Here is a 288358-nt window from a genome sequence, read left to right on the forward strand (position 1 = left end):
ATTCTCCCCTGCTGGTCAGCTGCACTGCCCCCCTGCTGAACTGTTTAGGATATATTTACTTTGCATGCAGCCAGTGACGTCACTGGCACATGCGCTCTGAAGGAACGGCCGATCATGCCGTTCCTTCAGAGCCCTGTGCCGTGACGTCATCACGGCTCCAGCCAATCAGATGGCTGGATGCCGCAAACCCGGAAGAAGGGCGACCGAACATGTCACCAGTGAGAGAAGTGAGCGGGACGCACTGCAGGGCTTCATTCTAAGGTAAGTATTTCATAATGAGCTAGTATGTGTTTGAGCCGGTTCACATAGGAGCGACCCGACTTCCCGGGGCGACCTGTGAAGTCGCGGTGCACAGCTCGCACCACGACCTCGGAGCGGCATGCACGGACTTCATATCAATGCTCCAGGTCGCCCCAAAGTAGTACAGGACCCTTTTTGACTTGTGTCGCTCCTATTAGAACGGGTCCTGTGCTACTCTATGGCAGGCGACCCACGGCGACTTGTCAGGCGACCAGGTCGCCTGACAAGTTGCCCCAGTGTGAACGGGGTCTTAGTCTTTCAGGTGTTTATTTATTTTTTTAATTCTGAGGTTTACAACCTCTTTAAGATGGCATTGGGTGTTCTCTCAGATTAGCAAACCTGGTCGCGGTGCTGACTGAACGTCACTTCCATTACCTAATCTGAGGGGTTGCCTATTCTGCCGGAATACTGGCTATCTCTGTGTACTCAAAAACACCTTCCCCAGTTATGGAGCACACAGGGAGATGTTATATAGTCCTAACAGTCCCTTTCCTAGGGTGACAACACTGCTCAGTACGGTTGTCACCCTAGAACAGGAAGTGTGCTAATGGCAGGTGAAAAAAGAGAAAGTGTGACTAAAGAAAAGTGGTGCAGCCACTTCCTCTTCAGAGCGGATAGCTGCAATATTCTTCTTGTGTTTCCATATACTTCTAGCTTGTGTTATGGTTAGGTGTGGGCTATATCCTGGTTATCTCCAGGCAGCAGTACATCCACATGTATGGCATGCCATGATAGTGCTGTGTGGTATCCTCTCACAGAGGACTGAGAGCAGGCCCTGGATATCGGGGTCCCCTCAGAGGAGACACGGGGTGAGCTCAGGAAGTGTGAGGAGATGAGTTCGTGCCCAGCCCTCTGCCGCTCGTCTACACGTCTGACTGGTTAGGCCGCTGTAACAATGTGACATTTAAGGCTGCTGGTGGCCCCGCCCGGGGAGCAGGGAAGAAGGAGAAGTGCAGGCTGCCTCCCTCTGCTGATAGGTGGATCTGGAGGGTGTCCCTCTTCCCAGACTTTTGTGGAGTGTGGAAAGTGCCTGGAATTCAGACGCTATGCTTCTCTATTAGAAATAATTCCTACCATTGGGAACCATAGAGATCGGCGGATGGTGCCCAGCCTGGGCTGACGACTGGCCCGGCCTGCCCGGCTCGGAAGTTTGGAGGATGAGAGCGGCGCTGTAATTGGTAAGGAAGTTTCACTTTGACAAGTTGTGAGAGAACATGGAGATCGGTGTGTGTGGATGGGGGGACACTGGCAGGCGTGTGTAGACGTGTCTGAGAGGAGAGGAGAAGAGGAGAACTCCTCTACAAGTGTCTGTGATCTCATCCGACAAACCTTCCGACACTACAACACCAGCCGACCATGTCCTGCCTTGTTTACAGCTGGACGATACACAGGAGAGATCTGAGGATAATGAGATCATATGGATAGACTGCAAGCTCTTTTGCCACACTGGGCACAGGGGAGTCCTGGTGATCATTGAGATCACCCCCATAAGATCCATCTTGAAAGACTGCAAGCTCTTCTGTCACACTGGGCACAGGAGAGCTCTGAGGATAGTGAGACCATCTCCATAACATCTATATGGATAGACTGCAAGCTCTTTTGCCACACTGGGCACAGAGGGGGTCCTGGTGATCATTGAGATCACCCCCATAAGATCCATCTTGAAAGACTGCAAGCTCTTCTGTCACACTGGGCACAGGAGGGATCTGAGGATAGTGAGATCAAGCCCCATAAGATCCATCTTGATAGACTGTAAGCTCTTCTGTCACATTGGGCACAGGAGGGATCTGAGGATAGTGAGATCAACCCCCATAAGATCCATCTTGATAGACTGTAAGCTCTTCTGCCACACTGGGCACAGGAGGGATCTGGAGATTATTGAGATCACCCCCATAAGATCCATGCTGATAGACTGCAAGCTCTTCTGCCACACTGGGCACAGAGGGGGTCCTGGTGATCATTGAGATCACCCCCATAAGATCCATCTTGAAAGACTGCAAGCTCTTCTGTCACACTGGCCACAGGAGAGCTCTGAGGATAGTGAGACCATCTCCATAACATCTATATGGATAGACTGCAAGCTCTTTTGCCACACTGGGCACAGGGGGGTCCTGGTGATCATTGAGATCACCCCCGTAAGATCCATCTTGAAAGACTGCAAGCTCTTCTGTCACACTGGGCACAGGAGGGATCTGAGGATAGTGAGATCAACCCCCATAAGATCCATCTTGATAGACTGTAAGCTCTTCTGCCACACTGGGCACAGGAGGGATCTGGAGATTATTGAGATCATCCCCATAAGATCCATGCTGATAGACTGCAAGCTCTTCTGCCACACTGGGCACAGAGGGGGTCCTGGTGATCATTGAGATCACCCCCATAAGATCCATCTTGAAAGACTGCAAGCTCTTCTGTCACACTGGCCACAGGAGAGCTCTGAGGATAGTGAGACCATCTCCATAACATCTATATGGATAGACTGCAAGCTCTTTTGCCACACTGGGCACAGGGGGGTCCTGGTGATCATTGAGATCACCCCCATAAGATCCATCTTGAAAGACTGCAAGCTCTTCTGTCACACTGGGCACAGGAGGGATCTGAGGATAGTGAGATCAACCCCCATAAGATCCATCTTGATAGACTGTAAGCTCTTCTGCCGCACCAGGCACAGGAGGGATCTGGAGATTATTGAGATCACCCCCATAAGATCCATGCTGATAGACTGCAAGCTCTTCTGCCTCACTGGGCACAGGAGGGATCTGGGGATCATTGGGATCATACCCCATAAGATCCATACTAATAGACTGCAAGCTCTTTTGCCACACTGGCCACAGGAGGGATCTGAGGATAGTGAGATCAACCCCCATAAAATCCATACTAATAGACTGCAAGCTCTTCAGCCACAATGGGCACAGGAGGGATCTGGGAATTATTTGGATCATACCCTATAAGATCCATACTGATATACTGCAAGCTCTATTGCCACACTGGGCACAGGAGGGATCTGGGGATCACTGGCACCCTCCCCATAAAATCCATGCTGATAGACTGCAAGCTCTTCTGCCACACTGGGCACAGGGGGGATCTGAGGATACTGAGATCAACCCCCGTAAGATCCATCTTGATAGACTGCAAGCTCTTCTGCCACACTGGGCACAGGAGGGATCTGGGCATCATTGAGATCATCCCCCATAAGATCCATACTGATAGACTGCAAGCTCTTCTGCCACACTGGGCATAGGGGGGATCTGGGGATCAATGAGATCACCCCCATAAGAATCATACTGATATACTGTAAGCTCTCCTACCAAATAGGGCAGCGGAGGGATCTGGAGATCGGTGAGATCATCACCATAAGATCCATGCTGATAGCTCTTCTATGACACTGGGCATGGGAGGGATCTGAGGTTCAGTGAGATCATCCCCCAAGTCTCTTGTGACAAAAGATCCATACTTTCCTGGTACTGATAGATTGCAAGCTCTTCTGCCAAGGCACAAAAGGAATCTGGTATTCCGTGAGATTTACCCATTTTCTTTGACCAAAGATCCATACTCCTTGTACTGATAGATATACCTAATTTGACACTGGAGAAAGCTATGGTTTATTGGGACCATCCCTTTACATACTTTAACCAAAGAGCCATACTTTTCCTGGTACTAAAAGACTACAAGCTCTTCTATCACAATGGGCAGAGGAGAGATTTGGGGTTTGGTGAGATCACTCCAACCCTCCAGGATTGTAAACTCTCTTAGTCCCTATATGACATATTTCCGTATATATTTATAGTCTGTAATCTAAAACTGGGCATAGATGGACCACAATTTGGCTGGTTTATTAAGGACCGGGTAAATTTCGATCCATGTGTGGTCACTCTCACTCTACATAAGTCGATCGGTAGAATAACTTCTGTCGGATGAGAATGAGAAAATATTTGCCGCTTAGTGGCTGCAGCCAGTCGTCTGAAGCTGTTTCTTATTAGTGAGAGTCAGAATACACCATCCACCTTCATTGTATAAATGGAGATTTTTTTTTTTCAGCCCTTTGGATTAAAAAAAAAAAAAAAAATCCATCTATGACTAGCTATACACTCTGAGCTCTTTCATCTTCTGTATATGTTTCCGGTATAAAGTGATAAACTGCAAGCTCTTGCAATTCCTGTATACCTATTGTATGAATACAAGCTCTTCCACCACATGTATCTCAAACATCTAGTATTACATAGTTACATAGTAGTTGAGGTTGAATTAAGACAATAGTCCATCCAGTTCAACCTGTGTAGGTGTGTGTGGCCATAATCATCTCTCATACCCCTGAATGTTCTGATCCTTGAGATGTACGTCCAAGAGTTTTTTGAAATTAGCCATACTTCTCGCAGAAACTACCTCTTGTGGTAGAGAATTCCAAAATCTTGTTGCCCTAACAGTATAGAACCTCCTGCGTTGCCTGAGGTTAAAACTCTTCTCCTCTAATCGCATTGTATGCCCTCGAGTCCTCATGCAATCCTTGCGACTGAATAGCTTTTTTTCTATGCTGAGATCACCATTGAGGTATTCGTAATTTGCTATCATGTCCCCTCTCAGGCGTCTCTTCTCCAGGGAGAATAAATTAAGCGATTGTAGACGCTCTTCATAATTAAGGTCCTCCAATCCCCTAATTAGTTTAGTTGCCCTTCTCTGGACTCTCTCCAGCTCCAACACATCCCTCCTGAGGACTGGCGACCAGAACTGGACAGAATACTCCAGATGCGGTCAGACCAGAGTTTTATAAAGTGGAAGGATTATAGTCTTATCTCTGGAATACATCCTTTTTTTTATGCATGCTAATATTCTGCTGGCTTTGGCAGATGCCGCTTGACATTGCATGCTATTGCCTTGTCTATCCTCTACCAAGACTCCCAGATCTTTCTCCATTCTTGATTCCCCCAAAGGTACCCCCCCTAAAGTGTATTGTGCTTTTATGTTTTTAGTACCCAAGTGCAAAACCGTACACTTCTCCACATTAAACCTCATTTGCCATGTCGTTGCCCACTCCGTTATTTTGTTCAGGTCATTCTGTAGGATATCTGCTTCATGCTGTGCAGTTATTGCCCTGCCCAATTTTGTGTCATCTGCAAAAACTGATATAGAACTAATGATCCCGTCCTCAATGCTGTTTATGAATAAATTGAACAAGGTTGGTCCCATGACTAAGCCTTGGTGGACCCCACTTACCACCCCAGACCAGTCTGAATATGCGCTATTTATTACCACCCTTTGGACACGCCCCTTTAACTAGTTCCTTATCCAAGAGCAAACCTTGTGGTCGATGCCTGCAGACCTTATTTTATAAATTAAGCGCTTGTGGGGAACTGTATCAAACGCCTTGGTGAAATCCAGGTACACCACATACACTGGTCTCCCCCTATCTAGCTCACAGCTCACCTCCTCATAGAATGTTAACAGATTGGTTTAACAAGAACGCCTATTCTTAGACCCGTGCTGATTACTGCAGATGATGTTGTTGTCTTTAGCAAACTCTACAATATAGTCCCTTCTCATCCCCTCCCGAAGTTTACATACTATCGATGTCAGGCTGACCGGCCTATAATTTCCTGGGACATGCCTCTGCCCTTTTTTGAATATCGGTATCACGTTAGCTTTCCTCCAATCCCCTGGTACATCTCCTGTCATAATACTGTCAGCAAAGATGAGGAACAGTGGTCTAGATATAGTTTTACTAAGTTCTTTGAGTACTCTCGGATGTATGCCATCCGGGCCTGGTGATTTATTTGTGTTAATTTTATCCAGCCTTTCCCTGATTTCACCCTCTGTTAGCCATAGCGGCAAGTCCTGTGTATTACTACTAACCATGCAGTCGTGGTCAGTGTACCCCTCCTTTTCCTGTGTAAAGACTGACGAGAAAAAAGCGTTCAGCACGGTTGCCTTTTCAGTGTCCTCTGTAACCATCCTCCCATCATCGTTAATTATGTGTGCAATATGCTCTGCCCTAGTTTTTTTGCTGTTGATATACAGTGCCCTGCGAAAGTATTCGGCCCCCTTGAATTTTGTGACCTTTTGCCACATTTCAGGCTTCAAACATAAAGATATAAAACTGTAATTTTTTGTGAAGAATCAACAACGAGTGGGACACAATCATGAAGTGGAACGAAATTTATTGGATATTTCAAACTTTGTTAACAAATAAAAAACTGAAAAATTGGGTGTGCAAAATTATTCAGCCCCTTTACTTTCAGTGCAGCAAACTCTCTCTAGAAGTTCAGTGAGGATCTCTGAATGATCCAGTGTTGACCTAAATGACTAATGATGATAAATAGAATCCACCTGTGTGTAATCAAGTCTCCGTATAAATGCACCTGCACTGTGATAGTCTCAGAGGTCCGTTTTAAAGCACAGAGAACATCATGAAGAACAAGGAACACACCAGGCAGGTCCAAGATACTGTTGTGGAGAAGTTTAAAGCCGGATTTTGATACAAAAAGATTTACCAAGCTTTAAACATCCCAAGGAGCACTGTGCAAGCGATAATATTGAAATGGAAGGAGTATCAGACCACTGCAAATCTACGAAGACCTGGCCGTCCCTCTAAACTTTCAGCTCATACAAGGAGAAGACTGATCAGAGATGCAGCCAAGAGGCCCATGATCACTCTGGATGAACTGCAGAGATCTACAGCTGAGGTGGGAGACTCTGTCCATAGGACAATAATCAGCCGTATACTGCACAAATCTGGCCTTTATGGAAGAGTGGCAAGAAGAAAGCCGTTTCTTAAAGATATCCATAAAAAGTGTTGTTTAAAGTTTGCCACAAGCCACCTGGGAGACACACCAAACATGTGGAAGAAGTTGCTCTGGTCAGATGAAACCAAAATCGAACTTTTTGGCAACAATGCAAAATGTTATGTTTGGCGTAAAAGCAACACAGCTCATCACCCTGAACACACCATCCCCACTGTCAAACATGGTGTTGGCAGCATCATGGTTTGGGCCTGCTTTTCTTCAGCAGGGACAGGGAAGATGGTTAAAATTGATGGGAAGATGGATGGAGCCAAATACAGGACCATTCTGGAAGAAAACCTGATGGAGTCCTCAAAAGACCTGAGACTGGGACGGAGATTTGTCTTCCAACAAGACAATGATCCAAAACATAAAGCAAAATCTACAATGGAATGGTTCACAAATAAACATATCCAGGTGTTAGAATGGCCAAGTCAAAGTCCAGACCTGAATCCAATCGAGAATCTGTGGAAAGAACTGAAAACTGCTGTTCACAAACGCTCTCCATCCAACCTCACTGAGCTCAAGCTGTTTTGCAAGGAGGATTGGGCAAAAATTTCGATGTGCAGTCTCTCGATGTGCAAAACTTGTAGAGACATACCCCAAGCGACTTACAGCTGTAATCGCAGCAAAAGGTGGCGCTACAAAGTATTAACGTAAGGGGGCTGAATAATTTTGCACGCCCAATTTTTCAGTTTTTTATTTGTTAAAAAAGTTTGAAATACCCAATAAATTTCGTTCCACTTCATGATTGTGTCCCACTTGTTGTTGAATCTTCACAAAACCTTACAGTTTTTATATCTTTTTGTTCGAAGCCTGAAATGTGGCAAAAGGTCGAAAAGTTCAAGGGGGACTTTCGCAAGGCACTGTATTTAAAGAATTTCTTTGGGTTCTTTTTACTATCCTCCGCTATTTGTCTCTCAAAGTTGATTTTAGCCATTTTGATTTTCTATATACTTTTCTTATTTGCCTACTTATATTGCTGGAAAGCCAATACTGTGCCCTCTGATTTATATCTCTTGAAGGCCATTTTTCTTCCCTTAATACGTTTTTTTAACATTACCGTTTAGCCAGCCAGGATTGGCTTTGTCTCTTCTAAATTTATTTCCCATAGGAATGTACTGCGAGATGCACTTGTTTAATATGTTCCTAAAGCATTCCCATTTTTCCTCCGTGGTCAGTGTTCCTAGGGTTTGGTCCCAGTTTACTCTTTCCATCATTGAGCACAATTTGGGAATGTTTGCCCTTCTGAAGTTTAGGGTTCTTATGTTCCCCTCTTGCCTTGTTATATTGTTATTTACGCTAAATGTGATCATCCGGTGATCGCTAAAGCCCAGGTTGTCCTGGACTCCTACCTCCGAGATTAGATCCGGGTCATTAGTGATTAATAGATCCAGCACTGCATTTTCTCTAGTAGGAGAATCCACCAACTGAGACATGTAGTTGTCCTGTAAGGTTTCCATGAAGAGACGGGCCTTCTGTGAGTGTGTAGTCCCCTCTTCCCAGTCAATGTCGGGATAATTGAAGTCCCCTAATATGATGACTGATCCCAGCTTTGCCACTTTACCCAACAGTGATATAAATTCCAGCTCAACCTCCTCCCTTTGGTTGGGTGGCCTATAACAAACCCCCACAATTACTTTTCCCTTTACTTCTTCCCTATGGAGTTCTACCTTCACGGATTCTAACTCCGTACTCATCCCTTCCATAATATCACTCCTCTCTATCACCATTACATTATTCTGGACATAGAGACATACCCCTCCCCCTCTTTTTCCTACCCTGTCCTTCTGGTACCCAGAATACCCTTGGATATTGGCCAGCCAGTCATGTGAGGGGTCGAACCAAGTTTCTGTTATTCCCACAAGGTCTATGTCCTCCTCATGTACCAACATTTCCAACTCACCCATTTTATCATCTAGGCTCCTGGCATTTGCATATACCCCTTTTAGTTTTGTGGAAGTGGAAGCATTATATTCTTATTTTCTTAATGACTACATGTTTATGTATTGCTAATAGAGTGTAAGTTCCTCTCCTATCCCACTATAAAGCTAGCCATATACAACTCTCATGCAGTCTATTTGGTTAGGCTGAACAAGAGAAAATCTATCAATTCCCCCAACCCAGCAGCCTAAATACAGTGGAGCTGCCAAACAGAGTGTTGTTTGCCCATTCATTTTTAACCCTTAATCAGTTGATTTTTAGGGTATATGTACATGGGTGGTCCGGTACACCTCCTGGGTTGGGGGCAGGGCACTATGCTAGCAATGGGGGGTGTGCTGCCAGCGACTGGATGATTGGCTGTGTGGGAGGGGGGTTTTACCTGGTGGGGGGCTCTTGCCAGGGCCCCCGTCGTGCCTGTCCTGAGGCCTAGGGATCCCTCCTTGTGCCGCACAGGGCCGCCAAATTTCTTGTAGCCTTTGTGCTGCAATGCACGGCAGCCATGTTTGTGTAGTCTGGCGGCAATTTTGGGGTGGTTTGCCATAGAAAGCAGTGGCAGCCATGACAGTGGGGCCCTATGGGTGGCAATTTCGATGGTGGGAGCCCCTCCTCACCCCCTGGTGCTGACTCCTGGATCCTTTCCTTTCCTGATCGCCGTACATGCAGTGCAGATTCTCCTGGTGGCTGCGGTGCTGGGTTTCTGCGGGGTGGTGAATCTGGTGGGGTCCTCTCCCTCTCTGCTGAGGATTGATTGGGGCTCTGGAACTGGCAACCAGGTGTGCTGCCAGAGCAGTGGGGGTGTCCCTTAGTACTGTTTTACACTTTTTTGTGGGGTCCCCCTGGTGACTCATGGAGTCTTTAAGAGCACATCGCCCCACCTGATCCCCTCTCTGAGGCCGCAGGATGTGGGTCACCCTGCATGGGTCTGCGACCACGTGCCCTGAATCCTCAGATAGTGAGGAGGATTCCTCCACTTCTGCAACCGTGCACAAAAAGTCGCTGAGAGACGCACTGATTGTATCTGTGTGTGAGACCTTAAAGATGGAGGACACAGCTGCAGCTGTGACGGAGGCACAGGTCCCCTTTGGAACTCACAAGCCATCCAGAGTGGCAAAGATGTGACCTTTCCCCTCCTATTTTGACAGAATTGTCACTACAGAGCAGGGACAACCAGAGCGTCCCCTTGGGGTTGCTATGTGCTTTTTTAGGCGATACCCCTATAAGGAGTCCCTTCTTAAGCAGTAGACTGTTCCACCGGTGGTGGACCCTCCGGTCTCCAGATTAAACAAGGCAACCATGATTCTGGTTAAGGAGTCCCCGGCCTTTAAGGACTCGGCTGACAGGAAGGCAGGGGCTGTGGCCCGCAATATGTACACCTTGGCTGGTTCGGCACTGAGGCAGATATTCACTATTGCCCTGGTGTCTCAGACTCTGACCTAGTGGGCTAAGCTTTTATGCCATGACCTGGAGGAGAACAGCTTGACAGGAATTCTGCTCAGGGGGTCTGAACCCTGGAATAGTCCAGACTACCGATCAATATCCTGGAGCTCCGAGCGATCAGTCTGCGCCTGGAACATTAGACGGATCATCTCTAAGGATGTCCAGTGCACATTCAATCAGACAATGCCACAGCCGTGGCTTATGTCAATCACCTAGGGGCACAAGAAGTGTCCTGGCGGCTCTGGAGGTAGCCAGCATTCTCAGATGGGTAGAACGTTTGTTCCAGCCCTTTCAGCTGTACACATTCCCATAGTGGAAAACTGGCAGGCGGATTACCTCAGTCGGCAGGCGTTGGACCAGGGGGAATGGTCTCTTCATCCGGAGGTGTTTCATCAGTTGTGTCTACGGTGGGGAACCCCGAAGTGGATCAGTTGGCGTCTCGGCTCAACAGAAAGGTGCAGAGGTTTGTGGCACGGTCACGGGATCCTCTGGCGGATGCCACAGACACACTGGTGGCCCTGTGGGGTCAGTATCATCTTTTTTTTACGCCTTCCCTCCTCTCAAGCTTCTGCCAAGACTTCTACGCAAGGTCGCGGCAGAAAGGATTCCGGTCATCTTAGTGGCCCGGACTGGCCTCGCTGGGCTTGGTACGTTGATCTGGTGCGGCTGATCGCCGACGTTCCTTGGAAGCTTTCTCTCAGGGAGGATCTGCTGTCCCAAAAGCCAATCTTCCACCCTGCTTTACAGTCACTGGCTTTGACCACTTGGCTGTTGAAAGCCAGGCACAGAAGGATAGGGGTTGGTCTAAATCTGCGATTCCAATGCTGTTAAAAGCTAGGAAATCTACTTCTAGGAAGATCTACCATCGTACGTGGAAGACGTACATCGCGTGGTGTGAGTCCCTTGGGGTTCATCCTCACTCCTTCTTGGGGGCTCTGATTTTGACCTTCCTTCACGGGGGGTTGAACAGAAATTGGCCTTGAGTACCATCAGAGGCCATGTGTCGGCTTTGGCGGTCTTCTTTCAATGACCCTTTGCCACACTTTCCCTGGAGGTGCGGTCTCAGTTGCCGCCTGGGGACCTCAGTTTGGTGCTTTCAGTCCTCCAGACGTTTACCTTTGAGATTCTTCAGGAGATTCCCTTGTTTACGCTGTCTCAGCAGGTGGGAATGAAGACATTGCGTTGACTATCGCCGTTATCCTGTCGTTCACCTTACTTGGTGGTTCACAGAGAAAAGGTGGTTCTTTGCCCATGTCCGTCATTCCTTACAAAGGTTGTCTCTGATTTCCATTTGAATGAAGACATTGTGTTGCCTTCCCTGTGTCCCAGGCCAAAACCTCTTAAGGAAATTGCCTCGCATGCCTTGGATGTGGTTCGGGCAATTGGCGTGTACCTGGCAACTATGGAGTCTTTTAGGAAGTCAGACTCACTATTTGTGACTAACAAAGAAACCGCGCTTGCAAAAAACAATATACAATAACAATCATATAATATAATATCTCAAGTGCATAAATTAGTGTTAAAAAATATATAATAAATATATGAAAAACATTTCTTTTTAACTATTGCAAAAATCCACTAGTGCTTGAAAAAATACATAAATTGTGCAATTCTCTGGAAAGTGCAAATAGTGCTAACAAAAGTCCATACAACGTGCAATGTGGTTAATACATTTATAAAAAGTGCTTGAAGTGCTGCAAAAAGTGCTGGGGTGCTTCAAAAAACAAACAGCCAGTGCAGGGTGTTTCACTCCCCTCCTGTGTCCCCACTCGCCAGAAGTTATGGACCCTCAGCTATTTCAGTATGAGGGTCAAATGGGCTTCAAGCGAATACAAAAAATGCAAGAGATCCCCTTTATGCTGGTACTCTGTCACTGTGACCCTTTTATGATGAATCTTTGGACAGCTGAAGTCAATCAACAGTAGAGGGTGAAGCAGTACAATCTTAAATGCAAACTCCATCCAAAACTGGGTTTGTTTTTAAGAGACTGTCCGAAAAAAACCCCACTTCTCTCTGATGTCTCCTCTCGGCAGCCAACAAGTCTTTATAGAGGCATAGTTTCCACACCTTACATTGATAAAGACCAACAAGCCGGCTGTAATCAAGGCATCACACCAAATGGCTCATTGTGCCAAACAATGTTACATGCTACAGAACTTCTGACTGTCACAAACTTCTCTATGATCATCAATATGTGTCAACTGGAGCCCGGGAGGCTGGCAAATGTCAGGTTGACTTAATTTCTAAACCCAAATGCTGGATTATTTTTCCACCTCCATCCCCTGCTAGCAGAGCCCCAAGCAGCAGCAGACCCCCGGCTGTCGAGTGTGCAGGGTGTGTTGGGTGAAGTTGTTATTGCTTTATCCTTTTAAATACACATGAGATCCTGGGCAGCCTCACTATTTGTGCTTACGGATGGGTCTCGGACAGGGTTGTCTGCTTCCTCTGCGACCATTCCCAGATGGATCAGACAGACTGTGATTCAGGCCTATTCCATCAGGTGTCAGGTTCCTCCTTTCCCTATCAAGGGGCACTCTACTTGGGCGCTCAGTGCCTCCTGGGCCTTCTGTGCTCAGGCGTCAGTGACGCAGGTTTTCAGGGGGGCCACCTGGTCATCGGTGCACACTTTCACAAAGTGGATGTGTTGGCATCTGCGGATGCCTCTTTTGGCCGCAAGGTTTTGCAGGCTGCTGTTTAGAGGATTTGGTCCTCTTTGAGGGTGTATTGTTTTTTCAGGTGAGCTCCAGTTTTTTGGTTGAGCCCCTGTTGCCTGGTTGGCTACTGTTTTTAGCCTTAGGAATTTTTTTGCTCTTCCCATCCCTCATGTTTAACACTGCTTTGGGAAGTCCCAATGGTTAAGAAGATCAGGGGCTGTGCCCGTCAATGAACGAAAGAGAAAATGGGATTTTTGAAAATTTTTAAAATCCATTTCTCTGATGTTCATTGACGGACACAGCACCCACCCCTCTGTGAAGTTGTATTTTCTCTTACACTGCTTGTAAGAAAATTGAGTTCCTATAGCATAGAGAGGTAGTATACCCCCTGGGACTGCCCATAGGTGTAGCCAGACTTTATTTCTGCCTAGTGTCATACTCCTGTAGGGGGCAGTATAACCCAATTGTTACGAATATCAGGCGCTGTGTCTGTCAATGAACATCAGAGAAAAAGATTTTATGGTAAGTCAAAAATCCAATTTTTCCACATTTTGTTATGTTACAGCCTTATTCCAAAATGGATTACATTCCTTATTTTCCTCAAAATTCTACAAGCAATACCCCATAATGACAACTTTGAAGTTTGTTTGAAATTCTTGCAATTTTTTGAAAAATAAAAACGAAAAAGTCACATGTACACATGTACATAAGTATTTACAGCCTTTGCCATGACACATAATTGAGCTTAGGTGCATCCTGTTTCCAATGATCACCCTTAGATGTTTCTACAACCTAATTGGAGTCCACCTGTGATAAATTCAGCTGATTGGACATGATTTGGAAAGGCACATACCTTTCTATATATGGTCCCACAGTAACAGTCCATGTCAGAGCACAAACCAAGCCATGAAGTCCAATGAATTGCCTATAGACCTCCATGACAGGGTTGTATCAAAGCACAGATCTGGGGAAGGGTACAGAAAAATTTCTGCAACATTGAAGGTCCCAAATGGGCACAGAGGCTTCCATCATCCTTAAATAGAAGAATTTTGAACCACCAGGACTCTTCCTAGAGCGGGTCACCCGGTCAAACTGAGCGACCAGGAGAGAAGGGCCTTATTCAGGGAGATGACCAAGAACCCAATGGTCACTCTAACAGAGCTCCTGCAGTTTGCCAAAAGGCATTTGAAGGACTCTGAGACCATTAGAAACTAAATTCTCTGGTCTCATAAAACAAAGATTGAACTTTTTGGCCTAAATGGCAACCTGGTCAATACCATCCCTACAGTGAAGAATGGTGGTGGCAGCATCCTACTTTTTGGGATATTTTACAGTGTCAGGAACTGCGAGACTAGTCAGGATCGAGGGAAAGATGAATGCAGCAATGTACAGAAACATCCTTGATGAAACCCGGCTCCAAAGTGCTCTGGACCTCAGATTGGGATGAAGGTTCATCTTCCAACAGGACAGCGACCCTAAGTACACAGCCAAGATAACAAAGGAGTGGCTATGGCACAACTCTGTGAATGTCCTTGAGTGGCCCAGCCAGAGCCCAGATTTGAACCCAATTGGACATCTTCCGGAGAGAGCTGAAAATGGCTGTGCACCAACGGTCCCCATCGAACCTGATGGAGCTTGAGAGGCCCTGTAAAGAAGAATAGAAGAAACTGCCCAAATATAGGTGTGCCAAGCTTGTAGCATCATACTCAAAAATACTTAAGGCTGTAATTGGTGCCAAAGGTGCTTTAACAAAATGTTAGGCAAAGGCTGTGAATACTTTTGTATGTGCATACGGTAACATTTGCAAAGATTTCAAACAAAATTCTTTCACGTTGTCATTATGGGATATTGTTTGTAGAATTTTGAGGAAAATAATGATTTTAATCAATTTTGGAATAAGGCTGTAACATAACAAAATGTGAAAAAAGTGAAGCGCTGTGAATTCTTTCCGGATGCAGTGTAGAAGAAAACGTTCTTGCAGCATTTAGACTTGTAGAAAAATTTACTTCTGCTCGATTCCGTTTAATATGTATATGAATTGTAGTCACGTACATACGTACATACATTAATTGCTGACCTCAGAAGTAGATTTGTATTATTTTTAATTTTACAGATCAGAACACAGCGCAGGTTTATTATGCATGGGCAGATAAAAAACAATAGCAGTGTGTTCAGATCCATAAAAAAAAAAAAAACAGTACTAATAAACACTGCTTTTTGTGCATACTTGTGCACGAGTCCTTCAGTTGACTTTTGTCGCACTTGCATGGCCACCCATCTTTTGAATTTCAGCAGATTCAGCCAGAATCAACCAAAATTCCCACCCTCTATGGCCAGACTTCAACCCCCAATAGATTATAATCATTTACTCCTCCTGTATTACTCCCATATATCCTCATACACTATAAATTCCTTTACTTAGCCCGGCTCCCGCAATTGCAATAGGTTGTGAGCTTTAGGGCTTAGTCACACTTGTATTACTGCAACACGTTATATGCTTATTGAGAAGCTATTCCTTTTCAGTGACACCTCAATGCACTGAAACAATGCACGTGTTGGGCTGCCAACACACCAAAAGATCAGACATGCACCACTTTTTGCAACACAACGTACCACAGCACATACTAATACACTACCATGCATTAAAATGTGCTGATGTCCTGTGTTGCAAAAAATGGTGCCTATCTGATTGTTTTATTGCATTGGCAGCCAAACACGTTAACATGCACAGAGACACATAAGGCCTCTTTCACACGGCTACGTTCCATCGACGGAGCCGTGCTGCTTAGCGGGGGATCGATCCGCTCTGTGTGCGGAGACAGAGGTGTCAGATCCCCGCTCTCCTCTATGGGGGAATCGGATGAGAATGGACCGCCTGTCCGTTCTCATCAGATCCGCCAGACAGATGGAAAATAGGGTTTCCATCCATCTGGATTTGACGGACAGGATTGGATCGGATGTCAGCGGACATGTCTCCCCGCTGACATCCGATGCCCCATAGAGATGCATGGGGCATCCGAATGGTCCGCAAATGTGAAAGGGGCCTTAATGTGCATTAGCACAAAGCACTACAATGCCAAAGTGTAAATGGGTCCTCAGGTATAGCTGCCAATGCATTCTGTATTGCTCCTGATTACCATAAGTTTACTCCTCTACCTTGTGTATTGAGTCAGGACACTGGTAGATGTAAGCTCCTCTACCCTTTGTTCCTGTGTTGATAGATTGTATAGTGGGGATGAATGTTGGGTTCACCACTACTATGGGTTCAAGGTGAATCCTGTACTGTAGGTTTAAGGTTAAGGTTTTACAGAATTTATATGTAGCTTTGCACAGGAAATTTTTAGTTAAGAAGTTCAATGCTTTGCCTTTAGGTCCCGTTCATATCACTATGCATTGGACTATGCAGAGCATTTTAAGTGCTGCAGCACTTAAAAATAAACAAAATGCTATTTAAATAAAGTTACAAAAATAAAAAGGTAAACAGTGCAATGCCTTGCTTGCATTACTCAACCATGGCCAGAAAGATTAGAAGGGCCAGTAAGGGGACTTTTTGAAAAGGCCGGCTTCCTCACTATAAATTTATTTTTGGGGTATTGTGGCGGACTATTATTTTATGTTGGTAGGGCCTTATTTTTAAGTTTGGGGTGCTCAAAGTGTAATCACTTGGTGCTAACCAACTGTTGAAGATTCTTGCTGTTCCCAGCACATTGCTGCATGTTCTTCATTTGAGTGCAAGAATAGTGTGCACCTAAAACACCTAACATTATAACTTTTACATTCACTGCACCCCCTATCCCCATAGCTAGAGAAAAAGTTAGGCATACACAGGTTAGGCCTATTATCCCTCATTAAACGGTCCTGCTGCTGGCCAACTTCTCACTTCTGTATCTTCTGCAGTATTTTATTTCTTGTTGTAAATCTTCAGCCTGTGCTCTTTGTCTCTAGTAAATTTGGACCAAGTCTTGCTTCATCTGCGGTCTCTCAATCTTGGAAATAGAACATCTGCCTGCACTTTTTTCTCTAGTATATTTTGGCCAATTCACCCTCAATAAAATGTCTTGCTGCTGACTTGTTTTACACTGCTGTATCAGTTACAGTATTTTATTCCTTAATGAGAGTTTTATAGAATTGGCCAGTGGCATTAGCAAAACCAGAGACAGACATAACAAACTAGTGACCAACTTTTTTTGCTATTACAGCTTGATGAAAATGCATGTGTACCTACTAAAACTACCTGAAAAAAGAAAAAACCTTTTTTCAAACTGAATCAGATTGGATTGCTGCTGTATATAAACCAAGCTAACTGTAAAAGAAAAAAATCACTACCACGGCTAAATATGCATTTCCAGTATACGCTGTCACTTGACTGTCTGTGAAAATTGTAATATTCCATAAAACCACATACAGCTTTAGGGCACCCACAAGCATGTTATTTAATGTGTTTGTGTGTTTTTTAATGTTGCTCTTAAAGCCGCATGAAAAGACCCTTTCCCCGCTGTGCTTTATTTTATTTTTTTGGTCTATGTCCCACATGGCAGTGCTCAGTTTACCATTCCTTTTTCACAGTAGTTTTCCTATAGCCCTAAAAATGGCCAGAATTTATTAACAGGATTCCTCCTTATAGACTATAATGGGATTTACAGCTAAGTTTGGGTTTGCCAAATCTGCCGAACCCATGGTGAATGGAACTTGGGCAGATTCGTTCATCCCTAATTGTAGGTGGTTTCATTTTCTTTAACATTCCTGTAAAAGCTAAAGCAGTGGTCTCCAAACTGTGGCCGGGGGGCCAGATGTGGCCCTTTGCTTACTTTTATCCAGCCCTTGGGGCACTATTTCTCCCACTGACACCAACAATTTGGCATATGCCCTTCTAATGACTCCAACAATAGGGCACAATTCTTCCCACTGACACCAACGATGGGGCACTATTTCTTCCACTGACATCAACAGTTGGGCAAATGTCCTCCTGCTGACAACAATGAAGGGAAGCAATTCCTCTTAATGACACCAACAATGGGCCACCAGGTTTTAGGCATTAGAAACACTAGACCTGGACGCCAGCCTGCAATGCTGCTGTTGGTGGTATATGTTATGCCTTTGAGCGGAAGGTCATAGCAATAAAAAGGATTTACAAATTCACCTGGAAGAGAGTAAGTGGTACACTGCAGAGTGTAGATGAAAGGTTTTCCTGTGCTTTGTGCTCTTTGACCTACAATCTGTCCGATGGTGCACAGTTCAGTGAAAAGTACTGGTCGGGATCCTAGTGGGGATCCTAGTCCCAACCCACCTGCCCGAACCCGCCAGGAAGCCGACCCTGCACACCGTTAATCACAGGCAGTGAGACATTTCCTGGTCTGGGCAGCTGGGATCCGTGGTGGATTGCTTTTCAGAAGTTGGTATGGCACAACGATCATGTTTGCTTGTAAATATATGTTTTCTTTTTTTATTTTTTGTTTCAATCGCAAAGGGAATTTTCTTATTAAAATACCACGCGCAACTAGTATTAATGCCATTCTTTTGACCTCAGTGGATGAGTTTGACAGGCTGTGCGCTATTTAAACTTGACAAGAAAAGGTAGGTTTGTCATGGCCACAGCATGTGTACCAAACCCACACCCAGCTGCCATGGTAGACTTTAGGTAGGCAGTCAAAACGCTGATCAACTGCCTGTTTTTACTGCCCCTCTGCCACCTGTGTGAAAGGGGCCTAAGAGGGTATTCATCCCATTTTTTGGAAATTTTCTCCAATTTCTGTTGTTGCTTTTCCACAATTATTCTTATTCAAATTATTATTACTACATGTATTTCTATAAAATTGTCAATTTGCAGAGGACTTTTCATACTATAGATTCACGCCAGTCCCCGCCCTCAAGGAGCTTACCATCTGTCTCATACAGACTAGGTCATATTTGGACTGGAGCCAATTAACCAACCAGCATGTATTTGGAATGTGGGAGGAAACACATACAAACACAGATGGAACATGCAGATTCAATACAGATAGAGTTGTGACCAACATACAAACCAGGGCAATGCAGGGCTGCAAAGCAAAAGTTCTAACCACTAAGCTGCTGTGTTTAGTGGGACTCTGAAAAAGAAAACAATAGACTAATAGGGGTTTTAACTCTTTTGGCTATACATGCACTTTAGGGTAAACCATGGTGGCCAAGAATGGTTTTTATGTTCTTGTGTCTCTACAGCAGTCTCATTGAGTGAAAGAGATATCGCAAACCTTTTAAAAAAATGAAAACTTATATGAAGTTGCACTTGGGCAAACATCTATGTTGTATCTGTTTTACCCATAAGGCCTCGTTTACAGGGGTGTAATACAGCATTCACTCAGATGGCCATGTCTGCCCACACGGGGATGCACGGATGTCCCCTGCAACCCTGTGCAGGCAGTCCCATTCATGTCAATTGGGACACAGTGGGTGACAGCTTCTCCTTAATTGACAGCCGTGTGCTTGTTGGTGTATGGCCCTGGATGCACACACTGTGCGTTTGGTGTCATGCACCCACACTGGCACAGCTGTTAACTTGACAGCAGCACCTGTGCGCCCTGTGTCCTAATTGTCATAAATAGGACTGCCTGCACGGGGATGCAGGTAACATCTATGCATCCCCATGTGGGCAAACACGACACTCGCACGGGTGCATACTGTAGTATGCCGTTGTGAACGAGGTCTAATGGTCATAACTTGGCCAAAGCTGGCCATACAGAGTTAGATTTTGGTTTGAACATTTGTATGGGAATTGTGAAAAGTCCCTTGTCAGAACACTCTATATAAATGAGAATTGCTGCTTTGCAGCACAATAAATGTTTAAAAAAAAGAAACAATATACAGTGTTTATATCCATTTCAAAGATAGGGAAGGAAGAAGAGGCAGGGCAAAAGGAGATTCATTTTAGGGTGTAGGTCTGCTTCAAGATAGCTATAGTGTTAAAAACTCAGTAAGCGCCTATTAATATACAGACACAGAAAATGTTTGCAAGTGTGCCTTTTACCCTCTGTTTTTACATTAAAGCAAACCTGTAGTGATATCTAGTAGAAATGGCAAGTTGAACTCTGAAACACTCTGTTATGGAAATACTGAATTCAGATATGAAGCTAATTTTCTGGCTTGCTGCTGCCATCTTCCTGAGCCTTATGCCTCGTACACACGCAAAGATTATCGGCCGACCGATCGGCCGTCTTTTGTCCAGTGTTGTTGTGTTGGTTGAAATGTGCTCTAGACTGCACACAAATTTTCTCGGCCAACAAAAACCAACTTCAGAAGTGATGTCATGTGCTGGTTTACTTTCCGTGTGTTTTTTCTTCTCTGAGCATGCCCAGTCTTGCTCATCAGATTTTTGTCTGCCGAAATCTGTACTGACTGACGGAAAATCGTCCGTTCTGTTGACGGCCAACAAAAATTTTATAGCCTGCACACCAGATTTTGTTCGGCCGAAAGAGTCGGTTGTCGAAAGCATCATACTAACAAGCCGAAAATCGGCCGATCGGACGTTGGCCGAAAATTCACGGCCAACTATCGATGCGTGTGTACGAGGCATTACTATTGGCTGGTAAAGGACATTGATGGTCACGGAATACACTTTCATTTTATAACATCAGCATTGTAATAGCAATGCAGACAATAGTTATGACAATCCAGTAAAGGCTTATGTGAAAAATATACTTTCATTAAAATTATTATTATACAGGATTTATATAGCGCCAACAGTTTCATGTTGTGGTTCTGCCTGTCTGTTGACCATCTCTTAAAACAACTCTCTGGATTCCCTGCATGCTTTACAGCTTCTCCTCTGCTGTTTAGGCCTCATGGACACAGGACTGCCAGTGCATCCAAGATCAGCAATGTTTTGGCAGAAAAAACACTTAGGCTCTGTTCACATCTAGGTGTCCCGGATCGTGGGCGGAATCACCACGATTCTGTCTGCAATCTCGAATCACAGCAAATCGTGGGACAGGCTTGTATTCCGCGCCACTTCGCACCACGATCGGGGTGCCATTAGAAGTAGTGGGGATCGCAGGCGTGTCCCGCAATTTGGGATCGTGGTCAGAATCGGAGTGATTTTGCCTGCGATCCAGGACGCCTAGATGTGAGCCTTAATGCTTGCAAATGTGTTTAGGATCGTCACGTGCTTGGGCATTAATGAATTTTATTGGCCAAAAAAATAATGAATTCTGGCCATTGAAATAAATGAACACTCAAGCGCTAAATGCCCCTACCGTTAACGGGCATTTACATGTGACAAAGTTTTTTCGGCCAAAATGGTGCTGCTCTTGGATATAAATTTAAACTCCTCTAAACGCCTATGTTTGCATAGACAGACACATAGGCTAAATTTCAGGGGCATTTATGGCACTTTTCCACTGCAAGTACCGGCTCGTACCGGCTCGGCTCTACTCGGCCCTGCTTGGCCCGGTTTGCTTTTCCACTGCTAGTACCGCATGGTATAGTGTCGGAACGGTTCGGTACGGTACGGTATAGGTTTGCTTTTCCACTAAAGTAGTACTAAAGTTAAGTGGGTGGGATAACAACGGGGTGGGTGGGATTCTCTGACCAATCAGTGGCTAGTAGTGACTGCATGCAAAGGATTGTGGGATATGGTACCAGTTTGGTACCTGTTGGAACCACAATCGAGTAGGTACTGTTTTTTCAGAGCCGTACCGTTCGGTTCCATGCAGTGGAAAAGCAAACCTATACCGTACCGTACCGAACCGTTCCGACCCTATACCATGCGGTACCAGCAGTGGAAAAGCACAAAAGCGTGCCGAACCGGTACGGTTCCATGCAGTGGAAAAGCGCCATTAGAGGTAGCAAAAAAAACGCCTGACACCCCTAGCAGCAACATTTAAAACGTCAAGTGTGCATGAGGCCTTACGTTCAATTAATAAGAACTACATATCCCGTGTTACCTTGTCTGCATGCTATAATTCCTGTAGTGACTGCACCTCCTAAATCTCCTCCTCTCAGCGCCTCCATATTTCAGAAGGCAGGCTCTGTGAATTCTGTGACACATCAGTGCCTACTCACAGGGCCTAGTGAATACGTGTCACAGAATTTAAGGCAGTAAAGGTGTGGGGAACTTCAAAAATAATGTTCAAGATCGTTCAGAATAAGAAGTAGACCAGAAATAATTAAAACACAATATGAATATTGTGAATATAATAGATTATAATATAATAGATTTTCCATTTTGACCATAAATACGCTTTAAAAATAGGCCAGGCGAAAGTACAGTACCTAATTAAATTAAAGCGGAATTTCGGCCACAAAAAAAATATTTCAATGAAAATACCCCCGGGACAGTCAGGGCTAGTACATTCCACAATGGATAGCCTCTGATCTGTCCCGAGTTGCACTTACCTGCAAGAAGAAATACTCACTTTTAAAATTGATTCTCCAGCGCTGCCATCTCAGGTGTGGGCAGCTTGAAGCCAGCGCGATCCTCTTCTGCGTCCTCTTCCATCCTCTTTGGTCCCACGATGCACTGCGCCGGTCCCGCCGTCACTTCCGGGGCCGCAGCGTCATCCCTGCACAGCTTCTGGGCATGCTCAGAAGCTGTTTAGCAAGGTATGATGCGCCTGCACCAGAACTGATGTCAGGGCCGGTGCAGGCGCATTGATTCCTGGGAGCGATGACGTTCAGCTCCCAGGAATCATTGCAAAGCGGAAATCGTAATTATCCATTTCTGTTTCAGGTGACCTATAGCAAGCGGATGGCCCAAAATCGATTTTGGGGCCGGAACTCCGCTTTAAGCATTTGCATAATAAAAAGTTCTCAGGGGCACTAAAAAAGTGTATATCCACTCTATTTTTTAGTTCTGAATAGAGCGGGCAAAGGCTAGAATGTTTGCCTGGTTTGGATTGCTGTCTGTTCGGAAGGCTTTCTCTTACATCCTGTTCTGGTGACCACTCTCACTGAGATAGGAAGTAAATGACGGGGCAGGCGGCATTACAAAGAGGATGGAGGTTCAAATTTTTCCTCACTGCATTAAAAATGTTTTTCCTGTTGTTTATGTTCCTATTGGAGAGATCTGTTTAGGTGACTGCCATCACTTGGACAGGAAATCTTCAGTGATAATGCTGAAAAGGAATCTGCCAGGAAAGAAGTGTCAGTATTGAGGCGTCTTCCAAGTGTGCAGAGTCATCTCAGACAGGTTGCTGGCTGCAAATATTAGATGTGTTCCTTGACCCGTCAGGTTTAAACAAAGTAAGTGAAATGAAGTAATAGGGAAATCTAAAACTTTCATTAGTAAGCACGTACAATTACTATAATTAAATACAAAGTATTTCTATTCCTGCGTAGGCCCGATTGGGACGGGTTTTATGTAAGCACCACCAGCGTTTCATCTCTTCCAGGAGCTCTCTGTACTCTGTGTGAGCAGTCACATCAGATAAAGTTTAGCGTGTCTCCCTATTAATGAACCATGCTCAAAGCTGACTTGTGAAGTTCACATAGGAAGGTTCATAGGACAGGGTCAGACACATTATTTAAGCTGCTTTTCTGTTTTTTTAATTTTTTTTGTGAGCTCATTTACTAATGTTCTACTATTAGCATGTGCTGTATAGAGATCAGTATATTATGCTTCATATGTTTGGAGGAATTGAATCAACTACTTGTGAAGAATTCAAATAAAAGTATAACTAAAGGAAAAACTTTTTTTTAATTTTGGATAGAGTGTCCAAAACTAGTTTTGGATAGATAGACAACTGTCCTTGTTTGTATTGGGGTCATAGGCAGAATATTTGGAAGGTGGAAGATGGGACAAAACTAGACACCAACAAAGGGTAAAAATAACAGGATTGGAGAAAGGTTATGGATGACAACAACTAAGACCCCATTCAGACTAGCGCGACTTGTCAGGCGACTTGTCAGCCTGACAAGTCGCGGGCAGTCGCTCGCCATTGAGTAGTACAGGACCCGTTCTAATAGGAGCGACACAAGTCGCTCCGACTTAGAAAAAGGGTCCTGTACTACTTTGGGGCGACCTGGGAGCGACTTGCATAGACTTCCATTATGTGAAGTCCCTGCAAGTCGTGCCGAAGTCGCGGTGCACGTGACTTCACAGGTCGCCCCCCCCGAAGTCGTATCGCCTCAGTGTGAACCGGCTCTAAGTCGGATCCTTATCCGGATCCTGCACCGCGACTTCACAGGTCGCCCCTCGAAGTCGGATCGCCTCAGTGTGAACCGGCAAGAGCCGGTTCACACTACTCCGACTTGGGACACGACTCGTGTGCCCTCAAGTCGCCCCAAGTCTCTTGTCATCACAAATTCAATGTAAATGAATGAGAGCCGTCTTAATATGCACTACTGAAGTCGCTCCGACTTTAGAAAAGGTTCCTGTACTACTTCAAGGCGACCTCTATCCGACTTGTGCACATAGACTTCAATGGGAGTTGCCTCTAAGAGCCCATTCACACTGCCGCGACTTGTCAGGCGCCTTGTCAGCCTGACAAGTCGCGGTCGGTCGCGGTCCATTGAGTAGTACAGTAGGGCTGCCACGACGCGTCGACGTAGTCGACTACGACGACTACAAAAAATCGTCGACATGCGTGAAAGGCGTCGACGCGTCTACATGTGACGTCACACGCACCCTGGCCAGCCGCAGCGCCGCTTGAAGCATTGCCGGCCAGGTGAAATCCCCTTCCCCGGGCTCCTAGTAGTAAGTGGCCCCTTTCAGCTGAGTCCTGTGTTTCCCGGGGACGGATTAGTAGGTGCACAGGATGTGTGGACGGCGCTCCGAGTGTCCTGCTTGAGTCTGAGGGGACCGAGCTCAGCCCATGCGGCTCCCATTCCTGCCCCCGGCTGCAGCGGAGCAGCGATGTATCAGGCGGGAGTACAGCAAGCAGCGCCAGCCTCCCCAATCCCTTCATCTGGATGAGAACAAGAGTCTACGTACTCCTTATCCGGACCTTCTTGGACCAGGACTTCAGCCTGCAGAAGTTCAATGAGGGGGCCCAACAAGGCTTTCTTTATGTTACCAGCAGTCAGTCCCCACAGCTCCTGGGACATGTCTGGTGGGTGGGCACAGTCCTACATACGAGACATCTAGGGTCTTTCCTACTGACTGGCTGTAGGGAGGGGGGCTTACTAAGTCTGTACTAGGTGGGAGGGTGCTTACTGTGGGGTCTGTACTGGGAGGGTGCTTACTATGGGGTCTGTACTGGGAGGGGGCTTACTGTGGGGTCTGTACTGGGAGGGGGCTTACTGTGGGGTCTGTACTGGGAGGGGGCTTACTATGGGGTCTATACTGGGAGGGGGCTTACTGTGGGGTCTGTACTGGGAGGGTGCTTACTATGGGGTCTGTACTGGGAGGGGGCTTACTGTGGGGTCTGTACTGGGAGGGGGCTTACTGTGGGGTCTGCACTGGGAGGGGGCTTACTATGGGGTCTGTACTGGGAGGGAGCTTACTGTGGGGTCTGTACTGGGAGGGGGCTTACTATGGGGTCTGTACTGGGAGGGAGCTTACTGTGGGGTCTGTACTGGGAGGGGGCTTACTGTGGGGTCTGTACTGGGAGGGGGCTTACTGTGGGGTCTGTACTGGGAGGGGGCTTACTGAGGGGTCTGTACTGGGAGGGGGCTTACTGAGGGGTCTGTATTAATTACAGGATTAATTAGCTAATCAAAAAAACACTCAATTAAGCAAAAAAAATAGAATTAAAAATAATCGTTAGATTAGTCGACTAATCGTAAAAATAATCGATAGATTAGTCGACAGACAAATTAATCGTTAGTTGCAGCCCTACAGTACAGGACCCGTTCTAATAGGAGCGACACAAGTCGCTCCGACTTAGAAAAAGGGTCCTGTACTACTTTGGGGCGACCTCGGCGCGACTTGCATAGACTTCCATTATGTGAAGTCCCTGCAAGTCGCGCCGAAGTCGCGGTGCACAGCGGTGCATGCGACTTCACAGGTCGCCCCCCCGAAGTCTTATGGCCTCAGTGTGAACCGGCTCTAAGTCGGATCCTTATCTTATTTCAAGCGACTTGTTATCAGTCTTTCCAGGAAGAAGAAAATGATTAGCCAGGCATTCCCCACAGACAAAGTCGCCTGTCATTTAAGTCTCTTCAAAGTAGTGCACAAGTCTCTTCCAAGTCTCTTACAAGTCGCTTACAAGTCTCTAAACAAGTCTCTTCAAAGTCACGCTAAAAAGTCGCTCCTTCATGGGGCGACTTTCTGGTCGCGGTAGTGTGAACCGGCTCTAAGAGAGCCTTTGTTACTAATAAACATTGATGAATATGATTCTAATTGTAAAACAATATAAAAAAAATCTAAATTTAAAATGTTGGTTTACAAAACTAGAATTCTGGTGAAAAAAATTGGGAGAGCTTGAAGCAGAATCTGGGCCTAATGTTCACATGACTAGTCTGTTAAAGCGGAAGTAAACCACCAAAAAAAGAAACAAATTGGGAGAGCTTGAAGCAGAATCTGGGTTTAATGTTCACATGACTAGTCTGTTAAAGCACAAGTAAACCTCCTGTAGTACTACTCCCTTGGGAGCTGCTGGTTATGGGTTCCCATGGGTTACCACTAGCAACAGCACGACAGTTCAACATTTTCCAAGTGATTTTGGCTCAGTCAGGAAACAATCTAGGAGCTTTGGTTTTTGTGTTTTTATTGAGAACTCAGATGGGAGAAGGGAATGAGGGGGATACTCCAACTTATATACCTATGCACAATAAGCTGGGATGACTGAATAATACTGAGTGCGGCTAGGCCGCTGCTGCACCTTGTCAGTAGCAGTGAAGTAGTAAGAAATGAACTATCTGGGGTAAACTGTACTGTACTGAAGAACAATTTTCAGGGCCCTTCCTGGCACCCCCTTTGTTCCTATTCTTCAGGGTCTACTACACGGCACCCCCTTTACTGTTAGACTTCCTGTGTGAGCTAGCTCTTTGATCCCCCTGACTTCTCTGGAGTGTTCCCCCTTACTGGGCAGACCTTTAGGCAAACCTCCTGGTACTCATGGACACTGATTTTCCCAAGAGACTCTGCCAGCAGCTCCACTGTCAGCACTCTGGATCCTCTGCAGCTCAGCTCCACACCTGGTTCACTAGGCCGACTGCCTAAGACCACCTTCCCCACACACTGCAGGAGGAGAGACAGCCGTCCACCTCCTCCTGGGACTCTGCTTCCCGCCAAAGACGCCCTTTCACATGTCCCTTCTGTATTTATGGTCAATCCCAGGATGCATTGCAGGAATGATCGCTCGCTTCTGTAATGGTGGAGGTGAACAGTAACCACTTGGAGTATTTTAGCAACGTCCTAACAACAAGTCAGGATGGGGGGAAACACCACCCCTGGGAGTTTTTAGTCCAGGCTTCGCAATGTAGGTAGATGGCCTACACCAGGGATATGAAAACTGTGGCCCTCCAGATGTTGCAGAACTACAGGTCCCATGAGGCAAAGCAAGACTCCAACAGCCACAAGCATGACACCCAGAGGCAGAGGCATGATGGGACTTGTAGTTTTACAACAGCTGGAGGGCCACAGTTTGCATACCTCTGGCCTACACCTATGGCAAGGGGATTATCCAAGTCTAGTCAAAGCCACACAGTTTGTTTTACCTGCATAGGAAGCTTTTTGGTAAAGGTGGACTAAGATAAAATAGACTACTCAACTTCTTACACAAATAGAAGGCCTGTCTGATCTGGGGGTGCAGTAAAAAAAAAGTCAGGGGGGCATACTGTCAGCACAAATTGTTTTTCTCCTCTCTAGCTAGCCCTCCCTTTATTTCTTTCTCTCCGTCTCTCATTGCTGACAATGGCTGTGTGTGGGTCACTGGCTGTCTGTCACACACTGTGAGTGAGATGCAGGGAACCAGTATTCCCTGTTCACTCTGCATACTTCTGTACTACGAGTCACGGCCTGGAAGTATCGTCTGACATTACCTCTGGGTAGTGCAGAGGTGGTGTGGGAGAGAACAGGAAATGCTAGTTCCCTGCGCCTCTATGTGGCTGCAATGAAAAAGTATCAGTACTCTCAAGATACAGCTGTTTAAATAAAGCGCTAAAGTGCATTCATTCTAACACATATCTAAATGAGTTTAAAAAGTGCATTTACCACAATTACTATCCAGACGTGTATTACAAAATCAGTGCTCTAAAGATGTCCATTCAAAAAGCAGATTTCAAAACAAGTCCTTTTTCATATGATATATTGATTTTACTCTATAAAGTGCTCAGTGCAATTTGTGCAACATTTAAATACTGTAGCTCTCTTAAACAGTTCTTCAAAATGTAAAGTCGGTTTTATAACTTGTACCTATAATAAGGCTTACCTGCAGGTACTGTGCATATCTCCTAAACTTTCACTGTTTAGGAGATATTTACACTGCATGCAGACGGTGACATCACGGGCGTATGCGCTCTGAAGGTCCGGTATACCGTGCTGGACCTTCAGAGTCTGTGTTTTAAACAGCGTCTTCCTGCATGCATTCGCGGGAGTGATGTCATCGCATCCCCGGCCACTCATGTAGCCGGAGGCTGCAAACCCGGAAAGAAGACCGAGTGAAGATGGAAGCCCTGTCAGCAGTAAAGCGTGTCACTGGAGGGCTTCATTTTAAGGTAAGTCTCTCATAATGTGCTAGTATGCGATGCATACTAGCAAATTATGACAGTGCCTTGCAGGGGAAGTTTTTTCTTTTAACTGCAGTTTTCTACCACTTTAATTTTATAATTTCTTCTGTGCTTCAGTCCAATCTGTGAATCACCGCCACACTGGAAAACTCACTAAGGCTCTTTTCAGATGGTCTGCTGTCCGGTACGGTCCATTCTCTGCTCAGTGGGGATCGATGCGCCGATCCCCGCTGAGCAGGCAGGTGACAGCTCCCTCTCCGCTCTGTGTGTGGAGAGGGAGGTGTCAGAGCCCCGCTGCTCTCTGTGGGGGAATCGGATGAGAACGGACCGCCTGTCCGCTTATCATAGGCTTACCTATAGGTACAACTTGCAGAGAAGGGTTTACTTCCTCTTTAATCAACAACTAATCGATAATGAAAATAGTTGTCAACTATTTTCATAATTGATTAGTTGGTCAGCCGATTAGTTGGCGTGCATACAGAATGCATTATTTGTTTACATATGAAATACAGCTCAGGACACTGTCCATACATGTCAGAAGACACAGTGCAGCACACATACAGCTCGGTACATGTCCATACTTGTCACTAAGTGCCTGAGAACTTGTGAATGTGTGAGGAGCAATGCCCCATGGGACATGTAGTCCTGGGCAGAAACTTTTGCCAGTATTGTGCATTATATTTAAAAAGATCATATCTGTGAAAAAAAAAAAAAGTCTAAACTTTTAGTAATACTTTAACCCCTTCCTGACCGCCCGCCGCCTTTTTACTGCGGCAGTGCGGCCCCCCTGCGCAAGCCGACGTAGACCTACGTCAGTTACACGCCAGCAGCTAGCGGGCGAGCACGTGCCACCAGCGCCGCGCTACCGCCCCCACTCGGCAGCGGGGAAGCCGATGCACGGGGCAGGCGGCTCCAATTGACACCCGCGATTGCTCCCCGCTGAGAGAGAAGGACGGTCAGCTGTTGTAAACACAGCTGACCGTTCTTCTCCCTGGAATGATCATAAAACTCCTGTGATCCTTTTATATAGGAACACAGGTCTCTATGGTCATTTCACAAGCCACGCCCCCCATAGTTAGAATCACTCCCCTAGGCTCACATTTAACCCCTTGATCACCCACAGTGTTAACCCCTTCCCTGCCAGTGTCATTATTACAGTAACAGTGCATATTTTTAGCACTGATTACTGCAGTAATGTCACTGGCTCCCCCAAAAGTGTCAAAAATGTCAGTTAGGGGTCCGATCTGTCTCAGTCCTGCTAAAAATCGCAGATCGCCGCCATTACTAGTAAAAAAAAAACAAAACAATAAAAATTACATAAATCTTTCCCTTAGTTAGTAGACACGATAACTTTTGCCCAAACCAATCAAAATACGCTTATTGTGATTTTTTTTTTACCAAAAATATGTAGCAGAAAACAAATTGGCCTAAAATGTTAAAAAAATTTTGATTTTTAATTTTTTTTTTGAGAATTGTTATATAACAGAAAGTGAGAATTTTTTTTTTTTTTTTCAGAATTGTCGCAATTTTTTTGTTTATAGCGCAAAAAATAAAAATCGCACAGGTGATCAAATACCACCAAAAGAAAGCTCTATTGGTGGGAAAAAAAGGACATCAATTTTATTTGGGTACAGCATAGCAGGACCGCACAATTGTCCATTAAAGTAACGCAGTGCCGAATCGCAAAATATGGCCTGATGAATAATTAAGGGGGAGAATCTTCCGGTCCAGAAGTGGTTAATATAAAAGATTTATATCTCTCTTCCACCCTTTCATATAGCTTCATTTCTGACTCCTAGTTAAAATGCCCATATATCCTACTTCTAGGTATATTTATTTTTAAATATAAGATATATATTACTTTCATTGTTTCACAGTATAAATTAACCCCTTATAGTAGCAGTTATCTGCTTTTTTTGTACTGTAAAGTGCTAATGTTTAGTTTTTTTAACCCCGTTATGACAGGTGATACAAAAAAAAAAAAAAAGCAAGCTGCTGCTACTAAACGTCTTAGGCCTGGTTCACACCTATGCATTTTTTTTTTTCAGAAACACACTAAGTGCCGGTTCACATATGTGCGGCTGCGGCGATCGCATATAATATCGGAGCGCACTGCTCCTTCATTATATGCGATCGGGTGTGCGGTGCGAATTCAGCCATACACTCTGTATGGCTAAATTCGCACTGCACTCGCAGGAAAGACGCACAGGACCCTTTTTTTGAGCCGCATCAGGATCGGATCGCACAGTGGTTCACACTTGTGCGATCCGATTCTGTGCGAACTGTAAGATCGCACTGCGATATGCGATCAAACTGGGGGTGTCGTTAAGACACCCCCAGCGTATCGCATATGGCAGTGTGAACTGCCAAGGGTGCGTTTGCGATGCTGGAACAGGCTGCGAATTCGCAGCCTTCCCGCATCGCATAAGTGTGAACCGAGCCTAAAGTTCATTTAACATGGTTTCTTATGGGACACATTCACATCTGTGCTTTTTTCAGCCGCTTTGATTTTGAAAAGGTCAAGGACTTTTTTCAACGCATAACAGGGCTTTTTATTTTTTATTTTTTGCTTTTTTGGTTCAATAGACTTTAATGGAGAAGCTGCAGAAAAGCATGTAGTGCGTTTTTGCAGCGATTTGCATTTTTTAATCTGCCCAAAAACAAATTGGCCAAAAATAAGCATAACAAATGCAAAACGCAAATCACAGCAAAATCACAGGTGCAAAAACACAAAACAAAAAGCACTGCAGAAACGGATCAAAAGCAAACTGCATAGGAGTGAATCGAGCCTTATGCTGGCCATACACATCGATTTTCGGACAAGAATAATCATACAAAAAATCTTTGTACATTCCCTGAATGTAAGAATGTTGTTTGAAAATCTCACTAGCTTTTAACATTGTTTTAAAATGGATGTATATTCTGAACGAAAACCAAATACACTGAAAATTCCTTTGACCAAGAAGTTTTCTATTCTGCTCCTTCAAATTTTCCCGTCACTGTGGTCGAAAACAAACGCCAATTTGACCCCACTAAAAAAATCAAATAAACGTTCTAAAAGTGAAAATTTTTTTGAAGGAAGACATTGTTTTTGTATGGCCAGCATAAGTGACAGCAGGCACAGGTAGTTTGTATCAAGTCACCGGCCTATGGCAAGGGAGTCTGTCATACATAATATATTACAGTTCTGTCTGAAAATCGTCAAAACAGTCTTTCCTTTTTTTTTAAACAGTCTTTTCTTTTTTTTTTTTTCTTTAAAAAAAAAATTTGATCTCTGAGTCTGATAATATTTACCAGATTCAACCTCTAAGCGCCCATTCACACAGGGGCGACACGACTTGCTGGGGCGACCTGTGAAGTCAATGCAAGTCGCCTCCAGGTCGCCCCAAAGTAGTACAGGACCCTTTTTCTAAGTTGGAGCAACTTGTGTCGCTCCTATTAGAACGGGTCCTGTGCTAATCAATGGCAGGCGACCCACCGCGACTTGTCAGGCGACCAAGTCGCCTGACAAGTCGCGCTAGTGTGAATGGGGTCTAATAGTATATGCAGAATATCTCTTCTGTCTGTTATTTTCAGCGTGGATTCAAGATTTTGCTCCCTAACCATATAGTTGGTTATTTATATTTACCACTGCATATATATATATATTAGTGATCCAGCCAGCCAGTACCCGGAATGATGTCATGCATCACTTCCGGGTTTTTGCATGGAGACCCGATCAGAGCCGAATGCGGCTTTAATCGGGTCTACGGCGGCCGTGTAGGCTGGTTGCGACCCAGGCGAGCCGCGGAAGGCGGCGGGAGGGGGGGGCGTCCCCTTCCGCTCCTTGTAATGACAGCCGAACAGCTTCTCAGCCGCATCGGTTGTCATTACAAGACAGCCGACCATCGGCTATGGACGGAGGTACCGGGGTGATGCCTCTAGCTGCAAGCACTTTCCGAAATATTGGTAATATCGGTGGCTGATTCCGATATAACGGCAAAGTGTACATCGGCCCTCGAAACATCGGCTTTGCTGATAATCGGTCGATCCCTAATATATATATATTTAGGAATAAATTGCCTTTTTTTAACTTTACATTTTACCTAAATTATATACCACACTTTTTTTAAGGTAATTATCCGATTAATTCGAAAAAATAATCTGCTAACTATCCCGATTATGAAAATATTCGTTAGTTGCAGCTCTAGTTTACAATTATGTTCGACGCCAGTACTGATTACTTTATGGATTAATTACTCAACATAAACAGTAGTATTGATTCATACTAACAGCGCAGCACCAACACCGCATTATATGTATGTAACTTCTCATTCCAACGTCAGAGAATTGTGAAAAAAAGTAATGGAAAGAATGGAAAGTTTGCCTCAAAATAACTTATCTAAATTGGGGGAGGGTTGAAAAACATGTAAATACTTTATCTGGGGAGTGACCCATTTAAACAGGAAATCTGCTTTTATCATGTCTGGTTTCAATTTGGATTCTAACGTAGCTGGAAAACTCTTTGTTGGCATGTACTGCTGCCACTGGGGAATTCAATGAAGCATTTAAAACACTTTCATGAAAGTAATTTCCCTTAGAACTACTTGTGCCTAATTCAGACAAGCATATGTGCCTGTTTCAGAAACATTCTCAGCAGATGCGTCAAATTCAGGTAATTCTAACTACCACAACTTTAGGAACTTGATGCTATGGCAGCGACAGATTCTTAAAGAATTATTACCAGTTGCCAGATTAGGAAACTGATATTAATTAGGACCAAATTTGAGCTAGTGTACGGAGGTATGCCAGTACTCAGACTGGGGCATGCCCATGCACAGAAGCTGTTATCAATGTACTCTATCTACAGCCCCATTGAGCTGTCTGCTGGGAGATTTTCCAGCCCGTAAGATGAATGTAAACAAAGGAGGTTGGCAATTCCCATATTTGGGAAATTACTTGAACCACTGGTTGGGCAAAGCCTGATGGAGAGCTGACAGACTAGTTCCCCACCAGGTCCACCTTACTTTTGATTGACAGTGGATGGCGGTGGGCAGATTTGAAAGCCACTACAGTAATCCCCCGCTCCATCGCGGTTCAGTTTTTGCGGTCCCGGTAATTCGCAGTTTTTTTTGTAATGTTATTTTACTATATAATTCATTAAAAATGAAATATTTTTGTGTTTTCCATAGCTCTTGCTATGTCTCTTAGTATCTTTTATGTGTTTAAATGAGTTTCTATTGTTTTAAAAGTGTGTTTAAAGACCTTAAAATGCTTTTACACATACAGTGACAGTAAAAAAAACATGCCTACAATGCATTTTAATAGGGTTTTTCTATTTCGCGGAATTTCACTTTTCACGGCTGGGTCCGGAACGTAACCCCCACAATGGAGGGGGGTTTACTGTATTGGACTTCCAGTCCAGCGTGCACTGTTGATTGGGAATTAAGCCTCGTACACACGCAACGATTGTTGGCCGACCAATCGGCCGTCTTTTGTCCAGTGTTGTTGTGTTGGTTGAAATGTGCTCTAGACTACACACGAATTTTCTCGGCCAACAAAAAACAACTTCAGAAGTGATGTCATGTGCTGGTTAACTTTCCGTGTGTTTTTTCTTCTCTGAGCATGCCCAGTCTTGCTCATCTGATTTTTGTCTGCCGAAATCTGTACTGACTGACGGAAAATCGGCCGTTCTGTTGACGCCCAACAAAAATTTTATAGCATGCACACCAGATTTTGTTCGGCTGAAAAGTCGCAGTCGGTTGTCGGAAGCATCATACTAACAAGCCGATAATCGGCCGATCGGACGTTGGCCGAAAATTCACGGCCAACAATCGTTGCGTGTGTACGAGGCTTTAGTCTCTCAGTTTTGCATCATGCTCTGCCCACCACACAAATTACTCAGCGGCCATGTGCCTATCAGTGTGATGGGTGCAATAGCTGGGGTGGGAACCCACTGTCCAATATAGACACTACAACTTCAGTGCTGAGCTCCGACAGATTCATGTACCTGTCTCTCACAGGTACATGAATCTGATGCAAGCACTGTCAATTTAGTTGCAAGAGTTCCAACCAATTTCTAAAGGGTTTCTACAACACCCTTTATGGGCTCTCCCCATAGTGTCTGTTCAAGTATGCATCTTTCACCGACCATAAATGTCTTAAAATTCTCTTAAAGAGTTGCCATTCAATCCGTGGAAGACCTTTTCTGCGTCAATAAGCAGTAATGCCATTGGGGCATCTTTTGACCTGGTGGTTTGGTATTATCTTTAGACTTTAGACAATTGGTATGAAGCCCTATCATACATGCAATTAGATACATGTAAATGATTTGAGGCAATATAGCAGCCTGTTTATCTGAACTTTTTAGAAGATTTAAAAATCGAATTTTAAGAGGGGAGTGGCGCAACCACTCGTGTATTGGGATGGATCTTTTTCCTCCTTGATAATTAATGAAATTTGTTTGCTTAGGAAACCAGCAGAAAATATAAATGCTTTAAAAAATGAAATGTATAAAAATATATAGAAAGAAATAAAGTATTCTACCATTTTTAGCTTGAAACAACTCATACCATCCAAAAGTAAGAATCATTCATAGTCTTCTGTTTCATAGTAGATTTAAAGAGGAGTGTAGCGGCTGAAAACAGCCACTCACCTGTCCCACGGTCCAGTGGTGCACTCAGCCCAGACATCTTCATCCTCAGTACTCCCTCGGTGGCGCCGGCATCTTCACTATGGGCACCCGGCTGTGACAGCTTGCGGCTTCACAGCTGGGTGCCCACTGCGCATGTGCGAGTCACTCTGCGCATCCTGAATGGGGTGGATGCAGCCTTATGGGACCTGTCAGTGTCGCAGAAGACTGCAGGGGGGAGGAAGAAGAACTTCCGTTGCCGAGCACCGCTGCGCTCAGAACAGAGGTAGGAGCAGGTACCTGTCAAAATTGGATACCTGCTCCCCCCCCCCCATCCCCCCCACACTCCTCAAAAGTGCCAATTGTGCAAGAGGAGCGGGGGACGAGTCCTTAAAGCAGAAATTCCCCTTTTGGGCTGAGTTCCGCTTTAACTACTATACCAGCTATCTTACAGTTTTGTCATTTTCACATGCGTATTTATGTATTGTATAAGTAACCCTTAAGCTCCAGACCTTTCAACCAAGGTATCACTTTAGAAAACAACGACTTTTCGTTTAATTGTTGACTCTTTGTGACAACTTACATAATGCAAGGATTGGCCTCACCCTTTGGAAGTGATTAATTTTTAAACGTTACACAAGAAAGCCCATGTGCCTCTACATTTTATTGGAGTCTATACAAGTTGAAACCTGCTACAACTGTTTCTTTAAAAAAAAAACAATCCACAAGGAAAACAACCTCCTCCTCCAACTTTGATCTCTGCTATGTTCTTCCTGGATTTGTTGTCCCTGTTACCTAATACAAAAGGAAGAAACGGAAGGTGTATTTTAATGGCTTAGAAGCAATGAAATACAAGGTCTGCCTTAGGATATTACGATGAAAATCAACCAATGTATGACTGTTCAGACATATCTATTGTTCAGAACGGCAGTTTCTCTTCCAATGAATTTTTTTCTGTTGTATAACTGCTCAATAATGACCCTTAGGCTCCATTCACACCTGAGCGTATAGTTTTGGGGCGTTTTTTTTTTTTTTCTTTGGGCGTTATTTTTTGGCGTTTTTCAGGGGTTTTTAGGTGTTTTTTTTTCAGGTGTTTGGAAGCAGTCATTGACATCTAACAAAAACACTTGTCATCTGCCAAAAAAGAAGCTCATGTATTCTTGAGCTTCTGGCGTTTTGCTTCACGCGATAAAATGCTCAGAAGTGAACAGGGGCCATTGAAATGAACAGGATTTTGCTGTTGAGCGTTTTGGAACTTCAGAGCTGAGAAATGCTCCGGTGTGATCATGGCGTTAAAAATATGTAAAAAAATATGTAACTCCTTAAAACTATAGAACTTAAAGTGGAACTAAACCCTCCAAACCGTTACAGCCAAGGAAGCAGAGTTGGTGGTGCTGCACATGTGATCAGTAATAACATCAGCCATTTGATGGCTTTACAAGAAAGCACAAGCAACTGTAACAGTTATCATTCACTGCATGCCTTAAATGTTACTGTCTTGGGATTGAGTTAAACTGATGGGTTTATTTCCGCTTTAAAGTGGTTGTAAACCTCAGACATGAAATATGCATATAAGCATATAACTCTATAGTGTTTACATGTCTCAATTAGTAGCACTAAAGCCCCGTACACACGTACCGATTGTCGGCCGCAAATATTTCGCCGCCGACCGATCGGCCGATTGTAGGCTTGTTAGTATGATGCTTCCGACAGCCGACAGCGCATTTTCGGCCGAATAGAATCTGTCGTGCAGGCATTAAAATTTTTGTTGGCCGTCACCAGAACGGCCGATTGTTCGCCAGTCAGTACAGAAATCGGCCGACAATCAGCAGATTTGCAAGACTGGGCATGCTCAGAGAAGAAAAAAAACACGGAAAGTTAACCATCACATGACATCACTTCTGCAGTCGGCTGTTGTTGGCTGACAAAATTCGTGTGCAGTCTTTTGCATTTTTCAACTGACACGACAGCCCTGGACAAAAGACGGCCGATCGCTCGGCCGACGATCGCTACGTGTGTACGGGGCTTAAGTGTAATTTTTGTCCTGCTTAGTTCCTCTGTTGTCTGCATGAATCACTTCTGACAAGTTTTCCTGACACCAAGAGAAAAAGCTCCAGCTGAGCTCAGCGTTGTTATTGTGTAATGCCTCGTACACACGCAGCGATTATCAGCCGACTGATCGGCCGTCTTTTGTCCAGTGTTGTTGTGTTGGTTGAAATGTGCTCTAGACTGCACAAAAATTTTCTCGGCCAACAAAAACCAACTTCAGAAGTGATGTCATGTGCTGGTTTACTTTCCGTGTGTTTTTTCTTCTCTGAGCATGCCCAGTCTTGCTCATTAGATTTTTGTCTGCCGAAATCTGTACTGACTGACGGAAAATCGGCCGTTCTGTTGACGGCCAACAAAAATGTTATAGCCTGCACACTAGATTTTGTTCGGCCGAAAAGTCGGAGTCGGTTGTCGAAAGCATCATACTAACAAGCTGAAAATCGGCCGATCGGACGTTGGCCGAAAATTCACGGCCAACTATCGATGCGTGTGTACGAGGCATTACTGTGTGCTGTGTGGAGGGGGGGTGTGCCCATTCCCTCCAATCAGTTGTCAGAGCTCTTCTCACTGAGCTCTGCAGAGTGTAATTTTAGCTCTCTGACCCCTTTTTTCTCACAGCTCAGACAAGCTTTATAAATTTTGGATTTTGAATGGGCGTAGAGAAGAGATGGCTGCAGAAAAAACAGGTAAAACTTACATAGGAGGATTTGTTTCATCTTTGTGTATCACCCGAGGACCGTCAATTCAATTTTACAACCACTTGGAGTGGTGAGGGGTTAAAACCACTGTCAGGTATATATATATATATATATATATATATATAATGTAATAATTATTTGCTTTTAACTGCCTCGTAATAAAATGAAAAAGGTTTTGTATATAAGTAGATAGCCAGAGGTTACCCAGACTTCAAAACATATTAATATGGGACACAAGAAAAAAAAGCTTTGATTTTCGCCCACAAATTGGTATTCAAAAATACAAAACCATGTCACATACCTAAAGCAGTTCTTACTTTAACTGCTTCAATACAGGGCACTTTCACCCCCTTCCTGCCTAGGCCAATTTTTAGCTTTCAGGGCTGTCTCACTTTTAATGACAATTGCATGGTCATGCAATGCTGTACCCAAATTACATTTTTATAATTTTTTTCTCACAAATAGAGCTTTCTTTTGGTGGTATTTAATCACCGCTGTTTTTTTTTTTTTTTTTCTAAAAAAAAGAAAAAATACGGAAGATTTAAAAAAAAAAAAGTTTTTCTTAGTTTCTGTCAGTAAATTTTGTAAATAAGTAATTTTTCTCCTTCACTGATGTGCTCCGATGAGGTGGCACTGATGGGCACTAATGAGATGGCACTTATGGGCACTGATGAGGCGGCACTGATTAGGTGGCACTGATGAGGAGGCACTATTATGCCGCACTGATAGGTGGCACTGATAGGCGACACTGATGGGCACTGATAGGCTGCACTGATGGAGACTGACAGGCAGCACTAATTGGCACTGATAGGCAGCACAGATTAGCAGGCACTGACAGGCACTGACTAGCATCACTAATATGCACTGATTGGGGTCCCTGATGGGCACTGATTGGGGTCATTGATGGGCACTGATTGGGGTCATTGATGGGCACTGATGGGGTTCCTGATGGGCACTGATTGGGGTCATTGATGGGCACTGATTGGGGTCACTGATGGGCACTGATTGGGGTCACTGATGGGCATTGATTTGTGTCATTAATGGGCACTGCTCTGGCTTTACTGTTTGCTGTGGGGGCACTCGACAGGAGGGGGGGGGGGGCAGGAGCACCGAAGAGTGACCCGAGAAGAGGAGGATCCAGGCAAAACCACTGCACAGAGCAGGTAAGTATAACATGTTTTTTTATTTAATAAAAAAACAAAAACGAGACTTTACAATCACTTTAAGCTAACAAACTCTGAGCGTTTAATACTACGGTACTTTAATTTGTTCGGTACTGTGTCTAAAGGCGTCTGTATTACATTTAAACAGGTATATCCAGTTACCATGTGATGAACAACCCTCATAAAATAAACAAAAAACTTCCTTTACCTGTCCTGATTGAACCAAATCTTTCTTTATTTGTGTCTCACATATTCCCCTTTCCAGACACTGCAGCTTGCAGTGGGAGGGCTTCAGAAACAGGGGCGGAGCTGTCAGTCCAGAAAGCAGCAGGCAAGTCTTTGTGAGGTTAGGTGCTGAATGACATGCTACATTCATCTTATTGTAGCGTGAGCAGGCACAGTCTGCATGATTTTAGAAAATCTGCTCTGAATTGTTTCTTCGGGAGTCACTGCCTCCTCCGGGTTCTTGCAGCTGTATCCCTAATGATGTGCCACAGACTCCTTCCCCCTCCAGCCACTGAGGGGAAACTGATGCCTCCTGAGATATCTGACATAGATATCCTAGGTCCTAGGAGGTATCTTGGGTAGGCCTGATGGCATTATTGAATAGGCAAGAATTAATTCAGGGGCTAAGGTGAAAGGTTGGCTATACTTCTCCTTTAAATTGCACTGTATGTAACTTTATAATGATATAGTGTTACCAGATCTCTGTTTTTCCAACTGCTTTCTAACATTACTTGTGCAGAGTACTAGAAGTGACTTATGGTTTCGCTTTTTTGGAGTCAAGATGCACATGTGTATTTGTGCAATATACACTTCTGATTGACCTGTCCATGTACAAATGAAGATTAAATGCTGCTGTTGTAAACCAGAGTATTTATTAACCCAGTGTTTGCTTATCTAATTATTTCAGACAGGTGGAATCATGTTCACTGGCTCTCATTAGAAGGGCAGGTTGGTGATGGGCAAATAGCAGGCCTATGGGACACCTATGCACATCACAGGAGCACTAGTAGAAGAGTGGGTTGGAACCAGGCCCGGACTGGCCATATGGCAGACCGGGCATATGCCCGGTGGGCCGACCTCCAGGTGCATGTCATTTTGTGTCCCAGTTCCAGACAGTGTCCCTCCCTCCGAGTCCTGTCCCAAGCTGGCCTCTATGCATTACCGCATATTCTTCTGGCCGGCCGCCGGCTGGGTATGTCACTGCACTGTGTAGTGTCCCCACTCCTTGTCCTAGGCACTTAGTGGCAGGCTGGCATCCGCCGGGCTGCGCTCACTGCGGCCGGCTCCGCAGGCGCAGCCATCGCCATTCAGCGTAGTTAAGCTCAGGACTGGAGGGGGAGGACTGGCTGTGAAGGGGGTGGAGCTAGAGGGGACCCCTTCTGCTTGATTCAGGAAGTGGGAACAGTGTGCAGCTGCACCGAAGACACCGGCACCCAAGGCCTGCAACTGCAAGGTAAGGAAGAAAGGGTACAACACAACTTCACAAGACACTCTGCTGTGCCTCATCCCATCTCTCCCAGCGCCATCCCTCTGCTCTGCCTCATCCTATCCATCCCACCGCCATCCCTCTGCTCTGCCTCATCCCATCTCTCCCACCGCCATCACTCTGCTCTGCCTCATCCTATCCATCCCACCGCCATCCCTCTGCTCTGCCTCATCCCATCCATCCCATTTCCATCCCTCTGCTCTGCCTCATCCTATCCATCCCACCGCCATTCCCTCTGCTCTGCCTCATCCTATCCATCCCACCGCCATCCCTCTGCTCTGCCTCATCCTATCCATCCCACCGCCATCCCTCTGCTCTGCCTCATCCCATCCATCCCACCGTCATTCCTCTGCTCTGCCGCATCCCATCTCTCTGCTCTGCCTCATCCCATCTCTCCCAGCGCCATCCCTCTGCTCTGCCTCATCCCATCCCTCCCACTGCCATCCCTCTGCTCTGCCTCATCCCATCTCTCCCACTGCCATCCCTCTGCTCTGCCTCATCCCATCTCTCCCACCGCCATCCCTCTGCCTGATCCCATCCCTCCCACCGCCATCCCTCTGCCTCATCCCATCTCTCCCACCACCATCCCTCTGCCTGATCCCATCCCTCCCACCGCCATCCCTCTGCCTGATCCCATCCCTCCCACGGCCATCCCTCTGCCTGATCCCATCCCTCCCACCGCCATCCCTCTGTCTGATCTCCACCCCTCCCATGAGGCAGTGGTGATGGGGGGGATAGGGATACCATCAGTAGCGGTGGTGGTGGGGAGGTGGGGATAGGGATGACATCAGTGGCAATGGTGGTGAGGATAAGGAGGACATCAGTGGCAGTGAACATTGTCTTTCCTATCCCCACCACCACTGCCACTGATGTTATCCCTATCCTTACCACTACTCCCACTGATGTCAACCCTATCCTCATCATTCCCACTGATGTCATCCCTATCCTCAACACTGATGTTATCTCTATCCCAACCACCACTGATGTCAACGCTATCCCCACCACCACCGCCACTGATGTCATCCCTATCCCCACCACTGCCACTGATGTCATCCCAATCCCCACTGCCACTGATGTCATTCCTATTCCCACTGCCACTGATGTAACCCCTATCCCCACCACCACTGCCACTGATGTCACCCCTATCCCCACCACCACTGATGTCGCCCCTATCCCCACCACCACTGCCACTGATGTCACCCCTATCCCCACCACCACTGCTACTGATGTTATCCCTATCCCACCACCACCATACGAAACTACATACAAATTTTGGGGGCGCCTGTGAACAAAAACCTTGATTTTACTACACGTGTAATATATGACCCTGCACACTGGAATGAGAGCAATAATTATAGGATCATTATTCATGGTTAACTCTGAACTGATGACCTCTATGACCTTTAATAGCTTTGCCTATAGAAAATATAGGGTACTGAAATGTGTTGCTATTTTCGGGCATGCATAGTCTTAAGGTTTGACATGTTGGGTATTTATTTACTTGACACAAACTCATCTTTTATATTTTACCCAAAAATTGGGTAATATACAGTGGGTACGGAAAGTATTCAGACCCACTTAAATTTTTCACTCTTTGTTATATTGCAGCCATTTGCTAAAATCATTTAGGTTCATTCTTCTTCCTCATGAATGTACACATAGCACCCCATACTGACAGAAAAACACAGAATTGTTGACATTGTTGCAGATTTATTAAAAAAGAAAAACTGAAATATCACATGGTCCTAAGTATTCAGACCCTTTGCTCAGTATTTAGTAGAAGCCCCCTTTTGATCTAATACAGCCAGGAGTCTTTTTGGGAAAGATGCAACAAGTCTTTCACACCTGGATTTGGGGATCCTCTGCCATTCTTCCTTGCAGATCCTCTCCAGTTCTGTCAGGTTGGATGGTAAACGTTGGTGGACAGCCATTTTTAGGTCTCTCCAGAGATGCTCAAGGTTTAAGTCAGGGCTCTGGCTGGGCCATTCAAGAACAGTCACGGAGTTGTTGTGAAGCCACTCCTTCGTTATTTTAGCTGTGTGCTTAGGGTCATTGTCTTGTTGGAAGGTCTGAGGTCCAGAGCACTCTGGAGAAGGTTTTTGTCCAGGATATCCCTGTACTTGGCCGCATTCATCTTTCCCTCAATTGCAACCAGTCGTCCTGTCCCTGCAGCTGAAAAACACCCCCACAGCATGATGCTGCCACCACCATGCTTCACTGTTGGGACTGTATTGGACAGGTGATGAGCAGTGCCTGGTTTTCTCCACACATACTGCTTAGAATTAAGGCCAAAAAGTTCTATTTGGTCTCATCAGACCAGAGAATCTTATTTCTCACCATCTTGGAGTCCTTCAGGTGTTTTTTTAGCAAACTCCATGCAGGCTTTCATGTGTCTTACACTGAGGAGAGGCTTCCGTCGGGCCACTCTGCCATAAAGCCCCGACTGGTGGAGGGCTGCAGTGATGGTTGACTTTCTACAACTTTCTCCCATCTCCTGACTGCATCTCTGGAGCTCAGCCACAGTGATCTTTGGGTTCTTCTTTACCTCTCTCACCAAGGCTCTTCTCCCCCGATAGCTCAGTTTGGCCAGACGGCCAGCTCTAGGAAGGGTTCTGGTCGTCCCAAACGTCTTCCATTTGAGGATTATGGAGGCCACTGTGCTCTTAGGAACCTTAAGTGCAGCAGAAATCTTTTTGTAACCTTGGCCAGATCTGTGCCTTGCCACAATTCTGTCTCTGAGCTCTTCAGGCAGTTCCTTTGACCTCATGATTCTCATTTGCTCTGACATGCATTGTGATCTGGAAGGTCTTATATAGACAGGTGTGTGGCTTTCCTAATCAAGTCCAATCAGTATAATCAAACACAGCTGGACTCAAATGAAGGTGTAGAACCATCTTAAGGATGATCAGAAGAAATGGAAAGCACCTGAGTTAAATATATGAGTGTCACAGCAAAGGGTCTGAATACTTAGGACCATGTGATATTTCAGTTTTTCTTTTTTAATAAATCTGCAACAATGTCAACAATTCTGTGTTTTTCTGTCAGTATGGGGTGCTATGTGTACATTCATGAGGAAGAAGAATGAACCTAAATGATTTTAGCAAATGGCTGCAATATAACAAAGAGTGAAAAATTTAAGGGGGTCTGAATACTTTCCGTACCCACTGTATTTTTAATGTGCCCTAAAATGACCTGTTATCTCTTAGCCTGGGTTCACACTAAATGCGGACTGCATCTAAATAGCAACCCGTCCATGCGAACAGATTGTGGAGTGTATGTTAGGTTAACGACACCCCGCAATCAGTTTTCAAAACGCAGCGCAATTTGTAGAATCAGATTGCATGGGTGTGCAGGCTAAATATAACTAAAAAACATAGAGAAACCGGTAGTTGTTCATCATTGGTGATTTTGTTAAAAAAAAAAATGGGCTGCTCAGCCTAAAATGCCTGGGCCTATTTTTTGTCCCAGTCCGGGCCTGGTTGGAACAGATGCTTTTTGGTAATCTTTAACAGTGGGATTGTGAGCCCAGATGTAAAGGCCCGTACACACGTACCGATCGTCGGCATACAAACGTCGGTGGACGAAGGATCTGCCGATTGTACGCGTGTTAGTATGGTGCCTCCGACAGATGTCTGCGCACAATCCGCGGACAAAAGTCTTTCTTGCAAACATGAAAATTTTTGTATGCCGACACCAGAACGGACGATTGTTCGCCTGTCAGTACACAATTCGGCCGACAGACCGCAGATTTGCAAGACTGGGCATGCTCAGAAAATAGAAAACACAGGGAAAGTTAACCATTACATGACATCACTTCTGCAGTCGGCGGACAAAATTCTTGTGCTGTCCTTGTGCTGTCTTTGCACTTTTCAGCAGACACCGACATCCCGGGGAGAAAAGAGGAACATTTGTATGCCGACCATCGGTACGTGTGTACGGGGCTTAAGGAATGCTGAGAATTGCAGGGAACAGTGAAGAGCACACATTACAAATACAAAGATATTGTTGATGATTTGGAAGAACTGCTTTAAATAAAAGCCCAGTTGCATCTGCTCAGATTTCATGAAAGAAACATCAGCCAATCTGATTCTTGTGAAAGAACAGCGAATGTGATTTTCAGCAAAACAGTCAATGTAAAGACGATTAACTACAGAGGTCGGAATGGTAAACGTTTCAAAAGTTCTTCTGTGGACTGGCAGGGCAGGAGGAAGAGCATGACAGGAATGCTCAATTCTACACAGACCTTCTGGAGATGAGCCAACCTTGATTTTACCCACAGGTCAAACCGTCACAATACAGACAAAGGTTTTCCTGACACCTGCTTTGCCTTTCTCCAGAAAAGAGTGGAGGATGGGTTAGTCCAATTTTCATGTGTTTAGGCTAATCAACATTGGGTGAGGTAGTCAGGATAGAAGTTGAAAGAGATTACTAATACAGATCCTTGGATTCAGGATCGATTTGTAAGTGAGATTACTACTCCAAACTTGCAGCAGAATGCAAGGTGAAGTGGATTTGTAGGTTGTTTCAGAAGACCTAAAGGATATATTAACCTTAGGGAATATGTAACCTGTTCCTGCCCTTGCAGCCTCTCCCTGACCCCCCTTCTAATTGTGACAGCGGGATCTTCTCCCTACACCGCTGTCCCATGTTCTACTTATCACAGGTCCAATGCTTTACAGGCTCCTGCAAAAAAAAAAAAAAAAGTGTATTTATAATTTTTTTTCTTTTTTTTTTAGAAAGGTGAACTTACCCTTTAACTACTTGCCGACCCACCACAGTACATTTACTGTAGCAGGTCAGGTCATACATTCACAATCAAGTACCTGTATGTTGCAGCTTTCTTCTGGGTCCACTTGTGCTCATGCACACGAACCAGAAAGACTGTGCTGTCATTCGCTGCAGCAAAAGCCAATCAGCGGGTCCAATGATTTATGGACGGAACTCGCTGATGGGCTGAGCGAATGACAGAAGAGAGCCAGAAAACACAGGGCTCTGTACAGACGGTAGCAATCTGCCATTTTTTCTCCCTGTAGTGCAGGAAGAAAATACCGGCATATTGATTAGTAAAAGCAGCACATAGTACACACACTAAACATTGTTAGGCACCCATTTAACCCCTTGGTCGTCCTAGATGTTAACCCCTTCCCAGCCAATGTCTTTAGTACAGTGACAGTGTATATTATTAGCAATAATCACTGTTTTGGTAGCACTGGTGATGTCTGTGGCAGTTAGTCAGTTCTCCCCCCCAACGGCAGTTAGTTTCAGTTCGCGTACCGCACTATCGCACTCCAACTATGGGTTGCTGATCATTGCCATAACTAGTATAAAAAAACATAAATAAATAAATATTCCAGTATCTATACCATAGTTTGTAGACGCTATAACTTTTATGCAAAGCAATCAATATAGACTTATTTTTTATTTATTTTTTTACCAAAGACATGTAGCAGAATACATTTTGGCCTAAATGTATGAACACGTGATTTTTAAAAAAAATTTATTGGATATGTTTTATTGCAAAGAGTAGAAAATATTGTTTTGGTTTGTTTTCTTTTAAATTTTGGGTCTTTTTTTTTTTTTTAATAGCACAAAAAATAAAAAACCCAGTGGTGATCAAATACCACCAAAAGAAAGCTTTATTTGTGCAGAAAAAAACTACAGTAAAACCTTGGATTGCGAGCATAATTCGTTCCGGAAACATGCTTGTAATCCAAAGCACTCTTATATCAAAGCGAATTTCCCCATAAGAAATAATGGAAACTCGGATGATTCGTTCCACAACCATTTATTCATAAGCCCTTCAGTTTATAGTCCATATAAAAAGATTATAGCATTGCGATAGGTTGTGTAACCATAAAATGTCCATCCACAAATAGCTGCTTCCATAAGGGGATTAGAAGCAAAATCCAGCAGGAGCTACAGAGTATCAAAGAGAAGAGAGGCATCTCTAAGTGTAGCAATATGGTTCCATTTAATGAAGGTACAACATTTAGCAACTCACATGGTTGATGAATAAAACAGGCACATCTAAGTATGCAGGCATCCGGGGTAAAGCTGTCCACATAGACTATCTTCTGCACCGCCGGCTGCCAGTCTGTAATCCTGACCGGGAAGACCACCCTGCAGTAAAGCGATCTGAAAGCGAGGGGCAGCATGGAAAGGATGACGTAGATTAGCGGTGCGGAGGATGGTCTATGTGGACAGCTTTACCCTGGATGCCCGCATACTTAGATGTGCCTGTTCCAATCATCAACCATGTGAGTTGCTAAATGTTGTACCTTCATTAAATTTAACCATATTGCTACACTTAGAGGCGCCTCTCTTCTCTTTTATACTCAGCTGTGACTTGAGGCTACTTGTATATCAAGACATCGCTTGTATATCAAGTCAAAATTTATTTGAAAATTTTGCTTGTCTTGCAAAGCGCTCTTAAACCAAGTTACTCTCAAACCAAGGTTTTACTGTATATAAATTTTGTTTGGGTACAACGTTGTATGACCTCGCAATTACCAGTTAAAGTAGCCATGGGCGTAGATTCATTTGGTATATGTTACTATCTCCTCATGTGGCATCTGGGATCAATTTCCTAGATCTTGATCCTAGACACCACATAGAAGAAAGTAGCACATACCAAATGAATCTATGTCCATTATTAGTTATAATTTATGATCATGTTTTATGGACTTGTATGCAATTCTGTTCTTAGCTGTATAATAATGATAGTATTGATTTAATGTGTATATGTTTGGTCTCTCTGGGTGTCACATTAAAGTCCCATTTTTTTTCTCACCCTGTGTTTTTTTTTTTTTTTGGGATGAAGGTTTTTTGTATATCTCCAAAGAAGTGGTCAAGGTACAGTAGCATAAATGGAAACTGAGGGGGTAACTTGAGCACTTGGCATATTGTTGCATTATCATGACATTGTTTTTAAAGCCCAATTGCAGGAAACATTAAAATTATCGCCTGCACTGCAAGGGTTAATTGCTTGTTTAACCACTTCCATATCGGGCCTATTTTGGCACACCTCTCCTTCATGTAAAAATCATTTTTTTGCTAGGAAATTACTCAGAACCCCCAAACATTATATATGTTTTTTTTAGCAAAGACCCTAGGGAATAAAATGGTGGTCGTTGCAACTTTTTTTGTCACACCGTATTTGTGCAGCAATTTTTCAAATGTGTTTTTTTTGGGGAAAAAAATAATTTTATGAATAAATAAAAAAAAAAACACCAAAGTTAGCCCAATTATTTTGTATAATGTGAAAGATGATGTTACGCCAAGTAAATTAATACCTAACATGTCATGCTTTAAAATTGCGCATAGTTGTGGAATGACGCCAAACTTCGGTACTTAGAAATCTCCATAGGGGACGCTTTAAAATTTTTTACAGGTTACCAGTTTAGAGTTACAGAGAAGGTCTTGGGCTAGAATTGTTGCCATCCCTCTAATGTTTACGATGATACCTCACATATGTGGTTTGAACGCCGTTTACATATGTGTATTAGAATGTATACATTCGCTTATGCGTGTGAGCATCCTGGGACGGGGGCGATTTAAAAAAATGTTTTTTTATTGTTTATTTTATTTTTTATTTTCATATTTTTACACTTTCCTTTTTTTTTAATCACTTTTATTCCTATTACAAGGAATGTAAACATTCCTTGTAATAAGAATAGGGCATGACAGGTCCTCTTTATGGAGAGATCTGGGGTCTATAAGTCCACACATCTCTCCTCAAGGCAGGAAAGACTGAGATTAAAAAAAAAAAAAACATCTCAGCCTTCCCAGCTGATCTCGGCAGTATTTACAACTACCAGGCCAGGAGTGACGTCATAACGTCGCGCCCGGGCCTCCTAGAGTCATAGAGACTGCTGGGGACCATTTGATCCTCGGTTTTCTCTATGGTGTACTTCTGCGGATTCCTTCTCTGGCTCGCAGATCACACAGGCGAGTTGGTAGAAGCACCAGAGGACGGCGGGAGGAGGGGCGTCCCCTCCTACTGCCTGTAAGAACGATCAAGTGGCTAAACTGCTGCTATGGGATTGTTCTTAAGGGATTGCAAAAGATGATATCTGAATGATGGCTGGTAGCTGCAGGTATCATTCAGATAATCCCACTCAAAGTCCAGGACATCATATGACGTCCTTGGGCTGGAAATGGTTAAGTCTAGGGGACACAGGAAAGAAGACTTTCTTACCTGATACTGTGATCCTCCACTCCTTAGTGCTGCTACTGTTCCCTATAGTGTTTTCCCCCCTATGCTCCAGCGGTCTAAGGTCCTGACATCATCAAGGCCAGTGCAGGGTTTATAGACATGCATTGGACATGATAATGCCAAGGGACAGTCCACTAACAAAGCATGGGGTAGAACCATCAGCCTGGGGAGCAGAGGATCAGAAACATAAAAGTGCTTCCTCTCTCCCCTAGACGAAATGAGCAGTTAACCCACTGCAAAGAATAATTTTATCGTTTCTGGGAGTTGAGTTTTAACTGTTCAGCTTCTTGCAGATGCTTTTAGTATACACTGCACTGTCCATGTACAGTAGGATCTGCACTTTAAAAAAAATGCTAGCAAACCCAGAAAAGGAGTTTTTGGCAGAGGAGATGTACAAAGTGTTTTCTTAAAAAAAAAAAAAAAAAAAAAAAAACCTACCTCCTATCATTTTTTTAAGTTCTGCTTTAAATTTGGGTTGGGCAAATTGACTGGAATTGAGGTTGAAGCTGCAGCCAGGAAAGCAGCATCTGGGTCCCAAGTGACCTGATGGAGCGAGAAGGAGCAAATAAGACTTATTCCATCCTTCAAACTGGAATTCATTATTATGAAGGGTGTGCACAGCTTTGGCACAAGAAATTATTTTCTGATGAAAAGTTAAATCCTTTGGAGGGAGACTCAAAGAAAGACTGCAATGACAATACAGCAGTATATATAGCTATTATCTGCCTAGACAGGCAGATTTTAGAGCAGTAGGGATAGAATATGGGCAAGCAGTAGGTAAGCAGGATATAGGTATAGACCCCAAGTAAATTGACAGAGGTCAGGAGACAAGACAGTTTAGCAACAGCTCAGCAATTACCAGGTATGTCTACCTGCATGAAGTCCAGCTGTGCTGTTGATCAGATCCATGATGGGTGTATGCAGCTGTGCCTGTCCCTGTATGTAAGATCATGAGAATGAGATGAGTGACTGTTACCTAAACAGGTTTCAGAGTCTGAAACTTTAGGTTCCTGATAAGGCAAGTCTAGCTGTTGAGAGGGTCAAGGTTAATATTAAGCCTCGTACACATAAGAATATCGGATGAATGGTTGTCCGTTTTTTTGCATGTTAGTACCATATTGAAAATGGTTATGAAAATTCTCATAACCGACAACGACACAGGACAACAATTGCCACAACATTTTATCAGCACATAATAAAAAAATGGTGTACTAACATATAAGTGGACAACCATGTATTTAAGTCATAATTGCAGAGGGACGGTGCTCCGAATCATCCCAACATGTTTCGCCTGAGATGGCTTCTTCATGGGGACTTCGAAGTAAGCACCAATCATCTAAAGACTAAAAAACAAATATTAAAGACAATCACATGCCCCAAAGGGATCCAATATGCTGACAATGCTATAACTAAACAATAGAGTGTTGGCATCCAGTGTATTCTCCCCCATATCGAACTCACCCCAATTCTGTTAAAAGCAAGGCACCTGGGCAGCGTCCACAAAAAAACCCTCCAAGATAGACCAAATGCCCCAACCCCACCTACACGGGAGAGCAGACAGGTAGACTTTGTAATAACAGGAGGCAAAAAAAGGCACACTGGGCTGCAAGTAAAAAGTGAATTTATGAAGAATCAGAAAAAGTAGTCAATATATTAACCACTTGCCGACCGCTCACATTGAGGGTACTGCGGCAAAGTGGCTCGATTCCGTCCAGCGACGTAGATCTACGTCGCTGGACTCCTTCCCCTCTGGGCGGCGCACGAGCGCCGCCGGAGGCTCGCTCCCGCTGTATTCAGACACAGCGGGAGTCGAGCCAGGGGAGGAGAGGCGGTGATCACCGCCTCCCTTCCCCGATCATCAGGGATTGAGTGAGGAAATCCACCCGCTTGTGTAAACAAAGAGGGCGGATCTCCTATGTGACAGGCAGGGGCAGATTACAGGATTCAGCATAGCTGAACCTGTGATCTGTGACTGTGTCACACAATCCCCTCCCCCCACACACGTCAGTAAGCACCAGGCATACATTTAACCCCTTGATCACCAATAAAGTTAACCCCTTCCCTGCCAGTGTCATTATTACAGTAACAGTGCATATTTATAGCACTGATTACTGTAGTAATGTCACTGGTCCCCCCAAAAATGTCAGTCAAGGGTCTGATCTGTCCACTGCAATGTCGCAGTCCTGCAAAATAAAATCGCAGATCGCCGCCATTACTAGTTTAAAAAAAAACAATAAAAATGACATAAATCTTTCCCGCAGTTAGTAGCTGCGATAACTTTTGCGCAAACCAATCAAAATACGCTTATTGCGATTTTTGTTTCCCAAACATGTAGCAAAAAATAAATTGGCCTAAAATGTTAAAAAATTTTGATTTTTACATTTTTTTGGGGGGGATTTCATATAAAAAAATGTAAAAAATATTGTTATTTTTTCAAAATTGTTGCTCTTTTTTTGTTTATAGCGCAAAAAGTAAAAATCGCACAGGTGATCAAATACCACCAAAAGAAAGCTCTATTTGTGGGGAAAAAAATGATATAAATTTAATTTGGGTACAGCATTAAAATAACGCAGTGCCGAATCGCAAAATATGGCCTGGTCAGGAATGGGGTAAAATCTTCCGGTCTTAAAGCGGTTAAAAATACGCTCATTGAGAATTTTTTGTCAAAGACATGTAGCTAAATACATTTTGGCCTAAATATATAACAAAAATTGAATATATTGGATATTTTTTAACTGTCAAAGTAGAAAAATATTGTTATTTTTTTCAAAATTGTCGCTCTTTTTTTATTAATATCGCAAAAAATGAAAAGCGTAGAGGTGATCAAATACCACCAAAAGAAAGCTCTGTTTGTGGGAAAAAAAGGGCGTACATTTCGTTTGGGTACGGCGTTGCATGACCGCGCAATTGTCAGTTAAAGTCGCACAGTGCCAAGTTGCAAAAAGTGGCCTGGACGTAAAGCAGGAAAATCCTCCGGTGGTAAAGTGGTTAATAAATCAAAAAGCAGGAAGCTATTGAGTTATAGTACACTTACACTTCTTAATAAAGATTGAAGCGCATGAAGGAGCCTGGTTTATAGCAATGAGCCTTATGCATAGCAAGACAATCTAGAATTTAGAGTAAAGAAAAAAAGGTAATTATCCATATAAATGGAAAAAATAATCTAGTATCTAAATTGAAAAGAAGAAAAGATTGTATTGTATTGTACTGTATTCTTTAGTTTCTGAGCATGTGTGGTCGTGGTCTTCCTATTTTTCTAGGACAAACACTGTACACTAACACAAACACTGTTTACTAACAATCAGATTATTGTACGATCGCTTCGAAAGCGATGTTTTTCGTCTAATTTTCTGATCATGTGTACTAGGATTTATAATAGGATCAGATTGAGGGTTAGATTAAAGTTGATGTAAACCCTCGCATATACCCAGTGAAGTGAACAGCCTTCGATGATATACATAGATGAGACAAATCTCCCTACATAAGTTTTACATGTACGTATATCTGCTGTCTCCAGCTTTCTATATTCTTTAGAAAGTACACATAGTGTTATAAATTTTGTTTCCTTCTTTAAGCAGTGGGAGGGAAGTCTAGGCATACACTGTGTGTGATTGGAGGAATTCCACCCCTCCACATAGGCAAAGGAATGAAGAAACTTGCAGAGCTGTGCTGTAAATAGACATGCTCTCTGCTAATCTGTCTCTAAGTCCCATCCCCGACACACATTTTCAGCTGATTTTATCTTCTGCGTCGGAGAGCTTGTCAGAAGGTATTATACTGATAACAGAGGAACAGTAGAGCTGAAAGACACGAGACTTGGGGCTTTGGAGAGAGATAGGTAAACACTACAGATATATGTGCCAAGGTCAGATTTCATGAATGGGGTTTACATCCACTTTACGTTTACATTTTAGGGAATAATTACACTATACTCTATGTGAAATTTGTTATGTCCAGTGACTGGTTTAAAGTAGTTTTAAAGACTCAAGCCTATTACCTTCATACATTATGTGCATAAAGGTTAAAAAAACTTTTTTGTGCAGCGGCCTCCCCTCCCAGCCCCCCCCCCATATGCATCTGAGCTCCCTCTCAATCCAGTGATGTACATGAGAGCTTAGCTTTTCCTGGGTTCCTCATTCCTTATTGGCTAAGACAGCAGTAGGCACCATTGGCTCCTGCTACAGTCAATCACAGCCAGAGACCAGGGGGCAGGGCCGGATCTGTGTGTCTTATGAATGTATAGAGTTTGAGAGCACACATGCACCAGTGCCTACAGAGGAAGCGGCTTGCTAAAGGGGGCATTGGCTGAGGAGAGGAAGCCAGGAGTGCCAGCGGGGGACCCAAAAAGAGGAGGATCGGGGCTGCTCTGTGCAAAATCATTGCACAGAGCATAAGTAGGTCATAGTAATTTTCTTTTTTTTAATGAATCTTTGATGTCACTTTAAAGCGGAGTTCCACCCAAATTTTTTTTTTTTTTTTTTACATAAAAATACCCCTAGAACAGTCAGGGCTAGTGCATTTAAGCAACGGTAGCCTCTGAAATGTCCCCTGTTTAGTGTTCCTGTGAGAAGAATTACTTACCTTCTAAATTTCTTGTCCAGCGCTGCCATCTGCGGTGTGGGCAGCTGAAGCCGCAATGTCCATCTTCGTGTCCCTCTTCCTGGATTTTGGAGTCCCAGAATGCCATGCCTCGTCACTTCTGGTGCAGGCTCGCCATCCCACAGCCGGATTACTTGTCATTGCGCATGCCCAGAAGCTGTTCTCGTGCCTGCACCGGAAGTGACCAGGGACACCGGTGCATGCGCATTGTCTCCTGGGGGTGATGACACTCATCTCCCAGGAGTCAATGCAAAGCAGGAAATGACGTCAGGGGCCTCGGCCGCATAAAGAGGAAGGGGCAGGAAGGTAAGTTAATTTTCATTAAAAATAAGGTAAGTGAAACAAAAAAAAATAATAATTATCCAATTCGTTTTTAGAATGTTTTAATATTATTTATGGTGTAAAGTTCAAAATTAGGGTGGAACTCCGCTTTAACCACTTGACCTCCAGAAGATTTACCCCCCTTTCTGATCATTTTTTTGCGATACGGCAATGCGTTAATTTGCGCGGTTGTGCGAAGCTGTACTCAAATAAATTTGATGTCCTTTTTTTCCCACAAATAGAGCTTTTTTAATGTTTGTTTTTGATCACCTCTGCTGTTTTTTTTTTTTGTGATATAAACAAAAAACAACTAACAATTTTGAAAAAAAAACTATATATTTTACTTTCTGCGTTAAAACACATTCAATAAAAAAAACGTAAAAATCAAACTTCTTCATCAATTTAGGCCAATATGTATTCTGCCACAAATATTTGGTAAAAAAAAATCCCAATAAGCGTATATTGATTGGCTTGTGCAAACAGTTAGGTCCATATATATTTGGGCACAGGCACAATTTTCATATTTTGTGCCCTGTATGCCACCAGAATAAAATTAAAACAAAACAATACAAATAAATTTGAAGTGCAGACTTGCAGCTTTAATTCAAGGGGTTGAACATAAATATTAAGTACAAATTTTAGGAATTGCAACCATTTTTTTTTACACAGTCCCACCCATTTTCAGGGGCTTAATTGTAATTGAACAAATTAATATAATGATAAATAAAATGTTCATTTTTAATATTTTGTTGAGAATCCTTTACTGGCAAAGATTGTCTGAAGTCTGTAACCCATGGACATTACCAAAGACTGCCTGAAGTCTGTAACCCATGGACATTATTAAAGTCGAGGTTTCCTGCTTTCTGATGCTTTGCCTGGCTCAAACTGCAGCTGTCTTCAGTTTTTCTTTGTTTGTGTGTCTTTCTGCCTTTAGTTTTTGCCTTCAGCAAATAAAATGCATGCTCAGTTGAGTTGAGATCAGGTCATTGACTCATTGCAGAATATTCTACTTCTTTTCCTTCAAAAGCTCCTGGGTTGCTTTTGCAGTGTGTTTTGGATCATAGTTCATCTGCACTGTGAAACGCCATCCAATCAAGTTTGCTGCATTTGGCTGAATCAGGGCTGACAGTATATCTCTAAAAACTGCAGAATTCATCTGGCTGCTTCTGTCCTCTGTCACATCATCAATAAACACCAATGACTCAGTTCCACTGGAAGCCATGCATGCCCATGCCATCACACTGCCTCCACCATGTTTTACAGATGACGTTGCGTGCTTTGGATCATGAGTTGTTTCAAGCCCTCTCCACACTTTTTTCTTCCTGTCATTCTGGTATAGATTAATCTTAGTTTTATCCATCTAAAGAATGCTTTTCCAGAACTGATCTGGCTTTTTTAGATGTTTTTTTGGCAAAGTCTCATCTGGCTTTTCTATTCTTAAGGCTTAAGAATGGTTTGCACCTTGTGGTGAACCTTCTCTATTTGCTCTCATGAGGTTTTCTCTTGTAGACTTTGACAATGATACGCCCACCTCCTGGAGAGTGTCCTGCACTTGTCTGGATGTTGTGACTCGGTTTTTCTTTACCATAGAGAGGATCCTGCGATCATCCAACCACTGTTGTCTTCCGTGGATGTTCAGGCCTTTTTATGTTGCTGAGCTCACCAGTGCGTTCTTTTACGAGTTTTACGAGTGCATAGCAGCGAATACAGTATGTATTTCTTTTTGATGAAAAGTATAACTGTTTCTCTGTCAGGCTGGCCAATTTGACGTATTCAGTATTGTTCCTTCTCTGCTTTCCGTATTGCACATTTGCATTCTACAAAAACATGCACTTGCCCGTGCCAATGTTCCTAACCATGGAATATGGCATGTAGCATGAAACCAACTCAAGGGGCTCCATTGTTTGATGGTTATTTCCTGTAGCTATTTAATTACAATGAAATAGTTCAGCAGAGGATTTCCATGCCATTTTGTGCTTGGTAAATAAAAATGTAGTCCTTCCAAGCCCTGATAGAAACCTATAAAAGCTATAACTATATTGTTTTGGTGGAATCTAATCTAACAGTGTTTTAAAAAATGAAAATGGCATACGCGTTTTAGAGAGAAAAGTATAAGAAGTGTCATTTTTTTGCACAAAAAGTTATATATGTTGTGTTGATTTCATGTGGCTTTAATAGCTTTATTTTTTGTAAAGCAAAAATGGTATCTAAACAGAACGGATTTGATTTTAATCAAGTAAATTTAAATCATGATTTTCACTAGTAAAAAGGCTTGATTTAACCACTTACAGGACCGCACACCGTGTATTTACTTCGGTACTTTGACGTTAAATACACATAGCTGCCATAACCCCGGTATTTTTTTAAATGGCGGTTGGTCCGCAGAATCACCTTTATGGGTGGCGGGAGAGGTGCGATGCTTGCTGGAGGTGCAATGCAGCCCCTGGTACCATGCTCCATATTTGGTGGAGGTGTACCGCCCTGCAACCCTTCTGGGAAATGGTTCACAAAATTGTGACAGCGGTCGCTTCCAGAAAATTAACTTACTCTCCAGAGCAGTTCCTGCTAAACTTCTCATCGGACAGTCGTCCCTCTTTTAAAACACTTCTGGCACGTCACATGCTGAACGCTGCCAAACTCTGTGTGCCCTGCCATTGGCGATCGACCTCCATCCCATCGGCCCTTGAATGATTCCGCAGGTTGAAACGCGTTGTGGAAATAGAGGAACTGATAAGTATCTCTCGTGATAACATTGACAAGTTTTCTGATGAATGGCTTGATTGGCTTCGATTCAAAGAGACTGACGCATACAAAATGGTCATTGGAGCCTCTTAGCTGGTACATACGCCAGTGGGTTCCTCTCTGGACTTGTTGGGGGGTCGCTTTTCTATGCTCACGGTAATTGCGCCACCACATGGCTGTTTTCCTTACTAACCCACCGCACGCATGATACCCCACCCCTCCTTCCCCTACCCCCCCCCCATTTCTTCCCCTTTCTCTTTTTTTTTTTTTTTCTTTTCGTCCTTTCTTTCAGCCCCACGCATCTCTTTCTCTTTGCTGCTCTTTTCCTGCTTTCCTTCTGTTCTTGTCTATGGACTCTTACCCCCCTCAGGCTATACTTATGGAAATAAAGCTTCTTGCAGAGATACCTCGGCCCCATTGGTCGAAATAGATTCACCCTCTCCATTCAATCTGGCTATCCTCCACCCTCTTTTGTACCGCTGGGGTACATGCGTTTGTTTTCTGTATCCACCGCCCAGGTTGTCGTTCCCTATTTCATTTTGCACTACTCTTTTGAGACCACTGCTATTGTTTCTTCCCTTGAAAGTATCTCCCATTATACTCATAGTAGTATAGTCATGACTGTTGACATACGTGCAACCTTTTCCTGTTCATATGTAGTCTATGTATCATTCCACTGTTGAATGTGCTTACACTCATTTTTCGTCCTTGTTAAACCATCTTTTATCTTCAATAAAAACGTTTATGGAAAAAAAAATATTGCAACAATCTTCATTTTATTCTCTAGGGTCTCTGCTAAAAAAATATATAATGTTTGGGGGGTTCTAAGTAATTTTCTTGCAGAAAAAATTGATTTTAACAACTTGATGACCGCCCACCCCAGATTTACTGCGGCAGGCGGCTGCTCCTGTACAAAAAAAACGTAGTACTACGCCGCTCGCTCAGGAGACTCTAGGGGGCATAAGATGGGGAGCCAGTGTGTGTGACAGGCGGCTCCGATGGCCGGTGGCCACTCGCGATCTCCCCCTGCTGACAGAGAAGGACGGACGGCTGATGTAAACACAGTCGTAGTATTAATCCCCTTCCCTGCCAATGACATTATTACAGTAACAGTGCATATTTTTAGCACTAATTACTGTAGTAATGTCACTGGTACCCCCAAAAGTGTCAAAAATGTCAGCTAGGGGTCCGATCTGTCCGACGCAATGTCACAGTCCCACAGAAAATCGCAGATCGCCGCCATTACTAGTAAAAAAAAAAAAAAAAAAAAAACAATAAAAATGACATAAATCTTTCCCGTAGTTAGTAGACGCAATAACATTTGCGCAAACCAATCAAAATACGCTTATTGCGATTTTTTTTTACCACAAATATGTAGCAGAAAACAAATTGGCCTAAAATGTGAAAAACTTTTGATTTTTTAATTTTTTTTGGGAATGTTATATAGCAGAATGTGAAAAATATTGTTCTTTTTTTTAAAAATTTTTGTTAATAGCGCAAAAAATAAAAATTGCACAGGTGATCAAATACCACCAAAAGAAATCTCTATTTGTGGGAAAAAAGGACGTCAATTTTATTTGGTTACAGCGTCGCCCGACCGAATTGTCCGTTAAAGTAACGCAGTGCCGAATCGCAAAATATGGCCTGGTCATTAAGCAGCAAAATCCTTCGGGGCTAAAATGGTTAACTTGTAAACAACAAGTGTCAGAAATAGGTCCAGTCCTTAAGTGGTTAAATCAATTTGATTTAAATCCTTATTTTTAAAGAGCAACTGTCATCTCTCTCCCGCAGCAGCTCCTCCTCTGACCCACTGTTGACTCACCGACAGTTCCATTTACTTTAATAGGACGGCTGGTGATGCATCAGTGACACAACAAGGTAAGGGAATGGGCGGCAGCAGGTGAGTGGATGCTCGCTAACAGGCGCTGCCATGATGGATCTGAAATGATAGGTGCTCTTTAAATGTAAGGACACATTCTTGCTGGTAGTTAGTGTGAAATTGTGTGAATGCATCAATGCAGTGCATGTTATCTCAGCTTGCAGAGCTTGGATTCATTGAATGAGTTTACCAAAAAATGTAAATATTGCAGAATATACAGCCTCATGCTCCATAACTAAGCTTCATTAAGTGCTGAATAAACTAAATTGTTAATGTATCTTAAATAGAAAACTATCTTTTACTCCAAAAGCATTTTATTAAAATAAATTTGATAAAAGAATAAATAAATAAATCTAATTTAAATAAAAAATAATCAGATTTAACCACTTCTGGACCGGAATGTTTTACCCCCGTAAAGACCAGGCCATTTTTTGCAATTTGGCACTGTGTGACTTTAACTAGTAATTGTGCAGTCATGCAATGCTGTACCCAAGCAAAATTTATGTTCTCTCTTCCCCAAAAATAGAGCTTTCTTTTGGTGGTATTTGATCACCTCTGTAGTTTTTATTTTTTGTGATATAAACAAAAAAATACTGAAAATTTTGAGGAAAAAATGAAATTTTCTTCTTTTTCCTATAAAAAATATCCAATAAACTAATTTTTTTGTCATACATTTAGGCCGAAATGTATTTAGCTACATGTCTTTGATAAAAAAAATCTCAATACGTGTATATTTATTGGTTTGCGCAAAAGTTATAGCGTCTACAAACTATGGTGTATATACTGGAATTCACGCAGCCTTTACTTTCTGACTACCTATCTCATCACCCCAAGGAATTTCCTGAGAGGCATGTTGAGCCCATTCTTTATTTAATTTTTTTGTCACAGGTGTTTAAAAAAATGACAAAAAAATGAAATGATATATTGCTCACACATGCCATGGGTATATGTGGAATTACACCAAAAAAATACATTCTGCTGCTTCTTCTGAGTATGGGGATACCCCATGTGTGAGACTTTTTGGCAGTCTAGCCGCGTACAGGACCCCGAAAACCAATCACTGCCTTCAGGCTTTCTAAGGCCATACATTTTGATTTCATTCCTCACTACCTATCACAGTTTCGAAGGCCATGAAATGCCAAGACAGCTCAACCGCCCCCCCCCCCCCCCAAATGACCCTTTTTCAGAAAGTAGACTTTCAAAAAGCTATTTGCTGAGAGGCATTTTGAGTATTCGGCAGATCTCGATTTTTGTCACAAAGTTTTGAAAATTGAAAAAGGAAAAAAAAATGTTTTTTCCTTTCCTGTCTTAATTTTCCAAAACAAATGAGAGCCGGTATAATACTCGCCACACTTCTTAGCAAATACCTTGGGGTGTCTACTTTCCGAAAAGGGGTCATTTGGGGGGGATTTCTGCTATTTTGGCATTTTATGGCCTCCTAAACTGTAAAAAGTAGTGAAGAGTGAAATCAACAATTTACGCCCTTAGAAAGCCTGAAGGGGGTGATTGATTTTCGGGGTCCTGTATGCGGTTAGACTGCCTAAAAGTCTTACACATGTGGTATCTCCGTACACTTTTTTTGTAACTGCAAAAAAACTTTAAACATTCCAGGCTAGGGTCTCTCAAAATGCGATAGCCATCTAACATCTTTCGAGACCCTGTGTGAAAGTGTGCCCTAGATTGTGCCGTGCTGTACCATATACTAATACTCTACTAGTGTGTGATAGCGACAGAAACAGTCCCCGATGCAGGGAGCAGGTTGGCCAGGACAGGAGGGACAAAAAAAGCGTGTGTCACGCTTTTATCCGCGTTTTCTGCAGACACAACATCTTTTTTGGGGTGCTCTTTAGGTAGAGGTACTAGAGAAGACATCTGGAAAATGCCTCTCATCAGCCGGCTCACTAGATCTGGATTTTGAATTTTCGGCCACAGCACCTTCTGGATACAGAAGCGATTTAATGATCTCTTCCTTGAATTTTAGGAAGGATCCACTTCTTCCTGACTCTTTGTATAGCACATAAGCGTTCAATAGAGCCAATTGGAATAAGTATACACACACTTTTTTGTACCAGCGTCTGGCCTTATGGGCAATTAAGTATGGCGCCATCAACTGGTCTTTGAAGTCCACCCCTCCCATGTTAAAGTTGTATTCATGTACACAGAGAGGCTTCTCAACAACACCAGTCTTGTAATTTGGACTGTCGTATCTGCGTGAATGGAGGACAGAACGAAAACACTCCGTGTGTTTCTCCACTTCGCTGCAAGCAAATTATTACACTTCAAGCAGGCTCTCCCCCCTCATCTAAGTCAGGAACCTTCAAGCCATTGGGGGAAGCCCCGGCGATTAGGTTGCACGTAGTCACATGTGCCAATTACAAAATCAAAAAGGTGACTAAAAAGTGTCACGCTTGCGTAATAATTGACCACGTATAAATGGTACCCCTTTCCGAAAAAGGATGACACCCAGTCCCAATAAATCTTGCCACTTCTCCCTATGTAGTCTGGGCAGTTGAGGGGCTCCACATTGCTATCTTTCCCCACGTAAATCCGGACACTACATGTAAAGCCTGTTGCCCTGTCACAGAGCTTATACATCTTGACCCCATATCTTGCACGCTTGCTGGGGAGAAACTGTTTTAAAGCAAGGCGGCCAGAAAATGTAATCAGGGACTCATCAATGCAGACAGCTTGTTGGGGTATATATAAAGCTGCAAACTTTTGGTTGAAGTGATTCACGAGGGGCCGAATTTTGTGTTGCTGGTCATATCCCCGGTCACCCCGAGAATGACAGAGTTCATTGTCACTGAAGTGCATGAACCGCAAGATTTGTCCGTATCTAGTCCTGGCCATGGCAGCAGAGAACACAGGCATATGATGAATTGGGTCAGTGGACCAATATGACCGCAACTCACTCATTTTAGTAATGCCCATGAGGAGGGATAGGCCCAGAAAGGTTTTAAATCCGGAAACAGTGATATGTTTCCATGCAAATTCTCTGGCAAGGGTCAAATTTGGATCTGCGGCGATGCATTGATCGGCATACTGTATAAATTGCTTTGGTCCACAATAGGTCTGTACAGATCTTCCATGAAAAACAGCTCATAAAAACCAAGGGGAGTAAAATCAGCTGTTTCCACCTGAATTCCGGGTTGGCCAGTAATTGGGGGAAGTTCAGGTGCTGCAGAAGTTGTGGGCTCCCAATCATTATTTGCAAGTTCATCAGGAAGGACACTATGGGCTCTATGGGCCTGTCTTCGAATTGTTGGTGGCTGCGGGACACTACTTGTGCTAGTCACCGCACCAGCTTGAACTGCACTCATGGGACATGCCACATCACCAAGTGTTAATGCAGTGCTGGTTTGACTATGACCAGGATGTACTAGGCTCCTGGTGCTTGCCAGTTTACCAGAAGGTTGAGCGGCACTAGTAAGGACACTCTGCTACATACTAGTACCCTGCAGTTGTTCAACCTCAGCAACAGAAGAATAGGGTCGGTTACGCCTGACCTTAGCAGGGACCACTACTCCGTCATCAGGGCTATGTGTCAGGGTGCCGCTGCTCTCTACAGGTTTGAATACTGAGCCTGATTCTGACAGTAAGGCTTCCCCATCGCTCTCATATGTCATGCTCAGCATCGTGTGGGCCTCTTCACTAGTGAACCTCTGTTTGGATATTTTGGCCAATACATTTATAGGTACCTAGTGTGACTCACAGGTAAAAAAGCACCTGGTTGTCAACGACTGTTTGAAGTGCTACCAAAATTAAAAATTTAACTGCTAGTGCTAGCGGAGATCAGGCCTGACTCTGCTAATGCTGAGGTTTAGTGTGCGGTGTATCGAAAGGAACAGTAATCTGCTGATACTGCACTTCTTGGGGGATGGGCAGAGGGGCTACACACAGGTGCTGGCAGTCGTCGGGGATAATCCTGTTAACGCTGCGTTAAGAGAACACTACACTAAACTATTGAGGACGCTAGTATAGTTCTGATCAGATCAAAGATATTGATCCGTTCAGACACTATACTATTAATGGAGGTGTTTAGTTTGTGTGTGTCACTGGCAATCAAAGGGTTAAAATGTATTACTAAATATGCAGCAGGCAATCTGACGCTATCCTGTATTAACGCTAACTAACGTTAACGCTAACCTGTGACACTAATATAGTTAACATAAAAAAGATTTGTACACTATAATAATGATACTGTGACAGGGCAATGAAGGGGTTAACTGGGGGTGATCAGGGGGTTAAATCTGTATTAGGGAATGTATGGCCGGTACCCTAAACCCATCTGAAACTGCCTCTAACTACCACTAACTGTCTCTCACACTAACTGAAGTCGCAAGTGACACTAATACAGTGATCTGTAAATTGTCTGTATGCTGTATATAGTGTACACTGTGACAGGGAGTGAAAGGATTAACTGGGGGTTATCAGGGGGTTAAATGTGTGCCTATGTGTACTGGTGTCAGTGTAGTGCTTGTGCACTCACTGTTGATGTTCTCTTCTCTCACGCTGGAACCGAAAAGAGCTCCAGGAGAGAAGATTACATAATTTCCTATGCCTGTGTTTCATTGCACAGGACATACTGCAATTGGTCAGAATCGATCACGAGGTCCAGGCCAAAAATTATTGTCCTGGTCCTGATGACTGATCATTTCTGAACCGAATCAGAACATGGCAGGGACGGCAGGCACGCGCGCCCCCTAGCCCCGTGCGTGACCGACGTACAGTTGCACAGTAACTTTTTTATTTTAATTTTGAATAGAGTAAGGGAGGGTTTAAAACTCTCTCCGTTTATTTTTTGCTATCTGTGTCCCATTGGGGAGATTTAACTTCTCTTTGTGTCCCATATCCAAAACAGGAAGTGAGAGGGAACCCCTGCAAATTAAGGGAATCCCTTTCGGATCCCCAAGCCCCCAAGGGCCATCAGAATTCATTTCCCCACTGGAAGATTTCCCCTCTATTACTTTTCTGGGGACAACCCAAAATTTGTGATTTTCTTTTATTTTCACTTTCAATGCTAATGGAAAACAGGACAAATAGAGAGGATGAATCTCCGTAATGGGAGCAAAGGTAACAATAAAAACTGACAGGTGTTCTTATCCTTCTCTTCTCAATCCAAAACTAAAAAACAAGTTTTGCTCTTAGTTATACTTTAACAGTTCTGATATGTGAAACAGATTTAGGAAGTACTGTACGTATTTGGGCAGCTTTCACCTGTTTGTTGCTATGGCTGTAAAAAATTCAAAAAGAATTACTGTCATTTGGCAGATAATGCAACTGGAAGTAATTAGGAGCAACTCTAATGCAGGCCATACATGGGTCCGATTCCGAGTGCCACCATTGATTTCGTAATTCGATCAAACCAAGCCTTCAATTTCACCTCATAATGCTACAGGAAAGAATCTTCTTTTCTTTCCAGGTCACAGCTCATGCACATTTCTTTTTCATTTATATTTCTCGCACGATTCTCCCATCATTGATGAGAAATTCATTTGTTTTTGAAAAAATTTTCAACATGCCCGATCACTCAAATTTGATGGCTTCACGAAAATTGGCCGTTGCTGCAGTCCACTAGTGGTGCGAAATTCGAAACAGCTTTAGTTGGATTACAGTGAGGCCAGAGTGCTGCGGTGGGGTTGTTGTGTGTTTTTTCTTTATTATTGTGTTTTTTATTTGTTTCAAATCTTGCTAGGATGCATGCCATCAGCGTCTTAGCAACCAAGTAAGTGTGGATTAAGGACAGTGGGAATGATGAGAGACTAACTCTCCATCACGTCCTGATCCTTTGTGACTGAGCGAGGACAGTGGTAAGATTCCATAGCTATTATAGGGCTCAATGGCAGCTATAGAATTCACCCACTGCCATCTGCTGTCAGATACAAGATAGGCAAAATTGATGGGTAACTACATAGTTACATAGTTAGTCAGGTTGAAAAAAGACACAAGTCCATCTGGCTCAACCAATAAAAAACAAAAAACAGTAAAGAAAACCCAACCATCCAATCCCATATACACAGTCCTATACCCGCAGTTGATCAAGAGGAAGGCGAAAAACCCCAGCATATCATGATCCAATTTGCTACAGCAGCGGGAAAAAATCCTTCCTGATCCCCCGAGAGGCAATCAGATATTCCCTGGATCAAATTTACCTATAAATATTAGTACCCAGTTATATTATTTACACCTAGAAAAGAATCCAGGCTTTTTTTTTTTAAAGCAATCTAGTGAGCTGGCCAGAACCACCTCTGGAGGAAGTCTATTCCACATTTTCACAGCTCTTACTGTGAAGAACCTTTCTGTATTTGGAGAAGAAATCTGTTTTCCTCTAGACGTAAAGAGTGCCCCCTTGTCCTCTGTGATAACCTTAAATTAAATAACTAGTCCCTTAGAGTTCCCCATCCGGTTCACCTCCCTTGTAAATAACAGTGAATGACAGTGGAAGGATTCCATAACTGCTGTTGGACTGTCTAATGACTAATCTGCTGACTACTGCATGCTCTCAGTCCCAAGGGAGGTAGACCTGGTCGGGAACTTGAATCTTCATCATGCTCTGCCAACTCCACAACAAACTCCTTTGTATGATACAGTAATTGCAATGCCTAAACGGGGAGCAAACTTTTTTTTTTAAAAAGAATGCAGTACCTTACTTTTTTCCTATTATGAAAAAATATAAACTTTTCCTATAGGCTGCTGAAATTTGTCAAAGATTTGACAAATGAAAAGAGCTTTTTAACCACTTAAGGACCAGAAGGTTTTACCCCCTTAATGGCTTTAACTGACAATTGCGTGGTCTTGCTAAGCTGTACCGAAATATAAAATTCATGTTATTTTTTTCCCCACAAACAGAGCTTTCTTTTGATGGTATTTGATCACCTCTGCGGTTTTTATTTTTTGTGCTTTAAACAAAAAAAGAGCAACAATTCTGAAAAAAAAAACAAAAAAAACAATATTAACTATATTAACAATATTCACTATATTAACAATATATAACTTTCTTCTATAAAACATATCTAATAAAAATAACATTTAAAAATCGAATGTTTTCATCAATGTAGGCCAATATGTATTCTGCCACATATTTTTGGTAAAAAAAATCCCAACAAGTATATATTGATTGGTTTGCGCAAAAGTTATCGCGTCTACAAACTAGAGGATGCATATATGTCATTTTTATTTATTTATTTTTTTAATAGTAATGGCAGTGTTCAGCGATTTTTATTGGGACTGCAACATTGCGGCGGACAGATCTGACACTTTTGACACTTTTAAGGGGACCAGTGACATTACTACAGTAATCAGTGCTAAAAATATGCACTGTTACTGTGCTAAAGACGCTGGCATGGAATGGGTTAACACCAGGGGCGATCAAAGGGTTAAGTGTATCCCCAGGGAATGCTTTCTAACCGTGTGGGGGATTGACTCACTAGATGATCACAGAGACCTGTGTTTGTAAATAGTAGGAACACAGGATCGCTGTGTTCATTTGTGACAGAACGGCAGTCTGTCTTGTCTACATAGGCAGACCGCCATTCTGTCTCAATGAGAAGCGATCGCGGGTGGCCGGCTGGCCTCGCGTCTGCTGGACCCGCTGATTGGCTCCCCCTCTGGCCAATCTGCACGCCTCCGTTTTGCCTAATAGATCCGACCAGCCACAGTAAAACTACGACGGCTGGTCAGCAAGTGGTTAAGGAGTTGTAAAGTCAGAAGGTTTTTTATCTTAATGCATTCTATGCATTAAGATAAAAACCTTCTTTGTACAGCAGCCCACCTCAGCCCCCCTAATACTTACCTGAGCCCCTTCTCGATCCAACAATGTCCACGACTGTCTCAGCTGTTCGGGACTCCACTCCTCATTGGCTAAGACACAGCAGCAGCACCATTGGCTCGCGCTGCTGTCAATCAAAGTCAGTTAGCCAATGAGGAGAGAGAAAGAGAGGGGGTGGGGCTGAGCCGCAGCACCATGTCTGAATGAATACACGACTCGGGTCATGTGCCCCCATAGCAAGCTGCTTGCTGTGGGGGCACTCAAAGGGGGGGAGGGGCCAGGAGAGCAGAAGAGGGACCAGAGAAAAGGAGGATCCAGGCTGCTCTGTGCAAAACCAACTGCACAGAGCAGAAAGAAGAATTTTCTCATGTTCCTCTTTTTCATATATAGGAGTGCAACATTGAAACTTTGTTGCAAGCCAAAAGGTGAGGGGCTGCAGTAGGGCGGTAATTTGTTTTAGACATTTGTGATGACAGAAATGAATTGCACAGGCACCAGGATTTACGCGATTGTGGCACTATTGAGCCATCGTGTCAATTTAGAAAGGAGATGCTTACCCTGGATGTTTCATAAACAAAGATGGCGTCATTCTTCTCTGTGGGAGGCAATAAATACCTGTAATTGTTACAGATTACACAACATGCTCTTAATATAAAAAAATATAACTGATGCTAAGCCCCGCTTTAAACCGTCTGTATCTAACCTCTGATTAACGTCTCTGCAAGAAGATTTCTGCATGCAAGTCTCTTCTAGCCAATTTGGATTTTGCAGGCAGAGAAGAGGTGAAAAATGGACTTGCTCACAAATGTCAGGTGGCCCAAAGTGGGGAGCACTCACAAATCTGTTGTCTTTTTGTTCTGTGCCTGATCCTAGTTCTCAGTTGCCATGTACAGTATACCTGTATCCTGGCTTGGGAAGAGCTTAAAATGTAAGTCCAAGCAAAACTAAACTAACACTAAACCTGCTCTCTTCCACATTCTAACCCTAATCTATCTAACCCTCTAAAGCAAAAATCGTACCTATTCTGCATTCGATCCAGTCCGGTCTGCGTCGGTGGAAGGTCTTTGCAGGAGAGGACTGACAACGGCTGTGAAATGAAAAAAAAAAGCTGGAGTCTTCATGGCTGCAGAGGCAAAAGAAAGTGAGGAACTCAAACCCAGGGAGGAAGAATCGGAGGAATCCGATTCCAGTGAAGAAAGCAGCAGTGCATCAGAAAGCCCTTTCTTCCCATATACACCTACGAAGTGCTTATGCAGTGTACAGTAAGAGTGGACCCGGGCAGGCTATAGGACAGCGCACAGGGTAGAGAGAATCGGCCGGAGAATCCTTCTGGTATTTGGGGGCATCTGAGGCGATACTATACCCAAGGCTTGTCACCCCTGCAGGGGTAATCATTTCTGGTGAGTGCGGCATAGGGGTCAAGGGGAGCACTGAGTGATCACCATAGCCAGCACCTTAAGGAAGTACTGGAACACCTGCACTGAAGTCACCTTATTGGGAAATTGTTTCTCTCAGAATTATTTGGGACAGTCACATTTCTGCTCTGTGGATTATAAACTATTGGACATTTATTGTGGAACTGTGTACATCCAGCTTCAATTAATTTTTGATCTTATTGATTGAAAGAGGTTCTTGTATTTTTATATATTTATTCCTGGACTTACCCCTGGTTTTATGTGGGATTCCCTGCTGGTTTATAAGGTTATTATTATATATTGAGTATCTCTTAGCATCCTATTGGTTTATGACGCATACACTGGTCACTTTTTTATATTTCTATTAATAATTTTTTTGAGTGTTACTAATATTTATTAATTTTATCGCATTTTTACACGGACACACTTTTTTATCACCCAATTTGATATTTCACACAATTATATACAATTTTTTGGATACATATATTTAATATCTTATTTATTCACCAATCTTTTTAATATCAGTTTTTAATATCAGCTATTTATCTCATTGATTATTCACTTGCACCACAGCACTTTTTACACCAGGTCACTGATTATTTATTTGCACCATAGCACTTTCTATCTTAACCAATCAGGAAGCTACAGGCAGCGCCATAACCTCCCTCCTATTCTAACGGCTGTGAAATGCCTGGGAAGTGACGTCACCAATAGAGTTACTATAGGGTTTCTTCTCCTGCACCGGCCTCCACACTGAAGCCGTCGCTGACAGCTGATGCTGGAACCAGACCAGATCAGCTGCAAAATAGGTAACTATAGGGTTTGCACCGATTAGAGTAATGCTAACCATACATGTAAGCTAAACAGCGTGAATGGGGAAATCTCCCCTGATGGCTATTGTATTCAGACAGCCTCAACGCCTGTGGCTGTCTCAATACCCGAACAGTGACTGCATTTGGTAGGGGATCATGTGTGGGAGATGTGGGTTTGCAACCAGTTTTTCCTAGGAGCTAGAAGTCAGATAACACACACTATATTTCTAACATTGACATGAAATACTTGGTATCATGTTGTGTTTCATGTTAAAGTGGTATTAACCGGTTGCCGACCGCCGCAAGTACATATACTGCGGCGGTCAGCCCCGGCCAGGCAAAGTGACATATGGGTACGTCACTAGCCTGTCACTTACTTGTGTTCCTACACCAGTAGTCATGTCCAATCACAGTTAGAAGCATGCCCCTAGGGACACACTTAACCCCTCCTTCCCCAATAACGTTAACCCCTTCCCTGCCAGTGTCATTTTGCAGTAACAGTGCATATGTATAGCACTGATTACTGTAGTAATGTCACTGGTAACCCCAAAAGTGTCAAAAATGTCAGTCAAGGGTCCGATCTGTCCGCCGCAATGTCGCAGTACTGCAAAAGAAATCGCAGATTGCCGCCATTATGCGTTAAAAAAAACCACCAAAAATGACAGAAATCTTTCCCTTAGTTAGTAAACGCAATAACTTTTGCGCAAACCAATCAAAATACGCTTTTTGCGATATTTTTTACCAAACATATGTAGCATAAAACAAATTGGCCTAAAATGTTAAAAAATTTAGATTTTTACATTTTTTTGGGGGAATTTCATATAAAAAAATGTGAAAATATTGTTATTTTTGCAAAATTGACGCTCTTTTTTTGTTTATAGCGCAAAAAGTAAAAATCACACAGGTGATCAAATACCACCAAAAGAAAGCTCTGTTTGTGGAAAAAAAAAGGACTTCAAATTCGTTTAGGTACAGCGTCGCACGACCGTGCAATTGTCTGTTAAAGTCACGCAGTGCCGAATCGCAAAATAGGCCCTGGTCAGGAAGGGGGTAAAATCTTCCGGGGCTCGAGTGGTTAAGTAAGATGGTTCTGGAGAGAATTTTTGTCTTCCCTTTTTCATGTGTTTACTTGTATTTTCTAATAAAATAAGATTGAAAACAAGTAAGCAGGCTGTGTCTGTTTTGGGAGAAGAAAGATGGAATACCAGGTAAGGTTCTCCTGAATGAAGTATGAAGGAACCCTGGAGAATCCAAGTAGGGCAATTGAGGCAAAGCCTAGAGGTCAAAGCCTATGATAGCTGTTGCCTTGCAAAAGAAAGCTTGAGCTAATAGTATCAGTGGGGCTCCCTGAATCTGGGTGCACACTAGACAACGGCGACTTTCTGTGAGTGGGGGTCACTGAGATTATTTACATGCATTACAAAAATAATGTATGATTTAACACTTGCGGTTCTTCTAAATGTGCCCTCGAACATGTTAATTAACAAAATGAGAAAAACACTGTTATACACATTTTCAGAGTTTTAAACAGACACAGAATCTTATCAAATTTGCAGAATAAGGGAAAACACACAAATTGGAAATGACAGAAAGGAAATTGCACAGAAACCACAATGTTATATATAATTACAAAGCTAGAGAAATAAAACATGTCTTTAGAGTTCAACCAAAAACTTCTTGAATCTTGAAAACCCCTGACCCTTAGGTGATCCAGGGGAAGTAAAACATCCTTTATAAACAGTGGTATCCCATTATAATTTGTTCTTTTGAAATAGCAACCAATCCTTTTTTGAAATTATATGCTGAAGCTGCTGGAAGTGATTCCTATGTAAGACCACTTACACTTCAAAGCCAAAATTTGGAATTGTTTTCCACATAAATTGGGTATGGGAGGTTCAGTAGATTGTGTGACTTCCAAGTATCCCCTTTGAGTTTTGGATGGTCACACCGGATTGAATTGGATGTAATTGCATAGTAATGCAAATACAAGATCTGTTTCCCAGAATAAGTAATGATAGTGGCCCCTCAATGTTAAATTCATAGCTAAAGATGAACTCCACCGAGAAAGAAAAAAATAAAAGTAAGCAGCTACAAATACTGAAACTGCTGAATTTTCATTTAAAAAAAAAAAAAAAACAAAAAAAAAAAAACACTTAATAGTCTAGGAATCCAGCGCTGTCCTAATCTGTGCAGTTCTTCACTGGTCTACGGGTCCCTAGTGCTGCCATCTTGGTTGTGGGAAGCCAGCTGTTACTTACTGGTGCTTCACATCCGGGTTCCCACTGTGCATGCATGAGTATTTCTGCACTTTCTGAGTGGACTCACAGCCTCCTGGGACCTCTGATGTGTCCGGCAGGGCAACTTCCGCTCAGATCACCAAAGTGATCTGCTCCAAAATAAAAAAAAAAAAACAATCAAATATAGGGGTGAGAAAGAGTAGAATTTCCCTTTTTTTGGTTGAAGTTCCGCTTTAACAGCAAATGTTTTTATCTCCAGAGATTTTACTTTAGGCATTACGTTACTGTAAAAACAAAAGAGCTGTTTTTAAATTCTGGCAAGTTTTCTTGTAACTTTTCAGAAGGTCATCCCTCGGAAAATAATTATAATCTGTAGTTGCACATTTGTGAAAAGATTAGAGGACAGCTGGCCATACACATTGGAGGAATCACTACGTAACTGAAACAAAATTCCTCAACTGAAAAAATACAATTTTCAGCAAATGCAGATCAGGTTCTGATTATGACTCTTGTAACAGTGGAGAACACTAGGGACCCTACCAGATGTTTGTTACCCAGCCAGCGCAGTTTTTTAATTTAACACTGAAAATAGTAACAAACAAAGCAAATGAAAAAATGAGCAGAAATCTAGATTCATTAAGAATTCATTAAGGGCTAGTCAGAATTAATTGAACCCTGAGATGAGCAAATATTGTCTGAAAACAAGAGGTATGTGTATTCTTACTTTAACCCCTTTGCGCCTAAGGGTAAAACAAATCTTAATGCCTACGCCCAATTTTGCAACTTTGACATGTGTTAGTAAACCTGTACATAGCTTCACAACTACTTTGTGCATCCAGGTGGATTATACCTTGTTTTTTTTTTTTTTTTAAATTGGGCTCTCATTTGGCCGTAAATTGTAATGGATATCTCCTGATTTTTTTTATTTTTTTTTTATTATCTAAGGAAAACTGGCGAAAAATAATAATAAAAAAAAAATTAATATAACTGTATAGTTCTTGCTACTACCATAACCTACCACCAAAGAACAACATAAAATAAATTCTGCATTTTCTGCCGATTGCATTGATACCACATATGTGTATGTTAGTTATTGTTTGTAGCCATAGTACAGTGTAGGTTACTTGTTGTTTGTAGCCGTAGTACAGCCCAGAAACAATAGTGCGCATTTTGCTTTTTTTTTGTCCTTCCTAAAACACATCAACACTAACTGACCCTGAGACGAGACTAATTGAAAAAAAAAAAAAAAAAAAACTGTCCAAAAAATACTGACCCTGGCCTTGACCCAAACACTAACCCTGGGGCTGACCTAGGTCAAACCCTGATCTAGGTTTTTTCTTTTTTTCTATGTCTGCAAGGACAGAGAAAGATACAATGTATCTGTCTCCTCCATTCAGAGACAGAAAACATGGGCGCAGGCTTCACAGTGATATATCAGAGGCTATCACTGCGATTAGGTGACCTGGAATTGGACCTTACAGGTCCCAATCATGAGAATGGGGACGGGGCTCTCGGTGATACGAAAATATAGGGCCCAATGGAAAAAAAAAAAAACCCTAGTCCAGTGGGGCTGCATATTTGTGTACGGTCGGCACGAAGGGGTTAATCTTCTCTGTGTATTTCTTCCAGATCTGTGCATTAATCCACTATTAAAGCTGTACTCCGGGTTAGGAAAATATTGTCTAAATACAAGAGGTATGTGTACTATTACTTGAATCTCAGAATGTGTATTTCTTCTGTGCAGTAATCAGGTGTAAAACTTTGCCTCTCTGCAGGGACTTCCTGTAATAATGACTGGTTACTGCTACTCCCTTACCTTGTGCAGGGTGACTGGTCTCGTATCCGCCCCTCCTATGGTTTTCTGCAGGCAGCCTGTAGTGGGTGGGGTCTGCTGGGTCCCTCCCACAGCTCTGCTCTCTGTGAAGGATATGTACAGCCCAGGAATGATGCCAGGCTTTGTAATTCATTTACCACACACAAAGCTTTATATAATTTGTGGTTATTAAAAGCTTTTGTGCATGGAGTTCTGCTTTAAACTTTTCCTCTGTGCTGGAGCCGTTGGTTCCCCCCAACAGCTCTTATAACTGAGTTTGCAAAGGCATTTGGTACGCACAAAATGGATTTATGTTGCTTGTGGATATTAAGGAATATATATATATATATATATATATATATATATATACAGTATATATATATATATGTATACATAAATGCATATATATATATATATATATATATATATATATATATATATATATATATATATAAATTAAAGTTTTTGTGCCACATATTTCAGATCAGTTTTCCCAAATTTACCACTCCATTATTGTGGCATGGATTGAAATTGTACTATAAACCCCTCTTGTTAGTTTAATGGTTCATCTGAACAACTGCATTTTATGTTTGTAAATCTTTCTTCTTCTGTCAGGGCAGCTACTGTATTAGGTGCCAAGATGCCTGCACATTTTTGCAGCAGCCTCCAAAAAGCATTCCAATGTGGTTGAATGCCGGGGTGCTCTGACAGTTCTTGTCTCCTGTGCATTCCTTTTGGACTCTTAGGCTGCCCATCATAGTGATGGGCCACTAGGGTTGGTTAGAGCAGGGCTTAGCTGCACATAGGAGCATTGTCTATCAGAATGACCAAGGATGCTGAAAATGTTACATATAAAGAAAAAGATAAAAAAAATCACTGTGCAATCACTTCCACACAGCTGCCCATACTGCCAAAAATACCAATACTTAGTTTAATAATCATGGCATTTCTGTGCCTAATTGGACAGCAAAGTCGCCTGACCTAAACCCCATAGAGAATCTGTGGGGTATTGTCAAGAGAAGGATGAGAGACACCAGACCCAACAATGCTGATGAGCTGAAGGCCCCTTTCCAAGCAACCTGGGCTTCCACAACACCTCAGCAGTGCCACAGGCTGATCACCTCCATGCCATGTCGCATTAATGCAGTACTTCATGCAAAAGGAGCCCCAACCAAGTATTGAGTGCATACTATACTGTGCATAGACATACTTTTCAGTATGCCAACATTTCATGTAAATAGGTATATAAGTGACACCAGATTCTCAAAGCTGCAGTTTGAGAAGCTCTTGCAGGTTGATTGTGAAAGGAGAAAGCGGTGCGTTATGCTTTCTCCAGATTTGGCAGTTCTGGAGCTTTAAGGTTCCAAAGAGTGTTGGGCGGGGCACAAACTTTATTCTAGTGTCCAGGCTTTACTAATTGCCAGCAGTCTGTGTGAGTGCACAAGTGTGCATGGGCAATATAAGCTTGATAAAAGTTTGTGCAGGAGCAAGTGGAGTTGTGGCAGTTGCTGCACCAAGGAGGGAAATATTTCCCTATCTGGAGACCAAGGCAATATCATTGAGACAGCACTCTATGCGGGAGAGGTTCCAGGTCATTGGACCAAGAGAGTTGGGCCAGCTGAGAGACTCTGGGAGATTGGAAGTGCCTGGAAGTCTTAGAGCTGAGGAAACTTGGAGAGTCCAGGGAAGCTAGAGGAATCTGAGTCTCATAGGAGTGAGAACACCTTGAGTATCAGGAGAACTTCTGCCTATAATAGAAGCTGAGTGAGTTTAAGTGCCAGGTGGCTCAGCATTTTTTATTTGGTGTGAAGCTGAGACCCCTACGTGGGAAACCTGATGTTGTAAGGACTTTCTTTTCTATTTTCTTTTAATAAAAGTGGGCTACCAGACCCTTAAAGAAGAACTCCACAGCTTTTCCTCCCCAAAACAGCAGATGCATTGTGCATGTAAATGAACACAACCCCACCGTCAGTTTGCGTGTAACATATCTCTTTTAGCTGTATGCAGCGGGTTTCTGTGTTTGTGATTTCGCTCCTCCTCTTGGCTGAATTTAATATTTCTCTGACTTCCTGTTTCCTTCCTTTTCCAGTCCTGATACTACATGTCCCATGATCCTTTAAAGCCTCTTTAATTTCAGGGCGGGCTATGGGAGTCACTTGTACCAGTTCTGGGATCTGATGTGGATAGGTCCTAGGGTTACTCTGAGTGTTTCTTGGCCTTCGTGAGGGTGGTGAAAGGTGTAAAAGTGTCATACCTCCTCCCGTGTCAGTTCTGTCTTGCAGAATGCCAAAATATAATGGCTTACTGCAAGACTGCAGAGGAACGGCTATGGGAGGTTATTATGACGCTGTTTCCTTCATATGTAAATGAATCACTTCACAGAGAGCAAGGCTCTGGGAGGGTGGGGTGTGAGGGGTGGGACTCTCCCTGGTCACACTGGTCGGCATATTTAACTGGGCAGGATTGCATTCTAAGTGTGAGTTATTCAATCTGCCCTGCAGCAGCGCAGCTAGCTTTAAGAATAGCCTGTGAATATTATATGAAGGTGTTTACTTCTTGAATAATGCTGTGATCTGTGAGAGGGGATTTGGAAGGTTCAGGCTCTTTCTGTAGGTGTGACTGAGTGGGATTGAATGTTAATTAGGATGTATTCAATCCCACCCACCATCAGAGAAGGAAGTTACATCATTTGCAGAGTCTGCAAGACTACAAAGGGGAGTGTGCAGACTGTAGCTGGTGCAGGAAGTGGCTGTGGAAGTAACAGAGTCTATCAGCAGGATATACAGTGTCACAAGAAACAAAGCCACAACTAAACCCAGAATATTAGGGTATCTGCAGACAACAGAGCAATATGGTACAGAGGTATGATCTATGCTGGGATTGATCATTCCATTCAGTTCTAGTGAAAATAAAGTTGGAATTCAGTTTTAACTATAGTCTCTGTCTGCCATGGACTCACTGTACAAAACATATCTACCACGAGAGCTAAGCACTCTCATATCACAAAAAATACAGCATTTTTTTTCTTCTGTGATAGCTTTACATCAGGGATCTTGACATGCATTTTGCTGTGTTTAAAACAGAGACAATATATAAGTAACACAAATATGCTTTCTATACGACTTCTTCTCTTGCACTATATTACAACATGTTGGAGGCATATCCTGCATACAGCATTTTTGGTGCATTGCCCAGTATGGTCCTCTTTCAGAGGAATGGAACACCTCAAAAAACCACAATGTATAAGAGTGCACATTGTTGTAAAGTCTGTTACTATATATGTTATCTTACGAACATTGCTTTTGTGTAAGCCCCCGTTCACATTGACTTCGGCTTTGAAATTGTGCAACTGCATCTGAAATCGCACGATTTCAAAGCCGCATCTCAGTGCGACTTTGGGTGTTACTTTGAAGACATCTGTGCAGCTTCATGCACAGATGTCTTATTCAAGTCACACCCGAAATCGGCAAAAGTAGTGCATCTTCTACTTTTTCAAATCAATGCGGTGCCAGAAAGTTGGCGTTGCACCGATTTGAACAGAAAAGTTGCCGTCAATAGCCTGCGAATTGACCTGTCAAATCGCACAACAAGTCACTCCAATGCGAACAGGGGCTAAAATTCTACTTACAAAAAAGTAATAGAAGAGTGTTTTTCTTTTTTTTTTTTGTAACTGTTGTTGTTCGTTTGTTATAGTTTGTTGCTTGTCCTGTATTAATGCCATATCAAGATATTTCGCTAGAATGTCTTTTATGGGTCTTTTTTTAAATGGTCCTTCGTTATGAAACCTTTATGTTAGATATGATCGCTGTGGACATTTTACGGGGAAATATTCTTTACATTTTTTGTCATTAGAATAACAATGAAAATGAAATGATGTTATACTGTAAATGCTAAAAAGGGACTTCTTGTTCTATGCATAAACTAAATTTTACACATAAAAAAGTAATGACCCTGGAAAGGCATATGGAAAGCAACAAGTGGATTTAGGTTAGACAATAGTGATGTTCCATAATAATGCAGTCTTAACCTTGCCAGTGCTTTGTTTATGCCTGAGGCATCTAGGAGTAGATATGTTATCTTTTCTTGTTCATATGAATGATGGTGTGGTTGCCATCATTGCCACATAACCCTATACAAAAGAAAGCAGCAAGTTGCTGGTTTAAGGTAAACTTAGGGCCCTTTCACACGGGCTTTCTGATCAGGTCCGCCTGTCAGTTTTTCAGGCAGACCTGATCGGATGCTCCATGCACCTCTAAGGAGCAGCGGATGTCAGCGGTGACATCTCCGCTTATACCCGCTTCTTGCCGATCTGATGTGGTTAGTGAAATCCAGATGGATGGATACCCTATTTTCCATAAGTCTGGAGGATCGAATCGGATGAAAACGGACAGGCGGTCCGTTTTCATCCGATATCCTATAGAAGAGAGCGGGCTTTGACAGCTCCGTCTCTGAAAAGTAAGTGGAGACGGACCTATCATCCGCCTGCTCAGCGGAGGTCGTGGATCGATCCTCGCTGAGCTGAGCAAAACGGAGTCTGCCAGGCGGAAAGCCCGTGTGAAAGAACCCTTAAGTATACTTTTGATCAGGAAGTAGAAATAGTGTTAGCCATGGTTTGCGTTCACTTTTCTCTTGTTTTCTCAGTGTCCATTTTTTACCGCACTCCTGTTTTTCAACTCAGAGAAATCTTACTTTTAGGCTCCATGCACACTATAAGCTAACAAAATGCTGGAAAAATTCTGGATGACAAACGCTCATAATAGTGTTTTTATGCCAGCTTTTAGCAGCAACAGTTAGGAACTTTCAGCTTTTTTTTCTGATGGCAAATCACTCCCAAAAAACGCAAAAAAAAGTTTTTTTCTGCTTCTAGAAGCTAAAGCTTCAAAAACACTTTTAGACTAAAATAGTGTGCACTGCATAGACACTAGAGATAGGCTTGGGCGTGTTCGAGTTGCACGTGCATGATCCCGCCAGGAAGCCGACACTGCACTCCGCTATTCACAGGCACTGAGACATTTCCCGATCTTTGCAGCTGCGGGCCTATCTCTAATAGACACATAGGATAGCACTGTTTGCTTCTAGATTTAGAAGCCTTACTGCTCTGCATGGAGCCTTACTCCTGTGGTTGTCATACACAATATACATCATTCTTTCTCCTATACATCTATTGACACGTCTGTCACATCATTGCGTTTGGAAGGATGATTAACAACAATCTCTCCTTGTCATGGCAATGCAGTCAGTCTCTAAATGGCCATGGAAGTGGGGCAGATACCTTAGTTGCCACAGCAATTGTACCAACCCCCCTGTTGTCATGGCAACACAATGGATGATCACTAAAGCACCATAGAATTGGGGCTATTCTCCCTCCAATACTGTGGCAATAGGATTGATTCCTATTAAGTGCCATAATAATAGGTCCAATCAGTCTGTCTGCATGGCAGTAGTGCCAATCCCTCCATCACTATGACAGTGGAGTTGACCACACTGTCCCCAAATGATAAAGGTAGATCCCTACATTGTTGTTGCAAGGATTCTATCCCCAGTGTGCTGATACCTGTTGCCATCACCATCTCATCTGGGTTGATCCTTCTGTTTCCATAGCAGTGATTAAAGGACAGCTGTAATTACAGAAATTTAGAGGTTTTATTTGCCTTTATGAGAATGGTATTTACTTGTTTGTCTTTGTCATTTACTTTCTGAGATACAGACCCAGAATAAGCATGGATCTGGAACATCAGAGTGAAATCAGAATTTCGAATCTGCAAACTAGCTCCATCTTTTTGACTTTGAAAGTTATAGTCAAATCTCACAAATAGACATTCTGACCCATAGTGCCCCAAAAATATGTTGTCCTGTAAATGTTTATTTGTAAAACTAAGCTTGTGTATGTTAATGAACTGTCCACCAGCAGTATCTTTTGGCCCAGCAAGTCTCTTTTTCCTATTTTGCCATTTAGCTGTGGCTTTCCTACTGACGCTCGACCTCTCAAACCCAGAGCTTGAACTCTTCTCTTTTCTTTTAAAATCTTCAACCATTATTAAACTCTGCATGAAACGATTAAACTCGTGAGGAGCATCTCACGCAAGCTGTTGACTTTTCCAGTCAATGTTTCCTCCTGCTTCCAAGTCTCTTTTGATGGTGTAGGAAACTGTACCCACTGACACCTTGGCTTTCTTTGCAAATCTTTTAAAGGAATTGCAAAGACATATTGAAGTCTTTAAACATTACAAAAATAATACATTATTATTCAGTTTTCTGTATCATGAACTTATCTTCATAACCCGTTATCTTCAAGTTATCCCTGGACTCAATTTACCTAAATTTCAAGAAAACCTGAAAAATGATGTTATAACTGATATATACAGTAGCATATATACAGTAGCTCACAAAAGTGGGTACACCCCTCACATTTTTGTAAATATTTTATTACAGTCAGGTCCATAAATATTGGGACATCGACACAATTAAAATCTTTTTGGCTCTATACACCACCACAATGGATTTGAAATGAAACAAACAATATGTGCTTTAACTGCAGACTTCCAGCTTTAATTTGAGGGTATTTACATCCAAATCAGGCGAAAGGTGTAGGAATTACAGAGTTCATTTCAAGTATGCTATTTGCATTTGGAATCTGTTGCTGTCAACTCTCAATATGAGATCCAAAGAGCTGTCACTATCAGTGAAGCAAGCCATCATTAGGCTGAAAAAATAAAACAAACCCATCAGAGAGATAGCAAAAATATTAGGTGTGGCCAAATCAACTGTTTGGAACATCCTTAAAAAGAAAGAACGCACCAGTGAGCTCAGCAACAACAAAAGACCCGGAAGACCATGGAAAACAACTGTGGTGGATGATCGAATAATTTTTTCCCTTTGAAGAAAACAGCCTTCACAACAGTTGGCCAGATCAAGAACACTCTTCAGGAGGTAGGTGTATGTGTGTCAAAATCAACAGTCAAGAGAAGACTTCACCAGAGTGAATACAGAGGGTTCACCACAAGATGTAAACCATTGGTGAGCCTCAAAAACAGGAAGGCCAGATTAGAGTTTACCAAACAACATCTAAAAAAAGCCTTCACATTTCTGGAACAACATCCTATGGACAGATCAGACCAAGATAAACTTGTACCAGAGTGATGAGAAGAGTATGGAGAAGGAAAGGAACTGCTCATGATCCAAAGCATACCACCTCATCAGTGAAGCATGGTGGTGGAAGTGTCATGGCGTGGGCATGTATGGCTGCCAATGGAACTGGTTCTCTTGTATTTATTGATGATGTGACTGCTGACAAAAGTAGCAGGATGAATTCTGAAGTGTTTCGGGCAATATTATCTGCTCGTATTCAGCCAAATGCTTCAGAACTTATTGGATGGCACTTCACAGTGCAGAGGGACAATGACCCGAAGCATACTACGAAAGCAACTAAAGAGTTTTTTAAGGAAAAGAACTGGAATGTTATGCAATGGCAAGTCAATTACCTGACCTGAATCCGATTAAGCATGCATTTCACTTGCTGAAGACAAAATTGAAAGGAAAATGCCCCAAGAACAAGCAGGAACTGAAGACTTTTGCAGTAGAGGCCTGGTAGAGCATCACCAGGGATGAAGCCCAGCGTCTGGTGATGTCTATGCGTTCCAGACTTCAGGCTGTAATTGACTGCAAAGGATTTGCAACAAGTATTAAAAAGTGAAAGTTTGATTCATGTTTGTTAATCTGTCCCATTACTTTTGGTCTCTTAAAAAAGTGGGAGGCACATATGCAAACTGTTGTAATTCCTACACCGTTCACCTGATTTGGATGTAAATACCCTAAAATTAAAGCCGAAAGTCTACAATTAAATCACATCTTGTTTAATTTCAAATCCATTGTGGTGGTGTATAGAGCCAAAAAGATTAGAATTGTGTCGATGTCCCAATATTTATGGACCTGACTGTATATCTTTTCATGTAACAACAAGAAATTACACTTTACACTTTGCTACAATGTAAAGTAGTGAGTGTACAGCTTAGATAACAGTGTAAATTTACTGTCCCCTCAAAATAACTCAACACACAGCCATTAATGTCTAAACTACTGGCAACAAAAGTGAGTACACCCCTAAGTTAAAATGTCCAAATTGGGCCCAATTAGACATTTTCCCTCCCTGGTGTCATGTGACTCGTTAGTGTTACAAGGTCTCAGGTGTGAATGGGGACCCCTACTGAGGAAGTCAACGTGTGACGCAACGTGTATTGGGGCGGAGCCTACTATCCAACGCTACTTTGCTGTCAGCCTGCCTAACATTTTCTGCCTGCCCAGCCTGCATAGCTCGATGTGCTTTTTATGTAAGTGTAGCTATTTGTATATGCAAATAAATCTTTTAAACGAAGAGCACTAGTCCTTGTTCTCTGTCTTCCTTATATCTATACCGGGAGAAATTCAGAGCGCACAGAAGTAGCGCAAGGATCTGCGTCATATCAAAAAATATCTTTCTACCGATACCAGGATTGTTTATATCCCTAAAAGGGAATGGCTAGTTCTGACCTGCTTGTGAAAGAGGGGTCAGAGCTTGAGGTCAGCGACCATCCATTTATCGGTGAAGGAGAGCACTAGCAGTGGAATATTTACAAGAGCACTGCCACTTTTTTTTTGATGTTGCACATTGTTTGCTTATTTGCACATGCTATTTTTGCACATTTTTGGGACATTTGAATTATTTAATGTTATCACTTAATATGTTTAACATATTATTTTTCAATTTATTGCACTATTATTATTAATGCACAGTGGTACTCATATTTGATCTGCATTTTCATTTCACATTTATTTAAGCAGCGCAGCACTGTACCGTTAGTTGTTTGATATTTGTATGTAGTGAAAGAAAAAAATTTAGATTGTGGTTGCACTGATTTTTTTTTTAATTTTACACAGCCATTAATGTCTAAACAGCTGGCAACAAAAGTGAGTACACCCCTAAAAGAAAATGTCCAAATTGGGCCCAAAGTGTGGCCACCATTATTTTCCAGCACGGCCTTAACTCTCTTGGGCATGAAGTTAACCAGAGCTTCACAGGTTCTCTTCCACTCCTCCATGATGACATCACGGAGCTGGTGGATGTTAGAGACCTTGCGCTCCTCCAACTTCAGTTTGGAGATGAGACCAAAAATGAACTTTTTGGCCTAAAAAAAACCTCTAGTTTGAGGATGCCCCACAGATGCTCAATAGGGTTTAGGTCTGGAGATATGCTTGGCCAGTCCATCACCTTTACCCTCAGCTTCTTTAGCAGGGCAGTGGTCATCTTGGAGATGTGTTTGGGGTCGTTATCATGTTGAAATACTGCCCTGTGGCCCAGTCACCGAAGGGAGGGGATCATCCTCTACTTCAGTATTTCACAGTACATGTTGGCATGTTGGTTCTCTCAATGAAGTGTAGCTACTCAGTGCCAGCAGCACTCATGCAGCCCCAGACCATGACACTCCCACCACCATACGTGACTGTAGGCAAGACACACTTGTCTTTGTACTCCTCACCCGGTTGCTGCCACATGCGTAACAGCATCTGAACCAAATAGGTTTATCTTGGTCTCATCAGACCACAGGACATGGTTCCAGTAATCCATGTCCTTAGTCTGTTTGTCTTCAGCAAACTGTTTGCGGGCTTTTTTTGATGCAGTGTGTGGTATGGTCTGAGCACTGAGCACTGACAGACTGACCTCCCACCCCTTCAACCTCTGCAGCAATGCTGGCAGCACTCATATGTCTATTTCCCATAGACAACCTATGGATTTGACGCTGAGCACGTGCACTCAACTTCATTGGTCGACCATGGCGAGGCCTGTTCTGAGTAGAATCTGTCATGTTAAACCACTGTATGGTCTTGGCCACTGTGCTGCAGTTCAGTTTCAGGGTCTTGGCAAGCCTCTTATAGCCTAGGCTATCTTTATGTAGAGCAACCCTTTTTTTCAGATCCTTAGAGTTCTTTGCCATGAGATGCCATGTCAAGCTTCCAGTGACCAGTATGAGAGAGTGAGAGTGATAAACCCAAATTTAACATACCTGCTCCCCATTTACACCTGAGACCTTGTAGCACTAACGAGTCACATGACACCGGGGAGGGAAAATGGCTAATTGGGCCCAATTTGGACATTTTCACTTAGGAGTGTACTCACTTATGTTGCCAGTGGTTTAGACATTAATGGCTGTATGTTGAGTTATTTTGAGGGGACAGCAAATTTACACTGTTATACTAGCTGTACTCTCACTAATTTACATTGTAGCAAAGTGACATTCCTTTAGCATTGTCACATGAAAAGATATAATAAAATATTTACAAAAATGTGAGGGGTGTACTCACTTTTGTGGGATACTGTATATATAAAATTTAAGTTTAAAAACTTAGACATTGAAAAAACTACAAAAACAATTACAACTCACCTAAAATCAAATCATTTTCATGTATTGGTTCAGGTAGGGAGAGGGTTAAGTGTTAGGGTGTCCTTTAATGATCGGGAACACTTACATGTTAGTAACACTTAGAAGATCTTTTGGATGTTCACTTGTTCTTGGCATGAAAAGCCCTTCAGAGAAACCCTGTTCTGGTCTCAGGTGACATATCTAACGTTAGAACTTTGTTTCCTGTTAACAGGTAAAAGAAATCAAGAAAGCAAAAATGACAGAAGCTCGTCGGGATAGCACCAGCAGTCTACAGAGAAAGAAGCCACCATGGCTAAAATTAGAGATACCATCTGCTCCTGTTACCACAACAGAAGAGCCAAGCTTTGTGCAGGTAATATATCACTAAAGATTTAAACGCATCATGAGTTAAAGTGATTGTAATTTTTAAAATAATATATAAAATAATGTAAAATTGACTTGCTCTATGCAATGGCGATCCTCCTCTTCTGGAATCCCCTGCGGGTGCTCCTGGCTCCTCCTCTCTTTAGAGTGCCCCCATAGAAAGCCTCTTGCTATGGGGACACTCATGTGGGCTCAATTCCTGAACTAGGTTCTGTGTGTCCATTTCCATGTCCACAGAGGAAAGAGAGAGCTGCTGCACAGCGCTGAATCGAGATCAGCATTTGGGGGGGGGGGGGGGGGGGAGCTTAACACATAATGCTTTAATGTACCACTTTAAACTCAATTTGATTTCTCTTTCGTTCATTGACAGACACAGCTCCTGATCTTCTTAACCATTGGGTTATACTGCCCCCTACAGGGGTAGGACACTAAGCAGAAAAAGAACTTGACTACACCTATGGGGTATACTCCTCCTCTCTGCTATAGGTTTTTTTCTGCCTAGTCAGGAGCAAGGACCTAGTTCCTTGCTGGAATCTCTGGTCCTGGCAATTTTTTCTTTTTAGATAGATTTTTTTCTCCTGGTGATTTCCTGTGAGATCTACATTTAACTGTCGGACTGGGCGATGAGCTGGATAATCTAGATCGAGTGGTCACCCCAGTCTGGCCAGCTAGTGCGTGCAGACCTCAGCTCCGCGCTAGTTTGGCCACGACATAGCCCCACCGGGTGGGGGCTGGCCTGCGAGTTAAACGCCTTGTGCGGTCACATACAACCTCTGCCTGTGTCGCAGCATTCCTCCTTGCCAACAGCCCCCCATCTAGCTGGTGAGGAGGTTCTATCTGGAGTGGTGCCCGTCTGGCCCTGATATGGTGAGTAGCTATCCTCCCTCTTCCCCTGGAGGGTTTTGGGGTGAACGCGGGCCCATCCCTGGGACGGTCGGACCCCGGTTTCCCCTCCTGCCGGTTAGGCCCCCCCCTTGAGTCTGATGGTCCTGTGGGTCATGTATCCCCCTCTCTCTGCCCCCCCATCCCCCCTTCACCTATACTGGGGTCGTTTGGTGGTCTGGCAACCTCCTCGGGCTGGGGCAGGGTGCTGTACTGGTGATGGGGTTGGGGGTGTGCGCCACCAAGACCGGGCGATCGGCTGTGGTGGGGGGGGGGGCGTTACCTTGTGGGGGCTCCTACCATGGCCCCCCCCTTCTTGCTCTGTGTCTTGCCTGGGCCCAGGGATCCCTCCTGGGTATTTGGGAGCCTCCTGGAGCCACGCAGGACCGCCATTTTTTTGTAGCCTATTTTTTTTTTTGTCTAGGCTGGTGGCCATGTTTGTGTACCTGCGGCGACCATTTTGTGTTAGTCCGGCATTGCAATTAATGGCATCCATTACTATGGAGCCTTCTGGGTGGCCATTTCAGCTATGGGAGCCCCTCCTTGTCCCCTGCTGTTGACTCCTGGGCCTCTTTCCTTCCTGGACGCTGCACGTGGAGTGCTTTAATCCTGGTACTGCCGGCGACTGCCTGGCGGGGTGGTGAGTCTGGAGGGGTCCTCTTCCTCTCTCTGCTGCAGGATAGGGGGATGCTCTGTGGCTGGAGGCCGGGTCGTGGGTGTCCCTTGGCAGTGTCTTTTTACACTTTTGTTGGGTACCCTTATTCCTCATGGAGTCCTTGGAGCACAATTCCCCACCTGACCCCCTCTCAGAGCCTGCGAGGCCCTTCGGGTCCCAACCATCCATTGATGCACTGATGGCGGTCCTGGAGTCCTTTTGTGTTCCAGTTGGATGTGACTTTTGGGCGGAGGGGTAGTAAAAATTGCCCCCCGCCTTCGCCTGCTTAATCTGTCTCCTCAGATTCTGAATCTGATCTGGCCACTGCAGACGGCGCCCATCCTGAGTTCTCAGATGGTAAGGATGATTCCTCCACTCCTGTTGCCACGCACCATAAGGCGCTGGTGGACACACTGATTGTGTTTGTGCATGGGACTTTTCCATTTCCTTCCTATTTTGACAGATTTGTCACAAAAGAGTGGGAACGTCCAAAACATCCCTTTGTGGTCCCTAAGCGATTCGTAATGAGGTACCTCTTTGAAGAGCCTCTCCTTAAGAATTAGACTGTTCCACTGGTGGTGGATCCCCTGGTTTCCAGGTTGAATAAGTCAACCATGATTCCGGTAGAAGAATCCCTGGCTTTTAAGGATCCGACTGACATAAAGGCGGAGGCTGTGGCCCACAGTGTGTTCACTGTGGCTGGCTCGGCACTCAGACCGGTCTTCACCATTGCCCTGGTGTCAGAAACTCTGATCGAGTGGGCTAAGCTTTTACACTGTGACCTGGAGAGTTAGCAGCTCCCCCCCCTGCCTTTGCGGAGCTGGCGGACCAGTTGGTCCAGGGGCTGCAGTTTATCTGTGATGCCTCTTTGGATGCGGCTCCCCTGATATCTAGACTGCCTGTTTCAGCAGTGGTCCTTAGTGACTCAAATGTTGGTCTACAGACCAGACCTCTAAAAAAGCCTTCCATTTCAAGGAGATCGTCTATTTGGAGCTACTTTGGATGACATCATTAAGAGTCTTACAGGGGGGGAACGAACCATTATTCCGCAGGCTATTAGGGAAAGGAACCTCGTCGCAGATGTAGCCTGTCCTTCTCGACTCACAGGAAGTTTTTTCGTCCCTCAGGATTGGCTGACAAGGGTTCAAAGCCTTTCAGGGCCTCTTCAAGAGGATCCAAGCGACCTTGGTTTGGCAAGACCAAAGCGGGTTTCTCCAGACCCGCAGACAAAGCTCTTTCTGCATGAAGGTGCCCCCTCACCTGTGCCTGGAGTGGGGGGATGTCCTTGCTGGTTTCCAGACCTGTGGACCTCCTTGGTGCAAGAAAGGGGGAGTATACCTCCTGGGACTGCCCATAGGCGTAGTCAAGTTCTTTTTCTGCCTAGTGTCTTACTCCTTTAGGAGGCAGTATAACCCAATGGTTAAGAAGATCAGGAGCTGTGTCCATCAATGAACATCAGAGAAATGGATTTTACGGTATGTCAAAAAATCTAATTTTTTCACCAGTAACAATCGTTTTTTTATTAAAACAAATGTATATTGATGAAATAGTCTATTTGGAGTCCTGCAAGATACCATTCTTTCATGAAAACATTTGTATCGTTCCATGTCTGGCCTACATTGCATTTTCATGCTGATTGTGGAGAGAAATGTTCATACATTTACCAGCACCTAAAATGCAAAAGTTAGAATGGTGCCTATCAGCAGCCATGATGGGATCTCACCCTAACTACTCTTATCACATAAGTGCCCTGTTTGTACATGACAGGAAGCTTCCACAATACCATGTGTACTGCCGAGGTTCTGTCATAGCATCAAATGTAAAGACATGAGAAAGAGGGATGCTAAAAAGGAAAAATGTGTGCTGTCAAAAATAATTTTTGAAAAAGTATAGAACTAACATGGTACAAAAAACTGACACTTTTTTTGGATTTTCTAAACTAGAAATTCAGTTGTAGATGTGCAGTGCTTAAAAACCAGTGCCATGTTGCCTATGCTATTTAGCTGGCAGGGTTGTAGGCATTTTAGACACATCATTTAACATGCTCCCCAAAAGATTAAAACTCACAAATACTCTGGCCAGAATATGTAAGCTCACCATCTGCACCAAGGGTCCTATTATTTCTTGAATCCTACGCTTACAATATACAGAGTAAAAAAAATGATACTAAACTCACTTTGTAAATAGATAAATGTAAATTAATGTATTTTATTGGGATTGTATGTGATAGACCAACACAGAGTGGCACATAATTGTGAAGTGGAAGGAAAATGATAAATGTTTTTCAAATCTCTGTACAAATTATTATCTGAAAAGTGTGGTATGCATTTGTATGCAGCCCCCCTGAGTCAATACTTTGTAGAACCACCTTTTGCTGCAGTTACAGCTGAAAGTGTTTTTGGGTATGTCTCTACCAGCTTTGCGCATCTAGTGAGTGAAGTTTTTTGCCCGTTGTTGGCAAACTAGCTCAAGCTCTGTCAGATTGGATGGAGTGTGTCTGTAAAAAGCAATTTTTAAGTCTTGCCACAGATTCTCAATTGAATTTAGGTCTGGACTTTGACTGGGCCATTCTAACACATGAATATGCTTTGATTAAAACCATTCCATTGTAGATGGCTGTGAGTTTAGTTTTGTTGTCCTGCTGGAAGGTAAACCTCTGCCACAGTCTTAAGTCTTTTACAGACTTTTAACAGGTTTTCTTCTAAGATTGCCCTGTATTTGGCTCCGTCCATCCTCCCATCAGCTCTGACCAGCTGTCACATAGCGTTTTGCTTTTAAGCCAAAAAGTTCAGAGCACCTTTTGATGACTTTCTTTCAGCAATAGCTTTCTTCTTGCCACTCTTCCATAAAGGCCAGATTTGTGGAGTGCATGTCTAATAGCTGACCTCTGGACAGATTCTCCCACCTGAGCCGTGGATCTCTGCAGCTCCTCCAGTTACCATGGTCCTCTTGGCTGCTTCTCTGATTGATTCGCTCCATTCCTGGCCTGTCAGTTTAGGTAGACGGCCATGTCTTGGTAATTTTGCAGTTGTGCCATACTCTTTCCATTTTTGAATGATGGATTGGACAGTGCTTTTTGAGATGTTTAAACCTTGGGATATTATCCCTGACCTGCCTGTTGTGTTCCTTGGCCTTCATGATGTTGTTTGTTCACTATGGTTCTCTAACAAACATCTGGGGGCTTCACAGAACAGATGTATTTATACTGAGATTCATTTACACATAGATGGACTCTATTTACTAATTAGGTGACTTCTGAAGGCAATTGGTTCCACTAGAATTTAGTTAGGTGTATTATAGTAAAGGGGGCTAAATACAAATGCACGCCACCTTTTCAGATATTTAAAAAATTTTAAAAACCATTTATCATTTTCCTTCCACTTCACAATTATGTGCCACTTTGGTGGTAAGTAAAACCTTGGACAGAGGGGTGGCTGTGGATGTAGTATACTTTGATTTTGCAAAAGCGTTTGACACAGTTCACCCATCTTGGATCTTGGAAAGATCGGTTTGTAATTGGATAGAAAATTTGCTAAAGGATAGAATTCAGAGAGTAGTGGTTAATGATTCTTACTCTGAATGGTCTAAAGTGGTATATCCCAAGGCTCAGTGTTGGGACCCTTACTTTTTAATATCCTTATAAATGATATAGGGTCTGGGATTAAAAGTACAATTTCAGTCTTTGCAGATGACACCAAGCTTTGCAGTGGAATAACTTCTTTACAGGATGTCTCCAATTTACAATCTGACCTCAATGCACTGTTTCATTAGGCAACTATGTGGCAAATGAGGTTTAATGTTGATAAATGTAAAGTTATGCACTTGGGGGCTGAGAATATGCATGCATCATGCATACTAGGTGGAGTAGAACTGGGGGAATCCATAGCGGAGAAGGATCTGGGTGCTCTGGTAGATCATAAGCTTAATAATAGCATGCAATGTCAAGCTGCTGTTTGCAAAGCAAGCAAAGTCCTTTCTTGTATTAACAGAGGCATGGACTCCAGAGAGAGAGATATAATTTTGCCCCTGTACAAATCATTAGTAAGACCTCATCTGGAATATGCAGTTCAGTTTTGGGCACCAGCTCTTAAAAAGGATATTGGGGAACTGGGAAAGTGCAGAGAAGGGCAACCAAACTGATAAGAGGCATGGAGGACCTCAGCTATGAGAAAAGATTAGAGGAACTGAATTTATTCTCTCTTGAGAAGAGGAGATTAAGGGGGGATATGATCAACATGTATAAATACATAAGGGGTCCATATAGTGAACTTGGGTTTGCGTTGTTCACTTTAAGGTCAACACAGAGGACAAGGGAGCACTCTTTACGTCTAGAGGAAAACAGATTTTGTCTCCAAATACGGAAAGGTTTCTTCACCATAAGAGCTGTGAAAATGTGGAATAGACTCCCTCCAGAGGTGGTTCTGGCTAGCTCACTAGATTGCTTTAAAAAATGCCTGGATTCTTTCCTAGGTGTAAATAATATAAATGGGCACTAACATTTTTTTTAGGTAAAGTTGATCCAGGGAATATCCGATTGCCTCTCTGGGGATCAGGGAGGAATTTTTTTCCCCATGCTTTAGCAAATTGGACCATGCGTAGCTGGGGTTTATTTTCGCCTTCCTCTGGATCAACAGCGGGTATAGGATTGTGTATATGGGATTGTATTGTTTTCAATACTGGTTTTTTTTTTTTTTTTATGGTTGAACCGGATGGACTTGTGTCTTTTTTCAACCTGACTAACTATGTAACTATGTGCTGGTCTATCATATAAAATCCCAATAAAATACATTTACGTTTTTGGTTTTAACATGACATAATGTGGAAAATGTCAAGGGGTATCAATACCTTTTCAAGGAACTGTACAATATAGTGTAATGTACAAATTAATTACCATATAGTGTACAGGGATCAATTGTAAAATATGTAAAATATAGCATATAGAGTGTAGCAATCAAGACTATGCAACAGAATATAGTGTATAAGGTGTAGTGGTCAGGACATTGCAATGTTCAACATAGTGTATAGAGTACAGCAGTCAGGAATATGTAACATACAACATTGCATATTGGGCACAGAGATCAGGACTGTGCATCATTTTTTTTTTTGTTTGTTTGTTCCTTAAATTTTTATTGGGAATAACCAAGAGAACAATACAAAAGAAAAGAAACCATCCAATGTGGTCAAGTATATAGTGTACATAAACACATATCAGTGTTGCAAATGTAAATAGCAGAAGCATCAATACCATATTATGCCTTGAGTACAGTCATAAAATATATAAAAGCGAAAAAAAAAATAAAAAACCTCAAAACTTCAACCGCAACTTTGAAAACTGGCTAACGTTTAACCGTACGAGCCCAAACATGAGGTATCGGTTGTGCACATGAAGTTGGTATGTCATGTCTCAAAAGCACGAGGACTGCGGGTAGGTAGGGAAAGGGGCTCATGGTTATAAATGTCACTCAGGTAGAGTATCCAATAGAAATCAGGTATATGGGGGGGGGGGGGGGGAATAGAGGAAGAGCAAAAAAGAAAGAAAGACAGGGGGAAGGGGGTGTAGATAGGATCTGGAAAACAGGTGATAGGACAAGGAATGGAAGCCTCTGGGGGATATTGGCCAGTTTGCCATTTAGCAAGTGGGGCTAACCTGGAATTCTGACAAACGGAGGTTGAGCACAGAACCAAGATAGATTCTTCAAGGAGGAGCAGTGTTGTTTATATTGGTCTGAGTCCTTAAACAGTAACCAACATGTCTAAGTAGAAAGGCCTGAAGTCATAGTTTCTCTACTTGTGTGTACCAGTTCCTCTATCTCTTCCACCTGATCTATACGGTGGAACTATTCAATGAGTCCCAGAGTCTTAGTGGCACGCCAGTGCCTGGGAAAACAGTGTTTTGGCTGCATTCAACAGGTGAATAGTAAGGGATAGTTTATATTTAGAGGTGGTTAGGTCTGATCGGTGTAGTATAAAAATGGCTGGTTGTGATGTGGATAGCCTCCAGATTGCTGAGTGGATAGCCTCCCAGAAAGGGCGTAACCGAGGGCAGGACCACCATATGTGTAAAAGCTCCCCTTTGTCTGTTTACAGCCCCAACAAGTGTCTGAGACGATAGGGAAGATGGCATTTTGGCCTGTGGGGATACGGTACCAGCAACTATGTGGTTTATGGTTGGTCTCTTGTATGTTAAGGAGATTAGGCAAGGAGTTCAGGGATTGGGTCAGTAAGAAGGAAGTGTAAATCATGGTGTCTATTACATTGCTGGTCAGAGGTAGGAAAAAATGCTAAGGGATTAGAGAATGGAAAAATTATAACCAGCATTGGTGGTCAGCCGAAAGGAAAAATTCCCCATGTTGTTGGTTAGTGGTGGTAAAAAAATGCCCTGGTGTTAGTGGCAGGAGAAAACTATGACTGGGGTTAGTGGGAGGAAAAATGCACAGCAGTAATGTCTACGGGAGAAAGAATGTCCATAAAGTGATGGTCAGTGGAGTAAAGAATGCCCTAGCATTGGTGTGAGTGGGTAAACAAAATGGTATCAGTGGAAGAAAAATAAAAAGTTGGTCTGCTCTCCAACACGGCGCTCAGTTGATGTGCTCTCCAGCGTGGCCCTCTCAGGAAATAGGGATTTATTCACCCCAATGTATACAATGTTTAAGTTATGCATATAATAGAATCAAGTAGAGTCACCAGTATGTATGTATTTCCAGTATATATGTAATACCTGCATATTACATGGTACTGTACAAAGTACATACATTTATTCATACCAGTCATCTCATCTTTAGGGGGTAAATACCACTTGACCAAAGAACACATCAGGAAGGAGGGAGTGTGGCTTTGCAGTAGGGCCTATTTTACTTCTATAGTGATTTGACAGACACCCTCCGTTAGAAACATGCCTGTTTATTTGCTGTGTGTGTCTACAGGCTCGCTAGCTGTGGAGAACAAAGTCAACAAGTGGTACTTCGGCCCCTCCTCCACCCTGCTATTCAATGAAAACAATATAACTGTGGTAAAAATAACACTAAAGCAAATGCAGGAGGATTAATAAAACAAAGAGAAAAAAATAAAAAAAAAATAGTATGTGTGCATGCAGTGCCTAATAATATTCTTCGAATTTTGAGAAAATACAATGAAGCAACAACTTAGTTCTCAATTCACAAAGCATATGTAATATTTTTAGTACACTGCTGTTTTGCCTTTTTATGATGGAAAATTGATTTTTCAACTAACTATAGCGTTTATCACAATCAGGTAAGTTTACCGAAAGCACATTTACTGTAGCTGCAATCCCTTTTTGAAAAAAATATTTTTAGGTATTTTTGTCAAAAAATATTTACTCATATTCAGCCACTACTAGCCCTGTTACCAATTTGCTGTTTCCTCCTAATTAAGCCACTTTCACCCATTCTCAGATTTGATGGCTCTCAGATTAATCTAGCTGCCCTGCTAAGTTACATTCTTCCTGAAATACAGCCTCCTTCAAACGAAAAAAAAAAATTGTCCTGTCCATGGTGGTCTGGGTGTATGCCTCAGCAACATCGGTGGTCAGTGTAAGTGCCTGTTATTATAGTGTTCAGTGTAGAAACCCCTCTCATGTTGGTGGTTGGGTAAATTCCTCCATCACAATGTGGTTCAATGTAAAATCCTCTGTTGTACTGGTGCTCAGTGTAAATGCCCTTACATTAATGGTCAGTGTAAATGCCAACCTTACACTAATGGATAGTATAAATGACTGTTTACATTGATGGTCTGACGAGAAGTGCCCCCTTACATTGGAGGTCAGTGAAGAAGTTGTGTTACATAAATCCAGCAGACAGCTGCAGAGGAGACTAATTCCAAGTGACGTTAGCGTGGGAACTATGCAACCAAGACAAGATTCCACCCACAGAGTAAACTTGTACCTCATTCTTTACAGTCAGGGGCAGACTATGCATATATTGGGCTCCAGAACCTCCGACAACCCTCTGCTCCTGCATAGGTTGCAAAGATGTTTTTTTCTGTAACACAGTTTATATTCTGCTCTTTTTTGCTGAGCTCTGATTGCACAGACAAGTGACCTTATCAGCCTGCATTAGACTTGGCAGACTCACTTAGGCACATGGACACAGAACTGAGATGATCTGTGTACAGTTTAATACAGAGATCTTTTGTTTATGTCATGCTCAGACTATGGACACTAATGTTTTTAAGTATTTCTAGTAGGCAGCAAAAGAACTTTAGGGGCTGGTTCACACATGTGCAGAGATCTACGGTTTTAGCACTAGAAAACCACAGGGGCGCACAGAAAATAATTGCTTTCTATTTGCTCCGTTCAACTTTGCTGTGAGCTGGGGGGCAGTACGAAAATCTGCAACATGTTTGCATTTTTATGCTCAGCATAATTGCTCAGCTTTGGTGCATAGAAATTAGTGAAATGTCCCATACCTTGTGACATTTAAATAAGGTAAAAAAAAAAAAGCAAGAAAAAGTGCTCTGTGCTTTAAAAGTGCAAGCCATGGCTGCCCAGAACCAACATTGTCTGCATGGCCAATTGTGTCTGGTTTACCATGCAGTAAGTGTAAACCAACCAAATCCTAATTTACTTAATTTCAGTCAGTTTCCAATATATATATATATATATATATATATATATATGCTATGTTTAGACATTTGATTTTGCTGTCCCTCTGAAAAGCGATCTGCGGTGAACCTCTTTTCACAAATGTATAACAGGAGGTGATATGTCTCCTCCTCACCACCTATTTTAACTCTGTAAATACCACACCACTGCACTGCAATACATGTGGTTGCAGGGTGATTGTGTCGCTACCCTATTCACTTGAATGCATTGGGTTCAGTGCCAGTACTGTACGCTGAGCCAGATGGGGTATAAACTTTGCTTTGCCTTGCAATTGCGACATTTGTACATCCTCGTCTACCTGCCTTTGCACCTTAAGGTATGAAGGGGTGGGGGCGGGAAAGCATAGCTCAGCTGCCTTTTTTTAGCACCTCAAACCGCAAGTGTCAGTGAGCCCTTACAAGGACCCACTGTATGTTTTCATAAGTCCCCATGGCTGGGAGATCGCCTGTTTGGAGCTACCTCGGATGACATATTTAAAGGTCTCACAAGGGGGAGAGTACTTTTCTTCCACAGGCTACTAAGGGCAAGGAACCTTGTCGTAGACGTGGGCCTTCCTTGTCAGCTCATAACAAGTTTTCTTCGTGCCTTAGGGTCTACTGACAAGGGCTCGAAGCATTTTGGGCCTCCTCTGGAGGATCCAAGCAAACCTTGCCTGGAAAGCCGAGAGCCCTGGTGCAAGAGAAATAGCTCCACAAAGTCATTCAGTCCAACTACAAGATTGAGTTTCGCTCTTGTCCCCTGGCAAGGTTCTTTCCTTCGAGCGCCTGTCTCCAGACCACCTGCAGGGCCTTTTTGGGGCAGTACAAGACCTGTTACTTCAAGGGGTGATTGTCCTGGTCCTGCAACGTTTTCAGGGGTTTTGCTCAAACCTATTCCCAGGAAGGAAGGCAAAGTGCATCTAATCCTGGACCTCAAGGCGCTAAACTGCTTTGTGCGGGTTCAGAAGTTCAGAATGGAGTCCATTAGAACGGTGGTGGCATCCCTGAGTCAGGGGGATTTCCTCGCCTCTATCGACATCAAGGATGCCTACCTCCACATTCCAATATGTGATAGTATATTGGTCTCATCAGACCACAGGACATGGTTCCAGTAATCCATGTCCTTAGTCTCCTTGTCTTCACCAAACTGTTTGTGCGCTTTCTTGTTCATCATCTTTAGAAGAAGCTTCCTTCTGGAACGACAGCCATGCAGACCAATTTGATGCAGTGTGCGACGTATGGTCTGAGCATTGACAGTCTAACCCCCCATCCCTTCAATGTCTGCAGCAATGCTGGCAGCACTCATACGTTGATTACACAAAGACAACCTCTGGATGTGACGCTGAGCACGTGCACTCAACCTCTTTGGTCAAACATGGCGAGGCCTGTTCTGAGGGGAACCTGTCCTGTTAAACCGCTGTATGGTCTTGGCCACTGTGCTCAATTTTTAGGGAAACCTTCTTAACCTTTGGAAACCTTATAGCCTAGGCCATCTTTATGTAGAGCAACAGTTCTTCTTTTCATATCCTCAGAGAGTTCTTTGCCATGAGGTGCCATGTTGATCTTCCAGTGACCAGTATGAGAGAGTGAGAGCGATAACACCAAATTTAACACACCTGCTCCCCATTCACACCTGAGACCTTGTAACACTAATGAGTCACATGACATTGGGGAGGATAAATGGGTAATTGGGCCCAATTTGGACATTTTCACTTAGGGATGTACTCACTTTTGTTGCCAGCGGTTTAGACATTAATGGCTGTGTGTTGTTATTTTGAGGGGACAGCAAATTCACACAGTTATACATGCTGTACACTCACTACTTTACATTGTAGCACACCCATGTCATTTCTTTAGTGTTGTCACATGAAAAGATATAATAAAACATTGACAAGAATGTGAGGGGTGTACTCACTTTTGCGATATACTGTAGCTAAGCTCCTCCATGCCTCTTATCAGCTTGGTTGGTCTTCTTTGCACCTTCTCCAGTTCCCTAATATCCATTTTGTAAACAGGTGCCAAAAACTGAACAGCATATTCCTGATGAGGGATTACTAATGATTTGCACAGGGGCAAAATGTTATCTCTTTCTCTGCTGTCCAAACCTCTTTTAATACAAGAAAGGATTTTGCTTGCTTTGGAGACTGCAGCTTGGCATTATTAAGCTTCTGATCTACCAGGACACCTAGATCCTTCTATCCCATCAACATGTCCAGCTGTTCTCCTCCTAGTATGTATGATACATGCATATTCTTAGCCCCCAAGTGCATAACTTTACATTTATCAACATTAAACCTCATTTGCCATGCAGTTGCCCAATTAAATAGTGCATTGAGGTCGGCTTGTAAATTGGAAGATGTAATTCCACTGTATAGCTTGGTTTCATCTGCAAAGACTGAAATTATACTTTTAATCTCAGACCCTACAGTGCATCCGGAAAATATTCACAGCGCTTCCCTTATTCCACATTTTGTTATGTTGCATCCTTATTCTGAAACTGATAAAATTCATTATTTTCCTCAAAATTCTACAAACAATACCCTATAATGACAACGTGAAAGAAGTTTGTTTAACATCTTTGCAAATAATTAAAAATAAAAACAAAAAAATTACATGTACATAAGTATTCACAGCCTTTGCTATGACACTCAAAATTGAGCTCCGGTGCATTCTGTTTCCACTAATCATACTTGAGGTTTTTCTACAACTTGATTGGAGTCCACCTGTAATAAATTCAGTTGATTAAAAAAGGATTTGGGACACACTTGTCTATATAAGGGCCCACAGTTAACAGTGCATGTCAGAGCACAAAACAAGCCATGAAGACCAAGGAATTGTCTTTAGACCTCCGAGACAGTATTGTATCGAGGCACAGATCTGGGGAAGGGTACAGAAAAATTTCTGCAGTATTGAAGGTCCCAATTAGCACAATGACCTCCATCATCCATAAATGGAAGAAGTTTGGAACCACCAGGATTCTTCCTAGAATGGGCCGCCTGGCCAAACTGAGCAATTGGGGAAGAAGGTCAAGAAGAACCCGATGGTCACTGTGCAGAGCTCCAGCATTTCTCTGTGGAGAGAGGAGAACCTTCCAGAAGAACAACCATCTCTGCAGCATTTCACTAATCAGGCCTGTATGGTAGAGTGGCCAGACGGAAGCCACTCCTCAGTAAAAGGCACATAACAGCCTGCCTGGAGTTTACCAAGAGACACCGGGAGGACTCTCAGACCATGAGAAACAAAATTCTCTGGTCAGATTAACCCAGATTAAACTCTTTGGCCTGAATGGCAAATGTCATGTATGGAGGCAACCAGGCACCGCCCATCACCTGACCAATACCATCCCTACAGTGAAGCATGGTGGTGGCAGCATCACACTGTGGGGATGTTTTTCAGCTGCAGGAACTAGGAGACTAGTCAGGATCGAGGGAAAGATGAATGCAGCAATGTACAGAGACATCCTTTATGAAAATCTGCTCCAGAGCGCTCTGAACCTTTAGACTGGGGGGGAAGGTTAATCTTCCAACAGGACAATCACTCTAAGCACACAGCCAAGAAAACAAAAGAGGTGGCTACAAGACAACTCTGTGAATGTTCTTGAGTGGCCCAGCCAGAGCCCAGTCTTAAACCCGATTTAACATCTCTGGAGAAATCTGAAAATGGCTGCGCAGTGCGCACCGACACTCCCCATCTAACCTGATGGAGCTTGAGAGGCCCTGCAAGGAAGAATGGGAGAAACTACCCAAAAATATGTGTACCAAGAGTGTAGCATCATAATCAAAAAGACATGAGACTGTAATTGGTGCCAACGGTGCTTCAACAAAGTAGTAAGCAAAGGCTGTGACTACTTACTGTATGTACATGTTAGTTTTTTTTTTTAGTTTTTAAAAATTTGCAAAGATTTCAAATAAACTTCCGTCACATTGTCATAATGGGATAATGTTTGTAGAATTTTGAGGAAAATATCAATTTTGGAATAAGGCTATAACATAACAAGGCTGCAGGTGCCTGTTTCTGTGGGTGGTGAATCTGGTGGGGCCCTCTCCCTCACTGCTGAGGATTGCTTGGTGCTTTGTTCCTGGCGACCGGGTGGTGATTCCAGCACGGTGGGAGTTGTTCCTTAGCAGTGTTTTACACTTTTTCTGGGGTCCCCCTGGTGACTCATGGAGTCTTTGGAGCACAGTTCCCCTCTCTGATGCTGCGGGGCTCTCCGGGTCCCAACTATCCAGCCATGCACTGACAGCGGTCCTGGAGTCCCTTGTGTTCTGGGTGAAGGTGGCTTGCAGTCAACGGGCTAGTAAAAAGCGCCCCCGCTTTCCCCTGTCTCATCTTTCTCATCAGATTCTGAATCTGATGCGGCTGCCGTGGATGTGGGTCACCCTGCTATGTCTGCAACCACGCGCCTAGAATCCTCTGATAGTGAGGATGATTCCTCCACGTCTGCAACCGCGCACGATAAGGTGTTGGTGGATGCACTGATTGTATCTGTGCATGAGACCCTGAAGATGGAGGACGCAGCTGAAGATACGACGGAGGCCAGGTGCCCTTTGGCACTCACAAGCCATCCAATGCAGCAGATCTGTTTCCTTTTTCTGCCTATTTTGACAGAATTGTCACTAAAGTGTAGGGATGATTCCCCGTGGGCTCCCTAAGTGCTTTACTATGTGTTACCCCTATGAAGAGTCCCTACTTAAGAAGTGGACTGTGCCACCAGTGGTGGACCTTCCGGTTTCCAGATTAAACAAGGCACCCATGATTCAGGTGGAAGAGTCCCCAGCCTTTAAGGATTCGGCTGACCGGAAGGCAAAGGCTGTGGCCCGCACTATGTACATTCTGGCCGGTTTGGCAACGAGGCCAGTATTCTCCATTGCCCTAGTGTCACAAACTCTGACCGAGTGGGCTAAGCTCCTACACCATTACCTCGAGGGGGAACAGCTTCCCCCTGCCTTTGTCGAGCTAGCGGACCAGCTGGTCAAGGGGCTGCAGTTTATCTGTGATGCCTCTTTGGATGCAGCTCCCCTGATGGCTCGTCTCTCTGTTTTGGCAGTGGTCCTTCAGTGTGTTTTTTAACTCAAGTGCTGGTCTGTGGATCAGAATAAAAAAAAAGGCCTTGACTGATCTTCCTTTTCAAGGAGATCGCCTGTTTGGAGCTACCCTGGATGACATCATTAAAGGTCTCACAGGGGGGAAGAGTACTTTTGTTCCGCAGGCTACTAAGGGCAAGGAGCCTTGTCCTAGACGTGGGCCTTCCTTCTCAGCTCATAAGAAGTTTTTTTGTCTCTTAGGGTCGACTGACAAGGGATCAAAACCTTTCAGGGCCTCATCTGGAGGATCCAAACGAACCTGGTCTGGCAAGCCAAGAATTCGGTCCGGCTACAAGATCGAGCTTCGCTCTTGTCCCCAGACCGCTAACAGGGCCTGTTTGAGGTGATACAAAACCTGTTTCTTCTGGGGGTGATTGTTCGGGTTCCGACCTTGGAACGTTTTCAGGGTTTTTACTCAAACATGTTCACAGTTCCCAGGAAGAAAGGCAAAGTGCGTCCAATCCTGGACCTCAAGGCGCTAAACTGCTTTGTGTGGGTACAGAAGTTCAGAATGGAGTCCATTCGAATGGTGGTGGCATCCCTGCATCAGGGGGATTTCCTCGCCTCTATCGATATCAAGGATTCCTACCTTCACATTCCAAAATGTGCTAGTAACCAGCCTTTTCCCTGCTTTGCTGTGGGAGAGGAGCATTATCAGTTTGTGGCATTACCCTTTTGTCTCACATCTGCTCCTCAGGTCCTCACAAAAGTGTTAGCCCCAGTACTAGCTTTGCTAGGCCAATGAGGGATCTGGCCTACTTAGACAATCCCCTTCTGTTAGTGGAGTCACCCCCTGCTCTGCTAGAGAACCTGGAGATCACAATACGAACTCTGCGGGAGTTAGTCTGGATTCTGAATTTTTAGAACTGCTCTGGTTCCGTCCAGAAAGCTGTACTATTTGGGCTTGATTCTTGACTCGGACTTAGCCAGAGTGCTCCTTCCTCTGGACATGCTCCAGAAATTGCAGGTTGCAATTTGCCTTCGGCTGTCATCCCTCCACACTTGCATGGGCCTGATGGTGTCCACCTTCGAGGTGCTTCTGTTTGCACATTTCCATAGGAAGTCCCTGCAATGGGAAATTCTGACCAAATGGGATAAGACTCCGCAGTCTCTGGACAATCAGATCTGGCTGAGTCAGGGCACGAAGGAGTCCCTGATATCGTGGCTTCGTTATTCGGCGCTTCGGCTGGGAAATTCCTTCTTCCCCTTGTGTTGGACAGTGGTCACCACGGATGCCAGCCTGTCCGGCTGGGAGACCTCCTCGGCAAGCATTCTGCTCAGGGGATCTGGACGCTGGAAGAGTCCAGACTTCTGATCAATGTCTTGGAACTCTGAGGGATCAGACTGTGTCTGGATCATTGGACGGATCATCTTTAGGGTTGTCCAGTGTGCATTCAATCGGCCAATGCCACGGCCGTGGCTTATGTCAATCACCAGGGGGGCACAAGAAGTGTCCTGGTGGCTCTGGAGATAGCCGGCATTCTAAAGTGGGCAGAACGGATGGTTCCAGCCCCCTCCACTGTACACATTCCCTGGGTGGAAAATTGGCAGGCGAATTACCTCAGTTGGCAGGTGTTGGACGAAGGGGTGTGGTTCCTTGATCAGGAGATGTTTCGTTAGCTGTGTCTTCAGTGGATCTGTTGGCATCTCGGCTCAACAGAAAGGTGCAGAGGTTTGTGGCTCGGTCAAAGGATCCTTTGGCGGACGCCACAGATGTACTGGTGACCCAGTGGGGTCAGTATCGTCTAATTTACGCCTTCCCTCCTCTCAAGCTTCTGCCAGGACTTCTCTGCAGGATCGAGGCAGAAGGGATTCCAGTCATCTTAGGTGTTCAGGACTGTACTCACCGGGCTTGGTACGCCGAACTTGTGCGGCTAATTACTGACGTTCCTTGGCAGCTTCCTCTCAGGGACGATCTGTTGTCCCAATGACCGATCTTCCATCCTGCTTTACAGTCGCTGGCTTTGACAGCTTGGCTGTTGAATGCCAGGTGCTGGATGATAGGGGTTTATTTGAGTCGGTGATTCCTACATTGTTGAAAGCTAGCAAATCTATCTCTAGGAAGATCTACCATCGTACGTGGAAGACGTACATTGCATGGTGTGAGTCTGTTGGGGTTCTTCCTCGCTCCTTCTCGTGGCTCAGATCTTGACCTAACTTCAACGGGTGGTTGAACAGAAATTGGCCTTGAGTACCATCAAGGGCCAGGTGTTGGCTTTAGCGGTCTTCTTCCTATGGCCTTTGGCCACACACTTCCTGGTGCGTACCTTTCTTCAGGGTGTCCGACATTTGGTTTCTGCAGTACGGGTTCCGTTGCCGCCTTGGCATCTTAATTTAACTTTGACTTTAACCCCTTCCCACTGACGTAACACATATAAGCGGCCCCACTGCACTGGGCTTCTTAGTCACGAAGCATGTGACGTAACGCGTAGGGTAGCACAAAGCAGACCCGGAAGTGACACGGACGTGACGGACATACAAGAGATACAGCACCGCTTTACATTATCTTTAATGTGAGTTTCTACACGTTTTATTTTCAATAAATTGTTTTTAATACTTCACCATGAGAGGCCTCTGTTGTTATACCCTTCCCCCAAGAGAAATATAGGACTAGCAGGATACGGGACAGACAGCGAGGGCCCCGCTAATGCAGGACCCCAGGAGTTACCAGTGCATTTATACAGGCTGTTAACAAGAAAGGGACAGGTGAAAGGCCAAGCACACTGGATAGGTGGCAACCCACTGGAAGTCACCCTCACTTTCTTCCACAACCTCGGTACTCCAAGGATTCACCGTTTTTTGCCTGTTCCCTAAGATATTCACGAACAAGACTGCACAACATCTATGATTGGACACATTAATTAAAAATAAAGACAGTCTGTGGAGCGAACACTTGGAGTCACAAGCATACCTAGGAATACCTAGTCACTATACGGACACTGCACTTATAGTCTATATATATATATATATACAGTATATATATATATATATATATATACCTGTGTTGTATTTTTTAATAACCATGTTTTGGTTCTTTGGATATATTCACTTATCTCATGTCACCAGCTATTCATTTACAGCACCACGATTTGCACTTTATATTGGCACATCTAGCACTTTTGGTATATATATTATTTATTTTGGATATTTGCTTTATGGGATTGAGTGTTTTTTATCACAATGATTTTATAATGTTTTGATTTTATGATTAATTATATTGTGTCTATCCTTGTGTATACACAAGGATAGACACACATATCAATATCTCATTTCATTTTTTTTATTATATTTATTGATCCCACACCTTGCACTTTAGAAAAGAGACAGCGCAGCACTACACCATATCATTAATTTTTCTTCCATTAGCTAAGGATAAGCTTTTCAGTGCCAGCAGCAGCCTCGCCACACACCACCTTCACCTACACATTACCTATGACAGCGTGAGAGTCCTCTCTTATATTATATATGCATATCAACCTTTGTGTTGGGAGGGCACTGCACAGCATGCTCCCTGCACAGAGACCGGGGTCTCACTGTGAGCCCCGGGCCCTATAATAATTGTTGAGACCTGGATCTCCCGATTCTGGGTCACCTGATTGCTGTGGTAGCCTCTGATTGGCTACCACAGTGATCAGTCACTGTGAACCCTGCCCCTGTGTTTTTCTCTCTCTCTCTGTGAATGGAGAGAAGAGATACAATGTATACTCTTTCCTTGCAGAGAGGGGAAAAAAAGTGTGCGTAAAAAAAGAAAATAAACAAATAATAATGAAAAAAAAAATGACGAGAAAATACCTAGATCAAGGTCTGATCTAGATCAGGGTTAGTGTTTGGGTCAAGTCAGGGTGAAAGGTCAGGGACAGTATTTTTTGGACATATTTTGGCCATATATTTTTTTTCTATTAGCATCAGTGTCAGTGTGGTTTAGGTAGGACCAAAAAAAAAAAAAGAAAAATGCCCATTATTGTTTTTGGGCTGTACTATGGGTAAAAACAACAACTCACATACACATGTGTGGTATCGCTGCGATTGTCAGGAGCAGGAGAACTTATTTTGGGCTGTTATTTGGTGGTAGGTTATGGTAGTAACAAAAAAATATACAGCTACATTTAAAAAACATTTTTTTTTTTTACTATTTTGGCCCAGTTTTCCTTGGATAAAAAAAATAAAAAATCAGGGGATAGTCCACCCGATAGTCCACCTGAATGCACAAAGTAGTTGTGATAATATGCACAGTTTTACTAACATATGTCAAAATTGCAAAATTGGAAATAGGCATTAAAAGAGAAGTATGGGGTTTGGCTTTTTTGCCCCGCTTATACTTACCTAGGTGGTTGCAGCATCTCTCTCCCGGCGCCTCTGCACTGAGAACCGAGCGATCGAACGCTACCGATCTCTTGGTTTTGACAGCTCCCACGAGCAGAAAGCTGCTGAGAGGCTGAGCCTGGTGTCGGTCCAGGCACCTTCAGACGGACTTCAGCCCGCTCTCTGCGCAAAACGGGTCACAGGATTACAGAACGAACTGCACTCCTGTGATCCATAGATGTACAGCCAAAGGAGCTTTGGCTGTACATCTCGCTTAAGATTTGTTTTACACTTAGGCATGAAGGGGTTAATTTACACATTAGCCTGCTCATAGACTGATAATGAGCTTCTGATAGATCTGCCTAAAAAAACTGACAGGCAGATTTGATTAGACTGCTCATGTAAAAGGACCTTTAGAGAACCTTTAGAAACCATGTAGAAATATTGGATATTGTATATACAGTACAAACATATGATAAACTTGTAACACCCAGTTAAATTTCAGCCAAAATGAATTAAAAAAACCAACTACACTTTCTTTTCAGTTTCTTCTTTTCCTTTAGACATTTTCAAAATGTTTTTCTATAACTTAACATATTATACACTCACCTTGTTTAGCTAGTAAGCCATCATACATATCAACAGAAGTAGATACAGAAACATTTTCCTATGTTAATGACATTTTGACACTCCTCATATATCAAAGCAATGCAAACTCTTCTACCCTCAAGTTGTTGAAATGCATGCTTGTTCTATGCATCTGAAATTTTACTAAGTAAAACATGCCAATAAAAGGAATATTGTGTACCTATTTTTTATTTTAATAAAGAAATCTCTATTCCCAGCACTTCAAGCGTCAAACTTATTTAAGAAGCGTGAGTATGCCAGTAGAGAACACAAGAATTCCTTCACCTCCCAATGAACAGAAGCGGCCTATACTGCAACGTCAGACCTCAATCACCCAGACGATAAAAAGGTAAATATTGATTACATATGCTTGACTTATACATGTTGTGCCAGTCTAGTCTAAGGGAAAATGTAGTCACATTTTTTTTTTTGTACTTTTTTGTTGTGTAGCTGGCAGAAGATAATTGAAGATGTCTTAATGAGATGAACTAACAGTTTTTTTCTGTCCTGATTGCCCATGCCAAACAAAGCTAAGATCACAAATCATTTTTTCTGATTTGCTGATATCGCTCTGATTCTTCCATTTTTTTTTTGTTTTTGTTTTTACATACTAGTTCACATATTAGTTTACATATATTCCTTTTGTGATTCCTTGTTTGTATTTTAGTTTCTTGCCTGCTCCAGTATTTCTCACCATACCAGTTTATTGAAAATGCTAAAGATACATATAATAGATAAAATAAGGGCATATTCTATGCAGGCAGTGGCCTAACTGAGCGCCATTAGGGCCTATTCACACTTGACTGTTTTTCTGCAGTGAATTTTAAATGTGTGAAAGTACATTTCATGTAAAAACCCTGTTCTTTCCTATTTCGCTGTTTTTTTATGAATGCACTTAAGTGTAGTGTGTGTTTTTAAATGAAAACTGTAAGGGTCACTTCACATCTTTGCATGTGCGCTGCCACACACATTGCCAATCAGAACTTACAGCGACCTCTTACCCCTGAACGCTCTGATTGCAGGGCTAGCGATAGGGACTCAGATGAAAGGCCAGCACTCCACGTAAGATATAGTTCTTTTACTGCAAACTGCAATCACAGACACACATTTCAAAGGCAAACAGGTCCTCTATGTTAAAGCTGAACTCCAGGAATTCAGGCACTAAATGTGCAGGCACACTATGAGTTAAGTACAATGAGGTGCATGGCACCTCATGGACATATCTCTTTATTTAGATCTTACAGTTTTATGATTCTCCTGGAGGTTACATTCTGGGGTTCTGAGAGTAGAGATGTTGCGTTCCCACACTCAGCGTCTCTGCCCACCCTTGCCCTTTGCTGCCCATTCATAGAAGACTTTTTATTTTGTGAATAACTTCACAAAATAGAAAGGCTTCTATGAATGGGCAGCAGAGGGGTGTGATGGACACAGCAGCTGCATACAGCTCTGCAGATGAAGCAGCTGAAACCAAAAGGTCTAGCATTGGAGCTCCAGAACTATAGCAGTGGCTATCCAATTGGAGCACCATAAAATTGTCAGATGTAAATGAAAGTGATAAGTCCATGAGGTGGCTTGCACCTCGCTGAACCAAACTCATGGTATGCCATTAATCACAGTGACTGATTACCTGCAATTCAGGAGCTGTGCTTTTTTAAAATGTGTGTAGGTGGTTTCTATTCGCAGTGATAGAGCTATATGTGGCCTTTCCTCACTCTGTACCGCACACACTGTGGCACCCTTGCATAGGTGTTACTAACTCCTAGGTTTCGTCCTAGACCACTGACTGTGAGCAGTTCCAGCAATAACACCAGCCACAGCTGCCTAGACTGGGCATCATTTTAAACTGGCTCTTGCACAAACAAATTTTATACCAGTGCTGTTAAAAAAATGCCACCGGGACTCTTGATTCTTTAAGGAACAATCTGTTTACCTGTACAGTAATTATATTCTTATTGTTCTTAAAAGTGCTATTAACACAATAAATGGTTAGCATTCTGTTTTCATCAATGTTTCTTTCCTGTTTTTCTTGGAAGCAAACGCGTGACGTTTGACAGAATCAGTACTATGCCGGTCAAGGGGCACCTAGCTAGCAGGAGGTCTATTCATTTTAGGAAACGTCAAACAATCTCTACTTTCTTTTTCAGGTAGTTTAGCAAATGCATGTAGAGTTCTGCATGATATTTATTTTTTGAAAACAAAAATAAATCCCTAACTAAAAGCATTTCTAGTTTTACATGACTCCTTGCTGTTGGATTGCATTGGCTTACATTTTTCATATGTGCAGTGTTGTCTAGTAATTAAAACAGTAGGTGCATGATTAACCTATAATATTTGTTTCTATAACACACACATAAAGAGCCTGTCCAACCAAAACTGATATTTTAGATATCAGTAGAGCCTTATGGGCTGAATTATTGTGGATGGATCTTATACAACCAACTTCTGTCTTCACCTTGGAGTTTTGAGTTAACTATCCATTATTGTGTTTTTCAGCAAATCCTGACCTGTTCCATTCTTCATAGGATAAAATAAAACTGTAACAGGGTTTGCGATTGGGAGGTTGATAACACTGGCCATAAACTCAGAAATGCAAACATAGTCATTTCACCAATAGAATAACTAAGAGACATCAGAAAATGTCAGGTGCTTTCTATCTCTAACATCTACCAAAGACGGAAATATCTATGTGTGAAAACACCCTTCAAGAGCTATAGCCTCAAGAAGGATGTTCACCATCCATCACTTACCAGGTCTATTGGATACCTGCGTCCCCCACTACGTTCTGTGGTTTCATCTGCCAGCTCCAATGTCATTGCAGGACACATTAGTGATTGTAGGGGGAACCACAGCGCTCAGCAGACACCAGGCATATGACATATCCAGAAGCGTGTCAAGTGTTCCTTAAAGTGGAACTTTAGTACGAAAAGTAAGTCCTGCTAGATCACTTCAGACTGGCCCCTTTTGAACTTATAGCTATGTAAAACATTAAAAATAACTGCCTATACTGTTTAAAATCCAGTAATACACTGTCTCACCCTGTTCTGCACATGCTCAATTGAGCTCTATTTTTAGACACTGTGCTGAATTTGTAGAGGCCAATCTGCTTAAAGCCTAAAGATTTACTGCTGTTTAGGCACTCTGGGTTTTACCAAAATGGCAGCCTCCAGCCAGAAGAAACAGGAACAATACTAAAGGCAATTTACAGCACATACTATTATTGATAGCATGATTATTAATGTAGAATGTGTAAAGAACATTATATTTATCAAGTCATTATGGGTAAAGTTCAACTTTAAGGGGACCAAAGTCAGAATTCACCGCCTGCCAGAGAGGTAAGTATTAAGCATCTTTATTTGCAGGCTCTTTTTTGAGTGACAGAGTTGCTTTTATCATTACACTAAAGAAGATTACACTTTTATATCTTAGGTAATAGCCAGAGCAAAACCATAGAAATAACTGAAGCTGTCTTGATCTAATACTGAAGGTGGACCTTCACAAGTACAACAGCTTTGTTGAATATAGAGGTAGTGATGTTCCTAGTTCTAGAGGGGGGGGGGTCTCCAATTTTTTCAGTAGGGCCACATTGTATTTTGCACAAATATTTGCAGGGTGAAAAAAAAAAATAATTTTGATAAATGAATGAATACAATTAAAAGAAGGAATAAACGTGCTATGATAAAAAACATCAAATCAGAAGGTACTCCTCACATCAGAAGTCCCCTTAACAAGTTCTGTACCGGAATGGTTTGCCCCCTTAATAACTAGGCCATTGTTTCGATTCAGCACTGCTTTAATTTAACGGACAATTGCGCGGTCGTGCGACGCTGTACCTAAGTAAAATGTATCTCTTTTTTTTCCCCACAAATTGAGCTTTCTTTTGATGGTATATTTGATCACCTGTGGGATTTTTATTTTTGCGCTATAAACAAAAAAAGAGCGACAATTCAGAAAAAAAAAACAATATTTCTCTATCGTTCATTGACAGACGCAGCTCCATATTCTTCTTAACCATTGGGTTATGCTGCCCCTTACAGGATTAGGACACTAGGCATAAAAAATCTTTACCACGCCTATGGGGCAGGCCCTGGGGGTATACACCCACTCACTCTGCTATAGGCATTCAGTTTTTTTCTGCCTAGTCAGGAGGTAAGGACCTAGTTCTCTGCTGGGATTTCGGTCCTAGCATGTTTTTTTATCTACAATGGGAACCTTTGGTCTAAATGTATTTTTTTTTTTTTTAGCTAGTTATGTTCCTGAGAGAACTACAATCAACAGTCGGAATGAGCGTCGAATTGGATATTCTAGATCCTTATGGTCTTCCAGTCTGGCCAGCGAGCGTGTGCAGATCGCAGCTCCGCGCTATGACTCGCCATGACATAGCCCCACTGGACGGGGGCTGGCCCAAGAGTGGAACACCTCGCCGGCACGCATTCGACCTGGTTAGACTTCAGTCGCAGCTTAGCTCTTGGCCATCAGCACCCTCACCTCGGGTGGAGAGGTGGTTTGTCCGGAGTGGCGCCCACCCGAATATCATTAGTATGGTGAGTAGTGTTCCCCCACATCTCTTGTGGTCTTGGGGTGGACGTGGATCCCTCCCTAGGACGGTTAAACCATTGGGTTACCCCATCCCCCATGCCCCCTCTTGTATGTGGGGTCCCTAGGGACCATCCCTCATTGACTATCCAAGGCTTCCCCCACAGGCCATCCTCCCCACTATTTCATAGGGGGTTCTTACCTTAGTTGGATACAGTGCAAGGACTGTAGCAGGCAATGGGGGGCCCTGGGGGGGGGGGGAACGCCGATGCCACTGATCGTGCAATCCACTGGGTGGGGGGTTAATCCTGGTGGGGGTCCCTGCCAGGGCCCCCCTATGCTTGTTTAATCGCTGGATGCCACCATTTTCTTGTAGATCAGCATTGAAATGCATTAGGCAGCCATTTTCTCTGAGCCCGAGAATGCAGTGCAGCAGTGAGTGGCAAGGCCTTCCCTCTGGTACTGACCCAGGTACTTCCTCTTCCTGTGAGGATCGTTTTCTGAACACTTCAGACCTGCTCTGCTCTTCCTAATATCGGGTGGTGGTGAGTCTATTGGGGTCCCTGTAGGTCGCTTCCTCACTCTGCTATATTGCAGTTTAATGTGCTGGGACTTGTACAGTAGTACTGCTGGTGCAGCAGTGTGGAGCCATTTTTTGCAGTATTCCTAAAGTGACACTGCACTGTCCCCGGGTTAACATGAAGTCCCAGGAGCAAGTATCACCTACTGATCCCCTCTTTGGTGTTGCGGGGACCTCCGGGTCGCAACCCTTGTCTGCCTTAATGGTGGTTTTTGTCAAAAGTTGTTATGGTCCTAAAAAAGAGGACTAGTAAAAAGCGCCCACTGCCCTCACTTCCCTCATCTGTATCCTCAGATGCTGAAGTTAATATGGCCGCCGCGCACGCGAGTTACCCTGAGGGATCTGCGCCATCACACTCTGATTCGGATGGCGAGGATGATATATCCTCGCGGGAAAAAGCGCTGGTGGAGGCACTTATAGTGTCAGTGTGGAAAACTCAAAAAAAGGCAGATGATTCTACAGTGTCAGGGGCGCAGGTGTCTTTTGGCACCTGGAAAGTCCCAAGTCGGTCAGGGCTTTCCCTTGTCCAAAACTTTTTTGATAAAATTGGTCACTGAACAGTGGGGCGCCTTAAACACGTTAGTGGTGCCGAAGCGTTTCACGGGACGCTATCCCTTTGCGGACGCTGTGATCAAAAATGTGGACCACCCAGTCTCCAGACTGAACATATCCACTGTGATTCCACTGGAGGAGTCTCCGGTTTTTAAAGACCCTGTTGATAGAAGGATGAGACTCTGTTCTGCCACTTACATATGATAGTAAGCTCAATACTTAAACCGGTCTTCCCAGACCATTACGGAATGGGCAAAGCTCTTGAGGAGTGATTTGGAAGCGAGACAGCTTCCCCCTGTCTTTGCCAAACTGGTGGACAAAATGGTCCAAGGTTTAAAATGTATATGTGATGCGTCTTTAGATTCGGCCCCCCTTGCGGCTACAGTATCCGTGGTAGGGGTAAAAATCAAATGCATGATGTGGCTAAAAAGCTTGTCTGCGGACCATGCTTACAAAAAGGCTCTGTCAGACCTGCCTTTTACAGAGGATCTCTAAATTGGTTCTTCTTTGGATGAACTTATCAAGAGTCTTACTGGTGGGAAGACTACTTATCTTTATCAATCTGCTCAAGACAAGGCACCTCGTCATGATGGGGTCCCTTTTTTTCAGCATATAAGCGGCTCTTTCGTGCCTCCGGCATGCAGAAGGATCTAAGACTTTTACATCATCTGGGGGTTCTTAGAAGACGTGGTCGGGTAAGCCGAGAGCAGGCCCCTCAAGTTCTGCAGTTAAGCCCTATTCTGCATGAAGGGGTGCCCTCACCTGTAACTGGGGTGGGGGGCAGTCTTTGTTTCTTTCCGGAACCATGGACCTTCTTGATTCAAGACGAATGGGTGCACGAAACTGATTCAGGTATCGATGTTGGACAGATTCGTCACACCCAATCTACGCCTATCTCCAGACTGGTTAAGGGATCTACGAAAAGCGGTACAAGATTTGCTGTTGCAGGGGTGATTGGGCCGGTTTCCTCTTGGGAAAGTTTTCAAGGGTTTTACTCAAATCTGATCACTGTGCTCAGGAAAGAAAGCAAGTGCGTCCTATCTTGGACCTCAAGGCTCTGAACCGCTTTGTGCGGGTACAGAAGTTTTATATGGAGTGCATTCACACGGTAGTGGTGTCCCTACACCAAGGAGACCTTTTGGCCTCTATCAATATTAAGGACGCCTACCTTCACATCCCTATTTACGCTGGACACCAGCGTTTCCTTTGCTTTGCTGTGGGAGAGGAGCATTATCAATTTGTGGCGTTACCTTTTGGTCTCGCCTCCGCTCCCAGGGTCTTCACCAAAGTGTTGGCTCTGATATTGACATTTCTGCGACAGCGGGGGATTGCGGTACTGGGGTATCTGGAGGCAGACATGGGAGTAAGTCACACATGTACGAGTCACAAGCAAGTCTCAAGTCTTAACCTTCAAGTCTCAAGCAAGTCCCAAGTTACTGTGGCGAAAAGAAAGCAAGTCAAGTCGAGTCCCTGTTAGAAGTCAAGCAAGTCAAGTCAAGTCATTTATTTTGGTCAAGTCACAAATCAAGTCAAAATACTGATCTACCCCAATTTTCACCTTTAGATTTCAATATTTTTATTGATTTTATGAAAAAAGAGAAACACTCATGGTATAAACAGGCAATAATCACCATGGGAAGTAGCATACAATTAGCAATATGTAACAAGATCAACAGAGGAAAGCAGGAATATGGCAAACTGAACAAAAAAACCCCAAAGATAGTTGGTCAATGGCTCTTGTCGTGGGCTGGAGCCGAACCAGCCGGATCGGGCCCTGCCCCGCTCCCTCCAGTGCCCCCAAGGGAACACACTGCGCCTCAAGGGAGGAAGCGAACACCCTGTCTCCAAACCACTAGACCGTTTATATATATAGAAAAGCTGCTCATCTGAAATAGATGGAGCTAAATCACAGACCAGGTAAGTTCTATAGTAGCCACAACAGGTGGTAGCAAAAGGCAATAACAGCCCTAGGTAATCACATCAACCTAAGTCACAGTGTGGTAGAGAACGAAAGAGACAGAAAAGAAGGAGAAACAAGGGAGAGGTTGAGATGTAGTAGAAGAAGAGAAAGAGATAGAAAGTCGGTGTCCATGCCCACAGAAGGAGGGCTCAGGTAGCCCTCACAGGCCACCCAGTTCCCCCATTAGGGGGGGCGATCCCCTTTATCCGGAACCCGCCAGGTATCGCACCCAGGGGTCCCAAGTCTTTTCGAAGAGGCATAGTTTATCCTGGAGGATGGCCACCACCCTCTCATTGATCATAATCCAGGTCAGCTTAGCCTTAAGCAACTCGAATGGCACCACTGGACATCTCCAGGAGCGGGCTATAACTATTTTGGCTGCGTTAAAAATGAATGTCCCAGGCGTTTCATATGTTTTGAGGTATTCTCGATTGGTTTACTGAGAAGTGCCTGGAGGGGCGATTTGACCAGGTTAATGAGGGTGAGAGAATATATAAAATTATAGACACTTATCCAGAACCATCGGACCTTAGGACAGGTCCACCATATGTGCAGGACCGTGCCCCGCTGTCCACACCCCCTAAAGCATTGCGGGGAGGCCTCTCGGACTGCTGCAGCCAATCTGACCGGGACCATGTACCACCCCAAGAACACTTTGTAGTTGGCCTCTATTAGTGACATGTTAACCAAAGATTTTGAGTTAAATTGTGCCAACGTATTCCATTCAGCTCTATCAAGTTCCTCCCCCAGGTCCCTCTCCCAACATATCATGTAAGGCAATTTGAGTTCATCATCGTGTAGGATAGTGTATATCGAGGAGATATATCCTGTCTGTTTATCTATCGCGTTGCAGAGACATTCCTTTGGAGTGGAAGTAGTGATATCACAAGAGCGTTTCAGCCGCCGGTGGTGCGCGCTCGCCCCCAGGACTGCATCCGCGAGCCGATGTACCTCTACGTCTGTTCGTGCCGAGCCAGCCTGCCGCAGTAATTCTGTGGTGGGCAGTCGGCAAGCGGTTAATTTAGACGCCTCTCCATCACATCAGAGCCCCCATTACATCAGATCCTGCCTATACAATAGAGACCCCCTCTCACTTTAGAAGCCCTTCATTACTTCATAGCCCCCCTTACATATCAGAGTTCCTATTAGAGTTCCCCACTTCAGGGTCCCCATCATAAATGGAGACCAAATGATCTAAATCGTCAGTCTGTGCAGTGAGGATACGCCACTGACCGTAGCTGCGGGCTGGATGAAATCTTGTAGTTGGCCAGATGTGGCGCGTGGACCCCTGTTTCAGACTTTCAGGTTTGTGTTAAAGGCAATGGCTGACATGTTGGTAGACGATTGAAGGAAAGTACCAAGTCAGTAGGCTAGGGTGTAGTCTATCAACAAGCTGGTAGAGTTAAGAAAGAATTGTAGGACAGGCACGGATTACAACAAGTGGTAGCAGTTGTCAAAATAAATCAAACAATTCAACAATAGAGCAGAAGACCAGCACAAAGGATCAGAAGGAACTTATTAGCTCAGTCTTAATGCACTAAGAAGGATTCACATTGGCCATTCGGTGACCCCACAGGCAGGCATGAGTGCGTCAAAGCTTCAGTTTTGCTAAATTAAAATAAAGTGCAGATACACACCTAGAAATAACACACCCTACCTGGTGAAAAATAACCATCAGTGAAGCTAGCTACAAAGGTGGAGATAAGAGGGAATTGGTGGTTTGTTACAGGTGTATTTTAGCTCTTAATTGTGGCCTGTCAATATATATAATTTCTGTCAAATATTTTGCCAAACATGTAGATCTTACACCTTGGTTGGAAGCAAGAAAACAAGATTTCTTTCTCTGTCTGCTGTCACCCTTTTAATCCATCATTATATACTTATGCTTGTGTGTTGGCTGCTGTAGTGGAATGTAAGCCTCAGTGCTACTGTGGAACTTGGAACACACGAACATGCTGATTAGCAGAGCTCATATTTTATTGGCATTGGAAGCTGCAATAATCATGATATAGCCCCAGGGAAAAGTGGACAGTGTCGTTGTGTGATAACCTTGGACTTATTGGAGGACACTAGTATAAAAACTAGTGTTTTTTATGTAAAGTGTATATTAAAAACATGCACTTTTTACTATTTTATCACATCTTCATAGTTTTAACAAAATGAAGATATTGCTTGAGTGAGTGTTATAACCTTTGACCTTGAAGGTGATTGGCAAATGAGACAGCATGTGACTATCAGAAACACTTTACAGTTTCATTGTTTTTTTTTCTCCAAATAGTTTTTATTAGATTTGTCATAAACAATTCAAAACAAAATCCGAAAAAGGTGAGAAGACAGGAAAAAGAAAAAGAAATCCAGGCATGTGCATTTAGATCATCAGAGGACCTCCATTGACTATCCTGCATTGGGGCTATAAACCAGAGTACTATACAGATTAAGAGATGCCCATTGTAAAAGTCATATAATGGTCAGTGACACATTACAATATAATGACAACCGCGTGCTCCATAAACATTTAAATAATTGCAGAAGGTATGCACAGGACCAGTTGTTCCCTAGAAGTAGCTCCTCCCACGTACTAGTTTTCTACTGCCTATTTAGGTTGAGTGAATAAAGTGGAGAAGAGATCGGTTGCTCCCGCCCACATGCTTGGGTGAACTTGCAATATGGTCTTTTAAGAAAGGTAATCATTACACTCGATGGGTTTATGTTCATTCTTGCAATATCTTAGGGAGATCAGGGAGAAGAGGGCCAGCCCAGGAGCCGCCAGCCACAGTTCCCATAATTTAAAGAATTTATTTGGTATACCTTTATTCCTATAAACTTGCTGCATTTTCAAAAATGTATCGTTAACCTGTAGGCGTCATTCCTTGAGTGGGGGAGAATTAGGTGATAGCCATTTTATGGTAATTAGTTTACGTGCTATGGACAACAGCTTGGTTACTGAGACCCTAACTTCCTGTGGAATCGTCTCATTATCTAAGTATTCCAAGAGGCAAATTTTAGAATCCAACCCCAAGTGTGTTTGGAAAACAAGATTAATAGTCTTCAACAACTTATTCCAGTACCGGACAAGTTTCTGGCATTTCCACAACATATGGAGTAGATCTGCAGGGAAACCCTGACAGTGCGGACACTCCGGGGTAGGTCTGCGGCCCCATTGCAATAACTTTAATGGAGTTCTATAAGCCCTGTGAAGTATGAACAGCCGAGTAAGTCCTGCAGACAACAAAAAAACGGAGGGCACTAGCTCCAGGATAGTCTGCCAGTTATCATAAGGAATGTCTTCCAAATCCTGCTGCTACTCACGACGACCTGAGAAAGGACAATGCCTACAGTATCATTGTTAGGTGCAATGTCAATTTTTTTTTTTTTTTTTTGCTAATACAGTGATTGGACTAGATCTACAATAATGATCATAAAATGTGGGTATTATTTTACAAGGATGGTGAAGTGCTTGTAGGTTCACAAAACATATGCAGAAACATAACATATGCAGAATAACAAAGGTACCTGTACAAAGTTGGGTACAAGCATCCCTTAGCGTTAAAAGTTACATCTAAATAAGCTACTGCTGTAAATGACTAGTTCCTACAGTGATATCTTTTTAACAGTATGTACAGTTTATACAGTAAGTATGCTAAGATTTCTCCACAAGTGGGTTTTTTTTTCTCTAATTTTCACTGTATTGTAAACAAATATTGATTATATCATTGATAGTTTGTTTTAGTTGTTTGCTAAGTTGCAGAAAATCTTTCCTGAAAGAAGCAGCCATTTTTACTTACAGACATCATACTAGTTCTGGGGCAGTGACAACACTTTCGGTGAGGCTTAGAACACTCAGCTTTACTGCCATAGACAGTTTCTGAGATAGGTGCTTAGCTCTGTGACATATTTTGTTTAATAACATGCATTCAGTACATCTTAGTGTATATGTGCCCTTCCCATAAGCAGAAAATTACCTAATATAATTACTACATAACCAAGGCAGTTTTCTACACATATAATTTTGAATATTTTAGTTCTTTTTAGATGGTAAATATACAAGTAATTTAGAAGATGTTGTAATACACACACTGAAACACTCATGAATAAGCCTGTTCTTCATTATTTCCATTATTTGAGATGCAGTAATAAGGGTGATTCATCTGCCATCTTATGTAAATTTTAATCTCAGCTAGTCACAAGAAAGTGTTTGTCAGGTTCTGTTTTTTAAAGAACTGCGGTAGTTTTTAAATTGATTCTTTAACCAAAACCCAAATTAAATTTCTCCTTCGTTCATTGACGGACACAACTCTTCAACTTGATGACCGTAGGTTTATCGTAGGGTTATGCTGCCCCATACAGGAGTAGGACACTAGGCAGAGAAAAGCTTGAGCACGTCTATGGGGCAGTCCCTGGGGGTATACTCCCACTTCCAGCTGTATTCAGTTTTGTTCTGCCTAGTCAGGAGTAAGGACCCAGTTCCTTGCTGGGATCTCTGGTCTCTTTTTTAAAGAACTGCGGTAGTTTTTAAATTGATTCTTTAACCAAAACCCAAATTAAATTTCTTCTTCGTTCATTGACGGACACAACTCTTCAACTTGATGACCGTAGGTTTATCGTAGGGTTATGCTGCCCCATACAGGAGTAGGACACTAGGCAGAGAAAAGCTTGAGCACGTCTATGGGGCAGTCCCTGGGGGTATACTCCCACTTCCAGCTGTATTCAGTTTTGTTCTGCCTAGTCAGGAGTAAGGACCCAGTTCCTTGCTGGGATCTCTGGTCTCTTTTTCAGTTTGAATTGAATTTTTTTCCTCCTTTTATTATTTTGTTCCTGTGAGAATCTACTGTCAACTGCCGGACTGGGCAACAAACTGGATAATCTAGATCCTTAGGGTCCTCCCAGTCCGACCAGCGAGCGCGTGCAGACTGCAGCTCCGCGTTAGGTCGGCCGTGACATAGCCCCACTGGACGGGGGCTGGCCTGCGAGTAAAACGCCTTGCATAGGAACTGCTTTCAGCTTGAGTCGCAGCATTTCCTCCTAGCCGACAGCACCCACATTACGATGGAGCGGTGTCCTGTCCAGAGTGGTGCCCACCCTGTTCTTGGTGTGGTAAGCAGCTGCTCCCCCTCTACCCCTGGACGGTTTTGGGCTGGACGTGGGCACCCTCCCTAGGATTGTCGGACCCCTGGGCTCCCCTCCTTCCCTTTTCACATCTTCCCACCCTCCCAGCTCAGTGGTCTATTGTGGTCTGTGCCCTCCATCTGCTCACACCCCCCCCCTTGGGCGGACATACCTTTTTTAGGTGAAATGGGGTGCTGTACTGGCGATGAGGGTGGGGGGGATTTCAGGGTGCTGCCGGAGACTGAACGATCGATTCTCGAGGGGGATGGGCCTGGTGGGGGCGCCTACATGTTTTTGAAGCTCAGATGGGTGGTGATTCAGCGGTGGGAAGTCCTTCGGCCTCTAGTGCTGATGTAAAGACATGTCCAGCGCGGTGGGGTGTCCCGTACAGTGTTTTTTACACTTTGTGGTGCAGATTCCCCTCTCCATTCATGGAGTCACTGAAACATGTTTCACCACCTGACCCCCTCCACAGCTGGCTGCACTGACGGCGGTCCTGGAGTCCTTGGTGTCCAAAGTGGATTTGGTCCTGGGCAAATAGGCTAACAAAAAATGTCCCCCCTCTTCACCTGCCTCTTCTGTCTCCACGCACCCTTCGCGCTCTGATAGTGAGGATGACTCCTCTGTTACAGTTACCTACTGTAGTGGATTCCCTGGTTTCCAGTTTGAATAAAACCACTGTAATATCCATTAAAGATTCCCCAGTCTTCTCTGATCCGGCTGCTAGGAGGTCGAAGGCCTTGACCCACCATATGTTCACTGTGGCTGGGTCAGCGCCTATGCCGGTGTTTACCATCACTCTGGGGTCACAAACTATGACAGAATGGGCAAAGGTTTTACTCCGGGACCAGGAGGAGAAAAAGCTCCCTCCTGCCTTTGTGGAGCTGGGGGATCAGTTGGTCCAAGAGCCACAGTTCGTCTGTAATGCCTCTTTGGATGCTGCTCCCTTGCTTTCTAGACTGTCTGTCTCAGAGGTGGTCCTGCGATGCATTATCTATTTGTGGTGTTACCCTTTCGTCTCGCCTCCGCTCCTCGGCTTTTCACAAACGTATTGGCCCGGTTTTACCATTACTGCGTCAGCGGGGGATCGCAATACTGGGGTACCTGGATGATCTGGCTTTGCGAGCAGAGTCTTCGACTGCACTGTTGGCCAATTTGGAGATCACTCTGCAAACGCTGAGGGAGTTTGGTTGGATTCTGAATCTTCAGAAGTCTGCTCTGGTCCTGTCCACGAGCCTGGAATATTTGGGACTGACTCTGGACTTACCTATAAAAGTGCTGCGCCAGAAATACTTAATCAATATATAAACAGGTGATATTGATGATGTAATAAATATCAAAAGAGTCTAAAATAAAGTCCATAAGTGTCCAAATAAAGGTGAAAAGAAGAGACTACCAACAAGGTAGTAAAAAAAACCAAAGGTGGTAAGAAAATCATAAACATTTCTTCACAAACACCGCTGTGCATATATCCCACCACCGGCTAGATTGGTCTCTCACCTCATATCAGGCTGTGATAAGAGAAGAAGTGAGGACGAGCAGGAAAATTACAGCAGCAAGGGCAAGAGGATAGTATATATAAATCTCCTATAGGGATTTCCTATTGATCCCCTCTAGAACAAACAGACTATATAACAGTTAGTATGTCCTGTCAATAACAGATGTTTTAAAAACAACAAAGTCAGTTTTAGGCTGCACTGACATATGCTCACTACTTGTGACACATGCTGATGAGGATATCTTGCGTACTGGAAGTGGCCATGGCAGCCATGGACGGTTACATTTTCCACATTACCTTTAGGAGTGTCCTCTTTAATTTGTGTTGGCTGACTACCACAGAAAAAGTTTGCTTTGAACCTGAGCCTAGATTTGGGACATGTGGTTGGTCCAATTACCTTGGAAACATTGGTAAGCGATTGTTTAGAGTGTACTTGTTAGACACATAAAGAAAGGCAAGTTACCCAAAGAGACATGTGAAATTAATATAATCAAACTGGATAGTGCTTTACACAATAGCTGAGTGGTAAGCAGATAACAAGGATAAATTCATGTTTAGACTACTGACCAAAGGTTTTAGAACACTACCATTTTGTTTAGTTTTTATTAAAAATGTACACGGTTTATTGTCATTGCACTCTGAAATTGAAGCATAGAACAAATAAGCAATTGAAAATAAAATAAAACCATGGAATTTTTCTCTTTCGTTCATTGACGGACACAGCTCCTGATCTTCATAACCATTGGGTTATACTGCCCCCTACAGGAGTAGGACACTAGGCAGAAAAAAAATCTGGCTACACCAATGGGCAGTCCCAGGGGGTATTCTCCCTCTCTCTGCCATAGGTACTCAGTTTTTTTCTGCCTAGTCAGGAGTAAGGACCTAGTTCCTTGCTGGAATCTCTGGTCCTGGCATTTTTTTTCCTTTTAGATAGAATTTTTTTCTCCTGGTTTTTCCCTGTGAGATCTACAATCAACTGCTGGACTGGGCGACGGGCTGGATAATCTAGATCAAGTGGTCACCCCAGTCTGGCTAGTGAGCGTTCGCAGACCTCAGCTGTGTGCTAGGTCGACCACGACTTAGCCCCACTGGACGGGTGCTGACCTGCGAGTTAAACGCCTCGTGAGGCCGCATATGACCGGGTCTTGGCCTGAGTCGCAGTGTTCCTCCTGGCCGACAGCCCCCCATTTAGATGGTGAGGGGTTCTGTCTGGAGCGGTGCCCGTCTGGTTCCTGGTATGGTGAGTAGCTGCCCCCCTCTCCCCCTGGAAGGTTTTGGGGTGGACGTGGGCCCCTCCTTGGGACGGTCGGACCCCCCAGTTCCCCTTCTTCCCATCAAGCATCCCCCTTTCATCTGTCCCCCATCCTACCTCCCCTCCACTTATGCTGGGGCTGTGTGTGTGGTCTGGTCCACCTCCTGGGGTGGGGGCAGGGCGCTATGCTGGTGATGGGGGCCAGGGAGTGCACCGCTGGCGACCGGAGGATCTGCTGTGCGTGGGGGGGTTGTACTTGGTGGGGGCTCCTGCCAGGCCCCCCCCCTGTCCTGCCTGGGGTTGTCCTTGATGCTTAGGGATCCCTCCTGGGAGCCTCGTAGTGCTGCGCGGGGCTGCCATTTTGCTGTAGCCTGTGATTGCTATGCACGGCGGCCAGGTTTATGTAGTCCAGGGGCCATTTTGCAGTGGTTTGTCATTGAAAATAGCAGCAGCCATGACATTGGAGCCCTGTGGGTGGAGATTTTGGCAGTGGGAGCCCCTCCTCATCCCCTGGTGCTGACTCCTGGATCTTTTCACATCCTGATTGCCACTAGTGGAGAGCAGATTATCCTGGCTGCTGCAGGTGCCTGTTTCTGCTGGGTGTCGAGACTGGTAGGGTTCTCTTTCTCTCTGCTGAGGATCGCTTGGTGCTTTGTGCCTGGCGACCGGGTGGTGCTGCCAGCGCCGTGGGGGTTGTCCCTTTGCAGTGTTTTACACTTTTTGTGGGGTCCCCCTGGTGACTCATGGAGTCTTTGGGGCACATCTCCCCACCTGACCCCCTCTCTGAGGCTACGGGTCCCTCAGGGTCCCAACCATCCATCGATGCACTGACGGTGGTCCTGGAGTCCTTCCTGTACTGGGTGGAGATGGTTTTCGGTCGACGGGCTAGCAAAAAAGCACCCCCTGCCTTCCCCTGCCTCATCTGTATTATCAGATACTGAATCTGATTCGGCCGCAACGGACGTGGGTCACCCTGTTTGGTCTGCGACCATGTGCCCGGAATCCTCAGGTAGTGAGGATGATTCCTCCACATCTGCAACCGCGCACGAAAAGGCGCTGGTGGAAGCACTGATTGGATCGTAAAACCTTGAAGATGGAGGACACAGCTACAGCTGCAACGGAGGCACAGGTTCCCTTGCACTCACAAGCCATCCAGAGCGGCAAAGGTGTTTCCTTTCCCTGCATATTTTGACAGAATTGTCGCTAAAGAGTGGGCGTCCCTTTGGGGTCCCTAAGGGATTTTCTAGGCGTTACACCTATGAGGAGTCCCTTATTAGGAAGTGGACTGTTCCATCGGTGGTGGACCCTCCTGTTTCCAGATTGAACAAGGCAACCATGATCCCAGTTGAAGAGTCCCCGGCCTTTTGGATCGGGCTGACAGGAAGGCGGAGGCCGTGGCCCACGATATGTTCTCTCTGGCTGGTTCGGCACTGAGGCCGGTATTCAACATGGTTGCCCTGGTGTCGCAAACTCTGACTAAGTGGGATAAGCTTTTACGCTGTGACCTGGAGGGAGAACAGCTCCCCCTGCCTTTGCTGAGCTGGTGGACCAGCTTGACCAGGGGCTGCAGTTTATCTGTGATGCCTCTTTGGATGCGGCTCCCCTAGTGACTTGGCTCTCTGTTTTGGCAGTGGTCTTTCAGTGTGTCTTTTGGCTCAACCAGACTTCTAAAAAGGCCTTGACTGATCTCCCCTTTCAAGGGGATTGCCTGTTTGGGGCTACCGTGGATGACATCAATAAAGGTCTCACAGGGGGAAAGAGTACTTTTCTTTTGCAAGCTACTATGGGCAAGGAACCTTGTCGTAGACATGGGCCCTCCTTCTCAGTTCATAAGAAGTTTTCTCATCCCTCTGGGTCGACTGACAAGGGCTCAGAGCCTTTTAGGGCCTTTCCAGACCAGTGGACAAGGCTCCTTCAGCATGAAGGTGTGCCCTCCACCATATAGGGGGTGGGGGGACGTCTTTGTTGGTTTCCGGACCCGTGGACTTCCCTGGGACAAGACAAGTGGGTCCACAAAGTCATTCGGTCCGGCTACAAGATCGAGTTTCACTCTTGTCCCCCAGCAAGGTTATTTCCTTCCAGATTGCGCCTGTCCCAGAACCGTTTACAGGGTCTGTTTAGGGCAGTACAAGACCTGTTGCTTCAAGAGGTGATTGTCCCAGTTCCAACTTCGGAATGTTTTCAGGGTTTTTATTCAAACCTGTTTACAGTTCCCAGGAAGGAATGCAAGGTGCGTCCAGTCCTGAAAACTCAAGGCGTTGAACTGCTTTGTGCGGGCGCAGAAGTTCAGGATGGAGTCCATTCGAACGGTGGGGGCATCTCTGCATCAGTGGGGTATTCTTGCCTCTATCGACATCAAGGATGCTTACCTTTACATTCCAATATGTGGCGGTCACCAGCGCTTCCTCCTCTTTGCAGTGGGAGAGGAGCTTATCAGTTTGTGGTGTTACCCTTTGGTCTCGCCTCTGCTCCTCGGGTCTTCACAAAAGTGTTAGCCCCAGTGCTAGCCTTGTTACGCCAACAGGAGATTGCGTTACTGGGCTACTTGGATGACCTCCTTCTGCGAACGGAGTCCCCTACTGCTCTGGTGGAAAACCTGTAAATCACTGTACAAGCTCAGAGGGGTTCGGCTGGATTCTGAATTTTCAGAAGTCTGCTCTGTTTCCATCCACAAAGCTAGACTATCTGGGTCTGACTCTGGACTCAGCCTTAGCCAGAGTGCTCCTTCCTCTGGTCATTCCACTGGACCTGCATGCGGGTGCTGGGCTTGATGGTGTCTACCTTCGAGGAGGTTCAGTTTGCTCAGTTCCATACAAGGTCCCTGCAAAGGGAGATTCTGGCCAAATGGGACAAGATACTGCAGTCTCTCTGCTCAGGGGATCTGGACACTGGAAGAGTCCAGACTCCCAATCAATGTCTTGGATTTCCGAACGATCAGACTGTGCCCTCTCCGCCGTACACATTCCCGGGGTGGAAAACTGGCAGGCGAATTACCTCCATCGGCAGGCGTTGGACCAAGAGGAGTGGTCCATCAGTTGTGTCTCCAGTGGGGCATCACCGAGGTGGATCTCCTGGCATCTCGGCTTAACAGAAAGGTGCAGAGATTTGTGGCTCGGTCACGGGACCCTCTAGAGGATGCCACAGACGCGCTTGTGGCCCTATGCAGTCAGTATCGTCTGATTTACGCCTTCCCTCCTCTCAAACTTCTGCCAAGACTTCTACGCAGGATCGAGGCAAAAGGGAATCCGGTCATCTTAGTGGCTCTGGACTGGCCTCACCGGGCTTGATACGCCGATCTGGTGCGGCTGGTTGCCGATGTTCCTTGGAAGCTTCCTTTCAGGGAGGATCTGCTGTCACAAGGAGCAATCTTCCATCCATTCATTACAGTGCCTGGCTTTGATGGCTTTGCTGTTGAACACCAGGTGCTGATGGATAGAGGTATATCTGAGTCGTGATTCCAATGCTGTTAAAAGCTAGGAAATCTACTTATAGGAAGATCTATCATCATACGTGGTGTAAGTCTTTTGAGGTTCATCCTCGCTCCTTCTCGGTGGCTCGGATCTTGACCTTCTTTCAACAGGGGGTTGTACAGAAATTGGCCTTGAGTACCATCAAGGGCCAGGTGTCGGCTTTGGCGGTCTTCTTCCATTGATCCTTGCCCACACACTCACTGGTGCGTACCTTTCTTCAGGGTATCCGACATTTGGTTCCTCCAGTGCGGTCTCTTTTGCCACCTTGGGACCTCAATTTGCTGCTTTCGGTCCTCCATAAGCCTCCCTTTGAGAATCTTCGGGAGATTCCCTTCCTTAAGCTGTCTCAGAAGGTGGCTTTTTTGGTGGCTCTCAGCTCTGCACGCAAGGTGTCGGAACTGGTGGCATTATCCTGTCATTCTCCTTACTTGATACAATAAGAGACATTGAATCGCCATGGTGGTCATTAGGAAGTCAAAATAGTCTGGTGGTCTGACTATGCAGGAACTTGTCACATGCTCCTTTGCTACCCTGAGCACTTTGTGGACTCACGACAGACATTTCTCCCTGTCAGGGTGCCAGGAAACCAGACCACACGGGGATGCAGGCAAAAAAAAAAGCAGCTTATTAGAGCAAACAACAATAAACGCACAGCAAGAGTGAGGAAGTGGGAGCAGAAACAAGCAGGGGTCAAGTCCAGAAGCGGGTAGTCACCCAAGCCAGGGTCGAGTTCCAGAAGCAGTTAGTCTGCCAATGCTGGGTCGTCTGCCGATGCTGGGTCATCTGCCGATGCCTGGTCGAGAGCCAGGAGAGACGTCAGCCAAGCCAGGTCATACACGGAAAAACACGGAGAACAGAAGACTGCTAGCAGAAATGCACTTTGGAGCACAAACACAAGGGCAAGGACTGGAAACCATCAGGTGATAGATATAGTCAGGTGTGCAGCATCATCACTGTGCAACACCCAGGCAGCAGGCATGATGTAATCAGAGTTTATAAGAGGCAGCAGTCTGCACATGTCCAAGATTGCTGGCAACAGGAGGGCACGGTAAGACCCCGACAGTACCCTCCCCTCAACGGCCCCTCCTTTGCGGATCAAAAAACGGTTTCTGAGGAAAGCGAGCATGGAAAGAGCGGAGAAGGGCAGGAGCATGAACATCAGTGGAGGGAACCTAGGAGCACTCCTCAGGACCATAACTCTTCCAGTGCACCAAGTATTGTACCTGGCTCCAGAACAGACAAGAATCCAAGATTCTGCTAACCTCATACTCCTCATGATTGCCCACAGGATTGGGATGAGGGTGAGGGAGTGAAGAAGTATAGCAGTTTCTAACCAGTGGCTTCAAAAGTGACATGTGAAAGCCATTGGAGATACGCATGCCAGGGGGAAGACCAAGGGCATAGGCCACCCAGTTCACCTTACAGAGAATGCGAAAAGGCCCAACAATGCAGAGTGCCGGTTTTATAGTGGACATCTTGAGGTTGAGATTACGGGTCGATAACCACACCCTCTCCCCCATCTGGTACGAAGGAGCAGATAAATATCTCTGGTCTACCTTGAGCTTCTGGCGCTGTGCAGGAACCCGTAAAGACTCTTGAATCTGCACCCAAGAGGAATGGAGGGCACAAAGCCATGATGTCCTGTGGCGAGAACGACTCGGGCAACACAGCCGGTTGGCAATGAATGGCAATGAATGTAGACAATTGGCAATGAATGTAGACATTCCAGAAGACGAGTTGATTGCAGAGTTCCTGGCAAACTCCGCCCAGGGTTGCAGATCAACCCAATTGTCCTGCAGCAGGACCATTGGACTGCCAATGGTAGGCCAAAGAGAAGGCGTGTCGAATACCCAACTGGCAGCAATAGACGTGTCAGAACCTGGAGAGAAACTGGCTCTTACGGTCCGAGACAATCTCCTGAGCTTGGTAACCAGCATGAGGAGCGTAGGAGCACCTGTATCGTCAGGATTCATGACTGTCAGGTCATGTACTGTCAAGGTGCTAGGAAACCAGACCACACGGGGATGCAGGTAAAATAAAGCAGTTTATTGGAGCAAACAAAAATAAACGCACAGCAAGAGTGAGGCAGTGGGAGCAGTAACAAACAGGGGGCAAGCGGGTAGTCATCCAAGCCGGGATAGAGTCCAGAAATGGGTAGTCAGCCGACGCCGGGTCGTCTGCCAATGTCGGTCGAGAGCCAGGAGAGGCGTCAGCCAAGCCAGGTCATACACGGAGGAACACGGAGAACCGAAGACGCACCTTGGAGCACAAGGGCAAGGACTGCAACCCATCAGGTGATAGATATAGTCAGGTGTGCAGCATCATCACTCTGCGATACCCAGGCAGCAGGCAAGTGATGATGCAATCAGAGTTTATAAGAGGCAGCAGTCAGCACATGTCCAAGATGGCTGCCAACAGGAGGGCAAGGTAAAACCTTGACACTCCCCTAACGGTCCATACTCTCAATTTATGGGACAAAATAAACAGCATACCCTTGTCTTACCTATGTCCCCTCTATGACTAGTGGGAGGCTTCTGTTGTTTTCTGTCTGTTAAACACATATCCTTTTTGGTACTTAGGCTCAAGGGGGAGATGTGAGCTGTGGTAGACCGAATTACTGTCCTCATTGATGAGTGGCGATACAGACAGCTCTGTTTCTAGACTGAGGCATGTACCATTCGTCTTTAATGACACAGTTTGAGAAACTCTGCGCTGCTAACACCCTAGTGTAGCACATGATTTATGTACTATATAAACTACGGAATTAAAATGATTCAATACTTTATATAGATATACCTTTCTCGTCACTCCATTTCCTCCTACATGTTCCCACAATACTGATTAGTCACTATAAATGCTATGTGTTACCCCTCTTCTTCAATGTGGCCAAACAACCAGTGGTATGACCAATGGTATGTCCTGTCCATGTCCTGGAACAGAAAAGTTTACTGTTGGTCATTGACTTTTATATGTTCTTTTCTACTTCATCTTTTCTTTTTGTATATTTAAACACAATCAGTACTACTTAAATGGGTTTTCTGCAATGTTTGGGAGCGTGTCCCATTGGTTAGCATTTCGTATGCTGCCTAGGGAGAATTTCTAGCCTTAATATATACTAAAAGAGGTTGATCACCGGATAACTGTTTCTTATCTATGCGTTACATCTAACATGGGCAGCTGGATTTCATATGTTTACTATTTTGCCATATTCAAGTTTAGCAGTATAGAAGTGTAAACCCATGCTGTTAATAAGGCCTTTTTGTTGCCTTTTTTTGGTTAACGTATGCTTATGAAGATGATAGTTGTGTGAACAAAATGTAGTGTTTGTACTTTCTTGAAAACTTCATGAAAAAATCAGGGCTGTGCAAAATAAATAAATAAATATTAAAAATAACCTAAACATTGCCCGGTAAACAATTAGTTAAAATTTCCTCCCCCAGCTCTTGCAGTTTACAACGATCAATGCTGCTGGCTCTTACTGTCCCAGTTCTGCTCCTGTCAACTGGTCTTCACAGGAAAAAGTTGGAGAAGGTTGGAGGAAGATCAGGGGAGTTCTTTACCATCCTAGGTTACAGGGCTGTATGTTTCTGTTGATGTGTACAGTATAGAGGGACACAGATTTAGTTCCTCCATGGAAGGTTGCTCCATATGGTGCTGCAAAATAAAGAAAACACCCTGAAATGGGAAACCTGGGAAAACGGTCATAGCACTAACGTAAACAGGAATATAAACAACAATTAAAAAATAAAGTAGCTGCTGATCAAATCAGCCACAGAACTAGTCTAAAATGGAGGGTTTATTATCACTTTAAAGTAGCCACCATTTGCAGATTTAAAAGCAGAACACACCAGTTGTATTCTTTCAATAATTGGAAATTGAATTATTGCCTGTAAAGTTGTTACATTTGTGGGCTGCTTTGCATTCATGTTTTTTCCAGTTCATCTCAAACCAGCTCCATGGGGTTTGTTTGGAAATTATCATTTAGGCTTAACTTTATAGCAACCTTTCTCAACTTATTTACAGTACCTCAGAGAAACCCTTCTGGTCTTAGGGAACCCCTGCTAAAATCATATCATCATTTCAGTGGGAATAATGCTGCTCAGAGTGGTGATTGCCCCCCTTACAGAGGTGGTTAGAATGCCACCTTTGGAGTCAGCCATAAAGATCACTAGTGTCATGCTACAGGTGCTGCCATGTGGCGATGGGCCATGAAATATGAAGGAATAATCGGATGGGAGCATGTAAAAACATGCTTTTAGTAGCTTTTACCATTGGGGTTATTGCACGTTTGGCCATGGCTTTTAGCAGCGTTTTTTTCTGCCTCCATTCAAAATCAATGGTTGCCTAGGAGCCATCATTGATAAAGCTTTCAGGCCGTTGATTTGAATGGAAGTCGCATGACAAGTCGGATCTGCTCTGGTCTTCTCCCCTCTGCTCTTCTTCTTCCTCTGCTCTTCTTCCTCTTGTCTTCTCCCCTCTGGTCTTCTTCTTCCTCCGGTCCTCCTCCAACGATGTCTCCGGTGATTATGCCAGCTCCGGTCCATGCAGCTTATTATATAGCCATTAGGGGCGTGGCCTCTTGTGGAGCCCCCTTGTTAAAGGGGGCTTCCAGATTCCGATAAGCCTCCTGCCCGCAGACCCCTACAACCACTGCCCAGAGTTGTCGGGAAGAGGCCCTTGTCCTCATCAACATGGGGCAAGGTGCTTTGGGGTGGGCGTGTGGCCTGGTATGGTCTAGGGCCGCTCGCTCATCTCCTCCCCTCTCCTGGCTTGCCGCGCTGCATGCTCGGATAAGGGTCTGGTATGGATTGTGGGGGGGATCCCACGCTGTTTTTTCGGCATGGGGCTCCCCTCAAAATCCATATCAGACACGAAGGGCCTGGTTTGGAATCTGGGGGCGACCCCCACACCGTTTTTTTCCCATTTTGGCATGGAGTTCCCCCTCAAGATTCTCAGAGCGCAAGTCGCACCACAAGTCGGATCATCCTGATCCGACTTGTGATGCGACTTCCATTCAAATCAATGGGTTCCCATAGGGAACCGTTGATTTTCAAATAAAAAAAATTAAAAACGTATAACGTGGCTTAACGCTGTATAAGCAACGTTAAGTAACGTTAATCAGCCTTTTGCAGCATCAGACGTTTTTACAGCTTGACACTGCAGCTCCAGAACGCACTGGTCCTGTTTTTTTTTTTGCAGCTTAAAAACCCCTATGCCACTTGGAGCTCCTAAAAGCCATGTGTGTGCATGAGGCCATAGAATAACATGGAGGGGCGTTTTTAAGCTGCAAAAAAAAAAACGTCTGACGCTCCTAACAGCAGCTGCAAAAACGCCCTGTGTGCATGGGGCCTAAAAAGAAAATTACATTACGCCTGTGGTCAGTAGGATGAGGAATAGTGCCACATTGTTAGTATTGTTGAGAGGAATAGTACCCCAACATTGGTGTCATTGGAAGGAATTGTTTCCCAACGGAGTCAGTGGAAGAAATAATGCCCCATTGTTGGTGCCAGTGGGAGGAATAGTGCCTCGTTGTTGGTATTAGTGGGAGGGATAGGCTCCATCATTGGTATTAGTGGGAGGAATAGTACACAAATATTGGTGTCATTGTAAGGAATATTGTCCCATCATTGGTGTCTGTGGGAGGAATAGTGCCCCTTAATTGATGTTGGTGGCAGGAACAGTGCCCCATTGCTGGTATTAGTGGGAGGAAAAGTGCCCCATCATTGGTATTAGTGGGAGTAATAGTACCCCAACATTGGTGTTATTAGCAGAAATATTGTCCCATTGTTGGTATCAGGAATAGCGCTCCATCTTTTATATCAGTGGTAGGAATAGTGCTCTATTTTTTTTTTATATCAGGGGAAGGGAATATGATCCATCATTGGTGCCAGTTGAAGAACTGGGGCCCCACAGTTGTCGTCAATGAAGGAAATTATGCCCGACTGTTGGTGTCGGTGGAAAGAGTGATGCCTCATCATTGGTGTCAGTAGGAGGAAAACAATGCCTTGTATCAGTGAGAGGAAGAGTGCCCAAGAACCACACAAAGGCAAGCAAAGGGTTGCATCTGGCCCTCAAGCCGCAGTTTGGAGACCACTGCTCTACAGTGATATGAGCTATAAAAGTTTCTAATATGTTTCTTCTATAAAATATTATTGTTCCACAGTGCTCTCAATTTTAAAGCTGGATTTATTTTTGGTACCTATTAACACGGTATATTGTGTTTGTGTATACTAAATGAATGTACATCTATTTTTATTGAAAATATAAATTAAACATTTACGAAGATTTCCATTCTATAATGATTTGCCTTTTTATTTTTATTACACAACTACTTTTTCATCCTACATTCTGCATGCATAATTTGTGATCAAGATTTACCCAACTAATTATGTGAAAATAATACACAAACATTATTGCATGTACTAAAATGAATGCTACATTCTGGCTGGTGTTACCTGTGGGTTTGCGTGAGGTGTTTGTTGAGGAGAGTAGGAAAAGGAGTTGTTTCAGTTATTTTGTATTTTAAATGATACAATTTACACCAAACTAATATTTTTGTTGGTGACTTGAAAATGTTTAAATATAATTTATTGTGAGATAAATTAATGAATGCATGTAAAATAAACAATTTAACTTTGTGATTTTTGATGTGATTTTGCTGTGTGTAATTTTGTTTGGTTTGTAAATCAGTTCTGATGATTTACTCTACTTTTGTTTCTGTCTTTCCTGCTGTTCCAATGAAATGTATAATGCAGATGTCATCAGAAAACTGAATATTTAGGAAATAAAGGATCTATACTCTAAAGTTAATTTTCTCTTTGATAAATATTTTACCTTTGTGCTGTATTAAAAAAAGACTTAAAGGTTACAGATGGTTAAACTAGTAAAGAAAAGTAATTCCAGAATTGGGCTGCTGCTGGTTTGTGTGACAAATGCTAGGGATTTGGTGTTGTGACCACTCCCTGAGAACTTTGTGTAACTGATATTAAGCCAGGGCCAGATAATCAATTGCATAATAGATATAGTCCATATTTGCAGTTACCATGTGACTAATGCTTTGGCATTGGTTATGTGACCCAGAAACCACATTACCTTTGCATTAAATGAATTTTAGAGTATAGGCCCACTTTAATAAATGTTTGTGAATTTATTATTATTTTATTATTTAATATTATATGCTACAAAACATTTGTCGAATGTTGTATTCTTTTTACAAATAATTCTGGTAAGTAAAAACATTTTTTTTTTGTTAGAAACCTGCTGATCAGTATTTCTTCACTAAAAACATGATTGTATATACAAAAGATCTAAAAGGTGAGCAGAACATATACCAAAAACTCACCAGCTTTACAGCAGCTGTGCATTCTGTTGGCAGAAAAGAATCCTTCTGTCATGCTGGCTTTATTCTACAGCTGTCGTATCTGTTCTTTTACATGTGGGGGGTACTCCTGGCCCGCTCAGATGTAAGTGCTGCTGGTCTCATGGACCCCAGCACTACGGTCGCAACTCTGTCACCTTTTCTTAAGGCCATTCACAAAACTGAGCCTGGGGCTGTGTGTTTTGTAAATGGCCTGGAGGAGAGGGGGAGCCCGGCTTTAGCACTGGGGACTATGAGACCTGCAGATCTTACAGCATATAAAAGAACAGAATTGCCAGCTGTACAATAAAGCCTGTATAAAAGGATATTTGTTTTCTGCAAACAGAATGAATAAATGCTGTAATACTGATGATTTTTTTTGTGCCTGGAGTTGGGTTTTAAGTTTTAAAAACATAAAATCAGCATACTGTTCACCTGCTAAATGGTTTGTAATTCTTATGATTTAAAGATTTTTCCAAATTACACATCCAGACGGGACAAACTTAGTTCCTTTTTAAGCATTTCATCTTTCTTGTTCAGCAGTGCAGCTTCCTTTGTCACTTCTCCACTTCAGACTCCTCATTGGAATCATCATTATTACCTGTGTCCAGTGAGCTGTTAAAGTGTTTCTAAACCCACAACAGTAAAATCAGTCTGTATATGCAGTATACATGGCTTGTTATACTCACTGTGGAACCTAAGGGGTTAATCCTCCACATTGTGTCTTCGCTGATCCTCCTTCTTCCACAGTCCCCATTCCATCTCCTGATAGAACAGAGCCTTGGGGGCACTCTGCACATGCTCAGCTTGGTGTGTATTGCTAAAGTGTTTTTTTTTTTTTCTTGGAAAGGTGCATGCGATCCGCACAGAGCACTCAGCACTGTCTAGACAGAGGGTCAGGGGTCCCACAGCCTCATAGTACAGTCAGTACTATGTACTGTAGAATAAAAACTCCTCCTACAACCTTTAACCAGACACTCATATAAGTAATAGGACTGCTATAAATGATGAGAAAAGGCATTTAGCTATTTATATTTACTAAAATAATTGCATTTCCATGTTCTGTGTACTGTGGGAGACCAGATATAGTGAATGTAGGGTCCTGGGTTTAGTAACACTTTATTGTCTGTGTCAAAAGGCTTGTGTTGATTATATAGATTTGACATCAATTTGAGACACTCAATTCAGTGTTCATTAACCTGCATTTAACCTCTTTCTGTCCTGCATTTGACTACCTTCGAATGGGTTTTGTAACACTATAGACTTGTTTAGCAATGCAAAACTCGTTTGAAGCAAGCAAAAGCCTCTCAACACAGGCCCTAAAGCTGAACCATAAAGCAGTAACATCAAACCATGAGGTTTCTCTGGACAAGGCCAATAGTTTCGCAGGTACTACTTTCCCCTTAGAGGTGATTTTCTGACCTGTTCTGTAACACCAGGTTGGTTTTTGGTGCCAGTTTCTTGGTCAAGGTATTTCCCTTGTTTTTTGCATTGCCCTTTTCTTCTTTTACTCTTGATTTCAGCCATTGATTCGATTAGATACTCTATTGCTGTTGGTCTTTACATCATTTGTCCCTCTCAAAGCTTCACTTTGCAAAGAATACTCAATCACATGCAAGGGAAAGAAAAAAAAACAGCAATTTTGCACATGATTGAGTAATGGAGGTCAGCAGAGCTTCCCCTTATTTACTGAGCTCTGGAGCAAATGTCCTTGCAGAGTGCAAATGCATCTGCAAAGTGCACATTCTATTTGCTTTTGGTAAATCAACCCCAATGTACTTAAGTCCATTGCGGGATCTCTATGTATTGGCCCTAGGAGCTGCTTGCTCACAAAACTGAGGCATAATCGGTAGAAAAGAGGATTTTTTTCTGTTTGGCAGTGTCCCAACTCAAGTGTTTTAGAATTCCCAAATTCCTGTGTCCCTTAATGGACTTCAAAAAAAAGATTTTACGATATGTACAAAAGTATTATTTTCTAGCTTTAGCAAGGCATTTTCCCATGTCCCCTCTCTGCCATTAATTTGCTCTTTGAATCATAATTTTAGTGGCAGTCCACTGGGTAGGAAGCTGAACCCAGGAAGCAGTAATGATAAAGTAGCAGTAGTGATCTCCCTGACTAAACTAGGCTTAAAGCGGTTGTAAACCCGAAAATGAAAAAAAAAAAAAAAAAAAAAACCTGCAAGACAAAGCCATAATGAGCTAGTATGCATCGCATACTAGCTCATTATGCATTACTTACCTTAGAACGAAGCCCCGACGCGGACCCCCGGACATCGCTGCGGGCGCCGCCATGATCCGGAAGCGTCTCTTCCGGGTTCGGCGGCTCCGACTCTGTGATTGGCCGGAGCCGCCGAACCCGGAAGAGACGTGCCGGTTTAGGAGATATTAATTATACCTACAGGTAAGCCTTATTATAGGCTTACCTGTAGGTAAAAGTGTCAAAAAGCGGGATACTACCGCTTTAAAGTGAACCTGTTCGTAGGTTTTACAGGCTAAAGTATTTACATATACTCTGAACAAGCAGTAAAGTACTTTGAAATAAGCCTCATTAACCCCTGTAGCTATAGGGTTTGTGGATAAATCAGTCAAGTTCAAATCCTAACTTTTTTTATAGGAGCAGAACGTGGCAGCCTGCCATCCCTTAATGTATGTACACCATATTTTTCCAAACAAGCAGAATTAAACTTGACTTTAGAGTTTTTGTTCTAATCTTTAAGGAAATTTGAGAATTAACTACTTCACACTACAAGCAGCTAGAGATGCAAGCAAGTGCTTGTTTTAAAGTTTTTTTACTGTTTGTTAAGAATATGTATCTATAGTAGTATATTGGTAATAGTTTGAGAACAGATGCACTTAAAAATCTGTATATCACAGGAACAATAAACATGTTTGTATTTGAACTGCATATTTAGCTACTTTTTGAAGTTTCACTATACTTATCTCTCATTATGACAGTATAATATATGCATTCCTGCCTATGGTGTATATAGTTGTGTTCACATATGCGTCCTTTTTTGTCTTCTGTATATCATGGTCCCTGTACTACAGTTTAAAATGACATTGCATGAGAAGGTGAAAACAAATTTATCTTTACCACGATTCAATTTATACTTTCATTATGATGAGTATCTAATCTGTATTTTGTCAGGGGCACTGCTGACTGGTTTGGAGTAAGTAAAGAGAGCGAGTCGACTCATAAATGGCAGAGGAAGAGCCTTAGACATTGCAGCCAGAGATATGGAAAGTTGAAACCACAAGTTATCCGAGAAATGGACCTCCCTAGCCAAGACAACATATCTCTAACAAGTACAGAAACACCACCACCTCTTTATGTGGGACCAGCTCAGTTTAATATGCAAAAGGTATTATTCACACACTCTGAATTGACATTCTGCCTTATCCTTGAATATAAACTTTCAAACATTAAAGTTTTAAAATTATAATAGTTTATGTATATGGACAAAATATATTTTGATTTACTTTTGCCTTAACCAAAATTTAAATCTGAAAAAACACGGGCAATTTATAAGTTATCATAAAAAATGGAAGTCACTTTCAGGTGTTTGGGAGCCAGAAGAAGATGGGACCAAGAGTTATTTTTATAGTAAAAGTTAATTTCTCTTACGTCCTCCGAAAGTCGCCGCCACCTCTAAGTCATCACTGTTGGGTATTGACTTCCTATCCGCAGGAATAGCTAGGCATATAGACTTAGTCCAAAGACAAAAGGCATTAGCATAATTAGCATATACACACCCATGGGGGCTGTCCCATCTGGTCAATACCCTCCTGAATCACCACTCCCAACTCAGTTTTAATTTGCCTAGCGTCAGGAATAGTCAGGCTTACCTTGTGCTGAGGCTTCAGTCTCAGCCTTCCTAATCTTTTCTTTGATTTTTCTTTGAAAATGTCAGTTTTTTTTCTTACTTTACTAGCTGTTTATTTTGTCAGCTTCTAGTGTTAGTCTTCTCTTCGGATGAAGATGGATCATGCTGTGCTGGGATTCGGACTGACCGCCCTGGTTCTCCAGAGCAAAAGGGTCAGATGGACCCCCAGCCAGCCATCGAGCGTTCAGCTATGGTTCGCCCTGGCATTACGAACGACCCATCCTTGTTCGCTGCAGGGATGCAGCCGTGAGGTGGCTACCTCACAGGACTCCTCTGCGGTGCTGCAGCGTCATGTCCCTGGCTCACGGCACTCCCTGTCAGATGAGGACAGAGGTTTTCCGTGCATAGAGGCTCCCCCACGCCATCTGGTACAGGTAAGTACTTTTCTGTGTGTGGGGCCTCTGTCTGGGGTGGCAGTCTGTGTTGCTGTGTGTCCCCATGTCTGTGCCTGTGTGACTCCCTGTGCGATCCCTGCGGGGTTCGCTTGTGCAGTTTTCTGTATGTGTGGGGGTCCCCCTCCCTGTGTCACCTTGGTGCATTGTTGGGGGTGCAGACGTTGTGTGGCGACCGCAGCGGAGTGAATTCGCGCGGTCCGCCATCTTTGATTTAGACAAGCATGGTCGGCCTCTCTGTGGGCGATACTGTATGCTGTTTTGGCGCCATCCGCCGCCATTTTGGTGGGCGTAGAACGATCGGTCCGAACGATCGGTCCGACCGCATGTTTCGGCGGCCATTTTCTTTAAGCCTCCAATGCAATCCTATGGGGCAGCCATTTTCCCTGAGTCTGCAAGTCTTTACGTTCAGCCTACTTCAGCAGCACTTCCTTTCCACATGCAGCAGGACATCGGTGGCAACGCTCTGCGGGCTCTGCAGGTTATCGCTCTCAATGTTCCTCTGTATTATCGCTTCTGGCTCAGTTTTTTCTCTCCTTGTGGGGTCTTGTCACTGTAGCTGTAGCGGTGGGCTGCGCATGCCGCAGCGATTTAAAGGGGCAGTACACATTTATTGCACTGTTTTTTTCTGTGAATTTTGAGCAATGGATCAAGAATGCAAGTTCCCCCCAGCTTTAGTGGGGGTCCCCAGTTTCTCCTGTGGCCCGCTGCGACCCGATTTCGCTGCTGTAGTGGCGACTTTGGTGTCTAATATGGAAAGGCTGTTGTCTGAACGTGCTGCAAAAAAGAGGCCCAGATTGTCTCTCTCTTCTGATTCAGGTGGGGATATGGCTGCTCCTGCGAGCGTGCCCTTTTCAGGGTTCCGCTCATCCCTGGACCCCCCGGGGTCAGAGGGGGAGGCTGAGTTGGAGGGGGTTGCTACCTCCTCCCCAGGGTCACCTGAAGAACGGGCGACCATGGACGAGTTGATTGTTTTCTGTTAAGGAAACCTTACTTTTGGAGGATGAGCCCCGTCCTCCGGGCGTTGTGTCCTCATTTGGGACGCACAGGACCCGCAAGTCTGCGCAGGTTTTTCTTTGCCCAGCTGAGTTTCATTATACTGTTAATGACATGTGGCGCACGTTAAAACGTCCATTCCTGGTACCTAGTCGGTTCAAATTGCTTTATCCTTTTGCGCCGGCTACGGAATCACGATGGTGTGTGCCTCCACAGGTAGATCACACTGTGGCCGTGTTGAACAAGGCTACCTTGGTTCCTACTGAGGATACCCCGGTTTTCCGGGATCCCACGGACCGGCGGTTGGAGTCTCTAGCTCGCCATTCCTATACTGTGGCGGGTTCGTTGCTCAGACCCGTTTTCGCGTCCGTTCTGGTGGCTGAGGTGGTGGCTGCTGGGACTAAGATGCTTCGGTGCAATCTTGTGTCTGACGGAGTCCCGCCTGCCCGGCTGAAAATGGTGGATCAGATCCACCAAGGAGTCATGTATTTGTGTGATGCAGCCTTGAATGAGGCTCCCTTAGTGGCTCGCCTCTCTAGTGTCGCGGCTTAACCGGCGACTGATATGGCTGAAGAGCTGGTCGGCCGACCAGTCCTCAAGGAAAACTGTTGCTGATTTTCCCTATGCTGGCTCTCGCCTTTTTTGGCGAGGCGTTGGACACCCTGGTGACAGGCGTCACGGGGGGCAAGAGCACTATGCTGCCCCAGAACCCGAAGAACAAGTCTTTTCGAGGCAAGCGGGGTTCTGCGCCTGGATCCGATCAGGGGCCTTTTCGTGCCTTTCGGAACCAATCCAAGGGCAAGACCTTCCAGGCCCAGGGCACCCAGAAGAAGCCCTGGGCAGGTGAGCAGGAGTCCGGCAATGCCGGCCCGGCAGGTCAATCCGCCTCTACCTGAAGGGGCGCCCTCACCCATTTCGGGGGTGGGGGGACGTTTGCGCGGTTTCCTCCGACCTTGGCTGCTCCGGCTATCAGACAGGTGGGTCCAGGAAATCGTTCGATCTGGTTTCCGGATCGAATTCCTTTCCCGGCCGGCGGACAGATTCTTTCCCTCCACTCTTCCTCTGCTTCCGGGGCATCTGCAGGACCTGCATCAAGCGGTGCAGGACCGGCTTGCTCTGGGAGTGGTTGTCCCGGTACCTCATCGGGACAGGTTTCGGGGGTTTTATTCGCATCTGTTCACTGTGCCCAGGAAGGTGGGCAAAGTGCGTCCTATTCTGGACCTGAAAGCGCTGAACCGCGTCCTATTCTGGACCTGAAAGCGCTGAACCGCTTCGTGCGCGTTCGGAAGTTTCGAATGGAGTCACTCCGTTCGGTGGTGGCCTCCTTGAGTCCAGGAGAATTCCTGGCTTCGATAGATCTGAAGGATGCGTACCTGCACATCCCCGCTTTTCGAGGGTCATCAGCGGTACCTTCGGTTTGCTATCGCAGAGGACCACTACCAGTTTGTGGCGTTACCTTTCGGTCTCGCTTCGGCACCAAGGGTGTTTACCAGAGTGTTGGCGCCGGTTCTGGGCCTGCTGTGGGCCCAGGGCATTGCGGTCCTGGGTTACCTGGACGATCTGCTTCTGAGATCACGTGCCAGCCAGGGCCTTGTGCGCGATCTGCCCATCACGGTACAGACGCTCCAGGAGTTCGGATGGACCATCCACGTTCAAAAATCGGCGTTGTCTCCATCGCTTCGCCTTCCCTACCTGGGAATGGTTCTGGACTCTGCTCAGGCAAAGGTGTTCTTGCCGGAGGACAAGCTCCGGACTTTGCGGGACGAGCTCAGGTCCCTCTGGGACAACCCGTTCTCGTCAATCAGGTCCTGTATGCGGGGCCTGGGGTTTATGGTTTCGGCCTTCGAGGCGATACCCTTTGCTCAGTTCCACACGCGGGCTCTCCAGACGGAGTTCCTGGCCAGGTGGGACAGACTGCTTCAGTCCTTGGGTCTGGATGTCTCCTTGAGTCATCAGATCAGATTGGCTCTTCTGTGGTGGCTCCAGTCCCCGTCGGTGGCGGAATGCAAGTCCTTCCGTCCGTTGGTGTGGATGGAGGTTACCACGGACGCCAGCCTATCGGGCTGGGGTGGAGTCCTGGGCAACCTGTCTGCCCAGGGCTCTTGGTCGGCGGAGGAGTCCTCCCTCCCGATAAATGTGCTGGTGTTACGAGCGATCGGACAGTCTCCGGGGCCTGCCTGTCCGCGTACAGACGGACAATGCTACCGCGGTGGCTTACATCAACCACCAGGGGGGCACCAGGAGTGCTCGAGCGGCCCGGGAGGTGACCGACATTCTGTCTTATGGGACTTGAACTTGGTTCTGTCCGTGTTACAGCGTACTCCCTTTGAAAACATCAGGGAGAAATCGTTGCCTCTGCTGTCGAAAAAGGTTGCTTTTCTGGTGGCGATCACTTCGGCTCGCAGGGTATCGGAGCTGGCGGCGTTGTCTTGCCGCTCCCCTTACTTGATAATTCACAAGGATACGGTGGTTTTGTGACCACCCCCATCCTTCCTTCCCAAGGTGATCTCTGAGTTCCACCTTATTGAGGACATTCTCCTGCTTTCGCTTTGTACAAAGCCTAAGCATCCTAAGGAGTTTGCATTGCATTCCTTGGATGTTGTAAGGGCGATCAGGGTTTACCTGTCGTCTACGGAATCCTTTCAGAAGACGGATTCCCTATTTGTCCTTCCTGAGGGATCTCGGAAGGGCATGGCTGCGTCTGCAGCAACTATTGCCGAATGGATCAGACAGACCATTGAGCAGGCGTATGCCTTGAAGGAACGGGTTCTGCCCTTCCCTGTTACAGCGCACTCTACCAGGTTTTTGAGTGCGTCCTGGGCCTATTGGCATCGGGCCTCGATGGCCCAGGTGTGCATGGCTGCGACTTGGTCGTCGGTGCACACTTTTTCCACATTCTACAAAGTAGATGTTCTGGCATCAGCTGATGCTTCTTTTGGCCCCACAGTTCTCAGTGCGGCAGTGCCATGATGGACCCTTGAATTTTTTTCTGGGTCCCTGGCTGTTGGCATTTGCTTTCCTGGGCTGTTGCTCCTGTTGAGCAGTGTTTTTTCTGTCGCCCAGTTGGTTCTCTTACAGTGCATGTAAGATTCCTTTCTCTGATGTGGGTACTCCGTTGCCTTTTTTACGGTTGCGTCTCCCACCCCTCATGTCTATACTGCTTTGGGACATCCCAACAGTGATGACTTAGAGGTGGCGGCGACTGTCGGAGGACGTAAGAGAAAACGGAATTTTTGTAAAATCTTACCTGTAAAATTCCTTTCTCTGAGTCCTCCGACAGTCGCTGCCCCCGCCCCTCTTTTGGGGTTCTTATTACCTACTGCTATGCTACCAAACTGAGTTGGGAGTGGTGATGCAGGGGGATATTGACCAGATGGGACAGCCCCCATGGGTGTGTATATGCTAATTATGCTAAAGCCTTTTGTCTTTGGACTAAGTCTATATGCCTAGCTATTCCTGCGGATAGGAAGTCAATACCCAACAGTGATGACTTAGAGGTGGCGGCGACTGTCGGAGTACTCAGAGAAAGGAATTTTACAGGTAAGATTTTACAAAAATTCCATTATTTTCATGCATATAAATACAAGTGCTCATGTTTCTGAGTGCTTTTATTTTTTAATTTTCCTTTCCTGCGTGTCGGGGGAAAAAAAATCATGTAAATCATGTACTGTATTCAAACATGCAAATATGCAGTACATCTCTACAATAGATCTACATTACCTTAGTTTTATCCCTCTCATCTTTATAGCTCTTATAAACCAGAGAAAATTTTACATTCGTCATTGAACCTGTTTACTCAATGATACCTTTGTCATTACTTAAAACAAAGAGTAAAACATATAGTGCATTTTTGCAGAAATATGTTTTTATTTTATCAATAGACAAAAAAAGATTTAAAAAAAATATTTTTTTTAAAAGGTAGTTTTAATGTAAACAAATGTATACAACACAAAGACTACAAATTAGCCAGGCTAGTTATCACCTAGCACAGCTAAATTTACTAGCAACCCTGTGTAGGACAAGGGTGCTACATCGGGCTAAATAGGAATACACTTTGTTTAAAAAAAAAAAATTATTGTAAAGTTATTTTAACTTATAAAATATAGAAGAGACCCCACGCTATTATTATTTGTATTATTATATGTGCAAAAAATATATATATCACAACTCAAACTGTAATTATATCAAAAGTAGGAAGCTACTCACTGCACTGCGATATCAAATAGATACAAAAATACAAGTAAAGCGCAACCCACCTTGCCTAAATTTCCAAGATTACAAAAATACATTTAATTAGATAAGAGTAAAATATTTCATATCATCATATCAAATCAAATATAAAATACCAGAAACAATCAAATATATGTGTATAAACAAGAAAGAGCTAAAATGATTCCTTAAATTATATTTCTAAAACCATATAGCTTAGTCCCATGCACAATCCAATTTTCCTGTAAAGACTCTTGATAATATTGCAAATGTTCCCTTGCTCTGAACAGTTCATAATCTCCACCATCAACAATACACCGATGTGCCCATCACCACACCTAATGGGTGTCTTTTCATCTTTTCTGGTGGAACAGAGGACTTGCATCAGGATCCTCCTTAACGCTTGGTCACCAGCCCCTATGCACAGCATAGCATGGAAAGGTATAAACAAACCCAATAATGCAGACTGTAACCTACTATTTTTTAAATTAAAACAGAAGAAAATACACTTACAAATAGACGAAGAATAAAATTGCATTTAGAAAACACCATGTGTGACAATCCCCAACAAAATGGCATCCTGGCTCCACCCAGCGTAATGAGGTCACTGCAAGAGGACTTGCATCTGGATCCTCCTTAAAGCTTGGTCACCAGCCCCTCATGCACAGCATAGCATGGAAAGCTTTAAACAAACACCCAATAATGCAGACTGTAACTTACTATTTTTTTAATTTGAAATAGAAGAAAATGCACTTACAAATAGACGAAGGATAAAATTGCATTTAGAAAACACCTTGTGTGAAAATCCTCAATAAAATGGCATCCTGGTTCTACCCAGCGTAATGAGGTCATTGCCCGATTGACGCGTCGTGCCGTGATTGACTTTCTCAAATTTATTTAAATCCTCAAACAGAAGGTGGAGGAGCGCAAGGTCTCTAACATCCACCAGCTCCATGATGTCATCATGGAAGAATGGAAGAGGACTCCAGTGGCAACCTGTGAAGCTCTGGTGAACTTCATGCCCAAGAGGGTTAAGGCAGTGCTGGAAAATAATGGTGGCCACACAAAATAAATGACACTTTGGGCCCAATCTGGACATTTTAACTTAGGGGTGTACTCACTTTTGCTGCCAGCGGTTTAGACATGATTGGCTTTGTGTTGAGTTATTTTGTGGGGACAGGAAGTTGACACTGTTATACAAGCTATACACTCACTACTTTACATTGTAGCAAAGTGTCATTTCTTCAGTGTTGTTACATGAAAAGATATAATAAAATATTTACAAAAATGTGAGGGGTGTACTCACTTTTGTGAGATACTGTATTTCCTACATTTAAAATCTTCAAGCAAGACCTTGCAAGTACAGAAAAAAAACTTGTTGACAGGCCTGAAATGCACTCATCCTATTGAGGGCTGACATCACAAACTTCACTTTTTGTTCACCTGTTAGTGGTGGTAACAGGAAAAACAGCAGTAAATTCCCCTTATTTTAGAGTGGGTATAGTAAAAAAAAAATCTGTGCAACTTTTATTGCTGTCTTTTCCCTTTTGGGAAATTACCTCTATTTCTATCCTACTGTTTGCCTGTGTGATAAGTTTAAGGCAGGGTATATTTTCCTAATGAGAACATAGGCAGTAGTTAAATACCTGACAGAGGTTCTAATGCTTCCCAAACTCTATACAAAAGAGAAAACAATTGGCTAGAGTAGACTTTAATTTATGCATCAAGTATCTTAAGCTTCATATTTGCATCAGATGTCTCTAAGCCTTCATTTATCAGAACATGCACATGGTATTCAACCTATGAAACATACTTGGCCAAATGTGTGGTCTGTGCACCCATTTAATCCATGTATTTTGTCACCTCACTATAGGATAAAGTAGTGAGATGAGGTTACTACTTGATACCTTGATTCCTTTCTTTTCATTAGGAATAGCTATCAGAGCCGTATTTACAGAATATGTTAGGATTATATTATATAAGTATTAATAATATTAATTTCAATAAATGCAGATTATTGATCCACTGGCACGAGGACGAGCTTTTCGAATGGTAGAAGAGATAGATGGCTACAGTATGCCACATACACCTATTACACCAGGAGCAACTTCTCTCTGCTCATTTACCAGCTCAAGATCTGGATTCAACCGATTTCCCAGGAGACGGAAAAAAGAGTCTGTGGCAAAAATGAGCTTTAGAGCTGCAGCAGCACTTGTGAAGGTAAGATCCAACATACATTGTGATATTTCCACAAGTTCTGTGCATCTCAGATAATAGCAGTAACATGTGCTTAATATGCCTTTTAGAGTTAGAATGTTTTACTTTATTACCCATTTATCATATCCTTGTCTTAGTTTGTTAGGTGAATCATATAATTGAGCATATCGACATACTGCATATCATTCGTTTTAAATATCTCTAATATAATATAATAAAAGTATTAATCATTCCAACCCACTTTGTAGCTTCCACTCATGGCCAGTGTTTGGGCAGATGAAACTTCTGACAAAACAAGTTGGCGCATCTTGACCACTTTTCCCTCATTATCACCACTTACACTTTAAGGGTTCACTCCCTGTGTCATTGCTGATCAGGCTGTTGAAATCACAAAATTCCTTTTCCTTAAGTGCATTTCAGCTGTTATTTAGTATAAAAGTAGGTTTCATGTACTAGGCCATTGTAATTTTCGGGCTTTTGCTTTCAGCTGAGCTTCCAGTATCTCCTGCTTAAAAGCGACCTTGCATAGTGCAAGCAAGGTCTGCTTTTTTATACCATGACCCCCCCCCCCTCCCCCCCTTCCCCAGTCTCTGCTAAAACACTGTAGTAGAATAATACATAACTCCAGCTTCCTTACTGCAGGGGATGATTATACCATCCTTTTGGCAAGATCCTGGGAAATGCTGAATACCTTAAGAGTCATGAGGAGATGCTCTAGCTCAGTGAAAGAGAACTTTGATCCACTTTCGATATCTTCTTATTAAGCATCCGGTTGTGAGCTAGCTTTACAGCATTTCTTGCATGCTACATTCTAGAGTAGACAACTGTAGATGCTTATCTAAATTTTTTTTCGCTGTACAGGGTGAGGGTGGAAATCTCACAAACCAAATCCCAAGGTAAATAAAAGTCTGCAATTTGGTGAACCCTGCCACAATAAACCTAAACCAGAAAAAGTCATTTTGGATAGAGTTCAACTATATGGCATCAAGTGCTGCTGTTTTTCTTTAAAAGATAACTATGTCCAAAACTTTTTTGACCATACTTCTCCTATGGATTACAGAAGTGCAGTTCATTCTGCACTCATGTGACCCGTTTTCATCCGACACTCAGCCGGTCGAGGCTGGGGCAAGATTCTGACTTTAAGCCAGGATCCACCCAGAAGCCTGAACTGGCAGCTGGCTCAGCCTCTGAGCTGATCAGCTGGTAGACTGAACCAGCTCCTCCCTCCCCAGCCCAATGCTCCAATAAGCGATGGTGGGGCGGAGCAGAGAGCTGTTGACAGTGTTTGATTGCTTAGTTCTCAGTGAAGAGGTGGCAGGGGTCAGATGCAGCATCTGGCAGCATGTGGCGGATTGATGCTGCATCCACCTAGGTTTTAAATGATGTGGCACCTGAATTTTGGACTTATAATATAGTGTAAAGTATGCAAGTGGAGGATGGGCAGATGTTCTGAAACTACGGCGGGGAGATCTCACTACTGGAGTCTACAAGGGATAAAAGAAGTCATCAAATGACTCAACTCACCAAGTTTTCACATACAGTAAAACCTTGGTTTGAGAGTAACTTGGTTTAAGAGCGCTTTGCAAGACAAGCAAAATTTTCAAATAAATTTTGACTTGATATACAAGCGATGTCTTGATATACAAGTAGCCTCAAGTCACAGCTGATGATTGGAACAGGCACATCTAAGGATGCAGGCATCAGGGGTAAAGCTGTCCACATAGGACTATCCTCCGCACCATCATCTACGTCATCCTTTCCATGCTGCCCCTCGCTTTCAGATCGCTTTACTGCAGGGTGGTCTTCCCGGGCAGGATTACAGACTGGCAGCCGGCGGTGCAGAAGATGGTCTATGTGAACAGCTTTACCCCGGATGCCTGCATACTTAGATGTGCCTGTTTTATTCATCAACCATGTGAGTTGCTAAATGTTGTACCTTCATTAAATGGAACCATATTGCTACCCTGTAGCTCCTGCTGGATTTTGCTTCCAATCCCCTTGTGGAAGCGGCTATTTGTGGATGGACATTCTATGGTTACACAACCTATCGCTGTGTCCATAATCTTTTTATATGGACTATAAATTGAAGGATTTGTGAATAAATGGTTGTGGAACGAATCATCTGAGTTTCCATTATTTCTTATGGGGAAATTCGCTTTGATATAAGAGTGCTTTGGATTACAAGCATGCTTCCGGAACGAATTATGCTCGCAATCCAAGGTTTTACTGTATTACTAAAATGTTAATTTTAGGGTGGCCTGACCTGGGTCATTGAAATGAGTTTGGATAATATTACTGCAGTCTACGATATATTTGTCCGCAGATGACTTTTAGCTATAAACGCCAACAAATGTGCAAACCTTTCATTGTAGGGTCGATCGATAAAGGAAGGTACTTTACGAAGGATACATAGACGAAGCTTCACTCCGGTTAGTTTTCTAGAAGAAGATACCATGGATTTTCCTGATGAACTGGACACATCATTTTTTGCAAGGGTGAGAACAATTATTTCATTGTCGTTTCGGCTGTAAAGAAGTAGTATAGTAGCAACAAAGAAGTGTTAGTGCTATTGTAGGGAGGACACTTCTTAATTTTTTCCAGGTACTGGTTCTGATAATTTAGTGAAAAACAATAAAAAAAATAAATATTACACATTACTACACTAGTTATGTATATATTTTTTGTTTTATGGATTATCTGTATCATTTTCCATAATTGGTAAGAATAATAATTTTTCTTTATAAACAAAAGTGGACAGCGCTCATAAATAGTAATCCCCTTATAGAGTATATATGAAAATAAACATATATAACCATATAAATGTATCGGTATATATAAACACGAGTTTGTGCTTAAATGAATAGAGTGACTTATTTTTCTAATTTTTCCTTAAAATTTGTGCTTAATTAACGACTTTACAAATATGGTGTGAGATATAACAATTGCAACAGCCCCAATTCTATTCTCTAGGTCCTCAACTTTCAGAAAATGTATAATGTTTGATGGTTTAAAGTAATTTTTAAAGCAGAGTTCCGGCCTCAAAATCGAAAAAATCGATTTTGGGTCATCCACTTGCTGAGTGCAACCTGAAAAAGAAATGGATACTGCCGTTTTTTTTTTTTTGGTCACTTACCTTATTATAGAAGAAAATATACTCAGGTTCCTTCTACTTCCTCCCTCTGCGGCCGCTGCCTGTGCCGTCTCTTCTGATTTGCGATGACTCCTGAGAGCTGAACGTCATCGCTTCCAGGAGTCAATGCACCTGCACCGGCCCCGCTCGTCACTTACGGTGCAGGCGCGGCATTCCCTGCTAAACAGCTTCTGGGCATGCCGGGATGCCGCGCCTGCACCCGAAGTGACGAGCGGGGCCGTTGCAGTGCATTGTGGGACTCCGACATCATGGAAGAGGACACGAAGAGGGACGCTGCGGCTTCAGCTGCCCTGAGATGGCAGCGCTAGAGAAGAACTTTTCAAGGTAAGTATTTCTTCTTACTGGTAAGTGCGGCCCGGGACAGTTTAGAGGCTATCCATTATGGAATGTTCTAGCCCTGACTGTCCCAGGGGTATTTTTAGCTAAAATTGACCCCTGAGGATGGAACTCCGCTTTAAGCAAAAAAAAAAAAAAGCAGATTTTAGCTTGTATGTAAGAATTAGAAAATTGCTCAGGTAGGCAAGCAATTAATTGAATTTGAATATGCAGAAAGTCAAAATATTTCTCTTCCTTTTGCATTTCTCAGTTCTATTAAATATATATTTTTTTGCTCTGTTTTATAATTATACAGTAAATATTGTGCTGTTTTGTAAACAGGAAGGAGCTCTTCATGAAGATATGTCAAGTTACCCTGATGAAGTGTTTGAATCTCCTTCAGAGGCAGCCATCAAAGAGGCCGATAATACAGCAATAGCAGAAGATGCTGTGGAACATACAGGGAGTGCCTTGGACAAAAGTGAATTAGAAAAAAGTCATTTAATGCTGTAGGTGGTCATCTAATTTACAGAAACGAAACAGTAATTGTTAACTTCCCCCTTTATTATTTTCATCTATATTCAGTATATCCTATATATTATTAAACTTAAAGTGGTTGTGAAGCATGACTTTTTTTTTTTAATCACTAAACATGTTATACTTACCTCCTGTGTTCAATGGTATTGCACAAAGCGGAATCAAACCTCCTCTTCTGGGGTCTTCGGCTAGCGCTCTCGGCTCCTTCTCTTTTCTGTGCGCCACCATAGAAAGCAGGGCTGTGTGCATCACAGTCAGATAGCGTGGCTCGACCCCCGCCCTCTGCTCCCTCCTCACAGGATTTGAATGACAGCAGCCAATAGCTGCCACTGCTGCTTCTGTCCTGTGAATGTAGGGAGGAAGAGAAGACCCAATACAGACGGACACAGCGATGGATTGTGGGAAGGGGGGCATACAAATACTGGGCTTTTTTTACCTTAATGCTGGGAATACATCAAGGTAAAAAAAATGGCTAGCCTTTACAACCGCTTTTTTTTTTTTTACATGGGGTAATTCTGCCTCTAGTTTCCTGGGGACAAGCATCACTAGCATTTCCATTTGTCCTTCCTGTATATCCTACCTTCAACTCATAAACCTTACTGCCCAGTATCCATGCCTGCAGTGAGATGGTCCCTCTAGCACACATAACTATACTTCCTGTATCCTGTATTGTTTAAAAACAAATTAGCACTGGAGGCTACTTACACCCAACAAGCATTAAACCCCTAAGGTGGATACGCACAGACCAAAGTTCGGCCACTTCAGCAGGGATCGGATGAATTTCCATCTGGGTGTAGCCCTTCCTATTTAGCAAAAGTTTGTTTGGAGTTGACTTCTGTCGAACAGAATCGCTGGAAATCTTTCATCCAATCAGTGCCTGCAGCCAATTGGCTACAATGCTGATCAGTGTATTTTTGTGACAGCGGAGGTGTCCCCACTGTCAGAATACCATAGCACTGTGGGGAAGATTCCTCCATTCACCTCACTTGTGTGGATGGGGGAATCTGTTCTTTTTATTTATAGCTTAGACTCTTAAGCCGACCGTACATGGATCGAAATTAGGCCGGTTCAGCAGGGACCGGACGAATCTTTATCCATGTATGGGCAGTGTGGTTTATATAGAACTCAGACAATAAAGTTAATTGAAAAACAAAAAAGGCAGACTTGATAGACTACTCAGTCTTTTTCTGCCATCACTTTCCTATGTTTCTATCTACCAATCAATTCTGTATAACCGCCCTGTTGGATCTTTGCAGGTCGATCAGTGCTCTTGGCTAAAGCCAGCAGCACTGATCAGTGTATTCTGATGGTGGGTAAGTCTCCCAGATATCAGAATACAATAGCTCAGTGGGGAGGATTCCCCCATCCTTATCGAATGTGTGGATGGGGGAATCAGGTCAGTGTTTTTTTGTTCATCCATGTTGCTTGTATGTAAAAAAAATTTCATCTATGGGCTGCTTTAACAAATATTCTCTTATCTCTCTGTTTGCTGCATATTATCTGCATATTAAAAAATTCTGTCTTTTTCCAGGCCATTGGAGAGAGGTTGGCGTAAAGTAAAAGAAGGACATCTTGTACAGCCAAAAATAAGACTTTGTCAGGAAGTAGTCACTGTCAGCCCTCAAAAAAGAGGCCAGCGTATAACTGTCCCGGTAAAGAAGCTGTTTGCAAAAGAAAAAAGGCCATATGGTCTTGGAATGGTCGGAAGATTAACAAACAGAACATATCGTAAAAGGATAGACAGCTATGTAAAAAGACAAATAGAAGATATGGATGACCACCGGTACGTACAGTACAAGTCAATGTACTAACTAAATAAGAAACACTTATTTGTACATTTTGTTTGTAACTTGGCCTTGGTGATAATTTATTTAATTTTTGTTTTATTTAAAGTGGTAGTAAACTGCAAAAAAACTAAAAAAAAAATCTCCCCCCCTGCAAGTTTATACCATAATGTGCTAGTATGCATTGCATACTAGCAGATTATGAAAGACTTACCTTAAACAAAGCCTTCCATCGGAGCACTGTCAGCACTGACAGGGCTTCCATCTTCATCTGTTTTTTCTTCCAGGTTCACAGGCTTTGCTTGTTGTGAATGGCCGAGCCGGGATAACGTCAATCCTGCACACGAGGTTGGGGACCCCTGTCCTAAATAGTGCATGTTTAGGAGATATTTGTACCTACAGGTAAGCCACCTTATAGGCTTACCTGTAGGTATAAATAAACAAGCGGACTTTACTACCCCTTTAAACAACATATTTATTGCATGCTTTACTATAGAGTGAAAAAGATGTCAGTTCAGTAGTAGATCTGTAAAACGCTGTTCATAATTAATAATTATTACTGTAGAAAATAAGCTCTATATTTATGCCTTAAGAGGAATAGGATATTGCACTTTTATTTTTATCAATAGATAATGTGATAAATATTGTGTTCTTTTCAGGCCGTTCTTCACTTACTGGATTACAGTTGTACATCTACTCATTACAATCCTGACTGTATCCATCTATGGTATTGCACCTGTTGGATTTTCTCAACATGAAACTGTAGAATCTGTACGTAATTCAAGCAAAAAACACTTGTTGGCATTGCAATAAATGAATATTACATTAGCATTATATAGCACCTCTGCACTGTAGAACTATGCCTACCACCTGGAAACGGGTAAAGTATAACTAAAGGCAAAACTTTTTTTTTAGTTTTGGATAGAGTGGAAAGGAATTAGAACACCTGCCAGATTTTATTGTTGTCTGTGCCCCCGTTGGGGAGATTCGCCCTCTCTATGTGTCCTGTTTACCATTATCATTATAAGTCAAAGTAAAATAAAATACCATATTTTGGGTTGTCCCCAGAAAAGTAATCTTCCAATGGGGAAACTAGTTCTGGTGACATGGGAGTCCCCAAGAGATTCCCCTAATTTGCAGGGATTTCCTCTTACTTCCTTTGGCTATGAGACAGGAAATAAAGGAAAATCTCTGCAATGGGACAGAGATGGCGAAAAAAAAAAAATCTGACAGGGGTTATAACCCTCCCTTGCTCTATCCAAAATGAAAAGTTTTGCCTATAGTTCTACTTCAAGGTTCCAGAACAGCAACTAGTTACTTGATGCATACAACACTCACATACATACATCTATGGGGAATCTGCCCCATTTACTACAGGAAGACACATATACAGTGAGGGAAAAAAGTATTTGATCCCCTGCTGATTTTGTACGTTAGCCCACTGACAAAGAAATGATAACTTTAATGGTAGGTTTATTTCAACAGTAAGAGATAGAAAAACAACAAAACAATCCAGAAAAACGCATTTCAAAAAAAGTTATAAATTGATTTGCATTTTAATGAGTGATTTAGTATTTTAGCCCTTCACAAAACATGATGAACATGTCATGGGGGCAAAACCCTTGTTGGCAATCACAGAGTTTAGAAGTTTCTTGTAGTTGGCCACCAGGTTTGCACACATCTCAGGAGGGTTTTCGTCCTTCTCCTCTTTGCAGATCCTCTCCAAGTCATTAGGGTTTCAAGGCTGAGGTTTAATAACTCGAACTTTCACCTCCCTCCACATATTTTCTATGGGATTAAAGTCTGGAGACTGGCTAGGCCACTCCAAGACCTTAACGTGCTTATTCTTTAGCCACTCCTTTGTTGCCTTGGCCATGTGTTTTGGGTCATTGTCATGCTGTAATACCCATCCATGACCCATTTTCAATGCCCTGGCTGAGGGAAGGAGTTTCTCACCGAAGATTTGAGGGTACATGGCCCCGTCCTTCTCATGTGGTGAAGTTGTCATGTCCCCTTAGCAGAAAAACACCCCCAAATCATAATGTTTCCACCTCCATATTTGACGGTGGTGATGGTGTTCTTGGGGTCAATGGCAGCATTCCTTCTCCTGCAAACATGGCGAGTTGAGTTGATGCCAAAGAGCTCGATTTTGGTCTCATCTGCCCACAACACTTTCACAAAATTCTCCTCTGAATTATTCAGATGTTCTTTAGCAGACTTCAGACGGGGCCTGTACATGTGCTTTCTTGAATGGGGAAGCTTGCGGGTGCTGCAGGATGTCAGTCCTTCACGGCATAGTGTGTTACCAATTGTTTTCTTGGTGATTATGGTTCCAGCTGCCCTGAGATCATTGACAATATTCTCCTGTGTAGTTCTGAGCTGTTTCTGAACCGTTCTAATAATCATTGAAACTCCATGAGGTGAGATCTTGCATGGAGCCCCAGACCGAGGGAAATTGAGGAGAGATTGGAATCTGATTGATTGATTGATTGCTTATGTGAACAGGCATCTTATATACAGGTAACAAGCTGAGATTAGGAGCACTCCCTTAAAGAGAGTGCTCCTAATCTCAGCTCATTATCTGTATAGCAGACACCTGGGAGCCCAAAATCTTGCTGATTGATAGCAGATCAAATACTTATTTCACTCATTAAAATGCAAATCAATTTATAACTTATTTGAAATGTGTTTTTCTGATTATTTTTGTTGTTATTTTGTCTCTCACTGGTAAAATAAACCTACCATTAAAATTATAGACTGATCATTTCTTTGACAGTGGGCAAACCTACAAAATCAGCAGGGGATCAAATATTTTTTTTCCCCTCACTGTAGTAAGCATTGACTAGTGTGCATTACAAGCTGTGGGAAGATTTACTAAAACTGGAGAGTGCAAAATCTGGTGCATCTCTGAATAGAAACCAATCAGCTTCCAGGTTTTTTTTTTCGTCAAAGCCTAATTTAACAAGCTGAAGTTAGAAGCTGATTGGCTACCGTGCACATACTGGGGTTGATTTACTAAAACCGAAGAGTGCAAAATCTGGTGCAGCTGTACATGGTAGCCAATTAGCTTCTAACATCAGTTTGTTCAATTAAGCTTTGACAAATAAAAACTAAAAACTTGTTGTTTTTCTATGCAGAGCTGCACAAGATTTTGCACTCTCCGGTTTTAGTAAATCAACCCTACTGTTCCCAGTAGAGGTAAATGTATGTTTAATAATTGTTGTATTCTTATAATTATTGTTGTCATTAGTATTTGGCTAAGCTTTTGTGCTTACCCTATGGAGATACACTACGTGGGAAAAATTATGTAGACATCCCACTAAATGATGGTTCAGGTGATTCCAGTGAAGGGTACTGTTAATGCTACAACATACATAGACTTTTTAGAGAGTTGTTCACTTTCAACTTTGTGGAAACAGTTTGGAGAAAGCTCTTTTATGAGGTATCTTGACTGTGCCCATGCATAAAACCCAGGTCTCTGGAATTTGGTGTGAAGGAACACAAGTGGCCTACCCAAAGTCTTGACCTCTACCTTATTCAACACCTTGAATTAGTAGCTGATTGAGAGCTAGGTCTTCCATTCCAAAGTCAAACCTAAAAATTGATCTATTGGCTAAATGGATACAAATTCCCACAGACACAATCTGTAATCTTGTGTAGGTGGAAGTAGAAGCTGTTAGAGCTGCAAAGGCTTCATAATGCCCTGGTTTTGTAATGGGACTGCAGGGCACCCATCAATATAACAATTCTATTTTGGCATTCTTTCATGAGCACTTTTTCATTTGAAATCTATGCTTCAGATAATGTTAATACATTTTCTAAATGTTTAACAAAAACAACGTATATTTTAAGAGGGGAGGCATATTTTTATTTCTTTCACATTAGCCATTTTTTTTTTTGGGGCATAGACACAGCAAACCTTCAGCCGGCTCACAATGTGCTCCTAAAGGGAATTCACATTGTTTAGCATTTTTATTTTTCTTCCTAACTCCCTTTTACCACTCCAGTCCCAGCTGCAGTAAAGAACCTATGAAAAATACTTCCATTCTGCTAGGTGTACAGGATCCCCCACGTAACAGCATTAGGGACTGACAATTGGCTACTTAGGCAATGAGCAACAATTTGTAGGAAGGAAGGGGAGTGATGCTCCATACCCAGTAGAATTAGGATTTTTACCTGGGCTGCAACAAGAGTCAGGAGGCACTGGATGAGTGTCTTGTATACCTCCTGACTCTTGTCTTATTCACCACTTAACTCTTGTCTTAATGTACCTCTTGAGAAGTTGTCTCAATCATTAGCCGTTAGAACTGAGCATATGATAAAAAAAACATAACTAGAGGTTAGTTACAGTTGAATATCTAACACCAAAATGGATACAGGGATATAAGCAATGTTCAACTTTTCCTGTAACAGTTGAGCTTGAGCCTATCTTGTCCAATGTTCCCCTAGTGGTTTTTAATTTGATGGTTGCCTCATTGACCAATAAGGAAGCAGAGGAGGAGTGTGTCAAGCTTGACCATGAAGTTCAACACACACCTTAGGCCTTATGCACCCAGGGTGTAAAAAAATGCTTTTTTTACAGGTGCTTGACTTTTCTTTTCAGTCTGTAAATGCCCCTCTACGTTAGCGTATGTGGCCATGCACAAATAGGCATTTACAGGCAGAAAAAAAAAGCTATCACCAGTGTTTTTGGGAGAAGAGCTTTTGGCCAGGACAAACAATTGATGCACTTAAATGCATTCAAACATGCCTAAAGGCTAGATGTGTTTAGCGTTTGAGCATTCATTCACTCTAATGGCCAATATAAATGAATATTCTGGCCCATGAAATCCATAAACACTCAAATGCTTGAAACACCTGAACACATCTAAACGTGTGGGCAAGACACAGCTTTGGGTGCGTTTTTCAATCTGCTCTTTTCCTGCTAGGAGCAAAGGCGTTCAGAGGAGGAAAAAAAACATAACGTCTTACAATCCAACTGTATAATCTTCTTTAGATCTACAAACAACCATGTAGCCCAAGGCCAGCCTGATTGTTGCAGATTGATTGGATAGTTTAGGTAGTCCTCATATCAGATAATTTTGGTAAAGTCAGATTGTAACATGTATAGTAAACTTAACAGGAAAAGCCAATATTGTGCATATCAGTTCGGCAACCTTAAAGAAAACTCTGCTTATTCATTTTTATTTCATATGCTCAGCTTTGAATTATTCAAATCTGGTTTAATTTAAAAAAGAAAAGGGGTCTAAATATATACATTTTTTGGAATGTATGGCTTAGAGCAACCTTTCTTGACGTTTTTACCCCAGAAGAACCCCCTTACATTGATAGTCAGTGGAAAAAATACCCCTCTTGTAAGTGGTGGTCAGAATGCCACCCTTACAAACAGCTAAAAAGATCTTCGGGCTCATGCTACTGGCTCTGTCCAGTGACTTTGGACCCATAACTTTGCAGACACTATCAAGTGGAAGGAGCCCCTAGCAGACTCTGGAGGAACACTGGAGTTCCACGGAACCATGGTTGAGAATGGCTGGGTTAGAGAGTCAACTAATTTCCATATCGGCAGCCCTCCCTGCATCAGATATCAGAGAAACTAAAAAAAAATTTTAGACTGGTGTTTTTTTAATATTTGTAACAATATTATTATAAGAATATTTATTTTTTTCCCAACTTTTTTTATTAAATATGTTCTTTCTAGGTTTTGCGGAACAAAGGAGTTTATGAAAACGTAAGATACATACAGCAAGAAAACTTTTGGATTGGACCAAATTCTGCAAGTGTTTTTATTATTTCCAATATACAATATTTACATTTGCCTAAAAACATTGTTTTCACTTTTTTCTTTTCTTTTTTATTTCTTAACTATACTAAAGAAAACATATACAAAACTGCTATAGATTTTTTGTAAGAGGTGGGACAAAATCAGAGCAGGGTGAAATATGGGGTTTTTCATGCAGGACACATGTTGGCACTGCAGAAATCAAAGATGCTAGAAGACCTGTCTTGTTTTCTGCTGGGAAGGCAACTAATTCAGTTTAGCGAGACATTGGGGTTGATTTACTAAAATTGGAGAGTGACAAATCTGATGCAGCTGTGCATAGTAGCCAATCAGCTTCCAACTTCAGTTAAGCTTTGACAAAAATACTTGGAAGCTGATTAGTTTTTTATGCACAGCTGTACCAGATTTTACACTCTTCAGTTTTAGCAAATCAACCTCATTGCATCCTAAAGTGAAACTACACTGCATCTGAGCGCGACCAACCAAAAACACTATTTAATTCATTTTTAATATTCAAAGAAAATTCCCCCATCCATCCTTGTCTCCATGCTTTATTTTGTTGAGAAATCACTTTGAAAAACACCCCCTAGCATTTCTGGCTGTGGCCATCTTGAGTAAGGGTAGTTGATTTGTGTAGCATTTACTTCCTGGGGTCCATCTGCCCTTGGCTTAGGCATGCAAATTGGGAGGTAGGGAGATGTACTTAGCTGAGAAAACCCCTCATTCCCTCCTGAAGAATCGTGGGATGTATGACAACATTTGCCTAGGAAGTAACTAAAGAAATGTTAAAAAGGCTAAAACAAGTAAATATGATAATATTTCCTAACTATTTACTAATGCTAACAATTAAAAATAGTCAAAGATGACTGAGAGAGGGATGTTCCACTTTAACATCTCCTTAATTACACCTGCTGTTGACATGTGCGATGGCTGTGAATGCCATTCTCCAGTCATATATATTTATAGGTAAATGTAATGTTGATGAATATCCAAACTGGTGACTATGATAAATGTAAAAGAATTTGGAGTAAATCTGCAATGAAAATGCACAGTGGATGTTATCACTTACACATGATGAAGGTTTTCATTAAAGCCTAAATTTATATAAAACTAAAAACAGAAAAATCAGCACAAGGGGCATAACTTACAACAGTTAGTACAATGTGTTCCTTGCCCAAATTCTTTCAGTAGAAATCTTCATCTTTTCTTAGTATGTGAATGGCAGATTGGGCAGAAAAGAGTGAGCCTAATTGACCTGCCTTGATGAGAGCTCCTGACAGCCTTGTATCTGTATTATCCCTCGCCGCTCTGGAAGATTTGGAGTTGGAGGGGGTGGACAAGATGAAGATTTCTACTGAAGGTTAAATAATCAGGACAAGGGACACATAATAACTGTAAGTCATGCCCCTTGTGCTGATTTTTCTGATTTTAGTTTTAGCTAAAGTATGCATGAATAAATTCCTGACATGTCACAATATATAGCAACAGTATAATTTTTCAGGAAAGATACTCCCTCTATCAATAAAACAGCTATCCCTGAAAGTCAGAGGGTGCAGCAGGGGCCAATCTGTGTCCTACATTGGTAAGCATGGCCAAGAACTGCACAGGCACTAGGATTTACATGATTGTGTCCTCTTTGTGTCAGTATCTAAGTCCATGAAGCAGATGGTTATACTTTATGACAAAGATGGTACTGTCTTTTTGGAAGTCATTGTCAGGGGGAATTACCATAATCTATGTGAAACGTTATAAATGCCTGGTAGTTGTACACTGGCACATTACCATGCTCACCATTCTCTGAACATGCTCAGTTTCTTTCTATTCTCGGCACTGTGCCTAAAATCAGAGGCACTACAAGCCGATTTTAGCTGACAGCTTTAGGGGGGAAAGAGCAACAGGAATGATACAGACTGTGGAGGGCACACAGATTAGGGAGAGAGAAAAGAAAAGCAGGAGACATGACAGGATAAACTCTGCTGCCAGAGAGACACAAAGAGTTATACACTGTGTGCACAATTATTATTTTTTTTATGGAGCTAAAATACAGCCCATTAATTGTAATTTGCCTATGCACACATGCGCGTAAACAAGTGCCGTGCATTCTTCAGTAAAAAAAGAAAGAAAAATCTGCTTTTTTTGATCAGTAATTTATGCCTCATGCGAGCAAATGCGTGCAAATACGCGCAAAAGCACACAAATGCATGCAAATCCCATTTACATATTGTGCAGAAGGAAAACGCAAGAATACGTTTTTGTGCATTTGCTCAGGAAAATGCGCGTAAATATGCGCAAATACATACAAAATAAACACGTTCACCCTTCTTTTTAATAACAGTCATAAGCCTTCCATTCATGAAGTCTCAGTTTCTTGATCTGTTGATGATCTACTTTTTGTGCAGCAACAACCACTGCCTCCCAGACACTGTTTAGAGAGGTGTACTGTTTTCCTTCACCATAAATCTCCGATTTAACCACTTAAGCCCCGGAAGATTTTACCCCCTTCCTGACCAGGGCCTATTTTGCGATTCGGCACTGCGTGAATTTAATGGACAATTGCGAGGTCGTGTGACGCTGTACCCAAATGAAATTGACGTCCTTTTTTTCCCACAAACAGAGCTTTCTTTTGGTGGTATTTGATCACCTGTGCAATTTTTTGATCATGCGCTATAAACAAAAAAAAGAGCGACAATTTTGCAAAAACAACAATATTTTTCAAATTTTTTTATATGAAATTCCCCAAAAAAATGTAAAAATAATTTTTTTTAACATTTTAGGCCAATTTGTTTTCTGCTACATATGTTTGGTAAAAAAAATTGCAAAAAGCATATTTTGATTGGTTTGCGCAAAAGTTATTGCGTTTACTAACTAAGGGAAAGATTTTTGTAATTTTTTATTGTTTTTTGTTTTAACGAGTAATGCATTTTTTTTTGCGGGACTGCGAGATTGCGGCGGACAGATCGGACCCTTGACTGACATTTTTGACACTTTTGGGGGTAACAGTGACATTACTACAGTAATCAGTGCTATACATATGCACTGTTACTTTAAAAATGACACTGGCAGGGAAGGGGTTAATTTTATTTGAGAAGGAGGGGTTAAGTGTGTCCCTAGGGGCGTGCTTCTAACTGTGATTGGATGTGGCTTTTCATGTAACTGCAGAGATCTACGGTCCTACATAGCAGGACCGTATGATCTCTGCTGTTACACAAGGGAGATTGACAGGCGGCTTTGTTTACATTAGCCGCCTGCCTTTCTCCCGGTGTAACCGGCGATCGCGAGTGAGCGGCGGACATCGCGTCCGCCGCTCACAGGCGTGGGGGGTTCCGTGGGCGAGCGGGAGCGCGCCTCCGGGCGGCGCGCGCTCGCTCCCTAGACCCTCACAGGCTAGCGACGTAGATCTACGTCACTTTGCCTGTGAGGGGCTGACTGCCGACGTAGATAGACTTTAGGCAGTCGGCAAGTGGTTAAGAAGGGCCTACAATTTCTCAATAGGGTTTAGGTCAGGAGAGGAAGGGGGCCATGTCAATTATTCTTTCATCTTTAACCGCCTTAGCGGTAATCCCGAGCGTGACTCGGGGTTGATTTTTCATTGCAGGAGCGGTAACCCCGAGTCACGCTCGGGGTGGATTGCAGAGAGCGCAGCGGAGCTTCTCTTACCTTATCCTGGCGATCCAGCGATGATCTCTCATTGCTGTGACCGCCAGCCGAGAGTCCCGCCGCTCCTCCGTCCCTCCATCGGTACGATCACTTCCTAGTTCCGTTCCCTGCAGCAGCAATGCTGCATGGGAGCGGAACTAGGGAGGGAAATTCAAAAAAAAAAAAAAAACGTTACACAAAACACACTTTATATTATATTATATATATATATATATGCATATATATATATATATATATATATATATATATATATATATGCATATATATATATATGCATATATATATATATATATATATATATATATATATACATGCATATATATATATATATATATATATATATATATATATATATAATATGCACACACACACATATATATAAAATTATATTATTGATTCAATTATAATCCATGCGTTATATATTATATATATATATATATGTGTGTGTGTATATATATATATATATATATATGTATATATATATATATATATATATATATATATATATATATATATACACACACACACACACATATCTATATATAATATATAATGCATGAATTATAATCTAATCAATAATATAATTTTATTATATATATTATATATTAAATAATAAAATAATATTATTGATTCGATTATAATTCATGCGTTTGTGTTTCAAATTTATCACATCTGGGATGTCTACTAGAGTCTTGTTTTGGTCAGGTTTAAGTCAGTAATTACTAAGAATTGTAGGCCTATAATACATAACGCCAAATTTCCATGAAAAGAATTGTACCGCTTTTGGTATGTAATTCCAGACATAATCATACCGCCAGGGAGGTTAAGGCCTTTACTGGCTAGCCACGCAGTGGAATACTTTGATGCAGGCGAGTGAGCATTGTCCTGCATAAATATCATGGTCTTCTTGACAGATGCAGACTTTTTCCTGTACCACAGCTTGAAGAAAATGTCTTCTAAAAACTGGCAGTAGGTTTGGGAGTTGATTTTGAGTTCATCATCAACCCAAAAATGTCCAACTAGCTCATCTTTAACAATACTAGCCCATACCAGTACCCCACCTCCACCTTGTTGGTGTCTGAGTCGAAGTGGAGCTCTGTGCTCATTACTGATCCATGCACAGGTCCATCCATATGGTCCGTCTAGATTCACTCTCATCTCATCAGTGCATAAAACCTTTGAAAAATGTGTCTAGATATTTCTTGGCCCAGTCTTGACGTTTCAACTGTGTCTTGTTCAGTGGTGGTCTGGGCACTTCAGGTAGGTTGCAGTTCTTGAATATGACAGCACTGGAGGATAATGGGTTCCTGGTAGCTTCACGTTTGATTCTTCTCAAATCTTTGGCAGTTAATTTGCGTCTTTTTATCTCAACACATTTCTTGCAACCCTGTTGACTACTTGTAACAAAACAAAACGTTTGATGGTTCTGTGATCATGCCCCAATATCTTAGCAATTTCAAGAGTGCTGCATCCCTCTGAAAGACTTTTTACAATTTTTGACTCTTCAGAGTCAGTTAAATCTCATTTTGTACAAATAAAAAACAACTGAAAGAGCGCACAGCCGCCCTAGCATAACACCGTTTTATTAAATTAATGCAAAGCCATTAAAATATAACTCATGAGTGTAAGTGGAAGTCATGCAGATCAATTCCCTGTGTTCCCAGGGAGAAGGCGATTCTCCCCTCCAGGTCCCGCCAGCCACTCGACCTTCATTTGGCGGCAGCTTCCTCTGATCTGAGACATCTGGTGGTAAGCACTTCCGCCTCCAGGTGAGCCGTCCGATGTGCGCATGCGCCCGGACCAGCCAGTGCCGCACAAGCGTGATGAGATGCGAACAACCGCTCAGAGGAGAGCCCTGCCGGAAAGTGAAGGATGAGTGGCTGATGGGACCTGGAGGAGAGAATCCTAAAGGAACCCCCAGCCTGAAACTCTAGTCCAGGATCTACGCATGGGCTGGTAAAATGTTTCTCTTTTCTGTAAATCTCTTTTTGGCCCATTTTACCTGAGGAAAAGAAGCTGCCTAATAATTATACACACCTTGATATAGGGTGTTGATCTCCCTAGGCCACACCCTACCTCGTTACACAAATACACATTACCTGATATGCTTAAATCCAATAAGCATTTAAGTTGATACAGCTTGGAGTTGGATAATATGCAAAAAAATGATGATTTGGTTCAAATACTCACTTGCCTAATAATTGTGCACACAGTGTACTTGCAAAGATAGTGTCTTATCTTATCCCTGATGTTCTCTCCTTTCTCCCTCAGCTTCAGCCAGTGAACTTCAGCACTGTAAAGCTTCTGTCAGCCTTCCTCTCTATCTGAGCCAAGACATACAGTGTATCCGGGAAGTATTCGCAATGCTTCACTTTTTCCACATTTTGCTATGTTACAGCCTTATTCCAAAATGGATTAAATGCATTATTTTCCACAAAATTCCTACAATCAATACCCCATAATGACAACATGAACGAAGTTTGCTTGAAATCTTTGCAAATTTATTAAAAATAAAAAACAAAAACAAAATCAAATGTACATAAGTATTCACAGCCTTTGCCTTGACATTCAAAATTGAGCTCAGGTGCATCATGTTTCCACAACATGTTTTGTACAACTTGATTGGAGTGTGGTAAATTCAGTTGATTGGACATGATTTGGAAAGGCACACACCGGTCTATATAATGTCCCAGAGTTAACAGTGCATGTCAGATCACAAACCAAGCCATGAAGTCCAAGGAATTGTCTGTAGACCTCCAGGACAGGACTGTATCGAGGCACAGATCTGGGGAAGGGTACATAAATATTTCTGCAGCATTGAAGGTCACAATAAGCACAGTGCCCTTCATCATCCGTAAATGGAAGAAGTTTGAAACCACCAGTACTCTTCCTGCCTTGCCAAACTAAGCAATTGGGAAAGGGCTTTAGTCAGGGAGGTGACTAAGAACCCAATAGTCACTGGGTATGTATGGCGAAAAGCCACTCCTCAGTAAAAGGCACATGACAGCCCTCCTGGAGTTTTCCAAAAGGCACCTGAAGGACTCTCAGACTATGAGAAACAAAATTCTCTGGTTTGATGAAATGAAGATTGAACTCTTTGGCCTGAATGCAAAGCGGAATGTCTGGAGGAAACCAGGCAACGCTCATCACCTGGCCAATACCATCCCTACAGTGAAGCATGGTGATGGCAGCATCATGCTGTAAGGATGTTTTTCAGCAGCAGGAACTGGGAGACCAGTCAGGATTGAGGGAAAGATGAAAGCAGCAATGTACAGAGACATGCTTGATGAAAACCTTCTCCAGAGCGCTCTGGACCTCAGACTGGGATGATGGGTTATCTTCCAACAGGACAATGACCCTAAGCACACAGCCAAGATAACAAAGGAGTGGCTACAGGACTCTGTGAATGTCCCTGAGTGATCCAGTCAGAGCCCAGACTTAAACCCGATTGAACATCCCTGAAGAGACCTGAAAATGGCTGTGCACCGACGCTCCCCATTCAACCTGATGGAGGTTGAGAGGTCCTGCAAAGAAAAATGGGAGAAACTGCCAAAAAAAATGTGTGCCGAGCTTGTAACATCATACTCAAAAAGGCTTGAAGCTGTAATTGGTTCCAAAGGTGCTTCAACAAAGTATTAAGCAAAGGCTGTGAATACTTATGTACTGTATGTGATTTTTTTCATTTTTTATTTTTAATAAATTTGCAAAGATTTCAAACAAACTTCTTTCACATTGTCATAATGGGGTATTGTTTTTAGAATTTAGAGGAACATATTGAATTTAATCCATTTTGGAATAAGAGTGTAACATAACAAAAGGTGGAAAAAGCGAAGCGCTGTAAATACTTTCTGAATGCACTGTATAATCAAGGCTGGAAATGTACATATTTTAATTAAGTGACATATATTTGAGACTAAGGAGAGAGGACAGTTTTCAATAAGGAAGCGACTGCTCAGAAGCAATGCTGGAAGCAATTTATAGTACACACCAGTTTTGGTAGCATAATTATTAATGTAGAATATATTGTGCAAAAAGGTAAATCAGCGCAATTAAATATAAAGTGGTGTAGTGTTAAGACCCAATAATTTGGGATACATAAAGAAAATACAGCAGCTATATAAAACCTCCTTCACTAACGGGAGAAATGAACTATAAACGAATATGTATACAGCGCTATATAAAATCAAATAAAGTGACAATGTGCATCATATAAATCAATAAACTCGCTTAAAGTGCAATATATATTCCTCTTAAGTGCAATATATAATCTCCATAAAGTGCATTCAAAGTAAAGTGCATAAGAGTCCACTAAAATATAAATGACCGTGGGTTAAAATTCAATAAGGTGCTTGATAGATGTTTCATATAAAAGTGCAAGTGACACCACCACCGTTTAGCCACCAGATGGCCTCTCACCTCACTGAAGCATTAAATCAGCATTGAATCCTCAATAAGATAAGTAAAGGGAATGGCACTTCGTGAATCGATCTCACTGAAGCATTAAACCAGCATTGAATCCTCAATAAGACCAGTATGGGGAATGCCACTTCCTGAATCGATCTCTCACCATCCCATGGACATGATATGTGAATAAAGATAATGAGGCATCTAAGTGCACATTGCTATTATCCTTTAATTGATTCACATTCAAAGTAGAATTGCACTCACATGAATCGCCACAATGGGCTTGTGCGGACCGTACACGCCAAAAACAGTAGCTGTCGGGAGCCGTGCTGGTGGGTCGCTTCTCGTCCGTCCAGGTCTCCTCCCCCTATACGCGTGGTGTCTTACGCTTTCGCAACACGACTTCCTCAGTAGGGGTCTATTTTAATGTAGAACATATGCTCTTTTGTTAAAGAACATTAATTGTTATCAAACTGTTATGTGTAAAGGTCTGCTTTAACATGAAAAATAAATCTGATGACAGATCAGCCTAAATTTATTTCCATATATTGTTTTTACTATCAAGGTATTTGCACATCAGAGTTCACACAAATCTGTAGCCTTCATTTAGTTAAAAAAAACATAAGCACAAAGGACATTTCTGTGTGATGTGTCCCTTGTGCTGATGTGTCCTGATTTAGGCAAAACCTTCCTCCTCTGAGGACCCCCACAACGCAGTGCGGCAGAGATTCATAGAATTGAGGGAGCTGTGGCATGCACTCATAATGACTGTCTGACTGTGCCTGCCCTTTCTGCCCAGTTCCTCTCTTCAAAGAAACCACCTTACACCTTCTTTGAATGAAACATGATCTCTGAATCATGATGTGAAACATGATATGATATGGAACATGATCTATGAATGAAGCCGTTATCCATTTATAGTTCCTGTTTCATTAATGGAATCTGTAGTACAGGGCATTGTTGGACACTCTTGATGAGAACCTGTCACTGCTCCCTCAGTTCTGTTAACCGATGCTGCACCAGAAAATTGCAGCAGTGGGGGTAGAGGGGGCATTGGAGGGGGAAGATTTCACCTAAACCAGGAGACAGCAGCACAAGGGACACATCACACTGATGATAAGTAATATCCCTTGTGTTTGTTTTTTACATATTAATTTTTACCTAAACATAACATGCACCAAAAATGCAGCTAGCGGGACTTTTTAAAAATGCAACTGAAGTACAACTGACTGGTGTGAAAAATTCCATTGGATTTTTAGGGACGAATTTTTCTTCCACTTTTTTTAACTGAAAAACTGATCAATAACTGACCAGTGTGACAGGACCCCTAGGCTTTAAAGGCTAAGTTCACTGTGTTAAAAAAAATAATAAATGCACATGTTTTTGCAGGAAAAAAAAGTGCTTTTTTATTTTTTTTAAAGGAGCCTACAAAGCATTTCACCTGTGATTAGTGGATGGCGGGTGCAATGTCATGCTCCTGCACACTTTTCCTTGAGCTTTCTGCCTGTACCTCCATACTGGCTTTCAGTTAGAAAGCTGGAGGGAGATTCAGTGAACTACGAGTGCTGAGACGGATTACCGCACTTGTAGTTCATTGAAACGACAAGTCTGTCTACTGTGGTGGCGGACGCTATTTGTCATTTATTCATTCTCAGATCTTTGTGAATGAAGGATGCGGCTGTGCGGGCAGAGCCCCCGCATAGGTACAGCGATTTTAAATGTGAAAGTGGCTGCGAGAGAGTGGAGCCCCTACCCGCTGTCACAGGATGGAGCTCAGGGGTTGGGGGAAAGGATGCTTAGTAACATGTTCCTAAAAGTAAACTTAGCATTTAATAAATTTGCACTAATATCTGTATTTTAAATTCTTCTAGGAAGACCTTATACATCTTGGAGCTAAATTTTCTCCATGCATGAGACAAGATAAGCAAGTGTACAGTTTAATTCAAATGAAGAGAGAGAAGGAAAAACATTCTGCTTGCTGTGTGAGAAATGACAAATCCGGCTGTATCCAGACCTCAGAAGAGGAGTGCTCGGTGAGACAGTTATGCATTGTTTGGCAACCATGTGCATTTATTTTATTGCAGATGTACTTTCTTTTTAGGAATTTTTTTTTGTATAAAAATAACAAACATGTTATACTTACCTGCTCTGTGCAGTGGTTTTGCACAGAGCAGCCCAGATCCTCCTCTTCTCGGGTCCCACTTCGGCACTCCTGGCCTCTCCCTCCTGGTGAGTGCCCCCACAGCAAGCAGCTTGCTATGGGGGCACCCGAGCCAAGCCGCAGCAGCTCCGTGTGTCCATTCAGACACAGAGCCATGACTCTGCCCCGGCCCTCTCTCTCCTCATAGGCTCACTGCATTTGATTGACAGCAGCTGGAGACAATGGCACTCACTGCTGTGTCTCAGCCAATCAGGAGGGAGAGTCCTGGACAGCCGAGTCTCTCTTACAACTTTGCTGGTTAAAGATGGGCCTCAGGTAAGTATTAGGAAGGCTGAGGGGACTGCTGAACACAGAAGGTTTTTTATCTTAATGCATAAATGCATCAGGATTAAAAACCTTCTGCCTTTACAACCACTTTAAGTTGTTATAATAGTGAACCCTTATATGTCAGGAATAGCTGTGTGCTGTTATTCACTTGTTTTGACTTCCGGTTAGTTTGCAAATGTGAGCTCAGCGCCAAAATATAAGACTTTCATTAAGTCTAACCTGTCTTCTGCTTCAAATTCCAATTAGCAAAGCCTTTAATTTTCAATCACGACTGTGCCTTTGTTGTATAACAGATTTTTGGGCGTCTATTATTAGCACTGAGCTCAAGCAGCAGAGAGATTACTCTGATGGGGGGAGAATACCAATAAATAATTGAAAAACAAAACAGCTGAAAGGTAAGGACCCCAACCCACTGAAACATTGGGATAAAACTGAACAAAAACTCCTGTAGTGGAAAAAAGAAAGATTATTGATCACCTTTCCTCTCACTTCTGTAGGGCAGGGGTGGAGTTGTAATTCTCTGTCAAGATCCCGGAGAATGCTAAGGACTCCAAATCTTGCAAGAGGTTGCTGGAAGAACAGTGCTAAGAGCATCTTCTCAGCAAAATTTGAAGTATTCCACCTTCCCCAGTTCTTGCTGGAAGGAGGATGACATGACCCTTGCCTAGGCACCACAGGTGGAGGCCTGGGGAAAGGGGAATATACTATCCTCCTTTTGACCTGTCATTCTGGAGATCAGTATATCATACTGATGTGAAAAAAGGGCCTACTGCTTTGGGATTAAGGTATGTTGATGTGTATCATATGTACAGTATATGCATATACACAAAGTTAGACACTTTTGGCGACAGTAACAAGCCAACAGACTAGTTAGAGTTTCTTGCTAATAAGGATGCTTGGGAGGAGAACCCTCAGATCATATCAGAGTAGCACTGCTGTTTTTAGCCATTTTATTCCTACATGTGCATTTTGACTCTGATACAGAAATCAGCTTTCCTGTCATCATCATCATCACAGATGTAGACTTACACCTAGAGTGTAGTCACATCATAGATGTAGACTTACATCTAGAGTGCATGTGTATTTTCCAGACAGCTTACTTGGAAGCCTTAGGTTGCCCATAGGTGGGTTCTTTTTTTTTTTTTTTTTTTTCAGCCAGCAAGAGCCTATCAAAAAATATTTGAGATTCCCCTATCTATACAAGCAAGGTGGATGGAGGAATCCTCCCCGCTATGTCATTGTATTCTGACAGTGAGTACTCATCCACTGTCAGAATACACCAAGCCAATTGGCTGCAGCTGCTTAACAACTGAAAATTTCCAGCAGTCTTGTTTGACGGATGTCAATCATTAGATAGACTTCTGTCAAGTGGGAACGACCATAGACGGATAAAAATTGAGACATTCCCTGCCTAACTGGACAAATTTCAATCCATCCCTGGCCAACTTAAAACAGATAAAACATGGGCGACTCTGTAGCTAGTGATCCTGCCACTGGCAATATTGTCACTTCTGGCAGAATCTCCCATGTGTCATTAGCCTTACAGATTGTATATTTATATTAAACAGAAAAGCGTAACCTTTTTTGAAGCTAAATAAACTGTAACAGAGTCTTTAAGTGCGGTCCCAGACTGTGATAACACTGTATATAACACACTCTACTGAACAAGCTGTTTTTCTGTGCTATCTGTTATTCAGCAGGAAGTTAGCACTCGTACAACTTTAAATTTCATAAAAACTGTAGGCTGTTTCCCAGTACATTCTACCTGTTTGTAGACTAGCCTAAGGTGACACATGGCTCTGGAAGTTTTCCATGCATCCATACAATATATAATTATATCATCTATACAATAGATTTTGATTTGCAAACCCAAACAGAAATAAATTAGGTCATCGCTGGCTGTTAGAAAGGTTTCTGTCTGTCCTAGGCAGTGATACCAGATGCACTTCGCCTGGTACAGGAGTCAGCACTATAGAGGAAGCATCGGCTTATGCAGTTCCAGCTCCTTCCACAGCTGTTATATGAATAAAGCTGGCACACGAAAAGGCATCTTCCAAGTAAAATTCTTTATTCCAGCATGGATAGCAGTGACAACATGACAAATGTTGACGTGTTTCGGCTTTATGCCTTCCCCATAGCATCCACCTTCCACAGCTGCCTGCTTCCACGTTGATGCTTTGGGATGGCAGGTTGGCACCCCCCTTGATCTGGGCTTGTTGACCCCCACCATCCCAAAACAGAAGGTCTTGGGCCACAGCAGAGGGCTCCATGGGCCACATGTGGCATGCAGCTACTGTATGACCACCCTTGCTGTATACAGTATACTTTAATAAATGTTACACAGGTAGACTTTTCCATATGCTGACAACTGCACAGGGCACAGCAGAATAGCCTCTCCATTACGTGACATTTGTTTAATGAAAAGCAAGTGAATTCAGGACCAGTACAGCATCATTGTCACACCATCACAGAAGCTATCACAATTACTCATTCATGCTACACTGTACCCAAATTAAATTTTTATCATTTTGTTCACACAAATAGAGCTTTCTTTTGGTGGTATTTATTCACTGCTGGATTTTTTATTTTTTGTGATATAAGTGAAAAAATAGCGAAAATTAAAAAAAAAAAAAAAACAATATTTTCTATTTTTTTTTTTTAAAAGAAATCCAATAAAATCAAATCTTGTCATACATTTAGGCCAGAATGTATTCTGCTACATGTCTTTGGTAAAAAAAAATACTGATAAGTGTATGAAAATAGGTTTGTGTGAAAGTTATAGAGCCCACAAGCTAGGCTACGTATCATTGAAAATTGATCAGTCCTGATGTACTGACTGCCTATCTCATTTCTTCATGCCTTAAAATATCAGGAGAGTACAAATACCCCCCAAATTACCCCTTTTTGTAAAGAGGACAGTCCAAGGTATTTAGTAAGAGGCATAGTGAGTTTTTTGAAGTTGCAATTTTTTGGCCACAATAGTTTTGGTAATGAAGATTTATTTATTTATTTATTTATTTTTTCACAAAATTGTTATATTAACAAGGTATTTCTCACACATGGCATACATAAACTTACAATTACACCCCAAAATATATTTTGCTACTCCTCCTGAGTATGACGATACCACATGTGTGAGACTTTTACACAGCCTGGCCACAAACAGAGGGCCAACATCCAAGTAGCAATGCCAGACGTTCGAAAACCATATACAGTATTACACATGAGTACCTATCACATTTTTGAAGGCCCTTGAGCACCAGGACAATGGAATTACCAACAAAATTACCCCATTTTGGAAAGAAAACACCCCAATGTATATTCTATGAGGCATAATATTTGAAGATTTCATTTTTTTTCCACAAGTTTTTGGAAAATGTGGAAAAAAATAAAAACGTATTTTTTTTTACACAAAGTTGTCAATTTATAAGATATTTCTAATACATAGCACGTACATAGCAAAAGTTACACCCCAAAATGCATTCTGCTACTCCTCCTGAGTATGGTGATACCACATGTGTGAGACTTTTCCACAGCCTGGCCACATACAGAGGCCCAACATCAACATGACCCCATTTTGAAAAGAAAACACCCCAATGTTTACTCTATGAGGCATAATGAGTCTTTTGAGCATGTCGTTTTTTTTTCCACAATTTTTTGGAAAATGTGGAAAGAAAATCAAAACCTATTTTTTTTAGACAAAGTTGTCGATTTCTAAAATATTTCTCCCACATAGCATGTACATACCAAGAAAGATACCCTAAAATACATTATGCTACTCCTCCTTAGTATGGCAATACCACATGTGTGAGACTTTTCCACAGTCTGGCCACATACAGAGGCCCAACATCCAAATAGCACCTACAGGCTTCTAACACATAGCATGTACATATCAAGAATTACACCCCAAAATACATTCTGCTGAGCAAAGGGTAAAAAAAATGATTACCTGTGGTTTTGGCAGGCAGGAATACTGTCCCAGCACAGGAAAAGCATTGGTCCAGACAGCCAATGGAGATGTTCAGGAATTTTCCAGGCAGCAGGCAGGGATATGCCAAAGTATTGGTCCTGGCAGTAGTTCAGTTAGCAGGCATGGTCATGGCCAGTTCAGGTGGCCGGCAGAGGCATGGCTAGTTTAGGTGGCAGGCAGAGGCATGGCCAGTTAAAGTGGCAGGCAGAGGCATGGCCAGTTCAGTTGGCAGCAGGCAGCACTATAAGGCTTGGGGGCCTTGGTAAGGTAAGACCTGAGGACAAGGGTAGAGGCTTCTCCCACCCAAATCTCTTTGAAGCCCCTCCGAGTCTCCAGACCCTAATCCGAGAAAACAAAAACCCGGAGAAAAAAGTTTTCTCCACTCGGAGATTCTATTCTGGAGCCCCTCACCTATGTGAGACCCATGTATTGAATAGTACAGTGGCAGGGCAAACAATCAGTTCCAGGATGCAGGCAAAAAACATGGTCATTCAACAGGCCGAGATCAATTCACGTCTTAGGCAGAAACATGGTTGGCAGAGGCATAGTCGATAAACAGTCCGGGTCATACACAGAAATAGCAGAAACTGGAAAAATATCTTCACATCATAGTCGATAAACAGTCCGGGTCAGGAATTGGGGGAGGAGCCTGGTCATGGCGCCAGATTCGAGTGCGTGCTAGCGCTGACAGGGGAGCCGCTTGCGATATGCTTGTGAAAGCTCCTGCTCCTCCAGCCCCCATGAGAAGCTAGACCGGATCTCACCACCCCTACCCGACCGCCTGTAACACTAGCCGGAAGGACCCGGTGTATCGGCGTATCGGTGGATCCCTGCCGGGAGGCAGGTACCTCCGTAGAGCGGTGACCGACTGAGAGAAGGTCTGCTCCGGGGATGTAGATCCTGATCGCCTCCAGGATACAGCAGCGTGTGGGCGGCTTTGGACAGACCCGCAGCTTTGTGGAGGAGAGAGTCGAGGTAGCCAGACACCGGACCGAGCCGTACGGACCGAGCCATCCGGGAGGCAAGTGAGCGGCCACCCCCACAGAGCGGGACCTGACAAGATACAAGCTGCAAGGGACTGGTGAGAGGGTGGAAACCCCCCAAACTCTTTATATGATCTTTTTCAAGCCCAAGTCTTTTGTATTGGTGACCCTGTAAACTGCATAAACTGCATAGACTATATATTTAGCTCAAGCTAAACCCCATTGTTACCCCCCATGAGAAGACACTGATTGCTGAGCACAGGCCAGGATAAGGACCCCTTAGTGTCTTATAATAGCCCCTTTGCCCAAGAGGGGAGGACCCTAAGACACCACCCAGGAGGAGACCCAAGAAGGGAGCCCCCTTCTACTAATTTTTAACACTCGGTAGGCTTGGATGCTGAGACGATAAATGCTGAACCACCTTTAGCCAAAACACAGCAGACAAGCCGAGGAGCAAATAACTGCCCCTGGGAGGGAAAGGGGTCCCTAAAGGGAGAAGAAAAGGGGAAAAAGAGACCCCCTCTTAAGGTCGATCTACTGGAGGTCCTTCCTCTAAAAACTGGGGCCCCCCCCTACATATCATAGAGACTGATTATTACTATAGGCAGTTGCCAAAAGAAAATTGGTGAAGGTCTGGACTCTGTCTCAAATAAGGAAAGAAATCTGGGACAGGAAATCCTATATCGGTTAACATATCCCTCCGGAAATATACACATAGTACTCTCGCTCCCTTGTTTTTTTTTTTTGCTTTTTAGGAGGGCTGTGAATCTTGCCCTTACTTATTTTTAAGAGGGCAGGATTACGGCCTCGGCCAGATAAAGAGAGGTAAAAAGAGCATAGCCTTTAATCATTCCCCCACACCTATTTCAGCTGAGCTAAGGAGAGGCATCTTAGCGGGAGAAAGAAAGAACATAAGTATAAACATTAGCTATACATAAGACATACAAAAGGAGGTGCCATGTCAAAGCTGAAAAATAAACAGACAAAGGAGGGGACGGAGAAACCTGCAAAAATAACAGCAAGCCCTGGGACTATCAGAAAGTATATGACTCAGGACGGGAAGGGACAAAATGAAACAGCGGAAAACCAACCAGTTGTAAAAACAAAACAAAACAGTGAGGGGAATAAAAGGACTAAAGGTACAAAAAATTTAGAACTACCGGGAGAGGAGACCCTAGACTTATCTAGAGAGAGTACACAAACAGGAGGAGATGGGGAATCAGGAAAGGAAGAAGACCAAAGGAGAAAGGATCAGCCACCTACAAAATCAGAAATGATGGAAATGTTCTCTAATCTGGAGAGATCAATTAAATCTAAAATGTCAAACCTATATAGGGACCTAGGACATACCCTGGTCAGAATAGAAGAAACAGAAATGAAGATTAATTCTCATGGGAAAAAATTAAAGAAATTAAAAGATCAAACGAAGAGAATGCAGTTAGAACAAAGGAATATGGCATATAAGATGGAAGACCAAGAGAATAGGAATAGAAGGAAGAACTTGCGGATTAGAGGGCTACCGGAAAAGGGTAGAGAAGAAAAACTTGAAGAAATGTTGGAAAGTATCTTTAATCCTCTCTTAGGGAAGGAAACCGTTGATAAAATAGAATTTGAAAGAGTCCATAGAATACGGAAACCTCCGAACGCTCCAAAGGACAAACCAAGAGATGTGATAGCGAGATTCCATAAATATGAAGCAAGAGCTCAAATCTGGGAAAAGATGAGAGACAGACCAATAATGAGATACGAAGGTGTAGACATACAAGTCTTTCCAGACCTTTCCCAGGATACAATTAATAGAAAACGCACTTTAAAACCAGTGGTAGATGCGCTAAGGAAACAAAATATTCAGTACTTCTGGAGCCATCCGCCAGGATTGGGAGCACGAAAGGATGGAAAAACGATTTTACTGAGGTTCCCAGAAGATACCTTGTCTTTTTGTGAAGCTATGAAAATACCAGTAATGGAGATGCCGGGATGGACAGATCAAGAGCTCCCAGATGAGGATTCAGAAGATGAAAATGAGTGGCAAGAAGAGCTAAAGAAGAAAAAAAGAACAAAGGAAAAAAATTAAAGACTTGAGCCCAGATTGGGGAAGATGCAGTTAAATAGGGAGAAGGGGTGGGAATGAGATGATATGGGGAGGGGAGGAGGAAAAGGGGCAACCAATGAAGAGTTTTTAAGAGAGCGGCTCCACGGAGGCAATAGGGTGTACTCAACCTTCACCCCAAGAATAGGTAAGAAGGGAAGAATTGGCGAGCAAGGGCAGAGCTCAACCCTGGGGGAATGTCGATGGAAATGGAGGGGAGGTAAATCGACTAACCTAGTTATGGGGCAAGTGGAAACTAGGTGCCCACTGAGGCGAGGATCGGCAAGGGAGGGGGGGAAGGGAGGAGGGGGGAATGTGAGGGTGGTCGGGGGGAGAGGGAGGGGGGGAGGGTAGAAGTAGGGAAAATTATATCATAAAATTGTCCCGTCTACCCCGCTCATATAAAAAACAAAAACCCACATATAAGAGGGAGGGCTCGGACCTCCGAGAACGCCAGCCAAACAAACCCAGGTGTGATAAAAGGAAAAAGACAAGGTGTAAAATTAAAATAAGGAAAAATAGGAAGACCAAGATAAAGGGATGGATAATGTAAACTTTATATCCTATAATGTACGCGGAATGAATTCCCCGGTTAAGAGACAGAGAATCATGAGAGAAATTAACTACCTGAATGCAGATGTAATATTCTTACAGGAGACACACGTAACGCATTCCACTAATATCAGGTTTTATTCACAAAAACACCCTACATGGTATTATGCGGACTCACTTAAGAAAAAATCTAGCGGAGTAGCATTTGGATTTGCCAGGGGGGTGAGATTTGTACTGGAGGAGAGGCTGGCGGACCCGGAGGGAAGATTCCTCTTTCTGAAAGGAAAATTAAATGAAGAGGAAGTTACATTAGCCAACCTTTACAGTCCCAATGTGGGACAAGTGTCCTTCCTGGGTAAAATTTTGGGGAAATTAACAAACTTTAGAAAAGGAGGGGTGATTCTGGCAGGAGATCTCAACCTGAGCCTCGATCCAAAGATGGATAATATAGCGCGGCACCAAAGAATTTCGAATCATCAGAATAAAGAGATTAAGAAAAAATTATATCAAAATCAATTGGCAGACATATGGAGAATTCTCCACCCAAAAGAAAGGGATTACACCTATTATTCAAATATATACGGGACATATTCAAAAATTGATTATTTTTTGGTAGAACATCGTTGGATAGAAAAAGTAATAGAGGCGAAGGTGGGGATCAGAACCTGGTCAGATCACTCCCCCATCATATTAAAAATGAAATGGGGCAAAAAACAGCCTAAAATGAACATATGGAAAATTAATGAAGAACTAATTAAGGATAAAACATGGGGAAAGGAAATTGAGAAAGAACTGGAAATGTATTTCCATAATAATGACATAGAGGAGACACCTAAAAACATCATATGGGAGGCACAAAAAGCCTATATGCGGGGTATACTAATATCCAAAGGGGTACAAAGAAAGAGAGAAAGAATTAAAAATAAAGATAGATTGATGGGAGAGGTATATGACCTGGAACAAAAACATAAAAAAGAAAATAAGGATGAACTCACCCTCTTATTGGAGAGGAAAAAAGAGGAATTAAAAGAATTATTAGAACAGGAAATTAGACAAGATTTTAATAGGGTGGCAAGAGAGAAATATGTGGAAGGAAATAAAATTGGAAAAAATCTGGCAAGAATCATCAAGAAAAAAAAAGCAAGGAATTATATAGAAAAGATTAAAAATAGAGGGGGGGAACTAGTCCATTCCGATACCGAAATAGCACGGGTGTTTCAAAAATACTATAGTAACCTTTATGCGGTAAAAGGGGAGGAAAAACAAGATGACAGATTGAATAGAGAAGGAAAGATCAAAGCATATTTGGAAAATGCAAAAATGCAAAAAATAGATGAGGAAAAATTAGCATTACTAGAGGCCCCAATTACAAATCAGGAGATACTTAGAGCAATAAAAAAAACCCCGCGGGGAAAAGCCCAGGACCGGATGGGTTTACCATCGGCTACTACAAACAATATAAAGATCTCCTGGCCCCAAGGCTTGAGGGGTATATGAATGGACTAGGTACCAAATTTAATATGAGTAAGGAAGCCCTTCTAGCATCCATCACAGTTATCTTAAAAGAAGAAAAAGACCAAACGCTATGTTCTAGCTATAGACCGATATCTCTTTTGAATGTAGATACTAAACTATTTACAAAAATACTTGCAATAAGAATGAAAAGGCTGATGAATGAGTGGATTCATAGCGATCAGGTAGGTTTTATACCAAGAAGGCAAGGCAGAGACAACGGCATTAGAACAATCTTGCTGATGAAACAAATGCTTAAAAATAAAACCCCAAGTGTGATACTATCAATTGATGCTGAGAAAGCATTTGATAGGGTCGACTGGGAGTTTTTAATGAGAACACTAGAGGAACTGGGATTGGGGCCTAGAATGATGGCTTGGATTAAGACATTATATAACCAAGAATAAAAATTAATGGGACACTATCTGACCCTTTTGAGATTCACAACGGAACGAGACAGGGGTGCCCCCTGTCTCCAATGTTGTTTGTGATCTCATTAGAACCACTATTAGCAACAATAAGAGGATGCACTGACATCAAAGGGATAAAAGTGGGGAAGGTGGAGCATAAGGTCGCGGCGTTCGCAGACGACCTGCTGCTCTATATCTCCAACCCTAGAATCTCCTTGCCAAATTTAATAAAAAATCTGAAACAATATGGAGAACTCTCAAATTTCAAAATCAACCAAACAAAATCAGAGATATTAAATATTAAGATGAGTATACAGGAGAGGAATAGGCTAGAAAGTGAATTCCCTTTTTTATGGAGAAAAGAAGATTTAAAATATCTAGGAATTAAACTAACCCCTTACCCAGAAAAGCTATATAAGATAAATTTCCTGCCCTTATTAAACGAAATTAAAACAGAAATAAATAGACTAATATCGAGAGCCATATCATGGTTGGGAAGAATCAACATCATAAAGATGGTAATTTTATCAAAAATATTATATAAATTCCAGATGATACCAATACGGATCCCACAGGTATTCTTCAAAACACTAAAAGCACTAATAACCAAGTTTGTTTGGAAAAATAAAAAACCAAGGATCAAGTATACAACATTAAGTAAAAGTAAGGGAGAGGGGGGCTTAGCACTTCCGGATCTTAAAAAATATTATCAGGCATCAATTCTTACACGGGTGTTGGAATGGGGAAAAAACGAGAGTGAGAAAAATTGGGTTAAAATTGAAAACACAATGAGTGACACAGACCTAGGTAAAATGATTTGGATTCCATTAAAATATAGAATGCTAAATAGTAATACACACGCCATCACACGACAGGCATTGAAAATTTGGGATATAATATACACTAGAGAAAAATGGAAATATAACTCACCACTAACGCCACTTCAGGACACAAAATTTTTTTGCACCAGGGGAGGGAAAGGAATACGGAAAATGGATGGGAGAAGGGGATGTAAGGTTAAAGGATATTATGAAACAGGGAAAAATTATCACGTTTGCAGAGTTGAAAAAGAGAAGGGACTGGAACCTCACTGAATGGAGGTACTGCCAGTTGAAACACTTTGTTAACTCTCTACCCCAGCCGATTAGAGGGACAAATGAACTATTGCCATTTGAACAGATATGTACATCTGAGAAAACACGAAATAGTATTTCAAATGTTTATAAAATTCTTAATGAAGGTGAGGAGCTGGCATTGCCCCCATTCGTGGAAAAATGGGAAAAGGATTTGGGTGCCCATAGTGAAGGATTCCAATGGGGAAAAAGTTTGAAACTGGTTCACAGTTTCGCAATAGATATGAGTATGGCAGAAACTAATTATAAATTGGTCTCCCGTTGGTATAATACCCCAGATAAAGTGGGGAATTACCAGGAGGAGAACTCAAAATATTGCTGGAGGGGATGTCAAGTAATGGGTACAATAGCTCACATCTGGTGGGAGCTATTGTCCAAAAATTAGAAAATACTGGCAGGAAGTCTTAGCCGCAATTAAAAAAATCACCAACATTGACATTAATGAAGATCCTTGGGTTTGTTTATTTCATGGGACTAAAATGTCGATAAAACAATATAAAAAATCCTTGATCCCCCACCTGTTAAATGCAGCAAAAAGCTTAATTCCCCTGAATTGGAAAGAGAAGGAACCCCCATCGTATAAGGAGTGGCTCTTACGAGTGGAGAAAACGAGAAAGTTGGAATCTTTAAGAGTGTGGGGAGAAGAACAATATGAGAATAGGTTAGAGATTTGGGAGACATGGCAAAATATTAAAGAAAGAAGGGATTGTCTTTAGTTGTAAGATAGGGTGGGGGGTAAGTTAGGGGAAAATAGGGGGGAGTGGGGAGCTTTATTGGGAAAAATGTTCTTTTTGAGGAAAATGAAATGAGCTGTAACAAATTTTTACCTTTGTATTTGGAAATCTTTAATAAAGAAATATATATAAAAAAAAAACAGTCCGGGTCATACACAGAGATAGCCGATAGTGGAAACTGGGAAAATGTCTTTACTATACTAATAGTGTATTGAAGTGTGATAAACACGATAGCACCCTGCAATACAGAGGCCTGGCTGGGAGGGACATTGGGGACAGTAGTATCGGGTGTCGCAGCAAATTCCTCTACTTGAACATACACAACATTTTTTTGGGGGTTTGCGGTCTGTGTGGGTAGGAGGGAGGATATCCGGGAAGTGCCTTTCATGAAGTCTGGCTAATGCATCAGAGCGAATTTGTTCAGGGGGATGGCCATGGGGATAGAGAAGGGCTCTGATAATGTCCTCTTGAAATTTTAGATAGGTTAGGGATCCTTGGGTACATTTGGAAAAAATAACATAAGAATTGAACAGGGCTAGCTGAATTATATAAATGGTGACTTTTTTATACCAGAACAGTGATCTCCTGGTGGCCAAGTAGGGCTGCATCAGCTGGTCGCTCATATCCACCCCCCCCCCCCCCCCATCAATAGGTTATATTCATGAATGCTTTTTGGCTTCTGGATGGGACCTCGGTCTTGTCTGAAGTTCCACCAGGGTGTCGTCGTGTATTGTGGAAAGGATGTAGACGTCTCTTTTATCTCTCCACTTCAGAGCTAGTACCTCTTCATTAAGCATACTGGCTTTTTCCCCCAGATTAAATTTTTTGGTGATCAATCTCTGTGGGAAGCCCTTGCGGTTGGACCGTGCTGTCCCACAGGCCACAGTCTTTTTCAGGTAGAGATGGCGGAAAAGTGGGAGACTTTTGTAGAAATTGTTTACATATAGGTGGTAACCCTTCCCAAACAGTGGTTCTTACAGCTGCCAGACGATTTTGCCACTTGTCCCCATATAGGTAGGGCACCCAGGGGGTTTAGCTGACTGTCCTTTCCCTCATAAATTTGGAAATCTTAAATGTAGCCCACGGCCTTGTCGCATACCTTGTAAAATTTTACCCCATATTTGGCCCGTTTACTTGGGAGGTATTGTTTTATTCCAAGTCTTCCGGTGAAGTGGACTAGGGATTCATCCACACAAATATTTTTATCAGGGGTAAACATTTGCTTGAAGCTGGAGCAAAAAAAAATTGATTAGGGGCCGAATTCTGAATAATTTATCGTAATTTGGATGATTTCAGGGGAGGCACTGGGCATTGTTGTTGAAATGTAAAAATCGCATTATCATTTCGTAACAGGTTCTGGGCATCAAAGAGGAGTAGACTGGCATATGATGGATAGGTTGGGTAGACCAGTAGGAATGGAGTTCATTTTTTTTTGTCAGACCCATGTTGAGGGTCAGTCCAAGGAAAATTTTAAATTCTTCCATGGTGAGGGGTTTCCAAACAAAAGGGCGGGCAAAGGAAGAATCAGGATTGCTGGCAATATGTTGGCTGGCGTACAGATTACACTGCTCCACGATGTAGTTCAGCAGATCATCTGTGAAAAATAAATGAAAATAATAAAGTGGGGTTACATTTTCTGATTGTATTTGAGGGCCTGGCTGTGCTGTAAAAGGGGGAATTACAAGTTCTGCTGAAGTATCGGGCAGCCATGTAGGATATAATAGAACATCCGGGAGGCTAGTATGGGCCCTGCCTCGTAGTGGGTGGGATGACCCGTTACCAGCAGCTGGCCTATCATGTAGGAATGATGCCCTGCTTGTGCTTGCCACTGCACAAAGACTTGCAGAACTGCTGGTGGATGCCTGCGTATAATCGTGGAGTGCTGCGCTGCTGGTGGATGCCTCAGGATTTGTTGCACTGCTGGTGGAGGCCTCAGGATATGTTGCCCTGTTGGTGGAAGCCGGCGCCTGCTCAAATCTCCGGAGCCTCTTTGTTAGGATTCTGTCATCCTCCGTTTCCATTTCAGAGCCACTGCTTTGTACTGGCTCATACTCGCTATCTGAGTCTGACGGACAGAGTTCCCCGCTACTCTCATCCGACATACTCTAGAGAATATGGAGAGCCTCCTCGCAGCTATATAATTTTTTAGCCATGTGGACAGATTTGCACGGATGATTTCTGGGAGAGATGTGTGACAGATGTTGAACTGAGATGCGGCAGATGTTCACTGGGACAGATGTGGCAGATCACGGACAGGTGTGGCAGATCATGGACAGATGTGTCAGATCACAGACAGGTGTGGCAGATCACAGACAGGTGATGATGTGTGCCAGATGTGTGCGGACAGATGTGCACTGGATGATCACGGACAGATGTGCACCCGATGATCACTGACAGATGTGGCAGATCACGGACAGGTGTGGCAGTTCACATAGAGGTGATGATGTGCGCCAGATGTGCGTGGACAGATGTGCACCAGATGATCACAGACAGATTTGGATGATGTGACAGGTGTGCCAGATGTATGCAGACAGATGTGCGCAAGATGTTCACAATTAGATGTGCGTCAGATCACAGTCAGATGTTCACCCGATGATCACTGACAGGTGTGGCAAATGTGCGCTGGCAGATGATGTGCGCCAGATGTGCACGGACAGATGTGCGCCAGATGTTCAGTCAGATGATCACAGACAGATGTGCGTCTGATGATAAGGGACAGATGTTCGCCTGATGATCACGGACAGATGTGCGCCTGATGATCACAGACAGATGTGCGCCTGATGATCAAGGACAGATGTGCGTCTAATGATCACGGACAGATGTGTGCCAGATGTGCGCAGACAGATGTGCACCAGATGTTCAGTCAGATGATCACGGACAGATGTGCGCCTGATGATCATGGACAGATGTGCGCCTGATGATCACGGACAGATGTGCACCTGATGATCAGGGACAGATGTGTGCCAGATGATCATGGACAGACATTTGACAGATGTTTATATCAGTGTTGGTGACACTGTTTTGGGGGACACTGTGTTTTGGGGACACTAGCAGGGTGATCAGTGTGTAATTAGCAAAAAAAAAATGCTTCAAACTCACTGATCCCCTGGCTGCAGCACAGATTATCTCTTCTTCTCCTCACTGACAGGATCTGTGTGAGGAGAAGAAGAGATCAAAGCCGTCACAACGGCTGTATTTACATTACATGACGGCTGTGATTGGACACAGCCATCATGTGATCAGGAGGGCCAATCACAGGGCCCTCCTGCCACAACTTGTTGCTATGTGTCTGAGGGACGCGCCGCTGCTTGTGCCCGCGGCGGCGCAATCTCCGTATATGTACAGTGGCCGGGTGGGAGGTGGTTAAAGCTTCTAATTTTTTTACATTAAAATAACAAACATGGTATATTTACCTGCTCTGTGCAGTGGTTTTTTGCACAGACCAGTGGTAAAGAACCACTTTAGTGGGTATTCCATAGTTACATAGCTGGTAAGGTTGAATAAAGACACCAGTCCCTCCAGCTCAACCTATGTGGGTGTATGTGTGTTCATGTCAAATACCATTTCCCATATCCCTTTTTACTGTGTTCACTAAGATTCCTATCTTAGAATATTTTGAAACCATCTATACTTCCCACTGACACCACCGATTGTGGAAGGGAGTTCCACATCCTTACCGCTCTGACAATGAAAAACCCCCTACACTGTTTAAGCCGCTTCTCCTCCAATTTCATTGAGTGGCCCTGCGTCATCTTACACTCCCTGAAACTGAATTGTTTATTTCCTATGCTAGAATCACCATTAAGATATTTGTATATTGCTATCATATCTCCTCTCAGGCGTCTTTTCTCCAGGGAAGTTTATAGTCGTTCCTCATAACTGAGGTCCTACAGTCTCTTATTAGCCTGGTCGCCCTTCTCTGGACTCTTTCCATTCCCAGCACATCCTTCCTGAGGATTGTTGACCAGAACTGGACAGCATACCCCAGATGTGGCCAAACTAGAGTTTTTTAAAGTAACAGAATTATAGTTTTGTTTTTTATGATGATATTCATTGGCACAATTTAATACATTGAGCACTATAGCGTGACGTTATTTGGATTATTTTAGAATTATAGTTTTATCTCTTGAGTAAATACGTACCTTTTTAAATGCATGCTAATATTTTGCTGTCCTTGCAGGCTGCAGCTTGACATTATATGCCATTGCTGAGTCTGTCATCTACTAGGACCTCCAGATCTTTTTCATCCTGGATTACCTCAGAGGTTCTCCCCCTAGCGATTAACTTGTGTTCAGATTTTAATCCTCCAAGTACATTACATTACATTTTTCAACATTAAACTTCATCTGCCCACCCCTTTATTTTATTCAGATCTTCTTGTAAAGTTACTGCCCTGCTTAGCTTCGTGTCACCAGCAAATACTGAGATTGTACTATTTATACTAACCTCTATCTCATGAATAAATGAATTAAACAGAATTGGTCCTAGAACAGAGCCCACTTACCACTTCAGAACAGTCTGAGTACACGCCATTTATCACCACCCTTTGGACTTGCACCTGTAACTAGTTTCTACCCAGGTACACACCTTGTGGTCCATGCCAACAGACCTCAATTTATAAATAAAACATTTACGTGAAACTGTATCAAATGCTTTTGCAAAATCCAGATATACCACATCAACGGGCCTTCTCTTATCTAAGCGGAAGCTCACTTCCTTGTAGAATGTTAACAGATTTGTTTGGCAAGTACGACCTTTCATAAATCCATGCTGATTACTACTAATATAGATTAGTAGATTTATAGATATATTTATAGTTATATTTATAGATATAAAATCCCCTCCAGTAGTTTACATACTAGCGATGTTAGACTGACTGGCCTGTAGTTTCTGTAGTGTCCAGGTATTTATCTCTGCCTTTTTTTTAAATATTGGTACCACTCTGGTCTTTCGCCAATTAGCTGGTACCATTCCATTCAGTATACTGTTCATAAAAATTCAGAATAAGGGCTTGGCTATGACCTGACTGAGTTCTTTGAGGACTCTCAGGTGTTAGCCATCTGGTCTTAGTGATTTACTTGCGTTAAGCTTTTAAAGTCTTTTTTGAACACTGGGCTCTGTTAGCCACAAGGGTACATTCTGTGATGTGTTACTAAAGATACATTCTTGATTACTTTTCCCTCTCATTTTCCTGTGTAATAACTGAGGAGAAGAAAGCATTTAATACAGTTGCCTTCTTCTTATAATCTGTAATCAACTTCCCCCGATCATCCATTATAAAACTAATGTGCTCTGACCTCACTTTGTTTTGTTTATAAATGTATATGGGGTGTTTTTTTTTTTTTTTTTTAATTAATATTTTTTTTTTATTCTTGCAACTTTGCAGGGGGGTTAAGAGAAAACTTTAAGTTCTGTGGCAAATATTTTATTTACATTAGAAGCCTTGATTTGAGTTTGATTCGAGTTCCTACTAGTGTAATGACTGTTGCATAGTGAAACCCATTAACAGTAGTAAGAACATACAGCATGGAACTACTGTCATTAGAATAATCAATATATCCTCTCTCCCTAAATTTCTTTGATGTTTGGATATACAGTAAAACCTTGGTTTGAGAGTAACTTGGTTTGAGAGCGCTTTGCAAGACAAGCAAATTTTTTAAATAAATTTTGACTTGATATACAAGCGATGTCTTGATATACAAGTATCGTCATGTATAAAAAAGAAGAGAGGAGCCTCTAAAGTGTAGCAATATGGTTACATTTAATGAAGGTTCAATATTTAGCAACTCACATGGTTGATGAATAAAACAGGCACATCTAAGTATGCAGGTATCTGGGGTAAAGCTGTCCACATAGACCATCCTCTGCACAGCCATCTTCATCATCCCTTCCCCGCTGCACTCCACGAGTGATTCAAAGCCTCACTTTCAGATCACTCTACTGCAGGCTATTCTTCCCGGTCAGGATTGCAGACTGACAGTGGTGAGAGTCGGTGGTTCAGAAGATGGTCTATGTGGACAGCTTTACCCCGGATGCCTGCATACTTAAGTGTGCCTATTTTAATCATCAACCATGTGAGTTGCTAAATGTTGAACCTTCATTAAATGTAATCATATTACTACACTTAGAGGCTCCTCTCATCTCTCTTATATTCTGTAGCTCTGCTAGATTTTGCTTCTAATCCCATTGGGAAGGCTGCATATTGTGGATGGACATTTTATGGTTACACAACCTATCACATTGCTATAATCTTTGTATATAGACTATAAACCGAAGGACTTGTGAAACGAATCATCTGAGTTTCCATTATTTCTTATGGGGAAATTAGCTTTGATATAAGAGTGCTTTGGACTACAAGCATGTTTCCAGAACGAATTATGCTCTCAATCCAAGGTTTTACTGTATATTCGAACCCATGCTATAACTTTGCACGTAGACATGCCACATTTCTCCAATTTTATGCATTTCCTATTATCTTACTAATTTTAAAATTCCTTATCTAACCCTAAAACTGCAAAATTTTATGCAACATTTTATGGCATCTACACGTATAATTATTATTATTTTTGTGTTTTCCTCTAGTCTACCCTGGCTGTATGGGTCAAATGGCCATCTCATTCTAGTACCCCACTTTTGGCAAACAAAAGTGAAAGACATTATGGGTCAGTATGTCGCCAGGATCCAAGGTATGAGCATGTATGTGAAATATATCATGTTTTAGGTGTTATTGAATGTTAATGTTCCATTGAACAACTTTGAAATTGATTTACTAAAGGCAAATATACTGCTGTTCTAGATCTTAGTAAAGGAGGGGAAGCTCTGCTGATTTCTATCATCCCATCATGTGCAAGCAAAAATTCAGTTTTCTTATTTTCTTCGTGTGTGATTTGGTATTCTTTGCAAAGTAAAGATTTACCTAATTTTCTAAGCTCTGGAGTAACTGCACTTGCAGTGCACAGGATACAGGTGCATATAAAAAAATTAGAAGCCCAAAATTTAGTATCTCAGAAAATTATACATAAAGCCAAAAAAAAAAAAAAAAAAAGGATTTTTTATACAGAAATGTTGGCTTACTGAAAAGTATGTCCACGTACAGTTTAGTATCTCTATACCAATACTTGGTCAGGACTCATTTTGCATTAATGACTGCATCATCGCGGCATGGCATGGGGAAGATCAGCCTGTGGCACTGCTGAGGTGTTATGGATGTCCAGGTTTCTTTGATAGAGGCCTTCAGCTCGTCTGCATTGTTAGGTCTGGTGTCTCATCTTCCTCTTGACAATACCCCACAGATTATCTATGGGATTTAGGTCAAGCAAGTTTGCTGGCCAATCAAGCACAGTGATACCATGACCAGTAAACCAGGTATTGGTACTTTTGGCAGTGTGGGCAGGTGCCAAGTCCTGCCTCTTCACTCTTCCTCCAGACTCTGGGACCTTGATTTCCAAAAGAAATGCAAAATTCCTCTTTTGTTCATTGACGGACACAGCTCTCCTATATTCAGAACCAAAGGGTTATATTGCCCCCTACAGGATGAGGACACTAGGCAGAGCAAAAAAATGGCATCGCCTATGGGCAGTCCCAGGATGTATACCCCCCTCTCTTCTATAGGTCTTCAGTTTTTTTCTGCCTAGTCAGGAGTAAGGACCTAGTTCCCTGCCGGGACTTCTGGTCCTGGCAATTTTTTCCCTTTTAAACAAGTTTTTTTTCCTCCTGTTTTTTTTTCCTGTGATATCTACAATCAAGTTCCATACTGGGCGACAGGGCCCCATCCTAGACCGGGGTGGCCAGCGAGTTAAACGTCTCACATATAACTGGGTGCTGATAGTCCACGTCACAGTGTTACCTGGTCAACAGCCCCCCACTTCAGTGGCGAGGAGGTTCTGTCTTGGGAGTGTTATCCGCAAGCATGCTGGACTGGTAAGTAGATGGCCCCTTCCTTCCTTGCATGATGGTAAGTGGGGCACAGGTACTCTCTGGAGTGGTCGGTCCCTCCGGGGTTCACCTCCAACCCCCCCAAACCCCTCCCCCCAGTGGGGTCGTGGGCTGGCTTTCTACATGCCCTGTGTCCCCCTGGCTGGATTTGGTTTGGGCAATTCGTGTGTATTTGGCAGCCTCTAAGTCTTTTCGGGGGTCAGAATCACTGTTTGGGATCATGGACGTGAACTCTACTCGGGCGCTTAGTGCTTCTGGGCCTTCCGTCATCATGCGTCAGTGGCGCAGGTTTGCAAGGCGGCCATTTGGTCGTCGGTGCACACTTTCACTGGTTCTACAAAGTGGATGTGTTTGGCATCTGTGGATGCTTCCTTTGGCCGCAACGTTTTGCAGGCTGCTGTTTAGATGACTTGTTCTCTCTTTGGGGTTGTATATTTCAGGTGAGCTCCAGTTGTTTTTTGTTGAGCTCCTGTTTTACCTGGTTGGCTTTAAGTTTTATCCTTGGAATTTTTTGTTGTCCCACCCCAGATGTTTGACATTGCTTGGGGACGTCCCTATGGGTCAGAAAAATGAAGAGCTGTGTCCATCCATGAACAAAAGAGAAAATGGGATTTTTGTACTTACCGTAAAATCCATTTATCTGAGTTCATTGACGGACACAGCACCCACCCCTCTGTGGAGTTGTAATACTTTTGACACTGCTTGTTACTAAACTGAAGACCTATAGTAGAGAGGGGGAGTATACCACCTGGGACTGCCCATAGGCATAGCCAAGCCTTTCTTCTGCCTAGTGTCATACTCATGTAGGGGTTAATATACCCTTATGGTTCTGAATAATGGAGAGCTGTGTCCATCAATGAACTCAGAGAAATAGATTTTGTGGTAAGTACAAAAATACAATTTTTGCACAGTCCGTGATGATTTGGAAAACCATGCCATCTGCTGGTGTTGGTCCACTGTGTTTTATCAAGTCCAAAGTCAGCACAGCCCTCTACCGGGAAATTCTAGAGCACTTAATGCTTCTCTCTGCTGACCAGCAGAGATGCTGATTTCATTTTCCTGCATGACTTGGTACCTGCCCACACTGCCAAAAGTACCAATACCTGGTTTATTGACCATAGTATCACTGGGCTTGATCAGCCAGCAAACTGGCTTGACCTAAACCACCTAGAGAATCTGTGGTGTATTGTCAAGAGGAAGATGAGAGACTCCAGACCCAACAATGCAGATGAGCTGAAAGCCACTATCAAAGATCGCTTCCATGCCACGCCGCATTGATGCAGTAATTCATGCAAAAGGAGCCCCGACCAAGTATTGGTATAGTGCATACTATGCTGTATATGGACATACTTTTCAGTAAGCCAACTTATCTGTTTAAAAAATCCTTTTTTTATTAGTCTTATGTAATATTCTAAATTTCTGAGATATTGATTGATGTTTGGATTTTCTCTAGCTGTAAGCAATGAGCATCAAAATTAACAAAAGAAATGCTTGAAATATATCACTCTGTGTGTAACAAATCTATATAATATATGAGTTTTACTTTTTGGATTTAATTACTGAAATAAATTAACTTTTTGGTGATATTCTATTTTTTTTGGATGCATCTGTATTTGCCTATAGTAAATTAACCTCCCTATGTGCTTGTGTTTATATTTATAGGTAAGACTGGCCTAGCCACAAGGTAAAACTGATCCCATTTATTCAAATGGGCTTTGTCCCTTCTTGTGCTATTTATCTTTGGGTTTATTAGGTCTTTTGGCACATTAACCCATAGTCTTAGAAGAGCTGGCGTTCTTGTAATATTTTTTTAATGAATGGCCAACAGTAATTACAAATGAACTTTAACCATTTGCCCACCAGCTGTCGTACTTATACTGTGACTCTGTACATTGTTTCGCGGGACAGCTAGTAAGGGGGGGGGCAATCAGCAGGCGCCGGGCACCCGCAATCGCCCCCTGGGGACACATTTAACCCTTTGATCGCTCCTTGTGTTAACCCCTTCCTTGCCAGTGTCATTAGTACAGTAACAGTGCATATTTTTAGCACTGATTACTGTAGTAATGTCACTGGTCCCCCCAAAAGTGTCAAGAATATTAGTTAGGTATCTGATCTGTCCGCCGCAATGTTGCAGTCCTGCTAAAAATCGCTGACCGCCACGATTACTAGTAAAAAAAATAAATAAATAAACATGACATAAATCTTTGCCCTATACAAACACGCACACTTATTGGGATTTTATGTAGCAGAATACATATTGGCCTAAAATGATGAAAAAATTAGATTTTTTACTTTTTTTTTTTTGGGAATGTTTTATAGCAGAAAGTAAAAAGTATTTTGTATTTTATTCAGAATTGTGCCTCATTTTTGTTTATAGCCCTAAAAAAAAAAAAAAAAATTGCAGAGGTGATCAAATACCACCAAAAGAAAGCTCTGTTTGTGGGAAAACTTTGACATAATTTTTATTGGGGTACACCGCCGCAAGACAGCGCAATTGTCAGTTAAATTAACGCAGTGCCGTATCGCAAAAAATGACCTGGTCATTAGGGGGGTAAAAACTTCAAGTCCAGAAGTGGTTAAATTAATGGTGGGGTACAGCCAGGTGTCATAAGTTTTGAACAAAGAAGTAGGTTGAAAATTAGATACAAATGCAAGATGTGGTGGCAATCCATTTCTGCCTTTGACCATAATGTTTATGCACTAATAGGGAATGAGCGTGGGTATACACAGGATTTCTGCAAAGATGTATTCAAAAATAAAAGAGGACAACATGTAAACAGACTGGAAATGGCTACCCGCAATCTCTCAATCTGACACTGAGGTTCTGCTAAATTCTTTCTCAGACAGTAGAAGTGAAACAGTAATCTGATCTTTGGTATGCACATAGTTAACGATTACCCATGTTGGCTGCTCAGTATGCAATGGCAACTTTAGCCAGCAGAGATAAGGATCTGTCAGGCTATGATCATATCTCTGTGTTACAGCATAACCCGGGGCTGGATCACATTACGTTAGCTAAAAATGCCATTGACACTGGTGTGTAAAATTTACTCTAGGCTGGGTTTAGTGAACACTATCATTTTTAAAACTGATAATATATCTAAATGGTAGAAGCAATCTACAAAGAAGAAACAAAGCAGTAACAAAGTTTGCTTGTGTAAACATGAAAGACAAAAAAAAAAGAAGTAAATACCCTAAATAGGGACACATTTACCCTCTCTATCTCTCTGTTACTGTTTTTTCCTTTCTGTGACTTCTCTTCTGCTTCCCTGCAGTGCTTTATCAAGTGTCTCACTTCTGCATCCTACTGCTCAAAATTCTCAGCTACCTGTAGTCAAACCTTTAGTACCCCTGTTCCTTCCTTCTCCACCATCATTGCATTGTATGAACGTTCCAGGTCTTCTGACCCAGACCTTCAGTACACGAGGCTGCTGCAGGCACAGGCACATGGATCAAAGTACTCTTTATTCAAATCAAATGCACTGGATTGTCTCTTGGTTTACTTGGTTGCTACAGATTTTCCTGCTCGCTAGCTGGGTCCTAACTGATTCAAAATGTTGGCTGCAGTTTGATTTAAGTGCTAAAGTTGTGTAAATAAAACAATAAAGAGTACAGTGCTAAAAATTACAATATAAACATAAATGTAAACGTGGATGCAGAGATAAAAAGTCCCAATGTGAATAAAGTGTGATCATGCACACAAAGGTACAATGTGCTCTGCTTAGTGAATCCGACACCCAGTAATGCAGTCTCCTCACCTTATGGATAGCCCCTCTATTACCAGACGTGCTAATAGGGCATAGGACTTTCCCAGATATCAGAATATTCCAGATCCTGATGACACAATTGGTACGACCAATAATCCTATTCAGGGGACTCAGTGAATAACAGACCTCTTCCTCAAGGGATCCGAGAACATTAGGGCAATAAACCTCCAATCTCCAAAGTGGATCCACCCAACCATGAAAGAAAAGGTCCTGACATAGTGCTTTATCCTTAAATAACACTTTAATGCTTATAAGTAGATAAAAATTACCTTAAAAAGCACTGAACACAGTGCATCAACATCGCCTGGTAGAAAACACACAATGCTCTCGATGGATGGTGGGTGCCAAGTCCTGCCCCTTTCTGCTAAGTCCCACCCTTTACTTTAGTGTATTCTGGCTTATGAAGAAGGTCACATTGTGTTTTGTTCATGCCAACAAGAGCGAGCATCAGCAGTTCATACCTGTGCATCTTCTCTGTCCTTTTCAGCCATTGTCTGCTGACTATATTCCCTAAGCTGTCTTTTGTCTTCTACTGCTGCCTTCTCCTCTACCTTCCCATCCATGATTCTGTCCACTTTTGCCCCCACTATCGGTATTGCTCTTCCATGCTCCTGTACTACTGATATTCACAGATGTCATATATTCTCTTCACAAAGGCTCCCTCTGCTCTAAGGTTAATTTTATATGTCCAGCCCCTTTGCTCTGATATTCTGGCCATCTCTCATCTGCTCCTTATAAAACAAGCCCAATGGACCTCCTTTGGTCTTTGGCCCATGTTCTGCACATCTTCCACCACCTCCCTTGGTTATTAATATCCCACAATTCACTTTACCTCTCTGAATTTATTCCACTCATCCTTGCTTGCCTGTATCCTCAATATAATATACTAATACACTCCTGGGCCCTCTCATTTTCTGCTCTTGTCCTTCCCCCAGTTAACTTCTACCCCCTTCCACCATCACTTCCTGACCCCTGTACCCCTTTACCATCAACTTCTGCCCCTCTCTCATCAATTGCCTTTTACCACCCCACCATCAACTATGGGACTGTCATCATACTGGACTCATTGGCTAAAAGGCTAGTTTTTCCCTGGAATCTGGGCAACTGAAGCTATTTAGAAACATGCATGCTCCTGAGTGTCATCGAGCCATTTCATTTATTTTTCACTCCTTTGTATCTGCTACTAAACCACTTAACTAGTGGTTTACTATGCAATCTTTGCAATATTTAAAACAATTGCTTTTTTAGCTATGGATTTTTAAACTGTAAAGCATTTCCATTATAACAGAAGGCGTAATTTGCCAGATAGATGTATGTTACAATATATTGCTGAATAGAGCTGGTACTCAGTGTCTGGAACATTTACTGGCTTAATGTCAGGAGGAAAAATTAAACCCTGGAAGGGACCCACCCACAGCAGCCCGGTGCCAGCCAGCCACCCACATCCACAGGCCCTGTACCAGCTACAGGCATTGTACCAGCGAGCCAGCCAGTCACCCACAGGCTCTGAACCAGCCAGCCACAGGCACTGTATCAGCCAGCCACCCACAGGCCCTGTACCAGCCAGCCACCCACAGCCCCTGTGCCAGCCACCCACCATAGGGTGCCAGACAGCCAGCCACCCACAGGCCCTGTACCAGCCAGCCACAGGCACTGTACCAGCCAGCCGCCCACAGGCCTTGTACCAGCCAGCCACCCACCTACCACAGGGTGCCAGCCAGCCACCCACCACAGGGTGCCAGCCACCCACCACAGGGTGCCAGACAGCCAGCCACCGACCACAGGGTGCCAGACAGCCATCCACCCACCCACCACAATGTGCCAGACAGCCAGCCACCCACCACAATGTGCCAGCCAGCCAGACATCCACCACAGGGTGCCAGCCGGCCACCCACCACATTGTGCCAGCCAGCCATCCACTACAGGGTGCCAGCAAACCAGCCACCCACCACAGGGTGCCAGACACCCACCCACCACAGGGTGGCAGCAAGCCAGCCATTAAGCATTAAATAAAAATGAACATGTTCAGTACCAGATTTGTGTCAAAAATTAATTTTTCAAAACTTTAAATGTACAAAATATTGGCCCATATCGGCCGATACCGATACGCTGTGACCGAAATATCGGTATTGGCCCTGAAAAAAACGTATCGGTCTATCCCTACCAAAGAGCAACCTATACATAGTTTTTGATTGGTTAATGATCCTTTCTAATAAATCGCTGATAATTTTAATGTTTACATGTAATTTCCTGTTCTCCATAGAAACAGGCTTGATATATTTAAACACTTTTTTTTTTTTAATGATACAACTGAGAATCAATAACAGATCATTTATGTTTAGGTTTTGTGCTGAACCAGCTTCCGTGCCTCCACATGAATGGCCAGATGACATCACAAAATGGCCGGTATGTGCCTGTTTTCAACAAGTTTAACAAGTTAAATGGTTGCTGCATTCTATTCTAAGCTGATGAAGGGAGTTCTGACACTACATAAATGTTTACAGTTTCGTGTTTAAAGAAAAGCCTGTCTTTAATCCTAACTTCAGACCTTAACTCCAAATAGTTTTTAGTTATACATAGGGTGGGAAGGGTTAGAACCTCTGACAGATGTTTATTGCTGTCTATGTTCCTCTTTGAATCCGAGGGAAAGTTTCTGAGGAGACCCAAAACCTGGCATAAGTTCTAACTGTTCCCTACCCTATCCAAAGCAAAAAAAAATGAAATAAAACAATTTTGAGTTGGGTTGAATGTCGCTGCCCCCAGCCTCCCACATTGCTCAATGCTTAAGCAAGATATCACAAAGTTTGTGCATTGCAAGGAGGGTGTCACTAGCGCCATGACAATACCTGGCATTTGGTTAAACTTTTTTGGAGGACTTCTGCTATAGATTGAGGAACAGGTGGCACTATCAAATTAGGAACAGGCTCTTTAGGCTTGCTGAACATGGTGCAAATTTCTTTCCTGCAACCATGGATTACAGGAAAGAAATTTGCACAATTCCCCTATCAACACAGACAGTGTTGACTGGGGAATCAGCAATTGTCTTCTTCTGGTGGGGGCCAGGAAAAGCGGTCCCTTCCAGGAGAAGTCAGTGAATATTGCTAGCAGCTATAGTAGCCTCTAGCAATATTTTCAGGAGAATCAGGCAGGCTGGTTGTATCCAAGTTATTCGATCAATCAACTTGGCGTATTCAGCCTGCCAGTTAACGGTTTGAATCTCAGCCGGTTCAGCAGGATTCGAATCGTGTATGGCCAGCCTAAGGATGACTTCTGTACATTGCCATTGTTACCTTGTTTTCTCCGGTGACAGTACATGGTAACTTTAGAATAAATCTGAAAACAAAAACATGTGCTAGTGATTTTTTAGGCCACACAATATTTGTGCAAATGTTTATCAAATTGCTATTTTCACAAAAAATCATCCCAATTGACATAAAACTTTGGGACCCAGTGTTTTCCCTCCTCCCCTCCCTCCTGGAATCACTCTCATTCATACATAGAGTGTACTCCTGAGAGATAATGAGGTAATTAGCCCTCTTTGTGCCTCAGAAGAGGGTGGGTATCTGTTTCTCTATAAATGTTTTTATTATTTCATTGTAAACTTGCTATGACAGAGGCTCACGTTGAAACGCGTCAGCTGTTTGCTTTTTGTCAGGTAAATTGAACATTTTTGCATTAAGGACTTTGAAGTTGCCAGCTCTTCTGACTTATATATTGCATTTAGTGCGGGAAGACACACTGAGCCTTGGCACCTGTGCTGCAGACTGCACACTAGGATTGGATTGCTTCTGTTAAGAGCACTGCGTCTTTCCACACGACATCAATGGAACTGCACGGAACAACTGTGCATACCCGTGTGGATAAGCACGGTCTCGCAGAGGCATACGCTGTAGTATGTCCTGTGTGAACAAGGCCATACTATGCTTTTTTTATTATTATTATTTTATTTTTAATATTTTGTACAATTTTTTTTATGGGGTGGGGTTTGGTAAGATATCAGGACGCTTAACAAACCCCTGAGGTCTCTTTTTTGAGAAAGAGAAAGGCACTGAACACATAGGGTTTGATTTACTAAAGCTAGAGCGTGCACAATCTGGTGCATCTGCACATGGTAGCCAATCAGCTTCCAACTTCAACTTGCTCAAGTAAGCTTTGACAAAAAAAAACCTGAAAGCTGATTTGTTTCTATGCAGAGCTGCATCAGATGTTGCATTCTCCAGTTTTTGTAAATTAACCCCATTGAGTCCTCAGTCCCTTTCTCTACAACCTCAGCTGCACTGCAGATGAATGAATAGAAGTATCCGTATAGAGCCTCCTACTCCTTCATAAACTAAAGCATAGTGATCAAGAAACACTGTGAGTGATCTGTTTTACTGAAAAAAATTACCTTTTTGATGATATTCAAATTTTTTGAGATGCACCTGTATATAGGTAATAGAAAATTAAAAAGGGTGTTGTAGCTTTTGCTACCCCCAAAATTGATTCTCCACTAATTTGCTGGCCAAGTAAATAGATCGGAGGAAGAATAAATTACAAATAATGGCTTTTAAAATTTGCCCTAAATTTATTAAAGGAGTTCAAATCCCTTATCAGGACCCTTCTGTAGGGGTTAGAATAAATAACCACTTATCCCCCCATTTTAAACTATAACAAGGCACTCAAATGAACCTCAACCTCACTTGAACCTCAAATATTCTTTGGATAATAGTTTTTTTTTTATATAAGAAAAAAAGCGCTATATTCAGATAATATTCTGTTATTGCTAGAAAGTATAATTCACTACTTAAAATTTGCAATGCCTAAATTTCCACTATTGGTCACTTTTTGCGACTACTAATAAACTGATGTATTTCCATGTTACCTATTGAATAATTGAAATCCCCCTACCCAGCTCTGCCATTAAGATTGTCACTTTTTTAAATATTTATGTGTTGTAATAATAATGTATATAGTATATTTCACTAGAGCTTGGTTTACACTGCTGCGTCGGCAAAGTCGTACGACTTTGTTTGCGACTTCCTTTCGACTTGATCTAACTTGTATGCTATTTAGGAGCCCGGGCTAAAATCTCACCCAATACAATAGAAAATACATGGGTCATGGGACTTTAGATGAGGCAACACACAAAATCAGCATATTAATACTTTATTACATGGTAAAAAAAATAGATTTAATGGTGCAATCATATGACAGACATCAATTATATATAATGAGCTAATCCACAATCAATGAATAGGTATAAAAATATAATTACATATTAATCGCAGTATAGGCATAAATACTGCATTATAAAATAATCACTTGTCATCCTTACACTCAAAATTGTTATATATAATGAGCTAATTCACAATCAATAAATAGGTACTAAAATATTATTTCATATTCATCGCAGTATAGGCATAAATATTGTCGCACAATAAAATAATCGCTTGTCATCCTAACACTCTGCGTGTTTCATGGAGCTGGTCCACTCATCAGGAGTAGATGCAAGAAATAATAGTTTAGCTCAAAAAAAAAAAAAAAAAAAACTGAGGGAAAAAAAAATTAATAATAAAAATAATAAAATCAGCAGCCATGGAGCAGGGAATCAAGGAAAAAAGCCTATCCTGGGGACTGTGGCGGAGTGACCCAACCGGACTCCTGGGCAAACAGAGGGCAGACCAGGTAACAAGGGTCCAAAGTATGAAAATGTGTAATAGGGCCTCCAAGCTGTATCTATCTGCAAAAAAAAATAATATATAGGAGTATATGTGTATATATATATATATATATATTAAATAGTATTACACATGTAGCGATATAAATGTATCTGGAGGCGCACAAGAAAGTTGGCAAGAATTGACCCAAGAAAGGGGGCACTAATACCCCAAAGAAAGAGGGGGGGGTGTTGATTACCCAAAAATTAGTAAAGTAAAGTAAAAAAATGTGAAAATCGCACAAAATGAGATTACTGATGGTGAGGGGAAAAAAGACAGAAAAATATGTGATAGAAAGTGAGGTCAATTAAAAAAGGCAAGTGAAAAAGCTGGAAAACCATGTAGGTGATGAAAGCATCAATTAAAATGTGTGTGAAAGTTAGCAAGGCTGTGAACTGAAGATAAAATAATAATGTGAATGCGAATGACCAAGAACTGGATTAAAGTATAATCAAAAAAGTGCTGCAGGTGTTACCTGAATGGTTTTGATGTAAAGATGATGTATATAGTATAGTGATGAATAATGTACAGTATCTCAGAGAAGTGAGTACACCCCTCACATTTTTGTAAATATTTTATTACATCTTTTCATGTGACAACACTGAAGAAATCACACTTTGCTACAATGTAAAGTAGTGAGTGTACAGCTTGTATAACAGTGTAAATTTGCTGTCCCCTCAACACGCAGCCATTAATGTCTAAACCGCTGGCAACAAAAGTGAGTACACCCCTATGTTATTATTTTCCAGCACTGCCTTAACCCTCTTGGGCATGGAGTTCACCAGAACTTCACAGGTTGCCACTGGAGTCCTCTTCCACTCCTCCATGACGACATCACAGAGCTGGTGGATGTTAGAGACCTTGTGCTTCTCCACCTTCTGTTTGAGGATGCCCCACAGATGCTCAATTGGGTTTAGGTCTGGAAACATGTTTGGCCAGTCTATCATCTTTACCCTCAGCTTCTTTAGCAAGGCAGAGGTCATCTTGGAGGTGTGTTTGGGGTCATTAACCTTCCTAGCGGTATTCCCGAGTGTGGCTCGGGGTTAAATTTCAGTGCCAAAAGCGGTAACCCCGAGCCACACTCGGGGTACCGCTAGGAAGATTGCTGGATCCTGGTAGAGGGGATACTTACCTTGTCACCGGGATCCAGCGATGTATACCGGCGGTGTCTGGCGGCGGATCTTCCTCCCGATCCTCTGTGTGCCCAGGCTTCTGTCTCCTGCGACGTGACGTTCACAGGGGGGTGGAATCGGCAGCAAATTCAAATGTAAAACACACCAAACACAGTGATACAATGCAAAATAAAAAAAAAATCACATTAGTTTGCCCCCCAGTGCCCTTTCCTGCAGTTTTACTGTACTTTATATATATACAGTATATATATATGTATACATACATACATACTTTAACTTATTTATAGTTTTGTATTATATTATAATTTATGATTTTGTGTTTCAAACTTTATCATACCCGAGATGTTATTGTTAAATATTTATTCCAAATTCATAATTCGGCACTAATTGGAATTATTATATTCACAGCAAGCTTGCAAAATATATGTGATTTTATGATTAATCATAGTATTATGTGTGAATGACCTTGATCCAGTGATTAACAATGGAGTTCTTCTTCTGAGCTGAGACAGTAAAATGTCAGATAATTCTGGAGTATGTAGCTAGTTGGAAGATGACATATAAGGTATCTGTGGTATAGTATGTCATGGGAAGTCTAGAATAGGATTCATGTGTAATACTAGGAATAGCATATATTAGTTTAAATAATGTTAGTTAAGGACTAAAGTAATCCCAGTCATAATTAATCGTATTTGTATGTATTTACTTAAAGTTATACAAGTCGTATAAGTTGGTTATATATGTTACTTATTGTGTAAGATAAATGATGGTTATTTAACATGACATCAGCCACATTAGACGTACAAGAATAGAGTGTTACATGTGGGCTTGTCAATCAAAGTAGTTCAAGACTAATCAGCTTTTTGGTCATATACATATTAGGAATTATGACTTTATGGGCTTAGTACCTCCTCTTGTATAGAATACTGACGTTAGCAGAAGTTATGATGCCATACAAGGCTTGGAGTATTGGAAGTTCATGACGTCTACATGTAAGATAAATTGTCAGGCGATTCGGACACTCGACACACAGACTAGAGCACACAGACACTCAGACCAAGGAAGATCACACACATTACTTCTGCTCTACACAAATCTATTCATAGACTCTTATTTTTCAACCTAAGCAGGTGTTTAGCTCTCTGAAACCTAGCAACGTCATTTCCTGCTTCAAAACTAGACATTTGACACTGAAGTAGGACACTGAGGTTCACACATGTCTATATTGCCATGAATTCAGGCTGAACACATTTTTCCCATGAAATATTGTTTTTGTTCTTCATATTTTTACCTACACTGAACTGAACTGAACTGTCATACCTTTTACATTGTATTGTTGATGCCAAGTGTGTTTGAATAAAATCACACTTTGTTTTTAAAGTCAGTCTGGCTATCAATGCTAATCAAATCGAAACGCCTTAGGAGATTAAATATAGAGATATATTCTATATTTTACATTTGGCAAGCCAGCCATAGTCGTAATTGATCCCCAATACCTGCCAAACGGGGGGAGACTTACACGATTTCATGATTGCCAAGTCTCGGGGAATCAACGATCAAAGAACCTAGAAAGAAAAAGGCGTTTGATTCATCAGATGTGGACAAGACGTCCAGTGATTGAGCCGACTGAAGACGAGGAAATCTTCTGATCACGGTGAGTAAAAAAATTATGGAATTTATTGATGACTTAGCTAGAGAAAGCAAGCTAGCATTTAAAGATGTGTCTTTTTATCCAAATGACAGTCACTTATGGGAATATATGTACAATGAATGTTTACAGGCCAATACAAAGATTGACAAATCCAGGTTTATTATGAACAAGTTACGAAAAAAGATAAATAATGTGTTACAGTTAGTAAGAGTATTTAATAAGATGGTTATTACTATACCTGCCAAAAATGTTTGCACATTAAATCAGACAGAGACTAACAATGTACAGAACACAGGAATACATGGAAATGTGTCCCAATATTCCCTTAACTGTCCAAACTGTGAGATTCTTTGTAATTGCATAGAGGATCTTGAAAAACAAATAGAATCTAAAAATCTTTTGTTAAGGTTACAGAATGACAGTAGACAGATTGCTGTAATAACAACAGGTGACAAAAAGACTGAATGCAAGTCAAAGGCTCAACCTTATATTCCTCAAAGTTCGGAAATTGAGAAAGTTGATGCTGATGACGAAACAGAGATTAAACATAAAAACTTATTATGTAGAACTGCAATACTAAAGTTGCAAATACATGACCAACTAATGAAAGTTTTAAATGATATCCCACCATATAATTTGAATTTGAATGCGTTTCACAACGCAGATGTATTTGAGTCGTACACTGACAGATACAATTTGAAAGATGAGCAACGTAATCATATATTTTACCTTTGGTTACCGGCACAGTATGCTCGACGGTTAACAAAGTCTCCTGTTACTGATGACCAAGGTCAGGAGAGACATAGTGACGCAATGGACAGATTGCAACAATTGTTACTATGCACGACTGGTGAAGAAGTACCGTCCATAGAAATGTTAGAATTATTACAAACTACTGTAGACGAAGACCCGTTTGAATTTAAAATTAAATTTTGCAAAGCATATAAAATGATTTTGGGTGTAGACGATGACAACGACACTGGATTGATACATTCATTTGTGAAAAAGTTCAATTACCTTGACCCAACTTCATTAGTCATAGCACAGGAACGACAAAATTTGAACGATATAGTAAGCTTCATTGATAAAGTTAGGAGACAATTGAAACAGAGCAATCTCACATATGAGGTAGCTATGATTCAATGTGACGACAATAGTCTGACTGGAGACATGTCAGATACTACAGATCTCAGCAAGAATGACGACGACAGCTGTAGGCAAGTGAGACAAGGAGAGTCTATCACATGTTTTTATTGTCATAAAGTTGGCCATATGAAAAAACATTGTTGTAAACTTAAGAGAGACTCACAAGACACGGAGAATGAAAAAGCAGCTTTTGAAAAACCTGCTTTATTATGTCAAGATATATTTTTGACTGAAATGCCTTATGCCACCGAAGTCAAACAGATCAGTAATTTAACTGTTCACAGCAGTTCAGACAACATGGCAAAAGGAGCTGTCACTGACAGAGATGGTTTATTGCCATTGCCAAAATTAGAATCACATCGATCTTCAATTTCTCTACCATTAGAATATGTTGCACCAATTATATTGGATGAGAATGGTAGACCACATATACAAGGTTTGCTAAATGGTAAAAAAATGAATTTTCTCATTGATAGCGGAGCTGAGATTAGTCTAACCAGAGAAAACATACCTGTGAAACCAAATTCTCCTATATGTCATATTATGGGTTTTAATAATACAAGTAATTCCACTGCTAGACAAATGTCTAATGTAACATTTGAAGTGCCCGGACAAGTTAAAACTAACATTGACATTTGGTTTTGTCACGGTGCAGAGAATATACTTGGCAGTGATGTAATCAACAAACAAAAGTGGGTGATTGATTTGGCTAGTAAAAGTATTTGGAAAGATCCATCTAGGCCCAAATCAGTGCTAATTGATCCCTCTGTGTACAGTAATGTTGGTTCCATTACTAATATGTCCTCAGAACAAAAATGGCCTAATACTGATGGCAATTGTGCTTTAACGGAAGTGGTACAAAGTTTTCCATGTTTGTGGTCAAAGTTCAAAAATGACATAGGAACTTTGAAAAATACTGAACTTAATATTGAAGGAAAAGATCCAGAACTTCATAATCAGTATGAGTTACCACTAGAATCAATTGGTCCACTTTCTGCCATTATTCAAGAGTTTGAACAACTAGGAATTGTAAAGAAAGCACAATCAGTGGTAAATAATAGTATTTGGCCTATCAAAAAAACTGACAATTCATATTCTTTATCAGTTGACCTAACGACATTGAACAAACATGTCACAAATAACACGGTCATTCCTGATAAATCTAGCCTAAAGCTAAATTTAGATACCAAAGCTAAAGTGTTTTCTGTATTAGAAATCTCTAACAGTCATTTTTCTATCCCTTTAACTAAAAGTTGTCAATATAAACTTGCGTTCACATTCAACAAAGAGAGTTATACGTTCACTCGATTAATACCTGGCCTAGGTATTGGTGATGGTGTAGTTCATGAAACTATAGCAAAAATATTGTCAAAATTTTCAAGGCCAGAATGTATTTTTCAGCATGTGGATACGATTCTGCTGAGTACTGAAAAAATTGATGAACATATTGCTCTTTTGTCTGAGTTGTTTACGTTGTTACAACTTGCAGGTCTAAAATTAAACACTGCAAAAGTTCAGCTGATGAAAAGTCAGGTGAAATACTTTCACATGCAAATTAGTCAAGGAAAGAGACAGTTGTTGCAGGAAACAATTAGAGATATTACTTCTATCCCAACTCCAACAACCCAAAAGGCATTGCATCAATTTTTGAATAAAATAAATAATTGTAGAGAATTTGTAAACAGTTTCGCAGAGAAAGCTAATCCACTATATACTCTTTTGAGGAATAAAGGTAATGTAGTTGACCAATGGGGTCCAAATGAGAAATACGCTTTTGACGTGTTGAAAAAACATTTGCAAAATGCTCCAATGTTAAGTACAATTGAGGTTTGTTCTGAAGTACCTTTTGTTTTGAAAACTCATGTATCTGAGAATGCAATCTCAGTAAAGTTGTCTCAACTAAAAGATGGTAAGGAGAAAATAATTGCCTATTTCTCCAGAGTTTTATCATTTTTGGAAAAAACTTTTGAGTCAGATGTAAAGCAACTGCTAAGTGTTTACTATGCAATTAAAGCTACAGAGAGCATAGTGAAATCAAACAAGATAATTTTAGAGACATCTGATTGCTCACTAAAAGATATTTTTGAGAAAGATGGAAAATATCGAGAAATGTATCCTCAATGGATTAGAACATTTTCATCTAAAAACATTCAGATAGGTGTAACAAGACATTTTAAGGTAAGCACACAAGCACATGTTTATACAACTGTATCTGAGAAGTCTGTACCTCGTGTTTCCAGCATAAGAGCTGAGAAAAGTATTGAACCAGTACTTGTTACTGCAGAACAGTCTAACACTAGCATAAGTGCTTCAACACAGAAAACAGTTACGCATATTTCTAAATTTATAGAGATGAGAACAAAGGCATAGTCCATTGTCATCTCTGGGGTGATACAAAACCTTTCTTTGTTTGTGAAAACAAGATTTTGTGTCATGACCAAAAGGAGATGTTGCGTTCTGTCACACCTAAAAACTTCATAGGATATTTGTATTATAGTTTAGGACATATTAGACAGAATGAGTACAGTACATTTCAGACAGAAGTTTTTCTTGAAGAAACATATAAAGTATTATTTCACATATAGTTTTACAAATTCATGAAACTTTTGTCCCATACTGTTTTAACATTTGTTGGAAAAAGAAAAAAAAAGGGTAAAAGAATAATGTAAATTGTTTATGCCAAAGCAATGATACTGCATTTCTTTTACAGAATGGCATTTAAAACCAAATAAATATGGAGGATAATAAGCTCTTAAGAAGCGCAAAGATGATATCAAGAAATTTAAAGTTGAAGAAGAGATCTTTTCGAGAAGAAGATTGGACGAACAATTTATACTTCATATTTATGACTGTTTTATCTTAAACACAAGGTTTTCCTAACAGAACTTTAAGAAGAACATATTTCATAAACATTACATGAAGAAAGGATTCATCAGAAGAAACTTTATCTATTACAGATAAAAATAAGGACTGAAACATTATTTTTTCACATATACATTTTTTGATTATCCAATTATTTTGAAACTAATGTTCATATTAAGTTAAGAGTATCATTATTATTATTTTTTATTTTTTATTTTATTTTTCCTTATTCATATATTGAATATTTTTAGGTTAAAACTTCACTATCATTCTAGTAAATAGAACATCCTTTGTTAATAAGTTAAGAAAATATATCACTCTTAAAAAAGAAGAAAATTAGGAAGTTATGACAAGTATATTTCCAAAGAGCTAAAATATTATTTAAGCACAAATATGGAAATATAATATTACATAGCGTAATTATTATTATTATTACCAATATTATTCATTATTTGATATCAATTATTATGTTATACATATTTAAAAATCTACATAATTATTTTAGAAATTTGAATAGTTAGATCCAAGAGTAGCTAAAGGAAAGAAAAGAGTTTAGAAGGAGAATTATTTCTGGTTGGTTCAGTTCTGAAGAATATTGTGTTTGATCATTTGATACAAGGTTGTGTAAATGAGATACGAATGTTTTGTGTGGATTTATTATTTTGGTATGATTAATCATAATTCAGGGGGAATTGTTAAATATTTATTCCAAATTCATAATTCGGCACTAATTGGAATTATTATATTCACAGCAAGCTTGCAAAATATATGTGATTTTATGATTAATCATAGTATTATGTGTGAATGACCTTGATCCAGTGATTAACAATGGAGTTCTTCTTCTGAGCTGAGACAGTAAAATGTCAGATAATTCTGGAGTATGTAGCTAGTTGGAAGATGACATATAAGGTATCTGTGGTATAGTATGTCATGGGAAGTCTAGAATAGGATTCATGTGTAATACTAGGAATAGCATATATTAGTTTAAATAATGTTAGTTAAGGACTAAAGTAATCCCAGTCATAATTAATCGTATTTGTATGTATTTACTTAAAGTTATACAAGTCGTATAAGTTGGTTATATATGTTACTTATTGTGTAAGATAAATGATGGTTATTTAACATGACATCAGCCACATTAGACGTACAAGAATAGAGTGTTACATGTGGGCTTGTCAATCAAAGTAGTTCAAGACTAATCAGCTTTTTGGTCATATACATATTAGGAATTATGACTTTATGGGCTTAGTACCTCCTCTTGTATAGAATACTGACGTTAGCAGAAGTTATGATGCCATACAAGGCTTGGAGTATTGGAAGTTCATGACGTCTACATGTAAGATAAATTGTCAGGCGATTCGGACACTCGACACACAGACTAGAGCACACAGACACTCAGACCAAGGAAGATCACACACATTACTTCTGCTCTACACAAATCTATTCATAGACTCTTATTTTTCAACCTAAGCAGGTGTTTAGCTCTCTGAAACCTAGCAACGTCATTTCCTGCTTCAAAACTAGACATTTGACACTGAAGTAGGACACTGAGGTTCACACATGTCTATATTGCCATGAATTCAGGCTGAACACATTTTTCCCATGAAATATTGTTTTTGTTCTTCATATTTTTACCTACACTGAACTGAACTGAACTGTCATACCTTTTACATTGTATTGTTGATGCCAAGTGTGTTTGAATAAAATCACACTTTGTTTTTAAAGTCAGTCTGGCTATCAATGCTAATCAAATCGAAACGCCTTAGGAGATTAAATATAGAGATATATTCTATATTTTACAGTTATTAAGAAGAACGCACAGTAAAAAAAAAAAATCATATGTAAATAGTTGGTTTGGGCTGCTCATTCTTAAGAATTACATGCAAAATAATGGTACTGCTTTCAGCACCTAAAATCCTAAAGAATCATACCGCCAGGGAGGTTAACATGTTGGAATACTGCTCTGACACTCCCACCACCACGCTTGACTGTAGGCAAGACACACTTGTCTTTGTACTCTTCACCTGGTTGCCGCCACACATGCATGATACCATCTGAACCAAATAAATTTATCTTGGACCATAGGACATGGTTCCAATAATCCATGTCCTTAGTTTGCTTGTCTTCAGTGAACTGTTTACGGGCTTTCTTGTGCATCATTTTTAGAAGAGTCTACCTTCTGGCATGACAGCCATGCAGACCAATTTGATGCAGTGTGCGACGTATGGTCTGAGCACTGACAGGTTGACCCCCCACCCCTTCAACCTCTGGATATGATGCTGAGCACGTGCACTCAACTTCTTTTGTTGACCATGGTGAGGCCTGTTCTGAGTGGAACCTGTCCTGGTAAACCACTGTATGGTCTTGGCCACCGTGCTGCAGCGCAGTTTCAGGGTTTTGCAATCTTCTTATAGCCTAGGCCATCTTTATGTACAGCAACGATTCTTTTTGTTCAGATCCTCAGAGAGTTCTTTGCCATGAGGTCCCACGTTGAACTTCCAGTGATCAGTATGAGAGAGTGAGAGCAAAAACATGAAAAATGAACACACCTGCTCCTCATTCACACCTGAGACTTTGTAACACTAACGAGGTAACATGACACCGGGGAGGGAAAATGTCTAATTGGGCCCAATTTGGGCACTTTTACTTAGGGGTGTACTCACTTTTGTTGCCAGCGGTTTAGACATTAATGGCTGTGTGTTTAGTTATGGATCCACTTATTTCCACTATATTTCCATAGAAATCACTATGATTAAGCCTTATGGGTGGGGCAAAATATATCAGAGAAGTGTGGTCAGGAGGACCCTAGGCTGAAGCTGTATCTTCACTTTTCTGTATAGTGGTCAGGCTCCGCTGTGCAGAGTTTCTACCTTCTGACTTCTGATTTGCTTCTGCTAGCCTGGGTGAGCTTGCTCGAACACTGGCACCTGTTTTGTATTTTAGACTGCAGGGGGAAGTTTTGTCATGCTTTGAGCGGCACACTACATATGGATCTTATTGACTGCCCATGGTTTTCTATGTCATGTAGATTTTTCCTATTGGGAAACACTTAGGATGTGGGAATTGCTAGACAATAATACATTTTTACAGTGGACCAAGTTTCAAATATATTTAAGAAAGGTGGTGTATTAATACATGCAAACAGATGAAAGTATTTCATATTAAACACCGTACATCACAACACACCTCAGTGCAGCACAAATAGTGCAAGCTGCGTTTTATTGCAGCACAGCTCAGTGCACACCATTTTACTGCACGGTACCACAATATGATGGTGTGTGCAGGCTCAGATATACCATTTTTGTTTTTTAGTTTTGTGTAAAGTAGGGAGGATTATTCACTCCATCAGAATTATTTCGACATTGTCCCTGCTGGGGAGATTCCCACTCTATTTGTTCTGGTAACCATTATCACCGAGTCTGAAAATGAAAATCCAAAACTTTGAGTTGTTACTGTTACAGGAATAGAGGGGAAATCTTTCAGTGTGGACATTTGTTGCAGTGACTCTTTTCTTCTTTGGAGAGCTTTCATCTCACTTCCTGAGCAGGACGTGAAAGGAAATGTCCTCAGCAAGACACAAATGGCAAAATAAAATAGCTGGCAGGGATTTCAATTTCTTGTAATCTATTAAAAAAAAAAAAAAACTGTCAATATACTTTAAGGTTCAAGATACATTTTTTTTCTGTAGATAATGCCTATGTGTATGGAAACTTTTTCCTTTTTACTATTTTTTTGTTATAGCTCTTGTGTTAAGAAGTGTGAAACATCTGCCGAGAACCATAGTCAATGCATATGAAGTAAATATTTTGGTCTCTGCAGGTATGTACTAATAGTACGAATGGGAGTTACCCTAACCATCTGCATATGAACTGTGAAATAACAGGCAGGCCCTGCTGTATTGGAACAAAAGGAAGGTAAGATATCGTCGAATATTAACTTAACTTACGGTAAAGCATGCTTGTTATACTCACTGTGGAACCTAAGGGATTATTCTTCTGCATTGCGTAAAAGGCTGTTTGATCCTGACTTCTCTGACCCTCCCCTCTTTCCATTGTCCCCAATATATTTCCTGATAATACAGAGCCAGGGGACAGGCTGCACATGCTCTGTGTGGTGTGTATTGCTAGAGAGTTTTTTGGGAGGGTGCTCAGGACAGGGCCAATCAGCACTGTCCAGATAGAGGGGCAGGGGTCCTGCATCCTGATAGGACAGTCAGTGCAGAATGAAAGCTCTTCCTACAGGCTTTAACCAGACACTCATAGAAGTCACATGATCGCTATATCGCCATGAGAAAAGGTTTTTACTAAAATAATTGCATTTCCATGTTCTGTGTGCTGTGGGGGACTAGATATAGTGAATGCAGGGTCCTGGATTTAGTAACACCTTCATTTCTAGAATTCCAATTCCAAAAAAGTTGACACTGTTACAATCTACATGAGAAAAATTGCAATGATTTGCAAATCTCATAAACCCATATTGTATTCACAATAGAAAATAAAAAAAAAAACATATCAAATGTTTAAACTGAGAAAATGAACCTTTTTTAAAAAAAATAAGGTAATTTCAAAATTGAAGGCAGCAACACATCTCAAAAAAATTGGGATAGGGCAATAAAAAGCCAGCAAAGTAAGTGTATTTACAAGGAAGAGCTAGAAGAACATTTTGCCACTAATTGGCAACATTACTCGGTATGAAAAAAAGCATGTTAGAGAGTCCGAGTGTCTTAGAAGTAAACATAGGCAGAGGTTTACCAATCTGCTATAAAAAAATTGGCAGACAGTTTCAAAATAATGTTGCCTAAGGTAAAATTGCAAAGACTTGAAATAAATCATCTACAATACATTGTATCAATTGTACAATACATTGTATCAGTATAAGATTCTGAGAATCTTGAGAAATCTCTGTGTGTAAGGGACAAGGCCTAAACCCAATATTGGATGCCCGTGATCTTCAGGCCCTTGCATGATTTAAGGGAATGGGCTTTCCTATGTGCATTTGTTGTGCAAAAGAATCTCATGCACATTTTTTGGTGATGAGCTTTAGGCAATTTTTAAATTGCGTTTTGCAGTGGACTTCTGTCGCACAACAATTGCAGCAAAATCACCCCACACGTGGCACGTTGTGCCACGATTTGGAATTGTTAGAATCATGGCAATTCTACTCAGGATTCCAAATTGCCCTAATGTGAATGGGAACTTAAAGCTAATCTACATTCAAAAATTGTCTTAAAATCTGTTGGTTTCCCTTAAAGTTGTGGTTCAAAAATGGCCACTAGACTTTCCCCAAAATACTTACCTATTTTTTTGAAGCAGGGTCAATGGGAGTTCTTTCAGCTGCTGTCTTGTTTTCAAGCAATTAGTAATGTGGGGGAAGAAGCTCTGCATACAGATCTGGTGCTGGCTTATCAAGGATAAACAAATAGCAATTGGCCAGTGGTTTCTCAACTGCCTGGCTGCTATATCATCTGAAAAGACCAAGCTAACAGTGTTTCTGTGGGTAGCTCCCAGATGTGAGCTTAGTCTGACTGATAATGACCATATTTATATATCTAATGACTTTGGGTATTTTAAAGACTGTGACTTAGGCAGGCCATACACAGTTCGAATTGTGGCCGGTTAAGGAGGAACCGGCCGAGATTCGAACCATATATATGGGCAGGCTGAACAACTTGGGATCAACTTGGGAACAACCAACCTGCTGGGTTTTACCCGTGCTAGCAATAGCTGTTATCAATAATCACTGTCTTCTCCCGCCCCTAGCCGCAAGAAGACAGGGGCTCAGCAGGAGCGATTCCTGCATCAACACTTTTTGTGTTGATGGAGAATGAAGCTAATTTCTTTCCTGCAACCCATGGCCAGCCTTATGGAATCACTTAAGTTAGATCTAAAGACAAAACTTTTGTTTAAATGGAATGTTATAAACCCTGTAAGATTTTTGCCATCTGTGTCTCATTGAGGAGTTTCCCTTTGCTTTCTGTCCCATAGCCAAAATAGGTGATAAAAGTAAATTCCCCCATAGTGATAGAATCCCTGGATGTCACCAGGGTCACCCGAACTAGTGTCCCCACTGGAAACTTTTCTCTTTATTAGTGTTCTGGGGGTCAACCCAAATTTAGGAATTTTCTTTCTCTTTCTCTCTTGGTGATAACAGTAAACAGAACAAATAGAGAGGGTAAAACTTCCTCACAGGGTCAGAAACAGCAATAAAAACCTGACATGTGTTGTAATATCTGTCAATTCTATCCAAAACTAAAAAAAAAAAGAAAAAAAAAAGTTTTGCTTTTAGTTATATTTTAAATATGTAACAGAAGCTGTATAGAGAGGACACAATAGGACCCCCTTGTATAGTCTGATAGACCTCTGCAGATAACAGAGATGGAAGCATCAATATATAGCTGCAACAATTACTACTACATCCTGAGTTTTAAAGAAAATCATTCAGGAAGGACTTATTTCCTAAAATAGACACTATAGTAATTGGAGATCTGTGTTCTCTGCAGTCTACAGAGTTTTGTCTGTTTACATGACAGAATGTCACTGATTCCTGCCGCTGTAATATAGAAGTGAGCCTTGCTTCTCTCTGTTTAGAATGGAATATGCATGGGGGGAGGGAGAAAAGATTATCTTTCAATGTGGAGCACGCTGCATGAACTCACCATTCACTCTTCATATCTGACAAGAGCCCGCAGCCTGCTACGCTTTTCAGGACTGAGAGTAAACAAAGAAAACACGTATACAAAAAGTGGCATTTTGTGCTTTGAAAAATGTCCTAACCTTTACAACTGAATTTAAAACTATAAAGAAAAGGTTTTATAAAATGTATCAATATCATTGGTTGAAACATATAGTAATTCCCGACCTCTCATGAGCTAATGCAACTTAGATAAATTATGATCTAATTTTCATTTTTAGTTCTTAATAAATATGGACACAATTCACAAGCTGAACATCCCTCTTGTGTTAGATTACTACAATTAAGTTAGTCCGTGAATTACCATTAATTCAGACACTTGGTAAAAGATTTAGCCAGAATAATGGTATGGATAAACAGAAATATGGGGGGGGGGGGGCAGACTGTTATACCTGAAGGGTTTCACATGTACTGTTTCTTTAAGGCAGAGAATATAACACAGACCTAAAAACTTTCCATGTGTTAAGCAGAAAGGTCCATAGTCTCAGAAAACTTGTCTGCCTATAGCAGTTCTTTTTCAGGGATAGTATCCTTGTTAAGCTGGTCATAGATAGATCGAAATGCATCTGGTTTAGCAGGGACCAGCCAAATTTCAATCTATCTATGGCCGTTCCTGTTTGTGAGAACTTGATCTAATAATCAACGTCTCATAAACAGGCTTGTTGGAAAAATTTTGACTAGTTGGCTGCAGCGCTGATCAGTGTAATCTCACAGTGGATCCCTGCTGTCAGATTACAATAACACAGTGGGAGGATTCCTCTATCTGCCTCGCCTGTGTGGATTGGGGAATCCACTCAGTTTGTTTTTCTTTTTGATCAGCAAATCCGCACATTGCCAGCTTAAGGCCTCTTTCACACGAGCGCACCGCCGGATGGAGTCCTTTCTGAGCTGAGCAGGCGGATGACAGCTCTGTCTCCGCTCTGTGTGCGGAGATGGAGCTGACAGATCCCCGCTGTCCTCTATGGGGAGATCGGATGACAACGGACCGCCTGTCCGTTCTCATCCGATCCGATCCTCCAGACGGATGGAAAATAGGGTTTTCATCCGTCTGGATTTCACGGACAGAATCGGATTGGAGAGCAGCGGGTGTCTCAGCGGACATGTCACCGCTGACATACACTGCCCCATAGGTATGCATGGAGCATACGATCAGATCCGCCTGAAAAACTGACAGGCGGATCGGATCAGAACGCCCGTGTGAAAGGGGCCTAAGACAGTGCTTGTCTTCCCCCAGGAACATTGGATTCAAGAATTCACAAAACACGATAAACCAACTGGATAGTCCAGGGATATTGACTGTACTTGCTAGGAGTTCCTTTAGTAGTGGGCAATGGAGAATTGAATTCCCACCTATGCTGACCACAAATGTAAGCGGCCACATCTATGCTGACCACTGATGTTAGGCAACTCCAATTTTTTTACTGTTTGGGTTTGTTTATTATTATTCATTCTGTTTAAAGAATATTACTAAAAATAGTTTTGTTGTTTAGACCTGGGGGTGTAAAAAATTATTTGTCCTGGGTTTCAAATACAATAGGCACACCACATTTTTTATTTATTAAATTAAAACTTTCTATCCGCTTTTAGCATCGGCAAGTGCTTGGGTGTAATCATTTAAATGTCCAGAACAAATATTTTATTCTGGCCATTGAGATGAATTAATGCTTTGTTACCTGCGGTTGGAGTTTCAATAAATTTGCACTGACTCCCACAGCAGATTGCAAGGGTGTTTGAAATGCTGCGCGGGAAGTTGCGCGGGAACACGGCTTTCTCACACTGAATTCTAGTGTAAAGGGGCCCATAAAGACATATGGGGTAACTTATTTTGTTTTAAGATATGTAGTAAAGGAGACATTTGGACAGAGTTGCAGTAACAAAAAGATGGTGCAACCGCTTATTAAGTGCCTTTTCACACTTTTGCGGCTGCGGAGATCGCATGTAATTCGGAGCGCACTGCTCCTTCATACAAGCGATCTCATGTGCGGTGCGAATTTCAGCCATACACTTTGTATGGCTGAATTCGCACTGCATCCGCACCAAAGACGCACAGGAGGCATTTTTTGAGCCGCATCAAAATCGGTTCACACTTGTGCGATCCGATTCTGTCCGTACTTGCAGATCGCACTGCGATATGCAATCAAACTGGGGGTGTCGTTAACTGTTAATTGACACCCCCTGCGTATCGCATATGGCAGTGTGAACTGCCAGATGTGCGGATGCGATGCGGGAACACGCTGCATATTCGCAGCGTTCCCGCATCGCACAAGTGTGAACCAAGCCTAAGTGTCAAGAGAAATTACGTCTTCACACACTGGCAGTTTATGTTGTATACCTTTGTTTATTCAATAAAAGAAATGCATTTTTTTTAAACATTGCTATTTGTTTAGATAGTTGTCATCAATCTAAAACTGTTATGCTGGGTATCAGAAAGTGTCAAAAAAAAAATTCCAGGGACTTTATATGTAATATTTGTGTTCTAAAAAAGTTGCACATAAGTTTTTTCTTTAAACTTGAGATGTTGTACTGATGCGTTAATCTCTCTTTAGCTGCAAAATAACATCAAGAGAATACTGTGAGTTCATGAAAGGGTACTTCCATGAAGAAGCAACATTATGTTCACAGGTATGCTTTGATGGACTTGATTTTACTGTATAAATTAACAGTGTTCGTGAAGAATTTCATCTTCTATTTTTTAAAAAAAGAAGCAGAATGTATGTATTCTTTGTAAACTGGGGGTGTAAGAATTACGCTTGGGAATATCTGGGGATGGTCAGAAATTATGCATATTGCAGAAGCCATCTTCTCCTGATGATGCCAGGGACTAGTACATGGATTTTATTATAAGCTGTAACAGAGCCAATAGGACATTGAAAATAGCATTCAACTGCCAAATGAGCAGTGACATTGACTAAAATATACCGTAAGTATTTTCTAATGTATTAAATGGTGTTTGGATTCACCACTGTTTGTCAGTATCAGAGAGAGAGTATCTAAATTCATAAGCCATGCACAGGTAGCCCCATTTTATTTTTTTGATCTGTCAAGATAACAAAAGAAGAATTAACTCAATAGTTAAAAGTAAGACAGGGGGACACCCCTAGTACAATAAGATAAATAAAAAGTTAGAAACTTCCTCACATCCTTAGAGTAATCTATTCACCAAAACAACCTGGTAAGGCCAACCAGTTCTTCCAAACTCTTGATACTCTGTAAATCATTTAGGCATTGAATGGACTCAAAACAGTTTTTTTGGGGGGAATCTGTTAAGGGAAGCTAATTGTTGGATTAGGAGTGATACTAGCCAGCAGCATCTACGTGAGCAATCAAACTTTAAACAAGACCCTTATTCAGGCAAATGGCCAGGCAATCTGCATTGCTGGATGATGTGATAGATGATGGATTTACATCAGGGGGACATTATTTATGTAATTTTCATAAAAAGTCTCTTTCATGGTTATGTGTATTTATGCACATTTTACTTATACTTATTGCTCTGGGGGACAGGCTACCTGGGGGGCCCATTATTCTAAAGAGGGCATCCAATTTTTTCTAAGACCCCCTCCCCACATCCTCTTAGAAACCACATATGAGTTACCCCCCCCCCCCCCTCCGCAAGGTTTTATTCCAATGTTGAAAGACATGTGGCCTGGTATGGTTCAGGAAGAGGGGCTAAATGCTCACTGCTGTCCCTTTGATGGCCAGCCAGGCCACATGCCTGGATAAGTGTCCCCGCTTGTATTTTAAGGGGAACATGTTCCCGTTGGCAGTGCCCAATTTTGGCCTTTTTTTTAAAAAAAGCTTGCAAATTAGCCTTAAAAAAGATTCAACAACCCTCAGACTTTGATAGGGTTCAGTGCTATCCTTGGTGTTCACGGACCTCCTGCAAACCAAAGTTTGCCTGATTTATAACTGAAAAAGCACCTGGAGTCAGTAAGATAATCTCAGTTAACATCTCAGTGACATTTATAACCTCATGATAATTGGACTAATAAACTTGGATTACCCATAAAGATGTACCTGCTGAGATTTTCTAGTTGTTTGCATATATTTTCTTTTAAACTAAACTGGTATATCTTACATATATAATTATGCAGTTGAATATTCCTATTTTTTTAGGTACATTGCATGGATGATGTGTGTGGCCTTCTGCCATTCTTGAATCCAGAGGTTCCAGATCAGTTTTATAGGTTATGGCTTTCTCTTTTCCTTCATGCTGGGTACGTTGTATTGCCTTTTCCATCTCCATTTGCAAATTTGACTCGTCTATGTGTATAAGGATTGCACCTATGTAGCTTCTTTTCTAGTAAAATTCTAAGTATGGTATTTTTTTAGGCAGCTTTTTTACATAAAGCATGAAGAATGAACCTCATTATCATTATCCAATTATGTTAAATAAGGATCTGATTAGTTAACTAGATAAATTGATGCTATAAATAATATACACATAAAAAATTTGAATTACCCTAAGTATGAAGCCTTTTCCCAAGTTTTCAACCTGTTATATATACCGGCATTTTATTATTAAACCTAAGAGAATTGGCACTAGGTGATTGGGGATGTGTAATTGCTATAAACAAAACACCCTAATCACCCCAAACTATGTTTTTAATCCTATGTAAATTCCATTTCTCCTATTCTAAAATGTATTCTCCAAGGTATAATATACAGCTGTGCCACTGCAATGTACAGCTAAAAGTTTTGTAACAAAGTAATTTATTGTGCAATGCAATGTTTGGCATTAGTATACTACAAACATCTTTGAAGTAGATCTTTAGGGTAATAAATAAGTATACATTTATAATTATGTTTTTAACTACTTCAGCCCCGGAAGGTTTTACCCCCTTAATGACCAGGCCATTTTTTACGATACGGCACTGCGTTATTTTAACTGACAATTGATCACCTCTGCCGTTTTTATTTTAAAAAAGAGCGACCATTTTGAAAAATAAAAAATAAAAATATTTTTTACTTTCTGCTATAAAACACATCCAATAAAAAAATATAAAAAAAATAAATTTTTTTTATTAATGTAGGCCAATATGTTTTCTGCTACATATTTTTTGTAAAAAAAAAATCCCAATAAGCGTAAATTGATTGGTTTGCGCAAAATTTATCGCATCTGCAAACGATGGAATATTTTTATGGAATTATTATTATTATTTTTTTTACTAGTATTGGTGGCAATCAGAGACTTTTAGTGGGACTGCGACATTGTAGCAGACAAATCGAACTGACACTTTTGACACTTTTTTGGGGAGCAGTAACACCAACACAGGGATAAGTGACACTGGCAGGGAAGGGGTTAATATCAGGGGTGACCAAAGGGTTAAATGTGTCCCTAGGGGGTGCTTGCTAACTGTGGGGGGGGGGGGGGGCGGGGGTTGCTCTAACTGGGGGAAGACATAGATCCGTGTTCCTGCTTATCAGAAATACAAGATCTCCATCTTCTCCCCTGTCAGAACAGCAATCTGCCTTGTTTACATAGGCAGACCGCCGTTCTGCCTCTCTCGGAAATGATTGCGGGTGGCCGGCAGACATCGGGTCTGTCAGAACGCTGATTGACTCCCCCTCTCTCCAATCAGTGCACGATCGGGTCTCCGGAAGCGCATGCATGCTTCCTAGAGGCTATTGCATGAAATGCAGGTTTGTGATTTTGCGAAATAGCGCCGACAATGTATGTTAAGCGGTAGGCAAGTGGTTAAAGACTAAAGCCTAACCCTAAATTGAATTACATTCCCCAATTCAGACCAATTTTTCCACTAAAATGTCTCTTCCATTAAAAGAAATAGTTTTTAACTGGACAGTGGAAGTATTTGTTTCCCTTGATTGTTTACACATAAGCTAACTAGAGTTTATTTATGACAGGGGGCTCCATTCACAATAAACAGCTGGTTGTTAGGGAGCAGGCGGTCACCGCATCCTTTAAAACCATGACTCATCTGCTGTCAGAGGGATTCTGAACAGCAGAATGTAAACAAAAAAACATTTTTTTAACAGCATGAGGGTTCCCCATCTCCTAATTCAAACCAGGCTCTTTGGGTCTGGTATGGATTTTGGGGGGGGACGCACATACTAGACCCTTATCTGGGCATGCAGCATAGCTGCCCAGGAAATGTGGGAGCGAGCAACCCCCTCCCCTCCATGTTGATGAGGACAAGAGCCTATTCCCCCCAACCCTGGCCCAGTGGTTGTGGGGGTGATTTATTGTAATCTGGAAGCCCCCTTTAACTAGACCCCATGTGAATGAGTAGGGGTACATGCAACCGCATAAAGTTTGTGACAAGTCCTTTATTCAAACCCCCCCCCCCCCCCAAAAAAAAAATGTCCCTCTGAAGTAGATCCATTGTCAAGCACGAATGACAGCTCCAGTGTCTACTGGCGCTAAACACACCAAGGTGTGGGTGGGGGGTCACACGATGACGTCACTGGGTGACTATGTCCCCGTATGATGTCATCGACATATCGTGCCAGTGATGTCAAAAGGGGGCAGGGTTCCCCAGTAACTTCATCAGGTAACTCCGCCCCTTACTTTATTTAGTGGCGGGTAGGCAGCGGAGCTTTCTGAGGTAAGTGCCCGTGTAATTTTTTTTGTTTTGATTCAGGTCGGCGGCCGGTGTTCATTGTGATAAACATTGGATTCTCTTTTCTTGCCAGCCTGGTTGCATGCTCAGATAAGGGCACTGGTATAGATTTTGGGGGAACCCTACGCCATTTCTTTTTTACATTTTAGCACGGGGTTCCCCTCAAAATCCATACCAGACTCAAAGGACCTGGTATAGATTGGAAGGGGGGGGGGGGGCCTCTACGCTGTTTCTTTCAAAACATTTTTGATGCCAACAATTCTTTTGTTTACAGTCCCCGCTGACAGCAGATGACTCATGGCTGTTAAGGACTCATCTGCTGTCAGTGGATGGTAAATAAGGCATAAAGGGCATAAAGGGATAAACGTCACATAAAGGGATAGTGAATTGAGTTAAATGCTGCATAAAGGGATAATGAATTGACAATTTCAGCATTGCATGCAATATATGGGAAAATTGTGTCAGATCACCTAATTGCCGCATGCATTCTGCTTTAGTGAATGAGCCCATTATCCTAAAATTTATAACAAATTATGAAAGAGACTTGATGGAATACTCCAGCATAAATAAAAACAAAAAATGAAAAGTCCCTTAAAAGATAAACTTAAAAAGCAGCTCTAGCTGCACTGCTCATCTTCAATCTGCCGTTGTCCCCCAAAGTAATAAGGTAATGACTAAGCGTCTACCTCTTTGTCCCCTGTTCCATTTGTTAACCACCTACCACATGAAGCTTCAATAAAGAGTTGTTTTGGAAATACAACCGCCCGGAATCTTTGCTTTACGATGTCCCCCAAAGTACTTCTTTTTCGATACAAGATGTCTTCAAGCTCCTACACTGAATGATATTCAACAATTCACCCAAGCCACTTTCCCCAGGCTGTCCCTGATTGAGTTAAGTTGTCACTAGAACAGGAACTGTCTAAGAGGTTTTTATTTTGGAGAAATTTTCTCTCACTTCCTGTTGTCTACAGTACAGAACAAAACAGACAAAACAAAACAAAAAGGCTTTGAAAAGGTTTGGCTTGACCTGATAGGGCTTCCATTTTCACCCGGTCTTGATTCCCGGTTTGCGGACACCAGCCTCAGGACTGGCCGAACCGCAATGATATCAGTCCCACACATGTGCACTGGAGTCACTGTTTATGGCACAGACCTCTGAAGGAACGTCACGGTATGCCGTTCCTTCAGAGCAAATGTGTCACCTGCTGCTGGCTTGTGGAATATCTCCTAAACCAGTGATGGCGAACCTTGGCACCCCAGATGTTTTGGAACTACATTTCCCATGATGCTCATGCGCTCTGCAGTGTAGTTGAGCATCATGGGAAATGTAGTTCCAAAACATCTGGGGTGCCAAGGTTCGCCATCATTGTCCTAAACTATGCACGCTTAGGAGATATTCATTATACCAAAGGTAAGTTTGTGAGATTATGAGCCTACCTATATGTAAAAATAGCTGAAATAACTTTACTACCACTTTACGAATAGTATATTGTATGAGTAAAATCCACTTTTGGAATAATACGATATATGTTGAGCAGGAATATAAATCTAATATTTTAACTTGTGTTTTTAATGTTTTATAGCATCTTGCATTGTCTGGTCTCTGTTTGTTTCCAAATGACTATACTTCGAGATCTTGAAAAGCTGGCAGGCTGGCATAGAATCTCCATTGTCTACATTTTAAGTGGGATTACTGGGAATCTTACTAGTGCCATCTTTCTGCCCTACAGAGCCGAGGTAATCTTAATATGCCTATACTATCTTAAAGTGATGTGAACATGGAAAGTAGGTTTCCATATTTCAGTATATCTAAATGACTGTTTGTAACATTATGTTTGGATGCATATAGTTGTAATCAAATCAATAAAGGATGATTTATAAATGTTAACATACTTTATGTCTATGGGAATGCAGGCTGTTTTTGGTTCTGGTACTTTGTTGTACTGTTAGTGAATTAAACAATATTGTAAATACTGCAGCTTTGTGTAGATACTGCAAATGTAACTATCTTGTAGTTCATATACTTATAATTGTAGCTTGGCTTGTGTTCCCCCCCATACTGGCCCACTAATACTCTACTACCAATGTAAGTCGTTATTTGCACAGAGTAAATTCGATCCACTGTTAAAGCATATCTAATCCCAAAAACAGAATGTTAATATATAACAGCTTACCGACCTTAAATGTGGTGGCTGCATTTCTTTTTCAAGTTTTTGCTTTGTTTTTACTTGGTATATCTGTAAATATTTGACTTGGGTGCCTTTGGGTAGTTACTGTCACTCCTCCACTATATCTATGGAGGGAGACAAGTTGTCACCCAGTCTACTGTCCTGATTTTTTTTACTACTATAGGTCTTCCACTCTACATCTTCATTACATATTGGGGCAGTGTAATTGGTCATTTTCAGGGGAAAGCTTGTAGGGGAGATGTAATTATTTTGCTTTTAGTTTAGCTAGTATGAAGTCACAAAGAGGATATTTCTGGCAAGATCGACAGGTATGTTCTGTACTTGCTGAAACGCAGTGGGGGCTGGTGCTCCACGGGTTGGGGGGGGGGGCAGACGGACCTGACCATGGACCACACCAGCTCCAGCCCGCACCGCACACCATACCCCACCCCTGGACTGACATGTGGAGGCGACGGCGGCTTCCCCCTCAGTCTCCTCCATGTCCCCCTTCATTGGTCGGGCTTCCCCTGCGTCTCCTCCCTCCTCCTCCTTCGCTAATAGGATGGCTTCTCCTTTCGGTCAATCGGGAAACGGGTCTCAGGACCCGCTTCCTGATTGGCCAGGAGGAAAATCTGTGTGACAATAGCGAATATTCATTCGCTATTGTCACACAACTGGGTGGGCTCAGGGCGAGGTGCTCTGCGCCTCGAGCCCACCCTTTTTTTGAAGCCTATTAGAGCCTCTGGCTCTAATCACGTGCTTCAAAAAAAAATCCCCCATTGGAATCCATGCATCCGGCGCCCTGCATGTAGATTAGGGGGCCGGACGCATGGATAGGGGGGGCGGCGCCCCTAACGGACGGGTCGCCACTGCTGAAACAGTTCGTAGATTAGATTGTAACCTCTTTGAGGGCAGGGACTGATGTGAATGTACAGTATGTAAAGTGCTGTGTAAATTGCAGGCACAATATAAATACCTGTATTAAATAATAATATATGAAGAAAATAAAATAAATGCAACAACCACAGGACTGTTAAGCTGAGATGTATTTTTGTACATTTTTGTTCTTGGGTTTAGATATCCTTTAAATATGTCTGTGAATGGCTTTAATGTCAGATTGCTCATTATTAATGAATACGTTACTTAGTGTTGCACCAAAATGAAAATTTCAGTGCCGAAACTGAAAATTCAGGATGCACTTGGCCGAAACCGAAAAATTGACATCTTTTTTAAATATATACTGTATATAATTTTATAAATAATTGTATTATATTCAACTTTTTAGTTACTATGAATTTAAATGAATATGAATTTATTGCTGCCCATTATCGCTACCTTTTGAGGCTGTGTATAAAATCCTGCTTGCTGCAGAGGAACAAGGCAGCAGACAGAAATGCTACTTGGTGCTCTGCATTGAGACACGTACGCACTATAGAGGGGTATGCTTTGTTTATATCTCATATCTGAGGTTTCCAAACACTTTAAGATTTTTCAGCTCCAGGTTGAAAGGTTTATGAGAAAGATCCAGCATTCATCAACTATAATTTCTCCTCTCCATAGGTTATCCACACCCTGGACTGGTGACAGTTAAGGGAGATGCTCTTCCTCAAGTGGAAACTAAATAGTTTAAGTTGTCTCCCTTATATGAATCAGTTTGCATTAGAGAGTGGTCAATAAATCATGTAGTTTCCCATCAGCTCACTCTGAGATGGGGAACTTTGGACTTCTAAGAAAAACAGGTAGACCCACAACTCTCTTTAAACTCCAAATACCTTCCAAATGGGTTTGACAACTTAAACCAGAAGGGAATCAGTGGCTTGTATTAAATATTTCCCCATGTGTAAACATAAGCCAGGATCCTATAGAAAATACGGCAGGATACAGGTCACCCCAGTTTTTCTCCTGCTGGCCTAGTAGTAGAAAGCCTGGTTTTGAAGCAGATGACCAGAGACCATAAATGGTTTCTTCCCCATCAGAAGATATGCTGCCATAGAAACCAAGTTTTACCCTCAAGTCACAAACCTAATCCCAAACATTTATTAAGAGACAGGGGATTTTCTAAAAAAAAAAAAGTTTAGATTCTCGATTCTCTTTTTTTTCAAGCAGGTCCTTCTAAAGGATTAAATGCTTTTACCTTTAAGCTAAAATGTAGATTTTAAAGTCTATAAAAACTTCTGCTGCTGCCCTTTCTAAGGATTTTACTGATATTTCATTGCCAAGCAACACCTGAATATAAGGACATTAAAGGCCCATTTACATATATAGTCATGTGAAAAAGTAATATCACAATTTCCAAAAAAAAAAAGCTAAAGCTACTACTTGTGCTACTGGTGTCCTAGGTGTAATGGTAAATAGTGATTTCTAATGTGTTAACATGTCTCCAAATAATTAAGTTATAAAGTTAGTCCTGCAGCTACCTTCACATATGAGTTGCAAAGGCCCAATAGGCACAGCAACACAAAAAATATGGGCACAGAGACCTAAGAAAAATAATACAGATATAATCACAGAAGCGTTGGTCATACTTGTAAAAATGACAATTGCAAGGGGTGATTACTGCACACGATGAATCCTCTGTGGAGGGTCTGTATTGGACAACTCCCTGGGGTTATGAGAATAATCATGACACAGTCTGATTGAGCTTCTGGCAGACTGGTGGATGCAGCGCTGTAGGAGCTGTCAGAATGGAGAAATAGCTCTGTTAGCACTTTATTTTGTTCCTGAAATGTGCTGATCTTTCTGTTTATTCATGATTTTTGTGCACTATTAGACTCCAAATAGGAACACCTGTTTCTTTCACAGCGCTGTTCCCTTAAAGACATTACTTTTATTTGTGTTTCAGAAAAAGAAGGTGAAACTTGAAAATTAAACATACGATAATGTATCTCATGAGAAGTGCCACTAGAGGGAGTGTGGAAACCATAAACTTCTAAGAGAGTAACCACCTCTAAAAGAAACAATGTTGCAATACCATGTAATTAATAGGAAAAAGGCGAATACTAGTTCAGAGAAAGAAAGGATCGGAGTTATAGCTATATCTATAGTGTACACAGGATCAACAACAAAGGGGGCATATTTAGGGAAAAAGGGAGCTGTAAAAAAAAAAAAAAAATAGGATTACGTAATAATACAAAAATAGCCATATCAGAACAATATTCAATTAATATTCAAATGTTAGAGTAATTGATTGTAAAAAGTGATTTATACAGATAATTTAAATTTTCCACAATTTATTTCTGAACAAAATAATGCAGGTATTAGTGAATTCTGCTAACATCTCATTCCTCATTTAGCCTGTCCGAATTCTGTGTGTTCGGTGTGAAAATCCAATACCCCTCTTGGTTGCAGAGCTTTCTGAATCTCTCAGCAGAAAGAATGTGTTTGAGTGCACAATGCACGGATTAATGCAATCTTGCTGGATATTGCAGTGAGGTTGATCCAACCGGCGCATTGTTCTACCTATATGTAGGGGGTCACAGAGACATACTAGACAGTAGAACACATACTGCTTTCTGTGGAGAAGTTTATGAATTGCGCAGTGACATATATGTATGTTTTCCTGAAATTATTTGGAAAAATAGTTTGTCCATGCAAAACATATGCACAAGTCTTGCATCTCGATTTTTGCAATAACAAATCTCTTTCAGGTCCTTAGGAAAAGGTAAAGGAGGAGTGGCAGTGTTTGGCTCCCTTATCTAGTTGGGTGCTATTTTATTAGGTATACTGGGAGCCTGTTTGAAGATCATATTTGTGGGAGATTTGGGCCTAAAATGGGATCTTGTTTTAGGATGTGTTATTTTCTCTTGATTGCTCTTTCAATGGCTCTGTGGTGTGTTTTATATTTTAACCACTTGACCTCCAAAAAGGTTTACCCCCTTTATGACCAGGCCATTTTTGCGTTACGGCATTGCATTGCTTTAACTGACAATTGCACGGTAATGCAGTGCTGTACCTAAATACAATTTATATATTTTTTCTCCCAAATAGAGCTTTATTTTCATGGTATTTGATCACCACTACATTTTTTTATTTTTTGCGCTGTGAACAAAAAAAAAGACAGATTTCTTCATAAATTTAGGCCAAAATGTATTCTGCTACATATTTTTTGTAAAAAAAAAAAAAAATCATATATTGATTGGTTTGCACAAAAATTACAGCGTCTACAAACTATGGTATATATGCTTGAATTATTTATTCATAATTTTTTTTTATACTAGTAATGGCGGCGATCAGCGATTTATAGCAGGGCTGCAATATTGCGGTGGGATGGGAGACCCAGCGGAGGTGGTGAGAGGAGCGGAACGTCCCCTAACACTGCTTGTAATAACAGCCAAGCGGCTCATTAACCACATCGGTTGTTATTACAAAAAAGCCGACCGTTGGCTGCAGTCATCACCCCAGTACAACCCCTTGAAGCCAAGGTCGCATATTTGTGTTCCATCAGCGGGAAGGGGTTAAAGGCTGAGTACATCTAACTTCTATCTACATTACTGTAATAAAAATTAAGGAATCAGAGAAATATTCCCCTCCAAATGTGATGTCTTGACAGTGGGTGTTGCTACTGCTTGTAACTTACTAATTTTCTTTAAGGTTTAATGTATTTTCCTAACCTGCATGCAGTGTAAGTACCTAAATTTCACTTCATATCAACCTTTTTTAAATTAATCTATTCAATTTTGGCTTATAAGTATCTATCTCTTTTGTCGCTGTTAACAGGTCATACTATTTTATTTTATAATAATATTTTTTAATTCCCACATAAATTATAGTTTAATATTTTTATTTTTCTCTAGGTTGGACCAGCTGGATCTCAGTTTGGAATCTTGGCCTGCCTTTTTGTCGAACTCTTTCAAAGCTGGCAGATTCTAGCAAGACCATGGAGGGCTTTCTTCAAGTTGCTTGCCGTTGTCATCTTCCTGTTCTTATTTGGACTCCTTCCTTGGATTGACAATTTTGCTCATATTTCTGGCTTTATTAGCGGCTTCTTTTTATCTTTTGCATTTCTTCCGTATATTAGTTTTGGCAAATTTGACTTGTACCGGAAGAGATGCCAGATAATTATATTTCTACTGATATTTTTTGGACTGTTCTCTGGTCTAGTGTTTTTATTCTATTTTTACCATATCAAGTGTGAATGGTGTGAGTACCTAACCTGTATTCCATTTACAGATAAGTTTTGTGAGAAATATGACCTTGATGCACAACTTCTTTGACACTAACTAGAGATTTTTTAGCTAAGAAATATTTTTAAGATATTTTTTATGTTTTCAAAATATGGTGTTACATGGTTATTATTAAAGGTACTGAAAAAAAATAACATTTATTATATCCCACCAGAGATGACATTAAGATTATTACTGGGTAGTCAACCATATTGGCACAATGATTAAAAGTAACGGGTATACCAAGAGATCATCTTTGCTATGCTGTGGGAATTACATTTTTTTTATCCATATCTATATTAAAAAGTATATATCTAATGTGCACATTGTTAATTTAATCTGTATATATAGCATTTGATAACCTTTGCTAAAATGTGTGTCAGATAGTTTTACTATCTGAAATATTTTACTATCTGAAAACAGTATTTTTTCATTGTTCACTTTTACTGAACAACAGTGTGACGTCTTTTTGATGAACTAATTTCATTGGTAGATTTTTAAATATATTTCTACTGAAGGCAAACTTGCAATAATCAAACCACAGGGTAGCGTTTTAGCTGCTTTGTCTGTTTAAAAAAAAAAAAAAAAATGAAAAAAGTATTGCATACACCATTTTTAAACACTAATTTTGGTATATTTGCAACATTTCTACAAGTATGGACAAATCCTAATAAAGTAGAAGACTTTACTTGGCACAACCTACTTGTTTCTCTTTTATTAAACTGTATTATTTAACACTGTGTTTCCTACTCCAGTCCTCTACGACTAGCAATAGGTTATGTTTTCTAGACTTCCAGGTAATTGCACAGCTGTATTTATTACACACAATTTAAGTGGTACATGCTAATTATTTCAGCCAATGAGCAGCTCCAGAAAAGACAACCTGTTATGCATGCCATGCACACAGAAGTTTTCTACCCATGAGAAATGTCAGTGAGAGATGTCTTACTCAGACCTTGTTCTAAAGCCAATTTCCCTAAACTGCGCTCGCTGCTAGAAAATATCAATTGGGATAGAACCCTGGGAACAAAGAACACGGAGAAAAAATGGGAGTGCTTCAAGAGCATACTTAACAAGGGGGTGGACCAGTGCATTCCACAGGGAAATAAATTTAAAAGAGCAAAACTAAACCCTGGGTGGCTAAACTCCAACATAAAAATGTATATTAGAGCTAAAGAAAAGGCCTTCAAAAAATACAAGACTGAGGGGTCATTGGCAGCATTTAAGCATTACAAAGAGTGTAATAAGAAATGTAAAGATGAAATCAGGGCGGCTAAAATAGAACACGAGAGACATATAGCGGAGGAGAGTAAAAAGAACCCCAAGAAATTCTTTAAGTATATAAACAGTAGGAAAGCGAGGCCAGAACACATTGGCCCCATAAAAGATGATAAAGGAAAAATGGCCACTGAGGACAGAGAAAAGGCGGAAGTGTTAAATAATTTATTTTCTTCAGTCTTCACAAAGGAATCGGGGGGCTACACGAACCCCGCTTGTAAGGCCGAACTAAATAATACACCTCAGGAAGTGCCGCCATGGCTAACAGAGGATAGACTTAGAGCTAAACTAGAGAAACTTAACATAAATAAATCCCCGGGACCGGATGGCTTGCACCCAAGGGTTCTAAATGAGCTCAGTCAGGTGATTGCCAGACCATTATTCTTGATCTTTAAGGATAGTTTACAGACGGGTATGGTGCCAGCTGATTGGAAAAAAGCCAACGTGGTACCAATATTTAAAAAGGGGCCGAGATATATCCCGGGTAACTATAGGCCGGTCAGCCTAACATCTGTAGTCTGCAAAATTTTGGAGGGGATGATAAGGGACCACATACAAGACTTTAGTAATGAAAACGGTATTATAAGTAGTAATCAGCATGGATTCATGAAAAATCGTTCATGCCAAACCAATCTATTAACCTTCTACGATGAAGTGAGCTGCCACTTAGATAAAGGTAAGCCTGTGGATGTGGTGTATCTGGACTTTGCAAAGGCCTTTGACACCGTTCCCCACAAACGCTTACTGTACAAACTAAGGAAGGTAGGTATGGACCATAAGGTGAGTACCTGGATAGAGAACTGGCTCCAGGGGAGAGTACAGAGGGTGGTGATTAATGGGGAGTACTCGGATTGGGCGGGTGTGGAAAGTGGGGTCCCCCAGGGTTCTGTCCTGGGACAAATCCTGTTTAATTTATTCATAAATGATCTAGAGGAGGGGATATCTAGTACAATCTCAGTATTTGCAGATGATACTAAATTAGGCATGCCAATATCTTCTATGCAGGATGTGGAAATCTTGCAAGCAGACCTGAACAAAATAACGGGGTGGGCAACTACATGGCAGATGAGATTTAATGTAGAAAAATGTAAAGTAATGCACTTGGGGGCCAGAAACCAGAAAGCAAGCTACTCACTAGGGGGGGAACCTCTGGGTGAGTCTAGGATGGAAAGGGACCTGGGGGTACTGGTAGACAACAGGCTTGGAAGTGGCATGCAATGCCAAGCCGCTGCAAGCAAAGCCAACAGAATACTGGGTTGTATAAAAAAGGGGATTCACTCCAGAAATAAAGAGATTATTCTTCCACTCTACAAGACTCTGGTCCGGCCACATCTGGAGTATGCTGTCCAGTTCTGGGCACCGGTCCTCAGGAAGGATGTGCTGGAACTGGAGAAAGTCCAGAGAAGGGCAACAAAAATAATTAGGGGAATGGAGGACATCGGCTATGAGGAAAGACTACAAGCACTGAACTTGTTCTCTCTGGAGAAGAGACGCTTGAGGGGGGATATGATATCAATGTACAAATACTGTACTGGCGACCCTAGCATAAGGAACAAACTATTTAGAGTAAGGGAATACAATAAGACACGTGGCCACTCACTAAAACTAGAGGAAAGGCGGTTTAACCTTAAAGTGCGTAAGGGGTTCTTCACTGTAAGAGCGGTAAGGATGTGGAATTCTCTTCCGCAAGCAGTCGTATCAGCGGGGAGCATTGATAGTTTCAAAAAACTATTGGATGGACACCTTAAAGACCACAACATACAGGGGTATACAATGTACGGTTAAAAGCAAACACACACACATAGGTTGAACTGGATGGACTTGTGTCTTTTTTCAGCCTCACTAACTATGTAACTATGTAAAGGCTCTTTTAAAGCTCTTTTGGTCATACTTGCACTTTGTTCTGCACCCAGATTCAGCCAAGAGTGGGCTATAGTCGATTTTTAGCTGACATCACAGAGCTGGCCCAGGCTCTGCATTAATTCCAACAATAATGCTGGGATCCATTCAGATGCCTGCAGCTAACTTAGCCTCTCAGCACATTGCTGAAAGCCTGAGTCAGACACTCCCGCCCCCTCCTCAGCCCAGTGCTCCAGTAAGCGCTGGAGAGGCAGAGCACATGGTGGCGACTGACAGTCACCGTTCTGTGCTCAGAACGGGACAGGGCGATGAGCGCTTTTGATCACTCGGGTTAGTGTAGAAGCAACAGGTGACAGATGCAGCATCGAATCTATGCTGCAGCTATCTAGGTGAGTATGTACTGTATGTTTGTTTATATATATATATATTTTTTATTCCTGCACTTCTCTTTTAGGTAAACTATATGAGTTTGTAGGTCAGTTTGAATTGATTTAATTTGTATTAAACTTTTTAAATTAATATGTGTAAATTTCAGCTTAAGATATTTAGCCCTGTAAACAATATGCTTTAAGGAGCACCTGGTAAATGTGAAAAGGCGGCTAATGCTCCACCTCCTTTTTGGATAGAAGAATTTTAAACTGGTTGGTTGGAAGAATATTAAATGGCTATAAAAATATGTTTTTTAAGTCCCGCCCATAATAAATAAAATATGTACAAAACCACTATACAGTCCAATTTCATTGTTAAATCTCTCTGTTATGCACATGGATATGTTTGTATCTTATGAGAATACACTTGCAGCAGACTGATTCATAAAAGGACAGAAGTTGACATATTTGTTATGGCTAGTGGCATCTGTTATTGGGTCTAAATGGAAAGGTAGAAAGGTGTAAAACAGTTTGCCCTTTTTCTTTGTGTCATCATTCTCCCTGTGACCCCTCAACTTGACTATTACTCCATCTGCTGATACATCATCACTCTCTCCACCACCAAACACTGTGTGACATGCCTCTGCAGAGACAGAATGTCTAAGACATCGTATCTTTGCCACCATCATTTTCCCAGATGAAGATGCTATTATAGCAGTGTTACCTCTCTGCTGGGGCTGCAAAGGCTAGCGATCCTAACAAATCACATTGTCAGGTGGCTATGCAAGGCTATTGAGCTATGTTGGAATGTAAAACAACATATGTGAAAATAGACTCATAAGCAGTCTTAAAGTTGAAAGTCTGAAATTTGGAAATGTATTGGCTGATGTTTCTTACAAAGAGTAGCCCAGTAACCTATGAAGCAGAAAAGCTCAGTGGCAGTTTAAGAAAAATATAGCATGAACATGCATCATCCATTGAGGGACTTAGGAATTCATAGTCAGGTTATTGTGTGGCCTACAGGAGAAACTGACACTGATAACAAAAAACTGTTACGCTGGCCATACATGAATCAAAATTTGGCCAGTTCAACGGGAACTGGCCGAACCTAGATCCATGTATGACCGTTCCCATTCATTAGAAGTCGATCTATTATTCTTTTCAAACAATTTTATTGAAGCCAAAATAAACATGGTACAGCAAAATGCCAGTATAAAGGAAAAATGCATACCATATCAAAACAAGTCACAGTGGAAATACTATGGAAGAACATGACAATCATGTAATAAGTAACAGTTCGAGTTGAAAGAGAGGGTGGTCCTGGTACCTTGCTGAACGTGCTCAGATATCGAGCAGAAGGTATAGGAGTGGTCCAGGACTCAACCCTTGCAGGTAGACATGAGTAAAACTAGGGAAGGAAATCTAGCCACAGTAAAAGAGCAAAACTAGCGCAGGAGTGCCAGAGGCAACTTGGAGGGAGGAGGGAGCAAGGAGGAAACCGGGGGAAACGGCCGAGGTAGAGAGGTGGTGACAGTGAAAGTAGTAGATGCCCGGAGAGAGTCCCGAGCCACCAGTGGGGGCCCATGTGGGTACACGGGGAGGGAGAGTAAATGCATTTGGTCAGGGGAGTGGCTAAGCTATGGCGGCGTGAGGACACGAGGCAGAGGAGCTCCCTGAGCTAGTGATGTGATCCAGCCTCCACAGCCAGCGCCCGGACATATCGTCCTACTTTCTCCGGCGTCCCGCAGCCCCGCAAGGCAGAGCGGGATCCAAGATGGCGCAGATGCTTCCGGCAGCCGCAGGTTCGGCGACCCAAAAAAAAAACTGGCAGCTAAAGCAATCCTGGCTAAGGAGCTGGCGGACGAGGTGATATTAAGGAGCCCCCCCGCTACCTAACCCCCCCCCCAGGAACGAGCAGCGGAACCAATATATAGACCACACATCCAACTGCATCAGCCCCAGCCACTGCAGACAACTGAGTGGAGAGACTTCTGTGCCTTAATTCCTATCAAGCAGGATATCCATTAAATGGCTGCCACAATCGTAAGTGACTTGAAAGCTGAAATAAATTCTATTAAATTGAAAATAGATTAAAACAGATGCCAGGGTTAATGCAGTGGAGGTGGTGCAAGTTAAGCATGAATCCAGAATTTCGGCCATAGAAAATATACAGGAAGCTTTTCATAAGCAACTTACCATGATTCTGCTGCAGCAAGACGATATAGAAAATCGCAGCCGTAGAAATAACATTCGGCTGCGAGGGCTGCCATAAGGAATTGGGGGTCACGAGTTAAAGATCGTAGTGATGGGGATTTTCAAAAACTTACTGGGAAGCCCCCTTGAGGACACTATTGAAATCGACAGAGTCCACAGGGTGAAAGCCCCACAAAGGGCGGATAAGGATCTGGTGTTGGATGTTATAATTAGAATCCATTTCTATTCAGTCAAAGAGGAGATAATGAGGCAGGCTTGGGCCCAGAACCCATTGGAATATGAAGGCATAAATATCAAATTGCTGCCAGACCTTTCCCAGAACACACTTCGCATGAGGGCATCATTGAAATCCTTGTTGGAGGTCATACGGAATAAGGGGGCCACGTATCACTGGGGCCACCTATTTCATTTGATTGTATCGAAGAATGCAAATACTTTCATTTTGAAATGGCCTGACCAATTACAGGACCTTTTTGCTTTTCTTGAGTCCCCTCCTATTGAAGTGGAAGACTGGCTTGTCATCTTGGGAGGGCAAAATACTTGGAGAGCTGGCAGAAGTCGACATCCGAATCGCCGGAGAAAGCAAAGGGAAAGGACTGCAACAGAAACTGTCAGCTCCCCTATCCTGCTTAGTCAGGATGGAGGAACATAATTAGGGTGTTTTCCCTGATTGCACAATTATAAAATGAGGATGAGAAGAGAGGGGGGTAGATGGTTGGGCTCTCCTGGGCTAATGGGGTCTGGGGCGGTATGTGGGAGATCATTGGAGGATAACAACATCCTGTCAGGGTAGATAGGATTGGTTTGTTTTTGTATAATAAGGGAGGTGGGCGCCCACTGGAATGAGTCTCCTTAATCTTGGATATTTTTTTCTTTGGATTTTTTTTTTTTTTGGATAAATCAGGGGTCTTTTTGATCCTAGGATATTCTCTTTTTTAGTGTTTTTTATTTTTTTATTTCTTAGCCTCTAGGTGTCCAGGAATCCACTTTTCCCCACAATAGATAGCGCCTGGTTGCGCTGGGTTAATATTTAACCATTTATTAGTGTATCTTAGTAGTGTAGTAGGTGTCTCCCCTTTGGAACTTTTTTTTTTTTTGTGCTGTTGATGTACAAGTGTGGGCCGGGGATTGTCAATATGGGACCCAGAACAGGTATGGTGAGACGCATGATGGCCGGGTGTAAAATGACTACCTTAAACGCTAGAGGCCTTTCTACACCACAGAAACGATGGAGACTGTTGGGTGATCAGAGAAGGGAGTCCACTCATATAGCTTTCATTCAAGAGACTAATGCCCCATACACACGTGCAGATTATCTGCAGACTTTTGTCTGCAGACTTACCAAAACCATATAATATGAGGTCAAACCCTAAACACTTTCAATTTGTATGCAATCCGGCAGGCCCTTGCACTACATAGAAAAGGTAAGTCTGCAGACAAAAGTCTGCAGATAATCTGCACGTGTGTATGGGGCATTACTTTCGTAAAGACTCCCTTCCCAGGTTTCACAACAGAGACTTTCCTTGGTCATATCATGCCCCATCCCCTATTCCAAAGTCTAAGGGGGTCAGTATTCTGATCTCTAAATCCATGGCCTGGTTATTCAGGGAAGAAAAAGCAGACCCCCTGGGCAGATATTTATTGATCAAGGGGTGTATAGGGCGAACAATGCTTACATTTCTAAATGTATATTTTCTGAACTCTGAGCATCTAGCGTTCTTACAGAAGTTACTCCCGATAGTTCTTGAGTTTCGAGAGGGACACTTGGTAATGGGGGGTGATTTCAATTATGCAGCTGAGCCACTTATTGACACATCTAGGAAGGTATCTAGTATGTCCTATGCACGTTTACGGAAATTGCAACGAGAAATCTCTCTCCTGGATCTTGTTGACCCATGGAGGTTGATGCATCCGGGAGAGAGAAACTATACATTCTACTCGCCAGTCCACAGCGCCTACACACGTATCGATCGTATCCTGGTGACTCAATCAGATCTGCCTCTGGTCAGGGCATCTGATATAGAGGACTTTTCTATCTCTGATCACGCACCTGCTTACGTGACGATAGAGTGGGAAAGCAGGGTACCCAGACCTTCTACTTGGCGCTTAAATGAAGCTATACTTCAATCTCAGGAGACAGAGAGACAATTAGATGAGGCATTGGCTACCTATTTTTTGGAAAATACAACCGATTCCATTACGCCGTCAGTCTTATGGGAGGCACACAAATGTGTAATTCAGGGGGTACTCATACGCATAGGTTCCCAGCGTAAAAAAGAGCAGGAAAAAAAGTTAAAGATCTACTGTTTAAGATAGAGACCCTGAGCCAACAGCATAAGAAGTCCTTGGCGGAGTCACATTTGACTCCTCTTACAAATGCAAGAGAGGAGCTGAATGGTATTTTGTTCCAGAGGACAATAAGGGCAATGTTGCGGTACAAACGGTATTGCTATGAATACTCGAATAAACCGGGTTAATGTTGGCACGGTTACTTAGGGGTCCTAGGAGACATACCCATATCTCTCGAATACAAAGAAAGGGGGGCGGAGAGCTACATACCTCATCAGATATTGCTGCCGAGTTCTGTTCTTTCTATAAATCTTTATATAATCTCCCGAAACGTGGAGAGGGAAAAAAAGGTTTTCCATCAGAGGAAAAGGAACAAATAGAGGAATACTTGCAAGCCTCAGGGATGCCCTCTCTGACAGAGGAACAGGCACATGCTCTAGAAGGGGAGATATCGGAAAAAGAATTACACCTTGCCATTGCACAGACAAGACCACGCAAAGCTCCTGGTCCGGATGGATTCACTCTATCCTATTACCAGAAGTTTAAAATGCGTCTTACTAAACCCTTATTACAGCATTTTAATGCGGTTAGAAAGGACGCATGGTTCCCACCTGACTCTTTAAGAGCTTATATTGCTCTTATTCATAAAGAAGGGAAGGATCCCTTATTATGCAGCAGTTATCGCCCCATATCGTTGCTAAATTCCGATACTAAATTTTTCTCTAAGATCTTAGCCAATCGCTTATTGCCGCACATTCCCCACCTGGTGCATTTTGACCAGGTGGGTTTTGTGCCATCACGAGAGGCACGGGACAATACGATAAGGGCAATAGACCTTATCCATCTGGCACGGACGTCAGGGAGCAAACTGGTCCTGCTATCAACGGATGCAGAAAAAGCTTTTGACAGGGTGGCATGGAGTTTTATCCATGCCACCCTGTCACATATTGGGTTGGGGCCTAGAATGCTTCAGTACATTTTGGCCCTTTATTCTAATCCGTCGGCTGCTGTGCGGGTAAACGATTGGACGTCTGATTACTTTTTAACTACTAATGGTACTCGACAAGGGTGCCCATTATCTCCTTTGATATTTGTTTTGAGTCTGGAACCCTTATTGTGTCAGATACGAAGCTCTCCAAACATAACGTGGGTGCGGGCTTCTGGCGACCAGCATAAGGTGGCCGCATTTGCGGACGATCTTATGTTCTTTGCCACCAGCCCGGTTACCTCCCTACCGAACATTTTGGATGCCCTTCAGATGTACGGTAACTTGTCAAACTACAAGATAAATTTAACAAAATCCGTAGCTTTAAATATCTCTCTATTGGACCGAGAAGAACGGCTTTTACGAATGTCGTTCCCATTTCAATGGGGGGGGGGATGTATCATTGCAATATTTAGGAGTGCAGATTACGGCCGATCCTTCGGATCTGTATAGAAAGAATTACCTCCCATTGGTGAGTAAAATCAAAACGGACTTACGATGTTGGCAAAATTTAACTTTAACGTGGTTTGGCAGATGTAGTGTGCTCAAAATGAACGTGCTTCCTCGGATTTTATATATTATGCAGACAATCCCAGTCTCTGTTCCAGCTGCTTTTTCTCAGCTAATCAAAAGCCTATTCCGCTCATTTATTTGGGCAAAGAAATCCCCAAGGATTGGAATGCAGACATTGTTTTTGCCGAAGGCGAGAGGAGGGATAGGTCTGCCCGATATTCTCAGGTACTATAGGGCGATTCATATGGTAAGAGTAGAGGATTAGCATGGCAACCAGGGCACTAAAAGGTGGGTAGAGTTGGAGATTGGGGAATCTGGCCAGCTGACCCCGCCGGCTCCTTGGTCAGTTTTTTCTTCTAAAGATAATATTTTAGTGCATCTAACAATAGGGGTAACCCTAAGAGAAACCAAAAGAATTCAAGCTCATTCAAAGGTCGCGCCTTCCCCGTCTCCGATGACACCCATACTGGGTAACCCTGAATTTCCCCCAGGTTGTACCAACGCCAAAATACGAAATTTAGCACAACAGGATAAAGTTCGCCTACTCGACGTATGGCAACTGGATCGCCCACCTTCATTTGAGGAAATTAGGGAGTGGTCGGGTGGTTCACTAGACCACCTAAGTGCCTATCAGCTAGGTCATTTTATTCGGGCATTTCAGCGAAAAGGATATACTCTGCGGGATTTGACCCCATTAGAAAAAATATGTCTATCAGGTAAATCTCCCAAACATTTGATATCAATGTTCTACGTAATGCTAATGAAGGAGACGGAAGCCCAGCCAGTACGGTTCCTTCGAAAATGGGAACAGGAGCTAAATATTAGTTTGTCTGAGGAACAAACCAATAAAATCTTGACTCTAGTACATAGGTCGTCGATGGAAATTAAAACACAGGAACTGGGATACAAGATTCTTGTTAGATGGTACAGGGTCCCCTCAGTGCTGAAAAGAATGGATACGACCCAACCGGGGACGTGTTGGCGCTTTTGCCTGGCTGAGGGAACTATGATACACATCTTTTGGGAATGTGAGCTTCTACGGCCTTTCTGGCAAAAAGTGGCCTCAGTAATTAAATTATTAACTAATGTAGAAGTACAGGATAATCCTGCATTGTGCTTATTACATCTGACCCAAATTTCAATTAAGAACTACAAGAAGTCCTTGACCCTCCGTCTTCTCAATGCGGCAAAGGCGTGTGTACCTGCTTTTTGGCAACAAACTGCTCCACCACCGAATAGTCTATGGATCTCAAAAGTAAACGAGATACACAAAATGGAAGAGCTTACTGCCGCATTGAGTAACACGGAAGAGGTGGTCAGGGAACGTTGGAGGCCTTGGGTCTATTTTTTGGGTACTGACCCCCTCTTTAGCGGAGTCTGAAGGCTGAGGCGAGGTGCTTAATTCTGTTAATTAGGGGTCCGATAAGTACATGGGTAACAAGGAAAAATGGTATAGGCCTCCAAAATGCTATGTATAATAGGTTAAACTAGGGGCAAAAACCATAGAAAGGCAAGGTGATAATGTATTTATGATATGGTGATGCTACAGAGTTTGGGAATCAGTTTATCTTTGAAAGGTTGTGGTCTTCTGAGGGTGAGTGTCCCCCACGGAAAAAAGATCCTGGAGAGGGACCTAGGGGCCCAGTTTGTTTAACAGTTGCCCACTGACAATCCCCGGCCCTCACGATAATGCTATGTAGTGTACTGAACATGGTATATTATATTCTAGAACGGGACATATTTCTTGATGTAGTTTAATTTGAATTGATTTATAATGGAATTTTGTGACAATTGCTTACCTTTATATTTTTTTCCCATTTTTTTTTTTTTTTTTAGTCGTCCTTTTCCTCCCCCATTCAGACCCCTTCTGAAAAACACTGGATGTGGTGTTTCTTTTTTTTTTGAGTGATATGTTGACACGTTGACTAAAAGACACGGGATATTTTCACATTTTCACTATTAATGATGATTGCAAATATATAGTGTTTTGCCTTATTTCACTTCACAGAATGTATATGACTGGGGGCTATGGGGGAATTTATGTAATATGTATTTTGTTTTTCTGTTTTTTTTGATACTATATGTGTATGTTGATAAAATCAATAAAAGACTTAATTATAAAAAAAAAAAAATGCATTTGGTCAAGTGAGTACAAGGGTGTCATCAAGGCCGGGAGGCAGGCAATTGTCAATCCAGGGCCTCCAAAGAAGTTGATCTATTATTCAACTTTTCTTGGACGGTCCTGCTGAAAAAATTTTGTTCAAACAGTGCATGTAGCCAATGGGCTGCAGCGTCAATCGTCGTTTATTCTGATAGGGGGAAAGTCCCACTGTCAAAATAAAATGACACAGCAGGGGGATTCTTCCATTCACCTTAAATGTGTGGATAGGGAAATCAGTACAGTTTTTGTTCATTCAGCCAGTAGGCCAAAGGAAAAAACTGTACTGTGTATGGCAAGCTTTAGCCAGCATGAGATAACCCTGCCCACAACCAACATGTCTTGGTTTTTCGCTTGAGTCCCCAGGTGTGTAGACGTGTTTTCTTCAGTGCTGTTGTTTCTACTTCATTTTAAAGATCTTCTGTTGGTAGATATGTTCCATCCTGGAAGGTCTCTCCAGTTGGCCGCGAACTGGTAGATTCATGCCAGAAATGCTAAATCCCTAAGTCTCTCCATTCAGCCATTGAGCTCAGTTTTTCCCAGTTTACATTGGCATTCTCTCTGTCGCATCCTGACATTTATGGAATATACTCCAAACAGCATCTTGCTGGATATGGAGTTTCTGGAAAGTTCTCAAGTTAACCAATCAATGCAGTTCCCAGTATACTATACTAGGGTTCTCTCTGCGAAAGTCCTGCGCTTGTCAGTGACTAGTATCTGTGTTACAGTTCACACAGGATCCCCCTATTCAGGTCAGGCTATTATGTGTATGGATTCTTTATGACGTTATGGGTCAAGAGCTGAGGCAGTTTTCCTGTTCCCATCTCTACAACTTACTGTTGTGGGTACCTAGTGGGCTTATGCTGGCTTGCTATGTTTTAAGTACTGAGGGTATGTATGTGGTATTTTGTACTGTAGCAACTGTGGGCGGCTTGCCATTTTGTGTAGGGAGTGAGATTTTTTTCTTTTATTTCCTAGCTTGCTTACTTTATGTAATTTTACAGTTGGCCACATGTGGAACTCCTATTTATTTCTGCTTAAGAAGTTGAAATATACTGTTCAAAGGGAAATTTTTTAAATTTTAGGCTAAGTTCACACTTGCCAACAATCCTAACCCTGACACCCCAGACATCCTCCAAGTGATTTTTTTCTTCTAATTAGGGGGAAGTATTTTTTTCATCTCACTGAGATTAAATAAACGCTCAAAAAACATGCTGTGAATGCACTGCCAATGTCACAGGTGCGTTTGCGGCATGTTAACGTAGACTTGATGGTGTTGACAAGCTTTAACTCCTCCCCGACTGGACATTTAGCTTAATTTTTGCAACATAGCGATGCAAACATTACATGTTTTTCAAATGTGAACAGCTCTGTCCGCTGTCCATATTATCCACTGTAGGCTGCTCTGCTAGATTTTCTGTCCATATTGTCCATATTATCCTCGGTCCATATTATCCATTATAGGCTGCTCTGCTAGGCTTTTGGGGAGCTTCAAAAATGCATCCCATATACCTGTTTTTAATGCCAGTGTAAACCAGGAGCTTTACGCTGAAATACTATGGCATGTATTCTTTTTTTATTTATTTATTTTACTAATAGAGGTACTTATATAATATATAGGTGCAATAGATTCACTGTAAAATCAATAAAATCTAAAACACTAGCAGCGCTATACTGTGCATATCACAACTTAATGCATATACATAAAAAATACATAAATGTGCAAAATCCGCATGCATATAGCAACAGTCCCAGCTGAGAAATAAATAATAGTCTAAAATGTATATCCAGGGAAGGGTGTGAGAGGATTCCTGAGAGTCACCCCAAAAAACCTCCACCATCAAGCCGTGCTCCCCGTCAAAATGGACACTCACCAGACTGTTGCAAAGATCACGCCTTTCAGAACTCAGACAGATCCCGAATGGTTGAACACCAAATCCCACTTCCTAATCAGCCTCCATATATAATCCACTCACGAAAGCCGTGTCATGGAACAACATAAATTAAGCGGGGGACACATAGCGTAACTCTGTATATTTATTAGAAACACAAAGACTACACACTGCTCCCCGCTCCCATCCAAATCCTACTTACAGAGATAGATGGAATGAAGGCATTGCAAATGCATGAGACACGCTCAGTCCACACTGCCGCTTACCGTGCTGCTAGGTACCGCAGCTGTTCGGAGCTCGTGGCGTGGTTTGGCGTGGCGTCTATCGTTGCTATGGCGGCCGCGTACTCACGCCCTGACGCATTTCGTCATTACGGACTTCAACTGAGGTACTTATATAGCGCTATCAATTTATGCAGTGCTCTCTCTTTATATATATATATATATATATATATATATATATACAGTATATTCACATCAGTCCCTGCCCTCAAGGAGTTTAGGTATTCATGCTCAGGCTAACAGTTCACTTCTGACCGCTGTCTGATTGTATTCTAATACAGGCTGAGTTATAGAACATGTTCAGATTGTACTTGGCGAGTTTAATTTTTTTAAAGCCTCTCCTGTTTGAATTACCTTCCCTGCTGCAGATTCCGGATAACCAGTAGATTATTTTCCAGTCTATCTCTGTGACCATTATGTTTTTTTTAAGGGGGGCACGGTAGTGACAGAACCCTGGCACAGACCTTCTCATTGCTTTTAGTATTGTAGAACATCTGGGCAGTTGTGAGATAGATTGGGTTTTAACTATTAGCATTGTGTTGTTTGTCCTTCACCTTTATCACTGACAAGCAGAAGTGGGGTTTCTCTGTGTTTGTGAATAGCAGGACCATCTCTGACGTAAGTGTTGTTTCCCCTTGTGACAGGAGTCACTTTTGGGCATGGGGGTTGTGGACCCCAAATTTCTTTAAAGAGGTTGGGAGACACCATGTCCAGCCTTGTGTGGCTTTCTTATGTTTAAGTCACCCTGCATCTTTTATGGATGCAGGGTGACCGGGAGGGTGGTGTACACTGAGAATATGGTTTGGACTATTTCAAATGGGACAGTATATGCATTACCCATATCTCTCAGGAAATATGGAGATCTACCTTATTCCTGTACACTGTAAGGCACAGGAAGTGCAACTCCTAATTTGGGCATCCAGGAAATAGGAGAGACACCGTGTCTGCTAATCCATGTGTATTAACTGCAGAGAGAGGGGGGGATTGTTTCCAGCAGCCCCTCCTAAAGAATGTGCTTTTGTCTAAAATTGGACAGTATGTTAATTGGGTCTGAGACTATTGATAAGCATGTTAATGAGCTCACCTGGCTGTCTACTAAGGGAGGTAATTACACAGTCATTGTTCATGTGGTATTCTCAAAGTATATATAAATGCTGTGTTTCTTTCAATAAAAGTGAAGAGAGTTACTCTTGATCGAACCTCACTACAGAGCCTTGTTTCGTACTTGGGGGGAATTAATGATGGGCTTCATGTATGGCGGATTGGAGTGGTCGATAGCTGTCCTGGTGTTCGGGAGCGGATTATACTAGACGACTGTAACCCCTGTTATATTTGGGGTGTCGTTACAATTGGTGGCAAGCGGCGGGATGATTTCCACAGCCCAGAAGGACAGCTACAAGAGGACACAAGCCATGGAAGCGGAATTCGAAAGGAGGTTGCGAGAGATACCAGTAGATCGCAGGGAACCAGGGTCAGCGCAGGTCCTATTACGTTTGGGTAATTCAATTCGCTGGGAACTCTGGAAAGAAGCGCTTGCCCGTGAGCAGCGATGCCAGGGAAAAATACTCCCCTCCTACCAGGAAAGGTACTGGTCACAGTATGAAGTGCAAATGGCGTTTTTGGGGAGACAACCACATGAGGAATGGAAAGCCGAGATAAGCAGGCTGCTCCAGGAGGAGATGCGGTTGGATGAGGATTACAGAGCCCTCCATTGGTATGTGACCCAAGTGTGCCCATGGAAAGCGGACAACAGCCCAACGGAAGGCTTTGGGTATGGTGGCCTGGGGCTGTTATTAGAAAGGCTGTCCAAGGACCCTGACTTTGGGAGCGATTCGGAGTGGCGCTTTGAGGAAATTGCAGATTATAGAGAAGAGATGATGGATGTCATGGATATAGACTGGGCACTGGAAGATTTGGAGTTTCTAGCCAACCAGGAATGGGAGCTGGAGATCGCCTACAGACGGCTGCTTGACTCTGTTCAGCGCCAGGGCTGGGCTCCCCTTGCCTGGGAAAATCCAGAAGTTCCAGCTGCTTTGCTCACCTGCAACCCCAGCTTTAAATACAGAGGTTTTATGGCAGATGCAGCAAGTGTTGGCTCACCTGGATGAACCTGTTTCTGCACAGGATGAGATTGGATGGAGGAATGCGTCTGTCCAGCAGCAGGATAAAGGTATGGGAGAAGAGGAAGCCATCTTCATACCCCAACCACGGATTATAAATCTAATGGACTTTCCATCGGAAGATGATTTGGATTATAAATCACCTGCAAAAGTGTTGGCACTGGGCCCAAGTGCCACCAGTCTGTGTCCTGGACTTTCAGCAATTCCAGAGACTGGAGATTTATTAGAATTTTCTGCTGAGGAGGAACCTCCCAGTGAGCCCACAGCAGATGAGCAGCCATCCAGGCATAGCGCTGCTGACCTCTGGAGGCAACAATTGGTGACCCAGGAAGGTGTGTGCCAGGCCACTGGCATTGCAGTTTACTTGCCAGCAGAACCGCTGACATCAGGGCCTTATGTCACTGAGCTCTGTCCAACACCAAGAGCAGCATCTGTGGAGTTACAAGAAACTTCTACAGCAGAAGCGCTGACAACTGGACAGAGGGTCCAAGACCTCTGCCCTACACCTGTGGTAGTTCTGGAGGCCCAGGGTGAAAAGGTGGCGGTCCCTTCCCAGCAGCAGAGTGTGTCCCAGAATGATGACACCAACCCAGCAGAAGGGCTGGCAACAGAGCAGAGTGCTGCTTGCCTCTGCCCTCAACTTACTAAGGACGGATTTCCTGAGAAGGTGGATGAGACTACAATCTCCACCTGTATACCCCAGGGAGGTTGGGCAGTCGGCCCAGATCCCCAACAGCATGAGGAAGTGAGCCCAGCCACCCTGTCCTCTCTCCAGCAGCTGAAAGGAATCCTGGGAGAAGGGCCAGTTCATGCTTCTTCCCCACAGAGGAGATGTTCTACAAGAGAGGCAGAGGTTGGCTGGGTGAGTGACATTCTGTCCCGGACAATTTGTTTGGGGTACTTTGTGGGTGCAGACATTGGAGGACTGGAACTACGGACTAACTTCGAAGTAAACCCGTTTGGGGTCTCCTTCTGTGTTAGTCTCCTGCCGAAAGGGACAGGAGTCACTTTGGGCATGGGGGTTGTGGACCCCAAATTTCTTTAAAGAGGCTGGGAGACACCATGTCCAGCCTTGTGTGGCTTTCTTATGTTTAAGTCACCTTGCATCTTTTATGGATGCAGGGTGACCGGGAGGGTGGTGTACACTGAGAATATGGTTTGGACTATTTCAAATGGGACAGTATATGCATTACCCATATCTCTCAGGAAATATGGAGATCTACCTTATTCCTGTACACTGTAAGGCACAGGAAGTGCAACTCCTTATTTGGGCGTCCAGGAAATAGGAGAGACACCGTGTCTGCTAATCCATGTGTATTAGCTGCAGAGAGAGGGGGGGGTTGTTTCCAGCAGCCCCTTCTAAAATGGCTTTTGTCTAAAATAGGACAGTATGTTAATTGGGTCTGAGACTATTGATAAGCATGTTAATGAGCTCACCTGGCTGTCTACTAAGGGAGGTAATTACACAGTCATTGTTCATGTGGTATTCTCAAAGTATATATAAATGCTGTGTTTCTTTCAATAAAAGTGAAGAGAGTTACTCTTGATCGAACCTCACTACAGAGCCTTGTCTCGTACTTGGGGGGGAATTAATGATGGGCTTCATGTATGGCGGATTGGAGTGGTCGATAGCTGTCCTGGTGTTCGGGAGAAGCAAAATGGGGGGTCCCCCTAGGGTTGGGACTTTACCGGCAAACACACTTCCACAATATGTAAAAGTTAAATAATTTTATTAACAAAAGATAAAATAGATCATACATTGATCTAAATTGTAGCATAGATATGTACAGAAAACATAGATTATATGGTATTCAAAGCATAGGTGTAAACAAAATGATTGAAAAAGATATAGTGATGCATATACTCGAAGGTATATGTAGGTTACTTGAAGGAAATCCTCCCACCCGACGCGTTTCAGGCACGCAGGCCTTTCCTCAGGGGTCTGAAAGTGGGGAGGTTTTTTGATTTCCTATATAACATAATAGATATTATATAAATTAGTTACATGGAGTATTGCGTCAATTTCAATATAGATAGATCTCAAACATTCAATCTTATACCTATAGAAAAGTTTAGGATAAGGAAGTTTCTTATACCTGTGAGTATGTAGAAGGTGTGACAAGTGAGTCACTGCTGCTAAAAGAAAGAAAGAAGGGAAGAGGGTTCCGCTGTGTCGAGTGTCGATGTACCGCACCTCTTGGTCCCTGGAGGTGTGAGTCTTCCCAGGTGTGGCCCCAGCGAGGATGCTCAAAAGAAGGGGTCCGCAGTTTGTCTCTGTGTGGACGTATATATAGGAAGGTTGATCGTTTTAGTAAACTCAGAGAAATAGGTAATGTAATTTTAAAATGACAGCGGTGGTACAAAAGAAGGGGTGAGAAAATCACCTTATGGCAATTGTCGCAGCATATATATTGTTGAGAATATGCCTGTTGTGCTGAAGTTCGAGGAATGGTTGGTTTAATCCTCTGAAAGAAACACACATATACGTATATACATATGTATGTATACATCCGCATGTATATATGTATGCTATTTGTTTGGGACTGGGTCGTATCAAAAATTTAATCAAGGAGAATATATATGTTTTCATACCTTAGTTTGTTGGTATATATGTTCCGGAGAGGTTTAGTGATAGGAGATGTATTGTTGGTTCTCCGTCAATAACGAGGGGAAAGTATGGTCCCTGGGTGAATATTTAGATGGAAGCACATTAGGTAAAGGGAGGAGGAATAAAGAGTATTTGTATTTGTAAATATTGATTAGGATATACCTAAGTAAATTCAGTCAGTCCATATTTGGTTCTCCCCTCTATGTTGCTGAAAAATGCATCTAGGGACCAAACATATGACATCTATGTAGCATACAATGAGATGATGAGGGGTAGACTAGGAGGGGGGGGAAAAAATGAGGTTTAGGAAGTTCCAGGGGTGAGTCTGGATGGTAAAGTACCTGGTGTTAGGGATGGTGATGAATATTCAGGCTGGATTCCGTTGTCTTGTGGTGTCCCTGAAATGGTATGTTACCTATTAGGGTCATCTAGTAATAGTAGTAATAAGGATGGCTTGAAGGAGTGGTAAGGTTCCGGATGTTTACCTGGGGTTCAGGGGGTCCTCTGTGCGATCACGGCAGCGGGTGCTATGGTAAGCATCCGCCGCTGTTTAAATGTCGGTAAGGGACGCCGGGGCATGCGCAGTGCAAGCCGCAGGCACGCTGTTGCGTCCTTTGTGCGGCCAATGGCATCCCCCGCCGATGGAACGCAGGACACGCCCCCGGATGCGGAAGCGCGGCCTGCGTTCCAACGGCACCGACGCAATGATTGGTCCCAGCGTTGCGGGCGGGGATGATGTCTTCACCCGTCGTCCGTAGGCGGGGCCAAAGTCCGGGGGAGGCCCGCATGGAGAATGCGTCTCCCCCCGGGTGCGCCGGGTGGGGCCACGAAGGGAAGAACAGCCCCAGGGGATGGAGAGATGAGAAGGGGCGGGGTCGACCTCGACATCTGGGAACAAGTGGCCAAAGCAAGGAAGTGGTGGCTGGAAAGGAGGGGAGTGTGTGAAGGAATGAAGGAGAGAAGGAGGGGGGACAGAGGAGGAGAGATATGAATCTGGGATGGGGTGAAGCATGTTATAGTATGTTAGAAAGGTATTTCCATACTTAAAGTATCATACATTGGTCCATATAGAGTAATATGAGGCAATATCTAGCAAGACTAGAGGCTTATAACTGTATATATATATACCGAGAAGAATATATACTTAAAAAAGCTTATTAGTAGTTAGGTTATTGTCAAAAGAGATATTGATCTATACATTCAATATTAAATAAACAAAACAAAACAAAATAAAAACTGCTGTGTTTCTTTCAATAAAAGTGAAGAGAGTTACTCTTGATCGAACCTCACTACAGAGCCTTGTCTCGTACTTGGGGGGGAATTAATGATGGGCTTCATGTATGGCGGATTGGAGTGGTCGATAGCTGTCCTGGTGTTCGGGAGCGGATTATCCTAGACGACTGTAACCCCTGTTATATTTGGGGTGTCGTTACACCCTTCCACAGCTAAATCTGCCATAGACACACTGGGGTTGATTTACTAAAACTGAAGAGTGCAAAATCTGGTGCAGATCTGCAAATAAACCAATCAGCTTCCAGGGTTATTGTCAAAGCTTAATTGAACAAGCTGAATTTAGAAGCTGATTGGCCACCATTCACAGCTGCACCAGATTTTGCAATCTCTTGTTTTAGTAAATCAACCGCACCGATCATAGGCAGGACCCCTTTGTGGATTCTATGTCATCTCTAGGGGAAGAATCATTCAGACTATTCAAATATTGTCTAATGCTATGTCACCCATGAAGCTTGGCTAAAATATTTCCAAAATTTACATTTCTATGTAAATAATTACGACATGACAGTCATTGGGTGCTCACCCCCAGCATCACATGATCGAGCAAACTTCCTAATTCAAAAGCTGTGCATGAGCAGTGCACTCTTCCCTGTCACAGCAAAGACTGTCCAGTCGTACATCCCCATCAGGATTTCCACACGGCTGTTGCCCCCCTAAACGTCATGCACTGGGATAGAGCAAAATTACCTTCTAAATAGACTAAAACACTTTAGTTGTCCTCAAAGTAGAAGTCTCAGCGACCATTTGTTGTCCATGTACTGGAAATAAGCCAGGATGTAGGAATGTAAACATTTGTAACTTTTCAGGCAGACTTCATGGTTTTCAGAAAGGACCTACTGGTACAGAATTGCATTAAACAATATTTTTTACTAAAGGCACATTAGGGGTGTGTAAGGAATTCAGTAAAGCTACTGCACCACTTTTCTGGGGTTAATCCCTCTTGTTAATGTGATAGGCCAAATTTATGAAACCTCTGCGACACTTTTGGTTCTGACGGAGACTCATGGACCAAATTGTAAATAAAATAGCGACAGTTCGTATCTTACAAAGCTGGAGTTAATTAAGGCTTCTCCAGTATATTCCTGATATGCTCACGTTGAAATGCAATATGCAGGGAGAAAAGGAACATCTCATAGTGTAGACTGTTTAAAAATGCTTTATTCTAAGAAAGATGAATGGTACTCACAAAAATCATGATAAATCTCGCATGTGATAATTGGGCATAGAGACCTCCCAGATGTCTAAAGGGCGTCCTGTCCGTGGACCACCGAAGCGATGGCCGTCCTGTCTCCTCCAAGGATTGCGGCACGCGCTACCCAGCACGCCGACGTACGTTTCGTCCGATTGGACGTCGTCATGGGGTGTGGCTACAGGGTGCACCAATGCCTTCTATAGCGGAGGAGAGAGCCGCCCACCGGAACTGAGCAACCGGAAGTGAGGTATGCGCTCCACACATCCGGAACCACTGCTCAGACCGGATCAGGAAGGAGAGGAAGAGCAACAAAAATGAGAAGAGGAAAGGAAAAACCTTCCAAAAAACACTCATCATGCTAAATCTCCGCTACCTTCTCAAAATCGAAACCCAATGCATGGAATAAACCAAAAAAAGGGGCAATACTCAATATACCAAAAGGCATATAGAGATCACATATATCAAGCCGTAAATCCAGGGAAGACAGCACCATCTAGTGGTGCCCCAAGCACAAAGCAGCCCAAGCATAGGGAGGTCTTCAAAAAAGCACAAATATACAAAAATAATCAAAATAAAGATACATCAATATATGACAAACATCAAGGATTAAAATGCTACACAATAAAATGAATTAGTGTATTTAAAAATCATTTAAACTATTATACATAAAAATATCAATAGTAGCACAGCAAACTAAGGTGAAAAAGAGAGTGAAGAAGGGGATAAGGCAAATCTAAGAATTATTGATATGGGCATTTAAATCCCATTCAATGTTGAGACCCAGGGGGGTATAAGATTTAAGTCTATAGATCCAGCTCGTTTCGAGCTTGGAAACCCCTCTTGTTAGATTGCTTCCCCTCCAATGTCCTGAAAATTTGTCAATGCCCAAAAATAGGGTGCCACTAGGATCCTTATTGTGGCATTCAGCATAATGCCTAGAAAGGCTATGTTTGGGAAAGCCTTTGACTATGTTGGCCACATGCTCCTTGAGCCTCACATGAAGCTCTCGGATAGTGCGGCCAACATAGTCTAGGCCGCAAGGACATCTCACCAAGTAAACAACGTACCTGGTGGTACAGGATATAAAAGGTTTAATTTTGAAATCCTGTCCAGTGGAACCAGATTTAAAGGTATCCACACGTCTCTTTTTCTCCACATTAAGGTGGCAGATAGTGCACCTCCTACATTTAAAAAAGCCTCCCATTTGTTGAAAAAAAGAGACTTTTTTAGGGGGATCCCTAATGTTGGGGGCAATCTGCAACCTTAAAGGAGGAACACCCCTATAGATAACCTGAGGCTGGGGAGGTAGAAGGGGGCCCAGCACTGAATCATTCCTCAAAATGTGCCAATGGCGCCGAAGAATAGTCTTAACTGAGAAATGCTGGGTGGAGTACGACGAAAAAAATGCAAAATCAAAAGGACGTTTTAAATCCCTCTGTTTAGGCTGAAGAAGGTCCTCTCTTGCTCTTGAATCAGCCTTTAGCAGGGCCTGATCCAAAAGAGATTCATCGTACCCCTTCTCACGGAATCTTTCTTTGAGGACTGAGGCTTCCTGCAAGAAATCCTCCTGGCGCGAACAATTACGCTTCAAGCGTAAAAACTGACTGACAGGAACGGACTCCAACCACGTCTTGTGATGACAACTCGTGGTGTCTATGAACCCGTTCCTGTCAGTCGGCTTAAAGAAAGTTGAGGTAACGATCTGGCCTTCCTCTATACGGATTCTTAAATCCAGGAAGTGAATCTCGCTGGCGCTCGACTCATAAGTCAGACTGATGCCTCTGTTGTTGTCATTTAGGGTTTCCATGAACTCAATCAGGGTATCCCCCGTGCCGTCCCATAGGAAGAGGATGTCGTCGATGTACCGACGCCAGAGCACAAGCTCCGGCCTAGGTACACCCCAGACGACATCCTCCTCCCATTTGGCCATAAACAGGTTGGCCATACTGGGCGCGAATTTCGCGCCCATGGCCACACCCCTGTTTTGCAGATAATACGTGCCGTTATACCAAAAATAATTTCGGGACATTGCATAGTCCAGAAGGGAGATGATATAATCCCTCTGGAAACTCAACAAACTTTCTGACCTCAGATAGTGTGACACTGCCTCTCTGCCGTGTTGGTGTGAAATTATGGTATACAGGGATGAAACATCCGCTGTTACCAAAATATAATTATCCTGCCAGGTGATATTGCCCAACTCATTAATCACCTGCATGGAATCTCGTAAATACGAGGGCATTTTCACCACAACAGGCTGTAGGAAATGATCAATATATTTGCCCACCCGGGAAGTAACGGAATCAATACCGCTAACTATGGGTCTCCCGGGTGGGCAAATAGGATCTTTATGTATTTTGGGCAAAAAATACATAACAGGTACCCTGGGGGCAGAGGGCACTAGGAAAGACTTCTCCTTTTTAGTGAGAAGCTTCCTATCGAACCCACCTTTCACCAGGGCAATCAGTTCCTTTTTGTATTTGGCAGTAGGGTCACCTCTCAAGGGAACATAGGTGTCCCTATCAGATAGTAATCTCAACATTTCGGCATCATAGGCGGCGGTGTCCATAATGGCAATCCCGCCGCCCTTGTCCGCGGGCCTCACTATAATATCACTTCGCTCCCTAAGAGACTTTAGTCCCCTGCTGAAGGCGGAGTGCATCCCACATTTGTTCAACCGAAGCTGGTCTATGTCTTTAGCAACCAGATCCCTAAATACGGCCACCGCCGGCGCCACCGCGCCGGGGGGGTTGAACGTAGAGGCATTAGAAAAGCTGGTGCTTTTAATGCCCATGTTGTATTCAGTTTTAGATGTGGGAGGATTAACCGTGAAATGTCTCTTAATATTGACCTTTCTTACAAATTTCTGGAGGTCTATAAATGTGCTAAACTTATCCAGTTGTTTCGGGGGTGCATATTTTAAACCCCTATTAAGGACACATTTTTCATCGTTAGAGATTACAGCGGAACTGAGGTTAAAGAGGCCTCCATCCTTTAAAGGCGCCTCTTTTTTCTGGCGGAGTCTCCTCCCCCCTCTTGTCCCCCTTTTTTTCCGTTTTTTCTCCTTTTGGCTTTGGGAGTGACCCCGGGAAAAAAACGTTGATTGGCATTCGGTGCATTTTGGAAATTTCTTTCCCCGCCACCAGAAGCCTGTTCATAGTATTCATCCCCTGAGTTGCCTGACCAGCCACCCTGTCGATTGGAAAGTCCTCCGCCTCCTCTCTGTGGGTGGGCAGTCATGTAACGATCAGGTTCCCTAACCTCATTCGCCAAAGGCGCAAACCTATTGTTAGTGGGCACATTATTCCCGGGATGGTATGGGTGAGGGGGACGTCCCCCACCTCTACCTCTACCTCTACCACGTCCCCTACCTCTCCCTCTGGCCTGACGGCTCCATTGGGAAGGCTGGGGAAGAGGGGAGTAGGGTTGACTCATCTCCGTTCTCACCAGACAATTAGTAACGGGGTTAGGGACAGATGATACCTCCATCACGTCATCCAAGTCGTTGGTAGGAGCTGAGGCCAATTTAACGGATTGCCATTTGAAGATTTTCTGGGAGTTATAATCTCCCAGATCCCTGGCGAATTTTTTACGTTTCTTGGCCTTCTGTTCTGCATCTACCTTCTCCAGATGTCTTTTTAGGGCTTCTGACTTGGTTTTATATTCGTCCTTGTTTTTAAATGAGGTCAATTTTTCTTTAATTAAATTGATATCCTCATCTAACTTGGTCATTTTGAGCTTTTTCTTGGAAAGCATAAAATTCAAAAGACCTAGTCCAGCCTTATTAAAATACAAGGACCATTCGCTAAGATCGTCCACATCACTTTGGGGAAATACCTCCCATCTGAGACTCCTGGGCACCATGCCGTCTGTGATGTACTTCTCAAAAAAGACCACATCCCATCTGGCATGGAGTTCGGCCGTCATCAGATTTTTCAACCTAAGGAACAATCCCCCCAGATCGTCCGAGGATGAATCTACAGCAGAAAAAATACCTACTGTGTCTATAGTGTGTGATGTGCGATATTCGAAAATATCCATAATTGTTTGTGAGTACCATTCATCTTTCTTAGAATAAAGCATTTTTAAACAGTCTACGCTATGAGATGTTCCTTTTCTCCCTGCATATTGCATTTCAACGTGAGCATATCAGGAATATACTGGAGAAGTCTTCACCCACCATTGGTTATGCGCAAGTTTTGATCTCTGTTATGGGGATCAATAACTTCTGGTAAGAAGTAAGAATTATTGGTGTTGGAGTGCTTTCTGGTGGCGGTTTTCTGCTTGAGAAGTCACTTTTTGAATGTGAAGACGGACACATATGGACTGTTATTTTATTGCTTTATTCACACCTTTAAGTGGGACTGTCATGACCAAGGGTCTCTAGCGCCACAGCTTTGTTTTTACCCATTTTAATCTGCTACAATTCGGATTAGTGTGGCTGCTTGACTCACATTTGCTGTTTTTATAGTTATTTTACCTTAGCGCAGCAAACTTTGTATTTTGTTTATCCTTGATTTGTCATAGGTGCTGCTGCTGTAGGAGTAGATTTTAAGTCTATTTGTTGCAACAAACAATTATGGATATTTTCGAATATCGCACATCACACACTATAGACACAGTAGGTATTTTTTCTGCTGTAGATTCATCCTCGGACGATCTGGGGGGATTGTTCCTTAGGTTGAAAAATCTGATGACGGCCGAACTCCATGCCAGATGGGATGTGGTCTTTTTTGAGAAGTACATCACAGACGGCATGGTGCCCAGGAGTCTCAGATGGGAGGTATTTCCCCAAAGTGATGTGGACGATCTTAGCGAATGGTCCTTGTATTTTAATAAGGCTGGACTAGGTCTTTTGAATTTTATGCTTTCCAAGAAAAAGCTCAAAATGACCAAGTTAGATGAGGATATCAATTTAATTAAAGAAAAATTGACCTCATTTAAAAACAAGGACGAATATAAAACCAAGTCAGAAGCCCTAAAAAGACATCTGGAGAAGGAAGATGCAGAACAGAAGGCCAAGAAACGTAAAAAATTCGCCAGGGATCTGGGAGATTATAACTCCCAGAAAATCTTCAAATGGCAATCCGTTAAATTGGCCTCAGCTCCTACCAACGACTTGGATGACGTGATGGAGGTATCATCTGTCCCTAACCCCGTTACTAATTGTCTGGTGAGAACGGAGATGAGTCAACCCTACTCCCCTCTTCCCCAGCCTTCCCAATGGAGCCGTCAGGCCAGAGGGAGAGGTAGGGGACGTGGTAGAGGTAGAGGTGGGGGACGTCCCCCTCACCCATACCATCCCGGGAATAATGTGCCCACTAACAATAGGTTTGCGCCTTTGGCGAATGAGGTTAGGGAACCTGATCGTTACATGACTGCCCACCCACAGAGAGGAGGAGGAGGAGCTTCCAATCGACAGGGTGGCTGGTCAGGCAACTCAGGGGATGAATACTATGAACAGGCTTCTGGTGGCGGGGAAAGAAATTTCCAAAATGCACCGAATGCCAATCAACGTTTTTTTCCCGGGGTCACTCCCAAAGCCAAAAGGAGAAAAAACGGAAAAAAAGGGGGACAAGAGGGGGGAGGAGACTCCGCCAGAAAAAAGAGGCGCCTTTAAAGGATGGAGGCCTCTTTAACCTCAGTTCCGCTGTAATCTCTAACGATGAAAAATGTGTCCTTAATAGGGGTTTAAAATATGCACCCCCGAAACAACTGGATAAGTTTAGCACATTTATAGACCTCCAGAAATTTGTAAGAAAGGTCAATATTAAGAGACATTTCACGGTTAATCCTCCCACATCTAAAACTGAATACAACATGGGCATTAAAAGCACCAGCTTTTCTAATGCCTCTACGTTCAACCCCCCCGGCGCGGTGGCGCCGGCGGTGGCCGTATTTAGGGATCTGGTTGCTAAAGACATAGACCAGCTTCGGTTGAACAAATGTGGGATGCACTCCGCCTTCAGCAGGGGACTAAAGTCTCTTAGGGAGCGAAGTGATATTATAGTGAGGCCCGCGGACAAGGGCGGCGGGATTGCCATTATGGACACCGCCGCCTATGATGCCGAAATGTTGAGATTACTATCTGATAGGGACACCTATGTTCCCTTGAGAGGTGACCCTACTGCCAAATACAAAAAGGAACTGATTGCCCTGGTGAAAGGTGGGTTCGATAGGAAGCTTCTCACTAAAAAGGAGAAGTCTTTCCTAGTGCCCTCTGCCCCCAGGGTACCTGTTATGTATTTTTTGCCCAAAATACATAAAGATCCTATTTGCCCACCCGGGAGACCCATAGTTAGCGGTATTGATTCCGTTACTTCCCGGGTGGGCAAATATATTGATCATTTCCTACAGCCTGTTGTGGTGAAAATGCCCTCGTATTTACGAGATTCCATGCAGGTGATTAATGAGTTGGGCAATATCACCTGGCAGGATAATTATATTTTGGTAACAGCGGATGTTTCATCCCTGTATACCATAATTTCACACCAACACGGCAGAGAGGCAGTGTCACACTATCTGAGGTCAGAAAGTTTGTTGAGTTTCCAGAGGGATTATATCATCTCCCTTCTGGACTATGCAATGTCCCGAAATTATTTTTGGTATAACGGCACGTATTATCTGCAAAACAGGGGTGTGGCCATGGGCGCGAAATTCGCGCCCAGTATGGCCAACCTGTTTATGGCCAAATGGGAGGAGGATGTCGTCTGGGGTGTACCTAGGCCGGAGCTTGTGCTCTGGCGTCGGTACATCGACGACATCCTCTTCCTATGGGACGGCACGGGGGATACCCTGATTGAGTTCATGGAAACCCTAAATGACAACAACAGAGGCATCAGTCTGACTTATGAGTCGAGCGCCAGCGAGATTCACTTCCTGGATTTAAGAATCCGTATAGAGGAAGGCCAGATCGTTACCTCAACTTTCTTTAAGCCGACTGACAGGAACGGGTTCATAGACACCACGAGTTGTCATCACAAGACGTGGTTGGAGTCCGTTCCTGTCAGTCAGTTTTTACGCTTGAAGCGTAATTGTTCGCGCCAGGAGGATTTCTTGCAGGAAGCCTCAGTCCTCAAAGAAAGATTCCGTGAGAAGGGGTACGATGAATCTCTTTTGGATCAGGCCCTGCTAAAGGCTGATTCAAGAGCAAGAGAGGACCTTCTTCAGCCTAAACAGAGGGATTTAAAACGTCCTTTTGATTTTGCATTTTTTTCGTCGTACTCCACCCAGCATTTCTCAGTTAAGACTATTCTTCGGCGCCATTGGCACATTTTGAGGAATGATTCAGTGCTGGGCCCCCTTCTACCTCCCCAGCCTCAGGTTATCTATAGGGGTGTTCCTCCTTTAAGGTTGCAGATTGCCCCCAACATTAGGGATCCCCCTAAAAAAGTCTCTTTTTTTCAACAAATGGGAGGCTTTTTTAAATGTAGGAGGTGCACTATCTGCCACCTTAATGTGGAGAAAAAGAGACGTGTGGATACCTTTAAATCTGGTTCCACTGGACAGGATTTCAAAATTAAACCTTTTATATCCTGTACCACCAGGTACGTTGTTTACTTGGTGAGATGTCCTTGCGGCCTAGACTATGTTGGCCGCACTATCCGAGAGCTTCATGTGAGGCTCAAGGAGCATGTGGCCAACATAGTCAAAGGCTTTCCCAAACATAGCCTTTCTAGGCATTATGCTGAATGCCACAATAAGGATCCTAGTGGCACCCTATTTTTGGGCATTGACAAATTTTCAGGACATTGGAGGGGAAGCAATCTAACAAGAGGGGTTTCCAAGCTCGAAACGAGCTGGATCTATAGACTTAAATCTTATACCCCCCTGGGTCTCAACATTGAATGGGATTTAAATGCCCATATCAATAATTCTTAGATTTGCCTTATCCCCTTCTTCACTCTCTTTTTCACCTTAGTTTGCTGTGCTACTATTGATATTTTTATGTATAATAGTTTAAATGATTTTTAAATACACTAATTCATTTTATTGTGTAGCATTTTAATCCTTGATGTTTGTCATATATTGATGTATCTTTATTTTGATTATTTTTGTATATTTGTGCTTTTTTGAAGACCTCCCTATGCTTGGGCTGCTTTGTGCTTGGGGCACCACTAGATGGCGCTGTCTTCCCTGGATTTACGGCTTGATATATGTGATCTCTATATGCCTTTTGGTATATTGAGTATTGCCCCTTTTTTTGGTTTATTCCATGCATTGGGTTTCGATTTTGAGAAGGTAGCGGAGATTTAGCATGATGAGTGTTTTTTGGAAGGTTTTTCCTTTCCTCTTCTCATTTTTGTTGCTCTTCCTCTCCTTCCTGATCCGGTCTGAGCAGTGGTTCCGGATGTGTGGAGCGCATACCTCACTTCCGGTTGCTCAGTTCCGGTGGGCGGCTCTCTCCTCCGCTATAGAAGGCATTGGTGCACCCTGTAGCCACACCCCATGACGACGTCCAATCGGACGAAACGTACGTCGGGTGGCGTGCTGGGTAGCGCGTGCCGCAATCCTTGGAGGAGACAGGACGGCCATCGCTTCGGTGGTCCACGGACAGGACGCCCTTTAGACATCTGGGAGGTCTCTATGCCCAATTATCACATGCGAGATTTATCATGATTTTTGTGAGTACCATTCATCTTTCTTAGAATAAAGCATTTTTAAACAGTCTACGCTATGAGATGTTCCTTTTCTCCCTGCATATTGCATTTCAACGTGAGCATATCAGGAATATACTGGAGAAGTCTTCACCCACCATTGGTTATGCGCAAGTTTTGATCTCTGTTATGGGGATCAATAACTTCTGGTAAGAAGTAAGAATTATTGGTGTTGGAGTGCTTTCTGGTGGCGGTTTTCTGCTTGAGAAGTCACTTTTTGAATGTGAAGACGGACACATATGGACTGTTATTTTATTGCTTTATTCACACCTTTAAGTGGGACTGTCATGACCAAGGGTCTCTAGCGCCACAGCTTTGTTTTTACCCATTTTAATCTGCTACAATTCGGATTAGTGTGGCTGCTTGACTCACATTTGCTGTTTTTATAGTTATTTTACCTTAGCGCAGCAAACTTTGTATTTTGGAGTTAATTAAGACCAACTTCTGTTGGGCCTACAGAGACCCTGGCACAGACAGATTTTACAAAAGTGTCTTGCATGCATTCTAAAAGTAGCGCAGAGTGCATGAAATTCAAGTACAAGTTCAAGACAGGCGCGTGAATTTGGCGCATACTTCGCCACTTTTAGAATTCACAAAATCTGTCTGCACCAGGCTTTACGAATTCCAAGGAGTGTAATTTAAGTTTTATTCTAATGGGACCCATTGTTTGCATGTGGCAGTTAATGTAAAAAGGTACACTAAATAATATATTCATTAAAACAGGGATTTTTTTCTTTTAGATCTTTATATATTCGTTAGCCTATATGAAAAACAATATGCTTTTAATTCAAAGTACCAAATAAAGGCTCTAAACGTTTAAAAAATTCTACAGTTATGAAAATTAGTTAAGTTAACCCAAAACATGTTGATGCTGCCAAAGTTGACCTAAGCATTTAAGCATCAATGACTTTGTTGTTTTGCAGAGTCACTGGGTGGATATTTACCTGACCATAAGAGTGACACAGCAAAAAGATCCCACAGTCTGTTTTTCCAGTGCAAACGCAGCATGTGCATGAGGCCACAGGCCATGTCTTTCTTATTTTGGCCACCACTTGACTACGCTATCTGTTTGTAATTTGTATGTTTAGCCTTTGCTTGTGTTCCTTTAACCCACACTTCTAAAATATACTGAAAAGTTTGCTGGCTGACTCCTAGAATTATGTGGTAGGAACATTACATTGTAAAATTGTTTGTGTAAACATGACTTAAAGCGGTGTTAACCACTTGCCGACCGCGGCAAGTACATATACTGCGGCGGTCAGCCCCCCCTGGGCAAAGTGACGTATGGGTACGTCACTCGCCCGCGAGCCAATAGGGGGCGAGTGCGCGCCGCCAGAGGCACGCTCCCCCCACGCTCATTCACTGCCATCCCAGTGCGAGTGACCGGCGGCTCCGATGTCTGCCGGCCACTCAAGATCTCCCGCTGGAGAGGGAGAAAGGCAGGGGGCTAATGTAAATAAAGCCGCCTGTCAATCTCCCTGGTGTAACAGCAGAGATCATACAATCCTGCTATGTAGGATCGTATGTCTCTGTGGTTACATCAAAAGCCACGCCCCTTTACAGTTAGAAGCATGCCCCTAGGGACACACTTAACCCCTGGATGTCTAATAAAGTTAACCCCTTCCCTGCCAGTGTCATTTTTACAGTAACAGTGAATATGTATAGCACTGATTACTGTAGTAATGTCACTGGTACTCCTAAAAGTGTTAAAAATGTTAGTCAGGGGTCCAATCTGTCCGCCTCAAATTACTAGTTAAAAAAAAAAAACAATAAAAATGACATAAATCTTTTCCTTAGTTAGTAAACACAAAAACGTTTGCGTAAACCAATCAAAATACGCTTATTGCGATTTGTTTCACCAAAAATATGTAGCAGAAAACAAATTGGCCTAAAATGTTAAAAAATTTTGATTTTTACATTTTTTTTGGGGAATTTCATATAAAAAAATGTGAAAAATATTGTTATTTTTTCAAAATTGTCGCTTTTTTTTTGTTTATAGCGCAAAAAGTATAAATCGCACAGGTGATCAAATACCACCAAAAGAAAGCTCTGTTTGTGGGAAAAAAAGGACGTCAATTTCTTTGGGTACAGCGTCGCACGACCGCGCAATTGTCCGTTAAAATCACACAGTGCCGAATCGCAAAATAGGCCCTGGTCTTTGAGCAGCCAAATCCTCCGGGGCTTAAGTAGTTAAATCCAAAAGTAAACATTTATTATATTGCAGCTTGCCAATTCTAAATGGCTGCATTAGTTGTCTTTTTAGGCTTTCTTTTCTTTATTTTCATCTAGTGATCTGGCCAGTAAGTCTGTGGTTTTTCAACAAAAAAGCTCTCTTGCAGTTACAGGAATGAGGCAAACCATTTATCACTGATAGGAAAAAAAACTGACTTGATTCCCTCGTCTGCATACTTGATGTGGATGGGGGAATATTCCCAGCTAATTATTGTATTCTGACAACGTGGTAGACTTCTCCACCGTCAGAATACACTGATCAGCGTTGCAGGCTGCAGCACTGATCGAGCTGATAAAATCTGACAGGGCGATTGTACAAAAGTCGATTGGTAGATCAACTTCTGTACATCCTCCCTGCCCATACATTGATTGAAATTTGGCCAGTCCCTGCTAAAGAGAGCACACATTTCATTCCACCTCCTTTTTTAAAATGAAATCAATAATTGGCCACTAGGTGTCAGTAAGCATTCAGTTAGCAAAAAAGGAACACCAAACACCATGTAGAGTTTAGTTTGCAGTTTACCGTAAGAAAATGTAACATAAGATTATTCCTATGTTACTTTTTTCATTGATTGCGTTTCATAGCTGTCAGCTGTTTCTGTTTTCTGTACTCACCTACATTATTATTATTATTATTTTTTAACTTTACAGTATATACCTTTTAGCTACTTCTAAAACTTACCATCCAAATAAATTCAGGATAACTTACAGTATAACAGTATCATTGTCTTTGGGCCTCTAATTGCCGTTACGTGTGACTGTTTTTCACTGGCTGGCTCAGAAGCAGCGTTGGCAAATACTCATTTTCTGAACTATTTTAACCTCCCTGGCGGTATTCCCGAGTGTGGCTCGGGGGTTAACTTTCAGTACCAAAAGCGGTAACCCCGAGCCACACTTGGTACCCCGCAATGTTACTCACCTTCCCTGCGCTCCCCGGCCGCTCTCCCAGTCCTCCTCACAGTCTCTCCCCGCTCTGTGCATGGCCGATTGCCGGCACTTGCCTTCCTGTTACCTTCCCTGCGAGCATTGCGACGCAGGGGAGTGGAACCGGCGGCAAATTGAAAAGTGTAAATACACAAATGACATGATACAAAGCTGTGATCCTAACGGATTACACTGTATCATGCCATTTCACCACAGGATTGCACCTGGTGACTTTTCCAGTGCCCTGCCTGTGCTTTTCCAGTTCTTTGTGCCTGGAAAATTTTGAGCGACCATGGCGTCCAAAAAAAAACTTTTAGTTGAACTGGAAAACAGTGACAGCGAAACAGAGTTACTTGAAGAACTGAGCGATATCGATTTGTGGGAAAATTCGTCATCAGGTACGGAAAGTGACGACAGCGACGATTCTGGTGTCTCTCTCTGGCACATAGCTTGTGGAATTTGGGAAGTATAGCAAATGATTCTTCAGAAATGGACATTGCTGTGCATGTCTCCTGTTTGAGATAGGAAAAACATATTTGACAGCAGAAGCTGCAAGATGCAGATGTGCAAGTTAAAGATTTCACACATTTTTCAAACATCTGGGGGTCTGCAGTTTATTTATTGCCATTTAAATATTAGAATAACATCTATCAGGTGTGGTTTTAGCTTTTGGTAGTCCCCCCAGTGTCTCCTTTTTGTGTACTCACCCTCAGCCAGAACTCATAGCACTATTGGATTTATTTACTTTCTATTTTTCTGTTCCTCAGCCTGTTTGGAGGCAGTTATTCATGGAAAAGGCGATACTATCAGTTAGGTGATCCAAAATTTAGCCTGGGTTGTGAAGGTATAACCACTTCAGCTCTTATACATGTGTAACCCCTATGGACTTGAGCAATTTTTACATTTGCATTATGGGCCTTTATTAAGAAAACAAAGTAATATACATTGTCTTTGGGCAGGACAAAAAAGATCTTTAATTTTTCGCAAAATGATCTTGTATCAAAAAAAACCAGAAAAAATTATTTTATTTTTTTTATCTTTCAAATACTGTTAGTTATGACAAAAGTAGTGTTGCTGTAGATAAAAAAAAAAAGTATACACTTTATTCTATATTTTGTCTCACAAATAAAAAAATGGCAAATTTTTTTGCAGAATAAAAAGGTATTTTTTTTTTTTTTGCAATTAGTGCATTTGACACTGAAAAAAAACAAACAAACAAATGAAAGCAACAATAGTGTAAAAAATTATTATTATTATCATCAGAAAAAATAAAAGCTAAGTAGAGAAGGAGGAATAAATTAATTATGGCTAATAAGAATTAACTAAGTGGTAATCATTAGTTAAATAGGAACACATATTAATATTTATTTACATGCAAGGTTGTTTTATTAATGACATGTGCAAGTCACAGATCACACAAACATATGCACATTTAGAATGCAAATCGCCATATTTTTCTCAAATGTATGTACTGTAGTTTCTGTATTGTCAACATCGCCATAATGCTTTCTTTTCCCTATTGAGGTGTTTGTTAAAAAAAAGGGCTATGGCCAGTAAATGGTGCTGACGATATAGGAACTACATACATTAGATAAATTACAAGGAATTTTGTTCTAAAATGTAGAATGGATGCCCACAAACAATAGTGCATACATAGACCCCTATATTTGTGCCCGCTTTGTATAATAACCCAAAAATAAAGTATTTTTTTTACTAAGGACTGGTTTATCCTTCTGGTAATACATTTTAAAATATAACTATTCAATTTAGGTTATTTTTCTTGCACAAATGTTGCTAATATTGCTTTTTCCTAGACATAGTTTTGGACATGTTCTGACTGTCCTTATTACACAGATTCCAAATGTGTATGGTATTCTCATTTTGTTTTAGTTTTTTACTTGGTCTCACAACAAGCATGTACAATTCAAGTATTCCGTTTATTTTCTGATAGTAACAGTAAGTGGTTGATCTAGGGATTTCTGAAGTAAGGCAGATTAGGTCTCGGATCTACTGCTTATTGGCCAGAAAGGATCTCAGCAGTTTGTGTTTGTGTGACTTTTTCATAGAGAAGACCACATTTTTGGAGCCATTCACACAGTAATCCAGGAAGTTTCAAAGGGAACACAAACTACGGTATTTATTGTAACTGCAATGATAAAACTGATATATACTAACACAGCAAAACAATATTGAAGCCTATATGAAATGGAATGTTACTTCTAAAGCAGAACTCCAGTCAATTATAAAAGACACAAATGAATGCAGCTCTGTGTTCATCAATACATTGTTAAATGTATGCTTTTAAATCACGTGTTAAACACAAGGCCCTCGGCCGAATCTGGCCCTCCAGGCCATTTCATGTGGCCCTCGCACCCAGGGGCAGGGTGGAATGATATGTGAACAGCCTGTGAAAGAGAGCTGATTCCTGCACAATATGTATAGTAAACCCCTGAACCCTTGCACTCTGTAGGAAGTGCACCCCTGAACTCTGCACTTTGTATGTAGCGCACCTTTTAACTCTGCACTCTGTACATAGTGCACCCCAGAACTCTGTACGTAGCACACCTCTGAACTCTGCACCCTGTATGTAGCACACCCTTGAACTCTGCACTCTGTATGTAGAGCACCCCTGAACTCTTCACCCTGTATGTAACACACCCCTGAACTTTGCACTCTGTATGTAGAGCACCCCTGAACTCTTCACCCTGTATGTAGCACACCCCTGAACTCTGCATTCTGTTCATCATTACATTGTTAAATGTATGCTTTTAAATCACATGTGTTAAACACAAGGCCCTTGGACTGAATCTGGCCCTCCAGGCCATTTCATGTGGCCCTCGCACCCAGGGGGAGGGCTGGAATGCTATGTGAACAGCCTGTGAAAGAGGGCTGATTCCTGCACAATATGTATAATAAACCCCTGAACCCTGCACTCTGTAGGTAGTGCACCCCTGAACTCTGCATTCTGTATGTGGTGTACCCCTGAACTCTGCACTCTGTTTATAGCACACCCCTGAACTCTGCACTCTGTACGTAGAGCACCCCGTAACTCTGCACCCTGTATGTGGCAGACCCCTGAACTCTGCACTCTGTATGTAGAGCACCCCTGAACTCTTCACCCTATATGTAACACACCCCTGAACTCGGCACTGTGGCAGACCCCTGAACTCTGCACTCTGTATGTAGAGCACCCCTGAACTCTTCACCCTGTATGTAACACACCCCTGAACTCTGCACTCTGTACGTAGAGCACCCCTGAACTCTTCACCCTGTATGTAGCACACCCCTGAACTCTGCATTCTGTTTGTAGCACACCCCTGAATTCTGCACTCTGTATGTAGCACACCCCTAAACTCTGCACCCTGTATGTAGCACACCCCTAAACTCTGCATTCTGTACGTAGCATGCCTCCAAACCCCACACATAATGCACTCCTGGAATTTATTGCCCTTTTAAGATCCTCCCACTTTTAGTGCAATTTGGCCACATCCATCATTCAATGCGATTTGGTGGGAGGGGTGTGGTTGAGTTCCTGCACCTATTCTCTGAGAAAAAAAAGCCCTGTTGATTGCACGTTCTCAGCGTCATATCCAGAGGTTGTCTTTGGGAAATAGATGTATGAGTGCTGCCAGCATTCTGCAGAGGTTGAAGGGGTGGAGGGTCAGCCTGCCAGTGCTCAGACCATACGCTGCACACTGAATCAAATTGGTCTGCATGGCTTTCTTCCCAGAAAGAAGCCTCTTCTAAAGATGATGCACAAGAAAGCCTGCAAATAGTTTGCTAAAGACAAGCAGACTAAGGACATGGATTACTGGAACCATGTCCTGTGGTCTGATGAGACCAAGATAAACTTATTTGGTTCAGATGGTGTCAAGCGTGTGTGGCGGCAACCAGGTGAGGAATACAAAGACAAGTGTGTCTTGCCTACAGTCAAGCATGGTGGTGGGAGTGTCATGGCTGGTTTGTGGCTGCATGAGTGCTGCCGGCACTGGGGAGCTACAGTTCATTGAGGGAACCATGAATGCCAAAATGTACTGTGACAAACTGAAGCAGAGTATGATCCCCTCCCTTTCGGAGACTGGGCTACAGGGCAGTATTCCAACATGATAACAACCCCAAACACACTTCCAAGATGACCATTACCTTGCTAAAGAAGCTGAGGGTAAAGGTGATGGACTGGCCAGGCATGTCTCCAGACCTAAACCCTATTGAGCATCTGTGGGGAATCCTCAAACAGAAGGTGGAGGAGCGTAAGGTCTCTAACATCCACCAGTTCTGTGATGTCATCACGGAGGAGTGGAAGTGGATTCCAGTGGCAAGCTGTGAAGCTCTGGTGAGCTCCATGCCCAAGAGTGTTAGAGCAGTGTTGAAAATAATGCTGGCCACACAAAATATTAAAACTTTGGGCCCAATGTGGACGTCTTCACTTAGGGGTGTACTCACTTTTGTTGCCAGCAGTTTAGACATTAATGGCTGTGTGTTGAGTTATTTTGAGGGGACAGCTAATTTACACTGTTATACCATCTGTACACTCACTACTTTACATTGTAGCAAAGTGTCATTTCTTCAGTATTGTCACATGAAAAGATATAATAAAATGTTTAAAAAATGTTTAAAATGTTTACAACTTCCTGAGGACGCGATAAATGCGAAATGCATTGTGGTCTTCTGTAAACCGGAAATCGAGAGAGCCAGCGACGTCACTTCCGCTTTGTCTGGAACGCACGCCACCGCTGCCATGCCACCAGAGGCTGTGTGTGAGACACTGTCTAGGACAGAACACCTAGAGTGTCATCTCCACAGATCCCAATTTGCAAACAGCTCTTCCACCCAGTGCCAGGCTAGGCACTTCACATTGTAAGCAGCCAATTCTTACTTTTATTTTATTTCTCTAATAAAAAACGGAATTACACAATTTTTTTGGCTTCCCCACCATTTCTTTTTACATACATCTGCCTGAGACCACTATCCTGATCCTGATCCACCCTAGAACATCAACTATCTACCTAGAGGTGACAAGTTTGGTGGAGGATTGATCCATCCTTTAAGGGGATCAAAGGCGATTTAGGTCCTTGCAACCTAAAGCGATCCGGTAAGAAGCAAAAATTGCCTACTTTTACCAAGAGCACAAAATTGGAGCAGAAAAGTACTTTGAAGATTCTATTTATTTATTTATTTAATACCACGGACTATTTCACCAGTTGCACTAATAATTTTATATATTAAGGATTTTACTGTCAGTTATATGCGATTTTATGCAAATCTAGTAATTTCATTATTTATATTTTATCCCCATTGTCACATTTATGATTTAAATCATCACCTAAGTCACAATATATATTACTACAGTGGGTATATTATTTGGTATATTTTATCATTTTATTAGGTATCATAAACTATTTATACATTGGTTATAAATTTTTGATACAGATACTATTTATATATCTTATCTTGAATATATATTTATTTATCATCACAAGATATACACACAAGCCCACTATATTACCAGCGCTCATTTTTTTCATTAGTTTTAAGAAAAGTTTTGTTGATGGCTGCAGATGTTGATCAGTGTATTCTGCAGCAGCAGGAGTTGCTGTCAGAATACAATGTCCCTGTAGGGGGGATTCTTCCATCCACCTCGCTTGGGTGGATAAAGGAATCTGTTACTTTTATCCATAGCCAGTTTAAACATGTCATTTCCTGCTCATTATTGTAACACTCAGTAGTACATGGAACTCTTTGTTTAGCAGTACAGCGCTATTTATGTACTTCAGTAGGTACCAGCATACTGTTGCTGCATCATTCCGCAATGCGTGTTTAGTATATTGTGGTGCACTGCAGTTAAATAGAAAGTGCAGACATTTTCTGTTACTATTAGTTGGTAGACCATTTAAAATAAATCGGTTGCTCTAATGCAATTCACTTTTTCTGCCAAAGAACAGGTTCAGGATCACTGAAAAATCTTTTAAATGCTAGGAAGCATTTAAAGCTCTTTGCACCCTCAAACCAACCCTACTGCAAAGTAACATAGAAACATAAAAACATAGAAAAGTACATATACAATACCCCCCCCCCCCCATTTTTTTTCTCTCTCTCACATTAATCCACAGTTTAGTTGGTAGAATGGTGTAGTATTGGAGATACACCTTTTAATCACTAATAAATACTTTGTATATTTATAAAATGTATTAAATTTTACCAATTCAAGGTATGAGGTTAAAAAAGGAAAAATGTAAAGGGGAGGGGTGTTATTGGGGTGTTATGGGTAGTCTCTTTTTAATCTGAGCGGGGAGGATAAGGGAGGTATTCATTTTTAGGGTAGATGCAAAGTGAGGTAATAGGTATATGTCTGATACACCATATCTTTTGTCATATATATGTTGGGTATAGACTTGAATTGTAATGATATGTTTATGTAATGTATTGTTTTTGATTTTCTTTTTTGTTGTCTGTGTTTGGAACAAAATAAATAAAAAGATATTAAATAAAAAAAGAAAAGCGACGGCACAAAAAGACCAAGCAGTCCATCGAGTCTGCCCTTTTTTACTGTTACTTCACTGTCTGAATATAGATCTATGTTTGTCCAAAGTACTGTATTTTTGAAGCCATTTACTGTTGACTGTCACACTACCTCTGCTAGTAGTTTATTCCAAGCATCAAGCCCCTTTCAGTAAAATAATACTTTCTAAGATTAGTTTTGAATTTTCCTCCAGTTAGTTTGAGGTCATGTCCCCGTGCTCTTGATTTTGGTTTCATCTTGAAAAAACTGCCCTCCTAAACCTTATTCACCCCCTTGATGGATTTAAAGGTTTCAATTATGTCTCCCCTTTCCCTTCTTTCCTCCAGACTGTACATATTAAGTTCCTGAAGTCGCTCTCAATATGTTATATCCCCAAAACCTTTCACCATTTTTGTTACCCGTATCTGGACTCGTTCTATTTTATCAATATCTTTCTGTAAGTGAGGTCTCTAGAACTGGACACCGTATTCTAAATGAGGTGAGCCAGGCCTTCTCATCCAACATAAGTGCCTGAAATAAAAAAGGTGTATATCTGTGCTGGGGCGGCAGCTGGCACAGATAAGTAGTATACCAAACATAAACAACCTTAAGAAAAAGTGTATAGCGCCAAAAGTGAATGAACAACAATGAAATGTGAATACTGTGTTATAAATGGACAATACATTAAAATAAAGCCCAAAAAAGTGCTAAAGTGAAATATATATATATATATATATATATATATATATATATATATAGTAAGTCCAATCTTAAATGAAAATCGACAATAAAAACCAACCATCACTTTACTCTTAGTGTGGCATTTTTTCTTATATACATTTATAAATGGACAACACATTAAAATAAAGTCCAAAAAAGTGCTAAAGTGAAAAAAATGTATATATAAGTCCAATCTTGAATGAAAATCAATAAAAAACAATATAGTGAAAAATATAGATTTAAATGCACAGTCCCATGATAGGATCAGCAATATTAACTTGTTGGTGAAAGCACAAAGTTCAGTGCACAGATGTGCACAAAAAATTGGTGGTGACTTGAAAAGTGAAGAAGTGATCCAGTACAGTGCTCCAGAATCTTCCACCAGACCCTGTGAAATGGACACTCACTGGAAAAGCTGGCTGCCATTACAGCAGCAAACACGCATTCAGTGTAGATCCACCATCTGTTGTGGGGAAGGCTGTTCAGCCACTCACACCATCCAGATGTAGCTGTGGTAAAAAAAAGCTCACCAGGAGTCAGATGAAGTCTCCATAGTGTAGTGTTTATTGGATGTTTATGGTAAAAGCCAAAACAAAATGAATCATAAAACCATATGACAATGGGTGCCACTACCGATCCGGTATTGGGTAGTGGCCTGGCATCAGCACTAGTGTCTCCTCACTGACGCATTTCAACCAAAAGAACATTATGAAGGGGTTCTCTAGTGTCACACGTCAAACTAGTTTATATAGCCTCTCTGTAATCACCCACAGGCAAAATGGCTGATGGATCACTTCCTGTCTGCAATTTTCTAAGGAGACACTGTAAATTGAGCAGTTTTGAGAGGCTATAAAAAAAAGTTTCATGTCTGACACTAGAGAACCCCTTGATAACATCCTATTGGATGAAACAAGTCAGAGAGGAGACAGTAGTGCTGATGTCAGGCCACTGTCCAATACCAGGTCAGTAGTGGCACCCATTGTCATATGGTTTTATGATAAATTTTATTTTGGCTTTTAACATACACATCCAATAAACACTACACTATGGAGACTTCATCTGACTCCCGGTGAGCTTTATTTACCACAGCTACATCTGGATGGTGCGAGTTGCTGAACAGCTTTCTCCACAAAAGATGGCTGATGGCATCCAGCTTTTCCAGTGAGTGTCCATTTCACAGGGGTCTGGTGGAAGATTCTGGAGCACTGTACTGGATCACTTCTTCACTTTTCAAGTCACCGCCAATTTATTGTGCACATCTGTGCACTGAACTTTGTGCTTTCACCAACAAGTTTATATTGCTGATCCTATCATGGGACTGTACATTTAAATCTATATTTTTCACTATATTGTTTTTTTATTGATTTTCATTCAAGATTGGACTTATATATACATTTTTTTTCACTTTAGCACTTTTTTGGACTTTATTTTAATGTGTTGTCCATTTATAAATGTATATAAGAAAAAATGCCACGCTAACAGTAAGGTGATGGTAACCAGTAGCCAGCAAAAACGAAAGACAATTCGTAAGAACCAAACATAAATAAATAGTGTAGTGCTGGTATTAAGTGGTGGAAGTGCAAAATGAATTACAATGCAAAAATCTTAAAATGTAAAAAGTAGGTACAAATCATATAAAATATAAGCAACATATTACTGTGAGCAAAAAAACATGTGAATCATGAAGTATATATATATATATATATATATATATATATATATATATATATATATATATATATATATATATATATATATATATATATATATATATATATATATATATATATATATATATATATATATATATATATATATATATATAAAGTGCATGCAGTCCAAAAGAGTTGGTGTGACAATCTCTGTGGCTGTAAAAAATATTATGGTGCATATTATGGATGAATAAAATGCATCAAGTCCAAAAAAGCTAGTAGGACAATCTCTGTGGCTGTGGAGGAGAACCACCAAAGTGCAAAGTGCCAAAATCTTCTTCAATATAGTGCCTTCAATCTTGTCACTGTGTTTAACCTCCACTGATGTATAAAAAAGGGGGGGTCTTACCAGAGAAATTGGACCCAATAGAGCTTACACCCTTTAGGTCACTTGCGCATATAAAATATGATTTAATCTAAAATAAGAACACTTACAAATTTCCAATACAAGAAAAGCGCTTCACATGTACATGTAATCATCCAGACAGAACGACAGCAACACCCGTAGCAGACCCAGGAAATTTGTAAGTGTCCTTATTTAAGATTAAATTATATTTTATATGGGTACACACTATGTGGAGTTTTTTGTCTTTGTTGAGCCAATGAGGAGGAGAACATGAGGTCTCTGTTGGAACCTCAAGAAGACACCTGCCTATACATATACATGTCTTCATGTGAGATGTTTGGTGGATGTTGAGGAATACTGAATGCGTTCCAGTGTCAGAGATATTGGGATTGCCATCTATTCTTATATGCGCAAGTGACCTAAAGAGTGTAAGCTCTACTGGGTCCAATTTCTCCCATGATTAAATTCCTTTTTGCACACATTCATATGTTGCTTATATTTTATTTGATTTGTACTTCATTTTTACATTTTAAGTATTTTTGCATTGTAATTAATTTTGCACTCCCACCACTTAATACCAGCGCTGCACTATTTATTTATGTTTTGTCCATTTATATCACAGTATTCACATTTCATTGTTGTTCATTCATTTTTCGCGCTACACACTTTTTCTTAACAATATAAGTGCTTGACCTCACAAATGCGCTTCTGGAAGAATGGTCAAGCATTCCTATAGACACACTTCTAAACCTTGTGAACAGCCTTCCCAGAAGAGTTGAAGCTGGTATAGCTGCAAAGGGTGGGCCAACTCAATATTGAACCCTACAGGCTAAGTCTGGGGTACCATTAACGTTCATGTGCATGTAAAGGCAGGTGTCCCAATACTTTTGATAATATAGTGTGTAGGTATATATATATATATATATATATATATATATATATACTGTATATATATATATATATATCTTGACACACAAACATACACACACTGTACATGCGACAGAACCCTGAATGTTTAGGAATGTATTAATGTCAGATGATCTCACTGGCCGAGAGGGTGGAAGACAGAGATTTCAATTTCATTTTTTTTTATGTATATAGAGAGCAGAGCCTCAAGTATGTCACTCGTGTGCACATATCCTTAATGAAAACCAACAGAATATGAGTAATAATAGTTTATGTATGAAGTATAGGGGGATTTAAAAAGGCGACAAAGAAAATGGACTTGGGCTCATAAATGTGTATTGTTAAGAATAGAAATGCTAACATAAATATTATCTTGTATTCTTTTTACTATGGGAAAAAAAAACAAAAGAAAAATGTGCAAATGTATTTTTTTTTTATTAAAAAAAAAACAGTTCATATGTTCCTTACTGAAGAATTACAGCAGTGGTAAACAATTTTTTTTTTTTTAGAAATGTATTGCATTTGGAAAGATTGCATTATGCCAACTTTAGGCTCCCTACAGTGTTGTGATTTTAATTTGATTTGCAGTGTGGGTATGTAGAGCGAGTTTGATGTGACTTTGGTTACATTTTGGATGTAGATGGCATATTCTATGGGGCCAAATCGCACAGTAAAGCACATCAAGCTAGCACAAAAACCTTTTCCAAAACTGCACCGCAAGGAGTCGCATTGATGGGAACAAGCACCACCGAATCTCATGTGATTCTGTGCGACTCAAGTAGCACTCAATATCGCACTAATGTGAACCAGGGTTTACATTAAAGTTAATTTTAAAAAGTTTAATTTTAATTTAATTTTAAGTTTAATTTAGTATTAAAAATGTTAAAGTTAAAAACTGAAAATGATAATGTTGCCAACTACAATTTATTACATATTACCCAATTATTTGGAAATAGTAATGACTGTAATTTTGACATACATAGTTAGTCGGGCTGGAAAAAGACACAAGTCCATGTAAATAGGCCAGTGAATCATTTTTTTAAAGAATGCAGCTTTTAAAATATTTCACCTGTTTTTAACAAATGATGCAATATGGTAGATGCAAGTAATTAACATTTCTTAAAAAATACTATACAAGGTACTTTTAACTGGATTATAATATTTAGAACAATATTTTATTATAAAGCCTATATCTGTCTTCTATTTTCATACGCACGTTTACTGATTATAATAGAGAACAGGTTGAACAGTACCTGAAGATTTAGAATCATGAAATCACAACTTATACTATTTTAGAATACATTTATTTTATTACATGTATTACATATATTTACATATACACATATGTACAGTATATACATACATATACATATAATTACATATCCTTCCTAAGATAATGAATATATACATTATGGATAGTGTATATTTTTTTAGGTGATGCTAGCTGTATTTTTCTATATTCCTTAAAATGAAATGTATGATTTTTGTGATTTTGGAACCAAATTAGAAGAAGCATAGGTTTATTATTAGTTGTGTTCTTATTAATGTGAGATGCTGTAAAAATAATCTTCATAAGCATAATTTGAATTATCATTTGTTTTCGCGCTGACAAAGGTTGAACTTTGCAGAAGATAGGGTACACTTTGCTGTGCAATCCTCTTGAAACAAAAGCTATGTCATGATAAGGCAGAGGGTGGGGTGGCATTGGGTGTCACTACTGAAAACTCTGAAGATAATACAAAAAAGCTGACATGCTTTTAATTATCACTGGTGGAAAAAAAGATAGTGTCAAAGAGATATACTGCAAACTCATCAGAATCACTTTTTATTGTCCTAGGACTATTTTGTTTTAGGAGCCATTTTTTTTTTTTTTTTTTAATATATCAGAATTAAATATCTAAAGCATAGTATGAACATACATGTACAACTCATGCTAACACACACACACACACACACACACACACACACAGTTACACTGACATCATCATTTATTGAAAGAATAGACAGGAAAATACTGTACTGATATTACCAAAGATATAGGAAAAGGAATTAGTGAATCTGCAAATGATTTGCAAAGGGTTTGGTGAAACCTGTTTAAAATTTTGCGAAATCCAACTTAGCAGCAAATCCAGTTGGGAGTCAGTGGTGGTGGAGGTCCTGTTGGCCTGTTTTGGCCTTTTTTAGAGCTGATAGGCAAGCTAACATTAAATAAATGCATGAAAAGCTGGGCACTGACATAGGGGACATATACCAATAGCTTTTTTTTAAACAGTGTTCAGCGCTAGAGGGTCTTTTTTATTCAAGAGTGACATGGAAAAAAACACAAGAAAGAGAAAAATGGCCCAGATGGGACTTTAATTGAAGTGGATGCATGAGTCGCTGATACATAGAAGTAGATTTTAATGAGTAAAAAACATGTAAGCAAAGACATGCATTGACCAACAGATGGAGTACAAAATATGGCATGACAAGATTTCAACAGCGATATTGATATAAAAGATCATATATCATGGAGTGAGCAGGATACACACAAAATTGTCCTAAATATAATGTATAACATAGTAGAAAACTCAACGCGTTTCGTGGGTCTGTAGCCCACTCATCAGGAGTATACAGTATACAGGTAAACCTGTCAAAGGAATAAAAGACTTGTATGTAATGTCAAAAACCAATAGACGTTGGGGATAAATCAGCAAGTATGGATATTCAACAATTGTATGACCCAAGTGGGGAAACCATACTTACATGGAGCCATATTTCACTGGTGAAAGCAACATTGCTATATGATGGGGGCGCTAATTGTCTGACCCGGGAAAAAAACACAAAAAAACACAAATCTCCTAAGCTGCAGCCTTGGGGATGCCATACAAAATGTACATGATGTTAAAGGACAGTATATTTTTCATAGCTAGTAGCTAGCATACTGTGTATTTGACTTTAGAATATTTTTTTCCCCTTACAATGAGTGTGGCCTACATACAGTAGCAGCACCAAAATTTGATTAATTTCAGCTGTTTTAGTTTTAGCGGTGACACTGTGCTGCTGATGGATACTTTCTGTCATACTCTCATTTAGACATGAGATGCTGCAAATGAAACAGCAATGTACCATTGGCCACACTGTAGGACAGTTTTAATCATGGATAACTGAAGGGCTACAATTAATGATTATTTTCACAATCCATTAGTTGGCCAATTATTGTTTCGTTTACATGATTAATTGGATAATAACCTTTAAAAAAGTGTGGTGTATAATTTAGTTAATACAGTATGTAAAGTTTAAAAAAAAAAGGTAATTTATTCTTAAATCTCTATATGCAGTGGTAAATATAAATAACCAACTATTTAGTTAGGGAGCACAATCTCTAATCCACTCTGAGAAAAACAGACAGATGAGATACACTGTATATACTATTAGAGGTTGAATCTGGTAAATATCATCAGACTCAGATCACATTTTTTATTTAAAGAAAAAAAAAATGAAAGACTGTTTTGCAGATTTTTAGACAGAACTGTAATATATTAAGTATTACATACTCCCTTGTCATAGGCCGGTGGCTTGATAAAAGCTACCTGCGCTTGCTGTCACTTATGCTGGCCATACAAAAACAAATGCTTCCTTCAAAAAAGTTTTAAGAACGTTTGTTCGATTTTCTAATCGTTAGTGGGGCCAAATCGACGTTCGTTTTCTACCACAATGACGGAAAAATTTGAAGGAGCAGAATTGAAAACTTTTTGTTCAAAGTAATTTTCAGACAGTGTATGTGGCCAGCATAAGGCTCAGTTCACACCTATGGAGTTTGCTTTTGATCTGTTTCTACAGTGCTTTTTGCTGTGCATTTTGTGGTTTTGCACACGCGATTTGCGTTTTGCATTTTTTTATGCTTTTTTTTTTGGACAATTTGTTGGGCAGATAAAAACCGCAAATTAAGGCAAAAACACACATACATGCTTTTCTGCAGCTTCTCCATTGAAGTCTATTGAACCAAAAAAGCCAGAAAAGCACCATTTTGCGCTGAAAAAAGTCCCTGACCCTTTCTAAATACGCAGAAAAAAGCAAAGATGTGAACGTGTCCCAAAGGAAACCACATCAAATGAACTGTAGTACGTTTCTGCACAAAGCACCAAAAATAACATAGGTGTGAGCCAGGCCTAAGACGTTTAGTAGCAGCAGCATGCTTTTTTTTGTATCATCTGTCATAATGGGGTAAAAAAAAAAATGAGCCCTTTATAATACAAAAAGAGCAAATAATCGCTACTATAAGGGATTCATTTATACTGTGAAACAGTGAAAGTAATAATATATATTACTTATAGCATATATACTGTATAATAATAAATGCACCCAGAAGTAGGATATATGGCATTTTAACAGACATGAAGCTATATGAAGGGTGGAAGGGAGATATAAATCTTTTATAATAAAATAGTACTAAAAGCTGAAACCTTTTTTTTTTTTTTTTAATGGATATGATCATTTCAAATATAATGTACAATACTGGAAAAAATGTACTTTAAATGTAATTTTAATGCCTTATATTACCTCCAGTCTATCAGCCTTCACCTTCTCTGGGTTCAGATGCTGATCTTCCCTGCACAGAGTCTTTAAAGTGATTAAAAAAAAAAAAACAAAAAACAATAAACTTGTCATACTTACCTGCTCTGTGTAATGGTTTTGCACAGAGCAACCCTGATTCTCCTCTTCTGGGGTCCCCCACCGACTCTTCTGGCACAACCTGCCTTAAGAGTGCCCCAATAGCAAGCTGCAAAGTATAGTATAGAGTGTCCCTATAGCAAGCTGCATAGTATAGTATAGAGTGCCCCAATAGCAAGCTGCAAAGTATAATATAGAGTGCCCCAATAGCAAGCTGTAAAGTATAGTATAGAGTGCCCCTATAGCAAGGTGCAAAGTATAGGATAGAGTGTCCCTATAGCAATCTGCAAAGTATAGTATAGAGTGTCCCTATAGCAAGCGGCATAGTATAGTATAGAGTGCCCCTATAGCAAGCTGCAAAGTATAGGATAGAGTGCCCCTATAGCAAGGTAAAAGAAAAACTTCTGCCTTTAGAACCACTCACTTCCTTTCCAGGACTACATGTCCATTGAGGCATTGCTCCCCACACATTCACATTCAGGAGTTCCAAGGCAGTTACTGACATGTATGGATGGTGTACTGAGCTGTATGTGCGCTGCACTGTGTCTTCTGACATGTATGGATGGTGTACTGATCTGTATGTGCGCTGCACTGTGTCTTCTGACAAGTATGGACGGTGTACTGAGCTGTATGTGTGCTGCACTGTGTCTTCTGACAAGTATGGATGGTGTATTGAGCTGTATGTGCGTTACACTGTGTCTTCTGACATGTATGGATGGTGTACTGAGCTGTATGTGCGCTGCACTGTGTCTTCTGACATGTATGGATGGTGTACTGAGCTATATGTGTGCTGCACTGTGTCTTCTGACATGTATGGATGGTGTACTGAGCTGTATGTGTGCTGCACTGTGTCTTCTGACATGTATGGATGGTGTACTGAGCTGTATGTGTGCTGCACTGTGCCATCTGACATGTATGGATGGTGTACTGAGCTGTATGTGTGCTGCACTGTGTCTTCTGATGTGTATGGATGGTGTACTGAGCTATATGTGCACTACACTGTGTCTTCTGACATGTATGGATGGTGTACTGAGCTGTATGTGTGCTGCACTGTGTCTTCTGACATGTATAGATGGTGTACTGAGCTGTATGTGCGCTGCATTGTGTCTTCTGACATGTATGGATAGTGTACTGAGCTGTATGTGTGCTGCACTGTATCCTCTGACATGTATAGATGGTGTACTGAGCTGTATGTGTGCTGCACTGTGTCTTCTGACATGTATGGACAGTGTACTGAGCTGTATGTGTGCTGCACTGTGTCTTCTGACATGTATGGATGGTGTACTGAGCTGTATGTGTGCTGCACTGTATCCTCTGACATGTATGGATGGTGTACTGAGCTGTATGTGCGCTGCACTGTATCCTCTGACATGTATGGATGGTGTACTGAGCTGTATGTGTGCTGCACTGTGCCATCTGACATGTATGGATGGTGTACTGAGCTGTATGTGTGCTGCACTGTATCTTCTAACATGTATTGGCAGTGTACTGAGCTGTATGTGCGCTGCATTGTGTCTTCTGACATGTATGGATGGTGTACTGAGCTGTATGTGCGCTGCATTGTGTCTTCTGACATGTATGGATGGTGTACTGAGCTGTATGTGTGCTGCACTGTAATTCCTGATATGTAAACAAATAATGCATTTTGAGTGCAGGCCAAATAATAATTGGCTGACCAACTAATCGATTATGAAAATAGCTGACAACCATTTTCATAATTGATTCGTTGTTTTGGCCCTAGATAACTTGTGTATACCTAACTTTTATTTTAGTATGAGGATAGAAGGGTGCAGTGAGAATGTGAGGTGGTTTAGGTGCACACTGTTCTCATACTACTTTATTTGCTATTTGGAATTATGCAATGGTGTGTTGTGAACAAAAAGCAGTCCTAAAAAAACTTCAAAAGAAATGAAAAACCCAAAATACCACCTCCCTTAAACAAAAGTCCCCTTTTTTGAATGGAAAGCTTTGCAGCAAAAATAAAAAAAAAGAAGAAGTATGCTATGGATGGGACAGCAGCTAAAATGATTGCTTCCTTCAAAACAACCACACAAATATAGTAAAAGTGGACAAAAAAAAAAGACAAAAAGCCCCCAATAATGCAGAAAAAAAAAAAAAGCAGCAAATCAAGTGATTGCCCAAAAAGCTAGCAAGAAGAATTAAAGCACATTTTACCAATTTACCCTAATCTCTCCCTTGGCATTTTGGCATCTTTCCTATCCTTTCTATACAGCAGCTTCCGATAGTAACACTCTAAATAACTAAATTACCATATGACGCCACTCTACTTAAAGTGGTAGTAAACCCTGTTCTACCACATGTATCTACAGGAAATCCCATAGTAAGGCTTACCTGTAGGTACTTTGAATATCTCCTTAACTTGCACAGTTCAGAAGATATTCAGAGTGCAAGCAGCCAGTTACATTACCCGCGCATGCATTCTGAAGGTCCAGCATACAATGTTGGACTTTCAGAGCCTGTGCCATAAATGGCGGCTCATCACGCCCCGGGCCACTCATGTAGCCAGAGGACGTGAACCCGAAAGGAAGACCGGGGAAAGATGTCAGACCTCTCAGTGGTGGGGCAGCGCGTTGCTGGAGGGCTTAGTTCTAAGGTAAGACTCTCATAATGTGCTAGTATGTGATGAATACTAGCACTTAAAGTCATTAACTTGCAGGGGATTTTTTTTCCTTCAATGGCGGTTTACTACCGCTTTAATATTTACCATACATGAGCAATGTGTTATCTGTGATCAAAATATACCAAATAAACTGATAGGCCAGGCCACGATGATACCACTCTCGCACACGTGCACGGGAGTCATATCACTGCGGCATGGATCGGGGGCCGAAAATGTTCACTGAGCTACGCATGCGTGGCCTCAGTAAACATGACAGCTGAAAGGCAGAATGATGCATTTATGGTAGAAGAGACCAATAGGGTCTCTTCTGCCATAATTACCCTGCCTGTCAGTGATTTCAATTAAAAACAAGTTTACTTCCTCTTTAACCACTTCAGCCCCGGATGGTTTTACCCCCTTAATGACCAGGCTATTTTTTGCAATATGGCACTGCGTTACTTTACCTGACAATTGCGTGGACGTGCGACGTATAAAATGCACGTTCTTTTTTTGCCCTTTCTTTTGGTGATTTTTGATCACAACTGCGGTTTTTATTTTTTGTGCTATAAACAAAAAATATTGAGTTTTGAAAAACAAAAAAAACAATATTTTTTACTTTATGTTATAAAACATACCCAATAAAAAAGATGCAATAAATCAAATGTTTTCATCAATTTAGGCCAATATGTATTCTGCTACATATTTTATGTAAAAAAATCCCAACAAGTGTATATTGATTGGTTTGCGCAAAAGTTATAGCTTCCACAAATTATGGGATAGATTTAGGGAATTTGTTTTTTTTTTTACTGGTAATGGCGGCGATTTGTGATTTTTTTACGGGACAGCGACATTGCGGCAGACAAATCTGACACTTTGTTGGTGACCAGTGACACAAATACAGTGATCAGTACTAAATAAATGCACTGTCACTCTACTAATGTACTGGAAGGGAAGGGGTTAAAATCAGGGGCGATCAAATGGTTAACTGTGCTCCTAGGGAGTGCTTTCTAGCTGTGTGTGTGGGGGGGGGGGCTGGCGTAACTGGGGAAAGACAAAGATTTGTGTTTCTGCTTAGCAAGATCTCCATCTTCCTCTCTGATAGTACGGTGGTCTGCCTTATTTACAAAGGGAGACCACCATTCTGCCTCTTCTCCTCCTAATGATTGGCGGGTGCCGGCGGACGCCCGCTGATTGGCTCCCGCTGCGTCCAATCACAGTGGTAGCGGGTCACCGGCGGCGCGCCCAAGACTCAGAGCACAAGTTGATGTACAGATATGTCGGTTCGCGCAGGAAGGCCTCCCTGCCGCAGTATACTTGCATGGGGGTTAATATGTACCATTTTTGTACGACTTTCGTACGAAAAAAATCAGAAGCAAAAGACCTTGCATGATCAGAAACAAAAAAAAAAAAGCCTTTGTTGTATGAGAATTTTTGTACATTATTTCCTTCCTCAGTTCCGACTTGCTGTGAAACAATGAGGACAAATGAACAAAGATAACCGGTTTTCTTATAAGTATGTGTTTACACTTTACACTATGTCAGGTGTTCCCAGGAAAATAGTAATGGTGCAAGAGTGAACTGTGTATAGTAATAATAGGTTTATTTTAGTAGAAGCTCCTTGATGCCCCAACAGGTAAGTTACACTCCTGTATGGATGACCCTTGTTGCCCTGACCCCACCACTCCTGAGTGTTGTAGAAATTGAGGATGGAGGACCACCTCTCCATTAACAGTACTACTCGGACCTTAGAAAAAGGTGGTATATTCTGAAAGATTTTCCTAGAAATGTAACTATTAGTGCAAATAAAAAAGTACCAAGGATTATCTCATCTGAACTATGACAAAGCTTGGAAAATGTACTGACAAAGCGCATTTTACTGACACCTTCAAATATGCCCGAAGCTCCTATTACAAACTAAAAAAAAAACATCTTTAAACATTATCAGTACGTGAAAGTTAACAATTCCTAAAACAAACTGAGAGGAAGAGAAAGATAAGGAAAGAGAGCGATCGGCTAACCATTTCCCCAAGTGCAATTGACTCTATAGCTGCACAGTTAAAAATGCTGCACGCTACAAATTTAAGTTTGACCTTTTGGGTGTACTAGGCATTGTAGTTCCTCAAAACCTTCCATGCCTCAAAACTCATGCTAAGACAACAGACCTTATAGTATTGGCATCTATGTCATTTTTATTTAAACATATGCCAGTCTGGGCTGCCCCATCAGCAAACAGGCAGCCCTTAATTTGTTGCATACTGCTAAGGAATAACATGATGATCAGCACACACTGGGCCAATTTTCGCACTTTCATAAATGGCGCCTGTAATAAATACAATAATTTTAAATATCAGACATTTTAACTTGTTTCTATTTAGCACAGAATATGAGGAGAAAGGGGGGTAGCCAGTTTCAAGGCCCCCCTCTCCTCATGGGATTGAGGCAGGGGAAATTTCTAGCTCCCCTAGCATATTACAGTTAATAGAGGTTTTTTTTTTCATTGACCAAGCAAAGTCAGCTGTTTAGGAACACTCTAGATTTTGGGGGGCTGTTAGTGGATTGGTCAGTTTAGTCACAAGACCCTCATGGAAGCTTCCAGAAATCTGGGGGACCCCTATAAAACGGGGGCTCAGGATAAGGGAGTTTGCCAGTCCCCAGAGGATTCTTGTCAGGACAGCTCCCCGCCCTCCCTGTCCGTTGTCGCGGCTTGTTATGAGGTGGGACCCCTTTAATAAGGGGGGGAAATTGGATTTATTCTGTTGATATTATAGTTTGATCCGGCCCAAATGATAACGGCTGAGCTGTGTGCTTAAAGAGGTTATAAACCTGAGAAAAAAAAACTAAATACTGTACCTGTAAGATAAAGGCATAATGAGCTAGTATGCATTGCATATTAGCTCATTATGAAATACTTAGAACGAAGCCCTCCAGTGGTGCCCGCACATCACTGAGACAGCTGACAATCTTCCCCGGTGTTTCTTCTGGGTTCGCAGGCTCTGGGGCTGTGAGTGACTGGAGCCACGATGACGTCACTTAAGTTTAGGAGATATTATTCACAGTACCTACAGGTAAGCCTTATAAGAGGCTTACCTGTAGGTACAATTAAAAAAGAAGACTTTACTTCCTCTTTAGGTTACATTTATTTAAAAGAAATGAATATGTAATTTTTAAGTGTTTACTGACATTGATGTTATTAAACCAATAATAAAGCTGTGGCCATAATTTATCCAAATAATTGGTGTTGGTGTATTTATTTAATTTTGCTCGTCTGAAGTTCCTCCTGCCTTCAATCCCATCTTGCTTTGCAGTCTGCCATGCTTTATTTTCTGAGGGACATCAAGGTTCAGCGCACTGTATATCTACAATATTAACAAAATGTTTTCATGGATGGTGCCATCAAACGTCTTGGTAAGGCACCAACATCCCTATGTGTGTAGAAAGAACAGGAGGGATAGTGGGACTTTTAGGGTGACAAAACGTTTAATGACAAAAGTTTAAAAAGACATTACATAAGAATATGTTATATGCTGTAAGAGATTTTTACACTTGAATTATCCATTACGCTTTCAGATATTGACCGGTTTTGCCGAAGTGGCTTCTTCAGAAAAAAGCGTAGGTGTCCATCTCTCTGTGGCATGGAACATATGCTGTAAAGTAGGGATGTATGAGCCCACACCAGGGAACCAAAGGCACCCAATGAGTGTGACAGCCTTGCCACGTTGGTTCTCCCGCAGAGGGGGACAGAGGAGCTGAAGCATCAGATTAAGCACTCCTAATTCAAACAGGCCAACTTCAACAGCAAGATATCAATAAAAAAATCCCACAGATCAAAAGTCCAAAGGGGCAATTACTCATGAAAGTTTTTCCAAAAAGGAAACAAAGCCCCTCACATAAAAAGAAGAGGGAAAGGACACGGGAGAACAAATTCAAAGGACATAAGGCACTCAGTGGAAGATGTTATAGATGGTATAGGTATGCATCCGGTGAAAAATTGCAGAGACAGGAGTGGTAAAAAATATTACCAAGGTCACAACCTTTTGATGAAATGTGCCAAGTCCTCTGATGTTCACCGTGTCTGAACAGCATGACAATACACTACAATATTAACACTATATCTGCAGTAAGCCGGTTGAAACATTTCTTCCATTTGTGGCATACACTATATTACACAATTCTTATCATCTTAAAAAAAAAGAATGGCTAAAGTGGGCACAAAACCCCTAGGCTAGCATGATTTACTAGGAGTAATTTACTGTATATATTCTCAAGGTATTTAGTGTAAAATCTCCTTTAAATATGTCGATAGGATCCGGATTGTGCCAATCAGTGTCCAAGGAATTTGCCAGAAGGCCGCTGGGAAGCTATAAAATGACTTTGGCAGCGTCAGCTGGGCTCTTTGCATGAAAAAGGAGCTGCATACCGGTATGGAGTCCCTTGTCCAGCGGTTCCTGGAGCGCGTGGAGAACACTGGTGGTTGCATCGCTGCCTGGCATTGGTTGAAGAGGAGGGTCGTGTTTTGCACCAAAGCCGGTGGAGGAAGCCGTGGCATCACTATTGGGGGTGGAGGAGCTGCGGTGTTGGCCGCCGCTGAAAGTCATGGGTCTGTCCCAGGGAGGAAGTCAGCAGTGGCCTCAGGAGGTAAGGGCAGAGTCGGAGGGCCGCCATCTTTCTGAAGCCCAAGAGGAGAACTTGCGTCTTGTGGGTGGCAGCGGTCATTCTAGGAAGAAGATACGGGCATACACGCCGCCCCTAGTTGCTGCCCATGGGAGGCAAGTTCAGGATCAAGGCTGGGGTGACTGGAGAAGAAGCTTTACCTGTAACTGAGTGACCAGCGGGGGCGGAGCCACAGCGGCCTATGGTTTCGGGCCAGGGCCAGTGGCTCAGTACAGGAGCTCTTTTCTGCTCTCCGGCGCCAAACAAGAGTGCTTCCTACGGATACTCAGCTGCCTGCTTTCCCTCCTGCTGCTGCTGGAAACCCTCCAGCTGTGGGTGAGTCCACCCTTGGGGGGTTCTATCTGCTTTGGTTCAGCTTCTACCAATCCAGCTATTCCTTCTGCTTCTTGCTTTTCTGTCAGTCCTGGGGATATTTCCTCCCAGTCTAGTGCCCTCTCTAATGTATTTGTGCCAGCCAGACCCTGTGTCCCTGAGGCTTGCTTAAAGGAAGCTCTCCCCTGCGAAGTCTCCCCCCGGATTTTCAACTCAGCTTGTCTGTTAAAGAGAAAAGTTTGTAGATATGCTATCCCTCTCCCCTACCTTTAGGGAATTTACTTTCAGATCAAAGAGGAGGGGGGAGGAGGTGAAGGAAGAGCATAGGCATAGACCGGTGCCTACATCCTTTGATAATTGGTTGCAGGCTATTATATTTGCTCAGGTGTCATGGCGGAAAAGTGGCCAGTGTTGTGTGGCGGCCTCTTTCAACATCTGGATCATGTTTTTGAGGCTTATAGAAATTTTGAGGGTATGGGTTGGTATTCCTACGACAAATCCTTCCCCCAAAAGTTGTCGGTACAACCCACACTTCAGTGGGGTATTAAGGATGTAGGGTTGTGGTTTAATTAAATATTGCCACAGAAGCCTTTTGTGAACAAGTAGCCTGCTACCACGTCAGCGACTCCTGCTTACAGGCAGGGGTGTTGCTTCACATTTAATGAGTGTTCTCTTTGCGGGGGGCCCCATCTGCTACCTAAATGTGCAGAGAAAGCTGTTGGGCCTTCTGCAGAACAGCATGATATTTTTCCAAAAGGCCTGCATGCTGGTGATGATGAAATATATGCTCCCTTGGCTGGAGCGGTATCCAGACAAGAAGGCCCGATTTCTTCTTAATGGCTTTCTTCATGGCTTTCCTTTAACTTATTTTTCGGGTGATGGGTGCGTGGTGGTAAAAAACTTGAAATTGGTACATCAATTGCCGCAGGTGGTACATGAGAAGATTGGGAAGGAGATTCCTGATGGTCGGGTAGCGGGACCATTTCCAGTCTTGCCGTTTAGTAAAACCTTTCATATTTTTCCTTTAGGGGTGGTTCCCAAGAAGGAGCAAAAATCATTTGGTCTAATCTACCACCTTTCATTTCCGAAGGATAGCTCACTGAATGACAAGATTGATGAGTCTCTGTGTTCAGTGACGTATGCTGCTTTTGAAGAGGCTGTAGTTAAGATCCGAGCCTTTGGCCCAGGGGCCCTGTTGGCAAAGACAGATATCAAGTCAGCCTTCAGACTTTTGCCCATTTCTCTGCTGGCCTTCATCTCCCTGGGGTTTTATTTTGACAGGAGTTTTTTTTTTGACAAAAGCCTGCCTCTCGGCTGTTCTTTGTCATGTGCCTATTTTGAGATATTCTCCACTTTTCTGCATTGAGATTTTGTAATGTGTGCTGAGCTCCTGCGACTTTTTTGTAAGTTAATGGATTACTTTGGTGTTCCCTTGGCGGCAGAGAAGACGTGCCTTCCATCCACCTCATTGGAATTTTGATCGATCCGACCTTGTTGGAATTCCGTTTGCCTCAGGTAAAGCTAGAAAGGCTTCGTTCTTTGATTCTCCCCTTTATTTGCCAGAGGAAGGTTTTACTGAAGGAGATGTAGTCCTTGTGGGGCCTTTTGGTGTTTGCGTGCATAGTTATGCGGGTGGGGCCCATTTTCTCCAGGCGATTGTACCTGTCAACTGCAATCTATAAGTCCCCCCCTTTTCTCATTTGCGCCTCACTGCTGATCTGAAGGAGGACTTGCTTGTATGGGCAAAATTTTTGGAGGTGTATAGTGGCAGGTCCTTTTTTCAAGCTGACTTTTTTCCCGCTCAGGGATTTTTGTGTTTCATGGATGCGGCTGGTTTTAGGGGCTTTGCGGCTATATGGCGGTCGCATTGGTGCTGTGGGACCTGGTCTGATTTTTGGGTTCATAAGAAGGCTACCAAGAATATTGTGCTCTTGTAACTTTTCCCCATGGTGGTGGCATTGGAGCTTTGGGGTGCAGAATTCGCAGATCAGCCCATCTTGGTGTGTACCGACAATAAGGGCGTACTGTTTGCGATAAACTGCTGATTTCTTTAGAGCTTCTTGCCGATCTTTCTGCTGCCATTTTGGTGGTGTGTTTTTCTTGTTATGAAGTCCTGCTGTTCCGTACGGCATTTTCATTGACATTGAGATTTGGGGCCTTGAGGATATCTGAGCTAGTTCTGCTATCCAGACACGGCCCTTCTGGTATTTTGTTTTAACATGTTTTGATTAGTAACTCTTTTATTTGGTTATTTCTATGCAGGTCAAAGACTGACCAGTTAGGAAGAGGCATTTGGGTGTGTTTGGCTGCCAGGTCAGACCTCTCTATCTGCCCGGTGAGCCTGGTAAGGCACTTTTCAGCTGTACGTACATGTTGCGCGGGCCCCTTCTTGGTTCATTTGAATTTGTCCCCTTTGAATAAGTTCCAATTTGACGCAATGTTAAAAAAAGGCCTTGCTCATCTGGGGCTAGGGCGTTTCTGCTTTTCTTCCCATTCATTTCGTATAGGCGGGCATCAGAGGCCTCCAGATTGGGTATGCCCCTTTCGGATATTATGGATTTGGGTAGAAGGAAGTCTAAATGTTTTTAATTATATGTGCGTCCTAACCTTTTTCTTTGACTCATTACAGGTACACAGCTATGTGTCTGGATAATAGAACACTCCTTTGTTTATTAGGCTAGAAAGGGAACAGTAAGGAGGTGGTAATTTGTCATTGTCACCGGAAGCCTTCACTATCTATTGGAAGGGAGTGAGAGGTATGCGCTGGTGTCAGCTGTGCTGACATTTGTCTCAGTTATTCCAAGTGTGGTCCACACCCTCTATTTTGGTAGTTCATTTAGGGAGTAATGACCTGGGTAAGGTTTGGACAATTGATCTTTTATTTATGATTAAAAGAGACCTTCAGCGGTTTTGTTTATCCTCGCCAGGTACAACCATAGTTTTCTCAAGCCGAGGCTTTCCTGATGGTCTTCTCCTAAGAAGCAGGCTTTCGAGAAAATGAGGAAGCAGATTAACATTGCCTTGGAGAAGTACATGCCATCATTAGGTGGTTTGTCTTACAGGCACGTTGATCTGGAAGATGGCATCCCAGATCTGTACAGACGGGACAGGGTCCATCTCTCAGATGTCGGCCTAGATATTTTCAATTTGGATGTACAATCGGGCATTGAAATGTGGGGTAGGTCGTCCTTGCTTGCAAGGTCAGCGGGTGGGGGTCTTTGATTAAGGTTAACATTTTTGATTCTGGTTTGAGTTCTGACAACTGGGCCAAAAGTTTAAAGTAACTAGTGTATTGTATCCTGTTTAATGCATTAATGATTAATGATGTTTGTTATGATTATCACCAATAAAGTGCCGCAACCATTTCTTGCCACTTTTGCCTAATAGTTTTCTTTCTTGTCATTTGGTTGTATTTGGGGACTGTTGTTGGGAGGGTTGAGGTGTGTCCTGCAATCCCATTTTCATTATAAGAAAAAAAAGGGGGAAGTCTAAAGTGAGATCTGACGGGTTCAGAGGTGGTGATGTATCCAAAGCTCAACCATTTTGGAATCTACTAACTGGAACTGTGCATGTGCATTTTCTGGTCCAGGGGATATTTATGACACTCTCTCCCATACAAACTCTCTCTCTACAAACCATATAAAATCAAACACATGGGGAAACACTGGACTTGGACATGCAGCAGTTCCCTCAATCAATAATATAGCATGTTTAGACCAAGTCTCTAAATGGTTGGATTATTAGTATAGCTACAACACATGTTATTGTAAATCCCCCTTGCTTGGATTTTGAAATATTAACCACTTTACCACTAGAGCATTTTGCTGTCTTACGTCTGGGCCACTTTTTGCGATTTGGCGCTGTGCGACTTTAACTGACAATTGCGCGGTCATGCGACGCCGTACCCAAATCAAATTTACATCCTTTTTTTCCCACAAACAGAGCTTTCTTTTGGTGGTATTTGATCACCTGTGCGATTTTTACTTTTTGCGCTGTAAACAAAAAAATAGCGTTTATTTTGAAAAAATAACAATATTTTTAACATTTTTTTATATGAAATTCCCCCCAAAAAAGATGTAAAAACCAATTTTTTTAAAATTTTTGGCCAATTTGTTTTCTGCTACCCATGTTTGGTAAAAAAAATCGCAATAAGCGTATTTTGATTGGTTTGCGCAAAAGTTATTGCGTTTACTAACAAAGGGAAAGATTTCTGTCATTTTTGGTGTTTTTTTTTAACGAGTAATGGCGGCGATCTGCGATTTTTTTTGTGGGACTGCGACATTGCGGCGGACAGATCGGACCCTTGACTGACATTTTTGACACTTTTGGGGGTACCAGTGACATTACTGCAGTAATCAGTGCTATAAATATGCACTGTTACTGTAAAAATGACACTGGCAGGGAAGGGGTTAATTTTATTGGAGAGGGAGGGGTTAATGTATGCCTGGTGCTTACTGACGTGTGTAGGGGGAGGTGACTGTGTGAGACAGGGACAGATCGGATGTCCAGCTATGCTGAACACTCCGATCTGTCACTCCCTGTCACTGAGGAGATCCGCCCGCTCTGTTTACACAGGCGGGCGGATCTCCAAACTGGATTCCCCGACGATCGCCGCTGCTCCTCCCCTGGCCCGACTCCCGCTGTGAATGAAAACAGCGGGAGCGCACCTCCGGAGGCGCGAGCGCCGCCTACAGGGAGAGGAGTCTGGCGACGTAGGTCTACGTCGTCAGACGGGAACGAGCCACTTTGCCGCAGTAGTACTCCGGTACATAGCGGTAAAGTGGTTAACCAGTACATCTTCAAGCGGAGCTCCACCCAAAAGGGGAAGCTCCGCTTGTCTGCCTCCTCCCCCCCTCTGGTGCCACATTTTGCACCATTTGAGGGGAAGCGGATACCTGGTTTTGACAGCAAACTGAGCCAGAAGTTCACTCCCTCCCTCTCCCACAGCCGACACATTCACAAAGTGCAGCAAGCGTTGCACATGCGCAGTAGACAGGACAGGTAAGTGCCCTAATAAAAAAAAGTCATCAGTTGCAGTATTAGTGGCTGCAGACTTTTCATATTTTTGGGGGGGGGGGGGGTTGAGCTTGAGCTCCTCTTTAACATCTTTCTGCTAAGAAGAGAATTAAATTAAAATGCACTAAGACCACAAATTGTCTACTGCTGGCTACTCAAAGGCGGCAAGAATTTAAAAAATTTAATCACTTTTCATGCATATTAAATCTTTTCTACCCCACTTGATTTAGTAGCTAGAGAAAGCATTGTATTTTTACATGAATCAGATTAGGTACAGTGGTATGAATCAAATTACACCAGCGACCATACCTCCCAACTTTTTGAGATGGGAACGAGGGACACCTATTAGCAAAAGTATATAGGCATAGGACACACACCCCTGTCACACCCCCTTAAAGAAGAACTTTAACTTTACTACTACTATTCCTTTATACTGGCTTTTGAAATTTACAAATTCAGCAATTTAGAAATTAGGTAAAAGGTTTAGCACTGGGAAACACTTTTTGAAAGATAAAAAGTGCATTTTATATACAACTATATAGATCAGACCAACATAAGGGACAAATGAGGAGGACAGAGGAACTTTGTTCCAAACCAGGGACAGTCCCTCCAAATCAGGGACAGTTGGGAGCTATGCCAGTGACTTAACATTACTGTTCTCAGGTATTGGTAGATAGTGGCTTATATGTAAAGTGGTGTGATCGCCACAATTTTACACACTTGGGCTTACACAATAAGGCTGTGCAAAATGAAATGACTTATATTTAGATTGAATGCTATAATTTACTTCACTTGCTGTATATTTCACCTCTATAAGGAGATCACGGACATGAGATTACAATGTGCATTTACAGGATCCTGCAGGGCATTGCACTTGTGATCAATGGATTGCAGGTAAAATGTCAGGCTCCTGCGGACAAGCCCTTTCTGTCCGTATTTCTGCACTGGCTATCAGTTTGAAAGCTGTAGAGCTTGTTAATGAACTTTGAGATCACTCATCAGCACCCTTCTAGTCAACTGAGAACTACTATCTGTCTGCTGCGGTGAAAGATGGAACTTGAAGTGTTCTCATTCACAGATTGCTGTAAATGAGTGGCATGGCTGTGTACTGGTGTACTATGTAACATGCTCCTAAAGGTGAACCTATCTTTTAACAGAACTCTTTGAGTATACGTGTGGTCAGGCCATGTTACATAATAATGTATAACATTGCATAGTGATTCTTTGTTACATTGCTTTTCTGCATTACAAATAAATACATTTGGAGGTCCAGATGTTTTGTACTCTACATCTTCACTCATCTTATTTCCTTCCTCTTTCTTATCATTCTTATGACCTTTCTCCTTTTAATCCTACCCCCCCCCCCTTCTCCCTCTCCCCCCTTTATTTTCTTTCTTCTTCTTTTGAGTATTTTTTGCTTATTGCTTCCACTTATACTTTTCTCAGTGGGCACTTTGATTGGTAAGCATGGTTTATTTTGCTTTTTTGCACATGAACTTTCCCACCAGTGAAGCACATTGAGAGGGTGGTGTTGTATTTACACTATCATTATTTGCGTATTTGAGTAATTTTGAAGTATTCTCACCAGTTTTTTTGGTTTATAGTCTATACCACAGAATTGAAAAAAATTCTATCATTAGCCTTTATTCTTGCTTCAAGGTTACTTGTTTCTGTGGAAGATGACACAATCTTGTGATGTTTAAAGTAAATACTAAAGTCTTGTGTTTTTCTGTATAAAAATTACAAACATGTCATACTTACCTGCTCTGTGCATTGATGTTGCACAGAGCAGCCCAGATCCTCCTCTTCTCAGGTCCCTCTTTGGCGCTCCTGGCTCCTCCATCCTGTTGAGTGCCCCCACAGCAAGCAGCTTGATATGGGGGCACCTGAGCCGAGCTACAGCTTTGTGTGTGAATTCAGACATGGAGCCACGAATAGACCTCGCCCCCTCGCTCTCCTCATTGGCTCACTGACTTTGATCAGTATATCAGAATGAGAGAGTTCCGGGCAGCTCAGCCTCTCCTGCATTTTTACTGGATTGAGATTGGGTTAAGCTAAGCATTAGGGGGGCTGCTGCAAAAAGGTGTATTATCTTAATGCATAGAATGCATTAAGATAAAAAAAAATTTGCTTTTACAACCAATTTAATCACACAGACTTACCTCTGAGTTCAGCACTAATTATTCCTGTGAACTCATTTTTACATTTACAGCGTACATCATCTTTGCTGGATTCCATGATATCTCATGAACCTACACAGACTACCCATATTATTTTTCTCATTTGGAGACCATTTATTTACTCAAGTGAATCCTATAAATAGACTCATCCCAGTTTATCGTGTCCTTATAGGTTACTCTATCAGCTTGCTTAGATTGTGATAGTTTTGACACCCTATTTCACATAATATTTCTTATAAACATTTGTGTATTGAATATTATTTTTGGTATGAGTGATATTGTATGGGGTCTCTGTCCTTTTTTCCTTCTGTGAATCTTGGACCTTTTTTGTTTTTGTCATTTTTGATTGAGTTTTACGATTGGGATTTGCCATTCTGGTTTATTATCACATGGCACAATCTCCATCCTCGCCAGCTAAGCTTTTCTCCTGTCTTTTAGACGTGTTTTTTTTTTTTCGTTCTACATAGTGAACACCAATAACTAAATACAAATAGTTAAAAAAATAAATAAATAACCAGGGGTTTAGGCTCTTGTAGGATTGCTTGGGGCAGTTTGTCATTATTCTTCCTTTTTGCATTTCATATGCAACACTGTTATTTTTATTCAAATTTTTTCACTTATTGTTTTTAGTCCCCATGTACTTCTTGCACCTGTGTATCCATGCCTCTACATTGTTTATGAGTTCTCATTATTGCTATATCCCATGTAAAGTTACTGACTGTGATTGCTTTTCAGGGGCTTGGACTCATATCCGGCATGGTTCACTTTTTTACTCACCCCTCTCTTTAAATTTTTTGAGTGGTCTACCTACATCAATATTTAGGCATCTGGTGATGGTATTTACTCGTCTGCTACCAGCAGACCCTTATTTCCATGATAAAGCCTCAGGGGCGGGCGAAACCTGTTGGAGTCATGTCTGGGTCTGAATGAATCGAGCGGAGGTTACCTTTACCTGCTAACCACTCGGACCAGCTGAGGTATGCGGCAGCCGGGCTATCTCTACCTATTTCGCTGTAAACTGTTTCTTACAAAATTATATTAGACTACTTCTCTTAATTATGTCTGATACCATAGCTGGGATGTTGTTTATTATATTGTATAGTATATTCTACTGTTCATTAAAGATTATTTTAGGAAAAAACATGTAACAGAACCTTTATTGGAATACTGATATTGATGATGATGATAATGATGAGGAAGAATTTACTATTTTTATTGGTATGCTTTCATTTGTTTCTCTAAAACATTTCCTTTTTTTTTCTTGTTAAATTTCCTTTACCTCATGATCTTTGAAATGTTAAGCATAGAACCATCTGACATTCTATTTCTTCCAAATGTCATAATGCCTGGTTCAATATGTCTCTTTTTATTCTCATCCATTACTCAAAAAAATATATAACTTTAGACATTTACTTTGATGAAGTAGGGAGACATATAACCCCTGGCAGTACCATTTTTTTTTTCCTGTCCATGTCACATTGAGGAGGGAAACCCCAACTGACAATAAATAGCTAATTCTGGCTATACACACATAGGGGTTGATTTACTAAAACTGCAGCATCTAAAATCTGGTGCAGCTGTGCATAGAAACCAGTGAGATGCCAGTTTTTTTTTTTTTTGTCAAAGCCTAAATGAACAAACTGAAGCTAAAAGCTGATTGGCTACCATGTACAACTACATCAGGGTTTGCATACTCCAGGTTAAGTAAATCCACCCCATCAGATTATTTTGGTTCAGTCTGAAGGCTATGAAGAAATCTTCTGCTGCAGCTTTTGTAGTCAGCAGCCAAAGGAATACCCTAAGGCCCCTTTCACACAGGCGGACTGTTCAGATCCGCCTGTCAGTTTTTTTGGCGGATCTGAACGGTCTCCCCATGCATCTCTATGGGGCATCGGATGTCAGCGTATACATGTCCACTGACATCCGATCCGTCAAATCTGGACGGATGGAAACCCTATTTTCCATCCGTCCAGCGGATCGGATCGGATGAGAACGGACCGATGGTCCATTCCCATCTGATTTCCCCTATAGAGATGCATGGGGAACTGACAGCTGTGTCTCCACACACAGCGCGGAGACACAGCTCTCATCCTCCTGCTCAGCGGGGGATTGGTGGAAAAATGGACTCCGTCCGACGGACAGAGTGTGTGAAAGAGCCCTAAAAGTGACCGCATCTGGTTGGATACAGGTGATGCTCATCCAACAATTTTGCACCCATTTCCGAATGATGGGTGGTATTGGTTTCCTCAGGAACCAGTCAAAATTCTTATAGTGTATACCCAGCTTTAGAGAGTTATTAGCTTTCCCCCCATACTGCTAATAAAAAGCTTTATTATTGATGCTTGATGCTTTTAAATTGCTAAATTCTCAACTTAGTTGTATATTTTGCATGTATACACTGCTCAGAAAAAATTAAAGGAACACATTGAAAACACATCAGATCTCAATGGGGAAAAATATCATGCTGGATATCTATACTTTTTTTCTATAGGTGCGGGAACCCAACAACGCCCTCCCCAAAACCACCCTCTCCCTCCCCATACACCCCCAAACTGCATCAAATAGTGGGTGTGGCCAAATTTTACTAACAATGGAACAGTCATAGAGAGGTAATAAATACCAGGAGTACATTACATACAGAGTGCAGAGTTTTGGGGGGGGGGGGGTGTTACACATAGAGTACAGATTTCAGGGGTGCGCTAGGTGCAAAGTTCGGGGGTGTGCTATGCAGGGATTTATTTCTCAGAGTATTGGTGCAGGAATTCCTCCTTTCTGAGTTTCCCCTTTCTCCACCCCTACCAACTTTGGATCCCCTCCCACTAGAATAGATCCCCCAGCAGCCAGCATCAATAGATCCTGCAGCACACCCCAGCACCCCTTGCCATTACATACATACAGCAAGTGCTGGAGGTGCCGGAACTGCGTTCCCCCACGTTCCTGCTGGAAAAAAAGCCCTGTCTATACTGATATGTACTGGGTAATGTGTTAGGAATTAAAGGTGCCACATTGTTTGATGGAAATGAAAATGATCACCCTACAGAGGGCTGAATTTAAAGACACCCCGAAAAACAAAGTGAAAAAATTATGCAGCAGGCTAGTCCATTTTGCTTAAATTTCATTGCAGCATCTCAAAATGGTACTCAGTATTTAGGTGTTCTATTGGATTTAGGTCAGGCGAGCCTGGGGGCCATTCAATGGCACCAATTCCTTAATTCTCCAGAACCCACTGCACCAGCGTAGGATTTGACAATGGGTCCAAGGATATCATCCCGATTCCTAATGGCAGTCAGGGTGCCATTGTCTAGCCTGTAGAGGTCAGTGTGTCCCTCCATGGACATGCCTCCCCAGACCATGGCTGACCCACCACCAAACCAGTCGTGCTGAATACAGCATAACGTTCGCCACAAGTTTTCCAGACCCTTTCACATGTGTCACATGTGCTCAGGGTGAACCTACTCTCATCTGTGAAAGGCACAGGGCGCCAGTGGCAAACCTGCCAATTCTGGTGTTCAATGGCAAATGCCAGCACAGGGCCCACTAAAGGATGTTGGGCCCTCGGGTTAGCCCTTAAAGTCTGTTTTTGATTGTTTGGTCAGAGACATTCACACCAGTGTCCTGCTGGAGGTCATTTTGTAGAGCTCTGGCAGTACTCATCCTGTTCCTCTCCATGCACAAAGGAGCAGATAATGACCCTGCTGATCAGTTAAGGACCGTCTACGGCCCCCATCCGGCTCTCCTAGAGTAACTGCCTGTCTCCTGGAATCTCCTCCATGCTCTTGGAGACACAGCAAACCTTCTGGCAATGGCACGTATTGATGTGCCATCCTTGAGGAATTAGACTGCCTGTGCAACCTCTATAGGGTTCAGGTATTGCCTCATGCTATCAGTAGTGACATGGACTCTAGCCAAATGCAAAACTTGTTAAAAACAGTCAGAAAAATGGAGTAGGGAAAAATATTTTCAGTGGCCTCCATCTGCAAAATCCTTTCTGTTTTTTAATTAACACCAAAGCAGCTGAAACTGATTAACAACCCCATTCACTACTTAACCTCCCTGGCGGTATGATTATGTCAGGAATTATATACCAAAAGCGGTACAATTTTTTTCATGGAAATTCAGCGTTATGTATTATAGGCCTACAATTCTTAGTAATTACTGACTTAAACCTGACCAAAACAAGAGTCTAGTAGACATCCCAGATGTGATAAATTTGAAACACAAACGCATGAATTATAATCGAATCAATAATATAATTGTATTATATAATATATAATATATATAATAAAATTATATTATTGATTCGATTATAATTCATGCGTTATATATTATATATATATATATGTGTGTGTATATATATATATATATATATATATATATATATATATATACACACACATATATATATATATATATATATATATATATATATATATAATATATAATTATAATCAAATCAATAATATAATTATATATATATATATATATATATATATATATATATATATATATATATATATACGTGTGTATATAGGTATATGTATATATACAGTGGGTACGGAAAGTATTCAGACCCCCTTACATTTTTCACTCTTTGTTATATTGCAGCCATTTGCTAAAATCATTTAAGTTCATTCTTCTTCCTCATGAATGTACACATAGCACCCCATACTGACAGAAAAACACAGAATTGTTGACATTGTTGCAGATTTATTAAAAAAGAAAAACTGAAATATCACATGGTCCTAAGTATTCAGACCCTTTGCTGTGACACTCATATATTTAACTCAGGTGCTTTCCATTTCTTCTGATCATCCTTGAGATGGTTCTACACCTTCATTTGAGTCCAGCTGTGTTTGATTATACTGATTGGACTTGATTAGGAAAGCCACACACCTGTCTATATAAGACCTTCCAGATCACAATGCATGTCAGAGCAAATGAGAATCATGAGGTCAAAGGAACTGCCTGAAGAGCTCAGAGACAGAATTGTGGCAAGGCACAGATCTGGCCAAGGTTACAAAAAGATTTCTGCTGCACTTAAGGTTCCTAAGAGCACAGTGGCCTCCATAATCCTCAAATGGAAGACGTTTGGGATGACCAGAACCCTTCCTAGAGCTGGCCGTCCGGCCAAACTGAGCTATTGGGGGAGAAGAGCCTTGGTGGGAGAGGTAAAGAAGAACCCAAAGATCACTGTGGCTGAGCTCCAGAGATGTTGTCAGGAGATGGGAGAAAGTCGTAGAAAGTCAACCATCACTGCAGCCCTCCACCAGTCGGGGCTTTATGGCAGAGTGGCCCGACGGAAGCCTCTCCTCAGTGTAAGACACATGAAAGCCCGCATGGAGTTTGCTAAAAAACACCTGAAGGACTCCAAGATGGTGAGAAATAAGATTCTCTGGTCTGATGAGACCAAAATAGAACTTTTTGGCCTTAATTCTAAGCGGTATGTGTGGAGAAAACCAGGCACTGCTCATCACCTGTCCAATACAGTCCCAACAGTGAAGCATGGTGGTGGCAGCATCATGCTGTGGGGGTGTTTTTCAGCTGCAGGGACAGGACGACTGGTTGCAATCGAGGGAAAGATGAATGCGGCCAAGTACAGGGATATCCTGGACAAAAACCTTCTCCAGAGTGCTCTGGACCTCAGACTGGGCCGAAGGTTTACCTTCCAACAAGACAATGACCCTAAGCACACAGCTAAAATAACGAAGGAGTGGCTTCACAACAACTCCGTGACTGTTCTTGAATGGCCCAGCCAGAGCCCTGACTTAAACCCAATTGAACATCTCTGGAGAGACGTAAAAATGTCTGTCCACCAACGTTTACCATCCAACCTGACAGAACTGGAGAGGATCTGCAAGGAAGAATGGCAGAGGATCCCCAAATCCAGGTGTGAAAGACTTGTTGCATCTTTCCCAAAAAGACTCCTGGCTGTATTAGATCAAAAGGGGGCTTCTACTAAATACTGAGCAAAGGGTCTGAATACTTAGAACCATGTGATATTTCAGTTTTTCTTTTTTAATAAATCTGCAACAATGTCAACAATTCTGTGTTTTTCTGTCAGTATGGGGTGCTATGTGTACATTCATGAGGAAGAAGAATGAACTTAAATGATTTTAGCAAATGGCTGCAATA

General features: G+C 42.2%; 1 protein-coding gene across 1 annotated transcript; it reads left to right on the forward strand.

Moving 5' to 3' along the window:
* The first annotated feature begins 1213 nt into the window (after positions 1–1213).
* RHBDF1 (rhomboid 5 homolog 1) lies at positions 1214–220415 on the forward strand. Its single transcript, XM_082260219.1, has 18 exons — positions 1214–1478; positions 83133–83273; positions 103651–103781; positions 132889–133102; positions 141235–141441; positions 143811–143933; positions 145247–145413; positions 146973–147224; positions 147885–147996; positions 152924–153002; positions 162941–163098; positions 181519–181622; positions 188981–189044; positions 202946–203040; positions 208363–208438; positions 209933–210033; positions 213981–214134; positions 219359–220415. Exons 2-18 carry the CDS (start codon positions 83157–83159, stop codon positions 219776–219778), a joined length of 2574 nt encoding a protein of 857 aa, XP_082116345.1. The 5' UTR covers positions 1214–1478; positions 83133–83156; the 3' UTR covers positions 219779–220415.
* The last annotated feature ends 67943 nt before the right edge of the window (positions 220416–288358 follow it).

The sequence above is a fragment of the Pelophylax lessonae genome, assembly GCF_965119305.1.
Source record: "Pelophylax lessonae genome assembly, chromosome: 6".
Taxonomy (NCBI): domain Eukaryota; kingdom Metazoa; phylum Chordata; class Amphibia; order Anura; family Ranidae; genus Pelophylax; species Pelophylax lessonae.

Excerpts from the sequence above, each read along its gene's own strand:
- RHBDF1 (XM_082260219.1), top strand. The coding sequence starts at position 83,157 with ATGACAGAAGCTCGTCGGGATAGCACCAGCAGTCTACAGAGAAAGAAG. Across the intron at positions 143,934-145,246 it reads ACACATCATTTTTTGCAAGG|GAAGGAGCTCTTCATGAAGA; the intron begins GTGAGAACAATT and ends TTTTGTAAACAG. Across the intron at positions 189,045-202,945 it reads ATGACATCACAAAATGGCCG|GTATGTACTAATAGTACGAA; the intron begins GTATGTGCCTGT and ends TGGTCTCTGCAG.